Source organism: Pelophylax lessonae (assembly GCF_965119305.1).
Source record: "Pelophylax lessonae genome assembly, chromosome: 8".
NCBI classification, from domain to species: domain Eukaryota; kingdom Metazoa; phylum Chordata; class Amphibia; order Anura; family Ranidae; genus Pelophylax; species Pelophylax lessonae.
This window is the reverse complement of record NC_138775.1, coordinates 85,843,980-86,094,610: the sequence shown is the minus strand read 5'-3', so window position 1 is coordinate 86,094,610 and position 250,631 is coordinate 85,843,980. Positions and strand designations below refer to the sequence as shown.

General features: G+C 45.1%; 3 protein-coding genes and 1 pseudogene across 4 annotated transcripts; all 4 read right to left on the bottom strand.

Annotated features, from left to right (window-relative positions):
• Window positions 1–7,258: 7,258 nt before the first annotated feature.
• Window positions 7,259–191,405, bottom strand: NT5DC2 (5'-nucleotidase domain containing 2). The gene is made up of 15 exons (XM_082265923.1): window positions 191,198–191,405; window positions 180,475–180,659; window positions 164,139–164,213; window positions 160,530–160,585; window positions 148,923–149,016; window positions 113,932–114,060; window positions 112,612–112,672; window positions 102,187–102,289; window positions 97,804–97,905; window positions 89,963–90,044; window positions 87,411–87,497; window positions 79,481–79,621; window positions 65,168–65,232; window positions 36,705–36,991; window positions 7,259–7,448 (listed from the first exon to the last, which is right to left on the bottom strand). The coding sequence occupies exons 1-14, from the start codon at window positions 191,400–191,402 to the stop codon at window positions 36,730–36,732; spliced, it is 1,647 nt and encodes a 548-aa protein (XP_082122049.1). The 5' UTR covers window positions 191,403–191,405; the 3' UTR covers window positions 7,259–7,448; window positions 36,705–36,729.
• Window positions 191,406–206,008: 14,603 nt separating this feature from the next.
• LOC309562161 (uncharacterized protein) lies at window positions 206,009–208,355 on the bottom strand (the record flags this gene model as incomplete). The annotated part of the gene is made up of 3 exons (XM_082266285.1): window positions 206,009–206,587; window positions 207,179–207,639; window positions 208,184–208,355. The coding sequence occupies 3 exons, from the start codon at window positions 208,353–208,355 to the stop codon at window positions 206,009–206,011; spliced, it is 1,212 nt and encodes a 403-aa protein (XP_082122411.1).
• Window positions 208,356–209,632: 1,277 nt separating this feature from the next.
• LOC309562160 (piezo-type mechanosensitive ion channel component 1-like) lies at window positions 209,633–213,655 on the bottom strand (annotated as a pseudogene). The gene is made up of 2 exons: window positions 212,695–213,655; window positions 209,633–212,661 (listed from the first exon to the last, which is right to left on the bottom strand). The product of its transcript is annotated as a piezo-type mechanosensitive ion channel component 1-like (transcript).
• Window positions 213,656–237,095: 23,440 nt separating this feature from the next.
• Window positions 237,096–246,822, bottom strand: UQCC5 (ubiquinol-cytochrome c reductase complex assembly factor 5). The gene is made up of 2 exons (XM_082264875.1): window positions 246,666–246,822; window positions 237,096–237,192 (listed from the first exon to the last, which is right to left on the bottom strand). The coding sequence occupies exons 1-2, from the start codon at window positions 246,814–246,816 to the stop codon at window positions 237,119–237,121; spliced, it is 225 nt and encodes a 74-aa protein (XP_082121001.1). The 5' UTR covers window positions 246,817–246,822; the 3' UTR covers window positions 237,096–237,118.
• Window positions 246,823–250,631: the final 3,809 nt, after the last annotated feature.

Below are 250,631 nucleotides of genomic sequence, written 5' to 3'. Positions count from 1 at the left end.
AAAACTATAAACGGAATATATTTTCCTATCTATTTACTAATAGGGATGGGCCGAACACCCCCTGTTCAGTTTGCAGCAGAACTCCCGAATTGGGGAAATACTAATAGGGATGGGCCGAACACCCCCCCCCCCCCCCCGTTCAGTTCACAGCAGAACTCCCAAATTGGGGAAATGTTCTAACTCCAACGGCCAACCAAGCCTATGGGAGCTGAACAAGAAAAATCAAAAGTGCCCATTTTGAAAGCTTATATGCTAGTAATTGGCCATAAACAGGGTATGGTGGCCCAGGTACTGACCTAGGGGACATGTATGAAATTAAAAAAAAATGTAAAACAATAGCTTTTTTAGGAGTAGTGATTTTAATTATGCTTAAAGTGAACAATAAAAATGGGGGGGGTCCACTTAACCTCCCTGGCTGTAAGCCCGAGTGTGGTTCAGGGTTCATTTTTAGTACCAAAAGCGGTAACCCCTGAGCCACACTCGGGATTACCCTGTAGTGAAACTTACCTTGTCCTTGTGATCCCCTGATGTCCTCTCGCTGTGTCCTCCAGCCGATGCCAGCATCTGTCTTCCGTATCCGTATTCCCTTCCCTGCAAGCGACGCGATGCAGGGGAGGCGGAACCCGACGTGAACTTAAAAAAAATAACACATACACATTGTAATACATTGTAATCTGTTAGAATTAGAATACTGTGTGAAGCCATTTCACCTCAGTTTTGTCCCTAGTGCTTTGTTCAGTGCCCTGCCTGCACTTTTACTGTTCTTTCTGCCTGGCGTCCAAAAAGCGTTCCTTTTAGGTCAAAAGCGGTTTTAGACCAGCTAGAAAACAGTGATAGTGAATTGGAATTACTTGAAGAATTGAGCAATTGTGATTCATGGGGAAATTCGTCATCAGACACTGAAAGTGACGACAGCGACGATTCTGCAACTGAGCTCAGTAATGTGCGAACTTGGTGCTCTATTGACCGCGGTACGGCTCAGGCAGCACCCTCAAGATTCCTATTTACTGGAGCATCCGGCACCGTTTTTTTAGAGCCGGCGGTCGGCTTTCTGGCGGTAATGACCGATGCGGCTCGGGAGCCGCTTGATCGTTACCCTGGCGAGCGGGAGGGGACGCCCCCCCCCCCTCCCGCGGCTTTGTCCGCCAGTCCCAATCAAAGCCGGAGGCGGCGTCCATGACGTCATGTCCGGCGTTACTCTGCTGCTAAAGGCGGCAGATTCAAAAAGTGAGAGTATTCAAAATGCAGTTTTCTGCGTTTTGAATACATGGAAGTGTAGTGGAGGGGTTTGGGGTCTTTTAGACCCTCAATCCCTCCATAAAGAGTACCTGTCACTGCATATTGCTGTCACAAGGGATGTTTACATTGCTTGTGACAGCAATAAAAGGGATCAAAAAACCTGTGTTAAAATGTAAAAAATAAATAAATAAATAAATAGGAAAAAAAAAAATTTAACAGCTCCTGTCGCCGTTAGTTCACGCACGGAAAAAAACGTTTATGGAAGTAGCGCCGCAAATTATATCGCTGTTCCAACCATACATGTGAGGTATCACCGCGATCGCCAGAGTGTGAGCAATAATTTAATAAAAAGAGCTACACTCTAACTCTAAACTGGTAATCGTTAAAAAATTTTAAAGCAAAAAAAAAAAATTTTTAAAGCGTCGCCTATGGAGATTTTTATTGACCGTAGTTTGTCACCATTCCGCGGGTGTGCGCAATTTTAAACCGTAACATGTTGGGTATCTATTTACTCAGCATGACATCATCTTTCACAATATATAAAAAAAATCACTGAGAGGAGGCGGGGCGGAGAACGGCCTGAATACAATGCATACAATACAACTCAATGAGAGGAGGCGGGGCGCAGGCGGGGCAGAGAACGGCCTGAATACAATGCATACAATACAACTCACTGAGAGGAGGCGGGGCGGGGCAGGCACGGCTCAGTACAGCTCAGCTCCTGCGAGATTTCTGTAATAGAATACATCCCAGCACACACTGCGAATCGCTGAATGACGTCATCGCCGATCGGACCCGGAAGTGAGGAGAGGAGCAATAAGGCAGAAATTAAGGTATTTACTAGCAAAAAAATAAAAGTTCCCATTGGTAAAAGCCGTTTTAAAGGGGATTACATAGATCTATGTAACCCAACCTATTAAAAATGGGTGGAACTCCGCTTTAAAGATGTATTCCCAACCATTTTGGGGTATGTCCAATGAGATATTTGTGTGTCTGGCCATTGCAGGTTGTGTTGAATTCTATCTAGAAATTTGCCATTCGCAAAGAACCCGTGTGGAGCACCTGGTATGAAAGTAGACGTTGAACACGACAACCCCTTGGCATACTTACAATTATTTCTGACCGATTGAGGTTATTGAAAAAATAGTTACTGAGACAAACCCGACACCAAGAGCAACAATTAGCTACTACTCTGCATCGGAAGTTTTCAAGAAGCAGAAAGTGGGAACCAGTGACCAAAGAGGACATTTGGAAATTTCTGGGCCTAATAATACTTCAGGGAGTGGAGGGGAAACCCCTGCAGAAGTGGTATTGGACAACGAATACATTACTTGTCACTCCATTCTTTGGCACGGTCAGGTCAGAGTACAGATTTTGCCTGATCATTAAATATTTACACTTTGAAAACAAGGAAGAATTTGATGAAACTACTCATCCTGCACCAAAACTAAAGAAAATTTAGGAAGTATCTCAAATGATTCTAAAGAATTTCCAACAGAGCTATGTGCCAGAAAGAGATATCAGCATAGATGAAAGTCTAATGGCCTACAAGGGTAGGCTCAGCTGGGTACAATACATTGCTTTAAAGAGGGCACGATTTAGCGTAAAATACAACATGCTATGTGAATCATCAACTGGCTACATTTGGAATTCAGTCATACACTGGAAAAGGAACAAAATTCAATCCAAAATACAGAAACTATGGAAAGGGAACATCTTCTGTTCTTTCACTCATTGAGCCATTGCTAAATCAGAGCTATTGTCGTAACAAGCGACAACTTTTATACGTCTCCTGAACTTTGAGTTTCTTCTGCAAAACAGAACAGATGCCTATGGAACCGCTAGCGCTAACCGACGCGACATGCCGCCAACCTTTTGGCAATAAGAAGTTGAAGACTGGAGAAATGGTTGCCTGGCAGAAAGGCAAATTGATGGCACTGCGATGATGGGACAAGAAAGATGTGTGCCTAATGAGTGCAGTTCATAATACCTCCCCTGTTATGGTACACACGAAAGGTGAGAAAGAAATCATGAAGCCACATGTAGTGATAGACTACAATAACATCATGGGAGGTGTTGAAAGAACCGACCAAGCTATGACATTCTACCAAGCAAAGAGGAAACAGCAAAAGAAGCACTACAAGAAGATCTTCAGACATCTTCTTGAGCAATGCTTGTGGAATGCCTACATTATGCTCAAAAAAAAAAAGTGACAAGCCTGTGATTCATTCTGACTTCATTTGAAAGCTGCCAAACGTATCTTTGTGAACCACCAAATGCCAACAATGGTTGTAAATAGAGCTGGACGTCGTGCTGTTGGCGTTGTCAACCCGGAACGCCTGACTGGTCGTCACTTCATGAACTAGATCCCACCAACTGAGAAAAAGTCAGCACCTACAAGGATGTGCATGGTTTGTGGAAGGAAAACCAGAAAGGAAACCAGGTTCCATTGTCCCGATTGTGACAACGGACTTTGTGCAGTCCCACGTTTCAAAGTTTTTCATACCTGGGATGTTTACTAAACCAATATGCAGTGTCTAGTATTACAGTGATCTAGTCATACAGTGATATTGCACCCTTCTTTGGACAAATTAAAGTGTTTTTGGTTTGATTACATTATTGAATAAAATGTATTATTTTTATATTATAATTAAGGATTTCGTGTTTTAAACATGTTTTTATCATACCCGGGATGTCTACTAGACTCTTGTTTGGACAGATTTAAGTGAGTTATTCCTAAGAATTACAGGCTTACAATATAAAACAACAGACTTCCATGTAAAGCAATGTACCACTTTGACATTCAAAAATATTGACAATGAGATTGCCAGGGAGGTTAATGTGCCTGTAAAGTGGCGCATCTGTAGCATGCATAAAACGTGCTACAGCAAAAACGACATTCCTAGAGAAAAAAAGAACAAGTCAAATCACATTTAAAATTACTCCCAGTTACAATTGCTGGCACCCAGGTATTAAAAAATACCCAGTCCATACCAGACCTGGGAACCCCACTTCAAAATAAAAAAAAAATAATAAAAACGGCATGGGGTCCCCCCTCCCCTTGCTTAAAAAACAGCATCAATTCTTCTAGGTACACCTGCACACAGTTTTTGAAGGAACTCAGCAGGTAGGTTGCTCCAAACATCTTGAAGAACTAACCTCAGATCTTCTGTGGATGTAGACTGCCTCAAAGCCTTCTGTCTCTTTGTATAATCCCAGACAGACTTGATGATGTTGAGATTAGGGCTCTGTGGGGGGCCAAACCATCACTACCAGAGCTCCTTGTTTATTACACTGAAGAAAGTTCTCGATGACATTGGCTGTATGTTTAGGGTCATTGTCCAGCTGCAGAAAAAATTTGGGACCAATCACACACCTCCCTGATAGTGCGGCAAGATGGATAAGTATCTACCTGTATTTCTCAGCACTGAGGACACCACTGATCCTGACCAAATCTCCAACTCCATTTGCAGAAATGTAGCCCTAAACTTGCAAGGAACCTCCATTCTTCTTCACAGTTGCCTGCACATACTTATTATTGTACCGCTCTCCAGCCCCTTGGCGAACAAACTGCCTCCTGCTACAGCCAAGTGTTTAAAATTTTGACTCCTTAGTCCAAAAACCTGCTGCCATTTTGCTACACCCAAGTTTCTACATAATATTTTGGTACATAGTTGTGTCACTTATCCCTGTTTCCATGTTGGAAATATGGCTTTTTTTCCACACTTCTTCCATGAAGATCATTTCTGTCTAGACTTCTCCAGATAGTAGATGGGTACCTTGGTCTCACTGGTTTCAGCCAGTTCTGTGCTGATGAACCTGCTGGAGATCTTCCGATGCTGTAGGGAAGTAAGCAGTATGTGTCTTTCATCTGCTGCATTAAGTTTTCTTTGTCGACCACTGCGTCTATAGTTCCTAATGTTGCCCCCAATGCTGAGAAATACAGGCAGAACTTCTCCATCAGGGAGACGTGTGACTGGCCCAAAATTTATTCTGCAGCAGGACAACTCCTCCAAACATACAGATAATGTCAATAAGAACTATCTTGAGAGAGAAGAAGAACAAGGAGTCCTGGAAGTGGTGGTTTGGTCCCCACAAAGCCCTGATCTCAACATCATCAAGTCTGCCTAAAATCCTTCTGTCCCTTCATGTAATCCCAGACAGTCTACATCCACACAAGATCTGTGCCTAGTTATCCAAGATGTTTGAACAACCTACCTGCTGAGTTCCTTCAAAAACTGTGTGCAAGCCAAGTATGCCTGGAAGAATTGATGCTGTTTTGTTGTATTTTTTAAATAATAAATAAATAAATATAGTTTTGAAAGCATTCTTACTTCACAGCATTTCTTTACACCAGCCTAAAACTTTTGCACAGAACTGTGTGTGTGTATACACAGAACTGTGTGTGTGTATACACACACACACACACACACACTGAAAGTAAACAGCAAAGAAGAAGCTGCAAATCATAAAGGGAATCCAGGATGTTGGGAAAAGAGAGTGCCAGCAGACAGGCAGCACAATATTTTTCAAGTAAGCATATATTAGGTTTTCAAAAATAATTATAGTTCGCATACAATTACAGTGCTGATGTTAGAAAATGAAAGTGTATGCTGTGACCATATATCTGCTTCAAAACATTTTCCCTATCTGACATTCTGTCCATGCCATGTATCACTTTCATTCCTTCTGTAGAAGAATAGAAATAAAATTCTGGTCGCCATGGGCAATGAATAACTATGAAACAAGTTTTTTTCCTCACTTTAAAAAGAGGTAGAAAAAATAAAGCAAAGATAAAAATTTGCCACCATAGTAAATGCAGCAACAATTTCACCCAAAGCATATCAAGGCAAACAAGCTGTACTTGCATTACCAAAAAAAATATTAACATGTTGTGCTGATCATTTTTAAAGATGTTAAAGCTATGCAATATACTTGGTAAAGAAAACAAGCAGTACAAAATGTCTCAGTTCTGTGTAAACCCAAAGATCTAAAATTTAGTGGTTGGAAACCCTTACATATAACCAATGAAGTGACTAGCCTCAGATGATACACAGAGATGAAACCAATCCTACATAAATTGTATCTGTTTATCTGCAGCCATTTGTCCCCTACACAGTGTTTTACAACACACAAAATTTACCCAGTATCTGTCAGCCTCTCTCAGTAATGCAAAGCAGGAGGTTTGATCTAAATTTGCATACTGCACAGCTAGGGGAAAATAACTGAGCATGATCGGAGGGAAAGGACATCCCCCCATCCACCTCCTCACAGTACAGGAGAACAAGCAAAGCTGTGGCTGTCAATCACAGATGGTGTGCTGGAGCTCTCCTCCCCTGCAACCATTTTTCTCTTGGTCTTGGGAAAAGCTGTCAGAATTGACTCATGCAGGTAACAGAAGAACCAGGCAACAGAGAGAAATCACATTCAGAGCTTTGGCTAGAAACAAGTACACAATATGAAGGATGTGCTTTGCTCAGATTTCATGTCTACGGTTTACTACCACTTTAAGATAATATGATTTTTATACTCCATGTAAAAACCTTTTCTTGGAGTGCATTGAGAGACACAGAAGTCTTAAAGCTTCCGTTTATATTGCCACATACAGGATTAGACACTGGTTTAAACAGGATTAGAAAAAAATAATGGTAGGCAGGTACTAGCATGCCTCAGTTTTGTAGCTAAAGCAGTACCGAGATCATGATCATAAACACAAAAGGGAGGGATCTTTGTTCCTTGGTGGACCCCAAGAAAAGGATTAAATGTAGACTACAAAAATTATATTTTTAATCTCACTCATTAAGGGACACAGGAAATCTTAAACCTTCGGGGTGTCCAAAAGCAGTACTGAGGAGGGGGGGGCAACACCGCAAATAGGACTGCCTGAAGAACCTCACACCTGAAGCTGGCATCAGAAACATTGACATAACATGTAGTGTTATTATTTCTAGGATATATATAAAAAAGGTCTTACATCAAAAAACTAAAACATGCATCATTCAGATCAGCAAGTGCAAGGATATCATCAGATTACTAAATGGCCAAGTACATTGAACATACAGACCAACAGGCAAATTTGGCAGCAGCAAGCACCCAGGAGCTTTAGCAACGAATAATCCCAGGTTTGAGCGGATGCTTCACTAGATGTAATTTAACACAGAGACTGATGCGATGGTCATAACATTTTGGCAAGTCTCAATTCTGGTCATCTGCCAAAAAAAAAAGATACATGTTGGTTATGCTTGGATTCTGATGGTTCAGTAGATGGTGACATAGTTGACATAATTTTACTATTAATGTACAATCATTGTCATTAATGAGATTCTGCCATTAAAAAAAAAAAAAAAAACTGCGGTATAAAGTGTAGGCACGCAGAGATGCTGTCACATACCTGCAGCAGCTTCTAATACCCTGTTGCTGAATGCTGGCCTAATCTGACAGGCAACTAGTGCTGGAGCTTCCTGCAACCTCTTGCCACATTCACCATGATTGGATACTTTGCTGACCAATAGAAAGGTGCGGGAGGCAGGAAGGCATGGGTGAGCTTTCCATACAATCAAGAAGTATTGAAGCTTTACTTAGCAAAATAGCCTGGTATTTGGTCTGCAGCCTGCTGCAGGTATTAGGATAAGTTCACGCTGGCATGGAAAGCAGGCGTTTGAGGGGCATTTTTACTGTTCTTCAAACACCTATACAAATATTACTATAGACAGTACACAGTCCTGATCACATTATCAAAACATGAAGCATTAGCATTGCGCCATGTCGCTTCGTTTCAAAATTGAAGTTTGCCTTTCAACACCTCCTATTGAAGTCTATGGTAACGTTCCGCAAACGAACTGGCAGGCGTTTGACGTATTAAAATGAGTTAAAAAAAAAAAATCATGCAAGAGGAATATAATGTCCCACAATGCCCTCTAATGATAGAGGAGAGTATAGTGTCCTGCAGTCACTTCCTTCTATGCACTTCCTGATTCTGCTGCTTGAAGATGGCTGACATCAACTTCTAAGGGTAGGTGCGTAAATCATGATACAGGGCATGAAAAATGGATTTTTGTAAAATCTTACCGTAAAATCCTTTTCTCTTAGCTCATCGACAGACGTAGTCCTCGGTGATACACCACCTTCGGGTTATGTTACCTCCGCAGGAGCAGGACTAGACAGGAAATTAAAAAGCTCTGGCCACACCCTAGGGGCAGTCCCAGAGGGTATATCCTCTCTCTCTCTGCCTCAGCAAATCAGTTATGTGAAAAAGCAGTGCTTAGAGAATTTAACCCAACCCAACTCCAAAACAGAGGGGCGGGGACTACGTCTGTCGATGAGCTAAGAGAAAAGGATTTTACGGTAAGATTTTACAAAAATCCATTTTTCTCTAGCGCTCATCGACAGACGTAGTCCTCGGAGATACACCACCTTCGGGACGTCCCAGAGCAGTATCACAACTGAGGGGTGGGAAAATGGAAATCAAATCCCAATCTAGAAGGCCCAACCGGTGCCAACTAGAAGTTTACAATGCTCATCCTTAATGATGAGACTCAACCAAAAAAAAGAGAAAACAATTTTTTTTTTTCAAACAGAAAAAAACCCTCGAGGTAGACCACCGGTCTCCTCAAATTGCGGCCTGCAAAACCTTGCGGCCAAATGAGGCATCCGCCGATGCCGTCACATCAATTTTATAGAATTTTGTAAAGGTATGTACCGACGACCAGGTGGCCGCCTTACATACCTGGACCACTGACGCCTGATGGCGAAAGGCCCAGGAAGTACTGAGCGCTCGAGTGGAGTGCGCCCTAACAGGGAACGGAGGACTCTGACCCTTAATAGAATAAGCCTGTACCACCGTTTGTCTAATCCATTTGGCAATGGTCGCGGCAGATGCAGGCAAACCCTTTCTGGGGCCATCCGTGATCACAAAAAGTGAATCCGTCTTACGGAATGATTCCGTAGCTTTCAGGTATACCCTGATTGCCCGAACCACATCTAAGGAATGCAACGCATGTTCCCGATGATGCTTGGGCTGAGGACACAAGGAAGGTAGTACAATATCTTCATTCAGATGAAAATCTGAAACCACCTTGGGAAGAAAAGATGGCTTAGGATGAAGTACTACCTTATCCCTATGAATCACTAGGTATGGTGACTGGCATGATAATGCAGCCAGTTCTGACACCCTGCGAGCAGAAGTAATAGCCACCAAGAAGGCCACCTTCTGGGATAGAGTAAGCAAGGGAATCTCCCTGATGTTTTCAAAGGGAGGTTTCTGTAGAACCGACAAAACCAAATTAAGATCCCAGGGCGGTAAGGGCGCGCGGACTGGAGGAGCCAGGTGCCGCACCCCCTGGATGAAATTCCGCACCAAGGATTTGGTAGCTAAAGGCTTCTGAAAGAAGATTGCTAATGCTGAAACTTGACCCTTGATGGTGCTCAAGGCTAGCTTCTGCTCAACCCCTTGTTGCAAAAAGGCCAATATTCGAGTCACCGAATAGGTACGTGGAGGAAATCCTAAAGATTCGCACCACGCAATATAAGTCTTCCATGTGTGATAATAGACTTTGCTGGAAGTCGCTTTCCTTGCTTTAATAAGGGTAGGAATGACTGAAGTAGTCAAACCTCTGTCCTTCAGTACTTGGGTCTCAATGGCCAGGCCATTAAAACCAGCGACTGTAAAGCACGAAGGTAAATTGGTCCTTGAGACCACAGACACTCCCTGAGACGAAGTTCCCACGGAACGTCTGCGACTAACATGTCCAAGTCGGCCAGGCCGGCTTGAGGAGGCCAGCCTAGAATTTCTAGGACCACTGGCGCTGATTGGATCTGAACCAGGCGTCCCTAGAGCTATCTGGCCCCGACCATCCGAGAAAGTCTGGTCGTTTTCTGTTCCCACACATTTATCAGATACCTGATAGTTATCAGGAAAGGTGATCTTTTCTGGTTGAACCTCAGGGACCGAAGTCACCCGACTAGAGGCTACTTGGCCTATCTGGTCAACCAGATCCGATTCCTGTGAGGTATCGGGACTAATCTTAGGAAAAGGTAAAGGAAAAGATCTTTTCAGGGAACGGTAACTACCGCTTCCTGTGGTACTTAAATGTTGGAAGGGAAGAATCGCACCGGTAGTAGTGGTTGATGCTCGATCTAATGTCCTGAATACCGGTGAAAACGTCCCCCCACCCTGAAACCGGGTGGGGGCGCACCTTCAGGCTGTGTACTCCTTTGCTTCGGGTTTGGCTGGGTTGGTCCCCTTCTTGAACCCTCCTGGAGGAGTCTTGCCTTTTCCCGCTAGTACCAGCCGGGCGCCCTTTATGGGCGGTAAAGAAAGGTCCTCGCTTGTTGCGAGGTCCCTTAGCTTTTGCAGCCTGTGGCAAAAAAGTGCTCTTGCCCCCAGTGGCATCCTTAATGATTTCATCTAGGTTGGCTCCAAATAGACGATTCCCCTGAAAGGGGAGATTGGTCAAGGTCTTTTTGGAACCTAGGTCAGCTGACCAGCATTTTAACCACAGCACACGTCTGAGGATCACTGCTAACTTAGATGCATGCCCTAATAGGGGAGTAGTGTCCAAGGCTGCGTCACAGATAAACCGTAGCCCTTGTATGATCTGTTCCATCAAATCAGATGTCTCCTGGGGAATATCTTTTCCCCTAAGATCTTGGCGTACCATTTTCGCCCATTCCGTAAGTGTCTGGGAAACTAGACCAATAACGATTACTGGTCTAAATGCTGACCCTATCAGAGAAAAGATAGTGCGGGACTCTGCTTCTATCTTTCGATCCACCGGATCCTTAAAGGACGAAGTGTCCTCCACTGGAATAACCGTGGCTTTATTCAGCCTGGAAATAGGCGGATCCACGACTGGTGGTACCGTCCATTTCTTAATGATGGATTCCTCAAACGGATAGCGTCTAGCAATACGCTTGGAAATAGTAAAGGTACGTTTAGAATGCTCCCATTCTCCTTTAATCTGATTACCAAAACATTTAGGTACAGGAAAAGCCTTCGCCGTCTTGATGGGCTTATTAGTCCCAAAAGGCCTCTCTGTTTCAGTTGCCTCTGCCGGTAAAGCCTCAAGTTTTAAGGTTTCTTGCACTGCCACAACTAGTGCGTCCACCAATGCTTCTTCCTGAATTATAGCAAGAGAAGAAGCGTCCTCCTCACTGTCTGAGGGGGCTTTACCTGGGATAACAGCCCTTGCAGAGGAACCTGCAACTGCCGTGACCATCTCTGAATCTGAGTCAGAGGTGTCAGATGGTATAGGGGTAGGCGGGGGTCGCTTCCTTGACCCCCGTCCCTGACAGGCCGCCTCCACCCGAGCCACCATAGACTCCAAAATTGCTGTAAATGACTCTATACTCTGTGCACCGGCGGGTCCCGAGGCCCCCTCGAGGGAAACAGGTGGGGGAATATGTGTGGCAGGGTCCATAATAACTCCAGTTACTTCCTGGATAATATAATTCAAAAGTAAAGAAAAAAAACTTTTTTTTTTTTTTTTTGACCCCCAGCGCCACAAAAAGCCCCTTAGTGTTACCTGCTTAGGGATCCCTATCGATCGAGAGAGAGAGAGATAGACCCCCAGGCTCACCACTTGATGCTCAGAGTTAAACTGCAACAGCTTACAGCGCTGTCTTGACAAACAGGAAATCTTTTGGCTGGCTGCCCAGGAAGAAAGGAGGCGGCTCCGCCCCTCTGCACGCCTTCCGGCGCCTCCCCCAAGCTCCACGAGGTGTAGGATCACCTCAAACATGGCCGCCCCCATGCTGGAGACACGAGGCTACGCCAAAATGGCGGCTCGTGCAATCCAGCAAAAAAAATGGCGGCGGCCTAAACTGAATAGCGGTGTGCTGCAGGGCACACAACACTCTCTCTGCATGGGGATATGGCGTGGTTGGCGGTACCGGCCCTGGCGGACCGCGTGGCCGTTCGGGAGGCCTGCTAATAGCTGGAGATCTGATTTGGAAGGCAGTCTACATGTCCGTGGCTTCTGACTGGTAGGTAGCTTATACTTAACCCATAAGATTCCCAGAATGCCACAGATTACATCTTTAAAACATGTATACAATAGATTGTTAGCTCCCAAGCCAAGCCTCCTGGCTTTTGCACACATAAATTACACTCAAAGTAGGAGGATTTGTGACATGTTATAGGATAGAAAGGACTCTTTCTTACCATACAGAGAGGGGCCCGCGTTCACCACAAAACCCGTCAGGGAAAAAGGGGGAACATACTACTCACCATACCGGAACCAGGCGGGCACCAACTCCTGACAGTACCCCTCTCCACCGGGGCGGGAGGGCTGTCGACCGATACGGACGCCGTGACTCATGGTCTTTGGCGTTTCGGCGAGACGTTTAACTCGCGTGGACAGTCCTTTAATGGGACTTTGTCGCGGCCGACCCAGCGCAGAGCTATGGCCTGCACGCGCTCGTAGGCTGAACTGGGGTGACCACCGGATCTCAACATCCAGCCCGTCGCCCAGTTCAGCTTTCTTGCTTGAAGATCTCACAGGAACACTGGAGAAAAAAGCTGTCTAAAAAAAAAATCCTTTAAGAAAAAATTCTTGCCAGGACCTAAGATCCCAGCAAGGTGTCTAGGTCCTTACTCCTAACTAGACAGAAAATAACTGATTTGCTGAGGCAGAGAGAGAGAGGATATACCCTCTGGGACTGCCCCTAGGGTGTGGCCAGAGCTTTTTAATTTCCTGTCTAGTCCTGCTCCTGCGGAGGTAACATAACCCGAAGGTGGTGTATCACCGAGGACTACGTCTGTCGATGAGCGCTAGAGAAAGCTAGAGTTATTACCCGATAACTCATTTTTCAGGAATCCTCCAGAACGATCACATGAAATATAGACTCCACCTCCTGCAGGAAACACAAGCAAACACAAGTTTAAAAAGGCCGCCCTAGGCTGCCCCTTCAGTTGTACAAAGATTGCCTTGCTGCCAAATACGAACGTTCTGATATATGCACTTAATATCTTCCATTAGTAAGGATGGGGGTCTACCATCCTGGAGGATTCCTGGAAAAGGAGTTATCAGGTAATAACTCTGGCTTTCCCCAATCATCCTCCAGGATTGTCACATGAGACCCCAAAGATTCGTACCTAGGGTGGGACTACCACCTGCAGGACCTTTCGACCAAAGGTCAGATCTTGGGCAGAGACCACATCGATCCTGTAGTGCTTTACAAAGGTGGATTCACTGGATTAGATGGCTGCTTGGCAGATTTGCTCGATGGAGGCCCCAGCTTTCTCTGCCCAGGAAGTAGCAATTGAGCTTGTGGAGTGCGCTTTTGGGTTTGTTGGACTGGCCTGGTTTTGGGCGACATAAGCTGTTTTTATGGCTGTCCAGATCCATCTACTTATGGAATTTTTGAATGCTGGCTTCCCTTTGTGAATGCCTCCAAACAAAACAAAAAGGTTTGGAGCTTTTCTAAATGGTTTAGTGGCGTGTGGATAGTGGAGGATGCATCTTCTAACATCCAAAGTTGAAAATGCTTCCTCTCCTTGGTTGGATGGTTTTAGACAAAAGGACGGTAGGATGACCTCTTGTGTCCAATGGTTTGCTGGGGCAACTTTGGGGAGGAACAACGGGTCAAGTTGAGAACAGTTTATCTGGAAAGATTGTAAAGAAAGGTTCTTTTATAGAGAGGGACTGAAGTTCGCTAACCGGTCTGGCTGATGTAACAGCCACTAATAAGGCTACTTTGAGTGTAAGGTATTTCGAAGAAGTGTTCAAAAGTTAGAGCCCTAGAGTGCTAGAGAAAGGTCCCATGGGGCTACCTTAATGTTTCGCTCAGTCGTTTTCCTGAAATAGACTTGAAGAAGGGTTTGACCAGAACATTCTTGTTAAGCTGTGTATCCAAAAAAACTGAAATAGCAGCCGGGTGCTCTTTGAGCGTGCTTACCGCCAGGAAGGCTTCTGCTTCTTCTAGAAAAAAGTCCAGCACCATGCCCGCGTCTTGCAAGTCTCTTGTTTTTGGGCAGCATATTTGCTGCATACTTTTTCCAGACTTTCCCCTATATTTTTCTTGGTATTGATTTTCTGCTTTGTAGGAGCATCTCTACTACTTTAGCAGAGAGACATTTTTGAGTAAAATGTGCCATTTAAGATCCATGCTGTCGATTTCAAAGTTTGTAGGTGTGGGTGGCTTGCCCCAGACTGCAGTAGAAGGTTGTCCTGGTCTGTAACGTCCAAGGGTCCTCCTTTGTTTGTTTTTTTTACCGCTGTGAACCAAGATCTTTTTGTCCAAAAGGGTGCTAGTAGGATCACCCTTACCTTCTCCATACAAATCTTTCTGATCGTCCTGGGAAAAAGTTGTACCAGGGAAAAGGTGTATTCCAGTTTGAACATCCACGGAACCCCAGGGAGTCTACCCCTAATGAGTCTACCTCTCTTTATAGGGATAAATACCTTGCCACCTTCTTGTTTTTTTTCTGTGGCAAAAAGGTCGACTTCCGGAAGGCCCCACTTCGAGGTAAGTATCGAGAAAATTCTTTGGTTCAATTCCCATTCAGTCTTCGGCTTAAGAGATCCACTAGGGTATTGTATGAACCCTTGATGTGTACCGCAGTCAGTGATGGTAAATGAGCTTCTGCCCCTGAGAGAAGGACGGGGGCTGTTCTCATAATAATATATGCCACTGTAGTGACACTGTCCGATAGAATCTGAACATGCTTTCCCTCTACTGACTCCGGGAAAGCAGATATCGCTTTTAGTAACGCCATCAATTCCCTTAAGTTGGAGGAGACTTTCGACATCTCCGGTTCCCAGTTTCCTTGTCTGGCCTGTTGTCCTTTGTAAGCCCCCCATCCAGACGCACTTGCGTCTGTGGTAACTCGAACTTGATTTGGCGGGAGCAACAGTTTGCCTTTCCTCAGGGTGTCCTTTGTTAACCACGTCAAGAACCTACTGATGGCTCTGGAAATAGGACTAGATTACGCTTCTGTTCCAGTTGTTTTGGAGGTAGCACTGTAAGGCCCTCATGTGTAGCTTTCTCCATGGTACTGCTGGTATTGAGGTAGACATGAGCCCCAAAAGGGACATAATGGCTCTTCTCGTCCCTTGTTTTGTGGTTCTTAGTTGGTCTGCTGCGTTGGTTAGTTTGGCTACTTTGTCCTCTGGAAGTAGGATCTTTTGTGCCATCGTGTTGATCTTGTAGCCCAGGAACATAGCCTTTTCAGCCCGAATTCTGTTTGATTTCTCAGGACTGATTTGCCACCCCAGCTGAGTGAGAAAATGTTCGGTGATGCTCGGCCTGTCCTGAGAGAGTATCCTCTCGGGACAGGCCGTAGATTAGGAAATCATCCAGTTAAGGCACTATCTGGACCCCCTCAGTCTGAGCATAACTTCCGCAATGATCTTGGTAAATATACGCGGGGTTGATGAGATGCCGAACGGGAGAGCTTGATATTGAAAATGTTGCGTTTTCATTCATTCTTGTATGGCAAATCTCAAAAACTTTTGGTGGCTGTGCTAAATTGGGACATGGAGCTACACGTCAAGCGTCACCAGAAAAGCTGCTTCTGGAAGTAACAATGTTAACGAAAAATTGTCTCCATTTGGAACTTCCTGTAAAGGATTGACTTGTTCAGGTTTTTAGGTTCAGGATTATGTGGCGTTTTTGCCGGAGGGTTTTGCCCTCAGAAACATGTGGGAGTAGAATCCCAATGTGTAATGGTGCGGATATATCTCATTGGTCACCTTTTCCTTTAGTAATTCCATGATTGCCGTTTTCATGGGTATACTTTGACATGAGAAGGCTGGACCCGTTGTGGCTCTGAATTTGGTTGGAGGTTTCTATGTAAATTCTGTTTTGTATCCTTGGGCTCTTATCTGCAGGACAAACTGGTTTGAGCAAAACGTTTACCATTGAGGCAGAAAACTTAACACCTCCCTCCAACTGCACTGATGGCATCATTGGGGTTTGTTGGAGAATGATGAACTTGGGAACAAAACGTTTTCCCTTTTTTTTTTATTGAAGATCCATCTTCGTTGAGTCTGTGGCTTCTCATTTCTTGTCTAAGTTTCATGTTCTTGCCGACAAAAAAACGTTTTCTTTCTTCGATTTGCGTTTTTTTAAGTGAAATCCCTGTGTTATCTGCTGACCTCTCTAACACTTTATTGAGTTCAGAACCAAATAGAACTGCCATTGAAATGGATGTTGCATAATTTATTCAGTCTTCAGCCACAGGGCCCTTCTAGCTGCCTTGACTAGGTCCGTGGTACGTGTGGAAAATCTCACCGCTTCTGCCAAAGCGTCAGCCATGTATGCCACTCCTTTTTCTATTAAAATAAGGGAATCCAGAGCCTTCTCTGTCCCAGGGACCTTGTCCAGGTGACCTTGAAGTTGTGTTCGCTATATTGGGCTGAAGCCCCGCAGCCCCTGCTTCGTATGCTCTTCATAGTGTGACATCCATTTTTTTGTCTATTGGATCCTTTAGCTGACCCATGTCTTCAAATCATAGATCTGATTTTTTTGACAGCTTGGGAAAGGATGCGTCCAGTCTTGGGCATTTCGTGAGAATGCTTTGCTGCTAGTCGAATAGGAATCTCCTCTTTAGGGCCTTTGGAAAAAAAAGTTTGTTCTCTTCCATTCTTTGTCTATTATCCCTTTGATAGACTGATGGATCGGAAACTACCTGCGTTTTCTTCTTGAAGTCCTCTTTATAGTCTGTACCCGATTGAGTCCATAAGCTGGGATTCTTGGATTTCTTCCGTTATATAAATTGCTTTTAAGAGCTCATCCATTTCCTCTACCGGGAAAAGATGTTTGGAAATTTTCTGTGATTTGATCGAGCCTGATTTGGCATTGGAGTCAGAGCTGTCCTCGTATAGGAGTTTTCTCTCTTAATTGGAATCCAAGGAATTCGGCTGTGGTTGAGGGGAGGGCTTTCTAGGTCTTTCAGTCTAGCGGTTTTGGGTTTTTGAGATGAGGTAGATGGTCGGTACTCCCCTTTCATCTCATCAATGGCTGTTTGTAGTGAGCTAAGCATGGACGTCATCTCTTTTTTGAAGTCGAGAAAGTCTTTCACCAGGGGCCCCGTCTCCTCATTAACTATTTTGTTAATGCATCTGTTGCAAAGTAATTTATCGCTGTCAGATGGAGTCCACTCGTACAGCAATACTTTTTTTTTTTCCCTTGTCAGCCCCCTCAGCAAATTCCTGGGTTTTGGGCTGTGGAGTGATAACAACAGAGAAAAAGAGAGAGAGAGAGAGAGAGAGTCAGCACGGGGAACTCTGCTGCCCAGTATGACCTCCCTCCTCCCCCCAAAACTTATACAGGAGTACTAATCCCTGGGAAGTCTCTCCTGCCTCCTCCCCTCCTCCTTACTGTATGAGAGCTGGGGCCTTGTTCTTCAGCTTCTGGTAAGAGGCCTTGGTCCTCCACCATTGGACCACCTAAAGTGAAGGAGCATGCCATTTTTGAATAAGTGCTTTAATATGATCAGACTCCGCTCTCTAACAGCCCCCCCCCCCCCACGTCTGTTTTGGGATGGTCGCGCTGTTTGCGGCTGTATTTGCCCCTACCAAAGATGGCCGCCTAACCACTTCCTGTGGCGGCACCATCTTAATGACGTCACTTCCGCTCCCAGCAGCCAGGGTCAGTATGTAGCAGGGGAAAAAAATGATCTCTAATGTCCCTTCCTCCTGTGCGAGCCTGCCTGATGGCCAGAGGAATCCAGCGGAGCATGCGAGAAGATCAAGGACCTCCCGGTCCCCCATAGTAAGTCCTTCTTGTGGCTCTTCCTCCATCTTTGGCTTAGCCTAAAGTAAAGATGGGGGGAAAAATAGACTGAGTCTCCATTGCTTGAATAAAGAATTGATTTTTTAATAAAGACTTACCTGTAAAATCCATTTATTCAAGTACATCACGGGACACAGAGCCATAAATCATAACATATGGGTCATATAGCCACCTACAGATGAAGGACACTGGCAACCAATCAGAAAGGATGTCCCCCTATATAACCCCTCCCACACAGGAAGTACCTCAGTTTTGTAGAAAGCAATAAAGGCCCCATAGAAGAGGGGAGGGACCTCTGTGTCCTATGATGTACTTCAAGAAATCTATTTTTCTTTTCGTACATCACGTGACACAGAGCCATAAATCATAGCATATGGGATGTCCCAAAGCAATGCATCTGAGGGTTGGGGGACACCAAAAAATACCGCCATCCGACTACAAAAAGGATTACACCGCTGCCTACAGAACACTGCGGCCAAATGCTGATTCCTCTTGGATCCCAACATCCACTAGATAGAAACGAGTGAATGTATGCACCGACGACCAGGTCGCGACCTTGCATTGAGGCTGGAGGCGATGTGCCCAAGAGGCACCTAATCCTCTGGTAGAATGTGCCTTTACATAGTTACATAGCAGTTAAGGTTGAATAAAGACAATAGTCCATCTAGTTCAACCTGTGTTGGCGTGCGTGGACGTATTCATTTCCCATACCCTGAATGTTTTTATCCTTGAGATGTATGTCCAAGAGTCTTTAAAAGTAGCCATACTCTCTGCAGTAACTACCATTTGTGGTAGAGAATTCCACAGTCTTGTAGCCCTTACCTTAAAGAACCCCCTGCGTAGTCGGAGGTTAAATCGCTTCTCCTCTAATCGCATTGTATGTGCTTGTGTCATCATACATTCTTTGCGACTGAATAGTTTTTTTTCTATGTTGATATCACCATTGAGGTATCTATAAATTGCTATCATGTCCCCTCTCAGGCGTCTCTTCTCCAGAGAGAATTAATCAAACGCTTGTAAGCCCTCTTCATAATTTAGGTCCTCCAATCCCCTAATCAGTTTAGTTGTCCTTCTCTGGACTCTTTCCAGCTCCAACACATCCCTTCTGAGGACTGGAGACCAGAACTGGACAGAACACTCCAGATACGGTCAGACCAGATTTTTATAAAGTGGCAGGATTATAGTTTTATCTCTGGAAAACAACCCTTTCCTTATGCATGCCAATATTCTGCCGGCTTTGGCAGCTGCAGCTTGACATTGTATGCTATTGTTAAGTCTATCTTCTACTAAGACTCCCAGATCTTTCTCCGTTTTTGATTCCCCCAGAGGTTCCCCCCCTAAGGTGTATTGAGCTTTTATGTTTTTTGTCCCCAAATGCAAAACCTTACACTTCTCCACATTAAACCTCATTTGCCATGTAGTTGCCCACTCTGCGATTTTTTTTAGGTCGCTATGCAGAATTCCTGCCTCACTATGTGAAGTTATTGCCCTGCTCAATTTAGTGTCATCTGCAAAAACTGATATTGAGCTACTGATCCCGCCCTCAATGCCATTTATAAATAAATTGAACAAGATTGGTCCCAGGACTGAGCCTTGGGGGACCCCACTTTCCACCCCAGTCCAGTCGGAGTATACATTATTTATTGCCACCCTTTGGACACACCCTTTTAACCAGTTCTGTATCCAAGAGCAGACCTTGTGGTCGATGCCTGCAGACCTTATTTTATATATTAAGTGTTTGTGGGGGACTGTATCAAACACCTTAGCAAAGTCCAGGTACACCACATCCACAGGTCTCCCCCTATCTAGCTCACAGCTCACCTCCTCGTAGAATGTTAATAGATTGGTTTGACAAGAACGTTCTTTTGTAAACCTGTGCTGATTACTGCTGATGATGTTGTTGTCTTTGACAAACTCTTGGATATAGTCCCTTATCATCCCCTCCAGAAGTTTACATACTATTGATGTCAGGCTGACCAGCCTATAATTTCCCGGGACATGCCTCTGCCCTTTTTTAAATATAGGTATCACGTTAGCTTTCCTCCGATCCCCTGGTACATTACCTGTCAAAATACTGTCAGCAAAGATCAGGAACAGGGGTCTAGATATAACCTTACTGAGTTCTTTGAGTACTCTCGGATGTACTCCGTCCTGGCCTGGTGATTTACTAGTCTTAATTTTATCCAGCCTTTTCCTGATTTCACCCTCTGTTAGCCATAGCGGCAAGTCCTGTGAAGTACTGCTACCCATACAGTCATGGTCAGTGTACCCCTCCTTTTCCTGTGTTAAAACTGAGAAGAAAGCATTTAGCACAGCTGCCTTCTCTGTGTCCTCTGTAACCATCCTCCCCTCATCGTTCATTAGGTGTGCAACATGCTCTGTCTGCGTTCTTTTGCTGTTAATGTATTTGAAGAATTTTTTAGGGTTCTTTTTGCTATCCTCCGCTATTTGTCTCTAGAAGTTAATTTTGGCCTTTCTGATTTCGTATTTACATTTCGTATTTGATTCCTTGTAATGCTGAAAAGCCGATACTGTCCCCTCCGATTTATATTTCTTAAACGCCATTTTTTTTTCCCCTAATACGTTTTTTCACATTACGATTTAGCCAGCCAGGTTTGGCTTTGGCTCTTCTAAATTTATTTCCCCTTGGAATGCACTGTGAGATGCTTTTGTTTAATATGTTCCTAAAGCATTCCCATTTTTCCTCCGTGGTCAATGTTCCTAGGATTTGGTCCCAGTTTATTTTCTCTATCATTGAGCACAGTTTGGAAAGTTTGCCCTTCTGAAGTTTAAGGTTCTTATGTTACCCACTTGCCTCGCTATATTGTGATTAATGATAAATGTGATCATCCTGTGATCGCTAGAACCCAAGTTGTCCCAGGCTCCTACATCTGAGATTAGATCTGGATCATTAGTGATTAATTAATCTAACACTGCATTTTTTCTAGTAGGCGAATCCACCAACTGAGACATGTAGTTGTCCTGTAAGGTTTCCATGAAGAGACGGGCCTTTGGTGAATGTGCAGTCCCCACCTCCCAGTCAATGTCGGGATAATTGAAATCCCCTAATATGATGACAGGTCTCAGCTTTGCAGCGTTACCCAACAGTGATATAAAATCCAGCTCTACCTCCTCCCTTTGGTTGGGCAGCCTATAGCAAACCCCCACAATTAATTTCCCCTTTTCTCCTTCCCTATGGAGTTCTACCCACATGGATTCAAGCCCCGTACTCATACCTTCCATAATATCACCCCTGTCGACCACCTTTACATGATTCTTGACATAGAGACATACCCCTTCCCCTCTTTTTTCTTCCCTGTTCTTCCTATACACAGAATATTTGCCAGCCAGTTGTGTGAGGGGTCAAACCAAGTTTCAGTTATTCCCACCAGGTCTATGTCCTCCTCGTGTAATAAGAGTTCCAATTCGTCCATTTTATTTGCTAGGCTCCTGGCATTTGCATATACCCCTCTTAGTTTTGTGGAAGTGGATAGTGAATAATGCTTTATTTTTTTTTTCCTTGTTTGGCATGGGGTTTGTCTGCATGCCCCCCCCCCCCGACTGTAGACGTTACGGACCTACTGTCGCTGTTGCCCTCAACGATAACTTATGTCATTTGCTCCCACCTAACTGACGCTACCTCTGCACCCTCCCCCCCAACTCCTAGTTTATACAGCCCCTCCAACTTTGTGGCCATCTTTCTCCCCAATAGAGCTGTACCGCCCCATTAAGGTGCAGCCCGTCCTTACTAAAGAGCCGGTAGCCGACTGAAAAGTCAGCCTAGTTCTCCAGGAACCCAAACCCCTCCTTCCTACACCATTTCCTTTACAGGAAAAGGTGGAACCCTCCCTTCTAAAGAATACGCCTGGGTAAAAAACTGGCGAATCCAATGAGAAATTGTAGACTTAGATGCTGCCAACTCCTTCCTGGGCCCTTCTGGCAGCACAAACAAGCTCTCGGTCTTACCAATCCAAGCTGATCTCTCCAAATAAAACTTAAGTGAATGCATTACATCAAGAGAATGCAATACCTTTTCCTGAGGATCTGGAAAAAAGGAAGATAGTATAATGTCCTGATTCAAATGAAAAGTGGATACCACCTTGGGCAAAAAAACCTAATCACCCGATCTTGATGAAAGATCAAGAATGGCGCTTTACAAGAGCAAGCTGCTAGTTCCTATACCCTTCTAGCCAAAGTTATCGCAATCAAAAACACCAGTTTCCTGGTCAAAAGAACCAGGAGAACCTGCCCCAGAGGTTCAAAAGGCTGTCTTTGTAAAACTGCCAGCACCAAATTTAAAGAGGTTGTAAACTCAAAAAAAAAATGTGAAAAAAAAAAACCCTGCAGGACAAAGCCATAATGATGCATACTAGCTCTATATGAAATACTTACCTTAGAACAAAGCCCTCGCAGTGCCGCCCGCTCAGCAGTAACATGGCCAACATGTTCGGCCGTCCTGCTTCCTGGTTCGCGTACTCCGGCCATCTGATTGGCCGGAGGCGCGATTCAATCACTCCCACGCATGCGTGCGGGAGCCGCCATTCACGGCACAGGGCTCTGAAGGAACATGGGTGGCCATTCCTTCAGAGCGCATGCGCCGATGACGTCTTTGGCTGCATAAAAGTAAAAATATCTCCTAAACGGTGCAAGTTTAGGAGATATTTACAGTACCTAAAGGTAAGCCTTATTATAGGCTTACCTATAGGTACAAGTTATAAGAGTGGGCTTACAACCCCTTTAAGTCCCAAGGACATAATGGTGGCTTCACTGGTGGAAGAAAACTTAACATTCCCCAGACGAAGGTCTGAAACAATGAATGGGAAGCGATCGGTTCTTAGAAGAAAACCGATAAGGCTGAAATTAGCCCTGTAATAGTGTTTAAGGCTAATTTCATATCTACCCCTGCTTGAAGGAAAGCTAGAATTCTCCCGATAATATATTTGCGGGGATGCCATTTCCTGGCTTCACACCAGGCAATGTAGGATTTCCAGACCCTGTAATTAGGGTATAAACTGCAGGGCCAGATACATCCTGCTCCTTCAAGATTAAGGATTCAATAGCCAAGCCGTCAAATTTAGAGACTGTAGAGCGGGTGGACTATCGGACCTTGAGAGAGTAGGTCCGGATGCAGTGGAAGAACCCAAGGCATTGTCACTGCCAATCTTTGGATTTGTGCATACCAAATCTGCTCAGCCATGCCAGAGCTACCAGGATCACTGGTTTCCCCTTCCAGTTAGATCCTGTGCAACAGACCTGGTATCAGCTGCACAGGAGGAAAGGCATAAATCAGGGAATACTCCTCCCAAGGAGTCACCAAAGCATCCACTCTGGACACAAATCTCTTCAACTTGTTGTTGAACCTGGATGCCAACAGATCTACGTCTGGGATCCCACAGTGTAGGCAGATTGATCGAAAAATCTCGGGATGTAAGGACCATACTCCCAGGAAATCTTAACGGCTCAAAAAAATCTGCCTGCCAGTTCTCTATTCCTGGAATAACAACTGCTGTCAGGCATGGCACAAACTTCTCTGCCCAGGATAGGATGATATCCACCTCTTTCTGGGCTGACTGACTCTTTGTGTTTCCTTGATCGTTGATATAAGCCACGGCCGTGCCAAGGCTAGGATGATATCCACCTCTTTCTGGGCTGACTGACTCTTTGTGCCTCCTTGATGGTTGATATAAGCCACGGCCGTGGCATTGTCGTATTGCACCCTGACAGGGTGACCCCGAAGTCTGGGTGTCCAGTATTTCAAAGCCTGACTGACTGTTTTGATTTCAAGAATGTTGATGGGCCCTCTACCCATGACCATTTTCCCTGGACAGCGTCTTCTTCCCGAATCGCACCCCAGCCGCGGAGAGACTGGCATCTGTAGTCACTACCTTCCAGGTTACTGTAAGAAAGGATTTCCCCTTCTCCAGATTTCTGGTCATCAACCACCAAATCAGACTCTGACGAACTCTTGGTACCAGAGACATGGACCAGTCCAGAGACTGAACCCTTTCGGTCCATGTAGACAGAATGTTGTTCCGTAAGGGTCTGGCATGGATTTGAGCATAGGGAATTGCCTTGAATGCGGACGCCATCTTCCCAAATACCATCATGCAAAGACATATAGAAGGATATCTCAGTCTTACTACAGACCTAACCAGATCCTTCAGGTCTGTGACCTTTCTTGTTGGCAAGAATATCTTTGCCTGTACTGTGTCCACCAGAAGACCCAGATATTCCAGACGCTGAACCGGCTGTAATGCTGACTTTGCCAAGTTCAGTATCCAACCCAGACTTTCTAGGAATTGTACTGTCTGGAGGACATTTCGGCTTAGAGCCGAAGTCAATCAATCTATAAGTAATAGATCGTCCAGATATCCTATTACAGATATCCCTTGAGACCTTAGAACAGCCAATACAGGAGCTAGGATCTTTGTGAACACTCTTGGAGCTGTGGCTAACCCAAAAGGCAGGGCCACAAACTGAAAATGATGGCTTTCTATTGCAAAGCGTAGGAACCTTTTATGAGCCTGGAATATAGGCACGTAAAGATACGTATCCTTGATGTCTATGGATGCTAGAAATTCCTCTCCCTGCAGGGAGGCTATGACTGAACAATTTGACTTCATACGAAAAGTACGAACATTCAGAAACTGGTTTAGAGCTTTGAGATCTAGAATAGGTCTCACATCCCTGCTTGGTTTGTAGATTCTGAACAGGTTTGAGTAAAAACCCCAGAACCTTTCCTTCTTCGGAACCTCCGTTATCACTCTTTGGGCCCTCAGCTGGTCTAACGCCAGAAAGAGAAACCTTCTTTTTAGGGCATCTGTCACTATACTTGAGGATGCGGGAATACCTGAAATTCCAGTTTGTACCCCTGCGAAATGGTGGAGATAATTCAGTTGTCTAGGATAGTTTCCACTCAAACCTTCGAGACCTGAAGCAGCCTTACCCCACCCAAGTGAGTGGGGGCGCCCCTTCACAGAGTAGGCTTAGAGGAATACTTGGCTGATCTCTGGGCCCAGGGCTTTTTCTGACCATGCCCTGAAGGCTTGGTTCCGGACCCAGATGGCTGAGGCCATCGCCACCATCTGGAATCAGAAGCACTGGTAGTATAACTGCTGGAGATCTAAGAAGGACGTTTGCTTTTCCTTTTTTACAGGTAGCAACGTACTCTTCTCCCCCCCCCCCCCCTTGAAATCTTTTAGATATACTTATCCAGATCGTCGCCAAAAAGGCGTTCTCCCTGAAAAGGGAAGCTAGCCAGAAACCTTTTACATGGTAATTCCACAGACCAGCTCTTTAACCAAAGGATTCTGCGCATATGCACTGTCATCAGAGCAACTCGTGACATTTGCCTTATGGAATCCATAAGAGCATCCACTGCGAAACAAAGTGCGAGGCAGATCTGACAGATCTTCCACAGACTCTCCTTGAGAAGAACTGTCTTGGACACTCGCGCCATACGGTCTTTTAAAGACTGACACAATCCTATGGCCGCTACTGCTTGTTGTATCGCAGATTCTGCAACCGCAAAGGAGGCTTCCAATAAAGATTCCAACCTCTTATCTGCTGGATCTTTAAAAACCTGGGCATTATCCACAGGGCAGGTTAAACTCGTTAACCGAAGAAATGGCAGCATCCACAGTAGGCCTATTCCATTTCTTAGTAAACCTTTCCTCCATAGGATACAATAGTGAAAACCTTTTAGGAGGAACAAAAATCCTATCAGGATGGTCCCAATCATTATACATTTCTTGCTCCAAGAGCTGATGTATGGGAAACATGCGAGGACTAGGAGGAGGGCGCAATGAGCCTAGAGAGGAAAAAGACTTCAGCTGTCTCTAAGGGAGGACATTTGTGTCCAGATCGGACCATTTCAGTAAGAGACTGAATTAACAATCTCTGGGTTTGAGAGGCTGACAAAGACTCCTCTGACCCTGACTTCCCAGAAGTGGAAACCTCAGCTTGACCTTCTATAGGGTCATCATCTGCTACTTCTTCCACATCCTCTGCCCAATTCTGAACAGAATTCAGGGGGTGGCTCAGGTAAGAGGGATCTATCACGTTTCCTCCCTCCTTGTGATGCTGCATTAATGCCAGCAATCTTACCCTAAAGGCTGCCAAATTGTCCTTAGTGACGTAGGTTGCGGCAGAAGCACCTGGGGTAGCTACTATGCCTGACAACCATAATGACTCAGATTGGCTAGTCACCTCTGGCTCTTCAGGGGGAGTAGACACAAAAGAAGCACGGCTAGGACCTTAAAGGCCTGACTGTGGCATCACAGTGCCCCTTCCAACTGTGCCCCCCCCCCCCAGTCCTCTTTGGGGCAGACATTGCTTTATAGCAAGACAAACATGAGGTACTAACTTCAATGTACCCTAGGCTTGTGCCAAGCTTATACAGCTTATGGCACACAGCACTGATTATCCCAAGATACAGGGCCTGTTTGTGCCAGTAACATACGCAACCCAGCTGCTCTGTGTCCCCTTCAGCCTCAGCAGAGGCTAGCGCTTTGGAAACAGTTTCTTCTAAATCGCACCCATTTATGCTGTACTGCCTATTGGTGTCCACGTGCACGCCAATCGCGTTCAAACACGCCCTCCATGCGGCGTACACCTGTATTAAAAGGCAAAGATTCTCGCGCGTGAATAGGTCTTCGCCACAGACATGCTATCAAGGGAGGAGGCGAACATGCGCACGCTTATGCGCAAAGGCGAAAACAGTGACCACATAGGGTGAGAGCAGCTTAGGCTGAATTTTGTTTGTCACAGCTGATACCTTTCAGGTGATTAGCCTAGGGCAAAAAAACAGTGTGATAACAATAGGCAAAGAAATAATGTTTAAACAAACTTTGCATCAATCCAACAACTGCACAAGTTCATATAATCAAGTTCATATAATCACAATTGATACAATTGACACATTTAATCTCTAAGGAAAGGCCAGAGCTTTCAACAAGATGTATTTTGCATAGTTTAACATCCATTATCTCATGCACACATTGGTTTGTCACAACTGATACCACTCAGGTGATCAGCGTAGGGTAAACAAAGAAATAATGCTTAACAAGATGTATTTAACCTAGGCTTAACATCCATAGTCTCATGCAGACTAAAATGGCACTGGGTCTCTGTTATCATTTAAAGGGAACAGTGCATAAAATATTTAAAATCTGCAATCATGCCAGCAATTTTAGCCTTCAAGGCTTTCTGTATGTGTAAATATTTTAAATTGGACTTACCAGTCTTGCCGCAGGATTCTGTTTGAAACAGGAATCCAATCTTCACCCATCACGGAGAGCTTTGTCTTGGCGACCTTAAAGGACTGGGTCCCATTGTTTTAGAGGGGCCAGGGCTTTGGACCTGTAGAGCACCCTGCATGGAGCGCCTTTGGGGTTTGGTATTCCAAGGGACCGGATCCCAGGGTCCAGCGCCTGAAAAGGACATTATTACAGGCAAAACCTCATATCTGCTTCCCGAGGCTTAGGTACCATCTTTTCGGTCCATTGATTGTTTTAGATGGATTTGATAGCTAACTCCTTAGATTCAGTGATCTTTGATTGGGGTATATAGCATATCTTCCTTCTTCTTTGAAGAGAAATGTGGAGAGACTTTCCACCGTGACCATCACCTTTAGACACGGGGCAAAAAACTCAGGTACCTCCTGTGTGGGAGGGGTTATATAGGGGGACATCCTTTCTGATTGGTTGCCAGTGTCCTTCACCTGTAGGTGGCTATATAACCCATATGTCATGATTTATGGCTCTGTGCGCGATGTATGAAAAGAAAAAGACCTACCTGATGTAGGAGTGCACAGGGGGTTCTGAAAAGTTGGGGAGTTTTTTCCAACCACTTCCTTATTTCCTCCTTTATTCCAGGATACCTGTGACTGACTGCTTCCTCAGCTTTAGCACTAGGGGGGGGGGGGGGGAGGTATCCAGGGACGCCTGCCCTAAAGTGCCAGTGTTTGCAGGACGCAGGAAACACAAGAATTGAAGGTGCAGCCTAGGGCGGCCTTTTTAAACTTGTGTCAGCTTGTGTTTCCTGCAGGAGGTGGAGCCGATCTCTCACGTGACTGTCCTGGAGGATGACTAGGGAAAGTGCCCTTTAGAATCTCTCTGAGAGACAATTGGATGTACCCATTAGCGCCTGGATGCCCTTCTCTTCCTCTGCTTAACCAATTGCTCATACATTAGCATCATCTGCAGGAGGCCAAACATAAGATAAAGAATAGTATAGGAATCCATGCTGCCACCTTCCCTGCCAATGGCGTTTGCACAGGAAATATTCACCATGACAAGCCACGCCTCAAATTGTTTATTTCCTGTAATGTCACTTTCTTTTTAAAAGAAAAAAAAAAATAGGCATTTGTGGATTAGTTTTTATGCGCCTCAACACGCATAAAAACTGTTTTTAAAGCATCATTAACACTTGTAAAACGCCAGTCTAACGCCCATACTAAAGCGCATTAACACCAGTCTGATGTCTATACTAAAGCGAATTAACGCCAGTCTAACGCCTATAATAAATCGCATTAACATGAATCTAACGTCTATACTAAAGCGCAATAACGATATAGGAGCGTTTGTTAAGCGTTAAAAATTTACAGTAGTCAAGTGTGAACGAAACCTTAGTATCTGCACTTTATAACAGCAACTTTTTTTGTTTCATGATAGATTCTCTTTAAGGGAAGGGTAGTGCACATGAAATGCACATATTAATCCCATTATAGTAAATTAATGTTCACCCAATACCATATTCCTTTGCCCTCAAGCCACAATGCATATTACTTACATATCACCTATAACACTGCAGGTAATATTATGCTTTTTGGTATAAAGACATGAGCTATGCTTATTGCTGTAGATAAATTTCACTCAATCTCCATAGCTACAGTAGGATGTCCTATTACAATGTTACTAGATTTTGTGGGTAAAAGAAGAAATGCTTAATCTACACAGAATCTTGCAAGAACTAAACTGCCAATGTAAAATATGCATCATTTACCCAATTATTTTTGTGAAATTGCTATTGTAAATTATGTGCATACAAAAGAAAAAAGCAAAGATGAGTGTATATTTTCCACAATAGCTAAATAAAAAAATAAACAGCGAATAATGGGACTTTTGTTACTTAACCTAAAATCCCTTTCTCTGAGTTCATTGATAGGCACATTAAGAACCATAGGGTTATATTTCCCCCTATGGGAGTAGGACACTAGGCAGAAAAAATAAACTTTGCTATGCCTATGGGCAGTCCTAGATGGTATTTATCCCCCTCTCTGCTATAGGTATCCAGTTTAGTAACAAGCAGTATCAGAAGTCTCAAAAAACTCCATAGAGGGGTGGGTGCTGTGTCCGTCAACAAACTCAAAGAAAGGAATTTTACAGTAACAAAAATCCCATTTTCTCTTTCGTTCATTGATGAATCCAGCGCTCCATTCATAACCATAGGGACGTCCCCAAGCAGTGCCAGGAAAAATGAGGGGTGGGGCAAAAACCCAAGAAGCCAAAAACTAGGCAATGGGAGCTCAACAGAACAGGAGCCCACCTAATTAAGAATTAAGAAAACACACCACCAGAGAGGGAACACATCCACTAAACAGCAGTCTGCAAAACCTTGTGGCCAAAAGAAGCATTCGCAAATGCCAAAACATAGCCTTTGTAAAACTTTGTAAAAGTGTGCACCGACGACCAGTTGGCCGCCTTGCAAACTTGAGACACTGAAGCCTGACGACAAAAGCCCAAGAAGCACTAAGCGCCCAAGTAGAGTGCATCATCACAGGGAAATAAGAAACCTGACCCTTGATAGAATAGCCCTGAATCACCGTCTGTCTGATCAACCTTGGCCCATCCGTGATCACAAAAAGAGTCTGATCTCCGAAAGGACTCCGTGGCTGCCAGATACACCTGAATCACCCTAACCACATCCAGGGTATGCAATGCAAATTCCTTGGGATGAGAAGGCCTAGGACACAAGGAAGTAACACAATGTCCTCATTCAAATGGAAGTCAGAGACAACTTTTGGTAGAAACATCAGACAGGGACGAAGAACCACCTTATCTTTGTGGACAACCAAATAGGGAGTACAAGATAAAGCCGCCAGCTATGGCACCCTGCGAACGGAGGGAATAGCCACAGAAATAGCGATTTCTGTGACAATGTAAGCAAGAGAATTCTCCCGATTATTCTCAATAAGGAGGCACCTGGAGAACAGATAGCATTAAATTAAAATTCCACGGCAGCAAGGGAGACTGCACTGGTGGAGTCGTGTCTCCTTGAATGAATGTATGAATTAAAGAATGGGTAACCAGGGGTCGCTGAAAAAAGACCGCCAAGGCAGACACCTGGCCTTTGATGGTGCTGAAGGCCAGCTTCTGCGCAACACCCCATTGAAGAAAAGTCAAGATCCGAGCCACCGAAAAAAAAAAACCTAAGAGGAGCTCTGACATACTCACCACCAGATATACGCCTTCCATGTACGATGGTATATCTTCCTAGAGGTAGATTTCCTAGCCTTCAGCATAGTTAGAATTACCGAACCTGACAAACCTCTACCCCTCAACACTAGGATAAAAGATGTTGGTATAACAGGTCCTCCCTGAGAGGCAACCTCCAAGGGACGTCATCTACCAGCCGCATTAAGTCGGCATACTAGGACCGGCGGAGCCAGTCCAGGGCCACCAGAATGACCAGAATCCCTTCCGCCTTGATCCTGCGCAGGAGCCTCGGAAGAAGCTTGAGAGGAGGAAAAGCGTAAAGCAGACTACGGGTTCCAAAATGCCACTAGTGCATCCGTGGCGTCTGCCAAGGGATCCCATGTCCTCGCCACGAACCTCGGTACCTTTCTGTTGAGCTAAGATGTTAACAGATCCCTGTCGGGGTGCCCCACCACAGACACAGCAGATGAAACATGTCCGGATGAAGGGACGATTACCCTTGGTCCAGTGACTGCTGACTAAGGTAATCCGCCTAGCAATTGTCCGTGCCTGGAATGTGCACGGCAGAGAGTGCCAGACCGTAGCGTTCTGCCCACCAGAGTATGCTGGAGACCTCCAGCACCGCCAAAACAATCTTTGTTTCACCCTGGTGATTGACACAAGCCACTGCTGTGGCATTGCACGATTGGATCTGAACCGGACGCCCCCCCTAAGAAGTTCTGTCCAGTGATCTTTGATTGGTAGCCTGGACTCCTTCAGCGTCCAACAACACTGAGTCAATCTCAGCCCCAGGACACCTTCTCACCCAGACAGGCTAGCATTGGTCGTGACCACTGTCCAATACAGGGGGAGAAGGCTTGTCTTGCTGAAGAGTCAGAAAGCGAAGCCACCAGACCAGAGAACCCCTGGCCTCCCGGCTCAGACAAATCTGATTGTCTGGAGAATTGGGACACTTGTCTCACTTCAACAGGATCTCCTTCTGAAGGAACTGCATATGGAACTGTGCAAACGGGACCGCCTAGAAGGTAGACACCATCAGGCCCAGTACTCGCCTGCAGATCCGGAGGTAAGACCACCTGTGGGACAGCAACAAAATGAATCGCAGAATGCAACTTCTGGAGTTTGTCCAGAGGGAGAAACACTCTGGCCAGCGCTGAATCCAGAGTCAGACCCAGGTAATTCAATTTTCTGGACAGGGTCAGGGCGGACTTCTGGTAGTTCAGAAGCCAAGCGAACTCCTGTGAGGTCTGGATTGTAATCGCCACATGGCCCGTTAATGCAGATGAGGACTCTGCCCACAAGAGAAGGTCGTCCAGATAACCCAGCACAGCAATCCCCCGCTGACGCAACAATGCCAAGTCCTGGGCCAACACTTTCGTGAAGACCGGAGGAGCGGAGGCAAGACAAAAGGGTAAAGCCACGCACTGATAGTGGTCCTCTCCAACAGCAAAGTGGAAAAATGCTGGTGTCGGGCCCTGATCAGAATGTGTAAGTAGGTACCTTTGATGTCCATAAAGGCCAGGAAATCCCCCTGATGCAGAGATGCTACCACCGTTCGAATGGACTCCATTCTGAACTTGCACCCACACAAAACAGTTCAGGGCCTTGAGGACCAGAATCAGATGAACTTTGCCCTCTTTCTTTGAGACCGTAAACAGGTTTGAATAAAACCCTTTAAACTGTTCCGAGACTGGAACCGGGACGATAACCCCCTGAAGCAACAGGTCCTGCACCTCCCCTAAAAGAGCTTGCAGCCAATCCGAGCATAGACGCACATAGGAGGGGAAGAACCGCTCCGGAGGGCAAGAATGTAACTCTATCTTGTACCTGGATAGAATAACTTTGTGGATAAATTTTTCATTCAATAAGGAGGTCCATGGAGCCGGAAACCAGCGAAGACGTTCCCCCACCCCTGACATAGGTGAGGGTAAACCTTAATGCCAAGGAGGCCTTATCAGCGGGTCTAGAGAAACCCACTCTCAGCTTGATAGACCAGGGCCACTTGGAGCCTCCCGGTGAGGGCTTGAAAGATTTGTTACCCTTGTCAGTGGCCCCTGGGCAACGGAAACATTTTTATGTGCCAAAAAAGAAGGGCCGTGTCTACGACGAGGCTCCTTCCCAGACTGTGGAAGGAAGGTACTCTTCCCCCCCCCCCATGAGGATGTTAATGATGTCATTCAGGGTAGCCCCAAACAGGCGATCGCCTTGAAAAGGCAAAATCAGTGAGGGCTTTTTTGGAGGCAGACCAACACTTAAGCCACAAAACTCGCCGAAGCACCACTGTCAAAATGGAGGGCTTGGAAAGCAAAGGAGCCGCATACATCTCACACAAATTGCAGCCCCTGGATTAACTGGTCCACTGGTTCGGCGTAAGCAGAGGGAACTTGCTCACTACCCAGAATGTGGCATAAAAGCTTAGCCCACTCAGTTAGTGCTTGAGACACCAGGGCAGTTACCAAGACCGGCCGCAATGCCGAACTGGCAATAGTAAACATGCTGCGGGCCACAGCTTACACTTTTCTGTCAGCCAGGTCTTTAAAAGAAGGGGATATTTCCACCGGAATCATGGTTGCTTTATTCAACCTGGAAACATGAGAGTCCACTACCGAGGAACAGTCCACTTCTTCAGAAGTGATTCCCCAAAGGGATACCGCACCGTAAAACATTTAGGGACCACAGAGGGGCGTTTTGGAAGCTCCCAACCCTTGTAGACACATTTTTCAAAATAGGCAGAATTAGGGAAACACCTTGGCTGTGCGAGACGGTTTATGAGTGCCAATGGGGACGGCCACGTCTGAAGCCACCTCAGCCACATCCTCCATCTTAAAAGTTTCACTGAAGTAACAAGTGCGTCCATCAGCGTCTTCTCATGTGCCGCAGCGGCCGTGGAGGAGTCATCCTCACAGTCTGACAAATCAGGGAGCGTGGCGTCAAGTCCTACTGGATGGGCCCCATCTGTGGCGGCAGAGCAAGATTCAGGATCTGACGAGAAAGATGAAGCAGGGGAGGGTGGAGGACGCTTCCTGCAAGCTTTCCACCCAAAGGCCACCTCTACCCGGGAAACAAAGGGCTCCAGGACTGCCGTCAGTGCCTCAATGGGAAGTTGGGACCCTGAGGGACCCGCTGCCTCCGAGAGGGAATCAGGTGCGGAAACATGCTCTTGAGACTCTATTTGGCATAAAGTAAGAACCCAAAGGAAAAGGTGTTTGGGCACCGCCAGGGGAGCCTGTACACCCCGCACTACAGCACAGAGAGGGACCCCACCGGGACTCACCACCACCAACAGGAGGAGTCCTGGTTGCCAGGCACCAGAAGAGCCAGAGACCCACGTGCAGCGTCCAGAAGGAAGAGAACATGAGAATCCAAGCTAGGGGAATAGAGGAGGGGCCCAGAAGGCAACATTCGCCACCGAGCAGCTCCAAAAGCATGGCTGCCGCTCCAGTGTATGCCGGACCAACAGAAAATGGCCGCCGGACCACAAGAAAATGGCCGCCGGACCACAAATATATGGCCACCCAGGGGAAGTCAAAGGCTCAAAAAACATGGCCGCAGATCCCGAAGACCAAACAACAAAGAAAATAGTCACCAGACGCCGCACTGAGGCTCCCAGGGACAAAGGCACCAGTCCCTGGAGCAAAGGCCCACCATGTCGTGGCTGAAGGGGGGAACTCGGGACAGTGACCCCAAAACAGGCAGCACCCCCAACTGTACAGTGTTACCCACCCTCCGGCGGCCCCGCAGGCCTCCCCAGGTACAGCATCCTATGCCCACCATAGCGAAACCACATAGGGCACCCACAGTACACAACCCGCAGCCGAACTGGGGGGACCACTGGATCTAAATATCCAGCCCATTGCCCAGCCCAGCAGTTGATTGTGGATCTGCACAGAAAAAAAACAAAAAAGATGCAAGAAAGAGAAAACTCTTCTGCAAAATCTCCATTTGGCTCTCTTAATAACCAGTTCTAGCCAAAACTTTTTTCGGAAGGTGATAATACCCCTGTCAGCCTGGAAAGCAAGTAAAAGAAGAACACCTGATGCACATATTTTCTACTTTATAAGACTTAATCCTCATTCACACTATACCTGCAATAATTGTGCAGAGATGTGAGTTTACATCAGTTTTCATACACGTTTCAGTGAGTTTTATAAACGTTGCAGATTCACACGTGATACTAGTATTGTGGTATAAACAGAGTACATAGAGAACAATTGTTTTCTTTGCACCCTTGCAGAATGCGTGCAGAAAAATTAATGTCTCTGCACATGGTGTGACTGAGGTCTAAGACTTAGAACATAAAAGTACCATTTTTTATAGGAAAAAGGTAATCAATGGCAGTTAACACATGTATCTTATATAAGCCCATGACTTATGACAGCCACACTGACTATACATACTACTTATGTCTTGATGATATGCGTACCACAGACATGCATGCTAAACGCAACACATCCCAGAGGGACTTTCAGACACTGTAGTAAATGCAAACATGGCACATGCTCAATTTACACTCTTTTCTGCCAAAATAATATGATTTATGGGCACCGTATTTTCCAAGTTTTACCTGCAGTGTTTTTACAAGCTTGTTTTTACTAGCTAAAAAGTTTTACGGAAAATTAGATGAAACATGACTATTAGAGGTGTGCATCTTCACTGGTCTCACGATTCGATTATGATTATCCTGTCAACTATTTGATTCCGCGATGCATCACGATTACTATAAATGACAAGAGAAGGGCGCACCGACCTAGTGCAATACCATAAAATATTTATTGGAAAATTGTTAAAACCACATCATACATTACACTCACAAGTGTATGCTATATAAAAGCATAAAACCAAAGGATTCCTTAGACTATCCAGAGACCGCAGGACCATATTCCTTAATTAGGACAAGTGAACTTGAAGGTGTCCATATAGATAGGGCTAACGCGTTTTGAGGGAGAACCCTCTTCCTCAGAGCCATCAGATGGCTAGTTGAAGGAATCCTTTGGTTTTATTCTTTTATATAGCATACTCTTGTGAGTATAATGTATGACGTGGTTTTAACAATTTTCCAATAAATGTTTTATGGTATTGCACTAGGTCGGTGCGCCCTTCTCTTGTCTTTTATGCTTTCAGTTTGTGTGGATACCCATCATCCTGACAGGGCAGCAAGACTTCAGATGCCAACAAATTAGCCATAGTCTTATTGGTTTTTACACAACATTTGAGACATTTACTTGTCTTTTGCATTATGATTACTGCCTGTGGTTTTCATTAAAAAAATTCAAGCTATCAGATGAACTCCATTTTTTTAATTTTATCTGCTCTAGAGGACATTCCCTGCATTTAGCAAAGTCTGAACAACAGGCAACAGGATTTTTTTTTTAGAACAGTAAATATGAAATGGCACAGCCCCCTTTAGTACATTCCACAGCCCCCCTGCACATTAAATAGTCCCATTTACATAACACAGCCTCCATTTACATTATACAGCCCCCCCCCATTTACATTATGCAGCCCATCATTTACATAACAAAGTCCCCAATTTACATAACACAGCCTCATTTACATAACACAGCCCCCATTTACATTATACAGCCTCAATTTACATTATACAGCTCCCTATTTACATTACACAGCCAATTTACATTACATAGCCCCCCTGCACTCCCAGGACGGCCCTGCCAGTGCACTCTAAAAATAAAACAAATCAATGTCAGTGACTCCATTTCAGGGACCCCTTCCTACAGTGTGTAAGGGTTAATGTAAACTGATGCCTCTTACTTTATTATCTCCAATCGTTCATCACCGTCAGTCACGTGCACTCTGGTACTTAGGCCGGCGGGGAGGAGGGGGAGAAGGAGAACGGCGGGCCAGAGGGCATGTGGCGGCAATGAAAGATCGGAGATAATAATAAGATAAGAGGCATCAGTTTACATTAAACCTTACACACTGTAGGAAGGGGTCCCTGAAACAGAGTCATTGACACTGATTTGTTTTAACTTTAGAGTGCACTGGCAAGGCTGTCCTGGGAGAGGCAAAGGGAGCCGGGATGACGTCATCCATGCATCGATGAGGAATCATTCAAGGCTGCATCGCGATTCATCGATTCATTTCAACACCCCTAATGACTTTACCAGATTACTGTACTCAATTCTCACCTGAACTGCAAAATAAATTACAATTGAAAATAAAGACATTTTCCTGCATTGTTTTTTTTTGTTTTTTTTTTTCTTTTAGTGTCCAACACCTTACAGTACCATTTTATGCATGTATTGAATGCCGCTCTGTCCACTTGTTACTTACCTGATGAAACTAGAGTCAGTAGCTGTCACTGGATACGAACCATCTGATCAAAGAAAGGAGTCTTCATGCAACCTGTGCAGAGTTGGTCCATCCACAGAGGCGCTTCATGCTGCAGTGGGGTACGTCGCGGATAGAATGTAAAGTTGATATCATAGTTTAAAAGACAACTAATAGAAGCCATATAGATGTCCGAAAATCTGATGAGCCTTCTAGAAAAGTAGGTTGGGTTGTGATAAGTTCTAAAGATGCTTCCAAACTGGGGGTTAAATAGGTGCTTTGTAACAGACCTGGAATTAAAGAAAACAGTGAAATCCCACATAGCTTAAAAGGTAACTCCACTTTTGTGGAAAAAAAAAATATAGAAAAAAAAATAAACAATATAGCGTAAAGAATTGCAACACAAGTCATATTGTAATTGGATGTTATTAAAAATCATTTTTGGTGAGATACTCCCAATAGCAAATCACGTCTAAAGGGATGCAGAATCTGCACTTTTCTTCATTAGAGGAAAAGTCCATGAGCAGCAAGTGGGTGTGGTTACTGAAAGCTAGTGACAACACTTCCAGGGAGGAGCACTGTTCCTGTGTAGCCAGTGGGCTTATACATAAATTAATAAAGTAAAGTCAGCACCTAACAAATATAGAACAGCAGCTAGCAAACAGTGTGAATATACAAACACCAAAATAACATGTAAAATAAGGTAGCAGCACTAAAAATGGTGATAAAGGTGACAAATGATTAAAAAATGTAAAATATTGTATGTGACAATTAAGTTGCAGCGTTAAGTTACAGCGTTTAAACAAACAATGACTTAAAGTGACAAAATAATAATAATTCAGTCCATAGGAAGTCTTTTAAAATAAATCCACAATGGTGCTGATATTCAGTGGTGGTATATCTAAATAAATACTCCTCCACCAGTGATCCTTCACCAAAAATAGTAATGCACACTCACCAGACCGATATGCTGCCTAGGCTTGGACTGAATTATTATTATTTTGTCACATTAAATCATTGTTTGTTTAAACGCTGTAACTAAACGCTGCAACTTAATTGTCACAATATTTTACATTTTTGGATTGTCACCTTTATTACCGTTTTTAGAGCTGCAACTTTATTTTACATGTTATTTTGGTGTTTGTATATTCACACTGTTTGCTAGCTGCTGTTCTATATTTGTAAGGCGCTGACTTTACTTTATTATTTTATGTTTTCTTGATGATATATACTTTTGTCTAGCAGCCTTATAGCACATTATTATTATACACAATTTCATTTAACTATGGATGTATTTGAAGCCAGAGTTAATCGGAGGATTAACACTGAGGAAGTTTTTGTGGAGGATAAAAACTTTGAAGAAATACATGGTATTTTTCTTCACCTAAAAAACATCATGACGTCAGAAATTAAGACCGCTTGGGACATATCATTTCTGGAACATTAGGTCTCAGAGAATATGGTCCCACGGTCTTTAAGATGGGATGTCCCGTTAGAGCAGAATGATACCCAGGATGACAAAGAATGGTACCAGTTCTTCAACAGAGCAGGTGTTGATTTATTAAAGTTTCTCATCGATAAAAAGAAGAGAAAAACTTATAGCTTTAGACACAAAAATTAATAAAACGAGAGAAAAAGTCACTGCGTTTAAAGGATTGGAGGAATATAATAAAGAATAAGAAAAATTTAAAGCAACATTAGATAAATTAGAAGAAGATCAGAAATACAAAAAGAAAAAGAAATACATGAATGATCTCAAAGACTATAGGGAAACTAAGGTCTTTTAAATGGCAAACTAATATAGTGGATCATTCCCCTACCAATACAGTTTTAGCAGGTACTATTAGCCAAAAAACCCCCACCAACTCGGGTAACACCCCCGAGTTAACCCAGAGTGGACACAAGTTAAAGATTCCAAATCCAAAGCACCCTGGTAGGTACCCACCTTCCAACCATACCCCTAAATCCAATTATCAACATATTCCTATTCATAACAGATATGAGTCTTTGAAAGACTGGGAGGAAGATGAGGTTTTGGAAAGGAATGAGCAATACAGACCCCCCTACCCATTGGGAGGGTGGCCCGGCACCCCCGGGGAAGGTGGAGAGGTCGCTCTTCCCATAATCAACCAACGAGAGGAGGTTATGGTTATACAAGAGGGAATTTTGTTTTTAGACCAACCCAAGAAACACCAGAGAGGAATTACACTAAAAGGAGTGGACTGGAGAGAGATAGAGACCCACATTATGAAAGCGAGGCTCAATCTTCTCACAGACCTATATATACACAGTCACCACGAAGATATGCACCAGAAGAATCTGAGCGTTTTTTAGGACTAATCCGCAAAAGAAGCATGGACACAGGAGAGGCAGAAAGGGAGGACAGACTAGACAGAAAACAAAAAAAGACGGAAATAAAAACATCTCTGGGCATATTCAATCTCAGTTCGGCGGTTTTGAGTTCAGAGGAAGAATCTGTTCTTAGTAAAGGCTTAAAATATGCACTTAAAACTAAATTAAACAAATTCCAAACTTTAGTGGATATAAAGAAATTCACCCACCAAATAAGTCTTAAGAAATATTTTATTCAAAATCCCATAGTAAGAAATAACGTTGATACCACATATCAACATACTACCCTCAGAAACGCTTCTTTGATGAACCCACCTAGTAGTGGTAATCATCATATCAACATGTTTAAAGATCTGGTGATGAAAGATTTAGAGAAAATCCCCATTAAACATATTATAAATAATACTAAAGAACAAATGGGATTGAAAAAACTATTGGACAAACATGACCTCATAGTAAAACCGGCTGATAAGGGGGGAGGCATCGTTTTGTTCGATAAATCGGACTATATCAATAGGATGCAAAATATGTTAAATGATACCTCCACATATTTGCCCCTCCCATCAGACCCCACAATTAAATACAAAAAAACTCTCACCAGTCTAATTAAACACGGATATGATTCAGGGATTTTGAATAAAAAGAAAAAGAATATCTGGTACCCAAAGCTCCTAAAATTCCAATTACTGTATTTTCTGGCGTATAAGACTACTTTTGAACCTCAAAAAAATCCCCCAAAAATGGGGGGTCGTCCTATATGCCGAGTATAATATCTCCAAGGTAACCTAAGTATAAGTATTACCGGTAGATGAAAACTAGGGGGGTCGTCTTATACGCCCAGTCGTCTTATACGCCGGAAAATACGGTATATACTTTCTCCCCAAAATACACAAAAACCCGCCAGATCCACCAGGGAGACCCATAATAAGCGGGATAAATTCCCTCACAGCAAGGGTAGAGGAGTACGTGTATATAGATTTTTTTTCTGCAATCGCTGGTGGTACAAACTCCAGCATATCTGAAAGATACCCAACAAGTCCTCAATTTATTGAACAACATTACGCTGGATGAACACACCTTTTTGGTCACAGCAGGCGTTGCTTCACTCTACACGAATATAGCACACGAGGATGGGTATGAAGCAGTAAAAAGATATCTGGATCAAAGTAACATTCTAAAATTACAACAGGAGTTCATTTTAAATCTATTAGACTTCTGGATGCACCACAACTACTGCTGGTTTAATGGTACATATTTTCTTCAGACAAAAGGAGTTGCCATGGGCGCTAAATTCGCCCCAAGCCTAGCCAACCTTTTTATGGCAAGTTGGGAACTAGAATCTATCTTTGGCAAAGATTGGAACAACTTAATATTTTACAAACGCTTTATAGATGACATCTTGTTATTGTGGAGGGAAGATGAGAAGTCTTTGATTGATTTTATGTCCCATCTCAACAATAACCCACTCAATATTCAATTGTCATTACAGTAAAAAAGAAATACATTTTTTGGATCTAAATTTGTTTAATGTGAATGGTAGAATAGGCACCAAATCCTTTTTCAAAAGAGCGGATCGAAATAGTTACATCCCTACAGACAGCTGCCACCATCCCACATGGCTTAAAAATGTTCCTAGGGGACAGTTCCTTTGCATGAGACGGAACTACCAAGATATTGAGGATTATTATCTACAAGCGTCCTTTTTGGAAACAAGATTTTTGGAAAGGGGTTATGATGCCGCAATGCTTAAGCAGACGATTGAAGAAGTGTCTATTCTAAATAGAGACTCTTTATTAACACCTACTTCACGCCCGAAAAAAAACAGTTTTCTGTCCATTTATCACCAATTTCTCCATTCAACACTATCAAATCAAAAAAATAATACAAAGAAGATGGAACATCTTACAAGCAGATCCTGTCCTTAGAACCTCTCTGCCAGCCAAACCTGAAGTCTTTTTTAGACGCGCACCAAATATTAAAAATAAAATAGCTCCGAGCGCTATTAACCCTCCTGTGAAACCTACTTTCTTTACCGAGCTTACAGGCTTCTTTTCCTGCAATAGATGCATCATTTGCACAGCCAATAAAAGCAGAAAAATAAAAATCAACAAACTCTCTTCCACTGTTACGAACAGGGAGTACACGATTGAGGATTTTATATCTTGTGAGTCTACCCACGTAGTTTATCTCCTTGAATGCCCTTGCCAGAAACATTATACAGGCAGAACAACCTAGGAGATTGCGGGATAGACTTAGGGAACATGTCTATAATATCAGAAAAGGTTATAGACATAGCCTTTCCATACATTATAGAACGTGTCATGCATTATAGAACATGTCACAACAGGGATCCCAGCTCTCTCAAATTTGTGGGGATAGTGAAGCTAAACCCACATTGGAGAGGGTGTCATAAAACGCGGGAAATCTCAAGAATGGAGAAAGAAATGGTTACATGAAATAAAATGGTATGCTCCAATAGGACTCAATGTAGAGTGGGATGTTAATTGCTTCAATGACACCCGTTAGAACAATAGCCAGTCTCCATTATTGCTGACTGTTGTATATTCCTGTATTTCTGATCTTCGTGTATATATGTGGAATTACATGGTATACATATGTGTATACATATATATGCCCTTTATACATGTGTGTGTTTCCACGCATTCCCATGTATATATGAGCTATTCTTCTCATTTTCCACATATACTTGCACGTTTTTCATCTGCTCATTGATATTGGCTGGATAAAATAACCACTCTCCAGTGTATGTTTTTATATTCTTGATCTCTATATGTGTATAGGGTTTATATTTATATATATGGATATAGATATATATATAGAAGCTATTACATCTGCTTAGATAGTTTTTTTTTTGCTTATGATACATTCCTCCTTTATATATATTTGTATGCATATATTTTTCATATCTATGCATGTATTTTGTACTTGGACTCTTCACCTGTTTCCCAATAATATAATTCAGATAACCTTTAAGGTTATGGAGTGTTCTAGCTTCCCCCCCCCCCCCACCGTTTTCTTTTGTTTACAGGATTAATCCCTGTTAACCTGGGAGTGCTGATTGTTTTTTCGTAAACAACAGGAAGTAGTGTCATCAAGATGGCACCGAAATAGGAAATTATTCTGTTTCTTAGTAAACAGGAAGTAGCGTCATCAAGATGGCACCGAAACAGGAAATGACGTTCCGGCCGCCTCTGCACTCTCTATCATTATAACAGGAGGTGAGGTCACCAATATGGCGGCGGAACAGGGAGTGATGCTCTGGTCACCCCCGGCGTCCCCATTACTGAATTATGTGGAACAGGTGAGGATCCCCAATATAAAAGGCACCCTGACATGTACCAATGCTGCTCCTGAGGAAGCGTTCTAACGGGAAACGGCTGTAAAGCAGTGTTACATGACAGAAGTCCATAGCCACCAGTTCTGTTGGAAGTCTGGTGGCTTTTCATGTAAGTGCTCTTTAGATGTTTACACTATTTGGCTCATTACCAGATGTTTTTACCAAGATTTAAAGTTGCATGTCATGGCTTTGTTTTAAATAAATACTATACTATGGGAAGATTTGTTCTCTCCTATGTTTGCTGATTTACCCCTGCTGTACTGGAGTATTGGAGGAGATATCCTCTGGTGTGAACCCCCTTATGTCTAGCTCCGTTCAAGACTTGATATTACACTAAACTGCAGTAGCTGTCTTGATAAGGCAGCATATCGGTTTGGTGAGTGTGCATTCCTATTTTTGGTGAAGGATCACTGGTGGAGGAGTGTTTATTTAGATATACCGGCACTGAATATCAGCACAATTGTGGATTTATTTGAAAAGACTTCCTATGGACTGAATTATTATTATTTTGTCACTGTTTGTTTAAACGCTGTAACTTAACGCTGCAACTTAATTGTCACATACAATATGTTACATTTTTGGACTATTTGTCACCTTTATCACCGTTTTTAGCGCTGCAACCTTATTTTACAGTGGGCATATACAGAATGGGAGGAACTGATCATAGGTTCCCGCCCAGTGTTCTCTCATCAGTAAGGATGCATTGTACATCCGAATTCATGAGAAAATTAAGAAACAGTTTACACAGGACACAGAGGGGTGCACATATACAGTATAGCTGTGCTGGGCTTTGAATTAAGACTACCACTATACGAGAAGGAAGCTGGACACATGGGGGGGGGGGGGACTGTTAGTGTAGCTGGAAATGCTCTGGGGTCTCAGATCACAGTCTACAATGATCATAGTACAGGCAACCACACTAAGTCTACGTTTCCACTAGTGCGACTTGTCATGCCACTTTGTACACACAAAGTCGCATGACAAGTCACAGCTTATTGATTTCAATGGCAACCTTTCCCATCTATGCGACTTTGAAATTCAGCAACTTTGAAAAGGTGCCTGTACTACCTTGAAGCGACTTTTGATGCGACTTTAATCCAGAGAGTGTAAAGTTGGATCAAAGTCGCACTCTAAATCGAAATAGTAAAAACGAAGACTAAACCTCAATTTTCACTAGTGTGACTTGTCATGCAACTTTGGCACCCGTTCCCATCTATGGGACTTTAAAAATCAGCAACTTTCAAAAGGTACCTGCACTACTTTGATTAGTGTAAAGTTGCACTCTAGTCTAGTGGCTACGTTTTTCACTAGTGCGACTCTTAAATTGTGCGACTGAGTGCAGCTTTGATCCAATTCTACACTCTCTGGATCAAAGTCACATCAAAATAGTGCAGTGAATTTCAAAGTGACATAGATGGGAACGGGTGCCATTGAAATCAATAGGCTGGCTGTTACTTGTCATGCAACTTTATGTGTCCAAAGTCGCATGACAAGTCGCATTCATGGAAACGGAACCTAAAACTCAATTATCACATGTAATGAACAATAGAAATCGATCTGTATCCTAAACTTTCAAAGATGTTCCTTTGTACCCTATTTTTTTTTTCATATATTGCACCGGCCTCCACAACAGCGGCCTGCAAAACTCTGCGGCTGAAAGTAGCAATCCGCAGATGCCTGGACGTCCACCTTGTAAAACATGGTGAACGTATGCACAGACGACCAGATTACCGCCTTGCAAACCTAGACCACCGACGTCTGATGACGGAAGGCCCAGGAGGCACATAGCGCCCTTGTAGAAAGGAGGGACCTGACCCTTAATGGAATAGGCCTGCACCACCGTCTGCCTTATCCACCTGGAAATAGTCACAGCAGACGCAGCCTGCCCCTTTACGGGGTCCATCCATAAGTACAAATAGGGAATCCGATTTACGAATTGCTTCAGTTACCGCCATGTACACCCTTATGGCACGAACCACATCCAAGGAATGCAAGACAATCTCTTTTGGATGTTTTGGCTTAGGACAAAGCAAAGGCAACACAATGTCCTCAAATTGAAGCCCGAGATGACCTTAGGAAGAAATGACTGACAGGGATGAAGAACCACCTTGTTCATGTGAATCACCAGATAAGGTGACTGACAGGACAACGCAGCCAATTCAGAAACCCTGCTTGCCGAAGTGATGGCCACCAAGAAGGCCACCTTCTGTGAGAGAGTCAATAAAGGAATCTCGTGAATATTCTTAAAAGGATCTTTTTGAAGAACAGATAACACCAAATTAAGATCCCACGGGGGCACCGGAGACCTCACAGTAGGAGCCGCATGGCGAACTCCTTGCAGAAAAGTGTGAACCAAGGAATTTGAGGTTGGAAAAAAAATGCCAATGCAGAAATCTGGCCCTAATGGTGCCCAGAGCTAAGCGCTTGTAGAAATTCCAGCAGACATGATATCGAGAAGGCACAGGGGGAGACACCCTGAGCCTCACACCAAGTGATATACGCTTTCCAAACCCGATGATAGATCTTGCGGGAAGTACATTTTCTTGCTCCTAAAGTAGGAATCACAGAATCCGACAATCCTCTATCCTTAAGTACCTGGCTTTCAATAGCCAGGCCGTTAAAGCCAGCAACTGTAAAGCAGGATGGAAGATTGGACCTTGAGACAACAGATCTTCTCTGAGAGGGAGCCACCAAGGAGCATCGGCGACAAGTGTTACCTAACCCGTGTACCAATATCGGCGAGACCAGTCCGAAGCCACCAGGTTAACTGGAATCCCCTCTGCCACGATCCTGCGCAGAAGTCTTGACAGGAGCTTTAACGGAGGGAAGGCATAAATTAGACGATACTGACCCCAGGGGGCCACCAGAGCATCTAATGTGTCTGACCCCACCCAAGGGGCCTCGAGATCTTGCTACGAATCTCTGAACCTTCCTGGTAGACCCACATAGGGAGTCCCCACTGGAGGTAAAATTGTTGAAACACCTCCAGATGGAGAGACCATTCACCTGGACTCAGAGCCTGCCGGCTGAGATAGTCCACCTGTCAATTTTCCACTCCTGGAATGTGCACAGCAGAGAGGGCTGGAACATGTCGTTCTACCCATCTCAGAATAACAGCCACTTCTTTGGCCGCAATGGCACTCCTTGCGCCCCCTTGATGATTGACACATGCCACGGCCGTGGTGATGTCTGATTGAATCCTTACGGGACACCCTTGTAGATGATCTGTCCATTGGGACAGACAAAGTCTGATCACCCGGATTTCCAGGATGTTGATCAGCAGAGCGGACTCCTCGGGAGTCCAAACCCCTTGGGCCAAATGTCTGCCCAGGGTACCTCCCCATCCAGACAAACTGCTGATCGGTCGTCGGCCGAATATTTACGGCCGACAATCGGTACGTGTGTACGAGGCATTACTCTTGTAAAGTAAAGAGCACCAGGGCCAAAACCTTTGTGAATACCTGAGGAGCTGATGCGAGGCCAAAGGGTAAGGCCACGAAATAATGCCCTTCTCCCACCGCAAAAAGAAAGAAGTGTTGCCAATGTCTGCCATATATTGGAATATGGAGATAGGAGTCCTTGATGTCGATGGGAGGCAAAAAAAAAATCCCCCTGCTGAAGGGAAGCCACTACTTTGCGAATGGACTCCATCTTGAATTTTTAAACCTTAAGCGGTTCAAGGCCTTGAGGTCCAAAATTGGACAAACCTTGCCCTCTATTCTGGGAACAGTGAAAAGGTTTGAATAAAACCCCTGAAAGTGTTCCATTTCTGGAACTGGCACAATGACCCCCCTGCAACAGCAAATCTTGCACCGCTCCCATGAGGCCCCGCAACCGATCTGGGGACAGGTGGAGGTTGGAAGGGAAGAACCTTGCTGGAGGCCAGGACCGAAACTTGATCTTGTAACCGGATCGGATCAATTTGTAAACCCATTTGTCTTGGAGCCAGAGGGGCCCTTGACTTATCAACCGAGCGTCTCTTGGAACCCCCCGAGAATGCTTGGGAGGGGTTTGAAACCTTATCCTGGGTGGGACGAAAGGGCCGCTTGTAGGCTGAGAATATGGGACCACTTATTGCGCCGAGGCTCTCTGTCCTTTTGTGCTCTGTGGAAGCAGTGTGCTCTTACCAACAGTGAGACCTTTAATGATCGCTTCTATTGAAGCTCCGAACAGACGATCCCCCACAAACGGTAGATCAGTCAGCACCTTCTTGGAAGCTTGGTCCGCAGACCAACACTTTAGCCAAAGCAGGCCACTGAGGGTCACTGCAGTCACAGACGCTCTGCAGGCCAACGGGGCCGCATCCAGGGAGGCATCACTGATATACAGCAACCCCAGTATGAACAGGTCCATCAATTCCGTCAGCTCAGGAGCATGTTGACCCCGTTACAAATCCTGGCGCAGGATTCTAGCCCATTCTATTAAGGTCTGAGAGACCAAGGTAATGGCGAACACGGGCCTCAAAATGGAACCTGTCGCAGTGAAAAGATGGCGGATCAGAGCCTCAGCCTTCCTGTCCGCAGGATCTTTAAAGGACGGAGCATCCTCTACTGGTAGCAAGGTGGCCTTATTCAGCCTGGAAACTTGCAAATCTACCGTCAGTTTCTTAATAAGAGATTCCTCAAAGGGGTACCTCCGAGCAAAACGCTTAAGTATCCCAACCATGCGTTTGGGGAACTCCACTGACTGGTGACATTCTCATCAAAATAGGCGGGAAAGGGAAACCCCTTAATCGCCTTTGATGGTTTGCGGGTACCAAACTATACCAGTGTGGCCGCCGCACCACTAGTAGTATCCTCCATTTTTAGAGTTTCTCAAACTGATACTATCAGTGCCTCCACAAGCGCCTTTTTTTTGTGCAGTGGATGAGGAAAAGGGCTCATCCTCACTATCAGAGCCCTGCAGTTGCATAGACGAAGACCCTGTGGCGGCCACTTCGTCCTCAGAATTTGAGAACCCAGAGGGGGCAGGTGAGGGCTGAGGGCGCTTCTTTCCCTGTCTTCTCAGCAGGGCTAAATCCACTTTTGATACCAGCGACTGCAGGACCGCAGTCATGGCCGCCAGGGCGGATGTAGATTCGGAGGGTCCCGCGGACTCTGAGAGTAGACCCAGTGGTGACACATGCTCTGAAGTTTCCATCAAACGCCTGGGGTCAAAAGATTAAAAAAAAAAAAAGTGTCCCACCACTTCCCCGAAGACTCACCACACCCTCACAGTGAGAGCCAGCAGCGTTAGTCAGCCTGTTCCATGCCGTTCTGAGAGGAAATTGAAATGGCCGTGTCACCACTAGAGGCCCCCCACCGTACACTGCTCCTCTGACTACAGGAAAATGGCCGCCAATAGGCTTCTATGGAAGCCTCTAGGAACATGGCTGCCGAATACAGCAAAGAAGGGCTACAATAAAATTGCGGCACCACGCAGCTGGAGCGTGGCACACTAGACCCCCAGCCGATTATAAATGTGTTAGTCAGCAGGGGGGGGGGCATTACTAGGGACCCTCCCCCCCACATGGCCAAAAAAAGCGTGCCATTTGTTGTGGGAACCACCACATTGCATTCCCAGCCCCTACCAGCCACAGCTCCCCACTCCAGCACTGCCTCCGGTTGGGAGGGGGTTTAGCACGGAGGCCTTTTTTTTTTTTTAAATGGGGTACCAGAGGGACCGAACACCACGGAATGGGCCCGCTTCCACTCAAAGTTTCCCAGAGGAGAAAAAAAGGGGAAACAAGTTACTCACCATACCATTGGAGACCGTGAGGGCACCACTCCAGGCAGAATACCTCCCCATCTTGGTATAGGGGGAGTTGCGGTCCAGGGGAACACTGCGGCTCAGGCCGCAACCCGGTCATGTGCGCCCTTGGGAGGTGTTCCACTAGCCGCCCAGCCCCCCTCCAGTGGGGCTTTGTAGCGGCTGACTGAGCACGAAGCTCACTGCTCAGACTGGGGGGACCTTAAGGATTTAGAATATCCAGTGCGTCACCGAGTCCGGCAGTTGATTGCAGTTCTCACATAAACGGCTTGATTGTAGAAGGAAAAAAAAATCTAAAAAAAAAATGTTTTTTTTTTTAATTTAGAAAAAATGCCAGGACCAGAGATCCCAGCAGGGAGCTAGGTCCTTACTCCTACTAGGCAGAAATAAAACTGACGTCCTAGAGCAGAAAGTGGAAGTATACCCCCTGGGACCGCCCATGGGCGTAGTCAAAGTCTTGTTAACTTTTGTTAACCCTTTTCCGCCTACTGCCCTACTCCTAGGAAGAGCAGCATAACCCAACGGTCAATGAAGATATGAAGCTGTGAACGAAAGAGAAATTTCATTTTTGACTGGAGTTTCCCTTTAACTTGTCTAAAGTAGCATCAAAGCAACGTTCTCTGTCAAATTACATATGAAGTAAGCATTTTTGCATTGTTGTTTGGCAGACCAACATTTTAGTAAGAAGGTTCTCTGCGCATTAGCAGACAGAAGACTCATACAGAAAATTAGAAAATACCTACTGACCCATCAACACAATATAGTGTAATGCAGCAGGCATAAGTTCCAAATGCCTCATAACTGAATGATCCAGAAGGATAGTTTTGGATTCCTTGGACATATTCTTAGTCCATACTCCAATGTCTGACAGGTTGACATACCAGCTATGTCAAGTTGCACTGCAGGACCTATCAGGGAGAGTAGGGGTTTGAAAATGTTTCTAGACGTTTGCAAGTCTAATCCCTAAAACACTGGGGCACCCTCAATAGGGAAAGTAATTAAGGCTAGGTTAACATATATACGGATACAGGAATGCATATATAATGCATGCATTTACCCACCCACAGGCAAACCATGCAGCTATTTAGCGGGAATGCAGGGCTGCCATTTATTCTCACATCTGAAAATGCAGCATGTTTTCCAGTGCAGGAAATCGCATGGTGCAAAAGCGGCTTCAATTTTAAAAAAGGTACAAGGACCCTTTTCCTATGTTTCTTACAGGTCCAGCAGTCCATTCAAATGAATGGGCTGCTGTGCCCATGCAAATGCAACCTGCACCAATTGCATAGGTGTGAAACTTGCCAAATGCAGAAAACAGAGGGATCCAAGGTGAAAAAAAGTTCTGTCTCCATACAGATGATGTATGGAAGGTCCTAGAAAGGTGTTGACAGTCTTAGGGCCTTAAGGGAACCCAGACTATTAACCGTAAGGGTTTCGGTCGCAAGCTGTTCCATCTTTAAAAATGTATAAATTGCATCAATATGATCCAATTAGGTATCCTTAAGCCTGGGAACTATGTATGCAACCTGACGCTTCTCCAGTACAAGTCCATCCAGAACAGATTTGTGAGAATCCTTATCCCACAGCCCATTTGCAGCTGGAAGCTTAGAGGCTGCCACAGCTGCAAAAATGCCCGAAAAAGATTCAGGACGGGATGGCATAGAGGTACGCTTACAGCCCCTGCGTTCTGAGTCAGCTAAAGTGGTAGTTGATTTTGTTCATAAAATCTAGCATAGCTGTACATAACACCTCCCTGAAAAAGATAGAGAAGGAGGCCTTACCTGAAGAAGGTAAAGTATACTTGAAAGAGAGTGTGGATTCTAGCAGAGGGACAATAATCCAGGCTACTGGTGTCAAGTTCCTGAGGAGAAGCACTTCAAGCCTCCTCAGGAACTTGACACCAATAGCCTGGGTTGTTGGCCATTTGCTTGAATCCACACTCTCTTTCAAGTTCTGTAAAGTGCTCTGCGGCAAACAAACCAATACTTTAGATTAGAGATCGACCGATTATCGCTAACACCAATATATCGGGGGGGCGATATGCACTTTCCCCAATATATCTGTATCGGCCTTTGGATTTACAGATATTGCCGATATTTTCATGACGTCATTGCGTATGTTGCGCACACGCGTTCTGCCTTCTAACACCGTCTCCCACGTCTACGCGGCCCATACTTGACGCCATTTCACTGTGCGTTGCAAACGTTCTCTGCCTTAAGACCGCTTCACACAGCCTCATGTTACAGTAAGCTGCAGTCCGGTCCGGTCATTGTGCCAGCCATCCATCCACCCGCAGGCCATGGCTTCAGCCATAGGGTGCCAGCCGCCAGCCATCCGACCTACAGCAACAGAACTGGCCAGCATCCAGCCACCCAGCCCACAACAGGGTTCCAGCGAACAAGCAACCAGCCACTCAGATGACACCAAGCCAGCCACCCACCAGTGTGACCAGTGACCACACAGTGTTCCAGCAAGCCAGCTACCCACAACAGGCCAGGGTGAGCGAGTGACACCAAGCCAGCCACCCACACAACAGGGTGACCCCAAGCCAGCCCCCCACCACAGTGTTCCAGCAAGCCAGCCCCCCACCACAGTGTTCCAGCAAGCAAGCCACCCACCACAATGTTCCAGCAAGCCAGCCACCCACAACAGGGTGAAACCAATCCAGCCAGCCACCACTCATAACAGGATGACAGCATGCCAGCCAACCAGCCACCACAGACTGTTCCTGAAAGCCAGCCACCCATAAAAGGGTGATACCAAGCCAGCCACCCACCACAGTGTTCCTGCAAGCCAGCCACCCATAACAGGGTGACACCAGCCAGCCACCAAAGTGTTCTGGCAAGCAAGCCACCCACAACAGGGTGACACCAAGCCAGCCACACTGCCAGGCGTCAGCAACCAACTCACACTGCCAGGCATCCGCCATAAACCCACAACAGGGTGCCAGCAAGCAACCCACACTGCCAGGCGTCAGCCACCAACCCGCAACAGGGTGCCAGCAAGCAACCCACACTGCCAGGCGTCAGCCACCAACCCACACTGCCAGTCGTCGGCCACCAACCCACACTGCCAGGCGTCAGCCACCAACCCACACTGCCAGGCGTCAGCCACCAACCCACAACAGGGTGCCAGCAAGCAACCCACACTGCCAGCCATCAGCCACCAACCCACAACAGGGTGCCAGCAAGCGACCCACACTGCCAGGCATCAGCCACCAACCCACAACAGGGTGCCAGCAAGCAACCCACACTGCCAGGCGTCAGCCACCAACCCACAACAGGGTGCAAATACCAGCAGCAGCAAATTCAACAAGCCATTTCTTTAATCTTTTTTGTGTCTTTCAAGCTTAAATGGAGATGGATGAGGAGAGAAAAAGTAATAGTGTGGTCTGGGACTATTTCTCGTCTCAACCTTCTCCAGGAAAAGCAGCAGTGTGCAACACATGTACAAACAACATAAGCATGGGATCAGTAACTGCAAAAAACAAAAATATGTCAAATCTTTGGGCCCATCTAAGAGTTCATCATATTAAATTGTATCATGCAGCACAGAAAAAACAAAATGAATATCAATGTGACTTTGATTCAATACCACTATTCCAGGCAACAATAACAGATATTACAGATGTCCCTGTCTAGATTCAGATGGAAGATCCCAACTGCTGGACAGAGTAATCACAGAGATGATTGGCACTGATAACCAGCCATTTACAATGGTGTCTGACTCAGGATTTCAACGGTCCATACTTGAGCCAAGCTACACACTGAAGAGTGAGAAGTATTATCGAACCGAAATGCTGGCAAAGCTTCACCAAAAGGTCGTTGACAAAGTAAAGGCTATGCTGCAACCAGAGAATGCTGGCAACTCATTCACGACGGACTGCTGGTAACAAACAGAGTCAGAGTCACTAATCATTCTTACATGCCACTTCATTGACAGCGGGTAGACAAAAATGCAATTGGTGTTGAATACAAAAGTGATGCAAGGATCCCACACTGAGTACAGTAGAGAAATGTTTCTAGGCATGCTTAAAGAATGGGGAATCAACAAAGACGCTTGCGCAACTTCGAGACAGTGGAGCAAAAATACGTAAAGGAATGAGGTTTGCTGATATGTCAGACCTCTGTGTCATGGCACACAACACCCTCCAACCTTCAAATGATGGTCTATCAAGCCAAAGAGCTTTGATTGATATAGGTTTTGAGAAGCATGTAGATTAAAAATGTTGTGCTTGCAAGTCTTTTGAATCCTCGATACAGGAACCATGCTTTCTCTTCTGATGATGTATTGGCTAAGGCAAAACAATGGCTGACAGAAGATATTCAACAGGAGGTGCAGGAGGTTCCTGCCGAAAAGACAAGTCCAGAACACTATTTTTAGGAAGAGCACCATGCTACAAAAACAGACAAATGTCCAAAAATATGTCAACGAACAGAAGAGAATTTTCTTCATCGTCGTTGAATTGATCAGGACATTTTCAGTGTTTTATTGGGGCCTCATGCCGAGGATTCAATTTCTTCTGAATCTGCAATAATGAACCTGAATGATGAACTTCATCTCTATTTGAAAGAAGCAGTAATTGACAGAAAAAGTCATCCTCTTCAGTGGTGGAGAGAAAATGAGGCACGCTACAAAAGACTTGCTTCCTATGCTAGAAGATACCTCTCTCTCTTTGCTCCTCTGTCCACTCGAATCCACTCCACTGTCTAGCTGTTGTCTAGCTGTTGCCTAGCTTTTTTTCTAGCAGTTTTGCACTGACTGCTGTAGTTGCAGTGAGTGCCCTACTGCAGAGGTAGTCCACTGAGTGACTCCAATCCAATCCACTGTCTAGCTATTGCCTAGCTTTTTTTCTAGCAGTTTTGCACTGACTGCTGTAGCTGCGAGTGCCCTACTGCAGAGGTAGTCCGCTGAGTGACTCCAATCCAATCCACTGTCTAGCTGTTGCCTAGCTTTTTTTCTAGCACTTTTGCACTGACTGCTGTAGTGGCAGTGAGTGCCCTACTGCAGAGGTAGTCCGCTGAGTGACTCCAATCCAATGTCTAGCTGTTGCCTAGCTTTTTTCTAGCAGTTTTGCACTGACTGCAGTAGTTGCAGTGAGTGCCCTACTGCTAAGAATCCAATCCAATGTCTATCTGTTGGCTAGCTTTTTGGTCTAGCAGTTTTGCACTGACTGCTGTAGTTGCAGTGAGTGCCCTACTAAGAGTCCAATCCGATGTCTAGCTGTTGCCCAGCTATTTTTCTAGCAGTTTTGCACTGACTGCTGTAGTTTCAGTGAGTGCCCTACTGCAAAGGTAGTCCACTGACTCCAATTTAATCCATTGTCTGTTTGTTGCCTTGATTTTTTTCTGGCAGTATTGCACTGACTGCAGTAGCTGCAGTGAGTGCCATACTGCGGACAGAGGTAGTCCTCCACTGATTCCAGTCCAATCCACTGTGACATATGTAGCTGTTGCCTTGCTCTTTTTCTAGCAGTTTTGCACTGACTGCACTGCAGTACTTGCAGTCAGTGCCTTACTGCAGAGGTAGTCCTCCACTGACTCCAATCCATCCAATCCACTGTGTATGTGTATTTTGTGTAGCTGTTGTTGCCTAGCTTTTTTTCTAGTAGTTTTGCACTGACTGCACTGCAGTAGTGAATTAAAACATATTGCAGTGAGTGAGTCCACTACTGCAGCAATTTATTGTGTATTAATGCACAATCAGATGATGTGAAATGCAAAGCAAATGTCCCTGCAATTGGAGTTTTCCTATCAGTTTTTATGCAGTTAAGGTGTGAAGAACGAGCACTTAATGTTAAAAATGTAAATAAAGATTAACATGTTTATTAAGAGATTTGTGTCAAATTTTGTGTTTTTTGGGCAAAATTTTACATGTGTGAAAATATTGTCCAATATCGGCCAATACCGATATACGATCGGCAAAATATCGGTATCTGTATCTGCAACGAAAAGCTGATATCGGTCGATCACTACTTTAGATGTCTGGGAAGTGCCACAAGCAGAGACCAGGGCCAGAGGATCACAATACAGACAGGCCCAACAATATTTGGTTCAGATGGGTGTAGGTACTGCATTCAGGACAGTGCAGAGGATTTTTCTAAATAGATAACTGTATGGAGAGCGTAACTGTACCAATAATATCATCTTGATTCTAGAAAAAATAAAGATCAAGAGAAAAAAAAATGTGTAGAAAAAATGTTTAAACTTTTCTCTAAAGAGAAAAGGACACCCACCCACTAGGACACTATCAAACAAACTGAAGCATACCAGCAGCAGAGGAAACCTAGATGAGGCAATCCTTCATTTGACCTTATACCGCCACGTATCCTCTCTGATCTGCCTTGTGGATTAATTCCATTGTAAATGAACTAAACGATGGACTACACTGAAAATGATCTTTTCGATTCTGACCTCACGTCACTACCATGGACAACCCCCCCCCCCCCCCACTCTATAGACAAGAGAATATAAAATCACTACCTCTAATAGTGGTGTCTACCCTACATGTTTGGAATACATAATTACAAAAGGGCTTACTGTTCCCCCAGACCCAGCCCCTTGACACCGCTGTTTGGGGAGATTGCTTTGCTTCTTTCTCACTTTTTAATGTGGGCTAAAAACAAGAGTACATAGGACCTCTCCTTTCCTTTTATCACTCTCCTTGTGCTTTTATGGGACCCTTAAAAGCTCTAAGCCTTCCATGTACACTTCTCTACAACCTGATTGCAACCCAGCTCGTGGCTGATTTTCAGTCGTTACCTGTCTCCGATATAGAGATGGGCTTTGCTCCTTAATTTTTTACGGTTCAAGCTGCGGTCCCTGCCCGTGGCCTGGCAACATTTCTACATGCGAACTTCCGCCTTGATTTGAAAAGGCGACTTATCCACATAATTTGGAGGGCTTTATTCCTCAATGTTTTTTCAAACCCCTGAAGTGCCTGATCTTTTGCTTCCGGACCCTCTCTTGTAATGGTAGGATCCCATGGATGGCCAAGACCGCTGACGGACTCTTTCACGCCTGCTGAGCTTGCTTGCTGCCGGGTACCTCTGTCTGCCTCTGAACTTTTGTTGTATTTTTCTACCCTCCTGTGCATGACTTTATACTTTTCATTCTAATTTTCTGTTATTTTTGATGGTCACTTAGTCTGTTGACTTCACTTGATCTTGCATTTTTATGTATTACCCCCAGATATACAGCCATCATAACCAGGGCTTGCTCTGGATGGGACTGCCCGGCCCGAGACCTAGGGGACGCGCTCCACCCTGTTTGGGCTGTTGACCCACCCGGAGTTCTTTTTGGACTCTGATTCCCCGCAGCTCGTCCTCCTTTCTACGCATGTTGCACAACTATGCGGCACATACGTGCTGGGCGGTGATGTGAGTGGGAGATGGTGAGAGGTTGGCTGAGGGAGGATAGGTGCCTCGTCTGGGTTGTTGGGGGGGGCCATCTGGGGGGGGGCATGGGGCTGGAGCGCCAACGGCTCCAGTGCCATGGCACGCTCCCTGATCGGCTCCTTGCTCTGGGGTGCTGCATTCGATGGGCTGGAAGAGGGATGCCCTCTTCTCGGTCTGGCTCTGCGGTGCCCCGGGCACTCCAGGTGTTGGAGCCGACCTGATGGTTAGTGGAGCCTTGGGAACATCGGGGTCTGCGCCCGGATTGGCTGGGAGACGTGTGACTGAGTTTCATGTCAGGTTTTAACTATACGGGCATTATTACGGAGATTGTCATATCATACAATAGATATCCCTCTACCTCCTACGTTACTGCTGCCCACGCTCTTGTTATACTGAGTAACCTGTTGCTGCATGTTCAATCTATATATGCGTTTGCTGAGGAGCTCTGGCATGGAGTTCTGCATTGAGCTATTTCCAACCACTCCCCTCATAGGCCTGCACTCGTGTGAACCTGGGGTGTTCAGTAGTGAGTGCCTTCCTTTGGTTTACTAGACTACCTCCTCTGATCCTCCCCCTCTATCCTACTCTCTTTCTACCCCCCCCCCTTTTTTTAACGCACTTTTCTCTAAGTAAATTTGGGCCAACAAGCGCCCCAAACTTTGTAGACGTCTCCTGATACTACCTAAATGCCATGGTGGTGTGGCCATACCAGATACACTCAAATATTATCAAGCAGCCCACCTTGGATGCTTGGTCGACTGGTGCAGACACTGGCAACTTAAATTGTGGACGTCCATTGTATAACACTACAGTCATGTGCCCTTGAATAGGGCACCTTGGTGCTTCAAGACCCTACCAACCACCCTCAGGTTACACCCTACCATTGGCCCTACTCTCCAAGTCTTTTCCTCAATGTGCCAAAACTCTGAACTTTCCTCCCATTTATCTCCGCTATTCCCCATATTGGGAAACCCTGACCTCCCTCCAGGAAATTAAATGGGAGCTTTCCGCAACCTCCTGGAACGGGGCTGCTTTCAGGCCTCCCATTTCTTGGGCTCGAAAAACTTGGCCTTCAATCTCTACTCTCACCAACCCACAGAGACAGTATAATTTGAATTCATGGCAAGACACTACCTTAAAACTTTAGACCCCCTCACCTATTTTCCGTCAAAAGACGATATTTGAAAACTATTGCTCAGACAGTGACCCCCTTCCCCGCACACTATGCAAGATGTATGCTCTTCTCATCCCCCCACCAGATAATTTCATAATGCCAGGCATAACTAAATGCGAGAGGGCACTTGCTGGAACCTTCACAGCCACCCACTCTTTTTCTGACTTTGTTAAGCCACATAGTAATGGAGGAAGGGTTAGTACTCTTCCAGCAGAGACTGATGCAGGCCTTGGCAGCACCAAGCAGGTGGCATAGAACTGATTTCCTACAGTCGGGTCCATAAATATTGGGACATCGACACAATTCTAATCTTTTTTGGCTCTATACACCACCACCACAATGGATTTGAAATGAAACAAACAAGATGTGCTTTAACTGTAGAATTTCTGCTTTAATTGGAGGGTATTTATATCCAAATCAGGTGAACGGTGTAGGAATTACAACAGTTTGTATATGTGCCTCCCACTTTTTAAGGGACCAAAAGTAATGGGACAATTGGCTGCTCAGCTGTTCCATGGCCAGGTGCGTGTTATTCCCTCATTATCCCATTTACAAGGAGCAGATAAAAGGTCCAGAGTTAATTTCAAGTGTGCTATTTGCATTTGGAATCTGTTGCTGTCAACTCTCAATATGAGATCCAAAGAGCTGTCACTATCAGTGAAGCAACCCATCAGAGAGATAGCAAAAACATTAGGTGTGGCCAAATCAACTGTTTGGAACATCCTTAAAAAGAAAGAACGCACCGGTGAGCTCAGCAACACCAAAAGACCCGGAAGACCATGGAAAAAAATGGTGGTGGATGACCGAAAAATACTTTCCCTGGTGAAGAAAACACCCTTCACAACAGTTGGCCAGCTCAAGAACACTCTCCAGGAGGTAGGTGCATGCATGTCAAAGTCAACATTTAAGAGAAGTCTTCACCAGAGTGAATACAGAGGGTTTACCACAAGATGTAAACCATTGGTGAGGCTCAAAAACAGGAAGGCCAGATTAGAGTTTGCCAAACAACATCTAAAAAAGCCTTCACAGTTCTGGAACAATATCCTATGGACAGATGAGACCAAGATCAACTTGTACCAGAGTGATGGGAAGAGAAGAGTATGGAGAAGGAAAGGAACTGCTCATGATCCAAAGCATACCACCTCATCAGTGAAGCATGGTGGTGGTAGGGTCATGGCGTGGGCATGTATGGGTGCCAATGGAACTGGTTCTCTTGTATTTATTGATGATGTGACTGCTGACAAAAGCAGCAGGATGAATTCTGAAATGTTTCAGGAAATATTTAGCCAAATGCTTCAGAACTCATTGCACGGTGCTTCACAGTGCAGATGGACAATGACCCGAAGCATACTGCGAAAGTAACCAAAGAGTGTTTTAAGGGAAAGAAGTGGAATGTTATGCAATGGCCAAGTCAATCACCTGACTTGAATCCGATTAAACATGCATTTCACTTGCTGAAGACAAAACTGAAGGGAAAATGCCCCAAGAACAAGCAGGAACTGAAGACAGTTGCAGTAGAGGCCTGGCAGAGCATCACCAGGGATGAAACCCAGCGTTTGGTATGTCTATGCGTTCCAGACTTCAGGCTGTAATTGACTGCAAAGAATTTGCAACCAAGTATTAAAAAGTGAAAGTTTGATTTACGATTGTTAATCTGTCCCATAACTTTTGGTCCCTTAAAAAGTGGGAGGCACATATACAAACTGTTGTAATTCCTACACCGTTCCCCTGATTTGGATGTAAATACTCTCAAATTAAAGCTGAAAGTCTGCAGTTAAAGCACATCTTGTTTGTTTCGTTTCAAATCCATTGTGGTGTTGTATAGAACCAAAAAGATTAGAATTGTGTCAATGTCCCAATATTTATGGACCTGACTGTATCTACAGAACACTCACACCTTTTGAAAAGCTCAGCTCTTCTAGCAGTCCACAGCAGCAAACAATCTCCAAGATCCACAATATTCTATGGGAACACCAACAAGCCGATGCAGGAAAAGCCTGTAAATCTTGGACAAGAGACCTGCAATTGGACTTAGATGCAGTACAATGGGAAAGCATATACCTCCGAACACTTAAAGGCTTGTGAGGGGTTAGCTCGGTAGCGGGGTTCGTTACACAGAGACAGCCGAGGAGTGGTTGTAAACAACAGTCTATGGTTTATTCTTCCAATTTTCTTCAAACATTTGCAAGCATCCAAAACAGCATAATTCAAAAACAAACATAAAATAAACCCTGGCCACTTGGGGTGTCTACCTTCACACACAGGAACCTACCTATGGTGTCTGTCCCAACCTACTGCTGGGCAGACACTGCTGGTCATACAGCAGAAAACCAACATTCTTTGTTTTCTTTCCACACAGAAAAAATCCAACACTTCACCTTCAGAAGTCTTTCCGTTGACTGCTCTCCTCAACTCACACAGCTCCAGGAGGCATTCAACTCACTGCTTCTCCTTAATGCACACAGCTCCAGGAGGCATTCAACTCACTGCTCTCAGCTCCAGGAGGCATTCAACTCACTGCTCTCAGCTCCAGGAGGCATTCAACTCACTGCTCTCATCACTGCTCTCAGCTCCAGGAGGCATTCAACTCATTGCTCTCCTCACTGCTCTCAGCTCCAGGAGGCATTCAACTCACTGCTCTCCTCACTGCTCTCAGCTCCAGGAGGCATTCAATCAGTAGTCATCCTCTGGATAACTTATAGAGGCCTTAATTGCCTCATCCTGAACAGCTGAAGCTTTTTCAACGTCCTTACACCTTTCTGGCTACCTCTGCAGCCGACACCCTATAGTAATTGGTGAATTGTCTACACAAGGCAGAAATGTATCTCCCGTCTGTGACAACTCCCACAGATTTATCTGACTTCCTGTCAAATATCCCCCCCTTGTTTTGACCCAGTAGGGGGCGGAACACTCCAGCCCGAATTCCTGATCAGGACACCGCTGTGCCAGCTATCAGCTGCGTGGGCCCAATCTTTTTTTCGGGTGCGTTTCCAGCTGATCGGGACACCTCTATGCCAGCTATCTTTTTTTCGGGTGCGTTTCCAGGCACGCCCTATCCTGAATCTTAATCTGGTTCTACAGCTCTGTACCCGCAGCCTTCTTTTATCCTTGGGGTTCCTGAGCTTATATTTCTTTTTTGGGGGCTCTCTGTCTATTTTAACACTTCTCCCCAACCCCTTATCCTGAAGATGTAGGGACCCCACTTTGCTTAAGGAAAAATAACTTTGTCCCTTATTTACCCCAGTTTTAACCAACTCTATCTGAGCTATAGTCAGGATTTCTGCTGTTTGCTGATCCATGCTCAGCCCTTCCATCTCATGAGGTTTGTCCAGTGGTACAATACATGAGCCCTTCAGGGATACCGAAAACGGACCAGGACAGCCCCAGACCGCAGCAGTAGAAATGCTTTCCATCTGACTGTTACGCAAAGGAACCTCTGACATTCCTAACCCATCTTTCCCTAATAAACTTGGTACCACATCATTAGATAATGCCATATCCCACACTGGTTTACACATTTCAACATCATGGTCACCAATACTTTTATTAGTAGTACCAATCATTAATTGATCACATTTTGCAATGTCACAGTTTCTGTTACCATCAGTATTGTATTTTAGAGTGTCTCCGGGTACCTCAATTTGTACCTCTTTGCAGGGGACAAACAAAATCTCTGCTCCTGCCGCGTCCATATCAGGCCCTTCCTTCTCATGAGGTCTAGTGGGTGAGACAGTATCCGCGCCATTTACTAACACCTGCTCAGCCACACCTCGGACCGCACTAGCAGAAGTTTTCTCTGTCACCACATCAGGCGGAGAGACCTCCAACGTCTCCATCAGCTCTCCAGAGTGCCTTCCATACCAAACCATATCTGGAAGCACCCTCATAGGGAACTGAGAGATTACCTGCCACACTAATAAAACACACTGTACCAACCAGTTCCAATGGTGATTTGGGCTACCCAGCACAGCTTGTACTACCTGACTCCACCTATTGGTACTCTGCGATACCAACATACCCGACTGGAATGGAGGCACCCAGGTATACAAGGAATGTGCTTTTATTAGTTCAAGCAGTTTCAGTAATACACTTGTCATTTCAATGCACTCTGCATCAATGTGCAACACCTTTTTAGGGAACTTTCCCTCACCATAGACATGGAGGGGCTCATCCACTGCAGCCTGAGAGGGTGAGACATTTAAAGAGGCCTCCCCCTCACCGGAGGTAGCCATCATTACCACCTGGTGCTCCCTTGGAACACTGTCAGATGTATGTCTCACACTCATCCCCTCCAACTCAAAAACAATGAACCTCTGCAAGTCAACACCAGTCACATGGTCACCCTGAAACTTGACATTAAGAGGTAGGGCGGTCGATACCACATCTGCCATGCATGCGCCCTTAATCGGTCCTTCTGACTGGAAGGGAACAACTATCGCAGGCACCAACGCTCCCAGAGCCTTGTCTAGCATGGCTATCAATTCTTTGGCCCAACTATCCCAATCCATTGTGCTCCCATCATGGGTGCTCTGCAGCACCGCATCACCTGTTCTAGGAGGCACCTGGGATTCTGCAGCAAACACAGTGCATTTATCATTACATCGTGACATGCTTTTACCTATTTCACACTGAGAAAACGCACCATCTTTTAAAGCAGGCTGCAATGCACCACATCCACCACCCTGCTCAAGTAGCGCTTCACAAACCTCACACACCTTTACATTTTCCACAGGCTGTATTAACCCACTATTTACCTGCACATTTTCAGTATTAGCAGATTGCACTAACACATTCCCACTAGAAGGTCCAGTTACACTGTGCCCCACCAGAGTAGTATTTGTGCTGTCCTGGACAATCTCTGGATCCAACATACGGAGACCCCCAGAGACTTCCATGGACAACCCAGAGGCTCTAACTCTAGTTGCCAAGGGAGGCATCCCCCTTTTCTCACTGCTAGTGAACACATTACCAACATAAGTATGTTTATCAACAGTAATACCGTTAACAAGCATTTATACACACAGTGTTAAGAGCTTTAGCAGGCTCTCTTTGTTCATGAGCCACTGCAATCTGTGTGCTACTCAGCACACCACCCTTACTCTCCAAAGAGATACTTTTTCCCACTAGGGCGGCTCCACAGTTGTCCTGGGAAACCACATACCTCACCCCTGCGGGCTCATGGGAGGTTTCCCTGGGCATCTCTGCAGCACCTGTCACTAGGGAACCTGGCACACAGACTGTTTTGGTCACCCCTAGTACATCTCTCCCAGCACTCTGCTGTATTATACCAGGCACAGAGTCCTTAAGTCTTTTTGAGTCTTTACCCTTGGTGCAGGTTGGGCTTTAACCTGTGTCTCCCCACTGCTCTGGGTATGACACTGCAGCAAGTCCATTTTCACACCTTGTTCGGATCTGCCAGCTGGACGGACTCCCACTTCACTGGAATCAGTCCCACAAACTGCAACAGTCTTACCATATCCTGTAGCAGGTAACTTTGGCTTCATTTGAGTGCGTGGTCGCTCAGCTGCATCCTCACAAGCTATCGCCTCTTTGTGGCCATAATGCGGCACTGCAGTCTTTTCAGACTCTCCAGCGGGGTTTCATAACCTGGGGCAAGTAAAGATCCCATGCCCTATTTGACCACACTCCAAGCACGGTACTGGACGCTGAAATTTCACTCCTTGGCATCTCCTTGATGACTGACTCTCACTCGTTGTTGCAGGATACCACTGGTCACGATCATCAGCAGACAGACTCCTTGGATCCCAGATATCCCTGCTGGGCTGGACGTTGCTGCCACGGACGACCATACTCCTCCTTTCCACACGCTGTTGTCCACATGGATTCCTGTTGCCAGGGAAAACCTCTTTCACTTCTTTAACTGGGGACGAGGTGATTAATTCACAGCAAATTCACACTCTGAATTTTCTGGCGTGGCTGGGTCATGTGGTAAATAACCCTCTAGCCACAGCAGCCTCTCTCTTGCCTTAGCAAGGATTGCATCCTTGACCGCCCCATCCTTTGCAGTCATGTAACAGTTCACAGGTACACCACCTGCAACACGCAATGCCTTTTGCCTGGCTGCACTTCTGCACACAGCCAACAGTGTATTGTTTTTTCAAGCTTGTCATAAGCAGCTGCCTTTTCCTCATAGCATTGATTAGCAGCTTCAAGGTCTTTCTGTAGTTTCTTTTTCACCTTTTCAACATTTTCTAATGAACCAACACTTTCTCCCATTCACTTTTTCATATCCGCTATCTTAGCTTGCAGTGTTGTGACTTGCATTTGCTATAACCATTTGTTTCAGTATCTCCTCCATTTTGGGTTTACTTTAACTGCCCGCGGCACTCCACCATATGTGAGGGGTTAGCTCGGTAGCGGGGTTCGTTACACAGAGACAGCCGAGGAGTGGTTGTAAACAACAGTCTATGGTTTATTCTTCCAATTTTCTTCAAACATTTGCAAGCATCCAAAACAGCATAATTCAAAAACAAACATAAAATAAACCCTGGCCACTTGGGGCATCTACCTTCACACACAGGAACCTACCTATGGTGTCTGTCCCAACCTACTGCTGGTCATACAGCAGAAAACCAACAGACTTTGTTTTCTTTCCACACAGAAAAAATCCAACACTTCACCTTCAGAAGTCTTTCAGCTGACTGCTCTCCTCAACTCACACAGCTCCAGGGGGCATTCAACTCACTGCTTCTCCTTAACGCACCCAGCGCCAGGAGGCATTCAACTCACTGCTTCTCCTTAACGCACACAGCTCCAGGAGGCATTCAACTCACTGCTCTCAGCTCCAGGAGGCATTCAACTCACTGCTTTCCTCACTGCTCTCAGCTCCAGGAGGCATTCAACTCACTGCTCTCAGCTCCAGGAGGCATTCAACTCACTGCTCTCCTCACTGCTCTCAGCTCCAGGAGGCATTCAATCAGTAGTCCTCCTCTGGATAACTTATAGAGGGCTTAATTGCCTCATCCTGAACAGCTGAAGCTTTTTCAAGTCCTTACACCTTTCTGGCTACCTCTGCAGCCGACACCCTATAGTAATTGGTGAATTGTCTACACAAGGCAGAAATGTATCTTCCATCTGTGACAACTCCCACAGATTTACCTGACTTCCTGTCACAGGCTCTATTAATGTCTCAATCCAAGAAAACACTTTTACACAAATTTAACCCAGGGACCCCAAACCAATGCTGGAGGTGCAAACAATCAACAGGTTAATTCTTACATATCTGGTGGGAATGTCAAATGCAAAAAAAAAAATGCAATAAAAACAGATTAACCATTAAAAAAAAAAAACTAAAAGCATGATGGAAGCGGGAGTAGTAGTTATTCCAATTCCCATGTCCAATTCTTCCTGTAGACCAGGGGTCTTCAAACTATGGCCCTTAGGTTGTTCAGGAACTACAATTCCCCTCATGCCTAGTCATGTCTGTGAATATCAGTTTTACAATACCTTATGGGATGTGTAGTTCCTCAACAGCTGGAGGGCCATAGTTTGAGGATCCCTGCTGTAGACTGTGGTATAACCCAGTTGTCTCTGATTTAATTCTGATCTTGTATTCCTTTGTCTGGTTACTCTTTGGCATTGATTTCAAGGAATTATGTCATGGCAGGAAGTGATGGAACAGCAGTACATTAGACTTAAAGCCCTCCAATGCTTCCAAAGCTGGTTGGGAGAAGCTGTACAGGCTGGTCTTCACTTGACACAGTCAGAACGTTTGTGCACATTGACAGAAAAAAAGGAACTCTTTTTTTTTTTTTTTAATGCAGTCTTTGCCCAAACAGGAGAGATTTTCCATTACTTCCTGTCCTGCCAAGAAGTGAAGGTGAATCCCGAATACGGTGACACAGACTGCAAACAGAAACCCAGTGGTGGCTTAAACTCTTTAGCACTATGTCCAAACCTAAAAAATAAATGTGTTGGCTATATTCGGGATTCAAAAGCGGCAACAAAATAAACATTTATAAAACAAACACAAGAGGACGATTTATTAAAAAGAATAAAACAAAAAAAAATGCACTCACCAGTTAAAAGTGGAAAAAAGGCTTGTCATGAACCCATAGAGACCTCCATAGGATCACCGTGAGGCTGCAGAGCTCTGCGGGAATGTGGCTAGCTGAAGCAGAGTTCTTGATGGAAGTACAACTGCCAGGTTTTAGGCTGGAACATATGTTCCTAATTAGTGAGTGCATTTTTATTGTATTATTCTTTTTAATAAATCGCTATACCTTGATGGAGGGGTCCTCTTGTGTTTGTTTTTATATGTGCATTAGGATCTCAAGACCTATTATGAGAGGAGTTGTATCCACTTCACCTGGTATTACCTACCACTCTCCTGGCCCTCTTATGTACCCCGTTAAATGACGGTTTGGTTTTAGTCAGAGCAATAGCTTATTAATTTTCTTTGGCAAAATTAACATTACCTTAGTTCTTGACGCTCTCTCATCCACTCCTTGAGAACTTGTTTTGATTCTGCATCTTGATAAGTCTAGAATAGGAAATTATTTTTCATTTATCATTTGTACTAATTCCATTTATGCCAAAATAAGGTCAATAGTTTGCATCAACATTATATTCAGAATTTAATTGGAACTCTAAGCGGATAAAAGTATTACATAAAAGAAAAAAGAAGGATCATTTACTGCAGTTGTGTATTATTCCTCTAAATTGCATATATTGATACATTTCATAAACATAGGTTCCTGAATTTGTCCTGATTTCAGTCTTCTGCCATCCCTAGCAAAAAAAGCATTGCAATTTGGAAAAAGAGGGGAAGCAACACGAACCACCAAGCTCAAACAAACACAAGCATGCACTTGTACTGACAGGGAGAATGCTGACAGGTTGTGAGGGCAGTGTGGATTGCTGCTCCTCTGTTGTCCAATCAGTAGACTGTGGGTAGGGAGGTGACATTAATGCATTCCTTAATTCTTTCTAGCTGTGCAGTCCGGAAGATTCAATCACAAAAGTTTCTGGACAGAATTACAAATTCTTTGGCAGATAAAACAGTTTGCATGTATATTTCAACTGTGTGTGGCAGTTTGTCTGTAGTTCATTATTCAATTCAAAGCAGCAGGAAGACATTTCCTTTTAATCAAAACATCTTGCAAGCTACAGAATGCAGCGATTAACAATCTTATAGATTTTAAATACAGTAAAACCTTGGATTGCGAGCATAATTCATTCCAGAAACATGTTTGTAATCCAAAGCACTGTTACAGTGGGGATCGAAAGTTTGGGCACGCCAGGTAAAAATTTGTATTAATGTGCATAAAGAAGCCAAGGAAAGATGGAAAAATCTCCAAAAGGCATCAAATTACAGATTAGACATTCTTATAGTATGTCAACAAAAGTTAGATTTTATTTCCATCATTTGACACTTTCAAAATTACAGAAAACAAAAAAATGGCATCTGCAAAAGTTTGGGTACCCTGCAGAATTTATAGCAAGCACTGCCCCCTTTGCAAGGCTGAGACCTGCCAGTGTCATTGATTGTTCTCAATCATCATCTGGGAAGACCAGGTGATGTCATTCTCAAAGGTTTTAAATGCCCAGACTCATCTGACCTTGCCCCAACAATCAGCACCATGGGATCTTCTAAGCAGTTGCCTAGAAAACTGAAACTGAAAATAGTTGATGCTCACAAAGCTGGAGAAGGCTATAAGAAGATAGCAAAGCGTTTTCAGATGTCAATATCCTCTGTTCGGAATGTAATTAAGAAATGGCATCATCAGGTACAGTGGAAGTTAAAGCAAGATCTGGAAGACCAAGAAAAATATCAGACAGAACAGCTTGCAGGATTGTGAGAAAAACAATTCAAAACCCACTATAAAGAGATACTTGTACAAATATGGTCTTCAATAGAAGAATAGAAGAATATGGTCATCAGAAGAAAACCTCTTCTACGTCCTCACCACAAAAATCAGCGTTTGAACTTTGCAAATTAACATATAGACAAGCCTGATGCATTTTGGAAACAAGTTCTGAGGACCGATGAGGTTAACCACTTTACCACCGGAGGATTTTGCTGTCTTACGGGCCACTTTTTGCGATTCGGCACTGTGCGACTTTAACTGACAATTGCGCGGTCGTGCGACGCCGTACCCAAATGAAATTGACGTCCTTTTTTTCCCACAAACAGAGCTTTCTTTTGGTGGTATTTGATCACCTGTGCGATTTTTACTTTTTGCGCTATAAACAAAAAAAGAGCGTCAATTTTGAAAAAATAATATTTTTCACATTTTTTTATATGAAATTACCCCCCAAAAAAATGTAAAAATCAAATTTTTTTTACATTTTTGGCCAATTTGTTTTCTGCTACCTATGCTTGGTAAAAAAAAAATCGCAATAAGCGTATTTTGATTGGTTTGCGCAAAAGTTATTGCGTTTACTAACTAAGGGAAAGATTTATGTCATTTTTGGTGTTTTTTTTTTTAACGAGTAATGGCGGCGATCTGCGATTTTTTTTGCGGGACTGCGACATTGCGGCGGACAGATCGGACCCCTGACTGACATTTTTGACACTTTTGGGGGTACCAGTGACATTACTGCAGTAATCAGTGCTATAAATATGCACTGTTACTGTAAAAATGACACTGGCAGTGAAGGGGTTAATTTTATTGGAGAGGGAGGGGTTAATGTATGCCTGGTGCTTACTGACCTGTGTGGGGGGAGGTGACTATGTGACACAGGGACAGATCGAGGATACAGCTATGCTGAACCCTGCAATCTGACCCTGCCTGTCACTTCGGAGATCCGCCCGTTTGTGTTTACACAAGCAGGCGGATCTCCACACTCGATTCCACGACGATCAGGGAAGAGCAGCGGCGATCGCCGCCGCTCCTCCCCTGGCCCGACTCCAGCTGTGACCGAATACAGCGGGAGCGAGCCTCCGGCGGCGCGCGCGCGCGGCGCCTAGAAGGGGGAGGGTCTGCCGACGTAGGTCTACGTCGTCAGACCTACTAGAGCCACTTTGCCGCAGTAGTATCAACGTGAGCAGCGGTAAAGTGGTTAAAATTGAACTTTTTGGCCGGAATGAGCAAAGGTACGTTTGGAGAAGAAGGGGCACAGAATTTAATGAAAAGAGCCTCTGTCCAACTGTTAAGCATGGGGGTGGATCAATCATGCTTTGGGGTTGTATTGCAGCCAGTGGCACAGGGAATATCTCACGAGTAGAAGGAAAAATGGATTCAATAAAATTTCAGCAAATTTTGGATGGTAATTTGATGCCATCTGTGAAAAAGCTGAAGTCAAAGAGAGGATGGCTTCTACAAATGGATAATGATCCTAAACACATCTAGAAATCCACAAGGGATTACATCAAGAGGCGTAGACTGAAGGTTTTGCCATGGCCTTCACAAACTCCTGACCTCAACATAATTGAAAATCTATGGATAGAACTTAAAAGAGCAGTGCGTGACAGACAGCCCAGAAATCTCAAAGAACTGGAAGACTTTTGTAAGGAATAATGGGCAAAGATACCTCAAACAAGAATTGAAAGACTCTTGGCTGGCTGCAAAAAGCGTTTACAAGCTGTGATACTTGCCAAAGGGGGCAGTACAAGATATTAACTCTGCAGGGTGCTCAAACTTTTGCAGACGCCATTTTTTTGTTTTCTGTTAGATTTCTGTTATATTGAAAGTGTAAATGATGGAAAAAAAATCTAACTTTTGTTGACATATTATTAGAATGTCTAATCTGTAATTTGATGCCTTTTGGAGATTTTTCCATCTTTCCTTGGCTTCTTTATGCACATTAATACAGATCTTTACCTGGGGTGCCCAAACTTTCGATCCCCACTGTATATCAAAGCAAATTTGCCCATATGAAATAATGGAAACTCAGATGATTCGTTCCACAACCATTTATTCGTAAGTCCTTCAGTTTATAGTCCATATAAAAAGATTATAGCAATGTGATAGGTTGTGTAACCATAAAGTGTCCATCCACAAATGGCAGCCTCCACAAGGGGATTAGAAGCAAAATCCAGCAGGAGCTATAGAGTATAAAAGAGAAGAGAGGCACCTCTAAGTGTAGCAATATGGTTATATTTAATGAAGGTTCAACATTTAGCAACTCACATGGTTGTGTGGTTTGAAAACAAAGATCAGCTTCCAGAATATCATGCAAGCTTTCAGCCCTTAAGCTGTGCTTTCTAGCAGCAAAATGTAAACATGTTAATTTTGTGTGGTCCCTGCGCTGTCTTGGAAAATTAAAATCTCTCAATATTTATCCCTTATGCTGCTCGTATAGAGACTGTAACCTTTAGACAGTGATCAATTAAGTATATAAGGGGGGGGGGGGGAATACTGCACTTCAAGGATATATTGAACAATACACTCTAAATTCTTAGCTAAGTTGAGAAATTATTCAAAATTAAAGATCAATATTATGGACCAATATCCTTAGTGTAAACTTGATAATAAATAATTAATTAAGTAAAACACAATAATCCAAGGTGCAAAGCGACTATGGTGCAATTAGAGTAAACAAATTATATTATTTATAAAATCAATATAGCTGCACAGTGACTAAAGTGCAATCATATATGTAAATAAACTTGTAAAAGTGCATATAGTTAATGAATATTAATTTCAAATGAACATAAGGTGCATATTATATGTGCATAGATACTCTCAACGCTGTGCCATCATGTGAGGTAGATATAAATTATACAGTACACAAAGGTATAGTATTTCGATAAATTGTGCAAATATATCAAAGTGCCAGTGCTGTTCACATATATATCTATTTAACAAATCGTGAGTTGAAAATAGTCCATATAATCTTCAAAAAATAAAACAACTATTCAAAGTGCTTCAGTGTTAAATATGTGGTAGTGTCCCAACAGACAATCCTGTATGCCCTCTTTAAGTGCTGGTGCTCTTCAGTGTGTGACCACTTCTAGGTGTGCTAACTGCTCACCTCACTGCTGCAAATAATACGCTTAAAGTATTATTTCCAGTGTTGTCACTCCTTCCTTTATGTGGCTTGTGGGTACATCTATCCAGTACTCTGGAATACTGCGGGGTGCTGTCAGGGGATCCTGTATCGCACTGCTCTTGCAGTTATACTGTGGTCTCAGAGAAACATTGGGCCAACATGGTGTAGTATGTTTTAAATTTTATTAAGAAAGAAACATAGTAACTTACAGTTTGAAATCGCAACAATCTGCACTACGATATCCGCCGCGGGACTTGTTTGAATGTCCCGTACGTCACTTCCGGTGTGCGCTTTCATACGCGTTACGTCACGACAACACGTGACTTCTTCAAGGGATCTGGAAATAATACTTTAAGCGTATTATTTGCAGCAGTGAGGTGAGCGGTTAGCACACCTAGAAGTGGTCACACACTGAAGAGCACCAGCACTTAAAGAGGTGGTGGAGAGGATACAGGATTGTCTATTGGGACACTACCACATATTTAACACTAAAGCACTTTGAATAGTTGTTTTATTTTTTGAAGATTATATGGACTCTTTTCAACTCATGATTTGTTAAACAGATATATATGTGAACAGCACTGGCACTTTGATATATTTGCACAATTTATTTATCGAAATACTATACCTTTGTGTACTACAAGTTTATTTACATATATGACTGCACTTTAGTCACTGTGCACTTATATTTATTTTATAAATAATATAATTTGTTTACTCTAATTGCATAATAGTCGCTTTGCACCTTGGATTATTGTTTTTTACTTCATTGATTATTTATGCATATTTATTATCAAGTTTACACTAAGGATATTGGTCCATAATATTGATCTTTAATTTTGAATAATTTCTCAACTTAGCTAAGAATTTAGAGTGTATTGTTCAATATATCCTTGAAGCGCAGTATTCCCCCCTTATATACTAAAATGTAAACATGGTGCTTCAGAATGTCCAATGCTGTGAATTTCAGATTATTTGTTCTTTCACAGCAAGGACAAGAGTACTAACTGCTGTACAAAGTAATTTACCAGCTCCTTTTTTACAATACCCTGATTTTGAAATAGATCTTAAAGCTGATCTCCACATTTAATGTCCCTTCAAGTAGTTCATTTGGGCCGAGCTAGCCCAAACAGATCACTATTTACTTCATCGACAGGTAAGCTTGCTGGTTGAGCTGTTTTAACTGTATGAAGCCTCTGCTACATACAATATACAGCACTGTGTTCCAACAATGAGATGGGGACCTCCTGCCTCACTCCCGAAAGAAAAAAAAAAGTCAGACTGAGCAGCACTCAGCCATTCAAAGGCAGCTTTTTATTCTATGGATGAATACAAGGCTTCCTCTGGCTGAGACAGAGTAAGTGAAATATTTGCCCGCCTCCATGCCTCAGTCAATTAGAGGAAGCTTTGTATTCTTTCATTAGGATGCAAGGTTTCCTGTGCATGGCTGAGCACTGCCAACTCTATTAAGTTCCAGGAGTGAGACAGGAATTGTGCATGTTAAGGGCATCATTTGCTTGTATGCATCACATACTAGCACATTATGAAAGACTAACCTGTAAAAGGGATCCCTCCAGCAGCACGCTGTCACTGCTGACAGGGCTTCCATTTCACCTGGTCTTTCTTCCAGGTTTGCAGGCTTCGGCCATTTGGTTCAATCCTCTTTTTTAAAGCAGAACTTTACATTCCCAATCAACATTGGTTATTTCTAATCCTCATGCTGCTAGCATTAATAAATAGATAGGAAGAAAGTATATCATATTTACATGTTTTAAACTTTTTTTTACATTTACTGAGTTACTTCCTGGTTTCTTGCCTAGGCAAATGATGTCATAAATCCCAGGAGTCTTCAGCAAGGGAAGAGAGGAGGAGGGATTTTCTGAGCTAAGCACACTCTCCTGCATGTATGCCTGAGCTAAGGGCAGATGGATTCCAGGAAGAAAATGCTATATGAATCATCTGCCCTTACTTAAGATGGCCACAGTCAGAAATGCTAGGAAGGTGTTTTTCTCAACAACATAAAGCATAGACACATGGATAGATGGGGGAATTTACTTTGAAATGAATTACATAGTGTTTTAGGTTTGTGGTGCTGAGATGCAGTAAAAGAGAATTTGTGTAAGAACTTACCGTAAAATTATTTTCTCTGAGTCCTCTGACAGTAGCAGCCCGTTCAGTAATCCTTCACGAGTGGGTAATGCGCCTCTCTGCAGGAGTAGGCTAGGCAGTGAATAGGTTAACAACAAAAATCTTTACACACGACACACCTCTAGGGGGCTGTCCCTCAGCCATTATGTACTGCTCTTCAGTTTCGTAGCAAGCAGTACAGGAAAACATTCAACCCCAAAAAATAGAGGGACGGGGACCTCGACTGTCAGAGAACTCAGAGAAAAGAATTTTACTGTAAGTTCTTACAAAAATTCTATTTTCTCTTACGTCCTTGCAGTCTGTTCAGTAATCATTCACGAGTGGGATGTCCCAAAGGGGTGGGAAGACGTAACCAAAGAAAAGGCAACTTGTCAACCAGGCCAGAGAAAAAAAAAAACTGAGCCAACAGGGCATCAGAAGCTCAACAGGAGCCAACCCAGAACAAAAAAATACCCCAGAAAGAGACATAACAACACGTGTCTTCAAACAACCACCGTGCTCAAAAGCTTGCGGCCAAAGGAAACATCCGAAGGATGCCATCACATCAAGTTTGTAGAATTTTGAGAAAGTCGCCGACCAGGTCGCCGCTTTGCACACCTGAGCCACAGAAGCCGGATGGCGAAACGCCCAAAAGGCACTGACATCTCTAGACTGAGCCCTCACAAGGAAGCCAGATAGCCTGCCCTCACCCAAAATGGCGGCCGATCGTCTGGTGCCAAGTCAGTGCAAACCAGGGAAACTGGCCACCGCGGGGACACCTCAGAGGCCCCCCCAGACATGTAACAAGCCCCCACACCCCCCCCATCCAGGAAGTGTGCACCGCATAGTGCCCCCAGTGGGGGCAGGGAGGTAGGGGTTGCCTAAAACAGCCAGGGAGGGGGGCACTACAGAGACTGCAATTTTCTGCCTTCCCCTAGGAGTGGGCCCACATAACACCCCCACAGACAACAGTGCCAGCGACAGGGGGGTATCGTCACTCCCCATACCACGGACCACGGGCTCCGCTCCGATACGGAACACCTCCCACCCTGAGTGGGGGGTGCCGTCAGCCAGGAAGGGATGCTAGCAACACACAGGCGTTCTGAAGTTGAGACATCCTGGCGAAGATGTGGTCCTGCGCAGGCTCGTCCCCATCCCCAGGGGCACTGTTGTGGCGAGGCCTGGGCGTACCAATGACCTGCGATGCTTGTTGGCAGGCTGGGACACCGTAAGGATCTATATTATCCAGTGCGAGGCCCAGCTCTGCTGTCGCTTGTAGTCCTCCAGGGATCCCGCTGACTAACTAGCGATAGTGAGTAAGGAAATAAATAAAAAGAAAAAACTTTTTTCAAAAGAAAAAGACAAAAAAACTGAGACATAGGTCCCAGCAGGTAAACCTAGGTCCTACTCCTACGCTATGCAGCATGAAACTGAAGAGCAGCACCTAGTGGCTGATGGGTAATGGCTGAGGGACAGCCCCCTAGAGGTGTGTTGTGTGTAAAGTTTTTTGTTGTTAACCATTTCACTGCCTAGCCTACTGCTGCAGAGAGGCGTATTACCCACTTGTGAAGGATTACTGAACGGGCTGCGACTGTCAGAGGACGTAAGAGAAAAAAATGGATTTTTGTAAAATCTTACCGTAAAATCCTTTTCTCTTAGCTCATCGACAGACGTAGTCCTCGGTGATACACCACCTTCGGGTTATGTTACCTCCGCAGGAGCAGGACTAGACAGGAAATTAAAAAGCTCTGGCCACACCCTAGGGGCAGTCCCAGAGGGTATATCCTCTCTCTCTCTGCCTCAGCAAATCAGTTATGTGAAAAAGCAGTGCTTAGAGAATTTAACCCAACCCAACTCCAAAACAGAGGGGCGGGGACTACGTCTGTCGATGAGCTAAGAGAAAAGGATTTTACGGTAAGATTTTACAAAAATCCATTTTTCTCTAGCGCTCATCGACAGACGTAGTCCTCGGTGATACACCACCTTCGGGACGTCCCAGAGCAGTATCACAACTGAGGGGTGGGAAAATGGAAATCAAATCCCAATCTAGAAGGCCCAACCGGTGCCAACTAGACGTTTACAATGCTCATCCTTAATGATGAGACTCAACCAAAAAAAGAGAAAACAATTTTTTTTTTTTTCCAAACAGAAAAAAACCCTCGAGGTAGACCACCGGTCTCCTCAAATTGCGGCCTGCAAAACCTTGCGGCCAAATGAGGCATCCGCCGATGCCGTCACATCAATTTTATAGAATTTTGTAAAGGTATGTACCGACGACCAGGTGGCTGCCTTACATACCTGGACCACTGACGCCTGATGGCGAAAGGCCCAGGAAGTACTGAGCGCTCGAGTGGAGTGCGCCCTAACAGGGAACGGAGGACTCTGACCCTTAATAGAATAAGCCTGTACCACCGTTTGTCTAATCCATTTGGCAATGGTCGCGGCAGATGCAGGCAAACCCTTTCTGGGGCCATCCGTGATCACAAAAAGTGAATCCGTCTTACGGAATGATTCCGTAGCTTTCAGGTATACCCTGATTGCCCGAACCACATCTAAGGAATGCAACGCATGTTCCCGATGATGCTTGGGCTGAGGACACAAGGAAGGTAGTACAATATCTTCATTCAGATGAAAATCTGAAACCACCTTGGGAAGAAAAGATGGCTTAGGATGAAGTACTACCTTATCCCTATGAATCACTAGGTATGGTGACTGGCATGATAATGCAGCCAGTTCTGACACCCTGCGAGCAGAAGTAATAGCCACCAAGAAGGCCACCTTCTGGGATAGAGTAAGCAAGGGAATCTCCCTGATGTTTTCAAAGGGAGGTTTCTGTAGAACCGACAAAACCAAATTAAGATCCCAGGGCGGTAAGGGCGCGCGGGCTGGAGGAGCCAGGTGCCGCACCCCCTGGATGAAATTCCGCACCAAGGATTTGGTAGCTAAAGGCTTCTGAAAGAAGATTGCTAATGCTGAAACTTGACCCTTGATGGTGCTCAAGGCTAGCTTCTGCTCAACCCCTTGTTGCAAAAAGGCCAATATTCGAGTCACCGAATAGGTACGTGGAGGAAATCCTAAAGATTCGCACCACGCAATATAAGTCTTCCATGTGTGATAATAGACTTTGCTGGAAGTCGCTTTCCTTGCTTTAATAAGGGTAGGAATGACTGAAGTAGACAAACCTCTGTCCTTCAGTACTTGGGTCTCAATGGCCAGGCCATTAAAACCAGCGACTGTAAAGCACGAAGGTAAATTGGTCCTTGAGACCACAGACACTCCCTGAGACGAAGTTCCCACGGAACGTCTGCGACTAACATGTCCAAGTCGGCCAGGCCGGCTTGAGGAGGCCAGCCTAGAATTTCTAGGACCACTGGCGCTGATTGGATCTGAACCAGGCGTCCCTAGAGCTATCTGGCCCCGACCATCCGAGAAAGTCTGGTCGTTTTCTGTTCCCACACATTTATCAGATACCTGATAGTTATCAGGAAAGGTGATCTTTTCTGGTTGAACCTCAGGGACCGAAGTCACCCGACTAGAGGCTACTTGGCCTATCTGGTCAACCAGATCCGATTCCTGTGAGGTATCGGGACTAATCTTAGGAAAAGGTAAAGGAAAAGATCTTTTCAGGGAACGGTAACTACCGCTTCCTGTGGTACTTAAATGTTGGAAGGGAAGAATCGCACCGGTAGTAGTGGTTGATGCTCGATCTAATGTCCTGAATACCGGTGAAAACGTCCCCCCACCCTGAAACCGGGTGGGGGCGCACCTTCAGGCTGTGTACTCCTTTGCTTCGGGTTTGGCTGGGTTGGTCCCCTTCTTGAACCCTCCTGGAGGAGTCTTGCCTTTCCCGCTAGTACCAGCCGGGCGCCCTTTATGGGCGGTAAAGAAAGGTCCTCGCTAGTTGCGAGGTCCCTTAGCATTTGCAGCCTGTGGCAAAAAAGTGCTCTTGCCCCCAGTGGCATCCTTAATGATTTCATCTAGGTTGGCTCCAAATAGACGATTCCCCTGAAAGGGGAGATTGGTCAAGGTCTTTTTGGAACCTAGGTCAGCTGACCAGCATTTTAACCACAGCACACGTCTGAGGATCACTGCTAACTTAGATGCATGCCCTAATAGGGGAGTAGTGTCCAAGGCTGCGTCACAGATAAACCGTAGCCCTTGTATGATCTGTTCCATCAAATCAGATGTCTCCTGGGGAATATCTTTTCCCCTAAGATCTTGGCGTACCATTTTCGCCCATTCCGTAAGTGTCTGGGAAACTAGACCAATAACGATTACTGGTCTAAATGCTGACCCTATCAGAGAAAAGATAGTGCGGGACTCTGCTTCTATCTTTCGATCCACCGGATCCTTAAAGGACGAAGTGTCCTCCACTGGAATAACCGTGGCTTTATTCAGCCTGGAAATAGGCGGATCCACGACTGGTGGTACCGTCCATTTCTTAATGATGGATTCCTCAAACGGATAGCGTCTAGCAATACGCTTGGAAATAGTAAAGGTACGTTTAGAATGCTCCCATTCTCCTTTAATCTGATTACCAAAACATTTAGGTACAGGAAAAGCCTTCGCCGTCTTGATGGGCTAATTAGTCCCAAAAGGCCTCTCTGTTTCAGTTGCCTCTGCCGGTAAAGCCTCAAGTTTTAAGGTTTCTTGCACTGCCACAACTAGTGCGTCCACCAATGCTTCTTCCTGAATTATAGCAAGAGAAGAAGCGTCCTCCTCACTGTCTGAGGGGGCTTTACCTGGGATAACAGCCCTTGCAGAGGAACCTGCAACTGCCGTGACCATCTCTGAATCTGAGTCAGAGGTGTCAGATGGTATAGGGGTAGGCGGGGGTCGCTTCCTTGACCCCCGTCCCTGACAGGCCGCCTCCACCCGAGCCACCATAGACTCCAAAATTGCTGTAAATGACTCTATACTCTGTGCACCGGCGGGTCCCGAGGCCCCCTCGAGGGAAACAGGTGGGGGAATATGTGTGGCAGGGTCCATAATAACTCCAGTTACTTCCTGGATAATATAATTCAAAAGTAAAGAAAAAAAAACTTTTTTTTTTTTTTTTTTTTTTCTGACCCCCAGCGCCACAAAAAAGCCCCTTAGTGTTACCTGCTTAGGGATCCCTATCGATCGAGAGAGAGAGAGATAGACCCCCAGGCTCACCACTTGATGCTCAGAGTTAAACTGCAACAGCTTACAGCGCTGTCTTGACAAACAGGAAGTCTTTTGGCTGGCTGCCCAGGAAGAAAGGAGGCGGCTCCGCCCCTCTGCACGCCTTCCGGCGCCTCCCCCAAGCTCCACGAGGTGTAGGATCACCTCAAACATGGCCGCCCCCATGCTGGAGACACGAGGCTACGCCAAAATGGCGGCTCGTGCGATCCAGCAAAAAAAATGGCGGCGGCCTAAACTGAATAGCGGTGTGCTGCAGGGCACACAACACTCTCTCTGCATGGGGATATGGCGTGGTTGGCGGTACCGGCCCTGGCGGACCGCGTGGCCGTTCGGGAGGCCTGCTAATAGCTGGAGATCTGATTTGGAAGGCAGTCTACATGTCCGTGGCTTCTGACTGGTAGGTAGCTTATACTTAACCCATAAGATTCCCAGAATGCCACAGATTACATCTTTAAAACATGTATACAATAGATTGTTAGCTCCCAAGCCAAGCCTCCTGGCTTTTGCACACATAAATCACACTCAAAGTAGGAGGAATTGTGACATGCTATAGGATAGAAAGGACTCTTTCTTACCATACAGAGAGGGGCCCGCGTTCACCACAAAACCCGTCAGGGAAAAAGGGGGAACATACTACTCACCATACCGGAACCAGGCGGGCACCAACTCCTGACAGTACCCCTCTCCACCGGGGCGGGAGGGCTGTCGACCGATACGGACGCCGTGACTCATGGTCTTTGGCGTTTCGGCGAGACGTTTAACTCGCGTGGACAGTCCTTTAATGGGACTTTGTCGCGGCCGACCCAGCGCGGAGCTATGGCCTGCACGCGCTCGTAGGCTGAACTGGGGTGACCACCGGATCTCAACATCCAGCCCGTCGCCCAGTTCAGCTTTCTTGCTTGAAGATCTCACAGGAACACTGGAGAAAAAAGCTGTCTAAAAAAATCCTTTAAGAAAAAATTCTTGCCAGGACCTAAGATCCCAGCAAGGTGTCTAGGTCCTTACTCCTAACTAGACAGAAAATAACTGATTTGCTGAGGCAGAGAGAGAGAGGATATACCCTCTGGGACTGCCCCTAGGGTGTGGCCAGAGCTTTTTAATTTCCTGTCTAGTCCTGCTCCTGCGGAGGTAACATAACCCGAAGGTGGTGTATCACCGAGGACTACGTCTGTCGATGAGCGCTAGAGAAAAAGAGTTTTAAAGTAGTTTCAAACAGAAAATATAGCTACAGAAAATGCATGAAGTACAGGGATTATAGGATTTATAACATGTAAATCGACGCAATTTCCGGCTGACGGCTGTACCAATACGTCACTTCCGGATATCAGTGGAATGCAAACAGGGAAGCGCACACCCTGAACGGCTACACCATACCCGGAAGACTCTGCAGTGTGATCAACCGCGATTTTATTACCAGTGTATTATAAGTGTTATTCGCTTTTATAAATAAATCCTTAAAAGGTTATCACACTATGGAGATGTCTTTCTTCTATGGCCTTTGAATATACATCCATTGGGGAATACCTACACCCTATCCCACAAGTCCATCTTAGAAGATTTAGCACCCACCAGGAGAGTTTATGTCTAACCTTACCAGACTACAATTTTTTTGACCTATATGCTATAGTGCTAAGGGGTACACTGAGTCTGGTAAGTGGAATACATGTTGGGAGTGGACCTGCACATATTGCACATCATCTCACGGAGTGGCACCCAGTTGTGTTCTTTGAAGACAGCACAGAGCACGTTGCACCTTCTTTCATTGGACACTTGCTGTTGTTTCTGACTTTTTTGAGATATAGGGTTTTTAATAATATTTTTTGCACCTATTTCAAACCTATTTTAAACTTATTGTTTAGCACTTGATTACTTACTTAATAAGTTACTGATCACATGTGTTAAGAATTTTATAGTGCGGTTTTCAAATCCTTAATTCTTTTTGTGTATTTGCATATTGATTGAATCATATTTAATTTTCACCTTTTTGCGCTGTGTTGAAAAGTTGTTTTAGTAATCACATAGGTATGAGCACCTGCATTTCAGGGTTATTGAGGTCCCATAGCGCATAGGAAAAACAGTTTGACAAAGGTGTAAATGTACTGCATATTGTAAATGTATAAAGAATTGAGGATGGAAAAATCACTATTCAACAATGGCTTACACTCCATCCTAGATGATAAGGGCAGATCAAGAGGGTGATATGAAATACAAAGCCACCAGTTAGACACCGCCTTCTGAATGAGGGCACATTTTACATTTACATATTTTTAAATTCAACATAGCTTCTTTCTAATATTGTTACGGACACCAAGAAAATGGAAGGAGAAATGGAGAGAATTTATGCTCCAACAAAACAGTAGTTAAAAACTGCCTAAGCACACACAAACCTTGAAAACAGGACGCCTATTTATGTGGATAGAAACTTGCTTTTGACTAGTGTGGGCAAGCGCTGAAAGCAAAAAACACACAGCACAAATCAATTTGTACAGCAATCACCTGACCTGCATCCGCTCTAGAAGCCCGGTCAGAGCCTGCTGCCAAGTCAATGAATGCATGTATTGTTCAGTGTTTATTATCCGCATTTCAGCTTCCAATTCAGGGACTATGGCCCCGGTCCTCCAGCCATGACGCAGCATTAGATCCTACAGAAAATTACAATGAAAAAAGTTTCCCCAAAAATGACAGACATTCCTTCCTGTTCTATGCAAGCACCCTCCCATACATTCCCAGTCCAATATTTAAGGTGATACTAAACACACACTGTTTCGTTTCCATTGTCTCTTCTTTTTCTGTACAGCACTGTAATTAACTAATTATATTAATAAAAAAAACATCTAAGTACCTTTTTCCTAATCAATATACAGCTGTCACATGACCCAGCTCTTTCCCAACCTGTCTGCAGGGAAACATAAGCAGGAGGAGCTTCCAGTCCTCTGCTGCTGGTCACAGGTTAAAAAAAAACAAAAAAAAAACAAAGAGACTTTGGAATATAGAGTAAAAATCAACAAACTGCTTTAAATTGTCATACAAATATTATATATATTTGAAATCAAATCATTATTTTTTGGCAAGAAAATGGTGTAGGTGGATTTCTGCCAATCATAGGCTGTGTCACGCCCCTCCAGCCTCCTGTCTTAGAATAAGAGGGGGATGAAGTGTCCATCAATCTACATGTAATATCTCCTCCCCATTGTGTTTAGCTAGTTAGTGGGCATGGAGGAGGGAGGGAGGAGTGGGCTGTCATTTACCACTGTGAATGCGCCCACATGTGTGACTCTATAATCACTTAGTCTTTTGAGATGTGATAGGGAGGAAATGCTCAGCAAAGAAACTCACTGAAAAAAATGGATTTTTGTAAAATCTTACCGTAAAATCCTTTTCTCTTAAGCTCATTGACAGACGCAGTCCTCTTGATTAATATCAAATTGGGTTATACTGCCCTCTACAGGAGTAGGACACTAGGCAGAAGGAAAACGTTCTGGCCACACCTTAGGGGCAGTCCAAGAGGGTATATCCTCTCTCTCTCTCTGCTACAGGATGTTAGTTATGTCACAAAGCAGTGTCAGAGAATTTAACCCAACCCAACTCAAAAGTAGAGGGGCGGGTACTGCGTCTGTCAATGAGCTTAAGAGAAAAGGATTTTACGGTAAGATTTTACAAAAATCCATTTTTCTCTGTCGCTCATTGACAGACGTAGTCCTCTTGATTAATATCAAATTGGGACGTCCCAAAGCAGTGCCACAAATGAGGGGTGGGATAACAGAAATCAAAATTTCAATCCAGAAGGCCCAACCGGTGCCGACTAGAAGTCTTAAAGGCTCATCAAACCAAAGGATGAGACTCAACTGAAAACCCAACAGAAAAAAACCCTCAAGGTAGACCAACGGTCTCCTCAAATTGCGGCCTGCAAAACCTTGCGGCCAAAAGAGGCATCCGCCGATGCCAACACATCAACTTTATAAAATTTTGTAAAGGTATGAACCGACGACCAGGTAGCCGCCTTGCAAACCTGGACCACTGACGCCTGGACCACTAACAGGGAACAGAGGATTCCGACCCTTAATAGAATAAGCCTGTACCACCGTCTGTCTGATCCATCTGGAGATAGTCACGGCAGATGCAGGCAACCCCTTTTTTGGGGCCATCCATGATCACAAAAAGTGAATCCTCTTTACGAAACGAGTCCGTAGTTTTCAAATATACCCTGATTGCTTGAACCACATCCAAGGAATGTAACGCAAACTCCCGAGGATGACTGGGCTTAGGACACAAGGAAGGTAGCACAATATCTTCATTCAGATGAAACTCTGAAACCACCTTAGGAAGAAAGGATGGATTCGGACGAAGAACCACCTTATCCCTATGAACCACCAGATATGGGGAACGACAGGATAATGCGGCCAGTTCTGACACCCTGCGTGCAGAAGTAAAGGCCACCAAGAAGGCCACCTTCTGGGATAACGTAAGCAAGGGAATCTCCCTGATATTTTCAAAGGGAGGTTTCTGAAGAACCGACAACACCAAATTAAGATCCCAGGGCGGTGAGGGCGCGCGCACTGGCGGAGCCAGGTGCCGCACCCCCTGGATGAAATTCCGCACCAAGGAATGGGTAGCCAAAGGTTTCTGAAAGAAAATTGCTAACGCTAAAAACCTGACCCTTGACAGTACTCAAGGCCAGCCTCTGCTCAACCCCCTGTTGCAGAAACGCCAAGATTCGGGTCACCGAATAGGCACGTGGAGGAAATCCAAGGGATTCACACCACGCAATATAAGACTTCCATGTGCGATGATAGACTTTTCTGGAAGTCGCTTTCCTTGCTTTAATTAAAGTAGGAATAACTGAAGTTGACAATCCCTTGTCCTTCAGCACCTGAGTCTCAATAGCCAGGCCGTTAAAGCCAGCGATTGTAAAGCAGGATGGAAGATCGGTCCCTGAGACCGCAGATCCTCCCTGAGAGGAAGTCTCCAAGGAGCGTCCGTGACCAGCCTGACCAAGTCGGCGTACCCGGGTCGACGAGGCCAGTGCGGAGCTACCAGGATAACTGGAAGTTTCGGCAGCAACTTGAGAGGAGGGAAGGCATACAGTAGCTGATACTGTCCCCACGGGGCGTCCAGCGCGTCTGCTGCGTCCGCTCGAGGATCTCGGGAGCGGGCTACAAACCTCCGCACCTTCCTGTTGAGCCGAGCTGCCAACAGATCCACCTCCGGGGTGCCCTAATGAAGGCACAGCTGGTGAAATACCTCTGGATGAAGAGGCCATACCCCTTGATCCAGAATCTGACGGCTGAACTAATCTGCCTGCCGATCTTCCACCCCCGGAGTGAATACCGCGGAGAGAGCCGGAACAAACTGTTCCGCCCAACAAAGAATGCTGGTCACTTCGATGGCTGCCAGGACACTCTAGGTGCCCCCTTGGTGATTGACATAAGCCACAGCCGTGGCATTGTCCGACTGGATCCGAACCGGGCTGCCCTGGAGCAGTAAATCAGACAAAGTCTGATCGCTCTCAGTTCCAATACATTTATCGGTAACCTGGATTCTATCGGAAGAAATGACTTCCCCTGGCTGAGCATCGGAGACCGAAGCCACCAGACCAGAGACTCCCTGGTCCGCTCGCTCAACCGGATTCGATTGTCCAGAGAATCGGGATTCCGATTCCATTTGAAAAGAATCTCCTTTTGGAGAATTCGGGTATGAGACTGGGCATACGGTACTGCCTCTAAGGAGGCCACCATCAGTCCCAGGACCCTCATGCAAGTCCGAAGGGAAGGCCAGTTGACAGACAGCAACATCCGAATCGTTCACTGAATCTTCTGGAGCTTCTCCGCAAGGAGACACACCCTTGCCAAGGATGTATCCAAAGTTAGGCCCAGATAGTTCAATCTCCTGGTGGGAACCAGGGATGATCTTTGGGAAAAGTGAAGAAAACGCTGATGTCCTGCGAAGATGGGGATCTGGTAATTAGGCATCCTTGCTGTCTCTGGACGCCAGGAAATCCCCCTGATGCAGGGAGGCCACCCCTGTTCAGATGGACTTCATCTTGAATTCTTGTACCCGGACAAAATGATTGAGTGCTCTTAAGTCCAGAATTGGACGCACCTTGCCCTCCTTTCTGGGTATTGTGAATAGGTTCGAATAGAACCCCTGAAAACGTTCTGCTCAAGGAACGGGAACTACCACTCCTTGTTGCATCAAGTCCATTACTGCCCCCCGCAAAGCTTTTAAGCGATCCGGGGATAGTCGAATGTTGGAAGGGAAGAATCGCACCGGTAGAAGTGATCGAAACTCGATCTTGTATCCTGACCGTATGACCTCGCGAACCCCTTTGTCCGGGATTCTGGAAAGCCATGGATCCGGAAACCGGTGAAGACGTCCCCCCACCCCAGAGATGGGTGGGGGCGCACCTTCAGGCTGAATTGGTCTTATCTTCAGGTTTGGCTGAGCCGGACTTTTGTTTACCCGACCAGCGCCCTTTGAAACCCCCTGAAGGGGCTTTGGAGGGCTTCCCCTTATCGCCCGCCCCAGCGGAACGAACAAACTTTTTATGAGCGGAAAAGGAAGGTCCTCGCCTGTTACGAGGTCCTTTACCCTTAGTAGTCTGTGGCAAAAAAGTGCTCTTGCCCCCAGTGAGATCCTTTATAATCTCATCCAAGGTGGCCCCAAACAGGCGATCCCCTTGAAAGGGGAGATTAGCCAAAGCTTTTTTGGAACCTTGATCCGCCGACCAGCACTTTAACCACAACACGCGTCTTAGGACCACTGCTGAAACCGATGCACGCCCTAACAAGGGAGTGGCGTCCAGGGCGGCGTCACAGATGAACTGTAGTCCTTGTATAATCTGCTCCATCAAATCGGATACTGCCGGGGGGATACTTCTCCCCTTTAGGTCACGGCGTAACAATTTGGTCCATTCTGTCAATGTTTGTGAAACTAAACCAATGGCAACCACTGGCCTAAAGGTTGATCCTATCAGGGAAAAAATGGAGCGGGATTCCGCTTCCACTTTACGATCCACCGGATCCCTAAAGGACGGAGCGTCCTCCAACGGGATAACAGTGGCTTTATTTAGTCTGGAAATCGGTGAGTCCACCACTGGTGGTACCGTCCATTTTTTAAGGAGGGATTCCTCAAACGGATAGCGCCTAGCAATGCGTTTGGAAATAGCAGGGGTTCGTTTCGGACGACCCCATTCTTCTTTAATTAGATTACCAAAACATTTGGGCAAGGGAAAAACCTTCGCCATTTTGGTAGGCTTGCTAGTACCAAAAGGAATTTCAGTATCAGCTACCTCTGCCGGTGTAACCTCCAGACTTAAGGTTTCTCGGACAGACACAACTAGTGCGTCCACCAACGCTTCTTCGTGCTATGGCGGAGGCAGAAACGTCCTCCTCACTGTCTGAGGAGACCATACCTGAGACAGCAGCCCCAGAAGAGGGACCTGCAGCTGCAGTGACAAGTTCAGAATCCGTATCTGAAGTGTCAGATGAAATAGGGGTAGGCGGGAGTCGCTTTCTTGCCCCCCGTCCCTGACAGGCCACCTCCACCCGGGATACTAAAGACTCCAAAACTGCTGACAATGCATCAATCATAAGTGGGGCACTGGAGGGTCCTGCGGCCACCTCGAGGGGATCAGGTGGGGATACATGTGTGGCAGGGTCCATGATTAATCCCAGACACTTGCCAGCAAACAAAAAAAAAATTGCAAAGAAAAAAACTTTTTTTTTTTTTTTGTAATCCCCCAGCGCAACAGCGCCCCTCAGTGTTACCTGCTTCGGACCCCCACAGAGAGAGAGAGAGAGAGACCCCAAGTGCTCACCACCTGATGCACAGAAGCTTCTACCAAACTGCTCTCAGCGCTGTCCTTTACAGACAGGAAGCATTTTGGATCGTTTTCCCGGGTAAAGGAGGCGGCTCCGCCCCTTTACACGCCTTCCGGCGCTTCCCCTGCTACTCCTCGAGGTAGCTGGTCATCTCCAAAATGGCCGCCCCCATGCCGGAGACACAAGGCTATGCCAAGATGGCGGCCCTGCGGGAGGATGGCGGCGGCCCCTGTGGAAAAATGGCAGCAGCCTGCTACACCGTGCGGCCTGCGGAAGGAAGGCATCGGCCTGTGCGGCCTGCGGGAGGTGTGCGGCCTGCGGGAGGATGGCGGCCTGCGGGAGGATGGCGGCAGCGGATGGCGGTAGTCCAGGCAACTGCAACCTTAAGTATAAGGTAGGATCATATCATCCTCTTACATGGCCATCTTAAACAGTAATGCCAGCCCCTGACTTCAGTCATGGTCCCTTTACAGTGCCCACTGATACAGTGACTATCCGATAGTCAGCTCCCAAACCAAGCCTCCTGGTTCCTATTCACCAAATCACACTCAAGAGGGAGATCTGTGACACATGCTATAGGATAGAGGAGGGACCCAGGATCAAGAGGGTCCGACCATCCACAGGGGGGGCCCGTGTCTATTCCCAAAACCCGACAGGGGAGAGGGGGAACATACTACTCACCATGTATAAATATAAGTTGCACTATATAGTGAAAACATATATGATAATGTAAAAAAGTCCAGAGATAAAGTCCATATAAAGGCAAACAGCACGTCTGACGAAATTTTCTGTACAGGTACCGCTTACACTATTTGTTTCTGCAATATTTTTCTATTACTCTGGTAAGGAGTATATTCACAGGATTGGAGGTGTCTATGTTCTTTACTATCACTACTACAGCACCTTTCTGATATTCCCATCACTTGGGGTGTTACATTTATTTGTTTGTGGTTTTACGCTATGGCGTTTTTTATTTCATTTCACATGATCACTCAACACTGAGGAGATCCATTCAACATACGGAGTCCGTCTGAGATCTGGTTCCTGTGGATCACTTGGAATCTTTGGGCCTATTTATCATTAGCCTTTGGTAAGCGGTACCTGTACAGAAAATTTCGTCAGACGTGCTGTTTGCCTTTATATGGACTTTATCTCTGGACTTTTTTACATTATCATATATGTTTTCACTATATAGCGCAACTTATATTTATACATTGTTTTTGAGGTGATAGTCACACTTGAAGTTGCTGCTTACAATCTCTTTGGTTTAGCGCAGTTGTTCACTTTTTTCGTATACTACTCACCATACCGGAACCGGCGGGCACCCTCTCCTAACAGAACCCCTCTCCACCGAAGTGGGGGGGCTGTTGACCAATACGGACGCCACAACTCAGTTCCCAACTGGTCGTCGGCGTCCCGGCGAGACGTTTAACTCGCAGGGCCAGTCCCCGTCCAGTGGGACTATGTCGCGGCCGACCCAGCGCGGAGCTAGGGCCTGCACGCGCTCATAGGCTGACTGGGGTGACCACTGGATCTTAACATCCAGCCTGTCGCCCAGCTCCAGCATAATTGCTTGAAGATCTCACAGGAACAACTGGAGAAAAAAAGCTGGCTAAAAAAAATTTTTCTAAAAAAATCTTGCCAGGAACAAAGATCCCAGCAAGGAACTTAGGTCCTTACTCCTGACTAGACAGAAAAAAACTAACATCCTGTAGCAGAGAGAGAGAGGATATACCCTCTGGGACTGCCCCTAAGGTGTGGCCAGAACGTTTTCCTTCTGCCTAGTGTCCTACTCCTGTAGAGGGCAGTATAACCCAATTTGATATTAATCAAGAGGACTGCGTCTGTCAATGAGCGACAGAGAAATGAGCATGTGCAGAGTTGACACCACAGCTGCAAAATCCCTAGCTAAATTGGGGACATGGACAGAAGGTGGAGATAGAGAACTGCACGATCAACCATATTTTTTGCAGAATACAGAAAACTAATCTCATAGTGATTGAGTGAGTATGAACAGCACGTAACACAGCATTTATTAATAGTTTTTTATGATGTGGGTTTAGTGGCACTTTAAAGCAGAGCTCCACCCAAAAGGGGAAGCTCTGCTTGTTTGCTCCCCCGCCCCCCCCCCCTTCCGCTGCCGCATTCGATGTGGCATTGTTTCGATAAGCTTCTGCAATGTCACAAGATTTATTTATTTCCAGTGTTGCATTCACCAAGATCTTATATTTATGATGGCTGAGTCGTACCGCTGCCCAAAGCCTTCTCCAGCACATCCCAAAGATTCTCAATGGGGTTAGGTTCTGGACTCTGTGGTGGCCGATCCATGTGTAAAAATGATGTCTCATGCTCTCTGAACCACTCTTTTACAGTTTGAGCCCGATGAATCCTGGCATTGTCATCTTGGAATATGCTGGTGCCATCAGGGAATAAAAAAATCCAATGATGAAATAACCTGGTCATTCAGTATATTCAGGTAGTCAGCTGACCTCATTCATTGGGCACATGCAGTAACTATCCACTAGGATAGTTACTGCATGCTTAGTTTAGACTTTTTTTTTTTGGTCAGGCAGTGTAATCATATAACATAAAATAAACATGTAATACTTACTGCCAGATCGCTGTAGAGGTGATCACCAAAATAAAGCACCTTGGACCCTCTCCAGCCTGTCAGTTCTAAAAAGTCAAACAGGTTTCCCTGCAAAAAAAATTGTGCAATATAAATACTACATATAGGTATATTTTCAGTACAGAGATACATCTTCACACGATTTACTTTGTGCCAATAAACAATCAGTTATGAAAGAATCATTTTGTCCTTGGCAAAAGGTAGAAATATGGGGAGATGATGAAACATTTGGTATTCTGGTTATTTATCATGTGTGGACTTTGTGTGGGTTTTCCCCTTAGTGATGGATTCTTCCTGCTGCATTGTCTATGATATAAAATACCGTAAATTAATGGATACCTAAACAAAAATATATAAATTGCTGCTTATCATAGTTACATGGTTAGTGAGGTTGAAAAAAGACACCAGCCCATCCAGTTTAACCTATGATGTGCTTTTGCTGTTAACCATACATTGTATACCTGTGTATGTTGTGGTCTTTAAGGTCATTTTTTGAAGCTATCAATGCTCCCTGCTGAAACCACTGCTTGTGGAAGAGAATTCCTCATCCTTATCAGTATGTACTGAATATATGGTGGCTGCTTTAGTTTTTATTTTTGTAGGCTAAGTACATTTTCATCAAGTACAGAAACTACCTGTCGATCTTGCCAGAAATGCAGTATCCTTGCAACTTCCTGTGAGTTGGCCAGACAGCACAAACAATGTTATCTTTCCAATCTATACTACGATTCTTTTTATTCCCTAAGTAATGGAGATGAACAAAGGCAGTCATGTTTAACCACTTGCCGACCGCCAGCAGTACATAAACTGTGGCAGGTGGGCTCTGTCCCACGAAACTACATAACTGTACGTCGCTTCACGGGACCGCTATTGGGGGCGCCAATTCGCCACAGGGGGGCTAATCAGCGGGTGTGGCGATCACTCCCCGTGGAGACAGAAAGGCGGTCTGCCGTTGTAAACACAGCAAAATGCTGTTCTGTCAGTAATGAACACAGAGATCCTGTGTTCCTCTTATTTAGGAACACAGGTCTCTGTGTTAATTCAGTAAATAAAACCTCCACACAGTTAAAAAGCACCCCCTAGGGACAATTTAACCCTTTGATCACCCCCTGGCGTTAACCCCTTCCCTGTCAGTGTCATTAGTACAGTAACAGTGCATATTTTTAGCACTGATTACTGTAGTAATGTCACTGGTCCCCCCAAAAGTGTGAAAAATGTCAGTTAGGGGTCCGATCTGTCCGCCACAATATCGCAGTCGCACTAAAAATCGCTGATCGTCGCCATTACTAGCAAAAAATAAATAAATAAAATGACATAAATCTTTCCCCTAATTTGCAGACACGATAACTTTTGCACAAACCAATCAATATACGCGTATTGGGATTTTTTTTTTTTTACCAAAAATATGTAGCAGAATACAAATTGGCCTAAAATGATGAAAAAATTAGATTTTTAGTTTTTTTTATTGGGGATGTTAAAATAGCAGAAAGTAAAATATATATATATATATATATATATATATATATATATATATATATATATATATATATATATATATTTTTTTTTTTTTTTTTCAGAATTTTTACTCTTTTTGTTTATAGCACAAAAAATAAAAATTGCAGAGATGATCCAATACCACCAAAAGAAAGCTCTATTTGTGGGAAAAACAGGACATCAATTTTATTTGGGTACAGCATTGCACGACCATGCAATTGTCAGTTAAAATAACACAGTGCCATATCGCAAAAAATGGCCTGGTCATTAAGGGGGAGAACGTTCCGGTCCAGAAGTGGTTACAGTACAGACTGGGTGACAACCTGGGATACAGTGGAAGAGTAAGGTTGGGTACACATGAGCAGAAAATATGCTGGAAAGGGTCAGTTCGGCAGGACCTGGGCCGACTGTGTACAGCTTCCTGTCTGACAGAAGCTGGTCTTGGCGGGGAAGGAGCAGCCCCCTTTTCAGAACACAATAGCAGTGGGGTTCGCCGCACTAACAGCACATGCGTTAGTATAGTGATCTGTATGGTTTTTTTTTTCCTTCAACCCGCTGGGTTGAACGTAAAAAAAAATTTACAGTGTGTACCCAAGCTTAAATATAGCCACCCAGGGATAGGGAGTGGCTTATTCACAGGATCATCAGCTAAACATAAAGCGGAAAAAAGCCTGAAAAAAAGAAAACTAATACAGCCACCAGATCTAAGGACTGATAAGTTGCAATATTTTTATATTTTATAAATATATATATCAAATATATGATTGTTATTGGGTTTAGATATGCTGTACAAGTGAAAAGAGAATCATAACACCCCTTCCAAAAAGCTAAAGTGTAGACATTTTACAGATAGAGTCCCAAAGACCTGCAGTATAAAAGCTGGCAGGTACTTCAAACTACAGCTATCAAATTAAAACTAAAATTATTATTTTAGATGAAATAATCCTCTAACACTCCAATATGTGCGTCCTTGCAACATACTCTATGAATGTATGATGATTATATTTAATCTGTATGAAAGTATGAATACTTAAGATTACATGTTTGTATATTTTGCCTTTTTCCAGGTTGTTGATCCTGTCCCACTGAAGTGAACCATCTTCGTCCAGTCTTCTAAAGGGCCTACAAAGAAGAGGCTCTCAGAATAATTTACAGACCAGCATTTCAATAGGTTTTCAAGCATACTAAAGACAGTTTTAGAGGGCAATGTAATGATTTCATAACAGTAATTTTTTGTGTGCAATTCTAATTCAGATCAGTGTTAATTTCGCCGACTAAAATGTTTTCGTCTACTAAATTAACACAATTTTAGTCGACTAAAATACGATCAAAATTAAAACAATTCAGATGACTAAAATACGACTAAAACTAAAATGGCATTTTAGTCAAAAGACTATAACTAAAACTAAATCGAAATTTGCTGTCAAAATTATCACTGGTGCATGCTCAAAGCCTAATACCAAAAAATAATAACATTAGATTTTTCACTCCAGGACCAGCAGTAGTATATAATGAGTTTGGAAATTGTAGAGAAATGCTTAAATAAAGCATTACAAATTACAATTGAACTACACCCATTCGATTATAGAGGACTAAAATGAGTTTTAGTCTACTAAAATGTACTGGAGTTTTAGTCTACTAAATACGACTAAAACTAAAACACTTGCAGAAGATTAAAATGAGACTAAAACTAAAATGCCATTTTAGTCCTAAGACTAAGACTAAAACTAAATTGAAATTTGCTGCCAAAATTAACACTGATTCAGATTTAAGCTGTCCATATATCAATTCAAAATTCTTCTGGTTCAGGGCCCAGCCGAATTTTGATCAGTGTGTGGTCGTCCCCACCCGACAGAAGTTGATCATTTGATCAACTTCTGTCAAAATGACATGTTGAAAAATGTTCTCAATTGGGGACTACAGCCACTCACCTGCAGCTGCTAATCAATGCATTCTGACAGCAGCGGGTGCTGCTGTCAGGATAAAAACCGTGTATGGCCAACTTTACACAGCTATTTAGTGATGCCTCCAAAACAATAAGGATTGTATTGTACCATATGTGATAGCAGTTGAGGTAAGAAGCTTCCACTATAGTTTCAACCAGTCTTACCAGAGGGATACACAGCAGAACAAATTCCCAAAAGGCTAAACCTGACCAACCAGGTAACATGGAGCTCAACCAGGAACAACTGGCACTTACCTGAAAACAATACACCCTCAAAGAGGACCAGGTCCTCTCAAACAGCAGCCTGCAAAACCTTGTGGCCAAAAGCAGCATTCGCAGATGCCAGTACATCCACCTTATAAAATTTTGTGAAAGTGTGCACAGACCACCAGGTGGCCACCTTGCAAACCTGCACCTGATAGCGGAAGGCCCAGGAGACACTAAGCACCCGTGTAGAATGCGAAGGCAGGAATGACTGACAAGGGCGAGCACCACTTTATCTCTGTGAACCACCTAACAAGTTGAACGACAAGACAAAGCAGCCAGCGCCGACACTCTGCATGCAGAAGTAATCGCCACCAAGAAGCCTACCTTCTGGGACAATGTGAGCAGAGGAATCTCGCAAATATTTTCAAAAGGCGGTTTCTGAAGAACCGACAGTACCAACTTGAGATCCAACGGGGGCAACGGAGACCGCACAGGTGGAGCCAAGTGGCGATTCCCCTGAACAACAGTGCGAACCAAGGAATGCGTAGCTAAAGGATGTTGAAAGAAAATCGCCAGGACCGAAACCTGGCCCTTGATGGTACCCAAGGTCAGGCGCTGTTGCACACCGAGCCACCGAAAAAGAACGGGGAGAAACCCCCAGAGACTCACAACATGCAATGTACGACTTCCAGACGCAATGGTAAATCTTCCTAGAGGTAGATTTTCTAGCTTTTAACAGCGTGGGAATCACCGAGTCAGACAACCCCCCTATCCCTTAGCACCTGGCTTTCAGCAGCCAAGCCGTTAAAGCCAGCGACTGTAAAGCAGGATGGAAGATCGGCCAATAGGTCTTCTCTGAGAGGGAGTCACCAAGGAACATCGGCGACCAGCCAAATTAGATCTGCATACCAAGACCAGCGAGGCCAGTCTGGGGCCACTAGGATGACCGGAATTTCTTCTGCCTCGATCCTCCGCAGAAGTCTCGGCAGAAGTTTCAGAGGGGGAAATGTATACATCAGTTGGAGCCACCAGTACATCTGTGGCGTCGGCTAGAGGATCCCGAGACCTTGCCACGAATCTCTGCACCCTCCTGTTGAGGCGAGAGGCCAACAGGTTCACCTCGGGAGTTCTCCACCGGAGACACAGCTGATGAAACCCCTCCGGATGAAGTGACCATTCTCCCTGGTCCAAAGCCTGTCGACTAAGGTAATCTGCCTGCAAATTTTCCACCCTGGAATATACACAGCAGAGACAGCTTGAACGAAACGTCCACCCACCTTAGAATGTCGGCTACTTCCCGAGCTGCTAGGACACTTTTTGTGCCCCCTTGGTGATTGACATATACCAAGGCCGTGGCATTGTCCAATTGAAACCGTCCTGAACACCCTTGAAGATGAACCGTCCAATGGGCCAGACAAAGCCTGATCGCCCGAAGTTCCAGTGCATTGATTGAAAAGTCTGGACTCCTCCAGAGTTCAAACCACCTGAGCACATTCCGTGCCAAAACACCTCCCCACCCGGACAGACTGGCATCCATAGTGACCACCGTCCAGTGCAGAGGAAGGAAGGATTTTCCCTGTCGAAGAGCCGGAGAACGAAGCCACAAGATCTGGAACCCTCTCAAAACCCCAGCTCAGCAGAATCAGATTGTCTAGAGACTGTGGATTCTTGTCCCACTTGGTAAGAATCTCTCTCTGCAGAGGTCTAGTGTGGAACTGTGTAAACGGAACTGTCTTGAAGGTAGACCCCGTCAAGCCCAGCACCCGCATTAAAGTCTTGGGAGACGACCAACTGAAGGACAACAGAAGTCAAATGGCATCCTGCAGCTTCTGGAACTTGTCAAGCGAAAGAAACACCCTGGCTGGGGCCGAGTCCAGAGTCAGACCCAGATAGTCCGACTTGATGGACGGAACCAGAGCAGATATCTGGAAATTCAAAGTCCAACCGAACTCCTGCAGAGTTTGCACAGTGATTTCCAGGTTGTCCATTAGAGCAGTCAGAAACTCTGCTCGCCGAAGAAGTTCATCCAGGTATCCCAGTACCACAATCCCCCGCTGTCGTAACAATGTCAACACTGGTGCCAACACTTTTGTGAACACCCGAGGAGCTGAGGCGAGACCGAAGGGTAACGCCATGAAATGATAATGCTTCTCGCCTATGGCAAAGCAGAGCAAGCGCTGATGCCCGGCTTATATCGGGATATGGAGGTAAGCATCCTTGATATCGATAGAGGTCAGAAGATCCCCTTGATGAAGGGATGCTACTACCCTACAAATGGAATCCATCCGGAACTTCCGTGCCCGCACAAAAAGGTTCAGGGCTTTGAGGTCCAGGATTGAAGGACTTTTGCCTTCCTTCCTGGAAACTGTATACAGGTTTAAATAAAAACTCCGAAAACGTTCAGAGTTTGGAACCGGTACAATCACCCCCTGTAGTAGCGAATCTTGTACCGCCCCGAAGAGACCACGCAGGCAGTCTGGTGACAAACGCAGGTTGGAAGGGAAAAACCTCTCTGGAGGATAAGACCGAAATTTGATCTTGAAGCCGGACCAAATCAACTCGCGGACCCACCCGTCTTGAATCAGAGAGGTCCACAGGTCCAGATAAAAACAAAGATGTACCACCCACCCCAGATACAGGTGAGGGCATCCCTTCAGGCAGAAGAGGGTTTGTCTGCAAGTCTGGAAGGACCTGCTCTCAGCTTACCAGGCCAGGGCCTCTTGGAACCTCCTGAGACGGTCCTACGGGTTTGGATCCTTTGTCTTGAGACCCTGAGGAACGAAAAAGATGTTTATGAGCCGAGAAAAAAGGACCACGTCTGCGACAAGACTCCTTGCCCCTGGAAGTATGTGGGAGGAGAGTACTCTTCCCTCCTGTGACACCCTTAATGATTTGATCTAGAGAAGACCCAAACAGATGATCTCCCACAAAGGGGAGATCCGATAAGGTCTTCTTGGAAGCTTGGACCAGAGAGCAGCATTACTGCCATATCATGTGCCGAAGGACCACTGCTGTCACGGACAGCCTAGAAACTAAGGGAGCCGCATCCAGAGAGGCATCAAAGATAAACTGCAACCCCTGGACCAACTAGTCCGCCAGCTCCTCAAAGGCAGGGGGAAGCTGTTCCCCTTCCAGATCCTGGTGCAAAAAAGCTTAGCCCATTTTGTCAAGGTCTGGGACATCAAGGCAATGGTGAACACCGACCTAAGGCCCGAATCAACCATATGAGGACACAAAGGATAGAGAAAAGTGGGGCTTTACGGGCCAGTGGGAGTAGAAGGATCAACCAACTTCTAAAAATAATTTACATTTTATTAAATTGCATCATAAAAAACATGGGCGTGTAGGCACATGTTAGCACAAACAAAATAACATAGAATAATATTGATAAAATCAATTGTAGAGAGTCATAAATAGAAATACATCCCAGAAGAGAGAAACAACCAAGAGCCTGTATAGGATGGAAAAAGTAGGTCTCTGATGGAATGCGGTCAATGTAGGTCCCCAGCAAGCCGACGCATTTCGCTCAAGGCTTCCTCAGGGCCTGAGAGACCATAACAGACCGGTATTTCCTTTTCAATGACTCGGGAGATGACAGATTGGCGACACGAAAGAACACCAGATATTGTCTCCTTAGTATTTGTGTATAGCCTCCAATGTATACATATATTCACTCAATTATTTTAGGCCAAGTGTCCAGCCTCTCAATCACCGCAAAGAGCACCGCTTGTTATGCTGCATAAGATGGCACTATGTTATAACTTGATAGTCAGGACTCTAAAGCTGTTCTGTTGTGGAAGTACGATGGTTACCACACTGGTGGCTGCACTCGATATATCCACCTATCGTTTCCTTTTCCCTTGATCAGGCAGGGACTTATATCATCTCATTCTATTCCAGAACGGTGGGGGGGATAGTATATCCCGGGTCCAACCGGTCCTTGTGGTTATTCACGCTAGCCAGCCAGCGTGAATAACCACAAGGACCGGTTGGACCCAGGATATACTATCCCCCCCACCGTTCTGGAATAGGATGAGATGATATTATAAGTTCCTGCCTGAAGCCACTCATACACTGCAAAAAGGCTAGAAGGACTGCAGGTCTATATCGCATATATACAACAAATAAACCACTCCATCGGCCCTGTTCAAGGGAAAAGGAAACGATAGGTGGATATATCGAGTGCAGCCACCAGTGTGGTAACCATCGTGCTTCCACAACAGAACAGCTTTAGAGTCCTGACTATCAAGTTATAACATAGTGCCATCTTATGCAGCATAACAAGCGGTGCTCTTTGCGGTGATTGAGAGGATGGACACTTGGCATAAAATATTTGAGTGAATATATGTATACATTGGAGGCTATACACAAATACTAAGGAGACAATATCTGGTGTTCTTTCGTGTCGCCAATCTGTCATCTCCCGAGTCATTGAAAAGGAAATACCGGTCTGTTATGGTCTCTCAGGCCCTGAGGAAGCCTTGAGCGAAACGTGTCGGCTTGCTGGGGACCTACATTGACCGCATTCCATCAGAGACCTACTTTTTCCATCCTATACAGGCTCTTGGTTGTTTCTCCCTTCTGGGATGTATTTCTATTTATGACTCTCTACAATTGATTTTATCAAATATTATTCTATGTTATTTTGTTTGTGCTAACATGTGCCTACACGCCCAGGTTTTTTATGATGCAATTTAATAAAATGTAAATTATTTTTAGAAGTTGGTTTGTGCGTGATCCTTCTACTCCCACTGGCCCGTAAAGCCCCACTTTTCTCTATCCTTTGTGTCCTCATATCAATTAGGGGTAAGGGCCTATATGCACGGTAACTTTTGTTTCGAACCAGCCATAGTAAACATGTGTCGGACCAAGGTCTCCTCTTTCCTATCAAAAGGGTCCTTAAAAGTCGCAGACTCCACCGAAATTAGAGTGGATTTGTTCAGCCTGGAAACCTGAGAATCCACCACAGATGGTACTGTCCAATTTTTTACCAGGAGTACCTTCTAGTGAAGCACTTAGGAACCACTACATTGCGTTCAGGACAACCCCACTAATTTGCGACAATTTTGTCCAAAAATAGGCAGGAAAAGGAAAAACCTTTGCTGTCACTTTAGAGGATTTTCGGGTATTGAAAGTGACTGGTGTCTCCAACGCAACGGCAGCTGCCTCCCCCATTTTTAAAGTTGCCCGCACTGATACAATAACTACATCCACCAGCGCTTTTCCATTCGCAGCTGTAATGGAAGAACCATCCTGACTATCAGAGCACTCGGGGTGCGTGGACGCAGACCCAAAAGGGTAACTGGCGTCAGCGACGGCCGGATCAGACCCAGAACCTGAGGATAAAGAGGAGGCAGGTGATGGTGGATGCTTTTTGCTTGTCCTTTCTTGCAGGATCAAATCAACCTTGGACACTGAGGACTCTAGAGTTGCTGCCATTGCAGACAAGGTGGACTGGGACCCACAAGGCCCCGTAGTCTCTGAGATGGGATCAGGGGGTGAAAGTTGCTCCAGGGACTCCATGTTAACCAGGGGACCACCTGGCAAAAGCAGAAAAAAAACACTGCTAAGTGACCCCTGCTGTCGTGCTAGCGGCACTACAAGTCCCAGCACAGCTGATTCGCTGCTATAGCAGAGAGAGGTTAATCTCACAATAACTTACCACCCCTGGTCAGCACAGAGAAGAGCGCTACATGCTGTACACCATGCGGCGATCAGAGAGGAATAGGAAGTCCAGGGTCAGCACTAGAGGTCCACCGCCACAGTCACCACCCACAAGTCTTCAAAAACATGGCCTCCACATTAGTCAATGGGAAACCACCAAGAAAATGGCTGCCAGACTACAGAAACATAGCCGCCGTACAGCCATCCACGACAAAATGGCGGCTCCACGTGGCACCCACGCAGGTCCCGGGACCTACAGGGGACACCAAGGACATTACAGTAAAAGGGGGGGCTCTGGCAGGATCCCCCACCAGGACAACTCCCCCTAAAAACAGCGCGTTTGGCTGCCGGTGGTGCGCCCCTCCCCCCTTGGCCCCCATCGCCCGCTTGACATCCCACAAATGATCCTGGACAGGTATGGCCAACCCCTGGGGGGAGCTAGGTGTGGATAGATGAGGGTAGTCCACAGGGGACCCCAAAATATTTGGGGGGGGGGGACGCTGTGTGGGAAGCAGGGGAACCTGGTGGTCCGACCGCCCCAGGGAGGGGCCCACGTCCACCCCGACAGGCCACCAGGGAAGGGGGGACACTACTTACAATACCATGTAACCGGGTGGGCAGACCACCTCTCCATCGGAGTGGGGGTGCTGCGGGCCAGGAGGCATGCTGCATCTCAGGCCTGGACCAAGGGCCAAAGAAAAAAAAGCTAAAAGGAGGCTGGACATAAATAAAACAGCTGAGCAGAAAAAAGTATCTGATTAGAAGTCAAAAAAAGCTAGCTAGAAAAAAAAAAAGCCAAACAAAAAGTAAAGTCACTGGACAGAAAACAGGAAGAGAATCAAAGGATTTAGGTAAAATGATTTTACAAGGTAAAAAGTAGATGGGAGAAGGTGGGCCTTGGCAGCTGTCACTAGGTTTGAAGTGGTCCTCACTTGAAAACCACTGGACTATGCAATTATTTGGCAATCTAAAGTTGTTCTAATCATTTGTCAACACAAAGTTTAGGTTGTCTAAAAAAGAAATCTAAATTCTGGGAGTGCAATCCTTGTGGCCGGAACATCATACTTGCGCCGGTCAGTGAAGAAGGCAGGTTTGTCTGCCTTTACGATAATCACATCAAATAGATCTCGCCAGTTCTTTCCTACCATATAATTCATTCCTTTATTCCTGTAAAAAACAGAGAAAGGCAAACAATTACACTCAGTGACATTTGCAGCAGAAATGTAATCTAGCAAGGTCATTGAGAAGGTATGAGTGTTTATATAGCAGGGTTCAGGCTGGCTGAAGTTCTGGACAAAATCAACAAAACAGCCAGGTTTTAGAAGGTTGTCTGTACACAAAATTATCTTTTATTAAAGTAAATGTAAAACAATTATTTTTTAAATAACAAATATATTATTTGTTATACTCCTCGTCTTGGGTCCCCTGACAACACTCCTGCCACCTTCCCTATATCAAGCGCCCCCTTAGCAAGTGGTTTTCAGGGGGGGGGGGGGGAATGCAGAGAATGCATTAAGGTTAAAAAAAAAAAACTTCTACCTTTACAACCAGTGCTGTAGTGTATAGAACCAAGGCATCAGTAGCATATGCTTTTATTCCTGTAAGTTGCAAGGTGGGGCCTTCATGGATTGGACTTGTTTTTGCCGCACATCCCACTGATAATCGTTGGGATTGAGATGTGGAGAATTTGGAAGCCAAGTTAACTCCTCAAACTTTATAGATGTGTTCCTGAAACATTTCTTGAATTAAACAGGCAAGGCCACCTTCTTCCATTGCTCCATGGTCTAGTTCTGATGCTCACATGCCCACTGAAGGGGCTTTTGGCTGTAGACACGGATCAGCATGGGCACTCCGACAGGTCTGTGGCTGGACAGCCCCATGCGCAACAAACTGCAATGCACTGTGTGTTCTAACACCTTTCTATCGGAACCAGCATTACATTTTTCAGTAATCTGGACTACATTGGCTCCTCTATTGAATCAAACTACACATGCCAGCCTTCCCTCTTCACGTGCATCAATGAGCCTGGGCTGCCAATGACCCTGTCACTGGTTTGCTAGTTTTCCTTCCTTGGACCACTTTTGGTAGGTCCTGACCACTGCAGATTGGGAACATCCCACAAGAGCTGCAGTTTTGGAGATGCTCTGGCCCATCTGTCTAAACATTACAATTTGGCCCTTGCAAAGTCTCCCAATCATTACAAGCGTGCGATGACAATTATGCACGCTCATTGACTGGAGGGAGAGTCTGGTGCAACCACACAACCTGCTGCTTTTTGGGAGAGTAATTGCATCTGTTTTTATTGCTATATGCAAGTTTTTTAAACTTCTTGCCCAAGGATTTGCTTAGTGCGATTCCCTTTGCAAGTTTAATTTTATATTTTTGGAATAAATGTTTTTTTTGGGTTACACTGTGGGCGTATATATGCTTTTTATTTTTCATCCTGCTGATGAACCAACGCTGACTGGATCACGTTTGGCGCTTTGGAGTTCCCCTTCATAGAGAGATGTAACACGCGGCATTTGACCATACTATACGATGGTCCACAAGATCCAGTAAGAGGCTTTAATACTTGGTGTCACCTGGTGGTGGAAGCACTACGAATTGTGATTGTGGGGACACTGGTGGAACAAGGAATCGTGGACAATTTGTTTCCTTTGGACTTTCATGTTTCACATATATTTTTCCTCTTTAGCCCTTGTTCATGGGCTCTTATGGACACTATTTATATATTTGGTGTGATTTCTTTATACACGTTTTTCACCTAATAACTTTGATGTCATTGTATTGATTCATTTTTGTGTTTTCACAATATTGAGTTTAATTTTTTAGCACTGCTTCATATATTTATCACAATTCTTGCATCTAGTGTCACAGATTGCTTAAGTGGCTGCTCATTTGTAATTTTTATGTTTTAGCACGGATATCCTATATGATTTTTTTATTGCTGGAATTACCATCTCTTTTGCTGATTTAAACTAATAATACTAAACTAAGGCTTTAAATGTATTTTAAATACAAGCAGAATAAGCGCTTGAATCTAACCTGGCATCAGCCTCTGAAAGTATTTAGTCAGCTTATGGTTTCCAATATGTTTTGGATATATGCACAGCAGGATCACCTTGTTATAGTTCCTGACTCTTCCGGTCAACCTGGCAGATTTTTTTGTAATCTTAACAATATTAAAATAAAATGTCAGAGAGTTTAACTCTCTAGCTTCTACCAAAACACATAATATCAGATTTGGGTGGCCAGACCCTTTATAGCTAGTCTCCAATGTAGAATCACTTGAATATCAGAGAGATTCACAAAACTGCACCACAGTATTTTAAACTTAACTAAAACACAGCTGCTATCCTATTGATGTGTATAACCAAATACGTTTTTTTTTTTTTTTTTTTTGTGTAACATGTAGCAAAAAATCATAATATTCCATGCAAAAAAAAATCATAATCACTTTTTTTATTACATAAATTTTTTTTTTATTTTTATGATTTTTTAAAATATTTTGCACAGGATATCTATTATATCATATGAATTATTGATATGAACTCGCATGCACCTTGCACTTTGATATACAGTTATTTGATATTGATTGCACATTTTTACACATTTTTACACTTTTTGTGTATATAAGCAATAGCACTGTTTTCATAAATAGTCTATGCACATATGTGTAAATGTATTATTAACTATTAGGGATGGAAATGTAATTAGAAAAGAAAAGTCAGAATCCTACAAGAGTTCAATGCTATCCTAAAGCGGAACTTCACCCAAAAGGGGAAATTCTGCTTTAACCCCCTCCTCTTGCACTCCTCTGCTACATTGGGCACATTTTTCTTGGGAGGGGGGGCTGGTACCTGGTTTTGACAGGTACCTACTTCCACTTCTGCTCAGATTAGCTAGGCCATCCGAGCAGAAGTTCTCCTTGCCCCCTCCCTCCCCGCAGTATTCTGGGACATATTACAGGTCCCAGACTACTGCAGACCATTTACAAAACATAGCAGGGCTCACGTATGCGCAGTGGAAGGTCTGCTGTAAAGACACAAGCTGTAACAGCCGGGTGCCCCCAGTTAAAATAATGACGCCAGGGGTCAAAGACCGTTCACGGTGCCTCCTCGGGTGAGCATACCGCTAGGTCCTGGGACTGGTAACTGTCTGCTTATTAAAAGTCAGCAGCTACAGTTTTTGTAGCTGTGGGCTTTTAATTTTTAGAAAAATATGACTGGAGCTCTGCTTTAAGTTGGCTCTGATGAGTCTACTGTAAATTGATTTCTATTTAAAAGAAGAAAAACCATGATTGAAGTCTTGTGTAGTTAGACCCCATTCTGGTCCTAGGCTGCTACCTCTCCGACAGCAACACAAAGAAGCGCTTACCAGATAGCAGATTCTTAAATGTGTACAGAGGAATGTCAACATCTTTCAAGGGAAAAAGCGTTCCTCTTTTTCGGGGTTTGATTAGTCAGTGTTAATAAAGTCAGGATAGGGGGAGCAGGCAGGTAGGTGTACTTATTGCAGAAGAAACATTGCAAGTTTCTTCTGTAAACAATAGCCCACCTTGCTTCAGTTTTACTTTAAGCTGGCCATACACTTTGTGAATTTCATCCGGTTCCTGGGTGAAACTCAATCAGTGGGCAGACCTATCGCTAACTTCCTGCCTGATATCCTTCATTTGAAAAATCAAAAGAGTTGGGTGGAAACTTGTTGGCCAAACAGTGGCTGCATCCAATCAGATGCAATAGTTGTTTAGGTATTTTGACAGGCGGTGGGGCCAGCTGTCAAAATACAATAGCTGCAGTGGGAGATTCATCCAGCCGTGTTGTACAGCTTGGATATAGAAATCCATTACATTCTTTTGTTTAGCCTGTAGGATGAACAGAAAAAAATCTATATGTGTATGGTCAGTTTAAGTATCCTGATAACAAGACCAGATCTCACAGCCACAGATCTCACAGCCACAGAAGAAGAACGGACGGTGGCAGTAGACAGGCTGAAAAGGGCAGTTTCCTATCTCTACATCAATATAGCTGACAACAAGAAGAGCTGGAAAGTCCTACTGGGCTAGCAGTGTGGTTATGGGTCTATTGACCCAGTTCAATATTCCACCAACAAAAATGCACCAACTTATCAAGGACAGGAGTATTAAAGGATCCAGCCAGACTGGATGACAGACAGGGTGGTAGTTTGAAACATTTTATCATACACAGAAATGTGTTACTGACAACATAATGTGTGGATTGTGTGTAGCTCCAGGCAGTCCTGCTACCCAAGGCCACAAATTATGTTGAGGATCAGAAATCCAGTCCTGCTAATAATCCCATGTTTCATTTCAGCTGGAGAAAGAGCAGGATTTGTACATTTAAATAAGACTGGTGAAATAGTTTATGCAAAAAGGAATTATTGTTTGTTCGGTTGACAATTTAGTAATCTCTGTGATGCAATACTTACACAAAACTAAAAGGACTGTTTGTAATAAGAAAAAGCTTCTTATTGTGTCTTACAAGCCTCTTCAGTACAGCATAGATCTCCTCTCGATGAAGTATGTAGTGTTCTGGGAAAAGAGGATAAACATCAGCAACAATTCTCCAACTGTTGTGCTGTGTATGTATGTATATATATATATATATATATATATATATATATATATATATATATATATATATATATATATATATAGTTTGTTTACATCATGCAGTTTGACAAACAGTTGTTTCCAAGCAGATACATGGCTGCATTTAGGCACAGAAGTAACACACAGGGGCTCTCAGGTTTTAATCCATCCAGCATAAGAGACTTGAAAGCTCAGCTCTACGTTTCTATCTATAGCAATGACCTCAACCTACAGAAAATGCGAGAGGGGAACATGGTGGGACTTTATCCATTCAGTAGTCTTACCCATACTACTGAATGAAAAGAGGAAGTGGGAAGTTACTGTTCAGTAAACATTCCAGCAACTATAAACACTGATAATATAAAGCTCTAAGGTATTCATGCTTTTCTAAGACTTCCCAAAATACTTATGCATTTCTGAGAATACTTTTTCAAAGGCTCAGCCTGCTCAAGAGTGATTTTAGGTGAAGGTGAAATCTGGTTGGCTGATAGTCCTTGGCCTGTGTTAACCCCCCCCCCCCCCTCTAAGCACAATGGCTTAGTGGTTGACACAATGGCTCACAGGGCCAGACTGGGCTGCCGCGAAAGCGGTAAATTATCTGGCCGCTGTCGGCAATGAGCTCTGGGATTTTTTTTTTCACAAGAAGAGCAGCGGCCAGTGCTGCCCACTCCATTAGAACTGGTGCCTGATGGAGTGATATGCTTTGGAGTGCAGCGCCTGCACTCAGCAGGCAGGGCTATGCAGCGGGCACGAACTGAAGGCTGAAGAGGTAAACTAATTCCTGGCCTGAAGCCACTGTCGAGCCTTATAGACCAGGTCAGGACCAGGGAGGGCATCACTATCCTATGCTCCGTGTTACTGCTACAGCCTGCATCAAAAGAGAACGGAAGATGCGCCCTTCCTAGTTACTGACCTCCTCTCTGAGGCAGCAGTCACGCCTTTTTGTCTGGATGAGTCAGGGCTTTCACAGTAAGAGCTCCAGTACAGTTGGACGGAGCTAGAAGAGAAGGTTACACAGCAGCCCTGATGACTGCTTCCTGCCCAGCACACTCTAGCTCTCCCTAAGTGTAGATCTGAGAGGACAGATAGCAGCCTGCATCTTCTCCCCGTCAGTCCTGAACTTCTCTGCCGTCCACCCTGTACTATGCTGTCTGTAAACCTGCCTTGTGAGTGGAATGGCCTCTATTACAGAAGCCAACCTCTGTACTTAATGTTTGAGATCCAAAATTAAGTGAATAGTGCTAGATGTGCACATGTAAATCAAACAAAATTGATAAACAATAAATACAATCAATATTGTGCAAAATGAATAGTGCTATCTGTGCACATAAATATCAAAAATTGATAAGTGGACAATAAATACAATCAAAATTGTGCATTGATTCATTCATTGATCTCTGAAGACGTCAGCGTGCTGACAAAACGCGCAAGGTCGAACGCACGCTTGACGTCACAAGAGGGCCGAGTTGGAATGCAAACCGGAAGGTACAAGCCATTAGTTGCAGGTAACGTGTCCCGCTCCTGCCTACCTGTTAACCGTGACGGCCACGCACTATTACTTATGTTTTTTTATGGATTTTATGCTACATATTTTACCATTTACCATGAATGGGAAAAAGCATTTTTACCACTGAAATACTATACCATCTGGAGTCCGTTTTTTGCTTCCTTTACATGACCTATACGGGTGAGGAAGGCAATCTAGGAAGCCTGCACATACAGGCTAAAAGGTACCGGATCAGATCCACTATACTCCTAACCCAGTGGGGGATACCACATAAGCGCTTATGGTCGTACTGCTGTAAGGCAGTCAGGGCCCACCATATTTGGTGAGTGAGTCAATTCCCTATTCATGTGTGGAGCACGTTCCACGGATGGGAACCAGCTTAATTGTAAGCTGAAGGGTAGGAGCACCTTAATCTCAGCACCTCCACATTTTTTAATTGACTGTGTTCACAATCCATTTTGGACTTTCCTATTATTGATTCACAATCCTTTTGGACTTATTATTTATATACAAGATATCAGTTTATTCAATTTATATGCACGAAGCACCTTGATATTACTTAATTGCACCATTGTACTTGAAGAAAATAATTTTTATAATTTTTTGTAATATATATTTTTTATTTTTTTATAATTTTTGTATATTTACTCCATAACAGGGCTTCCCAAACTTTTTTGGGCCGAGACCCACTTCTGAATACAGTTATTTTTCGGGACCCGCTTCCTTGTAATTGAATATTGTAAAGTGTTACAGAATTTGTTGGCGCTATATTAATGCAAATAATAGTTGTAAGTAATCAGCACCCTCATAGACAGTATAAGGTAGGCAGAGGACAGAAATCAACCACCCCAAGACAGTGATCAGCAGGCTGAACTCCTGCTCTAGACTGCACACAAATTTTCCCGCACGACAGAATTCTACTTCAGAAGTGATGTCATGTGTTGGATTGCTTTCTATGTGTTCTTTCATCTCTGAGCATGCCTAGTCTTGCTCATAAGATTTTTCCCCATCAAAATCTGAACTAATGAGACGAAAATCGGACGTGTTTTGATGGAGGACAAAAATTTTAATGCCTGCACACCAGGATTTTTTCGGCCGAAAAGTCGGAGTCGACTGACGGAAGCACCATACTAACAAACCGAAAATCGGCAGATCGGTCGTCGGACGAAATTTCCCGGCCGAATTTCTTCTCGTGTGTACGGGGCTTAACAATAGGAGCTGAAATTCAGCTGTTCCCTGATGAACTAGACAAATCTCAATCTATGTGTAGCCAGCTTCATCCTTGCTCCTGTAGGCTTCCTCCAGTGCTGTGTACTCCCAAAGGTGGCGCTTCCAAAGGGCATAGCAATCAGCATAAACGGTATCTAGGAAAAGACAGCTTCCAGCACGCAGGCTCTGTCCCCTAGGGGACAGAGCCTGCGTGCTGGAAGCTGTCTCTTCCTAGATACCGTTTATGCTGATTGCTATGCGCTTTGGAAGCACCTTTGTGAGTACCATTCCTTTACTCAAAAAAGCGGTTTACTGCAACCATACAGAGAGCACTAGATCTCTTCCTTTGTTCCACTTATGTCTATCGGTGAGAACCCCTCTGGGAGGTGATAGGCTATCTATAGCCTTTTCTAACTGAAGGTCCCTGTGTATAAACAACGCTGTGATTGACCCAGCAGTGGGTCTATAGTGGAGGTGAGAGACCAATTCACCTGGTGGTGGGATTGCACTAATCATGAAAGCACTAATTACGTTTTGCACAAGATTCTTTTGGACATGTGGATTCACCGTTTATTTGATTGATTGTATGGACATTGGAACATGTATGGACACTGATTTTGAGTTTTATTACACTATGTGTGCACATGACTAGCGCAACACTACTTTTTGGTTTATTTAGTTTACATTGTGTGGTTTAGACACTTTTAGTGTGTGCAGCCGGTCTTTATATCGTTTATTGCACCATTCACTATTGATATTTTTTGCGCTGATAGTTTTTGTTATATATACTGGCTGTGGTCACACTGCAGGCTCCCCATCATACTATACAGGGTTAATTTCCCTGTATGGTATGTGATGATGTCAAGGCTTTGTGTGGAGGAAGTGAGGACTGGAGCTGACTGGAACATGGAATAAGATAAGAGAAAGATGCTGTTTCTCCCCCTCCCCACACATACACTGCAAGGGTGGAGTTTTTTTTTTTTTACTTTCCTGGAGTTGGCTCTGTTATGCAATTACATTCATTGCTGTTTATACTTAGATTGTCTAATAGGTTAGGAATATGCTTGGACTTCTGAGTTGATACATAGATGTATTCCATATACATACTATATCTTATTAAAAAAGATGTGTGTTTGGAATACATCTATGTATTGATAAAAGAAAAGATGACAGTATATTAGTGTATCTCCCCGCGCCTAGGAAAAGGTTTTACAAAAATAAATATGTGTAATTTATAAAATAATAAATAATGTATGGCAGCAGCTGTAAAAAAAGTTTAAAAGTGGGTGACAGGAAAATAGCTTAGGCTATATACAGCGCTTGCCTCAAATAAATCAATTGTCTCAATGTATGTGAACAATATTGGAAACTTATCTTTACAGTAAATAGTGAAAATACAAATCAATTCGACATATGAAAAATGTCCTTTTGATAACGTCACAGGAAGTGACGAAACGCGTCAAGGTTGTGAAACGCACGTCGGCACGCTACGCACTACGTGGAACGCAAGCCGGAACACGCCGCTCGCCACTCTGCTAGGAAGTGCCTGTTAGCAGTTTGCCTGCAATTTGGAGTTTGAGTCTTTCTTCGCTCCTAATTTTATAACTGTTTGATGAATAAACTCTTTTAAACGATACTATACTATCTGGAGCCTTTCTTTTAACCCCATATCCTGAGGACCGTGATCGGGTAAGGAGGGACCCAACCTGCATCCCACCAGGATTATCCATAAAGGGAATCTCCAATTGGGCCTGGACGGCCTCCAAGCGCTGTAGGTCTTAGTGCTATACAGCACATAGGACCCAATAATTCTGGTAAGTCATTCATTTTTACCACAAGCCACTGGAAAAGAGGAATCCACGTCACAAAAGTCACGAACCTCTCTTTATTGAGCACGAAGCACTTTGTACTTGATCACCACTTGAAAAGACTTTATTTATCGAATTATTTATTTATTTATTTTTATTATTCACATATATTGATCACCACTTGAAAAGACTTATTTATTTATTATTTTTTTGGGACAATTTTACCATTTTTCATATGTCTAATTGATTTGTATTTTCACTATTTACTGTAAAGATAAGTTTCCAATATTGTTCACATACATTGAGACAATTGATTTATTTGAGGCAAGCGCTGTATATAGCCTAGGCCAGGAGTTCCCAAACTGTGGGTCGGGACCCACTGGTGGGTCATGAGCTGCCTTTGAGTGGGTCGCGCTGAGCCGGAATTCACTGAGCGAGGGCCCACTTAAATTGTGCTGTGCGAGCCCGCGCAAATTACAGAGAGCCAGAGCAGTCAAATCGCGATGGATTCAGGACCCCGCCCATGTAGTTTACGGAGGCTGGTCTGTATTTCCCACGAGGAGGATACTTGCATTAGTGAGTAACTATTTCTATGGCATTGTAATGTATTTGTACATATGTGGGCTGTTATGTAGGACACAGTATGTTCATGGGGTGCATAGCCAGCTCCTCGGTTCTGCTGGCAGCAGTGGTGGTGGCTAGATTGGTGGAGGGATTCTCTCAGCTTTAGCGGGCAGAGACTGCAGCATCGGTGTCATAGGAGGACCAGGTGGCCCGGCGGCGTCAGAAGTTCATGGCAGCTTCTGTGACCCCAGTAGAGGATATGAAGGAGAAGACCCAGGACACCAACACCAGCATAGAGCTCCTCATCATGGAGACTCTGGGTGAGGTGTGCTGGGCCCTGGAGAGGGCAAACAGGGGCTTCACCTTCACTGTGGACCACTGGGAGAGGAAGGAGGGTAAGTGCCATGTTGCCTGCTGATCACTGTCTTGGGGTGGTTGATTTCTGTCCTCTGCCTACCTTATACTGTCTATGAGGGTGCTGATTACTTACTACTATTATTTGCATTAATATAGCGCCAACAAATTCTGTAACGCTTTACAATATTCAATTACAAGGAAGCGGGTCCCGAAAAATAACTGTATTCAGAAGTGGGTCTCGGCCCAAAAAAGTTTGGGAAGCCCTGGTCTAGAGCACATTCCAACCAACAGACACCACTCTGGACAAAAGACGGACGACCGGTCGGCGGAAATTCGTTGCGTGTGTACGAGGCTTTAGAAGCCAATCATTAGATCAGCTTCTGTTGAACAGGACTGCTGGAAACCCTTGATTAATCAGAGGATTGCAGCCAATTGGCTGCAGCACTAATCTGTGTATTCTGACAGTGGTGGGTCCCCATTGTTAAAATACAATGACCCTGAATGTTGCTGTATCTAGCAATCTGAACAAAAAAAACTCTGCATGTGTACCAGCTTAAATAAAAAATTCACATCCTAGAAAATGTTACACCAGTATTCAGGGTGTAACATGTTCTAGCTGCCCCCATCTCCTCATCAGCGCCCCCCCCCCCCTCAGTGTGACAGCGGGCAGAGATTATTTTCCCCTCACCTGTTGTCACATTTTGAAAACAGCATGGCTGTGCAAGGCTCCACCCACACAGCCACATCATTAATTCACAGCAATCTGTGAATGTAGAAACTACAAGTCCTGTTCCCCATTGCAGCAGACAGACTTGTAGCTTAAATGAACTGCCAGCACACTGATCAGCTCATCCGTATTTCATACACACTGCCTACAGCTCTGCAATGACAGCCTGTGCAGAGGTTTAGGCACAGAGCTTTAGGCAGTGTGTGCAGGAGCCTGACATTGCACACACGATCTGCTGATCATGGGTGCAATATTTTGTAGGCTACCTTTTTAAAAAAGAATAAATGGAATTTTTTTACTGGTGAAAATTTGTGCATATATTATTTTTTAATTGTAGGTGAACCTAGCCTTTAGGTATGTATACCTTAATCCTCTGCCCCTAGACTAAATGAGCATTTAACCCATGCAGTACCGAGGAACTACTGCAAGGGTGTTTTTTTTTTTAAACCTTTATTATGTAGGATAATGTCAAAGAAGACACTTGGGTCAGGCAGAAACATAAATGGGTGGCTTTATGTATATATCAGTGTTTGTGTGTGTGTGTATATATACTGAATGTGTGAAATGCCTCATAGGGGATACTGCGGTGCACTAGGGTGTATATACTTATGTAGTTTACACACTATGTAGTTTACACACTCTTGACTCGTGCACATTGTATAATACATAAACCATACCCCTTTACCATACTTTATCCACTCCCGACTGCTGCACTCTGTACAAAATTTTTGTTCCTGACCCTTGCACTTTGCAATTTATATAATCTTGACCTCTGCCTGCTATTAGGTATAATGATCAGGTGTGGGTAAGATGGTCATGCATAAAACAGGGTGGGGGGCACCTTGGCATGTTTGCCCTGGGCGCTGGATGGCCTTGTCCCAGCACTGCTTACACAGACACACTGTGCTTCAACTGCTACAGTAAATAGGCACCTGTTAGCTAGTAAGAGAAACAAGGCATGCTTCTTCCTCTCTCTCCACAGCCCATGCAATTTCCTGTACAATGTCCGGAGCCTCTGACATCTCCTGTACCATGTCTGTAGCCAATGACATCTTCTGTACAATGTCCGCAGCCCACGACATCTCCTGTACCATGTCCGCAACCCATGACATCTCCTGTATCATGTCCGCAGCCCATGACATCTCCTGTACTATGTCCGCAACCCATGACATTTTCTGTACCATGTCCGCAGCCTATGACATCTCCTGTATCATGTCCGCAGCCTATGACATCTCCTGTACCATGTCCGCAGCTCATGACATCTCCTGTACTATGTCCGCAAACCATGACATTTTCTGTACCATGTCCGCAGCCTATAATATCTCCTGTATCATGTCCGCAGCCTATGACATCTCCTGTATCATGTCCGCAGCCTATGACATTTCCTGCACCATGTCCGCAGCCCATGACATCTCCTGTACTATGTCCGCAACCCATGACATTTTCTGTACCATGTCCGCAGCCTATGACATCTCCTGTATCATGTCCGCAGCCTATGACATCTCCTGTACCATGTCTGCAGCCCATGACATCTCCTGTACCATGTCTGCAGCCCATGACATCTCCTGTACCATGTCTGCAGCCCATGACATCTCCTGTACCATCTCCGCAGCCCATGACATCTCCTGTACCATGTCCGCAACCCAAGACATCTCCTGTACCATGTCCGCAGCCTATCCCATCTCCTGTACCATGTCCACAGCCCATGACATCTCCTGTACCATGTCCACAGCCCATGACATCTCCTGTACCATGTGTGCAGCCCATGACATCTCCTGTACCATGTCTGCAGCCCATGACATCTGTACCATGTTCGCAACCCAAGAAATCTCCTGTACCATGTCCGCAGCCCATGACATCTCCTGTACCATGTCCACAGCCCATGACATCTCCTCCTGTACCATGTCCACAGCCCATGACATCTCCTGTACCATGTCCGCAGCTAATGACATCTCCTGTACCATGTCCGCAACCTCTGACCATCTCCTGTACCATGTAAGCAACCCATGACATTTCCTGTACCATGTCCGCAGCCCATGACATTTCCTGTACCATGTCCGCAGCCCATGACATCTCCTGTACCATGTCCGCAGCCCATGACATCTCCTGTACCATGTCCGCAGCCCATGACATCTCCTGTACCATGTCCGCAGCCCATGACATCTCCTGTACTATGTCCGCAGCCTCTGACCATCTCCTGTACTATGTCCGCAGCCTCTGACCATCTCCTGTACTAGGTCTGCAGTCTCTGAAATCTCCTGTACCATGTCTGCAGTCCATGACATTTCCTGTAACATGCATGCAACCTCTGACCATCTTCTGTACCATGTCTGCAACCTCTCACCATCTCCTGTACCATGTCCACAGCCTCTAAAATCTCCTGTACCATGTCCACAACCCATGACATTTCCTGTTTCATGTCCCCCCGCCTCTGACATCTCCTGTACTATGTCTGCAGCCTCTGACATCTCCTGTACCATGTCCGCAGCCCATGACATTTCCTGTACCATGTCCGCAGCCCATGACATTTCCTGTACCATGTCCGCAGCCCATGACATTTCCTGTAACATGTCCGCAGCCCATGACATTTCCTGTACAATGTTTGCAACCTCTGACCATCTCCTGTATCCGGTCCGCAGTCTCTGACATCTCCTGTACCATGTCCACAGCCCATGACATTTCCTGTACCATGTCCGCAACCTCTGATCATCTCCTGTACCATGCCCGCAGCCGATGACATTTCCTGTACCATGTCCGCAGCCGATGACATTTCCTGTACCATGTCCACAGCCCATGACATTTCCTGTACCATGTCCACAGCCCATGACATTTCCTGTACAATGTCTGCAACCTCCGACCATCTCCTGTATCCTGTCGGCAACCTCTGACCATCTCCTGTGTCCTGTCCGCAGTCTCTGACATCTCCTGTAACTTTTCCACAGCCTCTGACCATCTCCTGTAACACGTTTGCAGCCTCTGACAATCTCCTGTAACACGTTTGCAGCCTCTGACCATCTCCTGTAACATGTCCGCAGCCTCTGACCATCTCTTGTCTTTTATTGTGTCTGCAGTCTCTGAGGGGGAGTCTGGAAATGACTTTTCTCATATATATATATATATATATATATATATATATATATATATATATATGAGCAAAGTCATTTCCAGACTCCCCCTCATATATATATATATATATATATATATATATATATATATATATATATATATATATATATATATATATATATGAAGCCCTGTGTGCTTTCATATCTGTCTTATCTTAATATAATACACTCTTCAAATTTATCAGAATCTATTCTGTTGGGCTGGTATAATAATGCTATGGGGCTGGTATGAAATTATTGCCAGGGCTGAATTTTATTCCCAGTCCGGCCCTGCTGGCTCAATATATGTACTGTATGCCTGTAATATAGAGACTTTATAGTGTAAGTTCCTTGAGGGCAGAATCTAATGTGAATGTACAATATCTAAATTTCTGCATTATTGCTGGCATAAAATAAATACCTGTAATAATATCAAGCTCTCTCTATATTCCTTTCCATTTTTGGAGTTGTGGGCGTTTCTGTTCCCATTTGAGTGTGCAAGTTCCAGAAAACACATGGGGGGTTGATTTACTAAAACTGGACAGTGCAAAATCTGGTGCAACTCTGCATAGAAACCATTCGGCTTCCAAGTTTTATTGTTAAACCTTTATTGAACAAGCTGAAGTTAGAAGTGGATTGGCTACCATGCACAGCTGCACCAGATTTTGTACTTTAGTTTAGTTTAGTAAATAACCCCATTATGTACATCTCTTCTTGCATAAATTATGTGGAATTTGCATAGAAAACATTCCTGCTGGTTCTCTAAAGCAGTGTCATTTTGCCAGAAAAGGACCATGTTGGACAGTCTGTTTATTGTCATATAGAGAACAATGCCGATGTTTTAATAGATCATTAGTTATGTCTACTTTTAGAATGTAGCAATGTGGAGAGTGTCAAATAATAATGTATCCTACAGAAGTGGGCAAGACCTAGAATGGGAGAAATAAAAGTGAAGTATAAAAAAAATAGATTTTAATTTATCTTACCCATGTCCTTCTCAATCCACTCATGCATCATTCCCTTTACATGCACATCTCTTATTGCATCCTAGAAAAACAGGAGAGCTAGTGAAGGTCATCTGGACAGAAAATAGTTATATGCTACAAAAACATGTATAGAAAAAATTGAATAGTTTAATGCAAAAATCTTTCGTCTTGTGATCCACCTATTCATAAAGTTAGATTTGCAAGTGAGAACAATGATAAAACAGGCCACCCTCTACAATACTGACCCCTGCAGCCATAGGCCAGAAGGCACATATTGTCACCTGTTTATTGGGACAGGTCTACCTGCATTGGGGATAATGGGGGGCAGCACAGCTTCACTTTTCAGTTTTCAGCAATTTCCAGTAAGTTTATCGGATGAGGTGAAGGTGTGCTCTCTTCAATCATCTAATTTTTTTTTTTTTTTGGAAAGTAGATTTTCACTTCACTTCACCTCATTCACTATGCTAAATGAAAATTCACTTTTCAAAGCAGCCATTCACTTTGCAAAATGAACAAGCTCTACCTTTTAGTACATCAACCTTTTAGTACATTTATTAGTTTTTAAGCTGAAAAAATAGCAGGTAGTCCATTTAAATGTTTTTTGTTTTCATGCTTTTGGAAATAAAAGTTTATGAACCACATCAGATTTTGGCCTACTATAACCTCAAAGCATGTATAAAATAGGACACCGCACAGACCGAACCAGTGCCGATAAAGTGCTTTAAATGGTGTAGCCTTAGCCAGCCCTGCTCTGGCCATGCCCTCCCCCTGGGGCTTGGTCACAGACCTCTGTAAGGGCGAAATGCATCAGAGGCATGGCTGGAGCAGCGCTAACTAAGGCCACGCAATTTAGTACAGCTCATCGGCACTGGGTCGGTCTGATCGGCATCCTATATTACACAGCTTGAGACTTCTGGATGAGTGAACTCTGATGCCTGCTCCCATTCCCATAATACTGGTCGGGAGACAATTCAGTCTCAGTTTGGAGCGGCACTTGAAGCTTCTTCATGCTCAAAGCATGTATGCAACACAGATTTCTATGTTTGAAAGCAGGTTTAATATACTGCTGTACAAAGACAAACTGTGTGATATGAACAAAAATTAGACTCATCCAAATACTATCATCATAACTAGAACAGTTGTTGGGTAGTGCAGTTTTAACAAAGTCCTCTAAAGCTCTCTTTTAAAACAATAGCAGCTAAACATTGTTAGATAATATGTGAATTTCATGCTGTTTTTTGCTGACTGAAGTTCTTCTAGATTACACATTCAGTAGACTTTGTTGTAAGCAGACTACATTGCAATTATACTAAGACTCACGGTTGTATCCTTGAATAAATGAGCTGGGTCAAAGTCAATGCCATTAGTGATAAAGAAATCAGTTACGCAGGAAATCAGAGTCATCTCAGGTAGAGAGAAAATATCCATGAACTGTTTCATTGAAGACCCCTAAAACATAAATGTAAACATTGTACTTAGAACCCATTAAACAAGAACAACAAGGTTAAATAAAAATTAAAAAAAAAATCTGTGCTATCTACTGTATATAGCAGCCCACTGGTGTACTCGCATTAGGCGAGTGCAAAAAAGCTGATGACGAGCGTGGAGTCACATCGGAGGGGGGTGCCGTTGGCAGGCGGGGTTGAATGGGAGCCGATTCTCCTCCCAGCTTCCGCTCCTACTTATTCTCTTAGCAGAGCCAGGCATACAGCAAGAGTCGGCAAAGAACTAGATGAGGTGGGGGAGGGGTGGGGGGTTGGACGAGACCTGCAAAAGTTTACTTTTCCTATTAACAAGCTGGTGATTGGTTGCTCTGACTGCCTAGCAACCAATCTCCAGCTTGTTAATAGGAAAACTTAGGCAGCTCCCTGAAAGTCTGTCTGCATTCTCAATCAGTGAAAGTGTCATTCATTGCTTTTAATTTTTTTAATGCTATATTTAATATAGCCTTAAAATATTTACTTAACAAGGCAATAATGATGTGTACAGCGCCCATAGTAGCCAATCATATTTTATCATTTTATTTATCACAGTCAGATCAATGAAATATGCTTTATGTTAATATTGTTAAAGTTTTTATTATTATTTATTTTTGTAACTTAATTCTGCATAAAAAAATTAACAGTGTTATTTCATGGGGATGGTTGGGGCAACTGGTGGCAAGTAACTCTTAAGGCCTGGCTAGCAGCTCAGTACTTGAAATCTTGAGCCCTGTATACCGGATCTAATATCAGCAGCTACATTTATTCAGGTCAAATCAACGCAAATTCAAAAAGTGTATTTAAGCGATAGTTATATTCTAAAGAACATTTCTTTGTTTTCAACAGTGCAGTATTGTCAATGTTTAAAAAAATGTTAAGCCATGTGAGTTTTTAACATTTTAATAAAATTTAAATATATTAGTATATTTTCATTTTTTTTTATTAACTATTCTGGATTGCTAGAGCTAAGAACACATACAGTACCTGTGGAGCATCAATTGGCAGGGGTTAGGTAAAAAGTCCAAAATCTACATCTATGTTGAATGCTAAAGGCCAACATCCAGTAGCTTAGGAATCATTTTCTGAGGAACCATAGAATTAATTTTACCTCTTTCAATGTAAGGCTTAACCACCTGCCCACCAGCCTCCGTGTATTTACTGCGGGAAAGTGGTGCTTTTGTGTGCGAAATGACACACCTGTACGTCGTTTCGTTCAACAGCCACTAGATGGCGAGATCGCGCATTGGCTAGCGGGAAGGTCAATCAACGGGCCCAGCAAATTCGATGTCCGCCGGCCACCCGCGATCATCCCCAGGAGAGGCAGAACGGAGATCTGCCTATGTAAACAAGGCATCGTTTGTAGACACTATAATTTTTGCACAAACCAATCAATATACACTTATTGAGATTTTTCTTTTTACCAAAAATATGTAGCAGAATACATATTGGCCTAATTTCATGAAAAAATTTGATTTTTTTAAATTTTTTTATTGGCTGTGTTTTATAGCAGAAAGTGAAAAATATTGTTTTTTTTTTTTCAAAATTGTCGCTCTTTTTTTGTTTATAGTGCAAAAAATAAAGACTGCAGAGGCGATCAAAGAACTCCAAAAGAAAGCTCTATTTGTGGGGAAAAAGGACATAGATTTTATTTGAATACAGCGTTGCACGCAACTGTCAGTTAAAATAATGTAGTGCAATATCGCAAAAAATGGCCTGGTCATAAAGGGAGTAAAGCCTTCCGGTCCAGAAGTGGTTAAGGTGAAACAGAACCGCTTCCAGCTGGCTCAGTAAACTTTATGTTGGCTATATTCCCTTCTGCTATATGTCCCTGGTCAGCAAACTTGAACTTAAGGCAAAATATGGTCCTCTAAACTCTGCAGCCTATCCAAGAGCTGTGAATTTTTTTTTCACAATATTTTTTGTATATACTGTCACCAGTGCAGTGAAACATCATCATATGACTGGTGTGGTAGTGATCAAGGATACTGACTGGTGATAGTATGCTAAAGAAAAAATTATTTGTTTTCTTTCTTTTTTACAATTTTTTTTTACACTTTGATTGCTGTGATAAGGACTATAACAGCAATGTTTTGATCTGTCATGAAATGGTTACATCCATAACTGATGCTATTTACTATTGTTTGCTGTGATTGGCTTACAGCTATCACATGGTACAGGGGGCTGTGATTGGCCCAGATACCATGTAGTAGCTTTGGGCCAATCACAGCATCACTATAGTAATCACAGCTGTTTTAAATAAAATGTATTCATAACAGCTTTAGCATAGCGATCACATGATCCCCGACTGCTCAAATCGGCCAGGTATCAGGAGCTGCACTGTGCACCCCTAACCCTGGACAGGCTGGATGACATACATGTATGTCATCCAGCCTGCCCCTGCCACCCTGCCGCAGTAAATTTACTTTCACACAGTAAGCCCCTGTTCACACTCAATGCATCTTTGAAATCGCGCAACTTCAGCACGATTTCAAAGCCTCCGGTCAGTGAGATGTCATGTGGCTTTCTGACATCTGTGTGAATGCATGCATAGATATCAATATAAATCGCAAAAACCTGGTGCGCCAATTTGAAAGGTTCCATGTGGGTTTCCCCGCATTCAATTCGCATGACAGGAGAGTGTGACTGGCTGTCAATGGAGCCGGTTCACACAGGTCCAGGGAGGCTGTGATCCGCATTTGGAAAGGGATCTGTGCACCAGTGAACAGGGATGCACCGGACCCCCTGCTGTGAACCACGGTCGCAGCATGTGTGAACCCAGCCTTAAAGTAATAGGTATCTTCACCACCTCATTTAGGACAGCTAGTAAATTTTGCCAATAGGAGACAATCATCAGGCATGACCAAAATACATGCATAAAGTCTCCAGGGGAATAAGTGCAACTCTAGCAAGAGGAGGAGAGATTCAGATCCATCTAATTAGGCCTGTGCGGTGTGAAAAACTGCCCCCCCCCCCTTATCTAAATCATGGGGTGGGTCTCCTCTAATGTCCTGCTTGTGCAAGTGAGGAGTTTTACTCCCACATTTCCAGTGCGACGGATTTTGCCCCGCCCACATTTCCACATTGAACCGTTTTGCTCTGCCCACATTTCCACGGTGACAGGTTTGGTCCCACCCACATTTCCAACAGTGACAGGTCCTGTCCACATTTCCAATAGTGGTAGGTCCCACCCACATTAACAATAGTGGTATGCCCTGCCCACATTTCCAATAGCGGCAGGCCCCACCCACATTTCCAATAGCGGTAGGCCCCACTCACATTTCCAATAGCGGTAGGCCCCACTCACATTTCCAATAGCGGTAGGCCCCACTCACATTTCCAATAGCGGTAGGCCCCACTCACATTTCCAATAGCGGTAGGCCCCACTCACATTTCCAATAGCGGTAGGCCCAAATCACATTTCCAATAGCGGTAGGCCCCACCCACATTTCCAATAGCGGTAGGCCCCACCCACATTTCCAATAGTGGTAGGCCCCGCCCACATTTCCAATAGTGGCAGGCTCTGCCCACATTTCCAAAAGTGACTTGAAATGCCCACATTTACAATAGTGACAGGACCTCCCCGAGGAGGTCAGCAAAGACAGGATCCATATTTCTCTATGTTCTCAATGTGCTGTAGGAAATGAACAGCACCTGGCCCAACTTAATGGCCTTTAACAGTCCACTAAAAACAACCATCATCTAGGACTATTTCCCACCTGGTTTCCTTACTTCAGGGTACTCAAACTGATAAAAATCACACTGCCTGGTAGAAGGGGATCTAGTAGATATCTCAGAAGAAGAAGTCTGACAAAGAATTCTAGAACAGGTACTGTTGGTATCCCTATCAGCTACACAGTGACTGACGCAATTGTTCATTGTACACAGAGCATACTGCACTCCGTAAAAACTCTTTTAATGGCAATGCAGACAGTCCAAACTGCCCGAGATGCCAGGGAGCACCAGTTGATCTTTTAAACATGCTTTGGAAATGCCCCAAGCTGTTTTGGTACTGTCAAGCAGATGTCAATACTATTAAAATAGATCAGGACCCCATTAATCTGAATAAAGGAAGGACGGATCCGGACGAAGTACCATTTGTCTCCACAAACCAACATATAGGGAGAACAACAGGACAATGTCGCCAGTGCCGACAACCTGCACGCAGAAGTGACAGCCACCAAGAAGACCACCTTCCATGATAAGGTAGGCAGGGGAAAACCCCCGAATACTTCCAAAAGGAGGTTTTTGAAGAACCGACTGCACCAAATCAAGGTCCCCAGTTGGTGCGGAGGTCGCACGGAAAATCAGGGCTGTGGAGTCGGTAGATAAATGTTCGACTCCGACTCCTCAGTTTTTTGTACTTCCGACTCCGAATCCTCTGTATTAATATGTAATAATCTTTCGACACTGACTTGGGTGGGTGGCATTGCAGTAACTATTCTGGCCACATCACTAACGATCTCTGGATAAACAAGGATGGCTTCTTCAACTAACAAGATTTCATTCTCCAGCAAAAGACTCTCTCTTTTCATCATTGAAGATGCAATGCCCTCAGCTATTAACCCTCCATTTTTGTTCAGGCGATATAACAGGCTCTTCTATTCCAAGAGGAATTTACTTAGGGTTAGATCATCACATTGCAACCTCTTGGTGACAGTGAAGTGGTGAGAAAGAAGGTTCTCCAGCTCTTTTGTTTGTGTCCACTGGCTTTCAGTTAATGCAAGATTTTCATTGTCCATTTCTTCTATGAAGTCTAAGTTCAAGCAAACGCTTCACCATTAAATAAGTGCTTCCCCCAGCGAGTTGTTTGATCCAAAATGACTCCTTTTCCTGCACATCTTTTCAAAGTTGCATCTGTTTTCGGGGCCCTGGCTGCAACAGTTACTTGCCGTAATTTGCCAATTAGCGTAGCTGCATGGCGATCTTTTAATCCATCTCTTATGGCAAGTTGCAGTGTATGAACAGCACATCGCATATGATGAATAGTAGCAAGCTTCAATGCTTCTTCAACAAAGTTGTCTAAAAAAATGTCAGCATTCTCTTCAGTTTCTAAACTTTCTCCAATACTTGCAGAGCTGTCTACCTCTAACTCTTTTCTTTCATTGATTTTTATTGAGAAAAAGTAAAGTACAAAATACAACAAACATGGTAAAACGATCAGGCTAGACATGGTCCTGAAAACCATACATATAAAATTGAGGAGTACTAACATTCGAGGGGGGGCATATCCATTAACAGACTGTGTTGAGGTCAAAGAGGGTAGTCCAAAGATCCACCCCCAACACGCTATGGGAGCTGAAACAGGATGCAGAGGGTTGAGTTCCCATATAGAGGGATGCAAAGCCCAAGAATAAACCACAGGCAATATACAACAAGGTAAGGCGGAGGGCATCTCTAGGAGGGGAAGTATGAGGGGACACCATGCCCCCAATGGGTGGCGAGACATATGGGTCCTGCACATTCCCCTTCCAGAGAAAGCCCCCAAGAGTGGTAGGGCGGCAAAGAAGGGTGTGGGGGGGGGGGAGTAAGGTAGGATAGACTGGAAGGGGGTAGAAGGGAATAAGAGCATAGGAGGCTCAAGAGGTTAGCTGAAATAAGGAGAGAAAAGAGGAAAAAGAAAGAGGGTCTGGCGGCCAGATCAAATGGAAACCTGTACATATTTAGCCCAGGGTTCCCAGATGGTCTCAAATTTAACCACATTATTATTGATAATACCAGAGATTTTTTCCTGTGACATGATCCAGGAGATCTTAAGTTTGGTTTCCCTGATGGACACCTTGGGTGTTTTCCATGCTCTGGCTATGGTGAATATAAAATAACTAGCATTACCGGTTTTTAACCACATGATGGAGCTATACCATCTGGTTTTTTAATTACATAGGAAGCAGTATTGGAGGAATGTCTGTTGTGCTGTCACCTGTCTGCACTTACCAATCAGGCTACCCCTTTATATTGATCTTCCGCACTAACCAATGACGGCCTGAAGAAGCGTGCGTCACGCACCCGAAACGCGTTGACGTCACACGCCGGCCGCACACCACCCGGAAGAGCCACCGATGCGTTCCAGCTCCTGTCCATGGCGTAGTAAGCCCGCGACGCACGGTACATGCTGCCTCCACGTGGCACGCCGATAGCGAAACGCCGACAGCGGAACGCCAACATCGGGCCTTCATGCTCACCACATCCATCGAAGGGGTCACAGCGGTCTCCCGTCTTAAAGCAGCCTATACAGCTTGGAGAACTAACGGTGAGCTAATGTTTGTTAAGAAACAGGGGATAGAGAAAAGGCAGTGAACACCGGCAGGTCTGGGTCCCATATCCAGTATACACTCATATTTTTGAGGCTGACAATGTGTGGATTACCATGCTTACATACCAGACATAGCCCTGAAGTGGTGTGAGCCTGCGCAGTCAGCAAGTAATACTGCGTCTCTCCCCAGCTCCCGCACCTGGTTCTACACTAGGAGAGACTCTTTTGTGACAGGGTGATCATGTCGGCCTGACACCGTTATCCCCAATTTAAAGTGGACTTTGTTTTTCACTCACTAGGAGTCATTTATCACAGTCCAGACTAATGAACTGATATCACATCCAACCTGTCAGCAGTGACATACAGATATTCCTCCAACTGCATTCCAGCTTTTTGAGGACTTCAATTGAAACTGGAGAAATTCCAATAATTACAATCTATATGAGTTCAGGAATGACATGTATTATTTTTGATTGAAAATTCACTGGTTCATCCTATTTTTTCATCCTTTTTGAACTCTGACTTCCAGAACTCCAATTCATTCAGGGATTTGGTTTATAAGCAGTATGCTGACCCAAAAGGCATATACCATATGTAATATGTGAACTGCACTGTGATGACACCTTTAGTTGAAGTGATTAAGTCATATCTTTGTGGTGCAATTTCTGCAACTGTGGCATGCCGACCAACAGACCCATGACAGAGCAGCATCCATAGATTCCGAATAGGAACGTATGCAGCCTGTATGCCATTCTGTTGGTCAGATCTTCTGGTGTGAATGTGTGGCCGGCCTTGTGTGTGTGAGTCATTGTTTCATGTTGATTGTCGTGTTTGTCGTTTATCTTTCACAATTGAATCTTTTATATATTTTGTACACTGTTCCCCCAAGGGGGGGTTTTAGACATTGTGTCTCTTTGCTCTTCAATAAAGATTTTTTCAAAATTTATACAGTTGGTGTGAGCATCCCTCAATGCAGCCGTTCCAGGGAGCTGTTCTATAGCCCCCATCTTCCTTGATTCTGTTATTGCAATTTGGCTGCGGTGGCTCCCCACGATTTAGTAGAGGCGATCTGGCACATTGATCAGCCTCCAGACGGAGTGTGTCTAGTCAACACAGACACCACAGACTCAAGGCCTGGTGTATATATTTTTTATTCATTCTTTGTTGCATTTTGATCTATAAAGGATCTTCTTTATACACCTGTCTTTTGGAGACACCGTCTAGATTGAAAGAGCAAATTAGACACACTGTCAATCTATTTCTATGAAACATAGATGAATGATTATGGGTTCATAATGTTGTTGATAATTGACCATGCATGGCTTTCTTGGGTAAATGCTTCTTTATACTAACAGAGTATCATTGGCTACATGTAAGCTATTTGGCGTGGCTCTGGGGCAGGCAATAGTGGTGATTATTTTTCATCAATCGTTAAATAGCATTTAAGTCTAGTTCCAGCTCTGAACAGCACAAAGTATGGAATTTATGCTAGGAGACTCCCTAGATGCAGAAATCAGGGCTACCTTTGACAACACTAAAGATACGGAACCCAATGGGGACCTGAAAAATCTGTTTAGGGACCACAAGAAGTTACTTGTGAGGTCCCTTAACAGAAAATGGGATGTACTGTCTTTGGAATCGTACATAACCCAAGGCATTATACCAAGAGGCTTGCGTGAGAGAGTCATTCCAGCCAGGCACTTACACACAGAACGCTTTTTGGAAAAGTGGAAAGCAGAGTGCATTGCCCATGGTACTAGGGTCATGGCGTTAATAGTGGAAGAAGAAAAAATACAACTGGAAGAAATTCAGGAAGAAACGAGAACTATATTAGAAAAATTAGAACCACATAAAGAACTGGAAGAATTCCAGAAGTTAAATGATTTCCTCAAAAAAGAAATAGAGAGAACCCAAAAAATCTAAAAAGTGTTAAGCAGTCAAAATTCCAACGAGATTTAGACGATTGGGCCCGGGGGGAAATCTTTGACCTAACTTCCAAAAATAGACGGAATAGGTCGAGAAGAAGAGGACGGAGTTACAGAAATTATTCTAGCTATGAATCTATGCCCTCAGGAAGTGATGACGATGATCGATCGGTCATTTTTTTAAGGGAAGGTGCGGCGGAGGAAGTTACTCCGCCCACTACTCCAAAGGGAATCTTGAAAAAGGGATCCAAAAAGAGCAAAGGAGGCAAAGAAAAAGAAAGAGAAAAACTAGGAGATCAAGGGAATGTCTGGGAACAACGAACCAGACCACGAAACCGTCGATAATGAGTAGTACTAATCAGTCTATAAATCATGAAGAGATCTCCCTTCCCTTAACTGATAGTTCCCATGACTCAAAAATTATTAACCTGTCTAACTTTGTTCTAAATGAATTCCATACCTCCGTCCTCACCAAGGGCCTCTCCTTTTCACCAACCTCATGCATGGATCACTTCGAGGTATATAAAGACTTATGTCTTTACCTCAGGAAGGTTTATTATAGATTAGTGCATGAGGGAAGGGCTGTGACTTCACATGAATTACAACTAAATACAAAAGAAGAGGAAGCCCTGTCAGCCCTAGAGTCATTATTAGATGAAGCGGGTGAGTCCTCGGAGGAGGATGAGGTCCCTCAAGACGCAGACAAGTTGAGAAAGAGTAATATTAATATACGTTCCACTACCATGCCTAAATTTTGCACTAACAAATGGCTAAACTCTTTTTTAATACTTGTGGAAGAAGATCTTAAACTGGTTGACTGGGACTCACTCTCCTCTGATAACTTAACACGCGATGAAAGAACTGCTTTACGTGACCTTAAAAAGGCAAGTGATTTAATTATTAAAAAAAGTGACAAAGGGGGAAATGTAGTGTTGCTTACAGTTGATAACTATGAAAGAGAAGCATTACGTCTTCTATCAGATAAAGCCACCTACAAAAAACTCCTATCTAATCCGCTACCAGAATTGGTTCTTAATATCAATGAAAAATTGGGGTTTGCCCATGAAGCTGGATTGATTAGTATTAGGGAGAAAAAATACTTGCAGGTGGTTGACTATAACACACCCACATTCTATATCATACCAAAAATACACAAAAATCCAGTGGACCCCCCGGGCAGACCCATTGTGTCTGCCTGTGGGGGTCCACTGGACAGGATTGGTAAATATCTTGACTCATTGATCAAGGATCCTGTTCTGGACCTTCCCTCGTATGTGAGAGATACGGGGGACGTCTTGAACAAGATCAAGGATCTTGAGTTCACCACGGACATCCTACTTGTAGGTATAGATGTGGAGTCCCTCTACACCTCTATCCCCCACCCCTGGGGATTACTCTCAGTATATCATTTTTTGGAACAACAATTTCCCTTAAAGGGTCCACAGAACGAGTTCCTTCTGGAACTACTCGAATTTTCGTTACTGAATAATGTCTTCCAGTTCTCTAACCACTTTTATCAACAAATTAGAGGTACGGCCATGGGAGCCCCATGGGCTCCTTCCTATGCCTGCTTACATTTGGGCATGTGGGAAGAGGAAGTGGTGTACACCTCGTCTATGTACCTCAGCCATGCCCTCACCTGGCTGAGGTACATAGACGATGTGCTCATGATTTGGGATGGTACACCACTCCAGTTGGAGCAGTTTATGTCAGAACTCAATGCTAATTCACGTAACATCCGATTGACCCATATTGCGGATAGGAAAACAATTTCCTTCCTGGATCTAAAGGTTGAGTTTAGGGAAGGTAAACTAGTTACCACTACATTTCGAAAACCAACGGCTGCTAATACCCTTCTCAGGGCTGACAGTCACCACCCAACCAGCCTAAAAATGGGGATCCCAGTGGGACAATTCACTCGCATTAAACGCAACTGCTCACTCGGTGAAGATTATATCCGGGAATCTAAAGAGCTATATGCGAGGTTCCGTGAGCGAGGATATTCACACCGAGTGATCAGGAGGGCCAGGAAAAAAGCTGCGATTAAGGATAGAGATAGTTTATTGACCCAAAAAAAACTAAAGTCAGAAAACCCTAACCAACCACGTCTGATTACCAGATACGGTTGTCATTGGGACAAAGTGAGAAATATACTTCAATCACATTGGCATATATTGCAAAAAAATGAACAACTGAAAAACATAGTGGGTCCACGACCACTTCTGACGGCCAAAAGGGCCACAAACCTCAGTGACCACCTGGTGCGCTCCGAGTTCATACGTATCCCAAAAACTAATTGGCTTACCGAATTGCAACCTTTAAAGGGGATGCACCCATGTGGTCACTGCCAGATCTGCGGCCATGTAACTAAAACACAAGTCTATACTGATTCCACAGCAAAGGTCATCTATAGCATTGAGTCCTTCATAAACTGTTCCACCTCCAGGGTACTGTATATCATCACGTGCCCATGCCACAAAATGTACGTAGGAAAGACCAAAAGGCAATTACGCATTAGAATAGGAGAACACCTCAAAAGCGTGCGTCTCAAGGAAGATACTCCCATCGGCACACACTTTGCCGAGAAGCATAATAGTGATCCTTCAGGTCTGAAGGTAATAGGCTTCTGGGCCCTCAAGATATCCTCTAGGAGAGGAGACTTTGATAAAGTCCTGCTAAAAGAGGAGAAGGCCTGGATATTTAGACTCCAGACTTAAGTTCCTTTAGGCCTGAATACAGAGATGAGCCTTCATATTTTTCTGGAACCATAAAATCCAGGGACTGGTGAAGGGTAGGTGGACTTGGCCCGCTCAGAGAAATTGGTACTTTATAGTAGGAAAGATATGTTTGGGAAAATTCAACTATGGGAGTATAGAGTTTTAACATGGTATATACAGAATAGGGAATATGATCATTCCACTATGTAAGTGGCTTTTCCACGTGACACCATTCGTGTTGCCCGTGAACCAAGTTGGAACATGCACTATGTTTTTCACTTTATGCGGCCCTTTTCTTTCTTGGATATTATGCTATAACTGCTTTGGTTGATTAACCTTACTTTATACCATTATCGGGATTAGTTCCTTCCATTTAAGAAAATAATGTTACAAGTTATCTCATCAATACTTGGTGAAGCTTATAATAGCATTATTATCTATTCTCTCCCCTCTATGGGTTGATGAGTAAAACTCCACCCACACAGCTCTTACTTATAAATTAATCCAAATGATACGGTTAAATCATCTTTTTTTTCTCTATATGCAAAAAATATTTGGCTATGGTTTAGTCGTTATGTCATCTAGTAAATGAAGTCAAATAATAGCAGTAAAACCTGCATTAGGTGATGTAATCAACTTAAAGTAATTCCACCATACCGCTAGACTTTTGTTGATCCTGCCTAAATTGCTATGTTGCCCCAGAGCCACGCCAAAATCAACCAGTGAATATAAAATAACTAGCATTACCGGTTTTTAACCACATGATGGAGCTATACCATCTGGTTTTTTAATTACATAGGAAGCAGTATTGGAGGAATGTCTGTTGTGCTGTCACCTGTCTGCACTTACCAATCAGGCTACCCCTTTATATTGATCTTCCGCACTAACCAATGACGTCCTGAAGAAGCGTGCGTCACGCACGCGAAACGCGTTGACGTCACACGCCGGCCGCACACCACCCGGAAGAGCCACCGATGCGTTCCAGCTCCTGTCCATGGCGTAGTAAGCCCGCGACGCACGGTACATGCTGCCTCCACGTGGCACGCCGATAGCGGAACGCCGACAGCGGAACGCCAACATCGGGCCTTCATGCTCACCACATCCATCGAAGGGGTCACAGCGGTCTCCCGTCTTAAAGCAGCCTATACAGCTTGGAGAACTAACGGTGAGCTAATGTTTGTTAAGAAACAGGGGATAGAGAAAAGGCAGTGAACACCGGCAGGTCTGGGTCCCATATCCAGTATACACTCATATTTTTGAGGCTGACAATGTGTGGATTACCATGCTTACATACCAGACATAGCCCTGAAGTGGTGTGAGCCTGCGCAGTCAGCAAGTAATACTGCGTCTCTCCCCAGCTCCCGCACCTGGTTCTACACTAGGAGAGACTCTTTTGTGACAGGGTGATCATGTCGGCCTGACACCGTTATCCCCAATTTAAAGTGGACTTTGTTTTTCACTCACTAGGAGTCATTTATCACAGTCCAGACTAATGAACTGATATCACATCCAACCTGTCAGCAGTGACATACAGATATTCCTCCAACTGCATTCCAGCTTTTTGAGGACTTCAATTGAAACTGCAGAAATTCCAATAATTACAATCTATATGAGTTCAGGAATGACATGTATTATTTTTGATTGAAAATTCACTGGTTCATCCTATTTTTTCATCCTTTTTGAACTCTGACTTCCAGAACTCCAATTCATTCAGGGATTTGGTTTATAAGCAGTATGCTGACCCAAAAGGCATATACCATATGTAATATGTGAACTGCACTGTGATGACACCTTTAGTTGAAGTGATTAAGTCATATCTTTGTGGTGCAATTTCTGCAACTGTGGCATGCCGACCAACAGACCCATGACAGAGCAGCATCCATAGATTCCGAATAGGAACGTATGCAGCCTGTATGCCATTCTGTAGGTCAGATCTTCTGGTGTGAATGTGTGGCCGGCCTTGTGTGTGTGTGAGTTTCATGTTGATTGTCGTGTTTGTCGTTTATCTTTCACAATTGAATCTTTTATATATTTTGTACACTGTTCCCCCAAGGGGGGGTTTTAGACATTGTGTCTCTTTGCTCTTCAATAAAGATTTTTTCAAAATTTATACAGTTGGTGTGAGCATCCCTCAATGCAGCCGTTCCAGGGAGCTGTTCTATAGCCCCCATCTTCCTTGATTCTGAGTTTGGCTCCCAGGAACATAAAATGGAGGAGTTTCTGAGCAGGTTTAGAAAGTTTAGGGACCTTGACGTTGAGAAGTGCAATTTGTGGAGACTGAGCGATGGGGTGATCAAGTACTTTACGAATGATCTGGAATAATTTATTCCAGAATAGCCTAATCTTTGGGCAGGCCCACCAAGTGTGCAAGTGGTCACCAGATGAACCGCAGCCCTTAAAGCACTGTGGAGAGGCGTTTGGAAACATGGCCGCAGTGCGGGTAGGGACCAGGTACCATCTGGTGAGCAATTTAACATTAGCTTCGATGAGAGAAACATCTCTAAAGGAGCGTTAAAGGCGAAAACCCCAGTCGTCCAGGTCCTACTCCATTTCCAGGTCCCTCTCCCAGGCTAGCGCATATGCAGGTTTGACATCGCTGTTGGATAGTATTGAATAGATGAGGGAAATCCCTCCCCTTGGGTCCCTGGCTTCCGAGCACCAGCGTTCATAAAGAGTGATTTGTGGAGGGTCAGGTTTATCGTCCCATATGGAGTGGAGGAAATGTGATAGCTGGAAGCGAGGGGCATTTTGAGGAAATTGACACAGTGTGGGAAAGAAAGGGGCCCCATGGAGTTAAAGAAGTGTCCAATGCGAAATAGGCCCTTGTTAAGCCACCAAAGGAAGGCTTTGATATTTAGTCCAGGGGGAAATAGGGGGTTGTTAAAAACTTCCTCTAACTCTAATATCTGTTTGTTACCTTCTTCATCTGCGTTCATCTTCTCAATTATGCTCAACATGTTAGAAGCGTTATCTGTCACAACACATAAAATCTGTTCCTTTGTAATTTCAAAATCTTCTAGAACACCCTCCACTAACTTCTGAAGGTAATCACTGGTGTGATGTACCTGAGTGTCCTTTAATCTGAGGGTCCGTGTTATTGTTTTGTTATTTTCATCCACAAATCTAACATTACTAGCAAAATAATTTACTCGGTGACGTGTGCATGCATCCATTTTAAGGAAGACAAAACGTCCTTTCAGAACTTTCTGTAGTTCTTCCTTTTTACATTTGGCCTTCTCAATTATAAGTTTCCTTATACTAAGTAATTAATTATAACTTTTTGTGAATTGGGACATTTAAAACGTACTTTTTTTTAAATTCCAATCTAAATTTAGTAGGAGTAGGAGTCAGTGCATTGTTTGCCGACTCCGACTCCAGGTACCCAAAATTTCCTCCGACTCCTCGACTCCGACTCCACAGCCCTGCGGAAAATACCAAGTGTCACACCCCCTGGAAGAAGGTATGCACCAGGGAACGGGTGGCAAACGGTCTTTGGAAGAAATTTGTCAAAGCCGACACCTTGATAGCACTCAAGGCCAACTTTTGATCAACTCCCCGTTAAGGAATGCCAACATCCAGGCCACCGAGTAAGAGCGAGGGAGAACCTAAAGAGACTCACACCACCACACCACGCAATATACAACTTTCTCGTACGATGATAAATCATCCTAAAAGCCGCTTTCCTCACATTAAGCAGAGTGGGAATCACTGAAGCAGACAATCCCTTGTCCTGCAGCACTTGGCTTTTAACAGCCAAGCCAACAATGCCAGCGACCGCAAGCAGGATGGAAGATTGGCCCTGGAGACAATAGATCCTTCCTGAGAGGAAGTCTCCAAGGAGCGTCTGCGACTAGCCTAACCGGGTGGGCACACTAAGTTCGGCGAGGCCAGTCCGGAGCTACGAGAAAGCCTGTAATCCCTTCCGCCTTGATCCTGCGAAGAGGTCTTGGCAGCAATTTGAGAGGAGGAAGGCCGACAGCAGCTGATACTGACCCCATGGTGCCACCAGTGCATCAGCCAGAGGATCCCAGGAGTGGGCCACAACCTCTGCACTATCCTATTGATGAGACGCCAACAGATCCACGTCTGGAGTGCCCCAACAAAGGCACAACTGCTGGAACACCTCCGGAGGTAGGGACCATTCCCCTGCATCCAAGGCTTGATGACTGAGGTGACCGCCTGCCAATTTTCCACACCTGGAATGTGAACAGCAGAGAGAGCTGGAACAAGGCGCTCTGCCCAACGAAGAAAGCCTGTCACTTCCAAGGCCGCAAGGACACCCTTGGAGCCCCCTGATGAATGACATAAGCCACGGTCGAGGCATAGCCTGATCGAATGCGTACTGAACAGCTGCAGGTGCCCAATCCAGTGAACTAGGCAAAGCCAGATCGCTCTTGGCTCCAGGACATTGATCGGTAACCTTGAGTCCTCCAGGGACCATGCTCCCTGAGCAGAAAAACTGCAGAGGGCTCCTCTCTCTCCCCCCCCACCTGGACAGGCTGCATTCGTGGTGACAATTGTCCAGTATAAGGGGAGGAAGGATTTCCTGCTTGGGCATCAGGGACCACAGCCACCAGATCAGGGACTCCCTGGTCACCGGGCTCGGCGGGATTCTAATGTCCCGAGAGTTTGCATTCTAGATCCATGTGAGAAGGATTGCCTTCTGGAGGATCCTCAAGAGGGATTGAGCGAAAGTGACTGCCTCAAAAGTCACCATCAGTCCCAGAACTTGTATGCAGGTTCAAAGGGACGACCATGTGCCAGACAGCAACAGCTGAACCGCAGCCTGAAGTTTCAAGAGTTTTCCGGAGGGAGAAACACCCTGGCTGAGGACGAGTCCAAAGTCAGGCCCAGATAGTCCAGTCTCATGGAGGGGACCAGGGACGACTTCTGAAGGCTCAGAACCCACCCAAACTCCTCCAGAGTTCTCATAGTGACTTCCAAATTCATCGTCAGAACCGTAGGGGACTCCGCACGGAGAAGCAGATCGGCCAGGAACCCAGGACCGATACAATCTGCTGTCGCAACAGCGCCAGGACCGGAGCCAACACTTTTGCAAAGACCCGAGGAGCAGAGGCGAGACCAAAGGGGAACGCTACAAACCGATAGTGATCCTCTCCCACGGCAAAAACGGAGAACCTGTTGGTGTCCTGCACATAACGGGATGAGAAGTTAGGCATCTCTGATGTCTATGGGGGCCAGGAATCCCCCTGATGTAGGGAAGCCACCCTTGTGCGAGCCGATAAAATCTTGAATTTTTGATTTGCACGGAACCATCAAGGGCCATTAGGTCCAGCCTTGTTGACTGTACTGCCCCATAGAGCGCCAGCAAGCGATCCGGGGACAGCCGTACAGTGAAGGAAAACGTTACTGGAGAAACTCGATCGATCTTGTAACTGGACCGCATGACCTCCCGAACCCAGCTGTCTGGGATCCAGGCCAGCCGCAGGTCCGAGAACCGGCAAAGACGTCCCCCCCACCCCATATACGAGTGAGGATGCACCTTCAGGCTGAGTAGGCCTTGTCCACGGGTCTGGAAAAAACGATCATTGTTTGCCAGACTAGGGTCGCTTGGAGCCACCCGCGGAAGTCTTGAAGGATTTCGTCTCATCGACTACTGTTTGTGAGCCGAAAAGGAGGGACCCCATCTGTGACGAGGTTCCCTATCTTTGTTAGCCTGTGGAAGAAAAGTACTCTTCCCCCCGTGAGACCCATATATAATGTCATCCAGGGGCAACGCCAGACAGGCGACCCCCCTGAAAAAGGAGATCCGTTAAGGCCCCCTCAGAAGTATGATCCGCAGACCAACACTTCAGCCAAGTATACGCCGGATAACCACTGCCCAAACCGACAGGTGACCCAATAAAGGAGCCGTGTCCAGCGCGGCATAGCTAAAATATTGCAGCCCTGCACCAGCTGGTCCAACAGCTCCCCCAAGGCAGGAGGGACTTACTCCTCACAAAGTCACGGCGTTGGAAATCCACCCATCAGGCAGAGTCTGCGTGGCAAGGGCAATCCTAACACTGTTCTCAGTGCAGACCCATGCCAGGGAGTGCAGATTGCAAGCCACAGCCTCCGCCATCCTATCCCCTAGGTCCTTAAGGGACGGGGATTCCTCCACTGGAATAACAATAGTCTTATTCAGCCTGGAGACCGGTGGTTCTACCTTAGGTGGTACAGTCCACTTCATTACCAGAGACTCCTCAGAAGGGTAACGTCTAGCAGCAGCTTAGACACCCCAGGGGAACGTCTCGGACAATCCCATTCTTTATGAGCATGCTAGCAAATTAAGCTGCCCTGGATGGCATGTGAGTGCCAAACGCAACCTGCGCCCCAGGCGCTGCCGCCGCTGCGTCCTCCAAAATGCAGGGTGTCACACACCAAAACCACCGGTGCATCCACCAGTGCCTGTATCTTGCGCGGCAGGGGAGGTAGAAAAGTCATCCTCATTATCCGAGACAGGGTGTGAGTTAACAGACCCAGGAGGGAGACCCACGTCTGCGGCGGCTGAGTCAGACTCAGAATCCAAGACATCAGATGAAGCAGGGGTAGGTGGAGATTCTTTCTGGGCACCTCGCCCTCTCAAGGGCCTCCATAAGGGGGTCAGGTGGGGACACATGGTCTGCAGGGTCCATACTGAACCAGAAGAACCCTCCAGCAAAATTTGCAAAAAATGACAAAAAATAGAATTTTTGTAAGAACTTACCGTAAAATCCTCTGACAGTCGCAGTCTGTTCAGATGTTCTTCACTATTGGGTAATGCGCCCTCTCTGCTGGGAGCGGGCTAGGTAGTGAAAACTTGACAAAAAAAAGAGTTAAACAAAGACACACCTCTAGGGGGCTGTCCCTCTCGACATTACCCTTAGTCATTCAGTGCTGCTCTTCAGTTTCGTAGCAAGCAGTATAGGAAGACAACGAACCCCATAATAGAGGGGCGGGGGCTGCAACTGTCAGAGGACTCAGAAAAAAGAATTCTACGGTAAGTTACAAAAATGTTATTTTCTCCTACGTCCTCTGACAGTCGCAGCCCATTCAGATGTTTTTCACTATTGGGATGTCCAAAAGCAGTGCAGGTGTGAGGGGTGGGAAGACGCAACCAAAGAATGGCAACATGTCAACAAGGCCAGAGAAAACTGAGCCAACAGGGCAACAGAAGCTCAACAGGGGCTAACCCTAGAACAAAAAAAATCACCCCACGAAGAGAAAAAAACATGTCTCTTCAACAAACTGCCGCGCTCAAAACTTGCGGCCAAAGGAAGCATCCGAGGATGCCATCCGTCGAGCTTGTAGAGTTTTTGTGAAAGTGTGCACAGACGACCAGGTCGTCGCTTTGCACACATGAGCCACAGAAGCCTGATGGCGAAAAGCCCAAGAGACACTCACAGCTCTAGCAGAATGTGCCCTCGCAGGGAAAGGAGGCACCTGACCCTTCAGTGAATAGGCCTGAACCATAGTCTGTCTGATCCATTTGGAAATGGTTGCAGCGGACGCAGCCGAACCCTTTCGAGGTCCCTCAGGAAGGAAAACCAGAGAATCAGACTTCCTAAAAGACACCGTGGCTGACAGGTAAACCCTGATCGCCCGGACCACATCCAATTAATGCAAGGCAAACACCTTGGGATGCTTGGGCTTCACACAATGCGAAGGCAACACAATATCCTCGTTGAAGTGGAAATCCGACACCACCTTAGGGAGAAAAGACTGAGTTGGTCGTAGGACCACTTAATCCCTATGAACAACCAGAAAAGGTAAACGGCAACTGGGACAACACAGGCAGAGAGATTTCTCTGATGTTCTCAAAGGGAGGCCGTTGCAATATGGACAAGACCAAATTCAGGTCCCATGGAGGCAAAGGAGCCCTCCGCGGTGGAGCCAGATGACACACCCCTTGAATAAAGGTGTGAATCAGGGAGTAAGTCGCCAAGGGACTCTGTAAGAAAATGGCTAAAGCTGACAACTGGCCTTAGATCGTGCTCAGCGCCAAACGCTGTTCCACACCTTCCTGCAGGGAGGCCAAAACCCTCGCCACCAGGTAATATACGCCTTCCAGGTACGATGGTAATGTTAAATCTTCCTGGAGGTAGCCTTCCGAGCTCTCAGCAAGGTAGGAATGACAGCATCCGTGAGACCACTGTCTCTCAACACCTGGCTTTCAACAGCCACGCCGTTAAAGCCAGAGACCGTAAGGCAGGACGGAAGATCATCCCTTGATACAGCAGATCTTCACTCAGCCGCCAGGGAGGCTCTACGACCATCTGCACGAGGTCCGCGTACAAAGACCGACGAGGCCAGTCTGGAGCTACAAAAATTTCTTGCACCTGTTCCAATGCCAACCTGCGGAGGAACCTGGACAAAAGTGGATTTGGAGGGAAGGTGTAAATCAGCCGATACCGGTGCCAGGGCAACACCAACGCGTCCATGGCGTCTGCCAGAGGATCTTGGGTCCTGGCCACGAACCTTCCCACCTTTTTGTTGAGACGAGATGCGAACAGATCAAACGTCTGGAGTCCCCTAACCGGGCACACGGGACGAAACACCTCCGGACGAATGAGATAGTCCGCCTGCCAGTGCTCCACACCCGGAATGTAAACAGCGAAGATAGCTGGAACGTTTGCCTCGGCCCAAGTCAGAATCACGGCCACTTCCTTGGCCGCCCGGGCACTCCTGGTGCCCCCATGCTGATTGATGCAATCCACAGCTGTGGCATTGTCGGTCTGAACCCGAACCAGGCGACTGTGCAACCAAGTCGCCCAATGGAGCAGGCAGAGTTTGATCGCCCTGAGCTCCAGAACATGTATCGGCAAGTAGGATTCCTCCGTTGACCACGTCCCCTGGGCACACAGGCTGGCTGGCATCCATGGTGATTACCGTCCACAACAGGGGCAGAAAAGGCTTGCCCTGGCTCAGAGCGGGTGACAGAAGCCACCAATAAAGCTCCGACCTCGTGAGACGGCTCAAACATATCATCCTGTCCAGGGACTGTGGATCCTTGTGCCATCTGGAAAGAATCTCTGCTTGCAGAGTCCTTGTGTGAAACTGTGCAAACGGGATCGCCTCGAAAGCTGAAAACATCAGCCCCAGGGACCTCATGCAGGCCAGTAGGGAGGAGAGATTTGTCCTCCGGGAGAAACACTTTTGTCTGAGCGGAGTCCAAGACCATGCCCAGGTAACTCAGGCGGACTGACGAGGTCAGTGCCGACTTCGGGTGGGCAATCAATTTCCAGAACTCCTGGAGCGTCTGAACCGTGACCGTCAGATCGCTTGACAGAGTGGCACACGAGCTCGCCCAGATAACCGAGGACCACAATCCCCCTTTGCCAGCACAGGGCTAAAAAACCTTGGTGAATACCCTGGGAGTCGAAGTTTACCAAAGGGTAATGCCACAAATTGAAAATGGTCCTCTGCCACCGCGAAACGGAGAAACGGTTGATGACCCTCGTAGACAGGGATGTGCAGATACGCATCCTTTAAGTCAATGAAGGCCAGAAAACCTCCTTGATTTAGAGACGCCACCACCGACTGGATGGATTCCAATCCGGAACTTCTGCACAGCGGTTCAGAGACTTGAGGTTCAGAATCGGACGCACTTTTACCCTCCTTTCTGGGCACTGCTAACAGGTTGGAATAGAACCCCCGAAACCTGTCCTGCTGAAAGGCTGGTATAACAACTCTTTGGGCAAGAAGATCTTGCACAGCCCCCTTGAGATCTCGGAAATGATCGGGAGATAGATGGATATTTGATGGAAAGATTCTGTCCGCGGGGCAAGATCGAAACTCGATCTTGTACCCTGAACGAATCAGTTTGTGAACCCCCTTGTCCTGAATTTTGGACAACCCAAGTTCCTGAACAAGACACAGACGTCCCCCCATCTCGGAAACGGGTGAGGGTGTCCTGGAAGGCGGAAGACTGGGCCGCAGCACAGGACTGACCAGTCGTGGGCTAACCAGACCAGGACTAATAGTCATCGCCAAAGGCCTTGAAGAATTTTCCTTCGTCCTGTGACCCTGAGGCACGAAGGGGCCCACTGATATGCCTTGAAGGAAGGGCCAGCCGCACGAGGGGTGATTAATTCTGTGCGGCTCGGGGCAGGAGGATACTCATACCCCCTGTGAGACCCTTTACAACCCTAGCCAGGGGGTCAACAAAAAGCCGTTCCCCCAAAAAGGGATATCACACACAATCTATTTGGAGGCATGGCCGGCCGACCAGCTCTTCAACCCAAACCATGCGGCCGAGCGCAACCTCTACCGCGGATAACCTTTCGACCAGAGGAGCTTCGTCCAGGGCCGCATCACACAGGAACACCATGGCTTGGGCCATACGTTCCACCAGGGCAATATGAGTCGGAGAGGCCGACTCTGCCACCTTGCATGTAAGCACCTTGACCCATTCCGTATCTGTGAAACCAGCACAAAAGCGAACACAGGCATTAGGGGGGAGCCCGCCACCAAATAAATACGGCGGGAAAGACTCCACACGCCCATCCATCGGGTCATTAAACACCGGAGAGTCGTCCACGGGCACCACCGTGCAGTTATTTAATCCAGAAACAGTGTGGTGCACCCCAGGGGACACCGTCTGCAAAAGGATAGCGGCGTTGAAAAACCGCTTAGGCACCGCCAGTGTGAGCTTAACACGGCCACACTGTATGTTCACAATGTTGTTAAACTCCTCGGGACAGGGGGAAACCTGATCCGACTTCTGGGTTGTGCGGAACCTGAAGGAAACCCGCTAACCTGACTGGTCGGGCTCATCATGCAAAATGAAAAATTACAATTTTGAAAATGTTTCTGACAGAGCAAATAAGCAACTAAAGCGCGTTCCCGCGCTGCGGTGAAGGAGGACCCCTCCAACTCCCCTTACTAAGTGAGTGGACTGGAACCCCTCAGGGGGACGCTGTCCGTGGCAACCACATCAGGCTCTGAAGAGGACGACAGAGGGCACCGGCCGGTACTGAAGCGTACACGGTGACAACATTTGTAGCAATGGCTGCAGGCAGAGGTGCTGCGGAAAGGTGCTCCGCATGTTCAGGAAGCGCAAAAAATAGATCAGGGTTAACCTAGGACTCATTTTGGCAGTAATACAAAAAAAAGGGACACTGGCCCTTTAAATCGGCGAGTTCTCGGTCCACACCACGATCCCGCAACTGCCGCTGGAATTCCCCTTTACATTGATTGATTAACTGAGGGAGCAGTGGATTTTTGGGAAAAAAACACCCAAAATGCATTAAAATCCCCCAAATGACAGAAATATGAAAGTGAAAAACGCTCACCCAGAAAATGGCCGCCGCCCTTACTAGGCGGCTGCCCACATCCAAGATGGCACCGGAACCAGTGCCAAATACAGCAAGTAAATGGCTGCTGCCCTCACAGGGAGTCAGCCAGGCTACCCTCACCCAAAAAGGCGGCCGAAAACAAAGGGCGCCAATTTGTCAGGAACCCAGGACCTGGCCACCACGGGAATCTACCAGGAAGACTCTCAGGACAAGGTAACAAGCCCCCACAACCCCCCCCCCCCCATGCAGCGTTTACCGCAGAGCACCCCCCAAAGGGGGCAGGGAGGTAGGGACTGTCCAAACCGGCCAGGGGGGACACTACAGAGACAGCATGTTCTGACATCCCTAAGGAGTGGGACATGGGGGGGGGGGGGGTAGCATCACTCACCATACCACGGACTCCGCTCTGATACGGACCACCTCCCACCCTGAGTGGGGGTGCTATCAGCCAAGGGGGGACGCTGCAATACAGGGCGTTCCAGAGTTGAGATGTCCCGGCGAAGAAAAGCTCTCCACAGGCTTGTCCCCATCCACAGGGGCACCGTCGCGGCGAGGCCTGGGCGGACCACAACCTGTGCACGCTTGCTGGTCAGGCTGGGACACCATAAGGATCTAGATTATCCAGTGCGAGGCCCAGCCTGGCTGTCGCTTGTAGTTCTCCAGAAGGATCCCCCTGACTAACTAGCGATAGTGAGTGAGTGAGGAAAATAAAATCAAAACATTTTTCAAAGAAAAATAAAAAACTGAGACAGGAGTCCCAGCTGGGAAACCTAGTCCTACTCCTAACGCTAGGCAGCAAGAAACTGAAGAGCAGCACTGAATGGCTGATGGTAATGTCGAGAAGGAGAGCCCCCTAGAGGTGTGTCTAACACTTTTTTTGTTAAGTTTTCTTCACCCAATAGTGAAGAACATCTGAACGGGCTGCAACTGTCAGAGGACGTATGAGAAATGACAATTTTACAAAAAAAAACGGTCCCACTGCGCTACAGCGCTCCCCAAAGGTCAGTCACGCCCTGAAGACCCCCAACAGAGAGAGAGACCCCCAGAACCCACTGTCCCAAAATGCATTCCCAGGACATCTGCACGTGTAGCAGCAAGCTCTCCCAAAAGGGAGTGAGCATTGTAATTGCCCAGGGTGAAGGGAGGGGCTCCTCCCCCCGGAAAACGGCTCCAGGCACTCTAATCTAGATTCCCGGCAAGAATTCACAGCAAAATGGCTGAAAAAAAATGTACCAAGATGGCTAGACTAGATTGGCTACAAGAAAATGGCAGCGCAAACGAGGACCCACAGGGGGACCCCCCCCAGCCCTCCCAACACCATCAATAGGCAGGTAGGCTGCAAAGGAACTGACCGAGGCCCCCCCACCCGTATGATCGGCCAACAGCGCACCCCCAGACCCCCCATGCTGCCTGAGAACGAGGTCCCAGCCTAAAATCTGTCAGGGAAGGGGGGGGGGGGGGGACATTTACTCACTGTACCAGGAACACAGGCGGGCGCCATCTCCTGACAGGACCCCTTTCCGCCGAAGTGGGGGGGGTTGTCGGCCAAATAGGGACTGCCCATAGGCGTAGCCAGAACTTTTTTTTCTGCCTAGTGTCCTACTCCTGTAGGGGGCCATATAACCCTACTGATATGCATCGGGAATTGCGTCCGTCAATGAACGATAGAGACAATAGAGTTTTTGTAAGGACTTACCGTAAAACTCTTTTCTCTGAGTCCTCCGACAGTCGCAGCCTCTCATACAGCCTTCACGAGTGGGTAATGGGGCCCTCTGCAGGAGCAAGCTAGGCAGTTTGAAATGTTAATAAAAAACTTTCTACACTTGGACACACCTCCAGGGGGCTGTCCCTCAGCCATTATCCTGATCCAGTTACCACTGTCCTTCAGTTATTTAGCAAGCAGTACTGGAAGGCAACAACCCCAAGATCCAAAAAAACAGAGGGGCAGGGGCTGCGACTGTCGGAGGACTCAGAGAAAAGAGTTTTACGGTAAGTTCTTACAAAACTCTATTTTCTCTTACGTCCTCCGACAGTCGCCTGACTCTCATACAGCCTTCACGAGTGGGACGTCACAAAGCAGTGCAGTTGTGAGGGGTGGGAAGACGCAACCTACTGAATACGCAACATGACAACCAGGCCAGAGAAACAACTGAGCCAACAGGGCAACAAAAGCTCAACAGGAGCTAGCCCAGAATAAGAAAGAACCCCACTAGGAAGAGACAGGAAAAAACACGTCTCTTCAAACAACCGCCGCACTCAAAATTCTGCGGCCAAAGGAAGCATCCGAGGATGCCATCACATCAAGTTTGGTAAATTTGGAGAAAGTGGCACAGATGACTAGGCCGCCGCCTTGCACACCTGAGCCACAGAAGTCTGATGGCGAAACGCCAAAGAGGCACTGACGGCTCTAGTAGAATGTGCCTACACAGGGAAAGGAGGAACCTGACCCTTGATTGAATAGGCCTGAACAATCGTCTGTCTGATCCATTTAGAAATTGTCATTGCGGACACAGCCGAACCCTTCCGAGGTCCCTCAGGAAGGGCAAACAGGGAATCAGACTTCCTAAAAGACTCCGTTGCAGACAGGTAAACCCTGACCGCCCGGACCACATCCAAGGAATGCAAGGCAAATTCCTTAGGATGCTTGGGCTTCGCAGATGCGAAGGCAACACAATATCTTCATTGAGGTGGAAAGCCGACACCACCTTAGGGGGGAAAAGACTGATTGGGTTGCAGGACCACTTTATCCCTATGAACAACCAGATAAGGTGAACGGCAAGACAGAGCTGCCAATTCAGACACTCTGTGAGCAGATGTGGTAGCTAACAGAAAGGCAATTTTCTAGGACAAAACAGGCAGAGGTATTTCTCTGATATCCTCAAAGGGAGGCCGTTGCAAAATGGATAAAACCAAATTCAGGTCCCACGGAGGCTAGGGAGCCTTCCTCTGGATAAAAGAAGATGTTGGCGTTAGGCACCAACTAAACCTGTGCAATGGAAGATAAATAAATAAATAGTGATAAATAATGGTGAATTAAAGTGTAGAAAAATTCCTATTCAGGGGCTGCAACTAACCGTGTAAAACGTGTGATTGGATATGATAATATATTCCGCTCAACCAAAATATACTTAAGTGAAAAACAGATAATAGTCATAAATAGATATAAAGTGCATATGCGAATCAAATAAGATGAATATAATCTAAATTTGGTGCAATTAGAGCACCTCCACCTCCCCTTTGACAAAGTCGGAAATGACGAAAAGCTTCAGGGCAGGACCATACGGCAACCAGAATTGATCAACAGTGACGGACAGACCACTCCCGAGAGGACGCCACAAAATCGTGGAGAGCAATCTCGCTCCAAATGAAGATCTGTCGGGTCTTTATTGTGCAGAAGGGGATGATGGAAAAGAGACTGCTGAAAATCTTGCAGGTATCCTGAGAACCATTCCCTGTGATAAGGATACATATAGGTGGATATCTGGAGGTGTATTGGAGGTGCCCCTTGGAAACTTAGCATACTGGTCGTTACTGGCAAAGTACCCTGTCCTTACTTGTGACTCTCTGCCTAATTTGACCCCCTGTAATAAGGGGTCCACCTCATCTGGTAAGCATTTTTGTGCACACCGGGTGATTCTGCGTTTTGGTGGAGGTGCTGGAGTTCATTATTAAGAAGTGCTGAATTTTTTGCTATTAGAATCTTTACTAATCTTTCACACAATTGTGTATACAAAAATTCAGTTTTCTCTTACGTCCTCCGACAGTCGCCGCCCCTCATAAGTCATCACTATTGGGATGTCCCAAAGCAGTGTAGACATGAGGGGTGGGAGACGCAACCGTAGAAAAGGCAAGAAAAGGTAGAGAAAGGAACCTTACACACACAGTAAGAGAACCTTCTGGGCAACGAAAAAAGGCTCAACAGGAGCAAGAGCCCAGGAAAGCAAATAACCCAGGGTATAAACAAATCCAACAGCCAGGGACCCACAAAAAAACAAGGGTTCTCTATGGCACTGCCGCACAGAGAACTTTGCGGCCAAAGGAGGCATCAGCTGATGCTAGAACATCTACCTTAAAGAATTTGGAAAAGGTGTGCACCGACGACCAAGTCGCAGCCATGCACACCTGGGCCACCGAGGCCGGATGCCGGTAGGCCCAGGACGTACTCAATGATCTGGTAGAGTGCGCCTTAATAGGGAAGGGTGGAACCCGTTCCTTCAAAGCATAGGCCTGTTCAATGGTCTGTCTGATCAATTTGGCAATAGTCGCTGCAGACGCAGCCATGCCCTTCCGAGGTCCCTCAGGAAGGACAAAGAGAGAATCCGATTTCCGAAAGGATTCAGTGGACGACAGGTATACTCTGATCGCCCTGACAACATCCAAGGAATACAATGCAACCTCCTTAGGATGCTTAGGCTTCGCACAGAGCGAAGGCAAAACAATGTCCTCATTAAGGTGAAATTCAGAGACCACCTTAGGGAGAAAAGACGAATGAGGTCGCAAGACCACCTTATCCTTGTAAACCACCAAATAAGGAGAGCGGCAAGACAACGCCGCCAGCTCCGACACTCTGCGAGCCGAAGTGATCGCCACTAGAAAAGCAACCATTTTAGACAGCAGAGGCAACGATATCTCACGGATGTTTTCAAAGGGAGAACGCTGTAACACGGACAGAACCAAGTTCAAGTCCCATGGAGGTAAAGGCTCCCTCCGGGGAGGGGCCAAATGTCGCCCACCTTGAATGAAGGTGCGAATTAAGGAATGAGACGCCACAGGGCGTTGAAAAAGAACAGCCAGTGCAGATACCTGGCCCTTTATCGTGGCCAGCGCCAGGCGCTGGTCCACACCAGCCTGAAGGAAAGCCAACACTCTCGTCACCGAATATGAGCGAGGAGAAAAACCCCCTGGACTCACACCAGGCAAAATAGGCTTTCCAGGTACAGTAATAAATCTTACCAGACGAGGCTTTCCTAGCCTTGATTAAAGTAGGAATGACCTCTGGGGAGAGACGCCTGTCTCTCAGGACCTGGCTCTTAACAGCCAGGCCATTAAAGCCAGCCACTGTAACAACAACTGAATCGGAGGAAAGGCATGCCACGAACCTTTCCACCTTGTGGTTTAGCCGAGACACGAACAGATCCACATCTGGGGATCCCCACTTCGCACACAGCATTTGGAAGACCTCCGGGTGTAGGGACCATTCCCCCTGGTCCAGGGTCTGGCGGCTCAGATAGTCGGCCTGCCAATTCTCCACACCCAGAATATGAACTGCCGAAATCGGCGGGACATGAGTCTCGGCCCAAGACAGAATGTCGGTCACCTCCCGGGCCGCCCGGGCACTCCTGGTGCCCTCTTGGTGGTTGATGTAAGCCACCGCGGTAGCATTGTCCGTCTGTACCCAAACAGGACGGCCCCGAAGTCGCTCCGACCACTGGTAAAGACAGAGCTTGATCGCTCTTAACTCCATTATGTTGATCGGAAGGGAGGATTCCTCCTCCGACCAAGTGCTCTGGGCAGACAGGTTGCCCAGGACTCCACCCCAGCCTGACAGGCTGGCATCCGTGGTAATCACCGTCCACAGCAACGGACGGAAGGATTTTCCTTCTGACACAGCCGGGGACTGAAGCCACCACAGAAGATCCATTCTGGTCTGGCGACTCAACGAAACCCTCAGATCCAAGGACTGAGGAAGTCTGTCCCACCTGGCCAGGATCTCTGCTTGAAGAGACCGAGTGTGAAACTGAGCAAATGGGATCGCCTCGAAGGCTGATACCATCAACCCCAGGCACCGCATACAGGTCCTGAGCGACGAGGACTGGTTGTCCCTGAGGGACCTGACCTCGTTTTTAAGCGTCCGGAGCTTGTCCTCCGGCAGAAAAACCTTCACTTGAGCAGAGTCCAGAACCATTCCCAGATAGTGAAGATGAACCGAAGGAGACAACGACAACTTCTGATCCTTGATGGTCCAACCGAACTCCTTTAGCGTCTGTACCGTAGTTGACAGATCGCACATCAGGCTCTGACTGGCACTCGATCTTAACAGGAGATCATCCAGATATCCCAAGACCACAATGCCCTGTGCCCTCAACAGGCCCAGAACAGGTGCCAGCACTTTGGTAAAGACCCTTGGAGCCGAAGCGAGACCGAAAGGTAACACTACAAACTGATAATGGTCCTCCGCAATGGCAAACCAATCCAGAGCTTTCAAGTCCAGGATAGGACGCACCTTGCCCTCCTTTCTGGGCACAGTGAACAGATTGGAGTAAAACCCCCGAAACCTGTCCCGATGAGGCACCGGGACAATCACCCCCTGGACCAGGAGGTCCTGCACCGCTTGATGCAGGTCCTGTAAACGCCCTGGGGTCAAATGAAGATTTGAGGGAAAGAATCTGTCCGCTGGCCGCGAAAGGAATCCGATCTTGTATCCTGATCGAATTATTTCCTGAACCCACCTGTCCGGAATACGGAGCAGCCAAGGTTGGAGGAAACCGTGCAAACGTCCCCCCACCCCTGAAACGGGTGAGGGCGTCCCTTCAGGCAGAGTCAGGCTGAGCCGTCCATGGCCGGACGTTTGGTTACCCGCCCAGGGCTTCTTCTGGCCACCTTGGCCCTTGAAAGGTTTGCCCTTGAATTGTGACTTAAAGGCACGAAAGGACCCCTGAGTGGGTCTAAAGGCGGGACCCCGCTTGCCGCGAAAGGACTTGTTCTTCGGATTCTGGGGCAGCAGAGTGCTTTTGCCCCCAGTGACTCCTTTCACCAAAGTATCCAAAGCCTCGCCAAAAAGGCGAGACCCAGCATAAGGAAAGTCAGCCACTGTTTTCCGTGACGTCTGGTCAGCCGGCCAGCTCTTCAGCCAGATCAGTCGACGGTTAAGCACCGCGACACTAGACAGGCGTGCAGCTAAAGGGGCCTCATTTAAGGCCGCATCGCACAAAAACATGACCCCTTGATGAATCTGGTCCACCATTTCCAGCGTAGCAAGTGGGGCAGAATCAGTCACGAGAGTGCGTCTAAGCACCTTAGTCCAGTCCGCCACCGCTTGAGCCACCATGACAGAAGCGAAAATAGGTTTGAGCATAGAGCCCGCCACCGTATAGGTATGGCGGGCAAGAGACTCCAACCTCCTGTCCGTAGGATCCCTGAACACCAGGGAATCCTCAGTGGGAACCAGAGTAGCCTTGTTTAATACGGCCACAGCGTGATCCACCTTGGGGGCCACGCACCAGTGCGCATCCGTAGAAGGCGCAAAGGGTTACAGCAGTTTAAACCAACTAGGCACCGTGAAGGGGCGTTTTAAACTGCGCCACTGTTCAGTCACTGTGTGATGAAACTCAGCGGGGCAGGGAAAAACCTGCGCCGACTTGCGGGCCCTATGTGTACCAAATGAGGACACAATGGCCGGAGGAGTGGGCTCATCCTCCAAATGTAGTGTTTCTTTCACAGAAGAAATCAAATCATCCATGTGTGTGCGTTCTTCAGGCGACCCCGGGGAAGAATCATCAACCCCCTCCACCTCCGCCTCCCCCTCAGACCCCAGAGGGTCCAGGGACGAACGAGACCCTGAAAAGGGCACGCCAGCCACAGCAGCCACATCACCATCTGAATCAGAGGAGAAAGATAATCTGGGCCTTTTCCTAGCAGCACGTTTAGCCACCAGCACTTGCATTTTTGACACCAAAGACGCCACCACAGCGGCCAAATTAGGTATAACGGGGGGTTCAGCAGAACTGGGGTCCCCCACCAAGGCTGAGGGGAATTTGCTGTCCTGAGAATCCATTGCCAAAACAATGAGTAAGAGTACTGGCCCTTTAAAAGCGCTGCGGATAGCACAGCCCACCGCTATAAGCACTGTATACACAGACCCCCCAAAAAGGGACAAAACTGAGCCAGGAAGGATAGAACAGAGAGATATGGAAGAGACAGTCTGCAGAGCCCCACAGTGTTACCACACCGATCGCTGCTCCAGAGGAAAAGGAAGGGAGGTCACCAGAAGCTGAACTATATGCTGCCAGGCCCAGGGAAAATGGCTGCCCATAGAAGTGAATGGAAGGCTTCGGCAAGATGGTCGCCGACATGTGCTCGGAACGATCTTTCTGCCACACACAAGATGGCGCCAAAACACTACATAGCAAGCTACTGTAAAAGCCCATAGTGAAGCCAGACATGCTGCCGACATCCAAAATGGCGGACCGCGAGGTTTTTAGCCGCAGCGGTCGCCTCACACACAGTCTGCACCTCCCAAACACTAAAAGTGACACAGGAGAGGGGCCCCCACACCACACAGTGCCAGCAGTGTAATAAAGAAGACCCCCGCAGGGATCGCATCAGGGAGCCCCACAAACGCACAGACATGAGGGGACACACAGCAACACAGGACTGCCACCCCAGACAGAGGTCCCCACACAGAAAGTACTTACCTGTACCGGATGGCGTGGAGTGCCTCTATGAACGGAAAGCCTCTGTCCTCAGATGACAATCAAAAAGGACAGATCCTGCACATGCTGATATACAACAAGTACAAAGAGGAGTACTTCACCAGCCCATGGCGCTGTCCATGTGTTCACCTCCTTTGTTTGTATGTTTTATAGCTGAAATGTCCTGGTTGCTGCTGCTCCTCTCTCACTCCACTGGGGGGGGGGGGGGGGGGGGCGGATCAAAACAATTGAAATCTGTAAAGAAAAGCGCACGCAACCTCGGGCAATAACGCTTTAATAAAGGACAACAACACAGTACATTGGAATTGCACTCACACTTTTCCTTTAAGGCAATCGCTTTACAGCATTCCAACAGGAGCTACTCGCTCCTCCCGTCCCTCCAGATGGTGACTCTGCGGTCTCCTCATTCGCGGCTGCCGCCGCTGTATCCCCGCTCTCCTTCACTTCCTGTGTTGCCTGGTCACCGGATGCCGGTTCTAGTGCGCCTGCGCACTATACCAACGTAATTTACGGCGCCTCAGGAGAGCCTCAGCCAAAGCCGGAGCCACAAGTTGTACGGAGCTGCGAGGTGGGAGATTCAAGACACGGGTGCACTGCCTCTGCTGTTACTACGGACAACGTGTTTCGGAGGCGGAGCCTCCTTCCTTAGGTCCCACCTTGCTTCCTGCTAACGCCCCTCCCTATATACCCGGGATACCATCGGCCCTAATTATTTAATTGTGTATTCTTAAAGGGGCCAGTAACCAATAATCCTTATCCACCTTGGCTGGGATGGGAGAAGCAAGGGGCTATCCACTTTTAAAAAACATATATTAAAAAACATATATTAAAAATACAGTTTAAGATACAATTTAAAATACAATTTAAAATTTAAAATACAATTTAATACCAGCGCAGATATTAACCAGAGCTATTATAGATACACGTTTGGATATCACATTCCCTACATAGCAATGGTTGTCTCCTGCTAAAAATACATAAACGTATCCTAAAAGTATATATGTATATAAGACTCTAAGCTACATCAGCATTTCCTAATACCAATAGTCGACGGATCATATTAATTCCACATTATCTCTCATCCATCTACCAGGATAATTTCATAAGTCAGGATAATACACATAATAAATATATAAAAATACTAGTCTCATTAGAATTCAGTAAGATAAGATTCAATTCCATATGGCACATATGCAAATATCAATTAGTATATGAGGATACTACTCCATATAGGCCAACCAAATATACTACACGGCAGTTGTTTATATTTCTCATATATATACACACACACACACACACACACACACATACACACATACATACATATACATATATATATACATATATATATATATATATATATATATATACACACACACACACACACATGAGAAATACATATACCTACACATACCCATCGGTGGTGACACCCTGAGTATCCCCAAATATATATCTATACATATACACCTATTCACATACCCAGCTGCTCAGATATTGTTGTGTGGACACGAATGTGCGTATGCCTCCGTGCACACTTCACAGACACATGGCCTGGCAGGGACTATGTTCCCTACCCTTGGTAACCATGTGTATGTGCATGTGCTGGAACCCACTCTACCATGCCCACACCCCCGTGCTGATATGTCAAATGATCGTGTTGACTTCCAGCTCCTCATTGAGCCCACCCGGCGACATGGACCCAAGTGTAAAGATCCAGAATGTTTCTTGCCTGCACAGGATCGAAAACCTTTCACCTTCTGGGAGAGTCATAGATATGGCTTCAATCCCAAATAGTTCCAGGCCTGCAGTATCCCCACCATGTGCTTTACAGAAGTGTCTTGGCACGCTGTGCTTGTCTTTTTTCTGCTCAATAAACCGGCGATGTTCGCCAAACCTGGTGCGCATTGCTCTAACTGTCCTGCCAACATAAATTAAGCCACATGGGCACTTCAAGCCATAGACCACAAACTGTGTACCACAGCTAATGAATTGTTTGATATTATGGGAGCGCCCTGCAACTGATGTAAAGCTACTTTTGCCATGTTGCATAAATGCACAAGCCTTACATCTGCTCTGCTTGCATTTGTAGGAGCCTACCATATTAAAGAGAACTGGGATAGTGGATGCTCTATTTTGGCATTTCATAATTTTTATTTTGCTTGGAGTAACCAGACTCTTTACATTGCTAGCCCGCCTAAACACCACTTTGGGTTTTTTAGGGAGCACTCTACCTAAGGCTGCATCCTGCTGCAGAATAGGCCAATGTTTCTGCAAAGCTCTCTTAATGGCCCAATGTTGGTTATTGAATTTTGTAATAAACATAACCTCTCGGGGAGCACCGTTCTCCACAGCTGCCTAGCTACTACAGCCTTCTATATAGCGATCTCTGGCTTTTTGTATATGCTGCACAGCATACCCTTTCTCCATAAATTTTTTCTCTAAAATTTTAGCTTGCAACAGATATTGCTCAGTATCTGTGCAATTTCTACGCAGCCTACAGAATTGACTGTAGGGTATGTTTTCTTTCCATTTGGGCAAATGGCAGCTCTTCCAATGTAAATAAGAGTTACCTGCTGAGCGAGTAGCTCCTGTTGGAATGCTGTAAAGCGATTGTCTTAAAGGAAAAGTGTGAGTGCAATTCCATTGTACTGTGTTGTTGTCCTTTATTAAAGCGTTATTGCCTGAGGTTGCGTGCGCTTTTCTTTACAGATTTGAATTGTTCTGTCCTCAGATGACAGGGAATGCCGTCAGCCAAAAAACGCAGGACACTGCAGCACAGGACCGCAGATGTGTCCAGTGAGGTAGCCACCTCACAGGCTGCATCCCTGCTGCGAGCAGGGATGGGTCGTTCATAGCGCCAGGGCGAACCATAGCCGAACGCTCGATGGTGGGCTGGGGATCCATCTGACCCTCTGCCCTGGAGAGCCAGGGCGGCCAGTCTGATTCCCAGCTCCGCATGATCCATCTTCATCCGAAGATCCGACTAAACTAAAGCTGACAAAATAAACAGCTAGTAAAGCAAAGAAAAAACTGACATTTTGCAAATAAAAATCAAAGAAAAGATTAGAAAGGCTGAGACTGAAGCCCCAGCACAGGGAAGCCTAACTACTCCTGACGCTAGGCAGAGACAAACTGAGTTGGGAGGGATTACTGCAGGGGGGTATTGACCAGAGGGACAGCCCCCATGGGTGTGTCTATGCTAAATGCTTTTGTCTTTTAACTAAGTCGTATGCCTAGCTACTCCTGCGGAGTGGAAGTCAATACCCAATAGTGATGATTTATGAGGGGCGGCGACTGTCGGAGGACGTAAGAGAAAAGCTATTTTCAAAAGAAAAAAAAACACTTTTCAAGAAAAAAACATAAAAGAAACTGAGACACTAGGTCCCAGCAGGGAAGGGAAGACCTAGCCTACTCCTGACGCTAGGCAGTATAAAACTGAAGAACAGTGGTAACTGGATCAGGGTAATGGCTGAGAGACGGCCCCCTGGAGGTGTGCCTATGTGCAGAAAGTTTTTTATTAACATTTTAAACTGCCTAGCTTGTTCCTGCAGAGGGCGCCATTACCCATTCGTGAAGGCTGTATGAGAGGCTGCGACTGTCGTAAGGCGTAAGAGAAATATTAATTATAAATTTGTCACCTAGACCAGAGAGTAATTTTAACACGTAGATGAGAATGCCTACGCTGGCTTAATTGCCTTTGTAAACTCTACTTATACCAATTGGACATCCAAGGTAAAGTGGTCACAGATATAGGTTTGCTGATTGTTTGTAGTGTGTGACTAATATATATATAAAAAAGCTCAATAAAAAGTATTTGGAAAAAAAAAAAAAGCCATCTAACCCCATTTCTTCTACCCCCCCCCCCCCCCCCACACACACACACACACACACAAATTCAGGCCTCACCTTTAATAACCTTCCACCTAGAGGGATGGTCACCCAGAGCACCCACATACTGTTCTTGTTCCTCCGATATGTGCCCAAGTGAAGATGCCACCAAGTTAGTGATTTTAATTTAGCCTTTTATTGGCAAATGCAACTTCACATAAAAAGCTTTGACAGCAAGACGTTTTAAGTATTTCTTAGAGTTCCAGAAGAACCATTAACCAGATGTGTGTTGGTTTCTGTTCTTTTCTCAAAAACATATCAATAAAGTGTACTTCTTTTAAAGGCAATATATAGAGCTAGGAGTGAAATGAATGTACTGTTTTTATATTTTACAACAAATACCTTTCCGTAGAAATCGCCCATCTGGAAGAGTGGGATATGTGTGCTGCCCCCATATAATTCTATGACTTCCTCATCTGGAACAGCTTTGAGACCCCTATAAATGGCATTATGAGAAAAGAACATTAACAACTAGGTCAAGGTTCAGCAGATACACTTAACAAACCAAGCAATAGAGAAAGCACAGGGTGGCTGCTGGCACAGGGACAGGCTGGCACGCATTGCCGGATATTCAACATTCCCAGAAGAAAAACAAATACAAAATGTACTTTGTTTTCTGGGAGGTACATTAGTTTCACTAACTTATAGCAGTGTACAAAATGTGGCCCAATTTATCCAGTCCCTGTCTCCAGATAGCTTCAGGGTATTACCACATTAGCTGTGGAAAAACAAGATCAGTATCTTTGGCCAAATAACAAATGTAATAAAATGTAACACTTCTAATGACTACCATACAATGATTTCAAACTGGCATGCCCAGACCAGATTTCAGAATTTTAAATTAAACCCTAATTTTGGCTACGTTCCTGTGAACACAGGCTTTATTACACACTGCAACATTTCAGTTTTACAATTGTTTCATATGATCAACTCTTGTTGCAAGGACATCAGGCTTGTAAGCAAATTGTCAAAAACACATGACTCACCAGACAGCAGCAGTCTGGGTCATTATATATATCATCTGAAGAGGGCCCTGTCCTACATTTGAATCATTGGATATGGAAAGGTTGGGAGACAAGGATTTCGGGCACTAAATTTTTATAAAATTGCTTTTTATTAAACAAACATTTTAAAAACATCTAGTGATACAAGCAGATGAAAGAAATCTACATTGAACATGAGACCAGAAAACGGTCGACAGTATCAGATATAGTCTTGCATGAGGTGCTAGACCTTCATATAGTGTAGGAACAGTTGTGTACAGAACAAATTGTATTATGCATACATCCAATGTAATATACTTCAAGGCAGACAGAGGCTGCCGGCGGACACCTCGATGCTCAGGGTGCCAGTCAGCAGGGTCGGCCGAAGTTTACAGTAAATATATGGTATACATTACTCATGACAGTTTGCTCAACATGTTTCGCCTTCTCTGTGAAAGCTTCGTCTGGAGCTTAATAATTGTTTTGTCTGTGTAAAAACATAAGTAATTTTAAAGAAACAGAATGTATTATTTACTACATATTCCATAAATAAGAATAATGCATATTATATGTGATATACAATGTCAATGTAAAAGAAAAGGCATTTCGCACATATGATATTACTGTTCTAGCCATCAGGGGGGGGGGGGGGGGCTCAGTGGGTAGGCAAGAGGATAGCCATTGGGACACATGTGGGGACACACACCGTATGAGATGGATAACATTATTTTTTAGGCACCAGTATATATAAATGATAAAGAAAACATATCTGTATAGGATATGAACATACCTGTACATTGTATATTCTGAACTTTTTTGGTACTGTAACGAGGAGGACTAAAAGACGGTCACTGAGCTCATAAATGGGGGAGCCGATGTTCACAAGGAGTGTAAATACAAACGCTCCTGTGTGTTTGTATCTGGGTTGGATATATAAAGTGCGCTAGTTATAATATGTCAAACCATTATCGGTAGAAAATAGCCACACCCGGTGCATGTTGATACACAGATAGGTGAGGATAGAGTTGTTTGTATATAAGAGAGAGAGAAACCCATTAAAGAAAGATGCATGGACATATACCGCTCACAGGGAGGGAGCTTCTACTTATGTCATCATATACCGCAATAATTAGAGGTTTCTATGAGAAGAGTTCCAAAAGAACAATTGCCCAGGTACAAGTCGTTTGTATGGTCCCAAGTCTCCATACAAGCAAAAACATAGGATACATTGATTCCCTCATATGAGGTGCAACATTATTCAGCCTTGGGTGTATAATGGGTTAAAAGAATTACTTTTGGTACCGCATTACTCTCAATGAGCCCAGCGGTGGTAGTCCATGCATGTTTCAAGATAGTTTGAAAATCACCAATAGTTACATACGAGTGTATTGGGAGCTCACTAGTAATTAAAGATGCTCACCGATCCTGCAGAATACTTTGTTAAGATAGAGATAGGTTAAACCTGCCTTGTAAGTGGCAGACACTGTTAAATTGAAAGAGGATTGAATACAAAGTTGTAAGTAAAATGGTGTGCATAATCCAAGAGATAGCGAAGAATATATAAGTTTGTCGGCTTACCCTGATGAGCCAAATTCCGTCATGAATGTCCTCCCCGGATGGGGAACCGCCGCCATACTCGGACGCTTGTATGGCGCCCTTTTATGGCGTGGGTCCCGGGCGGTTCGTCAGAACGACGTCGCCACCCCGGCCACACCCCCCGGAAATGACGATGCGGCGTAGGCGGAAGTGACTCCGCTACGGCCACTCGTAGCGCTCCGAGAGGTTAAGTCAGACTTCTAGAGCTGACAGGCTCCAGAAAGTCTGATCTGGTGCCACAGGAAACAATGCTCCTGGGAGCGGAAGTCCACTGTGGCTTACCAGGCCGCACATATATCACCGGATTGGCTGAAAACTCTAGCGTCCCACAGCGCCCCCCCAGAGGTTACTAGCATGGCACACTTAGATACAAAGCATCTGCAAACACATAATGACAGAAATACATTAATCTGAGTAGTAATTACAGAAAAAAATATCTACATCAATGGTTAACAAAGGGTGATAAAAACAAGAAGATCCAAGAATATAATAATGTATTACATTCTAAAGGAAGAAAAAAGAGAAAAAGGATAAATAAAGTATATTAATAAGGGAAAAAAAAAAAGAAAAAAATGTGATAATGGTGTATCTAGCACCCAGGCAAATTGGTGCTTAAGAAATGGAAGGATAAACTTCGGCCGACCCTGCTGACTGGCACCCTGAGCATCGAGGTGTCCGCCGGCAGCCTCTGTCTGCCTTGAAGTATATTACATTGGATGTATGCATAATACAATTTGTTCTGTACACAACTGTTCCTACACTATATGAAGGTCTAGCACCTCATGCAAGACTATATCTGATACTGTCGACCGTTTTCTGGTCTCATGTTCAATGTAGATTTCTTTCATCTGCTTGTATCACTAGATGTTTTTAAAATGTTTGTTTAATAAAAAGCAATTTTATAAAAATTTAGTGCCCGAAATCCTTGTCTCCCAACCTTTCCATATCCATTGTAAGCAAATTGACTGCAGTATTTTAATAAGTGCGTTTAAGTTAAACCCTTCTGGACCGCCCCACGCAGATATACTGCTGCAGGGCAGTCCTCCTGCGTAAAATCACGTGATTTTGTGCACTGGGTCTGGGGCGTGTGCCGCCGGCCACTTGCTGTGATTGGACACAGTGGGAGCTAATCAGCAGTTCCCGATGTTCACCGGCACCGCGAGATTGTTCTCAAGAGAGGCAGAATGGTGGCCTGCCTATTTAAACAAGCAGACCGCTGTTCTGTGAGAGGGGAAGATGGAGATTTTGTGTTTCTGCTAAGCAGGAACACGGATCTCTGTCTTTCACTAGTCAAAGCACCCCCACAGTTAGAAAGAACTACATAGGAGCAGATTTAACCCTTTGATCACCCCCGATGTTAACCCCTTACCTGCCAGTGTCATTAGTACAGTGACAGTGCATTTAATTTTTTTAGCACTGATCACTGTACTGGTGTCACTGGTCCCCAAAAAGTGTCACTTAGTGTCAGATTTGTCTGCCACAATGTCGCAGTCCCGCTATAAATTGCTGATCGCCGCCATAACTAGTAAAAACAATTTAAAAAAAGAAAAATTCCATAACTATATCCCATAGTTTGAAGACGCTCTAACTTTTGAGCAAACCAATCAATATATGCCCTTTGGGGGTTTTTGTTTACCAAAAACAAGTAGAAGAATATATATTTGCCTAAACTGATAAAGATATTTGATTTTTTACATTTTTTATTGGATATATTTTATAGCAGAAAGTAAAAAACTGTTTGTTTTTTTTTCAAAATTCTTCTTTTTTTGTTTATAGCGAAAAAAATACAAACCACAGAGGTGATCAAATGCCACCAAAAGAAAGCTCTATTTGTGGGTAAAAAAAGACATCAATTTTATTTAGGTACAGTTTCGCATGATCGCACAATTTTCAGTTAAACTAAAGCAGTGCCATAATGCAAAAAATGGCCTGGTCATGAAGGGGGTAAACCTTCCGTGGCTGAAGCGATGTGTAACTATGGGCAAAATCAACAATGAAATATAAGATATACGATTGAGTCCCCCCTGCTGCAACATGGTTTTCTTACCCATTGATCCTGCTAGTGGAGCTGGTATTATAAAAGGGTTACAACGCTGTTCCATCTGCAGTGTAACTGCACAGTAGTGTTGTCAGCCTGTGGAATAGGATAGTATTAAATGCTTCTGTATGACAGCTGTGGCTCTCATAGTCACAGCACTGAAAGTATAGCATCAATTAAAGTATCAATAACTAATAAACAGCAACAATGCTGGAGATGGCATACACCTCATGAGAGGTAAATATTTGTTACACAGCATCTGCTTTAGCCCGAATTCACACTGATGCGGTGCGGGACACCACATGTAATTCGCACAAGAACCGCAGTACATTCCTGTGCAAATTACATGTGGTATCTCTGGGGTGTTGAGTCATTTGCAACAAACTTGTGCAGGATTTTCTTTTGTTCGCACCAGAATCAGAACACCCATGCGATTAGATTCTGCAAATCGCACTGTGTTTTGCAAACTGATTGTGGGGTGTCATTAACTTAACATACACTCCGCAATCAGTTAACGTGAACAGTTTGCAATTTTGATGTAGTGCGGATTTGGAGAGAAATCGCTATGAATTTGCACTGCATCTATTGTGCCCTGAGCCTCAAACTCTAAGCCCTGGTTCACACCAGTGCGGCCCGGAAGCCGACTAGAAGTATGATTTCACGTGCGGCCTGCTGACATCTGTGCGACTTCATTTAACAGATGTCAATGCATGTCGCACTGAAATTGCACAGAAATAGTGCAGGAAACTTTTTAAAAGTCACGGTGATTTGAATCTCAGTGATCTGAACGTTTCCATTGCTGCAAATGAGGTGCGACTTGTCATGCAACTTTGAACTGTTAAATCGCATGACAAGTCGCAGTGGTGTGAATCAGGACTAAATTCCCCTTCCAATTACCAATTACAGCAATAGGTGTTTTTTTTTTCTTTTAGGAAAACAGGTTTAAACATATAAATGTAAGCACTCTTGTCAGTGTTATAAAATCTCTCTGTCCCTGTAACTGTAACTTTGCTGGACAGTTTGACCCGTTAAGGAAACGGAAAAGTAACAGATCTACATGCAGGATCAAAAAAGGTAAAAAAATTGTTTTGGGGGGGAGGGGAAAAACTGCAACTGCTGTGGTAATGTAATTGACAGCTTGCAGACTGCGTCATATACAGTATATTATTTTTGATTTTGCTCACAGTTGAAATTTTGCCTCTACAGTGCTCAGGAAGCAGAATTTAGCTCTTTCTGAGTTTCTCTGAGCTGGTTTTCCGTTCACCATTTCTACATAGTTGCATTGGTCCATACATTTATTAAACAGGTTCTGTTTGAATAAAAAAAGGAAAGAACCCTCTTCGGTATCTAATGCCATGAAACACCTGCAATGCTCCTTTTGGCTAGCAATCGTGATCTAAAGCAGGGTTTCTCAACCTTTTTTCAGTCAAGACACCCTTTAAAGTTAAGCACAATATGAAGGTACCCCATTCTAAAACTAATAGTTTTTTTTTTTTCCAAACAGTGAGTTTATTGAAAACTTTAGTGCAGTACAATCAAAATAGCTCAGTAAAAGAGAAACTGAACAAGTACAATACACACAGTGTACAGTAAATAAAGATTGGGAAGGGCAACAGCCAAAATGCAGGTATACAGAGTACAACCGGTTAGTGCTAGCCAATATAGGTTGGTAGTGGTGCATGAAGATAAACAAAGACAGAAACCATGTAAGGCGGGCAGTGTTCAGAACAAACTTATACATTAGTGTCTGGACAACTCATCCACCTGTCCCAAATTTTATCGAACTTGGCGGGACATCCCCTGTGTTTATAGAGCAATTTGTGAAAGGGAATATTGGTATTCACCTCACGTATCCACCTAGCCAAGGTTGGGGGATCGCTGCGCATCCAAGTCCTAGCTATCAGTTTCCTAGCCACAAACAGCGTCTCCTGCAAGAATATGGACATAAACTTATTCATATCCCCATCAGGGTATATACCCAGGAGACACTGCTTGGGGTCCAGCTGCAGCGGAGACCCCATCTTGTCATGTAGAAAGGCTACCACCTGTTGCCAGTAGCCCCGGAGCTGTGAACAACTCCAGAGCAAGTGGAAAAAGGTGCCTCCAGCCTCCTGGCACATTGGACAGACAGGATCGCAATCAGGTTGGTATCTGGACATCCGAAGGGGTGTGAGGTAGGCCTGATGTATAATAAACGTCTGGGTAAGTCTATCAGACAATTTCAGGGGGCACCTTCTGACAGGTCTCTAGTGCCTTCCCCCACTCCTCATCCTCAATAGGTCCCACATCCCGGGTCCAGCGAGTCTTAAGCCCATAAGCTATCTCAGTGGAGGAGGGCTTGTGGAGTTCGGCATAGAAAAGGGAGATCAAGTGGGCAGGCTCCTGGCACTTGATCAGCTCCAAGAGCAACACAGATTCCAGGTTAGGCGGAGCTGTCGAAAACCTGGTGCGGAACGCGTGGGCCAGCTGTAAATATCTATAGTGCATATGGGCTGGGAGAGAAAACTGCTCCCGCATGTCAGCGTAAGACCTTAGGGCGCCCCCCGCCAGGATATGTTTCAGGAAGAATACACCCCGCCCGCTCCACAATGAGGAGTCGAGAAGCATGTAGAACCCCTGAAGTAACTGCAGTTTGTGCATCACCACCAAAAAACTAATAGTTTTATATAATGCAGCAACATCCACACACACATAGGACACCCAACCTTTTATTCTTTCAAAGCAGGGGAGGGGCAAACAAGGATGTTGTGCATGTGCCTGATGTCTTCCTTATCAACCAATGAAATAATTGGTTGTTTGAACACTGGCAGCTAGAAGGGTGTAATGGTGCACAATAAAAAACCTTTGGCATTGTATAACTTAAAGGCAGGCTTGATCCACCTTCTGACTTGCATACAAATTTTGGGCAATTTTTAGGCATTTTGCCAAGGCACCCCTGAAGAAACCTCAAGGCACCCCAGGGAGCCTGGTCACCCTAGTTGAAAAAGGCTGATCTAGAGTGCCTAGGCTATAGGTCAGATAAGGGATTGTGTTATTCATGGCAAAGTCAATACATTTTGACAGCACTGGAAAATGTACCGTATTTTTCCTTGTATAAGACACAAATTTTTTTCTAAAATCATCAGTCTGAAAATCGAGGGGCGTCTTTTACAGGGACAGTCCGCCGAGGAGAGAGCTACGTGGGTGCATAGCTGTCCATACCTTTTCAAAGAGGCTTCCTCCAATTACAAGCCTTGTTACTGACGTCAGCTGATGCCCTAATTGGAGGTGGAGAGTGCCCAGATGTGATCCCGTTGGAGGTGGAGAGTGCACAGACGCAACAGGAACCAAAGCGTTCTGTGCCCATAAAATTGTCAGAAAAGAAAAAAACTGAATACCAGTAAGCGATAGTCTTATTCTGCAAAATTCAAATTGAATGTAATCAGCTATGCAAAAGAGCATAGGAATAGAGCTGCAGAGTAGGGCTGGGCGATATGGCTGAAAACTGTATCACGATATCAGTGTTTCATATCGGTCGATATCGATAATTATTGATATTTTTTATTATCCATTTAAAATAAGGACCAGGAGAAAAATGTTACATTTAAACATTTTTATTTTAAACAACCTTCCACTGATCATAATCCCCTCAGTTCTTAAGACAATAAAATGTCAACACAACCATACTTGCTTCGCGTCCTCTGTTTGCTTCCGACGAAGAAGAAAAAATTAAAACAGAAGTATGCAGCGCTTGATGGAAAACACAAAAACAGGCAATCACTGATATATATATAGATAAATTTCCACAATGTATCAGAGTGAAAAAACAGTAGAAGGAGAGTCCGTGGAGAGGAAAAAGTCCAATAAGAAGCTCAGGTGATAAGTTGAAGAGATGTGACCTCCACATCCAGGTAAAATCCTGCGGGGATCTCTGAATGGATGGTGCGGTAGCTGCAGCCCGGTCTCCTGCGATGTAAAACAGGAGGACACTACAGAGTATCAGTGTTGCCAACCGTCCGTATATTTACGGACAGCCCGTAAAATCAGGGCACTTTTCTCCTGCCCGTAAATGCCCGTAGCAGGAGAAAAGTGCCCGTGAAAAACGGCAACGATCGGCTCGGAACTGCGCATGTGCAGTTCCGGAAATGCCCGAGATGACCCGATCATTTCCTGTTTTCGGGCAGGCGGGCGGAGCCCTGGCCAGGGGGGGTGGGTCTGGCTGCTGTCAGGACTCAGAAGATGTGAGTGCGGCACGCCTACTTGTGACAAGGCGCCGCTGAGTGCTGCTGATTGGATGTCATGGCGCATTTCCCGCCACACCACCGCCAGGCGCCAGAATTTGAAAATGTGGAGCAAAGCTGAGCTTAAAGTTGAGCAGGCGGCCGCGGCGGCGGAATATGGAGCCTTGTGTCGTCGTGGTGGAGTCTGGAGAGGAGACAGTGTGACTGTGCTGCAGGACGGAGTCGGACACGGCCAGCATCCATCCACAGTCACAGAGGGAGTCACAGACACCAGCTCAGGAAGGCACAGGTCGGTCAGATAAAGGCATAAAGGCAGTCTTTGCTGTTCAGAGCTTCCTGTTAAGTTAATGCAGCAGATAGATTTATTTTGTGTAGATGGACCTGGGTTAATGTATGTTTCAGTCATTTTACTAAAAAGAATGTTTGCTCTGCCTCTGGCAAAGACAAATGTCAGAGCTGAAGACAATTTATTGTATTAGAAAGGAGCTTTTAAGCTACAATGTAAAACCATTTTCAGCAATCATTAGGCTTTTAAATTGGGAGAGTGGTTTAAGAGTGCCCAGAGAAGAACTTTAATTTAAAAGCCTAATGCTTGCTGAAAAATTGTTTTACATTGTAGCTTAAGCCTCCGTTTCCACTACTGCGGCTACGAAGTCGTGCTACTTCTAGCGCGACTTCGTAGTGTAAGTTGTTTGCTGCTTTCAGTGCGACTTGTCCCTCATTATAGAGGGAAGTCGCACTGAAGTCGGCCCAAAAGTAGTGCACGAACTACTTTTGAAGTCGTCGCGGCAGTGAAAACGGGCCGAATTGAAATCAATGGCTTTTGACTTGCTGTGCGACTTGACATGTGTCAAGTCGCACAGCAAGTCGCAATAGTGGAAACGAAGCCTAAAAGCTCCTGTGAGGAGAGAGCTCATCTCAGCAGAGCAGACTGGCTGAGGAGATTCACCTTTTGGGTCCCCCACCAGTCTCTTCTATTGCTGACTAAACCAAGACAATTTCATTAAACTTTTGTTTAACTTAAACACATTGCTAATAGCAGTATCTACATGTTTATAGTTTAATTATTCATATTTGCACAGTTTAGCACTGAAAACGGCTATTTTATGTACATTTTTGCAATGTCAGTAAAAAATTGGTGCCGTCCGTAAATTTTTGGCATTCTGCCAGTAAATTTTACTCCGGGGGGTTGGCAACACTGCAGGGTATACACAGAGCGGACGATCACAGGTCCCCTACCGGTTTCGTCAAAGCGTGACGTCATCAGGGGGCGTGGTTCAGGACCGCCGATCACCCCATTAAATGGCTGCAAGAGTCGGAAAGGGAGGAGCGGCATCTGATCCAGCCAATCACCTCCCCCACCGCTAGCGCCAACCGCACATTGCTAAGGACAGAGGAAGCGTACCTCGGATGAACCGGAAATTAATCCAGGACCAATCGAAAAACGCCTCCAAAGTCCCAATGAAAATCAATCAGTACCTAACCGCTATCCAATCATAGCCTCCGAGCAAGTAGGCGGCAACTTCCAACTGTAAAAAAGAGAAAAAGCAGGAGGAATAGAAGCCGACTTGCAGCGCTATGAGTGAGACTGCTTAAGGAAAAATATTGAACGTTTTATCGAACAATTTTTTTATTGATATCGATCACGTGTCTATCGCGATACATATCGTTATCGTTTTATCGCCCAGCCCTACTGGAGAGAGACAGTTTGGGCCTCCTCCCACTGAGTGTATGATCAGACAGTGGAGAAAACAGGAAGAACTCCTTCTTAATATGTCAAAAAAGAAGAAGGCCTTAAGAGAAAAACCAGCAAAATGGGCAAACTTGGAGCAGAGGCTTAAGACTTGGATTATGGAGCAGCGCAAGAGTGGCTTATGTGTGTCAACCAAGCTTATTCAATATCAGGCAAGAATGTTTGCAAGCAAAATTACCATTTTGATTTTACAGGAAAGGCAAAATGGTGTTCAATTTCATGAGGAGAGAAGGGTTGGCCATGAGAACACGAACAAAGTTAGTTCAGAAAATGCCACCAGTTTGTGAGGATAAAATCCAAAAATTTCACTCCTATGTCATACAAGTTCGGAAAAACTATGATTTTGAACCAGATTGCAAAAATGGATGAGGTGCCTCTCAATTTGATGTGCCTTCCAACAGAACTGTTGATGTGAAAAGAATCAAAACAAGTGGCTATGAAAAGGCACACTATACCGCTGTGCTTTTATGCTGTGCAGATGGTACTAAACTGCCTCCTATGCCTATTTTTAAGAGAAAAACATATCCTAAAGAGACCATACCACCTGGCATTATTGTGGTAGTATAAGTTCAAGAGAAGGGATGGATGAATGAAAACATTACGGCCATTTGATTTGCAAAGGTTTGGTCCAGGAGACCTGGAGGGCTCTTAAAGAAACCAGCTCTGCTTGTCTTTGATCAGTTCTGAGCACATTTAACAGAAAAGACAAAAAGGGTTGCATCAGATTTGCGAACACACCTAGCAGTTATTCCTGGTGGACTTACAGGTCGGCTACAGCCACCAGATGTTTCAATCAACAAACCATTTAAAGCCCTGATGAGAGAAGAATGGAGTAGATGGATGCATAAAGCAGGTGATAACTTGACACAGACAGAAAAAGTGAAAAAAAAACAATCATTACTGAGGTCTGCAATTGGGTCCTAAACTCATAGTATAGCGTCAAACAAGAGGTGATTGGGAAGTCCTTCAAGAAATGTGAAATAAGCAATGCCATGGACAGAACTGAGGAAGATCTCACAAATATAGACAGCAACTCAGAAGACAGCAGTGATGAAATAGAGAAATTGAAACTAATAGTGAAGAAGAGAGCAGTGATGCAACAGAGGCTGAATAAAGTGATATGCTGCATAATATCATAGTACGGGTATGTAAATGTCACCTGCAGTAAATACTAAAATAAATTGTGTTCGGTTTTATGTTTAAAATATTGATTTCTTAAGTTTGGGTTGGAAAAGTGGTAGTCGTCTTATACATGGGGGCGTCTTATACAGGGAAAAATACGGTATCTTGTGGGAACAAGCCCTTAGTGTGGGCCCTGGTACCTGTGTTCTTCTACCTACTAGATAACAGTGCAATTACCTGTATGCTGTTCCCAACTGGATATAATGGAAGGCATCAATCTTCATCAGCAGACTCTGCCCAGATACAGTATAAAATGAATATAGTGCATCTATTTGATAACAGCACATATGATACAACAGTCTGAGTATACAGCAAAAGCCAAGCCTGTAATATAGATAGTAGTAGATTACTAAAGTGAACCTTAGTCTTTATAAGTGTGTTGTATACAAAATAGCTATGTAGTGTCACTAAACCCACATCATAAAAAAACTATTAATAAATGGTATAGTACATGCTCTGTTCATACTCACTCAGTCACTATGAGATTCGGTTTCTGTAAAAAACCTGGTTGATCCCGCTGTTCTCTTCAAGTCCTCAATTCAGCCAGGGATTTTGCAGCTGTGGAGGCAACTCTGCACATGCTCTGTTTTTAGTGAGTTTCTATGCTGAGCATTTCCACCCTATCACATCTGAGCAGCCCATGTGACTAATGAGTCACACATGTGGGCGTATACACAGTGGAAAATGACAGCCCACTCCCTCCCTCCTCCTCCATGCCCACTAACCAGCTAAACACAATAGGGGCGGGATTTTTTTATGTAGATTAATGGAGGCTGCACCTCCCTCTTATTGTAAGACACAGGCTTGAAGAAGCGTGACACAGCCTGTGACTGGCAAAAATCCTTTCACACCATGTTACTGCCAAAAAATTATAAAGATTTGATTTCAAATATATATTCATATGACAATTTAAAACAGTTTATTGATATTATTTATTTATTTTTACTCTGTATTCCAAAGGCTGTTTTTATTTTGAACATGTGGCCAGCAGCACTAGAAGCTCCTCCTGCTTATGTTTCCATGCAGACAGGCTGGGAAAGAGCTGGGTCATGTGACAGCTGTATATTGATTAGGAAAAAGGTACTTAGATTTTTTTAAATAATATAATTACAGCAGGGTTCAAAATTTAAAGTCCTGAGCTACTAGCCAGGCTTTAAGGGTTACTCGCCGCCTGTTGCCCCACCCAACTACCCTGCCCGTACCTAATTTTGCCTCTGAACACGCCCTCATAAAATTACACTTTATAATGTTTTTGCATGAATGCAGAACTTACAAAATAAATATTAATATATTTAAATATATTTAAATTTTAATAATCACTTTATCAGTGCCGCCTCATCAATGCCCATTAATGAAGCCCAGGGCTTGACAAAACCCAGGCGCCAGGTCGCAATGACAACTGAAAATCGTGTCCTGGCGCCTGGGTTACACCACAGCAGTGGTCAGGATCCTCCCATGTGGCCCACCCGCGGGTGTGTGGACTAGCGTCGGGCTGGCCGATCATTGAGACCGAGGCTTTGCAGCCTGCTGAAGCACGATACACGTGCCTATGTGCCCTCTGGTGGACTGTGCTGTGAGGAGCACGGCTTGCTCTCACTGCCTGTCCACCTCCGACATAATCTTCCCAGGTAGACAGCTAGGCTTGATTGGTCACCCTTTCCTTACTGCCGCTGAAGGGATGGGAGTGCTGTCTATCAGTGCCATCTGTCAGTGCCCGTCAGTGCTCATTAGTGCCACCTAGCAGTGCCCATCATTGCCACCTAGCAGTGCCGCCTAACCAAAGCAGCCTAATCAGTGCCGCCTATCAAAGCCCATAAGTGCAGCTTCATCAGTGCCCATCAGCGCAGCCTGTCAGTGCAGCCTCATCAGCATTGCCTATCAGTGCAGCCTCATCAGCATTGCCTATCAGTGCAGCCTATCAGTGCTTATCAATGCAGCCTCATCAGTGTCACCTGCCAGTGTCACCTCATCATTGCCCATCAGCGCAACCTCGTCAGTTCCACCTTTTTTTTTATTTACATTTTCATTTTTTTATCATCACTTGGCACCAGGCTTGAGCAATTCCTGTTGCCTGACGCCCCAGACATGCAGCTCCGGGCACTGGGCAGCGATTAAAAAACTGGCTCCTAACTTTTTTAGCTGGCTCCTAGATTCTAAGCAAATTTGTCAAGCTCTGATGCAGCCTATCAGTGGCCATCAGTGCAGCATCAACAGTGAAGCTTACCAGTGCTGCTCTATTAGTGCCCATAGGTGAAACCTCACCAGTGTTCATCAGTGCAGCCTCACCAGTGCCCATCAGTGCAGCCTGATCAGTACCCATGAATGCAGCCTCACTAGTGGCCTTCAATGCAGCCTCACCAGTGCCCATCAATACAATCTCACCTGTGTCCATCAATGCAGCCTGATCAGTGCCCATGAATGCCCATCAATTCAGTCTCATTTGTACCCATCAATGCATCCTCACCTGTGCCCATCAATGTCCCCTCTCCAGTGCCCATGAATGCAGCCTCACCAGTGTCCATCAATGCAACCTCACCTGTGCCCATCAATGCAGCCTGATCAGTGCCCATCAATGCAACCTCACCTGTGCCCATCAATGCAGCCTGATCAGTGCCCATCAATGCAGCCTCATCTGTGCCCATCAATGCAGCCTCACCAGTGTTCATCAATACAACCTCACCTGTGCCCATCAATGCAGCCTGATCAGTGCCCATGAATGCCCATCAATTCAGTCTCATTTGTGCCCATCAATGCATCCTCACCTGTGCACATCAATGTCCCCTCTCCAGTGCCCTTGAATGCAGCCTCACCAGTGTCCATCAATGCAACCTCACCTGTGCCCATCAATGCAGCCTGATCAGTGCCCATAAATCCTGCCTCACCTGTACCCATCAATGCCGCCTCACCTGTGCCCCTCAATGCAGCCTCACCTATGCCCATCAATGCAACCTCACTTGTGCCCTCCAATGCAGCCTCACCTGTGTCCATCAATGCAGCCTCACCTGTGCCCTTCAATGCAGCCTCACCTGTGCCCTTCAATGCAGCCTCACCTGTGCCCTTCAATGCAGCCTCACCTGTGCCCTTCAATGCAGCCTCACCTGTGCCCTTCAATGCAGCCTCACCTGTGCCCTTCAATGCAGCCTCACCTGTGCAGGGGAAAAGAGAGGAGAGGGAGAGGAAAGTTGGCTTGATTTTACAGAGCGGGGATCACCCCGATGTAACAGCTTTCATTTGCAGGGCGCTCACCATCTCACACACACACACACACACCGGCCTCTTGGATCGGCTCCTATGATGGACATTACACGTCCTGGCATTGGACCGGTGTTCTGTCTATCCAAGGAGCCGGGCCAGGAGGCGATGCTGCATGTGACAGCAAGTTCCCAGCAATTCAAATGAAAGCTGTTACAGCGGGGCGATCCCCGCTCTGTGATGATCCTGTCGGCTTTCCTCTTCCTCTCTCTTCCCCTGGGCGGACGCTGGGAGAACGGCTCCCAAGGCAGCCCCACACTCGTCCTCAATCATTTTCCACTTGCAAAATGCGAGCAGGCAATGGAAAATTCGAGGGCTGATTACAGTGTCATCATCCATTTACAGAAATAGAAGGGACAATGTAAATTAAACATTGTGTGTTTAGTATCACTTAAAAGGTTAAAGCTGAAAAAAATATATCATGCCACAGCTGATTTACAGCAGTATGGATAACTGTTTACTGATTTCAATTATAGTTGCCAACATAGAAGCCACCTTTGTCTTAATACAGAAATCATATAGTGTTCTAGTTACCTTTTGTATATCATAGTGCAGTCCTCTGATCGCAAATCCTGGGATATACTCATACTTTCCAATTCCTTCTGGATACTACACAAGAAAGCACAATAAAATTTACATATTTGTAGTTCATTATTAAAAAGCACAACATTTTAAGGAACATATATTTATTAGTGGTCCACCCACCATGGAAAAAGACTGCAATACGAGTTTACTAAAAAACACATATGAGAAGAAATCTTAAAAAACATACTTTACACCTATACCAGGAGAGGGTGGCTTCACGGCCTTCTGAAAGATCCAAGTATTGCTAAGCAAGTCAAATCTCACCAAGGGACTTTCCTGGAATGTGCAGATGGATATCTCAAGAACCCCCCAAGAAGGCCAATGACAGTGGCACCTCTGGTCTGTACAAACTCAAGATGTGCCAATTTACATGGGTGGGTGGGGGTCACTAATGAACGAGCAGATCTTGGGTTTTATATAACCAGAAGGCATGCCAATTTTACTGGAATGCTAGATATCCTGCCTTTGGCATAAAGCAGAACTGGGTACATGATTTAGTGGATTGGGGTGGGCATTTAGAGCTATTGTTGAAATTCACATTTACATAAGTAAATAGGGCACATCAGAGTTAGGCCCCGTTCACACTGGGGCGATCCGACTTCCCGGGGCGACCTCTGAGGTCGCAGTGCGAGCAGCGCGCCGCGACCTCGGAGCGGCCGGCACGGACTTCATAACATTGAAGTCTATGACGGCCGCTCCGGGTCGCCCCAAAGAAGCTCCGGACCCTTTTTCTAAGTCGGAGCGACTTGTGTCTCTCCTATTAGAACAGGTCCGCAGCTTCCCTATGGAAAGCGACCTACGGTAAACGGGGACTCAGTGTATAACTAATAATAACAAAACCTTTTTTTTTGTTTTTGATAGAGTGGAGAGGGATTAGAACTTCTTCGTTTTTTTTTTTTTTTACTGCTGTCCAAGCCCCCATTAGCAAGATTCGCCATCTCCATTTATCCTTTTTGCTTGTTATCACTGAAAATGAAAGGGAAAGAAAATCTCAAATTTTGGGTTGTCACCAGAACAGTAATCTTCTGATTGGGAAACTAGTCCTGGTGACAAACAATGATTCCCTTGCTTTGGAGGGATTTCCCCTCACTTTCTGTTTTGGCTATGGGACAGGAAGTGAAGGGAAATCTACGCAATGGGATAAAGAGGGCGAAAAACTGACAGGGTTATAATCCTCCTATACTCCATCCAAAATGAAAAAAAAAAAACCTTCTTTAAAAGTTCCCAGACTAGACCACATGGTCTCTGACTAGCAATCACCAGACACTGCAAAGTCTAACACAAATGTTATGAGCAAATATAGCCACTTCCATGTATATTATGTATATTCCATGTATTAAAGCACAGCGCCACAACAAATAAATGGAAGAAAAGCATAGACTAAACAAAGTCCATAAAGTCCGTGAAACCAGATGCTGAAGTGCAGAAATGAATGCAAGAAGATTCCAACACCATAAGTAAGAACACAATCCTGACAGTCACCAAGTGCTCATATAAGGTGATTCCCTTACCAGAACTTTAGACCCCCTGTTATGGAAGGTCAACCAAGCATAGAACATGGAAATAACCACCAGGATAGGATCCACTCCAAGGTCCAGCACCAGATCCACCACTTAACTTCATCCAGAGTATTAGATCCTCATATGTTCAAGTGCCTCAGATAATGGATGATAGTATCCCTCCAAAAACAAATGAGGCTCAAATAGTGAAGTATGCACATTTATTTGAGTAAAAAATCAAAGAATAAAACTCACATGACATCTGTGTGATAAAGGCATGTAGTTACAGTTACAGTCGCCGCGGCTGGAGGCGTATCTGCATGAGGGCTGGCATGCCTGACGTGTTTCGTCTTGCCATCAGACGTTGTCAAAGGTACAGCCCTCATCATGCAGCACGCTTTTTATAGTGTCCCCTCCTTTGGAAATGCGGTAACGCACTTCCGCTTCCGGTGATGCACTTCCGGCCGCGGCATGCGTGATGACGCACTTCCGGTTCCGGCAAGGAGCTTGGTGAAGCACTTCCGCCCTTAATTGTAGTATATGGAACAAATCAAAACAATATACAAACTTTAAAAATACCACATATCAAATAGTGAATAATACACCACCCCAAATGAATGACTTAGTGTATCACCAATTAATAGTATATAAAACAGAGAATCATAATGATCATTGTCCAAATGTTAAATACATATGAGGATCTAATACTCTGTTCTATGCTTGGTTGACCTTCCGTAACAGGGGGTCTAAAGTTCTGGTAAGGGAATCACCTTATATGAGCACGTGGTGACCATCAGGATTGTGTTCTTACTTATGGTGTTGGAATCTTCTTGCATTCATTTCTGCACTTCAGCATCTGGACTTTATGGACTTTGTTTAGTCTATGCTTTTCTTCCATTTATTTGTTATTGTGGCGCTGTACTTTATTACATATTGCTTTTTGGTCTGATATCACCTTTGTACTGGCAGCCTGAATGCATCTATTTATGTATTGAGCGCAGCTATCTTTTCCTTTTTTTGCATGTATATTATGTACATAGAAAATGGCTAAATACCCCGAACTCGCTGTCACAATTTTGTTTTAAAAAAACACAGCTCCACCCACCTGGCCACATTATTCACAGGGATGTAGATAAGGCGGGGGGGGGGGGGGGGGTAGGTGGGCCAGCATCAGTGTACAATATACATTGAAAAAAAAAAAACATTTTATTTTTTTTGCGCCGCACTAGGCACTAATGCCTTGGTATTTTAATGCTGCTGCCTGCTGTTGCTCCACCTGACCACCTGGAGCACTGCTTGGCTTGGGATGAGGGAGGCTCTGGCTGACAGTGCTCTAGTCTGTCTGCTCCACCTCCACACCTCCTCTCTAGTCCAGACAGACTCCAGAGACATGTCCTGACTTGTCCTGCCAGTTACAGAAGCCTCCAGGAGGACAGCAACACAGAGCAGAGCGGGAGGAAGCGGGCAGCACCTATCCCACCCACAGTTGGAGTTCAGTTTTTTTCTTCTGTTCTTTTATAAACTCTTTCATAATATCTCTGCTTATCCTCCTCTTATTTCATGCTTGCAATGCATACCTCAGTCTCAACATTAGAGTGTAAAATAGGTGTAAGGTTGATGATCTCTTACAAAACCCAATCCTGCCATTCTGAATATAAGCACAGTGGGAGGATGGATTTTTTTTTTTTGCTCTTGTGTTATCTATTTTGTGACAAAGATTGGCTCTGAAAAAAAGGAAGGAGACCTACAAATGAACAGGCTCTCTCTCCCCATGTGTGTGCTATCTACACATTCACATAATAGTGGGAACATTCTGAGATTCACCCTTAGCTGTATGGAGTGCTGTGCTACTACATCTGAATGCTGCCCTGAAGGTTATTAATCCCTAGTTAAATGTATGCTGCTAGCCTGCTACATTGTAGTCTTGCTGAGGAAGTTGTTGATCCTTTCCATGCAAAGCTAGGCCAACTGGTCTTAGATTAAAGTGGTAGTAAACCACACAAAATCTTCTCCCTGTGCTTGCCTTGGCAGCACATATACTAAAATTGGAACGATACAGAGAAAATTAGCATGGCCCCTGCACAAAGATGACACGCAAATTTGTGAAGCTTTCCAAAAAAAAAAAATCTTCTCCCTGGAAGTTAATGGCATAATGCGCTAGTATGCATCGCATACATTATTATTACATTATTTTTATCATCACTTTTTTTTTTTGCATGGCTGTTTTGTTACATATTTGAATGTATTCTGTGTTAATTATCTCACAGCAGAGCAGAGTTGCTGCTTAAATCACCAATTAGTTGTGGTTTTAATAATGATATTTTTTAAGTGCAGTTTCAAATTTTGGATTTTATGTGTGTGTGTGTGTGTGTGTGTGCGCCTTTCCCTTGAGTTCTCCTCAGGCTAAAAGTGCAGTGCAGAATTTCTTCCTGTCATTGATTCATACTATAACTAGGTATCTGAGATTGTGGGAACTGCTGGCAAAGTTTGTTGATTGAGGTGCTGGGTGCCGAGTCTTCTATAATTGCTGTTGTGTTAGCCTGTTAGGCCCTGACTGTTCACATGTAGCAATTTGGGATTGTGGGCAGAATATCCCTGTGATTCCGCCCACTGCTGCACCAAGATTCCAATCAAAATCGCACAACAATGCTGGCATAACGCAGCACGTGTGTTTGTGTTCTATTCATTTTTTTTTAATTCTTTTTATTTCAATATGTGCATAAAAACAAACAATCAACATGTCCTTTTAACAAGGCTGACATAGGCTCTTTACCATGTGTTCAGCCGTGTCCAATCCCTGACAGGCACGAGTAAAGGAGAGCCAATCTGCGGCTCTCCTGACAGGGGGGGGGGGGGTCGGCTCTGGTAATCAGATCATTGATTACCAGTGCAGACCCTCGGGGGGGGGGGGTGCCACTAGAACCAAATCACTAGGGATGCCCACCCATGACCCCAGGGATGCCCAATATGGCCACCAGGGAAGGCAATCAGGGCTCAGGGAGCCCCCCAGTGCCCTCCCCATCAGTGCTGCCCACCATTGCCCTCCCCATCAGTGCTGCCCACCAGTGCCCATCATTGCCATCTATCAGTGCTGCCCACCAGTGCCCATCATTGCCATCTATCAGTGCCGCCCACCAGTGCCCATTATTGCCCACCAGTGCCGCCTATCAGTGCCCATCAGTGCCGCCTATCAGTGCCCATCAGTGCCGCCTATCAGTGCCGCCTATCAGTGCCCAGTGCCACCTATCAGTGCCCATCAATGCCGCCTATCAGTGCCCACCAATGCTGCATATCAGTGCTACCTATCAGTGCCCACCAGTGCCGCCTATCAGTGCCGCCACGTTTTTTTAAGGGGGGACCATGCCTGTCCATCAATGGATCCCATAGCAGATTAGTCTCCAAGACATAATACTAAGGCTTCTGGGTATGAACTTGCAAATAACATAGCTTCTTTAATAACACTTAGTGCCGGTTCACATATGTGCGGCTGCGGAGATCGCATGTAATTCGGAGTGCACTACTCCTTCATTACATGCGATCTCCTGTGCGGATGCGAATTCAGCCATACACTTTGTATGGCTGAAATTCGCACTGCACCCGCACCAAAGACGCACAGGACCCTTTTTTTCAGCCGCATCAGGATCGGATCGCACAGTGGTCCGCACAGGATCCAATTCTGTGCGAACTGTCAGATCGCACTGCGATATGCGATCAAACTGGGGGTGTCGATAACATTTAATTGACACTCCCTGCATATAGCATATGGCAGTGTGAACTGCCAGATGTGCGGATGCGATGCGCGAACAGGCTGCAAATTCGCAGCCTTCCCGCATCGCACAAGTGTGAACCGCCCCTTAGTGTGGCAGGTGGTGGATTGTATATACCTAGGATAACAAATGGTATATCATACACTTGAGCTCATACAAATACATATCGCCCTTCAGGATCCACCCTTTTTCCAAGGCATTTTCATGGTATTGACCTATGGACAAGCAATGAAACCCCCCTAGCATATGTTGAGTAACTCGAATGTATTGACCATTGGATCCAGGGTTTACACAATTGATTTGTTGTATCAGAGTTTAAATGTGTCTCCTGCAAGCATATACCTTATATACTCGAGTATAAGCCAACCCATTTTTTTGTGCTGAAAACGTCCCCCTCGGCTTATACTCGAGTCATAAAAAAAAAAAAAAAATTCCCGGTCGGCCCGACGTGCTCTGAGGCCCCTTAGATTTAAAAATCACTGCGCATGTGCTGCCGCTCGGGAAAGGCCGTACATGTTCGGCTATTCCCGGGAATCTAAGGGGCCTCAGGAATAGGTAAGTGAGACTCCTCCACAGCCGTACTACCTGCCGTTATGCGGGCATACTACAAGAGATGCAGTGCTGCGGGCATGGTACATCTGTATAATGCCCACAGAACTGCCTCTCCTGTAGTATGCCCGCAGCCCCGCATTCTCCTGTACAATGCCCGCAGCCCTGCATTCTCCTGTACAATGCCCACAGCCCTGCATTCTCCTGTACAATGCCCACAGCCCTGCATTCTCCTGTACAATGCCCGCAGCCCTGCATTCTCCTGTAAAATGCCCGTAGCCCTGCCTTTTCCTGTACCATGTCTGCAGCCCTGCATTTTCCTGTACCATGTCCGCAGCCCTGCATTTCCTGTACCATGTCCGCAGCCCTGCATTTTCCTGTACCATGTCCGCAGCCCTGCATTTTCCTGTACCATGTCCGCAGCCCTGCATTTTCCTGTACCATGTCCGCAGCCCTGCATTTTCCTGTACCATGTCTGCAGCCCTGCATTTTACTGTACCACGTCCGCAGCCCCTGCATTTTCCTGTACCATGTCCGCAGCACTGCATTCTCCTGTATCATGCCCGCAGCCCTGTATTCTCCTGTACCATGCCCGCAGCCCTGCATTCACCTGTACCATGCCCGCAGCCCTGCATTCACCTGTACCATGCCCGCAGCCCTGCATTCTCCGGTACCATGTCTGCAGCCCTGCATTTTACTGTACCATGTCCGCAGCCCCTGCATTTTCCTGTACCATGTCCGCAGCACTGCATTCTCCTGTATCATGCACGCAGCCCTGTATTCTCCTGTACCATGCCCGCAGCCCTGCATTCACCTGTACCATGCCCGCAGCCCTGCATTCACCTGTACCATGCCCGCAGCCCTGCATTCTCCGGTACCATGCCCGCAGCACTGCATTCTCCTGTACCATGCCCGCAGCACTGCATTCTCCTGTACTATGCCCACAGCCCTGCATTCTCCTGTACCATGCCCGCAGCCCTTGTTTTAGGTCTCGTAGTAGTCCAGTAGGGTCCAGTAGCTGCTGCATTTCCCGCCCTAGGCTTATACTCGAGTCAATCATTTTTTTGTGGTAAAAGTAGGGGCCTCGCTTATATTCGGGTCGGCTTATACTTGAGTATATACGGTAGCTTGTGCTTTTTTTTGCATTATATTTGTAATTACCTGGGATCTTTTCTGGGGGGTACCTAAGCCCCTAACATTCCATGATAAGAATTTACATTGTGTAGTCATTTTAACCACATTAATCTTTTAAGATATAGGTTCCCTTCTAAAAGGGATCCAATACATCTAGTCGTTTATCCATAACATTTATCATTATATTAGTAATTACCTGGGATCTTTCCTGGGGGGGTACCTAAGCCCCTAACATTCCATGATAAGAATTTACATTGTGTAGTCATTTTAACCACATTAATCTTTTAAGATATAAGTTCCCTTCTAAAAGGGATCCAATACATCTAGTCGTTTATACATAACATTTATCATAGTGGTATACTCATTATATTTTACACCAGTATATTTGTTGTAGTCAATTAGGCACACCAGGACACAGCGACCTTCAAGAGCAGAGAAAATAAAAGATAAAAAAAATAAATGAAAAAAAAAAAAAAAAAAAAAAAAAGGAGGAGGAAAAATTAAAAAAAAAAAAAATTAAAAAAAAAAAAAAAGAAGAAAGAAAAAAATTCCTATGCACATATAGCAAAAATTTGAACAGTAGCCCAAACAAAAACAAACAATGGGACATTGCCCGAGCATACGATCATATGTATGCAAGGGCAATTTGTAGCAGCGGCCTCCACTCAAGCTCCCATACATACATCCGGACCATTTAAAGAGGTTGTAAACCCCCCAAAAAAATTTTTTTCCTTTTTGAAACCTGCAAGAGAAACACATAATGAGCTAGTATGCATCGCATACTAGCTCATTATGAAATACTCACCTTGGAACGAGCCCCCGCCGTGCCGTCCGCTTACCTGTATGACGGGTGACATGTCTAGTCGCCCGTCTTCCGGGATCGCAGCAATCGGCCATCTGATTGGCCGGAGCCGTGGTGACGTCACTCCCGCGCACGCGCCGACGGTCACGGCACGAGCGGCCATTCCTTCAGAGCGAATGCGCCAGTGACGTCACTGGCTGCATGTAAGGTAAATATCTCCTAAACGGTACATGTTTAGGAGATATTTGCAGTACCTATAGGTAAGCCTATGATAAGGCTTACCTATAGGTACAAGTTACAGAGGAGGGTTTACTTCCTCTTTAAGAAAAAGTATAGTAAACTTGTTAAGCCAAAAGGCTCAGAATTGCCAGAGGTTGGAAGGAAGGGGAGAAGAACCCCCAGGAAAAAAAAAAATAATAATGATGTTTTTTAAGTGCAGTTTCAAATTTTGGAGTGTGTGAGTGTGTGTGTGAGTGAGTGTGTATGTGTGTGTGAGTGCGTTTCCCTTGTGTGCTACTAGGTATCTGAGATTGTGTGAACTGCTGGCAAAGTTTGTTGATTGAGGTGCTGGGTGCTAAGTCTTCTATAATTGCTGTTGTGTTAGTTTGTTAGGCCCTAACTGTTCACGTGTAGCAATTTGGGATTGTGGGCAGAATATCCCTGTGATTCTGCCCACTGCCACACCCAGATTCCAATCCAAATCGCACAGCAATGCTGGCATAACGCAGAACGTGTGTTTGTGTTCTATTCATTTTTAGTGACACCAAAATGTGGTGTGGTTTTGCTGTGATTGTTGAGTGATTTATCACACAATGATCCAAAACCACATCATGTTTTGATGCCACTAAAAATGAATAGAACACAAACACACATGCTGTGTTTTGCCAGCATTGCAGTGTGATTTGGAATTGCAGGCAGAATCATGGGGATACTGCCAGCCCGTGAACAGGGCCTTAATGACATCGACTAAGGCTGGGCTGAGTCTTCCATTGCTGTTGTGTTTCCCGGGTGCACCGCATTCTAAGTATCTTCTCTTTTTCTGTATGTATGGACTCTGCGGTTTCTGCAAAGTACCACTTCTCTTGTCCTGTATGCCTGTTTAACAAAAAATCAGTGTGTGCTTTGCTGCTTCCTTCCACAAGATGGTGCCCTTTGCATCTGCCCAGTAAAGATCCCAAATTGCTATATGTGAAAATTCAGAGCCTAACAGGCTAACACAACAGCAATTATGGAGGCCCCGGCCTCAATGTATATTATAGGTACAAGGAAGCCCAGGTTTTGTTTAACCCCGTCTCTTAGACCCTCCTGCGACGCTCTTAGCGTGCCGCAAGTCACTTCCTCCCTGCCATGTCCCTCATTCTCGGAAGCTCGGAAGTTGTGATGTATGTTCTGTATGTATGAACAATGCACGGTGCCACTTCACTTGTCTGGTATGCCAGGTTTATTTAGACCTCATACATCATCATATTTATTTTTCTCAACTGCAGTTAAAGCTAATCACCCTGGCTAAAGCCGTGTTGAGATAGTAAAAGAGCAGTAGACCACTAATGAAGTCCTCTCCTCCAATTAGCTAACATAAACCTGCAGTACTGTGCATTCTAGTAAGGTCTAACTGACTTATAGTATTACTCCTTTGTCTCCTAGATCTAATTTCACGTTTTATAGATATCCCAAGGCTCCTCATTAGATTCTATGACAAAAAAGCTGTGCTCAAACTATTTATAGACACAAACCGAGAGGACTAAATAACTGTGAAGCAAATTTAAAATATGTAGTAGATAAAAGTCCGGATGGCCGCACTCCAATGAAATAACATTTGTTAATCAATGTATTAAAAACGACAATCCATAGAGCAAAATGGGGTTAAGAGCACAGCTAAATGGGCACAGCTAACACGTTTCACACCTCTCCTGGGGTTTAACCATAGCTAAAATGATGAACTGGAACATAGGTATATATACATAAACATATGCAAATGGCTCAAATGCCTTGAAATCAAGATAGTATCATCAAGTATTACTAGCAATATCGATTGAGAAAAAACCTTGGATAACCCCTATTTTCAAAACGTTGTCTCATATCCTCTGCTTGTTTTTTTAAATCTGCATCACCACTACAAATCCCTTTAAGCCTCAAAAATTGTCCCACTGGTATGCTTGGGATGGCCAGAATCAGCTTTAAAAAGAGTTGCCAGCGGACAGTTTCCGATATAGCGTGGATACCACTTTATCTTATTCACCTGTTAAAGTGACATCTAGGAATTCGATGGACTTGGAGTCCATAGATGCAGTAAAATGTAAACTAGGGTTATCATTTAAATATAAGAGCTAATCCTCCAAGCTGCCAACCTCTCCAGAACAAAAAGCAGATAGTCTATGCAGTGAAAAATATTTCCATTTATGAATATACGTGTATGTGGACTATCTTTTATATAACAAAAGGATGAACGTACATGTATGTATAGTATACACACCTGGTAGTTCAAGGTGTGTTTTTTCTGTGGTATTCATGCCACCATAATGATTACAATGAATACATATTGTTTTTGTTTTGCTTTTAAATCGTTTAGGTTTTAGAACTGTTTTTCAGGTTCAAATGGTTAAATGGGTAGTCCTGCTCTTTCAACAGGGTAATCAATTTACCTGCATTTTGTATTCTATCAGCTGCACATGTTTTATCTTGATTTCAAGGCCAATTGCATATGAGCCATTTGCCTATGTTTATGTACTGTATATACAGTGGATATAAAAAGTCTACACACCACTGTTAAATATCAGGTTTCTGTGATGTAAAAAAAATTAGACAAGGTAAATCGTTTCAGAACTGTTTCCACCTCCTTTAACGTGACCTATAAAATGTACAACTCAATTGAAAAACAAACTGAAATCTTTTAGAGGTGAAGTAAAAATAAAAAAATAAATTAATGTGGTTGCATAAGTGTGCACACCCTCATATCTATGGATGTAGCTGTGTTCAGAATTAACCGGTTGCCGACCGCCGCAAGTACATATACTGCCAGGCAAAGTGACGTACCGCAGATCAAAAAACGAAGAGATTTCCAGTCACTACTTTATACTACCGGTTATAGGTGGAGGCGGTGACCACTTTGTGCAAAGTGACGTACCGGTACGTGACTAGCCTGTCACTAGCTTGTGAGCCAATAGCGGGCGAGCGCGCGCCCGCGGAGGCGCGCACTCGCCCTGGCTCGTTCCCTAACAAGTCAGTGCGTGTGACCGGCGGACCCGATGTCCGCCGGTCACCCGCGATCGATCGCCGTGAAGGAAGAAAGGCAGGCGGCTAGTGTAAACAAAGCCGCCTGTCATTCTCCCCTGTGTAAAAATGGAGATCACACGGTTCTACTATGTAGGACCGTTGATCTCTGTTCTTACACCAGTAGCCATGTCCAATCACAGTTAGAAACACGCCCCTAGGGACATACTTAACCCCTCCTTCCCCAATAAAGTTAATCCCTTCCCTGCCAGTGTCATTTTTACAGTAACAGTGCATATTTATAGCACTGATTACTGTAGTAATGTCATTGGTAATCCCAAAAGTGTAAAAAATGTCAGTCAAGGATCCGATCTGTCCGCCGAAATGTCGCAGTCCCGCAAAAAAAAAAAAAAAAATCGCAGATCGCCGTCATTACGCGTTAAAAAAAAAAAACAACAAAAATCTTTCCCTTAGTTAGTAAACGCAATAACTTTTGCGCAAACCAATCAAAATACGCTTATTGTGTTTTTTTTTTTACCAAACATATGTAGCAGAAAACAAATTGGCCAAGAATGTTAAAAAATTTTGTTTTTAAATTTTTTTTTTGGGGGCCCCCCCCCCAAAAAAAAAAATGTAAAAACAGAATTTCATATAAAAAAAATGTGAAAAATATTGTTATTTTTGCAAAATTGTCGCTCTTTTTTTGTTTATAGCGCATGATCAAAAAAATCGCACAGGTGATCAAATACCACCAAAAGAAAGCTCTGTTTGTGGGAAAAAAAAGGACGTCAAATTCGTTTAGATACAGTGTCGCACGACCGCGCAATTGTTGGTTAAAGTCACGCAGTGCCGAATCGCAAAATAGGCCCTGGTCAGGAATGGGGTAAAATGCCTGCCATAACTAAAAGTGCCTCTGATTAACCCCAAATAAAGTTCAGCTGTTCTAGTAGGTCTTTCCTGACATTTTCTTAGTTGCATCCTACAGCATCAGAGGGCTCTCATTGTTAAAAGGTATCAGTCAGGAGAAGAGTACAATAGAATGTCCAAGGCATTAGATATACCATGGAACACAGTGAAGACAGTCATCATCAAGTGGAGAAAATATGGCACAACAATGACATTACCAACAACTGGACGTCACCCAAAAAATGTATGAAAAGATAAGAAAACTTGTCAGGGAGGCTGCCAAGAGGACTACAGCAACATTAAAGAAGCTGCAGGAATATCTGGCAAGTGCTGGCTGTGTGGTACATGTAATAAAAATCTCCCGTATTCTTCATATGTCTGGGCTTTGGGGTAGAGTGGCAGAACGGAATCCTTTTCTTTCGAAGAAAAACATCCAAGCCCAGCTAAATTTTGCAAAAACACATCTGAAGTCTCCCAAAAGCATGTGGGAAATGTGTTATGGTCTAATGAAACCAGGGCTGAACTTTTTGGCCATAATTCCAAAAGATATGTTTGGCGCAAAAACAACACTGCACATCACCAAAAGAACACCATACCCACAGTGAAGCATGGTGGTGGCAGCATCATGCTTTGGGGCTGTTTTTCTTCAGCTGGAACAGGGGCCTTAGTCAAGGAAGAAGGAATAATGAACAGTTCCAAATACCAGTCAATATTGGCATAAAAACCTTCAGGCTTCTGCTAGAAAGCTGAACATGAAGAGGAACTTCATCTTGCAGCATGACAACGACCTAAAGCATACATCCAAATCAACAAAGAAATGGCTTCACCAGAAGAAGATTAAAGTTTTGGAAAGGCACAGCCAGAGCCCAAACCCGATTATGATTGAAAATCTGTGGGGTGATCTGAAGAGGGCTGTGCACAGGAGATGCCCTCACAATCTGACAGATTTGGAGTGTTTCTGCAAAGAAGAGTAGGCAAATATTGCCAAGTCAAGATGTGCCATGCTGATAGATTCATACCCAAAAAGACTGAGCACTGTAATAAAATCAAAAGGTACTTCAACAAAGTATTAGTTTAAGGGTTTCACATTTATGCAACCATATTATTTTAGTTTTTTTATTTTTACTTCTCTCCACCTAAAAGATTTCAGTTTGTTGTTCAACTGAGTTGTACAGTTTATAGGTCATATTAAAAGGTGGAAAAAGTTCTGAAGTGATTTATCTTTTGTCTTTTTTTTACATCACAGAAACCTGAGATTTTAACAGGGGTGTGAAGACTTTTTATATCCACTGTACCTATGTTCCAACTCATCATTTTAGCTATGATTAAGCCCCAGGAAAGGTGTGAAACCCATTAGCTGTGCTATACTTCTGGTGTATGGTTTGTCGTTTTAATACATTGATTAAAAAAGGTGATTTCATTGAAGTACAGCCATCTGGACTTTTCTCTACTACATGTTTCCTGATGCATGTAGGGCCTGCACCCTTTTCATATGCAGTGGCAGTGGAGTAGAGGGGTTTTGTTACCTTGAGCCGTATACTACTTACTTTATCAAATTTAAATCATGTTAAAAATGTTCCTGTCAACACTGACATGTTATATAGTAATTCATTTTGATAGATTGTACTGAAGCTATAAATGTGTTACTTGCAAAATGCATCATTAGTGGATCTAAGTAAGGCCTTTATTTTATTTACCGGTATTTTTTTATTTATGGATTTTTTGGCATTTTCTTTCCTGAACCTCAGTAGTAAAACAAATCTCAGTACTATTCTCAGACAACAGCAATTTCTAAGATGTTTTAATACAGGACAGCTGATAACAATGGAATCTAATTGGATACCTGCAAGGGGACAACTAATAGTGATTTTAATCATCCATCTACGGTTATGATTGGGTCAAAGATTAAGCATGGATAGAGACTGTAAGGGTCCTTTCACATGAGCGATCCGATCAGATCTGCCTGTCAGTTTTTTAAGGCTGATCTGATCGGATCCCCCATGCACCCCTATGGGGCAGCGGATGTCAGCGGAGACATGTCCGCTGACACCTGCTGCCATCCGCATCCGATCCTGTCCGTGAAATCAAACCCTATTTTCCATCCGTCCAGGGGATCAGATTGGATGGGATCGGATGAGAGCGGACAGGCGGTCCGCTCTCATCCAATTCCCCCATAGAGATGTATGGGGCTCTGACACCTCCCTCTCCACACACATAGCGGAGAGGGAGCAGTCACCTGCCTGCTCAGCGGGGGATCTGTGTATCGATCCCCCGCTGAGCAGCACGGATCCGCCTGCGGACCGTGTGAAAGAAGCCCAAGAGATTTTGAGTTGCTGGATTTGCTCTCCGTTGCCGCCTATAGACAAAGACTGGTACAACAACACTGCCTCTGTAGCCTGCATACCGGACACTGGTTAATCACCTATATATACCGATCAAAAAGTTCTGTCAGTTTTACCTGCCTGTGTTCAATACATTTGTATTGATTTCCGAACTTCGATTTCAGCCTGCAGTTTGAATACTCTCTGACCACGTTTCTGTTTACCCCAACCACTTGCCCATATAATCGTGATTTTGTGATTTAGTACCATGTTTAGAGGTCTGTTAGTTTGCTGTAACAATCAAGCTTCACCTTGAATGTTAGCAGCGCAACACCCGCACCAATAGGGGCTCTAATAAACACATGTATATATATTTACAAAAACTCAGAATCTGGTGCAGTTGTGCATGGTAGCCAATCAGCTTCTAACTTGAGCTTGTTCAATTAAGCTTTGACAATAAAACCTTGACCATGTAAATTTTAAATCGGAAAATGCAATTTAGCCCGCGCAAATTCCACAAATTTAAATATAATATCACTGTGTTATAAAAGTGCTTATGTGCAATAAATAATCACAATAAATGAACATAAATAGAATATATATTTTATTGTGATTATTTATTGCACGTGAGCACTTTTATAACACAGTGATATTCTATTTAAATTTGTGGAATTTGCGCTGCCTAAATTGCATTTTGTGATTTAAAATGTACATGGTCTATTACCCTTAGGGTCTTGAAGCAGCAGCAGTTCCCCTTTTTTGTGTTCTTTTGGTTTCTACACATTTGTTTGGCGTGAGTGTTTTTTTCACTTTAAGGCCCCTTTCACACAGGCGGACCGTTCAGATCCACCTGTTCGTTTTTTTGGCGGGTCTGAACGGTCCCCCCATGCATTCCTATGGGGCATCGGATGGCAGGGAAGACATGTCCGCTGACATCCGACCCGATCCGATCCGTCAAATCTGGACGGATGGAAACCCTATTTTCCATCCGTCCAGCGGATCGGATCGGTTGGGATCGGATGAGAACGGACCGACGGTCCGTTCCCATCCGATTTCCCCCATAGAGATGCATGGGGAACTGACAGCTGTCCTCCTGCTGCTCAGCGGGGGATCGGCGGCTCAATCCCCCGCTGAGAAAAACGGCATCCGTCCAAATGGACGGATAGTGTGAAAGGAGCCTAATAAAACCTAGAAGCTGATTGGTTTCTCTGCAGAGCTGCACCAGATTTAGCATTTTACAGTTTTTGGAAATCAACCCCAGGATACCCAGGTTGTGCTTCAGAGGAAGCCCAAAACTTCTGTGACACAGAGGCAGGGGGTTCATTTACGATAAGAGTGATATCCACCCACATAAAAAATGTTGACGAATTTTCAGGCAACCGACTGATTACAGGTTCAAGAACACAGGTCTATGTATAGTTTTAGTACAATATGTACGAGCTCTAATCAGAGAACATTCACATTATGGGAAACAAAGTGACTGACATCTTGGCAGTTTAAAAGGCATGCTGTATTCTACGAGTGCACAACAGAAGCACCTAATGTCAGTTTGTTCCAAAAATTTGTAAGTTGAGAATCTCTAGACATTTTTTTGTAATCAAGATCTATTCACATCTGATGATATCATATCATCCAAAATAGGCAGAATAAGGCTGGGTTCACACTATTGCAATGTCAGGTAACGCATGCATGTGATTCACACCACATTGCTGTGCAGATCCCATGCAATGTCTTTATGATTCGAATTCAGCCATACAGATTGTATGGCTGAATTCCCATCGCATTTGGACCAAAATGGTGCAGGACGCTTTCTTTGGTCCACACTGGAATCGGATTGCATGGGTGTTCACACCTATGCGATCCGATTCCTGTGCCATTTCACAGTTTGCACTGTGTTCTGTGAACCAGTCTAGGGGTGTCATTAAAGTTGTATTGACTCTCGCAGCAGTTCGCTTAGGGCAGTGTGAACTGCTTGCGAAAGACATGCGATGCGGGAACCCACACAGGAATTGTGCTGATTCCCACATCGCATATGCGTGAACCCAACCTTAGGCAATGATCATCTGTGAGTGTGCATAAAGTTTTAGCTGCTGTCACCTTGTAATGCTTGATGAGGATATCTCTGGCTGTGTTGAATATCATTTTATGTAATTCATTGGAGTACTCAGCAAGAGTATAATCATAGTCAAAACCATAGATTTCAATGTCTGCCAGACTGATTTCATTGTTTGAGCATATGGTTGCAGGGTTCAGGAGGTTGCACACACCTGGAGGAAGAAGATCTGCAACAGAAGAAAGACAACGTGTATTTATTTGTACTGCATATATATATATACTGAAGTATACTGAACTATTGTACATGCCTCTATATAGTAGACATATGAGCTTGTTCAACAAAGCAGTGCAAAGATTAGCAATAATTTGAAAAGAACAATAGCTCATAGAAACAAAATGTGGAGTCAGTGAAATAAAATTTGTTTGACTGCTATTAGAGTTTTTAAATAGCAATGGCATTTGCCCGGTGCAACTAAGCATATTATTGTCCAGCAATGGACATGGATAGCTTAGATACAAAGACTGTATCTCAGACTGTTTGTCTAATAGAGACGCTACTTTCATGAGAAATGTCTATCTTTGGTCCTAAAGAATGGTCAAATATAAACAAAACATATTGTAATTCTCTCAATAAGCCGCAAAAGCACTTTGAAGTGAGCCCTCATTCACCTCAAATGTATCGATACATTGTGGAGAAATTCATCCTTAAACTTCACAACAAAGGCTCTAAAATCTTGGCTGTTCACCTAATACTTTCCATTGTAGCAAAATTCTGGCAGCCTATAGCCTTTTATTAGAAATACATGGTAAATGTTTCTAAGCTGTTAGAAACCAACTCAATCCTGACTTTAGAGTAGGCAACATTATAGAGGTGGAGATCTAACTGAACAACATGAGAGAAGTCAAAGATCAACGGGCACAGTGTCACCTCCTTACACCTCAAATTGCCGTACCACTGTGTCCCAATCGCATGCATTGCACAACGATCATAGGTTTAATTTAGGTGGTGAGGGGCAACATATCGCCTTGCCACCACCTGTCAAACACATTTGGATCGCTTTTCAGTAGAGCAGCAGTGCTTGTTGCATTTGTAAATGAGCCCTTAGTTGCATTCGGCAGTGGCACCCTTAGGGCGCATTCACACCTAAAGTTGGGGGGGGGGGGGTAAAACCCTGCGGTTTAGTCACGGTTTTACTACCTCCATTCCCTACCCCCCTTTAGCTGCTGAGGCAGCAGCCAAAAGTCTGCAAATGCCGCAGCAGGAATTAAACCCCCTGTTGCTTTTGGTGGGTGCAACCACCTGCCAAATGCAACCCATTCAACTAAATAGTGCCACTCAGCCACTCTGCAAGTACCCTGCAACTGCATGCTTCTGTGGGGTCCAAGGGGTTAAAGCAGACAAGAGAGCAATACAATGCTGACTGCTTTAACCTCTTGTTTGCAAGCAACTTTCAGGGTGGCCTCATTCACTCCTGCAATATATGTTCACCCCAGGCCACTGTGATGTAAGGGGCACTGCATTGTGAAAGGCACTACAACGTAAGGGGGAACTCCAATGTAAAGAGGGCTGTGAAGTGAAGGGAAACTGTGGGACTGTGATGTGACGGGGGACTATGAAAACTGGTGTAAAGAGAGGAACTGTGATGGTAAGAGGGTAACTGTGATGGTAAGAGGGTAACTGTGATGGTAGGGGGGGGGTCTGAGGACACTGATGTAAACAGGGGACTGTGATGTAAAGCGGGCTATGATGTGAAGGGTAGGCTAAAGACAATGATGTACGGGGGGGGTTGTGAAATAAAGGAGGACTGTGATGTGTCAAAGTGTAAACGTGAGATTCGGACCTCTACCAGACAGAAGAACATTTTACTGACCTGGACTGTAAATTTAAATTCAAAACCCTGCTCTAGAGGAACCCTAGTTGAAAGCGGCTGTTCTATACAGACGAAAATTACACACCTGTTTACAAAGTAAAACATATACAGAGGATCATCAAAGGAAACATTCTGTTCAGCCATTATTAGAAGATGTGGTCAGTAACTGCAGTCTACAGATTTCTCACCGTGCAGCTTTCCTTAAAAGAAGCTTCTCCACTTAGATGCAATAAATCGTCTCCTTGACATGTAATGACTGCCAAACTACATAGCAATTGGCATGATTTTTCTGCTCTCTGTACATAATGTGAATGAACTGTCTAGAGATCAGTTACAGAGTGTCAAAAATAACTGATGTCTTCTGCAAGAACAACCATGGTGCCAAGAGAGACACAGACACTTCAGGACAGCCGCACATTCACGCAGCAATTGATAGGCCTTGCTGTCTTGGAGCTTTACTGTGTGCAATTTATTAAAGAAGTACAAAAACTGAGACCACATTTCACAACTGGGGGATCTGTCCCGTTTCTCATTTTTGCTTACAAACAGCTTTGTTAAAGATATTTAATAAAATCTTCTACTTTTAGGTGACAAATACTTTGGTTTTAGAAACTCTACTGCTAATGCTTCAAAATGGAGTAACCTTCCTCAGACTATAATCTGTAAAATGTGTCTATTGTCTGTAAGTCTAAATCTGTCATCTAGTGACATTATAGATGTTTAGTGTTGCCGTTAAGCTGGCCATACATGGATAGTTTTGCCTCCAACCAGCGGGCTGAACAAAAAAAAAAAACTGACCTGATTCCCTCATCCACACATTGGATGTGAATGCGGGAATCCTCCCCTCTGTGTCATTGTATCCTGACAGTGGGGAGACCTCCCTGCTGTCAGAATACACAAATCACTGCTGCAGGCTATAACCTGCAGTGGTGATCAAGCTAGAAAAATGCAGACAGGGCGGTGTAACAGAAGTTGGCCACACATGGATCGAAATATAGCAAGTCCTTGCTGAACCAGGCAAGTTTCGATCCATGTATGGCCAGCTTTAGAGATTAAGCTTTTGAACCCGAGGGGTGGGTTAAGCACTATTGCAGCGTGTTGCGATAATTTGTTCTTTCACTGTTTTTAATAAAGACACATTTTTACACTATGGGATCTCCATTTCTCTTTTCCTTTCCTGATGATTTATGGCTGAGATTGTTTGTGGCATAATCCCTGTGGGGACTACCATCAGATAAAATAAGCACCTGTACCATTTGGATCTGTTCAATTATCTGAATGCTACCTGACCTTATTTTATGTGGGGTCATGTATATTGTTTGCCCTTGGGTGAGCCTCACAAGCATTTGTGGAGAAGCACTTTGACACATTCAAGAATGGATTTTTCTTACCAATTGCATAATCACAAAAGTGACTGTATATTAACCACTTGCCGACCGCCCCACGCAGATTTACTGCGGCAGGGAGGCTCGGCTGTGCATATTCACGTAGATCTACATGATTATGTGCACGCAGTCTCAGGCGCACGCTCCCGCTGTGATTAGACACAGAAGTCAGGTAGCGGGAGGAGTTGCGGCGACTGCCGCCGCCCTCCCCCCATCGTCAGTCACAGAAACTTACAGAAGACCCACCTGCTTATGTAAACAAAGCAGGCGAGTCTTCTGTCACACAAGCAGAGAGGGATCAGGAGTTTCAGCTAAACTGAAACCCCGATCTATCTGTGCCTGTCACATAGCCCTTCCCCCCACAGTCAGTAAGCATTATTAGGCATACACTAACCCCTTTGATCACCCCCAGTGTTAACCCCTTCCTTGCCAGTGTCATTTTTACAGTAACAGTGCATAATATTTAGCACTGATTACTGTATTAATGTTACTGGTCCCCAAAAAGTGTCAAAAATGTCAGTTAGGGGTCCGATCTGTCCGCAACGTCGACGTCCCGCTAAAAATCCCTGATTGCCACCATTACTGATAAAAAAAAAAAAAGAAAATCTGTCCCTTGACATCATCACATCTAATGAAAGCCTATGCACCCTGCATTGGTCTTTATGGTGTCTCCTAAAACTAAACAAGCAACCAATCCTAATGGTGCAACCCCACTGCAGGGGATCATTTTTAGGTTTCCCAGAGGTGGGCTTTAATTTATCACATTATTTATGGACTTTTAGAATATGTACTGATTTTTGTCACTATCTTTAAAGATTGTTTTTTTTTTTTTTTACTTGACATCCGTGCAGGTGCACAACCCTGAAATCAAACAGTGTGCATTCGGGGCCATACACCCACATGGATGTCAAATTGGAAGCAGTGGTTGTGTCAGTGTAGCCACTGCGTCCGAATTGACATGAACGGGACTGCCTGCACAAAGATTCCAGGAAAACCTGTGCATCCCCATGCAGACAAACACAGCCTTGCTGCACAGTGCACTCCCAGCACAGAGACCGGGGTACTAACAACTGGAACCCAGAACTCCCGCTTCACCTGATGGCTGAGATAGCCTCTGATTAATTATCACAGTCATCAGCCACTGTGAGCCCATCTCTGTGTTTACTTCCTCCTCTTAGTGCCCATTCACACTACCGCGACTTGCCAGGTGACTGGTCAGTCTGACAAGTCACGATCCATGCAGTGCTACGGGAACCGTTCTAATAGGAGCGACTCAAGTCGCTCTGACTTAGAAAATAGTTCTTGTACTACTTCAAGGCGACATCGGAGCAACTTGCTTTGACATTTATTATTTGAAGTCCGTGCAAGTCGCGCCGAAGTCGCGGTGCACGTGACTTCACAGGTCGCCCCCGAAGTCGTGCCGCGGTAGTGTGAACCGACACTACGGGTCCTTTCATATGAACGATCTGATCAGATCCGCCTGTCAGTTTTTTAGGCGGATCTGATCAGATCCTCCATGCATCCCTATAGGGCAGCGCATGTCAGTGGAGACATGTCCCCTGACACCCGCTGCCATCCGCATCTCCCCTCCCATCTTGTCCATGAAATCCGGACGGATAGAAACCCTATTTTCAATCTGTCCAGGGGATCGGATGAGAGCGGACAGGCGTTCCGCGCTCATCCAATTCCCCCATAGAGAGCAGCCGGGCTCTGACAACTCCCTCTCAGCACACAGAGCGGAGAGGGAGCTGTCACCTGCCTGGCTGCTCAGCAGGGATCGGTGTATCGATCCCCCGCTGAGTAGCACGGAGTCTGCCAACGGAGCGGACCAGTGAAAGGAGCCTAAGCCCCGGTTCACACTTATGCGAGTGCGGGGTTTGCATGTAATGTCGGAGCGCACTGCTCCTTCATTACATGCGATCGGCTGTGCGGTGCGAGTTTAGCCATACACTTTGTATGGCTAAATTCACACCGCAGCCGCAGCAAACACTCACAGGACCCTTTTTGGAAGCCGCATCAGGATCGGATCGCACAGCGGTTCACACTTGTGCGATCCGATCCTGTGCGAACTGCACGATCGCACTGCGATATGCGATCAAACTGGGGGTGTCGTTAAGATTACATTGACACCCCCAGCGTATCGCATATGGCAGTGTGAACTGCCGGGGGTGCGTGTGCGATGCGGGAACAGGCTGCGGATTCGCAGCCTTCCCGCATCGCATAAGTGTGAACCGGACCTAAAGGGAGAGGAAGATACACTGTAAATACAAAATTTAAGAAAAAAAAAAAAAAAAAAAACAAGGTCAAGGTTTGCCAGGGTTAGTTTTAGGGTGACGGTCGGGGTCAAAGGTTGCGGTCAGTATATTTTGAGTAGAATTAAAAAAAAAGTTTAAATTAGTATAAGTGTCAATGTGTTTTAGGCCCCTTTCACACAGTGGAGTCCGTCGGTGGACTGCAGTTTTCTCAGCGGGGGATCTGCGTGCGGAGACAGAGCTGTCAGATCCCCGCTGTTCTCTATGGGGGAATCGGATGGGAACGGACCGGCTGTCCATTACCATACACATGTATGTGGTAACTCTGCAATCGTCAAGGGCAGGAGAATTTTTGGGGGGTTGTTCTTTGGTGGTAAATTATGGTAGTAGCAAGAAATATACAACTAAATTTTTTTTTTTTTTTTTTTTTTTTAATGTTTTTTTTTTTTAATATTTTAGCCAGTTTCAGGATATCAGGAGATATCCATTGCCATTTACCACCAAAAGAAAGCCCAATTTGAAAAAATCGTGGTATAATCCACCTGGATACACTGAGCCCCGGTTCACACTCGTGCGTGTGCGGGGTTCGCATGTAATGTCGGAGTGCACTGCTCCGACATTACATGCGATCGGCTGTGCGGTGCGAGATTAGCCATACAGTTTGTATGGATAAATTCGCACAGCAGCCGCACCAAACACGCACAGGGACCCTTTTTGGCAGCTGCATCAGGATCGGATCGCACAGCGGTTCACACTTGTGCGATCCGATCCTGTGCGAACTGCACGATCGCACTGCGATATGCGATCAAACTGGGGGTGTCGTTAACATTACATTGACACCCCCAGCATTTTTTTTTTTTGGCACTTATAACTGTACTGGCGTCGCTGTCTGGTCCCCAAAAAAGTGTCAAAAATGTCACTTAGTATCTGATTTGTCCGCTGCAATGTCGCAGTCTTGCTATAAGTCACTGATCACCGGCATTACTAGAAAAAAATAAATGAATAGAAATATCCAATAGTTTGTAGATTCTATAACTTTTGCGCAAACCAATCAATATACTCTTATTGGAATTTTCTTTTACAAAAAATATGTATGGGTTTTTTTTCAATAATGTATTTTTTTTTATAGCGCAAATAAAAATTGCAGAGGTGATTAAATACCACCAAAAGAAAGCTCTATTTGTGGGGGGGGGGGGGGGGGGGAGATAATTTTATTTTGGTACAGCGTCGCACTTGTGCAATTTTCAGTTAAAAAAATGCGGTTCCATATCCCATCACAAAAAATTGCCTGGCCATGGAGAGGGGAAAACTTTCCAGAGTTGAAGTGGTTAATATTTGTTTTACGCTTAGGCGTGAATGGGGTTAAACTTTCATTAGGGACAAGTACAGCCATCAATAAAGAGCTGGCAGAGGTGCAAACCCAACCTAACACTGGTACAGGGAATGTGCCTGGAGCTCAGAGTTTATAGACTACAGGTAGAAATCCCTCCTTATATATCTCATTCCTAATCCATACTTGCCAACTGTCCCGTTTTTGGCGGGACAGTCCTGGCAAGTAGGACCCTGTCCCGTGTAATTTACTCTGCCGGGACTAGTCCCGGCAAATCAGTGTTGCCTCGGGCTGCCCGTAATTTGCTAAACCTCATTTGACACAGAAGATGCCCATCATAAGGCGGGACTAATCAAAACCAATTATAGCTCTCTGTAAGCACGTGGTGGCGGTGTAGTATTGTGAGATGAAGGCTATGGTCTAATTTGAATGAAAGTTTGTGAGCCGAGAATGCGCCGTGTCTTTCCACCCAAAGTCTCTGCCATTGTCCTCCTGGTAAGGAGCTGTGTGAGGGGTTCTCTCTTCTGTGTGTCTCTATCGGTCCCTCTCCATGGTAAGGGCCAATGGCGTGCCAGCGGGGGGCACTGTCAAAACCCGGCCTCTCAGTGCGAAGGCGGCTCCTTCAGTCTGCACTGCTCGAGGGGGGGGGTGGAGCCGCAGCGGGAAGAAGGTGAGTGCCCGAGTGTGCTGTAAAGGAGGGGGATGGGGCAGCTGTATATAGAGGAATCGATCTTTCCCTACTCTTCCTGCAGCCACTGAATGCCCGATTCTCCTCTTCTCCCTCCTGCAGGTATTCAGTGGCTGCAGGAAGAATAGGGAAAGATCAAATCCTCTATATGCAGCTGCCCCATCCCCCTCCTATACAACTTCTTTTGCTGGCCCCCCAGTGCTCTCCAGCCCCCCCCCCCCATGCTCTCTGGCTCCCCCAGTGCTCTCCACCCCCCTGTGCTCCCTGGCTCCACCCTCTGTGATTTCTAGTTCCCCCCAGTGCTCTCTAGTTCCCCCTCCCCCTGTGCTCTTCATCCCCCTGGTTTTCCCTGCCAGCCCCCCCCCCCCCCCCCCAGTGCTACCTGTTCCCCCCCCCCCCCAGTGCTCTCCATCCCCTGCGCCTTCCAGCCCCCCTGCAATGCTTTCCAAACCCCCCTTAATTCTCTGCAGTCCCCCCCCCATGCCCTTCAGCTCCTCCAGTGCTCTCTGCTTGCCCTGTGCTTTCCGGGCCCCCCTAGTGCTCTTCTGCAGTCTCTGACCATCTTTTATATCATGTCCGCAGTCTCTGACCATCTCCTGTATCATGTCCGCAGTCTCTGACCATCTCCTGTATCATGTCCGCAGTCTCTGACCATCTCCTGTATCATGTCCTCAGTCTCTGACCATCTCCTGTATCTTGTCCTCAGTCTCTGACCATCTCCTGTATCATGTCCGCAGTCTCTGACCATCTCCTGTATCATGTCCTCAGTCTCTGACCATCTCCTGTATCATGTCCTCAGTCTCTGACCATCTCCTGTATCATGTCCTCAGTCTCTGACCATCTCCTGTATCATGTCCTCAGTCTCTGACCATCTCCTGTATCATGTCCTCAGTCTCTGACCATCTCCTGTATCATGTCCTCAGTCTCTGACCATCTCCTGTATCATGTCCTCAGTCTCTGACCATCTCCTGTATCATGTCCTCAGTCTCTGACCATCTCCTGTATCATGTCCTCAGTCTCTGACCATCTCCTGTATCATGTCCTCAGTCTCTGACCATCTCCTGTATCATGTCCTCAGTCTCTGACCATCTCCTGTATCATGTCCTCAGTCTCTGACCATCTCTTGTATCATGTCCTCAGTCTCTGACCATCTCTTGTATCATGTCTGCAGTCTCTGAACATCTCCTGTATCAAGTCCTTAGTCTCTGACCATCTCTTGTATCATGTCTGCAGTCTCTGACCATCTCCTGTATCATGTTTGCAGTCTCTGACCATCTCCCGTATCATGTCTGCAGTCTCTGACCATCTCCCGTATCACGTCTGCAGTCTCTGACCATCTCCTGTATCATGTACTCAGTCTCTGACCATCTCCCGTATCATGTCCTCAGTCTCTGACCATCTCCCGTATCATGTCCTCAGTCTCTGACCATCTCCCGTATCATGTCCGCAGTCTCTGACCATCTCCTGTATCACGTCCTCGGCCTCTGATCATCTCTTGTATCATGTCCTCCTGAACTATGCCCATAGGATTACCTTGGTTTTGGGCCATCTTTACAGTTTGAGTGCAGTTCAAAATGCAGTCAATGGAGTTCAGTGTGAAAGGGTCCTTAATGTATATAAAAAGGCACAGCAAATTTGCATGAAACCAAGTCTCTGGTGTGAATGGGCCCCAAATTCCATATATATGCGATTCAGAGAGATCATCCCACACTGTTCAGGTAAGGGTAGTTCAGGGCTGGGGTGATGAAGGGGGTCACAGGTCAGGGATGGGTCGATGGAGAGGTTATCGGTCAGGGGTGGGGATATGGAGGGGGTACAAGTTAGGGTTGGGGTGATGGAGGGGTCACAGGTCCTGGATGGGCGATGGACGGGTACAGGTCAGGGTTGGGGTTATTGAGGGGGGTTAGGGTTGGGGTGATGGAGGGGTCACAGGTCAAGGATGGGAGATGGAGGGGTACAGGTCAGGGTTGGGGTTATTGAGGGGGGTTAGGGTTGGGGTGATGGGAGGGGTACAGGTCAGGGTTGGGGTTATTGAGGGGGGTTAGGGTGACTGGAGGGGTCACAGGTCAAGGATAGGCGATAGAGGGGTACAGGTCAGGGTTGGGGTTATTGAGGGGGGTTAGGGTTGGGGTGATGGGAGGGGTACAGGTCAGGGTTGGATTTATTGAGGGGGGTTAGGGTGACTGGAGGGGTCACAGGTCAAGGATGGGCGATAGAGGGGTACAGGTCAGGGTTGGAGTTATTGAGGGGGGTTAGGGTTGGGGTGATGGGAGGGGTACAGGTCAGGGTTGGGGTTATTGAGGGGGGTTAGGGTGACTGGAGGGGTCACAGGTCAAGGATGGGCGATAGAGGGGTACAGGTCAAGGTTGGGGTTATTGAGGGGGGTTAGGGTTGGGGTGATGGGAGGGGTACAGGTCAGGGTTGGGGTGATTAGGGGGGTTAGGGTTGGGGTGACTGGAGGGGTCACAGGTCAGGGTTGGGGTGATGGGTAAGTAGTTCAGGTAAGTCATCTCTCTCATCACTGATCTTAGCAGAGTCCTCATGTTTTGTTTAAGATGCTGAAGTTGGCTCCTTATTTGGCCAGCTTATTTTGACTGCTGAAATTATCCGCTTTCTCACACAGCTTCTTATTCGGGTCAGATATTTATTTACTAAACAATCATCTGCAAAGTTTGTAATGAAGTTGTGAAGTTTGGCAACAATTCTATATCTCTAACTGCCATGTATTTAATGGGGTAATTCTGAATAAATACCTTTTTCTCTATAAAAACCATCTTGGCTCCCCCAGATGTGACTTGTTTTCATATAGTTGAGCCCCCCCTCTATTAGCCCACATTCACATGGCTCTGATTTGACATGCAATGCAATGGCACCGTCTGCATCTGTGTAACTTCACACCGATTCCCAACACTAGTTTCTGTACTTCTCTCTTTATTGACTAGACCCTATAATCTTATGATAAATAGGCGGAGAATAATTATGCGGAGTGGGCGGAGCTTTAGGGAGGTGGGTGTGGTGGGTTATTGACAGCAAAGTGTCCCTGGAAACTTTTTTTTAAATGTTGGCAACTATGCTAATGTGATGATATGAATGTCATTGGGGAGCAGTAAGGACAATCCATAGCAGTGAGAGGGGTGGTGAGGTGGCATCCCAGTGTGAGCTCCGTACAGAGCACCGCCACCTGTTCTCTGTGCACCCCTCTCTCACACACATACACTGCGCCCAGCCCCCCCATTTACCATATACCAGCTTCTTCATCTCATTGTACCGGCTCCACAGCTGGGCTCTGCTGTCAGCTTTCTCCCCGGGGCTGTGTTCTGCTGGGTGCCGTTTACTGCCCCCCTTGCCCGGCGGCTGCTGGTGAGGAGGGGTGCTCAGCCTGGCACACAGGACCCGGTTATAGCCGGAGAAGCCCGCTCTTCCACGGGCACACAACGCAGACATCCTGCTGCGTGCGAAGACTAACGGAGGAGGACAGAAATGAGTGCGCCCCGTGCGGGGAGTGGGAATACTGCAGCTCCCGGCACGTCATTGGCACAAGAGCAACTAACTAACTTCTAAACATAGAGTTTACCCCGAAATATATTCTCTATATCTGAGAGGAAAACACAGACTGTACCCCGAAATATATTCTCTATATCTGAGAGGAAAACACAGACTGTACCCCGAAATATATTCTCTATATCTGAGAGGAAAACACAGACTGTACCCCATAAAATGATTTCTATATCTGAGAAGAAAGCACAGAGTGTACCCCATAATACAATCTCTATAGCTGAGGGGAAAACACAGAGTACCCCATAATATGTTCTCTATATCTGAGATTAAAACAAATAGTGTACCCCGTAATATTATTTTTATATCTGAGAGGAAAACACAGAGTGCACCCTGTATTATATTCTCTATATCTGAGAGGAAAACATAGAGTGTACCCCATAATACCATATCTATATCTGAGAGGAAAACACAGAGTACCCCATATTATGATTTCTATATCTAAGAGGAAAACACAGAGTGTACCCCGTATTATATTCTCTGTATGTGAGAGGAAAGCACAGAGTGTACCCCATAATACAATCTCTATATCTGAGAGGAAAATACACATACTACCCAGTAATTTAATCTCTATATCTAAGAGGAAAACACACAAAGTACCTCGTAATAGAATCTTTATATCTGAGAGGAAAATGCAGTGTACCCCATAATACGATCGCTATAGCTGAGGGGAAAACACAGAGTACCCCATAATATGTTCTCTATATCTGAGATTAAAACAAATAGTGTACCCCGTAATATTATTTTTATATCTGAGAGGAAAACACAGAGTGTACCCCGTATTATATTCTCTATACCTGAGAGGAAAGCACAGAGTGCACCCTGTATTATATTCTCTATATCTGAGAGGAAAACATAGAGTGTACCCCATAATACCATATCTATATCTGAGAGGAAAACACGGAGTACCCCATATTATGATTTCTATATCTAAGAAGAAAACACAGAGTGTACCCCGTATTATATTCTCTATATCTGAGAGGAAAGCACAGAGAGCACCTCGTATTATATTCTCTATATCTGAGAGGAAAACATAGAGTGTACCCCATAATACCATATCTATATCTGAGAGGAAAACACAGAGTACCCCATATTATGATTTCTATATCTAAGAGGAAAACACAGAGTGTACCCCGTATTATATTCTCTGTATGTGAGAGGAAAGCACAGAGTGTACCCCATAATACAATCTCTATATCTGAGAGGAAAATACACATACTACCCAGTAATTTAATCTCTATATCTAAGAGGAAAACACACAAAGTACCTCGTAATAGAATCTTTATATCTGAGAGGAAAATGCAGTGTACCCCATAATACGATCGCTATATCTAAGAGGAAAACATACAGAGTACCCCGTAATAGGATCTCTATGTCTGAGAGGAAAACACAGAGTGTACCACCTAATATGATCTCTATATCTGAGAGTAATTACAGAGTGTACCCCATAGTACAATCTCTATATCTGAGAGTAAAACACAGAGTGTACCCCATAATATGATCTCTATATCTGAGAGTAAAACACAGAGAGTGTACCCCATAATACGATCTCTATGTCTGAGAGTAATCACAGAGTGTACCCCATAGTACGATCTCTATATCTGAGAGTAAAACACAGAGTGTACCCCGTAATACGATCTCTATATCTGAGAGTAATCACAGAGTGTACCCCATATCTCTATATCTGAGAGTAAAACACAGAGTGTACTCCGTAATACGATCTCTATGTCTGAGAGGAGAACACAGAGTGTACCCCGTAATACGATCTCTATATCTGAGAGTAATTACAGAGTGTACCCCATAGTACAATCTCTATATCTGAGAGTAAAATACAGAGTGTACCCCATAATACGATCTCTATATCTGAGAGTAAAACAGAGTGTACCCCATAATACGATCTCTATATCTGAGAGTAAAACACAGAGTGTACCCCGTTATACGATCTCTATATCTGAGAGTAATCACAGAGTGTACCCCATAGTACGATCTCTATATCTGAGAGTAAAACACAGAGTGTACCCCGTAATACGATCTCTATATCTGAGAGTAATCACAGAGTGTACCCCATAGTACGATCTCTATGTCTGAGAGGAAAACACAGAGTGTACCCCGTAATACGATCTCTGTACTAGAAGAAAACTCATCTTGCGCCCAATATTATCCTGAAAGAAAATGCAGAGAGTACCTCATAATCAGGGTTGGCAACACGCCACAACTTTTTTACTGGCAAAACAGGAAAAAATTTACAGACAAAGCACATTTTTTTTTTTTACTGACAACCTAAAGTGTCCCTAATCCCACACTATAAAAAAACTATCAATAAGGCTCCTTTCGTTCTGCTCAGTGGGGGATCGATCCGCCGATCCCTGCTGAGCAAGCGGATGACAGCACCGTCTCATCTGATCCGATCCGCCAGACAGATGAAAAATAGGGTTTCCATCCGTCCGGATTTGACGGACAGGATCGGATCGGATCGGATGTCCGCTGACATCCGCTGCCCCATAGAGATGCATGGGGCATCCGTTCAGATCCGCCTGAAAAACTGACAAGCAGATCTGAGCGGTCTGCCTGTGTGAAAGGGGCCTAAATGCAGGATTACATGCTGTTCATACTCACTCAGTCACTATGAGTTTTTTCTTCTGTATTCTGCAAAAACCCTGGTTGATCCTGCTGTTTTCTATCTCCACCTTCTGTCCATGTCCTCAATTCAGTTTGGCATTTAGCAGAGCAGTGTTGGCAGCTCTGTACATGCTAAGTTTTCTATGCGTTTCTATGCTGAGCATTTCCTCCCTATCATACCTGAACAGCCCATGTGACTACAGAGTCACACATGTGGGGGTATACACATTGGTAAAAGACAGTCCACTCCTTCTTTCCTCCTCCATGCCCACTAACTAGCTAAAGACAGTGGGGAGGGGGTAAATTTACATGTAGATTGATGGAGGCTTCACCTCCCTGTTATTCTAAGACACTAGCTGGAGGGGCGTGCCATAGCCTGTGTCTGACAGAAATCCTCCACACCATGTTATTGCCAAATAATAATAAAGATTTAATTTCAAATATATATTTGTATGACAATTTAGAACAGTTCATTGATATTAATTATTTATTTTTAGTCTGTATTCCAAAGGCTGTTTTTTTTTTTTATTTTGAACATGTAACCAGCAGCAGAGGACTAGAAGCTCCTCCTGCTTATGTTACAGAAATAGGCAATGTAAGTTAACCGCTTCCCGACTACCCGGTAGCTCTCCTGCGCAAACTGCAAACTGCTCTCCTGCGCAAACCGCCTGCCATCCCGCTGAGAGAGAAGAACGGTCAGCTGTTGTAAACACAGCTGACCGTTCTCCTCCCTGGAATGATCATAGAGCCCATGTGATCCTTCTATATAGGATCACATGTCTCTATGGTCATTTCAGAAGACACACCCCCCACAGTTAGAATCACTCCCCTAGGCTCACATTTAACCCCTTGATCACCCACAGGGTTAACCCCTTCCCTGCCAATGGCATTATTACAGGAACAGTGCATATTTTTAGCACTGATTACTGTAGTAATGTCACTGGTACCCCCAAAAGTGTAAACAATGTCAGTTAGGGGTCCGATCTGCCTGCCGCAATGTCGCAGTCCCGCAGAAAGAAAAATCGCAGATCGCCGCCATTATTAGTAAAAAAAAAAGCAATAAAAATGACATAAATCTTTCCCGTAGTTAGTAGACGCAATAACTTTTGCAGAAACCAATCAAAATACGCTTATTGCGATTTAATTTACCAAAAATATGTAGCAGAAATCAAATTGCCCTAAAATGTTAAAAAAATTTAGATTTTTACATTTTTTTTTTGAGAATGTCATAAAGCAGAATGTAAAAAAAATATAATCTCACAGGGAAAAAAAGGACATGAATTTTTTTTGGGTACAGCGTCGCACAACCGTGCAGTTGTCCGTTAAAGTAACGCAGTGCCGAATTGCAAAATAGGGCCTGGTCAGGAAGGGGGCAAATCCTTCCGGTCTTAAAGTGGTTAAACAGTGTGTGTTTAGTATCACTGTGACCTCTTCTGATCCAGCCACTATAGATAAACGGCCACACAGGAACTTTGTCGATGTGGGAGGGCATAAATATATATATATATATGTATATATATATACAAACCCAAATCCAAAAAAGTTGGGACACTGTACAAATTGTGAATAAAAACAGAATGCAATGATGTGGAACTTTCAAATTTAAATATTTTATTCAGAATACAACATAGATAACATATCAAATGTTTAAACTGAGAAAATGTATCATTTTAAGGGAACAATAAGTTGATTTTAAATTTCATGGCATCAACACATCTCAAAAAAGTTGAGACAAGGCCATGTTTACCACTGTATGGCATCCTCTCTTCTTTTTATAACAGTCTGCAAACCTCTGGGGACTGAGGAGACAAGTTGCTCAAGTTTAGGAATAGGAATGTTGTCCCATTCTTGTCTAATACAGGCTTCTAGTTGCTCAACTGTCTTAGGTCTTCCTTGTCGCATCTTCCTATTTATGATGTGCCAAATGTTTTCTATGGGTGAAAGATCTGGACTGCAGGCTGGCCATTTCAGTACCCAGACCCTTCTACGCAGCCATGATGTTGTAATTGATGCAGTATGTGGTCTTGTATTGTCATGTTGGAAAATGCAAGGTCTTCCCTGAAAGAGAAAACGTCTGGATGGGAGCATATGTTGTTCTAGAACTTGGATATACCTTTCAGCATTGATGGTGCCTTTCCAGATGTGTAAGCTGCCCATGCCACATGCACGCATGCAACCCCATACCATCAGAGATGCAGGCTTCTGAACTGAGCGCTGAGAACAACTTGGGTTGTCCTTGTCCTCTTTAGTCCGGATGACATGGCGTGCCAGTTTTCCAAAAAGAACTTCAAATTTTGATTAGTCTGACCACAGAACAGTTTTCCACTTTGCCACAGTCCATTTTAGATGAGCCTTGGCCCAGCGAAAACCCCTGCGCTTCTGGATCATGTTTAGATATGGCTTCTTTTTTGGCCTATAGAGTTTTAGTTGGCAACAGCGAATGGCACGGTGGATTATGTTCACCAACAATGTTTTCTGGAAGTATTCCTGAGCCCATGTTGTGATTTCCATTACAGTAGCATTCCTTTATGTGATGCAGTGCCGTCTAAGGGCCCGAAGATCACGGGCATCCAGTATGGTTTTCCGGCCTTGACCCTTACGCACATAGATTGTTCCAGATTTTCTGAATCTTTGGATGATATTATGCACTGTAGATGATGATAACTTCAAACTCTTTGCAATTTTTCTCTGAGAAACTTCTTTCTGATATTGCTCCACTATTTTTCGCCGCAGCATTGGGGGAATTGGTGATCCTTTGCCCATCTTGACTTCTGAGAGACACTGCCACTATAAGAGGCTCTTTTTATACCCAATCATGTTGCCAGTTGACCTAATAAGTTTCAAATTGGTCCTCTAGCTGTTCCTTATATGTACATTTAACTTTTCCGGCCTCTTCTTGCTACCTGTCCCAACTTTTTTGGAACGTGTAGCTTTCATGAAATCCAAAACGAGCCAATATTTGGCATGAAATTTCAAAATCTCTCACTTTCAACATTTGATATGTTATCTATATTATATCGTGAATAAAATATAAGTTTATGAGATTTTAGATTTATAAATTAGTCCATTCCTTTTTTACTCACAATTTGTACCGTGTCCCAAATTATTTGGAATTGGGTTTGTATATATATATATATATACACACACACACACACTGTAAAAATACACACAGCCTCTCACATAGGCTGCTCATGTGCGGATTAGAAAGTGGGGTACAAGGCCAAAGAAATTGGCCCTGTACATGTGATTGCTGTCATTGTAAACAAAGGCTGCATGATGCAGCCTTTGAACCATTTCCTCTTACAGGCTTGCTTGGCTTAAAGGAACTGGAACAGCTATAGGTGAGGCTACACTAAGCTATATTAACTGACCACTTGAACACAGTGGTGTCACTGGGGGGGGGGGGGGTAGAGGGGGCCATGCCCCTCCAAAATTATGCTGGGCCCCTCATGTGCCCCCCAACAGAATCCCACCTCTTGCTCTGGCAGTTTGGTAAGCCCAGATTGTGGGATTCCGACCCGCCAACATTGAGCACCAGTTTAAAGAACTGAGCCTGCACTAGATGAAGTGGAACCGATGCTTCCTGTATAGTTCCGGCTCCTGTCACAGGCGGTATCAAATGCACCCCGCCTGTGACAGGAGCAATACAGAAAGCATTGGCTCTGCTCTCTACTGCAGCCACATGCTTCCTCCAGTGCTGCACACCGTTGATGTGTCTCAGAGAAATTAGCTGTCCCAACCAGCAGTACCTGCTAGCAGTACTCACCAGCAGTATCCACCAGCAGTACCAGCCAGCAGTACCCACCAACAGTACCAACCAACAGTACCAGCCAGCAGTACCCACCAGCAGTACTCCCCAGATGTACCAGCCAGCAGTACCAACCAACAGTACCAGCCTGCAGTACCAGCCAGCAGAACTAGCCCTGGAGGACAACCAGCAGTAGCCACCATCCATACCCGCCTGGGGGACAGCAGCAGCCAGCAGGAGTCCTGAGGAAGAAGTGAAGATTGAGGTCAGTTGAGGTGCAGGTAAATCACAGTGCATCCATGTGAAAGCAGCCTTAGGCCCCTTTAACAGGATCGGTCCGATTGGGTCCGCCAGTCTGTTTTTCACTTGTACCCAATCGGACCCTCCATTCACCTCTATAGAGTGGAAGATGTAAACTGACTTGTGTTCATTTACACCCGCCTATCTCTAATCCGATCCACTTAAAAAAAACAGAAGGGGAATCCGTCCCCTTCTGTCTGGGCGGATCGGATCGGAGGGCCCATAGAGTAGAGCTGTGTCTGCTCTGCATGTGCTGAGTGGACACAGACTTGTCATCTGTCCGCTACACTCATTGTTGCCCGTGACAGGTTACCAGATTGTTAAAGTGGCCCTCACTCCTCAAAAGGTTGGGCACCTCTGCTGTAGGGGCATGAGTCCCAGAGAGGTGCGCTATAGCAGCCTTCCCCCTTAGTTTTGCCATGGTGTGTGGCAGAGGGAAGGAGTCCCGGATGGAGAGGTGCACTGTACTGTAGTGCATCAGGAGATTCGCTGGGAAGATCTCCCATGCAGTTGATTAAAGGGTTAAGACTGCCGCCACTGTTGCGGCTGGCCTTAACACTTTCATCACTGTGGTTGGCAGATCTCACTATTCTTCCCTATCTCCTCCGCGCTGAGAGCATGGCTCCAATACTAGGCTTTATTACTGGGTAAACTGGCACCAATACTAGGCTTTATTACTCCGTAAACTGGCACCAATACTAGGAGTTATTACTGTGTAAACTGGCACTAATACTAGGCTTTATTACTGCGTAAATTGGCACCAATGCTAGGGGTTATTACTGCGTAAACTGGCACCAATACTAGGGGTTATTACTGCGTAAACTGGCACCAATACTAGGGGTTATTACTGCGTAAACTGACACCAATACTAGGGGCTATTACTGCGTAAACTGGCACCAATACTAGGTGTTATTACTGCGTAAACTGGCATCAATACTAGGGGCTATTACTGCATAAACTGGCACCAATACTAGGGGTTATTACTGCATAAACTGGCACCAATACTAGGTGTTATTACTGCGTAAACTGGCATCAATACTAGGGGCTATTACTGCATAAACTGGCACCAATACTAGGGGCCATTACTGCGAAAACTGGCACCAATACTAGGGGCTGTTAAAACATAAACTGGCACCAATACTAGGCTTTATTACTGCGTAAACTGACACCAATACTAAGCTTTATTACTGCGTAAACTGGCACCAATACTAAACTTTATTACTGCGTAAACTGGCACCAATACTAGGCTTTATTACTGCGTAAACTGGCACCAATACTAGGAGTTATTACTGTGTAAACTTGCACTAATACTAAGCTTTATTACTGCGTAAATTGGCAGCAATACTAGGAGTTATTACTGCGTAAACTGGCACCAATACTAGGAGTTATTACTGCGTAAACTGGCACCAATACTAGGGGTTATTACTGTGTAAACTGGCACCAATACTAGGGGCTATTACTGTGTAAACTGGCACCAATACTAGGGGCTATTACTGTGTAAGCTGGCACCAATACTAGGGGCTATTACTGCATAAACTGGCACCAATACTAGGGGTTATTACTGCGTAAACTGGCATCAATACTAGGGGCTATTACTGCATAAACTGGCACTAGTACTAGGGGCTATTACTGCTTGAACTGGCACTAATACTAGGGGCTGTTAAAGCATGAACTGGCACCAATACTAGGGGCTATTACTGCATAAACTGACACCATTACTGCGTAAAACTGTTTGCTGAAATTGCTATTATTACAATAAAGAAAAGCTTTTGAGAGTTTTCCTCTTTCTCAGGTATGAAGCAATACCTGAGGAAAAAAGGAAAACTCTTGAAAGCTTGTCTTTTAAGTGTTAGCTTAGTACAATAAAAAGGTGCCATTGCATACTGCATTACTCTCGTAATTTGTAACCTTATTTATATATACACTTATTTAGTTTTTTTCAGTGGTATGATATAGTGGTAAAAACTAGGAGTGCCCCCCCAGTTTTGACTGTGGTATCTTATGTGCCCCCCTATGTATTGTTCTTAGAGTCGCCACTGCTTGAACAGAGGCGACCATTACAGTACATACCATGTCCGGTATATAATCAGTCCAAAGACTGAAAAAGTCGCACACGTGTGGTATCACTATACTCGGGAGGAGTAGTAGAATGTGTTCTGAGGTGATTTTCTAAGTACAGTATGCCAACGCAGTGTGTGAAAAATATCTTAAACTGACAACTTTGTGTATAAAAATGAATTTTAATTTTATTTCCGCATTCTAAAAAAACATGTGGCAAAAAAAAAAAATAATTAAGTCTTCAAAAGACTCACCATACCTTCAAAAGTATACCTTGGGTTGTTTACTCTCCAAAATGTGGTCATTTTGTGGGTGTTTCTACTGTCCTGGTGCTCCAGGGTCTCTGAAAATGTGAAAGATAGTCAGGAAATCAGATGCGTAATTTATGCCCCTGAAAAACCTGAAAGTGCTCCTTGGATTTAGAGACTTTCTATGTGGTTAGTGTAGGGATCTGCTGCCCTCTTCTATTTGTGTTTGTAAATAGCTTATGCTTATTAACAACCTGTCTACTGCTTACAGTAAATATACTGAATGCTAGCGGCAGCTACAGGCATGATCACTTACCCTCATTGTGATTGGACACAGCACAAGTTTGGACCAGCCAAAATCATTGGCTGAAATCTGCTGCTAGTCACACACATAAAAACAATGAACTCCGTGTACAAAGAACAGCAATCTGGCCAGGGCAGGCCTTACCATGGGTCCCGCTGGGTCCACTGGACCCAGGCAGCATTTTGAGAGGGGTGGAAAATTGACACCCAAGAATTTTTTTCCAGCAGTTTTGTGTGTCATCCAGGGGCAGCTGCTCCCCTGCCCTGTAAAAAGGTTGCCCTGCTGCCCTCAACACGTATACTCATAGGTGCCGGGTGCGAGGGTGCTCGCACATAGTCTAACACCGGCTGGTAAACACCCAAGCACACATGAAGAGCTCAGGTGTGTGTGTGTGTGTGTGTGCTACCAGGGGCGGGGTACACACAGGAGAGCAATGAAAAGATCCCTTCCCCGCCGGCTCCACCAGCAGCCGATGATCAGGTGCAGCTTACAAGGCTTGCATTTCTATTGGGTGAAACTGGAGGGGTGTGGCAAACCTCACGCCTGGTCTGCCTTCTTCTGCTCTGGTGCATGCATGAGTCTAGGCACTAAAGACTGTGGGAGCACTGGGAGAGAGCAACAGAGAGGTATTATGAGTTAAGGGTGTCCATCATTTTTTCTAGTAGAGGCTGCTTATCTGCTGGATGGCCAAATGTTGCATAACCTGTCATGCTCAAAAATCACTATACAGCCCTAGATTGTCATTATACTACCCTAGTCTGCCCCTATACTACCCGAGCCTTTCTATATACTGCCCTACCTGATCCAATACTGCCCTAGCCTGTCCATATACTACCCTAGTCTGTCTTTATACTACCCTATCCTGCCCCTATACTACCCAGCCTGCCCCTATATTGCCCTAGCCTGCCTCTATATTGCCCTAGCCCACCCTATACTGCCCCTATACAACCCTATCCCAGTGACATATCATATATGGGTGCAACAGGTGCACATGGCCCCTGAGGGTGGGGGGGCCTACTGTGCTGACACACACTGCACCCATGGATCCCTATAGCGCTAAGGTGGGGGAGCGGTAACATCGTGGTATGTTATATAATTTTACATATAGACAAAATGCTGTTGCATGGAAATCTGACTTCCTGATGAATTTATTTTAGTTTGTTTTAATTAGGATATAAAATAATGGATGTGGGGGCCTTTTGGTGGGCGTGAGTTTTTTTGGGGGAGGCCGAGGCAGCATTGCATTCTATGACTCAGGCAGCACAGTGTCTTGGGCCAGCCCTGGATCTGAACGTTTCTTCTCCCTGAAAAGCAGCACACATTATACATTGTTAGGCATACAGTTAACCTCTTGATTACCCCTAGATGTTAACCCCTTCATTACCCCTAGATGTTAACCCCTTTCCAGCCAGTGTCATTAGTACAGTTTTGTGTAAAGTATTGTCACTGATCACTGTATTAATGTCACTAGCGATGTCAGTGTCAGTTAGAGAGCCTCCCAGATAGTGTCTGGTAGCACCAGATTGGCCGCCGCACTATCACAGTCCCACTAGAAGTTGCTGATCACCGCCACTAGCAATATAGCATTATAGCTGCAAATATACACTTACAGTGCCTTGAAAAAGTGTGGCGTGCATTTGTATTCAGCCTCCTTTATTCCGATACCCCTAACTAAAATCTAGTGGAACCAATTATCTTCAGAAGTCACCTAATTAGTCCACCTGAATGTAATTTAACCTCAGTAAAAAATACAGCTGTTTTGTGAAGCCCATAGAGGTTTTTTAGAGAAACTTTTGGGGTTTTTTTGTTTTTTGTTTTTTAATCAGAAAACATTTTTATTGTAGAAAACAATGAATACATGTAAAAAAAGTAGAAACAAACAACAATATATTGTTGCAATACATGCGATAAACAGGTGACTGAGAAGAGAGAAAACTTACCGTTAGTTCACCGGTAACGACTTTTCTTAAGAGCCTTCCAGGACGGCCCAAACATGAGAGATGATAGGCTCCTCCTACCGGAAACACAATCAATTAAACACAGTTAAAAGGCCCCACCCTTCCCTCCATCCCCAGTTGTAAAAAAGTATCTTCCACAACCAGAATCTTTGAGGGAAGCGTTTAATATTCAGTCCATAGGTACTTACCCCTTTTTAACTTGTTTGCACCCTTTAAGTAGGGCGGGTAGGCCGGCCGTCCTGGAAGGCTCTTAAGAAAAGTCGTTACCGGTGAACTAACGGTAAGTTTTCTCCAATCGCCTTCCAGGACGGCCCAAACATGAGAGGATACTAGATTACCCCTGGCCTACCTTAGGGTGGGACAACTGCCTGCAAGACCTTGCGTCCGAAGGTTAGGTCCTGTTGAGACAGAACTTCTATCCTGTAGTGTTTCAGGAAAGTGTCGTGGCTGGACCAAGTGGCTGCTTTGCGGATCAACTCCCAGGATGCTCCTGCCTTCTCGGCCCAGGATGTTGCTAGGGCTCTTGTAAAATGTGCATTAATTTTTACAGGAGCTGGGACACCCGATGCCTCATAAGCGCTGGTAATTGCTTGTCTGATCCATCTAGATATTGAAGACTTAGAGGCCTGCAACCCTTTCCTAGGTCCAGAGTGGAGGACCAAAATGTGGTTTGATCTTCTAAAACTCCTTGTCCTGTCTAAGTAACTAAGAAGAGCTCTTCTAACATCAATACAGTGGAACCTTTCTTCCTTGCTGTTTTTAGGATTGTCACAAAAAGAAGGCAAGATAATTTCCTGTGTTCTGTGGAAAGGAGATGCCACCTTCGGTAAATAGAGCGGATCTGGCTTTAGAACTATCCTGTCCGGACATACAGTCATAAATGGCTCTTTGATAGAGAGGGCCTGGAGATCCCCTACTCTTCTTGCTGAGGTGATGGCCAGTAAAAAGGTCAACTTAAGAGACAACCTTTGGAGGGGAATTTCCCCCAAAGGTTCGAAGGGGGGTCTAGATAACGCCTCTAGGACCCTTGTCAGGTCCCAAGGTGGGAACCTGTCTTTTAACAAAGGAGTAACTCTTTGTCTGGCTAACAAAAATCTCTTTATTAGTGGCTCTCTCGCCAGACGGGTGTCAAGGAACACTGAGAGGGCCGCAATTTGTACCCTAAGAGTGTTAATGGCCACACCCTTATCCACCCCATCCTGTAGGAACTCTAGAATTACAGGGGTAGAGGGGGAAACAAAACCTTTTTGTTTACCCCAGGTACAAAACATCTTCCATACCTTAGTGTAGATTTTCTTGGTAATAGGCTTCCTGCTCAACAGGAGAGTATCTACAACTCTCTGTGAGCAACCTTTTGAAATTAAAAGCTGGCTTTCAGTAGCCAGGCTGTTAACTGAAAAAATTCCGGGTTTTGGCAGAAGACCGGACCCTGAGCTAACAGCTTTTGAGAAATCGGCAGGTGCCATGGGGGAACTATTGCCATTGTCTTTAGAGTGGCAAACCAAGGCCTCCTTGGCCACCAAGGGGCAATTAGAATCACCTGAAGGTCCTCTGAGTGGTTCAGTTTCTGAAGAACCCTCGGGATCAACATCAGGGGGGGGAAAGCGTAAGCCAGACTGAAGTGCCAAGGTTGGGCCAGTGCATCCAGGCCCATCGTTCCTCTGGTCCTGGTAAGGGAAAAAAACATTCCCACTTTCTTGTTCTGCTCTGTGGCAAACAAATCTACTTCTGGTGTTCCGAACCTCTGGGTTATCATTTGGAAAATTTTTGCATCTAACTCCCATTCTCCCTCCTGAATAAGATGACGACTGAGGAAGTCTGCTTGTAGGTTGTTTACCCCTTTGATGTGGACCGCTACTAGGGAGATCACTCTTTCCTCGGCCCAAGTAAGGATTGAGGTAGCTAGATCTAAGAGGGGTCTGGATCTGGTCCCTCCTTGTCTGTTCAGGTATACTACAGTAGTAGTATTGTCTGAGAGTATTTGAACCTCCTTGTTGAGGATGTTCTCTCTGAAGGCTTTCAAGGCCTCTCCCACAGCTTTCAGTTCCCTGAAATTTGAGGAGGCTTGTATTGTTGTCAAATCCCAGACTCCCTGTGCTTGGGCTCCTTCCATGTGAGCCCCCCAGCCCTGGGTACTGGCGTCCGTGGTAATTTCTACAGGGTTCCATTGACCCCAGGGCCTGCCTTTGTCCAAATTGTTCTGCATTTTCCACCATTTCAGGGATTCTCTGACCTGAGGGGTAAGGATGACCTGTTCGTCCAAGGACTCTGTTTTTCTGTCCCAAGATGACAGATGGAAAAACAGAAGTTCCCTTGCGTGTAGCTGTGCCCAAACCAAGGCTGGTATACTGGCTGTCATGAACCCCAGAACTCTCAGAACATCTCTTCTGGAGCAGGATGGGGAGTCCTCTAACGCGTGGATCGCGGAGACTATTTTTTCCCTCTTTTCTAGGGTTAGAAATAGTTTCTGGGCCTTTGAGTCCACCAGGAACCCAAGAAAGTTCCTTAGTTGGGATGGTATTAAGGCTGACTTCTCCCGATTGATGAGCCATCCTAAGTTCTCCAATACCTCTATTACCCGACGGGTATCTAGATCTACCTGGATCTCGGATTTCCCGAAAATCAGTAGGTTGTCCAAATATGGAATCAGAGCAATCCCTAACATGTGTAGGTGTGCTACTGCCTCTGCAAGGACTTTCGTAAATATCCTTGGACTGGCAGCTAGACCAAAGGGCAGTGCTCTGAACTGCCAATGAGTCGTTATCCCCTCGTTCTCTATGGCAAACCTTAAGAATTTCTGATGTTCTGGGTGGATGGGAACGTGAAGATAAGCATCTCTGAGGTCTAAAGTGGTCATGAAGACATCCTTTAGTAAGTTCTTTCGTACAGAATAGATTGTTTCCATTGAAAATTTCTTGTACGTCAGAAACCTGTTGAGTTTCTTTAAATTTATGATTAGGCGGAATTTGCCTGATGGTTTTGGGACCATGAACACGTGGGAATAGAACCCCTGAAGATGTTGATCTTCTGGTACTGGAGTTATTACCAGTTGTTCTGCAAGTTCTTGGATTCCCTGGAGCAGAGCCTGTTTGACTTGAGCTTTCTTGGGGACCTGGGTTAAGGTAATTGTGGTGGGTGGAATTGTGGTGAATTGAAGGCGATAGCCTTCTTGGATTAACTTGTAAATATATGGGGAGACTGAAATTTCTCTCCATTGAGTGAGAAATTGGCTCAGTCTGCCTCCCACCTTGACGCTGGCGTCACTTGTTATCTCTTGAACCAGCGGTGGAGGGAAAGAGTAGATTATTTCTTTGTTTTCCCTTCCTGAATGCCCATCTCTTGTTAGGCTCCCTTTTTCGTCTATTTTGAGTTTGTTCCTGGGGGCCTCGAAAAAATTTTCTAGGAGTATCCTTCCTTTTTACTGGAAATTTTTTACCCTTTTCCGAGGACCTAGCTAGGACCTCATCCAAACCAGAACCGAATAATAATGATCCCTCAAAGGGCAAAGCGCAAAGCTTGGTCTTTGAGGTAAGGCCTCCCTCCCACTCCTTCAGCCAAATTGCTCTTCTGGCTGAGTTTAAGAGGGCACCTGTCTTGGCTGAAGCTACTACTGACTCTACGGCTGCATCCGCCAGGTAAGCTACTGCTTTCCCAATAAGGGATAGTGAGTCCTGCAAGTCCTTTTGAGTCTTTTCCTGGGGTAAATTTTTATTTAGCCTATCCAACCACCAGTAGGTATTTCTTGCTACACAGGAGGCTGCCAAGGCCGGGGCCATGGTAGAGGCATTGGATTCCCAGGCTTTCCTCAGGAGGGACTCTGCTTTCCTGTTCATTACATCCTTAAAGCGGAGTTCCACCCTGGATTTTTTTTTTTTTTTTTAATACCCCCGGGACAGTCAGGGCTAGTGCATTCCACAATGGCTAGCCTCTGATCTGTCCCGGGTTGCACTTACCTGTTAGGACAAATACTTACCTTGCAAACGTCTTGTCCAGCGCTGCCATCTCAGATGTGGGCAGCTTGAAGCCAGCGCGTCCTCTTCGGCGTCTTCTTCCGCCTTCTTTGGTCCCACGATGCTCTGCGCCGGCCCCGACGTCACTTCCGGGTCGCGCGCGTCATCCCTCCACAGCTTCTGGGCATGCCCAGAAGCTGTTTAGAAGGGGATGACGCGCGCGACCCGGAACTGACGTCGGGGCCGGTGCAGGCGCAATGATTCCTGGGAGCTATGACGTCCAGCTCCCAGGAATCATTGCAGAGCCAGGAAGTGACGACGGGCCGCGGCCGAGGAAGGAGGAAGAAGGAAGTAAGGTAAGTATATTTTCTTCGCTACGAGGTAAGTAAAAAAAAAAAAAATATGCGATTATCCATTTCTTTTTCAGGTGACCCGGAGCGAGAAGATGGAGGTAAGTATAAAAATAGGGTGGAACTCCACTTTAATACTGCCTGTATCAGTAAAGGAGAGGTCAGATTTCTTGGTCACTTGAGCCAAGGGCGCATCTAGTTTGGGACTTTTGATCAGCTGATCTATATCCTCCTCTTTGAAGGGGAATCTCCTTTTCCATGACACTGGCCTCTTAAATTTGGTTTCTGGGCGCTGCCATTGTTGAAGAACCAAGCCTTTGAGGGATTGGTGGATGGGAAAAACTCTAGAGGGAGTCTTCCCTAGACCCTTGTAGAGTCTGTCCTGGGCTGATGTCCCTTTTGGCACATCGGGTATTTCTTCAGAGGCATACACTGCTTGAAGGAGTCCCTGCATGCCATCCAGCCCAAACAGATTCCTGGATGGTTCTGTTTCCTCTATTTCTTCTGAGTCCCTATCTCCTTCTCCCTCTGAATTAGATAAAGAGACAGAGCGGTCCATGTCCTCTTCTTCCTGACTATTACCTTGCAATCCTGAGGGCAGACTTTGTGAAATAGATTGGCTAGCTTATCCTGGCCTAACCGAAAGACTCTCCTGTGAGGAGGTACCTTCCCCTGCAGGAGAGGTTGAGGTTCCTGAACTCCCTAGGGAGGATTTTACAGTCTGAATAGTTGACAGCATTTCCTCTTGGACTGTTTTCAGGAAATCTTTCATTAAAGCTGAAGACTCTCTTCCTGCTAGTTTGTAAATGCATTTATAGCAAAAAGGTTTTGTGTGGGAACTAGGGAGTTTGTCTGCACAATTACCGCACTTTTTAGAGGCAACGGATCCTAACCCTACAGGTGCAACAGTAGAGGTTTCCTGAACACCGCTCTGGGACTCTGGAAGACAGGATACAACATCAATTAGTATCACTCTTCCATATTTTGAAAAAAGAGTAAGAGACCCCTAGAAAGGACACTTTAAACAGTCCTACTATGGGCAGGGAGAGGGAACATCAAGCATTGTAGGAAAGCCAAAGACATCAGCAGACTTTTTCCTTTTTTGGATAAAGATTAGATGCATTGCAGCACTTACCCGGGTCCGACCTGGGTTTGGCTGTTGTTGCTTGGCCCAGCACTTCTTCCTTCCCCGGTGGGTGAGTAGAAGGCTTCATCTCCCTGGCAGCTGTCCGAGCTCCTGTGGCCTGGGAGTCTGCACTACCGCGTGGAAGCGGTTCCGGCGTCTCCTCCACCTTCCTCTTCCGCATTGTGCCGGACTGATGTCACCGGATGTTGACGGGTCCTTCCGCTCCGACCGCGAGGCTTGAGGCGCTCGCGTCTGACGTCACTTCCAGCGGGAAATTCGAATCCGATCCGTGGAGGAGAGCTGCTGGCGCCGGGAACAAGCGGTGAAAGAAACCTAGAGGGTCACCCGGGTGACCGACGGTTCCACCGATGGAAGAGGCGACCTATGAGAAACCCGGGAGGGGTGGCAGGTAGAGCTCTACTCTCAGTGGCTTTGCCGAACCTGGCTCACAGGGGGACCATAGGACTATCAAAAAGTCTGCAGGTCAGTAAAAAATAACAAATGTTTCGTAGGAAGAAACACAATCTAAACTGGGGATGGAGGGAAGGGTGGGGCCTTTTAACTGTGTTTAATTGATTGTGTTTCCGGTAGGAGGAGCCTATCATCTCTCATGTTTGGGCCGTCCTGGAAGGCGATTGGAGAAAAGTATATACATGTATATACATTTTCCCCAACTTGGGTAACAGCCAAGAAATGAATGATATGTATGCCGAAATGTACACATTAACTAGAAACCTATGCTATGCATCAATGAAAGGTGTGTTTTGCATCCCAGAACTCTGGGACATCCCAACATTTTTTTCCCAAAAATGAAAATTCAAAAAGGAAAAGAAAACCACACATGACCTCCCTTACTGCAGACATAAGTCCTTTGAATCAACCAAACCCATTCTCCCATCAGAACCCTGGATTGAACCTATCCCTGACGAATTCTGTCCCTCACCAAATAGTGTGGTGCCAGACACGAAACATCTAGCCATGGTGGCCACAGAGTAAAATTTTCGAGAAACATTTCTATGTAGATAAGTTAATTTCTCACGAATGAGCATATTATTCACTTGTTCTATCCACTGTTCCCTGGTGGGCCCCCGAGGAGCAATTGAATATCGAGCAATAGGTTTGCGAGCTGTATATAATAAACTTAGAACCGTGCACATTTTGGACAGATAGGCATATCTCAGTGCCTCCATTTATATAATTGGACTGGAGTCCAGTATACCCTATGTAGTAGATAGAGATGAGAAAGTTTGTGTGAGGCCGATACTATGACCAAATGGGGCAGAAGATAAACAGAGCTCCCACTACCTAAATAATTCTAGTTCTGGTAGGATGTATGATCCTCCTCTTACTTCATGTCACCTTCTCCGGATTTTAGGTAGCTCCAGCATATCAGATCCAGGACAAGCTTGGCTTACAGCTCTTCCTCCAGCTTGCCATACTCATGCACCATGTAGATGCCTAGCACAGCTTGAGAATATTGTCGACACATGGCAGCTCCTCAAACATGATGGAATGGGAGATCTCTCTGAGGAAGCCCCTCACAAACTTCCCAATGAAGAGGACAATGGAAACGCATAGTTCTATAATCCCATATACCGCCAGGAAGCCCAGGCTTGGCGGAATGAATTTTTCAAATATGACCATGGAAAGGATGTCGCAGTCTTTCTTGCAACCTTCCAGGTGGATCACCCACCACTCCAAGAAGCTGCTGTGGTCACTTCCATCTCCTATAAGCTTGCGATTCAGCAGAACGGTCACATTGAGGTAACTCCCTACCTCATCTGGCTTCAACTGCTTCACAGGGTTGGCTTCTGGGCCGTTGGGGGCACGAATATATTTTGGAAATAAGTGTGGGACACAGGCTGGGGTTGAACATTTCTCTTCCAGAAGATCAGCCAGCTGCATCCACACCTCACTTCCTGGCTCCAGGTCCTTCATGTGCCTCTCAAACGTGTTCCTCACAGTGCCCCCTTTGGACAAATCCCTCCTGGTAAAACCGAAGTGTAATATCTGAAGATCCATTCCTTAGCTCATCCCTCATCTGATCCTGGCTGGGAGGACTGATTCCCCATATAGATCGGGAGTTGCCCTCTATTTGTGCCATCACAATGTCCTCATAACTGTACAAAGTGATGAATTGCATCACTGTTGGATGTCTCTTGAATTCGTAAGTGAGGTTCTCATTTTGTTGCTGGGGGAAGTGCTGGATGGAATGCTGCTGGGCACAAATGGTGAACAGAGGCTCATATCCTCCCAACTTGAAGGTCACAGTCACATCAATAGGATGGTTGACCACTCCTACCACAGAGTGTACCAGGGACATAAAGAGCAAAGAGAACCAAATTGTGCAGATATGGAAGACGATAATCAGACCATCCATCCCGTATTTCACCATCTTCTTCTTCCTCTGACCGTTAAGCTGAGGCTTTTTCTTATTTGTCTTTTGGCTACACTTGATAATAATAATAAATGTCCTCCGCACATCCACTTGGAAAGTGAAAGGGTGGTGTCAGTACATACCCAGTCCATGATGGCTCTCAGCTCCACCAGGAAGGGGACTAGGCAGAAACCCTGGAAGAGGAAGAGGTTGACATGGTGGTATTTCTTGGTCAGGAAGTTGCTTAAAATGCAGGTTGGGTATCCACAGCGGATCTGATAGGCCAAAAAAGCAAAGTAGATACACTTAACAAAATACCAAAGCTGAGCCACCGTGTTCTGGCAGAACATCCTTTCAGTTATCGCTGAAAGGATGAAGAACATCCAGACATGAATTCCAATCACCAGGATCACCTGGAAAATCAGCTTCCCGAGGACGTTTTTTTCAGAGGTACAGAGCGCCGTCTATCACCATGCTGGAGAACTAGATGAGGAGCATAACCAGGAAGGCTTCAGAGACCTGATCATCAGACAGCGATGATGTGATGTCTGCAGCCGCTGACATCAGAGTGTTGCCCAGAAGCCAACGATAATGATGACAAAGTCCACCACATCAGCCAGGAACATCAGAGCATAAGCATCTGTCACTGCTGCGGAGTGTGTAGGATGTCATGGAAGAAGGATTTCACAGGCTTGTACATCCCCTTCGCCAATGCAAATGAACACGGTTTTCCTTTTCAGCCCAATCATCTTCATTCTGACAGCGGCTGGCTTCCTCTTCTTCTTCTCTGGATTTCAAAGTTTCTCCTTTTCTGCATCTTTATCAGTCTCACTGGCCTGCGAATCTCCCCTCTTGCGTCGGTCAATCAGAGAACTGCGGCTCCCTTTGGTGTCTGTATTGGTGGAGAGGTCTGTTTCCAGCTGGCCCTGCTTTCTCTCCTTCTGTGGTTTCTGTTCAGTATTCATATCTTCCCGATCCCACAATCCATAACTCATAAGCACAGTGGAAGAAGAGGGCCAGGAGCTGGATCAGATTATATTTGACATAAGAGTCGCTTTTCTCCACCCCAAGGATGCGTGGTGGGAAAAAGGGCTTCCCTTTAGAAATGTACAAAAAGAGTGTCGCTATTCTATGGGTAGAAGCTGAACTGACAGACATACTTTATCACCACCATTATCTCAGTGAACACAATGGCCATCATCCAGAATTTCTTGCTTGGGCGGTGGATAGACAGCATTGCCCAGAGAAAGACCAGGATGGGAAGGAAGAGAGAGATGAGGGAGGCGCTCCCTATGTTGTTCAGGATGATTATAAAGTAACAGAGGAGCCCTGAATGGGCCGCCACCAAGTGGTAGCGTGCAAACAGCAGCTCAGCGGGCATCTCTGTGACCTAAAGAAATTACTCGATTTTAGGAGTTCTAGGAAGGTCAGCGGCCTGTATATTAATAATTCGCTGGCAGTATGGGAGCATTTTGTTGGCTAAACCTTCAGGGAGTCTTGTCCCAGGGTGACATCCTCCCAGGCCGTAGGGTGGAAATCTGCTCCATGCTGTTACTGCTGGTGTTGTAGCCGGTACTGAATGGAGTGATTATATCTATACCATCCACCATACTGCTGATCCCTTTCTCCTCATCACAGCCGCTTGAACTAATACTGTTCTGGGAATCCACGCCTTTGCCAGGAGTCAGCGCAGTAGGTAATGTGGAGGGGCCCGCTATCTTTCTAGGCCAGTCTCATAGATGGTGGTCAGGTCCTTTCGAGTTACATCTTCCCCCTTAGATGATTTTGGATCTCTTCACCCAAAGAACAGTTTTCATGTCCACATACTGTTTGGTTAATGTGCCCAGCCAGTCTACCATCCCATCAAACATGGCAAGCAAGAGGACCCAGAGAAACTTCACTATATCAAGTATACGCTGCACCACATTACTGGCCCCTGCTCAGTCATCATCCACCGTCTCCGGCTCCTCCGGTTGTTTTGCTGGAGGTTCCTCAGTCAGGCACCAGCTCTAAAGCTCCTTCTGGTTGGGCTTCTTTCTTTGCTCAATCCAGAGTCTTTGCTGCTGCCATCCTTCGTTTCTGGTCCCTCCTCCTTTCCTTCAGCGCAGACTTGACACTAGTCACCCAGGCCTAATATTCCCACTGGAAGAAGAAGAAACAGATACCATCCCATATGATACCAGCTCTTGCCACAGGGAGGGGGCAGTCATGGCCTTTATCCACTTCATGAGGTTTGTAGTAACCTTTGACAGTGCAGACCAGGCTAAAAAGCTGGATCACCCAGTAGAAGTTGTTCTGCATTTTCTGCACAAACACACATGACAAAAAAGGTTCTTGGAGAGGATAACAGTGATGTTATAGATGATCAAACAGTCCCAAAGGACAAGCCACGCCTTCAAAGGCTTCTTCAGAAGAGCTGTGCCAAAAAGGAGATAAAAGCAGGACATCAGGTATCCCAGGCCAAGGACACAAATCCTGGTGGCCCCCATGACGAAGACGATGGCCAGAACAAACCAGAAGAGATAGCGGAGGACCACCATCTTTAGCATGTCCGGGTATGACTGGCAGTTGATGAAGTGAGGCACCAGATTAGGTCGGTTACCAGGAAACTTGATTTGCTCCCTATTCTCTCCAGCCACTGTGTAGCATTCTTCTTTCTTCTCATTTACAAACACCTTCCATTGTTGTGACGCACACACAAGCAGGAAGAAGTCATAGATGAGGACGTTGGCTTTGGGAGGAGTGAAGAAGTCTGGCAGATACATCCATTTTATGAGAGCCGAATTGACAAAAACCATCTTGTCCCACCTCCAGGGTTATTCTATACAGATCACCGGTGGCATGCTCAGGCACAGCAGGTACTGCAAGAGGAGGAAGAACACCAGAAATACATAGTACTTGGGATACAATGTAGCAATCTTCTTCCTCTGTCGTTGAGTCAGAATCACAATCAGCCAACAACCATGAAAGATCACCATGAAGTTCATTTGCTGGCCAATCAACTTTACAGTCAGCAGGAAGCAAATCTCCAGACCACACTTGAAGAAGAAATAGTTGATAAAATACTTGATGCAGTTCAGGAGCCCCTGATCAAGATGTTGCATCATGAAGGCCAATGAAAACACCAGACAGGTCAGGGATAAACTTGTGGAGAAGTTTAAAGCAGGGTTAGGTTATAAAAAAATATCCAACTCTTTCAACATCTCACAGAGCACTGTTCAATCCATCATCCGAAAATAGAAAGAGTATGGTTCAACTGCAATCTTATCAAGACATGGCCGTCCACCTAAACTGACAGGCCGGGCAAGGAGAACATCAATCAGAGAAGCAGCCAAGAGGCCCATGGTAACTCTGGAGGAGCTGAAGAGATCCACAGCTCAGATGGGAGAATCTGTCCACAGGACAACTACAAGTAGTCCACTCCACAAATCTGGCCTTTATGGAAGAGTAACAAGAAGGAAGCCATTGTTGAAAGAAAGCCATAGGAAGTCTCGTTTGCAGTTTGCGAGAAGCCATGTGAGGGACACAGAAAACACGTGGCAGAAGGTGCTCTGGTCAGATGAGACCAAAATTGAACTTTTTGGCCTAAAAGCAAAATGCGACGTGTGGCAGAAAATGAACACTGCACATCACCTTGAACACACCATCCCCATCATAAAACATTGTGGTGGCAGCATCATGTTGTGGAGATGCTTTTCTTCAGCAGGGACAGGGAAGCTAGTCAGAGTTGATGGGAAGATGGATGGAGCCAAATACCGGGCAATCTTAGTAGGAAACCTGTTAGAGACTGGTGCAGAGGTTCACCTTCCAGCAGGACAATAACCCTAAACATACAGCCAGAGCTACAATGGAATGGTTTAGATCAAAGCATATTCATGGGTAATATGACCCAGTCAAAATCCAATTAAGAATCTGTGGCAAGACTTGAAAATTGCTGTTCACAGACGCTTTCCATCCAACATGACAGAGCTTGAGCTATTTTGCAAAGAATGGGCAAACATTTCACTCTCTAGATGTGGAAAGCTGGTAGAGACATACTCAAAAAAAATTGCAGCTATTATTGCAGCAAAAGGTGGTTATACAAAGTATTGACTCAGGGGGGCTGAATACAAATACACGCCACACTTTTCACATATTTATTTGTAAAAAATTTTGAAAACCATTTATTATTTTCCTTCCACTTCGCAATTATGTGCCACTTTGTGTTGGTCTATCACATAAAATCCCAATAAAACACGTTTATATTTTTAATTGTAACATGACAACATGTGGAAAATTTTAAGGGGTGTGAATACTTTTTCAAGACATTGTATTAGGATTTTTTTTCCCCAAGGACATGTAGCAGAATACATTTTGGCCTAAGTTTATGAAGAAATTTTATTATTTTGTTATCAGATATGTTTTATAACAGAAAATACATTTTTTGTTCAAGTTTTTAAGTCTTTTTTAATTTATACAATACAAAATAAAAACCCAGTGGTGATCAAAAACTACAAAAAGAAAACTCTATTTGTGTAAAAGGAATTTTATAAATTTCATTTGCATACAGTGTTGCATGACCGAGCAATTGCCAGTTAAAATAGCACAGTGCTGAATAGCAAAACAATGCCCTAGTCATGAAGAGGTAAAACCTTCCAGTTGTCAAGTGATTCATTACCAAAGAGTTAGTTGGTTACAGACTGGTACTGCCTGTCCCTGCTAACTGAGTCAGAAACCCTGATTGGAGGACTGTGAAGTTAAAGGGGAGTGGTGGGAAGTAGACACAGAACCAAGGCACCTGACTTTGTACACAGAAGTCCTGCATATTTTCACCCAAACCAGAAGCAGAGACTATTCGGCAAGTATTCCTATGTTCTAATAGTTTAACTACAGCTGCCCATAGCTTCTTGAGTGTGTATCTAAACCCTTGTAACAGACATACAGTATTTCTGCCCCATTGTTATTATTTCACACGCATAATGCCATAGCACAAGTCTGTGCTACTCAGGGGTGGACTGGGTTGGGGAGCTGCAGGATGCTCTGATGCCCAGAAAAAGGTCACAATCAGGGCTGACACATTATTCAGACTGTGGATCACTGTGCCTAAGCTGTCCCGCCATGGCTGATTCCCGAGATCAGGGGCGCAGTGGCAGCTATAGGGTCTCTGCTCCTGCCTCATAATGAATGCACTGCTGGCCCAAGGATCTCCCTCCCTTATCTCCCCAGCACTCTCAGCACGTCCGATCAGTGCGATTCATTGCTGGCTGCAAACAGGATGTGGAGGCGGAGCTCCATGTTGCCAAAGGCTTTGACTGACCGCAAAAGGGACTTGGAGGCGGAGCCTCCATTTTGCCATTGTTTTGACTATCTGCAGAAGTGACACGGAGGTGGAAACTCCATGTTACCGGCTGCTCTGTTGAGCACTGTGGGGGGAATAGGAGTGCTGCTGGGAGACTACACTGCATAGTATGTTGTTGAGTTTTTATGGTATGTCATGGACTCTACAAAGGAGTGGGTGGGGGAAATTGAAAGCAGGATTCATTTTTGTGAGGAGAGTATGTACAGATGGGTGTTCTGTGCATGCCACTGTCCAGTGGCCTCTGCAGTGAATTTCAGCTCATTCACACTAATGGTTGGGGGGGGGGGCAGTAAAACTATGCATTTGAGTTGCACTTTTACAGCCCCCCCCCCTTCCCTCAACTACAACCTCAGAGGCAGCAGCAAGGATGTACACTTGTTTCTGCCACAATGCTTTCACGGCCATGGTAGGAATTATAGCCCCTGATGCTTTCAGTGGGCTTAGCGCCTGCCGAATATGAGCTATTCAAGTGAATGCTGCCTCGCAACCATAGGGGTCAAGGAGATAAAGCAGGCAGTGTGTAGGCGATGTAATGCTTCCTCACTGCCTGTTAAATGTTCTCTAAAGAGAGATCCAAATGCAGATTGCTCCATAAATCCCAGCACTAGTGTGAATGAGCCCTTTAAAACAGATGGCAGTCGTTACCACCCTCTGAGGGCTCTTTTACACTAGCAGTGCTCTCTGAAGAGTGATCTGTTTTTGAAACTCTCTTCAAAATGCATTTGAGAGGCTGTGAAGAGGCACTGTATCGCCTCCTCACTGCCTGCTTTACTCCACACTAGCATGGTTGCAGAGTGGCCCTATTCACCATAAAGCAAGGCAAACCATTGTGACTGCAAAATGCACAGTGGATATAAAAAGTCTACACACCCCTGGTAAAATGTCAGATTTTTGTGATGTAAAAAATGAGATAAAGATAAATCATTTCTGAACCTATAAACTGTACAACTCAATTGAACAACAAACTGAATTTTTTTAGGTGGAGGGAAGTACAAATAAAAAAATAATAATAATATGGTTGCATAAGTGTGCACACCCTTAAACTAATACTTTGTTGAAGTACCTTTTGATTTCATTACAGCACTCAGTATTTTTGAGTATGAGCCTATCAGCATGAAACATCTTGACTTAACAATATTTGCCCACTCTTCTTTACAAAAACACTCCAAATCTGTCAGATTGCGTGGGCATCTCCTGTGCTCAGCCCTCTTCAGATCACCGCACAGATTTGCAATCAGATTCAGGTCTGGGCTCTGGCTGGGCCATTCCAAAACTTTAATCCTCTGGTGAAACCATTCCTTTGTTTATTTGGATGTATTCTTTGAGTCATTGTCATATTTAAAGATGAAGTTCCTCTTCGTGTTCAGCTTTCTAGCAGAAGCCTGAAGGTTTTTATGCCAATATTGACTGGTATTTAGAACTGTTCATAATTCCTTCTACCTTGACTAAGGCCCCTGTTCCAGCTGAAGAAAAACAGCCCCAAAGCATGATGCTGCCATCACCATGCTTCACTGTGGGTATGGTGTTCTTTTGGTGATGTGCAGTGTTGTTTTTGCACCAAACATATCTTTTGGAATTATGGCCAAAAAGTTCCTCCCTGGTTTCATCAGACCAGAACACATCTTCCCAGATGCTTTTGGGAGACTTCATATGTTTTCTGCAAAATTTACCCGGGCTAGGGTGTTTTTCTTCGTAAGAAAAGGCTTCTGTCTTACCACTCTACCCCATAACCTAGACATATGAAGAATACCGGAGATTGTTGTCACATGTACCACCCAGCCAGTACTTGCCAGATATTCCTGCAGCTCCTTTAATGTTGCTGTAGGCCTCTTGGCAGCCTCCCTGACCAGTTTTCCTCTTTTCTTTTCATTAATTTTGGAGGGACGTCCAGTTCTTGGTAATGTCATTGTTGTGCCATATTTTCTCCACTTGATGATGCCTGTCTTCACTGTGTTCCATGGTATATCTAATGCCTCGGAAATTCTTTTGTTCCCTTCTGCTGACTGATACCTTTTAACAATGAGATCCCTCTGATGCTTTGGAAGCTCTCTGCTGACCATGGCTTTTGCTGTAGGATGCGATAAAGAAAATGTCAGGAAAGACCTACTAGAATGGCTGAACTTTATTTGGGGTTAATCAGAGGTACTTTAAATGATGGCAGGTGACTCCTATTTAACATGAGTTTGGATGTGATTGCTTCATTCTGAACACAGCTACACCCCTTGTTATAAGAAGGTGTGCACACTTATGCAACCACAATAATTTAGTTTGTATTTTTTTATTTTTTTTACCCCCCCCCCCCCTAAAAAATTTCAGTTTTTCAATTGAGTTATACAGTTTATAGGTCACATTAAAGGTGGAGAAAGTTCTGAAATTATTTATCTTTGTCTAAGTTTTTTTACATCACAGAAACCTGACATTTTAACTGGAATGTGTAGACTTTTTATATCCATTGTATGTACTCCCAGCCTCTGCCTCTGCAGGTAAAAGGGGAGTGGTTGGGGGTGATAAAAGTGCAGCTCAACTACAGGGTTTCTCTGCCCCTCAACTACCATCATACCCCCCCCCCCCCCACACTGCTCATGCTAAACTCCGTCATACCCTCCCCACTCCTCTTCTGGATGTACTACCTGCCATCATACCCTCCACATTTCCTTTTAGCTAATTCAACCCACCATTATACACTCCTTGCTCCTCTCCTGCATATACTGGCTACTGTTACACCCTCCTCACTCCTCTCCTGCATACTGGCTACTGTTACATCCTCCTCACTCCTCTCCTGCATATACTGGCTACTGTTACACATTCCTCACTCCTCTCCTGCATATACTGGCTACTGTTACACCCTCCTCACTCCTCTCCTGCATACTGGCTACTGTTACACCCTCCTCACTCCTCTCCTGCATATACTGGCTACTGTTACACCCTCCTCACTCAGGGCCGTCTTTTCCACTGGGCATGCCCGGCGGTTGCCCGGGGGCCCCACTTGCCAAGGGGCCCCACATGGATGGTGGCATGTCCCTGGTGGTCTAGGGCCCCCCCCGTTCCGTTGTCCACCGGCCCGGGCCCCCCCCCTTACTGCTTCCTTCCCTCCGGCGGTGGCCGTGGCTCGAGTCTGCACTGCAGTGCACACTGATTGCTAAGGCCAGCCCGATTGGCATCTAGCAACCAGTGACGTGAGCAGAGCAGACCCAGGATGCACAGCGCCGCAGCGGAGGACTCGGAGGAGGATCCTCCTCCTCGTCGACTCTTCCTCCTCACTCCTCTCCTCCGGCTCCGTCTCGACCCTAGAAGACTGGCTCCGCCTCCGCCTCCACATACCTCCTCCCATGTGCAGCCGTTGTAAAGGTAAGGCTGCCACAGCCTGCCAGACTGATTGATTAAATTATATTTTTTTTAACTCTCTCATGGCAATGATGGGATCGAATCGATGACACAAGAGACAGACAACTACCTGTCCTGGCTGGAGGATATACCTTACTATATATTGGTCCCTGGCCTGTAATATGTGTATAGTAAGGCATATATCCTCCAGGTAGTAGTTGTACTCTCTTGTAGTATAGTGTTCCCTGTAATGTGTATATAGTCTATATACATATTACAGGGAACACTATATACTACAAGAGAGTACAACTACTACCTGGAGTATATACCTTACTATATACATATTACAGGGACCAATATATACTACAAGACAAGAGACAACTACCTGGAGTATATACCTTACTAACTATATACATATTACATGGAACACTATATACTACAAGAGTCTCTTGTAGTATATAGTATTCCCTGTAATCTGGGCCGGATTAAGAGCATCATGGGCTTGGTGCTGAGGATTTTGAAGGGCCTTAAGGGCCGTGCCTTGGCATGCACCCAGAGGAGGAAGGGTGCAGCCATGCATGCCTAATTCAACATGGGATGCTGTCTCTGAAGCCCATAAACACATCCATGCATCGGCAACTGTCCCTCCTTGTCCGGCCTTCGTGCTGTGTGGGGAGGTTCTGAGGGAGCTGCCTGGGGAAGCGAGCATAGAAGCCAGACTTCTGTGTTTACAAGTGACCGAAGAGCGGTAACAGTGAATATGGCCAACCCGGGGCCTATATAAAGGTAGGGGCCTGGAGCTGCAGCTCCAATAGCCCCTACGTTAATCTGGCCCTGCCTGTAATATGTATATAGTAAGGTATATACTCCAGATAGTTGTCTCTTGTAGTATATATTGGTCCCTGTAATATGTATATAGTATGGTATATACTCGAGGTATTTTTACTCTCTTGTAGTATATAGTGTTCCCTGTAATGTGTATATAGTCTATATACATATTACAGGGAACACTATATACTACAAGAGAGTACAACTACTACCTGGAGTATATACCCTACTATATACATAATACAGGGACCAATATCTACTACAAGACAAGAGACAACTACCTGGAGTATATACCTTACTAACTATATACATATTACATGGAACACTATATACTACAAGAGTCTCTTGTAGTATATAGGATTCCCTGTAATATGTATATAGTAAGGTATATACTCCAGGTAGAAAAAGAAAGAGAACAGAGCAGCGCCACCTGAGTGTAGTATTAAAACAATACTTTATTGGCATAAAAGGTAATGCACTCACATGAGTGATAGGAAAGCAGGCTTTACAGCAAGTCATCCGATCCACTGCAGGGGAGGCAGGAGAGGTGTAAACAGCCCTGGGTCCTGGCTGTGTCAGTGGCTTCTGGCACTTCCTGGTGTCCTGTTGGCGTCACAGCTTCTCCCTCATCACATCCGGTGGAAACGGGGTGGTGCTAGCGTTCGAGGCATGCATGCCCCTTCGTCAGGCATTATCTCTGAGACAATGCCTGACGAAGGGGCATGCATGCCTCGAACGCTAGCACCACCCCGCTTCCACCGGATGTGATGAGGGAGAAGCTGTGACGCCAACAGGACACCAGGAAGTGCCAGAAGCCACTGACACAGCCAGGACCCAGGGCTGTCTACACCTCTCCTGCCTCCCCTGCAGTGGATCGGATGACTTGCTGTAAAGCCTGCTTTCCTATCACTCATGTGAGTGCATTACCTTTTATGCCAATAAAGTATTGTTTTAATACTACACTCAGGTGGCGCTGCTCTGTTCTCTCTCTTTTTCTACCATGCACAGAGTCTCCTCCTAACTCTGATAGAGCCAGCGGCCACCCAGCCATCCATCTGTACATAGACTCTACTCCGTGGACTTTGTATCTATATACACCTGAAACATATATTATTGTATTTTTTATCAATATTTTTTGATATTTTTTGATTCTTTATATCTGCTTTTATATCTATTGTTTACATTCATTTTTATAATTTCCCCTCACACTGTGGGTTTAATAGCGCTGGTCCAGCATCTGTCATATATTTTTATATACTCCAGGTAGTTGTCTCTTGTAGTATATATTGGTCCCTGTAATATGTATATAGTAAGGTATATACTCCAGTTAGTTGTACTCTCTTGTAGTATATATTAGTCCCTGTAATATGTATATAGTAAGGTATATACCAATAAAAATAAATATCGCCTTATCGATAACTTGCATTTTTATTCTCGTGTGTGATTGTGTAGGCAGGGGGCCCCAGTGCACTGCATTGCCCAGGGGCCTATAAGGCTCTTAAGATGGCACTGTCCTCACTCCTCTCCTGCATATACTGGCTACTATTACACCCTCCTCACTCCTCTCCTGCATATACTGGCTACTGTTACATCCTCCTCACTCCTCTCCTGCATATACTGGCTACTGTTACACCCTCCTCACTCCTCTCCTGCATATACTGGCTACTGTTACACCCTCCTCACTCCTCTCCTGCATATACTGGCTACTGTTACACCCTCCTCACTCCTCTCCTGCATATACTGGCTACTGTTACATCCTCCTCACTCCTCTCCTGCATATACTGGCCACTGTTACACCCTCCACACTCCTCTCCTGCAAATACTGGCTACTGTTACATCCTCCTCACTCCTGTCCTACATATACTGGGCACTGTTACACCCTCCTCACTCCTCTCCTGCATATACTGGGCACTGTTACACCCTCCTCACTCCTCTCCTGCATATACTGGGCACTGTAACACCCTCCTCACTCCTCTCCTGCATATACTGGGCACTGTTACACCCTCCTCACTCCTCTCCTGCATATACTGGGCACTGTAACACCCTCCTCACTCCTGTCCTACATATACTGGGCACTGTTACACCCTCCTCACTCCTCTCCTGCATATACTGGGCACTGTTACACCCTCCTCACTCCTCTCCTGCATATACAGGGCACTGTAACACCCTCCTCACTCCTCTCCTGCATATACTGGGCACTGTTACACCCTCCTCACTCCTCTCCTGCATATACAGGGCACTGTAACACCCTCCTCACTCCTCTCCTGCAAATACTACCTACTGTCAAATCCTCTGGACTCATTTCCTGCACATAATGTCATACACTTTGCACTCCTTTCCTACACATATCATAATACGCTCCACGCTCCTGCATATCGCTGTACATTTTGCACTCCTTTCTTGTACATACCGTAATTCTCTCTGTACTTAAAAATGAAAATATGAATGAACACCCTTGGTCCCTACTGCACTTAACTAAATGGTAATGGAATAGTTTTATTTATTTTTAAAAATGATTTAGATTTATGCATGTCAATGAGACTTATTTGTGGCACAGCAATCTAAGCATATTTTATGGAAACAAGAATGCTTTTGTTTTATTTAACCATGCCCCTTTAAGACCCTCCCACTGTTAACACAATTTAGCCACACCCCCTGTTCTCCATTACAACTTTTCTTTGGGGTACCCAAAGGTGTTCCAGGTCTTTTACAATCCTAAAGTGTATTCTACAAAAAAAATTAAAAATTCCCATGCGCCATTAAAGTGTTTGAGTTTGGCTTGAAGAAAAGGTGGCAACCCTACGCCTGGGCTGGCTGCCGGGATAATAATGAGTGCCAGATGGGCAGTCCTAATGGAAGCCCAGTATTCGGCTTTGGCGCGCCACGCACGCTAATGCAGGACTCATAAGGAAGCCTTGGACTTCTGTAGCATTGGGCCTGCGTGGCTGCACCCTTTCACCACAGGGCACACGCCCACACACAGCCCTTATGGAAGCCTGGCAAATCAAATGGCAGCCGTTTCTAGCATTATGCCCTTTCAAGTTTGGGCACACACCAGGCTCTTGGAAATGCAGGAGGGCGGGCAGTAAGAGGGCAACCGGGATCTGATGTTACTTATGTCATATAGTCATATCCCTGCCACTCCTAAATCTGCTCCATTGCCACCAGCACCAGGTCCATGAGGCTCTTAACCCAGCCTTGGCCACACCGCTCCCGCCACAGACATGGCGTTTTTTAGCTGTAGAGTTTTTTAGCTTTTTTTTTTTAGCAAAACTATACTTCCACAAAAGTTTATGGCTCAAAAATGCTGACAAGCGCAGAATAGCCATGTTTTTTGGTGTTTTTAAGCTTTTATCAGAGTTAGAGCGTTTTTACAGCTGAAAAACTCCTCTTAAGGCCTCATGCACACTGAACGTTATAAAAAAATTCTAGTAGCGTTAGCTGTAGCTGTAGAATGAGTTTTTCAGCATTTTTTGCAGAAGAGTTTTTTTAGTGTTTTTCAGCGTTTTTTTAGCTGTAGCGATTTTTTAGCAAAACTATACTCCCACAAAAGCTTATGGCTCAAAAAAGCTGATAAACACCAATGCATTTTCAGCTTTTATCAGTTCTATTCAGCTTTTATACATTCCCAAATATGGGTGTAGCATGTAACATGTTATGAAAGGTGAACTTATCCTTTAAAACTCTGCCTATAGATATTCTAATGTACCGTAGATTGTCACCATTCCATGAGTGTGTGCAATTTTTATCATGACATATTAGGTATCAATTTACTCGGTGTAACATCATATTTTATATCCTTCCAAAAATAGGTTTTATAATGCGTTTGTGTGCACTAAAAAAAGTTTTTTTTCCCCTAAAAATTGTCATTTTATAAACAAATATTGTGTGACAATATAAATTGCAACAACAACCATTTTATTCTCCATGGTTGCTACTTTCAGAATATATATATAATGTTTGGGGTTAAGTAATTATCTAGCAAATAATGCAGATTTTTACGTGTATGAAATATGAGAATTGGCCAGGATGGCAAGTGGTTAATTAAAGAGCATCATTTAGAAAGGATGTTTTTTTTTTTTTTACTGTGTTGCACCTAAAATGCGCAGCACCGGTATGAGTAAAGGCACAGTAAAACACTTATAATATTTAAAAAAGTAAAATGTTTTATTTATTAAGATCTATATAATCAGACTAAGAAGAGGGGTGACTGAGGAGAGGGTCACAAATATTATGAACGTGCTATTGCAAAGACTTAAAGTGATAATAAAGTCAATTAAAAAAAAAAAAATTAAATAAAAAAGGAGGTTTATAATTACCTGCTCCGTGCAATGGCATTGCACAGAGTGGCCCCTGTACCTCTTTTTTGGTGGTCCCCGCTGGCGCTGTCTGCTCCTCCTTTTCTACGAGTGCCCCCATAGCAAGCCATGTGCTATGGGGGCACTAGTGTGTGCATGCTTACAAGCCAGGCTGTGTGTGTCCATGGACACACAGAGCACAGTCCGGCCTGGCCCCCCAGGATTGACCAACACCAGCAGAAGCCAATTGCTCCTGCTGCCCTCAATGAAGCCTGCCAATGCAGTAGGAGAGGAGAGCGGGAAAGCACTGGACTGAGAGTGGTGTCAGGTAAGTGTTTGGGGGGGGGGGGTAGGGGGCTATAGGAATGTTTTTTTTTTTCCTGAATGCAGGGAATCTATTAAGGAAAAAACTATTTTGCCTTTAAAATCAATTTTGTAAAAGCGCTTCTTTTAGGCTCCATTCAATCCTGAGCAATCCGAATTGCGGGTGGAATCACCGCGATTCTGACCACAGTTCGAAATTGCGGCAAATTGCCGGATGCTTGGGCGATGCCATTACTTCTTAATGGCATCCCAATTGCGGCGCAAATTTGCTGTGATAAATCGTGCTGCAATCGCGGCAAATGGTAACACATGATGCTGTAGTTTAAAAGAAGTTCCTGCTCCTTTTTGAGCGACAACCTTCGTGCAATTTGCCGCGATTGCAGCACGATTTATCACGTGACAATCGCAGAAAAATCGTGCCACCATTGGGGTGCCATTAAGAAATAATGGCATCACACAAGCCTCCCACCATTTGCTGTGATTTTGAATTGCGGCGATTTCGCCTATGATTCGGGTCGCTCAGGTGTGAATGGAGCCTAATTTTAACAAATTGAGCACAAAAAAGTAAACATTCCCCAGTGGACTATTTTAATATTCTCGCCCAGCACTTGCAGTTTACAATTTTCAATGCTGCTCTGCTGATTCCCTGAACATTTGGTATTCACAAGAAAGCGTTAACTGTTTACAGTGCAGTCTCCAGTGAGTCGGTTAGTTTGAAGAAGGAAAGGGGAGAAAGGAGGAACAGTGGAGTGCATGCCATCCTAGGCTATGGGGCTGTGTGTTTCTATTGATCCACATAGTATAGGGAGATGCAAATCTAGTCCCTGCATGCATGGGTGACTCTATAGGAGGCTGAAAGAGAAAGGTGCCACCCTGAAACAGGAAACCTTGGGCAGTGGCCATTGCACCAGCTTAAATAGAAACAAAGGCAAGGATTTAAAGGTAAAGAAGCTGCATACTCAGTAAGTGATTAAATCAGCTGCAGAAAGTGTTAAAACTAGTTTTATATTAAAGAGAGATCATTCTGGGGAAACACTATCCATGTGGTCGCAAACAATCAATATTGACTTGATGGCACTTAAAAGTAAAATTAAAGTCAATTATTTAAAAAATTTTAAAGCACTTACCTGCTGTGCAACCATATTGCACAAAAAAACGGTTGTTTTTCTCCTCCTCTCGCACTCCCCGCTGGCGCTGTAGGCTCTTCCCTTTCTTTAAGTGTTTGCTGTAGCAAGCCGGGTGCTAAGATGGCAATTGTGCATGAGTGCTCCCATCAGGTCCTGTGTCGAACTGTGTGCATCCATTGACACACACAGAGCAGAGGTAAGCCATGCCCCTGCTCCTTCCTCACACAAGTTTGGCTGAGATCAACAGGAGCCTAGGACTCCAACTCCCCTCAGTTTCTCCTGTGAAAGCAGGAAGTAAGAAAAGAGCTATGCTATTTTTTAACCACTTCTTGACCTGAAGGATATTCCCCCTTAATGACCAGGCCATTTTTTGCAATTCAGCACTGCGTTACGTTAACGAACAATTGCATGGTCGTGTGACGCCGTACCCAAATAAAATTCATGCCCTTTATTCCCACAAATAGAGCTTTCATTTGGTAGTATTTGATCACCTGTGCAATTTTTACGCTATAAACAAAAAAAGAGCTACAATTCTGAAACAAAATACAATCATTTTCACTTTCTTCTATATAATTTATTCCCAGAAAAAGAAAATAAAAATCAAACTGTTTTAACATTTTAGGCCAATTAGTTTTCTGCTACTAACTACGGGAAAGATTTCTGTCATTTTTATTGTTTTTTTTTTTTTTTACTAGTAATGGCGGCGATCTGCCATTTTTTGCGGGTATGCGACATTGCGGCGGACAGATTGGACCCCTAACATTTTTTACACTTTTGGGGGGACCAGTGACATTTCTACAGTAATCAGTGCTAAAAATATGCACTGTTACTATGATAATGACACTGGCAGGGAAGGGGTTAACACTGTGGGTGATCAAGGGGTTAAATGTGTACCTAGGGGAGTGATTCTAACTGTATGGGGTGGGGCTTGTGAAATGATCACAGAGACCTGTGATCCTACATAAAACGATCACAGGCACTCTGTGATCATTCCAGAGAGAAGAACGGTCAGCTGTGTTTACAACAGCTGACCTTTCTTCTCTCTTATTGGGGAGAGATCGTGGGTGGCAGGCGGCAATCGAGGCAGCCTGCCCCATGCATCGGAGTCCCCACTGACGAGTGGGGGCGCTTGCCCCCTAGCTGCAGGTGCGCGACCATCGAAGACCTACATCATTTTGCGCAGGAGGGGCTGCCTGCCGCAATAAAACTGTGGCGGGCGGTCCGGAAACGGTTAAGAAAGTGTAATCTTCATTTTTGACTCATTAAAGTACCCACTTTTTGCAGATATAACAGCCGAACACTCTTGAGGCATTCTTTCTACAAAGGAAATCAAATATTGTTCGGAAAGTTCTTCCCAACATGGGTGCAGAAGTTCCCACAAATGTTTTGCACTTGTAGGTTGCTTCACTTTCAACCTTCTGTCCAATTTATCCCAAACCAGCTTGATAGGGTTTAATGCCTCGTACACATGCATCGATTATTGGCTGGGAATTTTCCGGCCAACGTCCGATCTTCGGCTTGTTAGTATGATGCTTTCGACAACCGACTCCGACTTTTCGGCCGAATAAAATCTGGTGTGCAGGCTATAAAATTTTTGTTGGCCGTCAACACAACGGCCGATTTTCCGTCAGTCAGTACAGATTTCGGCAGGCAAAAATCTGATGAGCAAGACTGGGCATGCTCAGAGAAGAAAAAACACACGGAAAGTAAACCAGCACATGACATCACTTCTGAAGTAGAATTTTGTTGGCCGAGAAAATTAGTGTGCAGTCTAGGCACATTCCAACCAACAAAACACCACTCTGGACAAAAGTCAGACGATCGGTCGGCCGATAATCGTTGCGTGTGTACGAGGCATAAGTCTGGAGACCGTGCTGGCCATTCCATGATTTGAAGCCTGCTCTCTTGCTCTTTTCCTCTAAGATAGTTCTGACACATCCTGGAGGCATGATTTTGGTCATTATCTTGCTGTAGGATGAACCTCTGACCAACAATGCGTATTTTAGAGGGTATTGCATAACGATGCAAAATACTGTGGTAGTAGTGCCACTCACTCTGTGCAAGTGGCCGACTCAGGATCCCATAAAAGAGCCCCAGATCATCACGCTTTCTCTTCCATGCTTGACAGTTGGAGTCACACACTGTAGAACCATCCTTTCCACTACTCAACGGTGTACAAAATCCCTTGTGTGATGAACCGTACATCTCAAATTTTGGTTCTCCTTCCAGTCTTCAGCAGTCCACTGGTGGTGCTTCATGGCCCAACGAGCCTTTTTTCTTATTTTGCCATCGTAGCAATGGTTTTTATATAGCCACTGGACCTCTCAAAACCTGCAGCTCAAAGTCTTCTTTTCAACTTCGATCGGTGTTAAGCTGTGTTTGAAGCTGCTGTCCTATGAGCCACCTGTTATGCTAGCTGCTGACTGTCAGAAACTTGTCTTCTAAATATGTTGTGGCTTTGGGTATGCTAGACACCCTCCGTTCAGTGTTTCCTCCAGTTTCCAAGTGCCTTTTAATTGTAGGAAACTACTCACCGACACCTTGGCTTTCTTTGCAATAGCTGTAAAGGAAAGAACTACTCCTTTAGGCCTCTTTCACACTTGTGCGACTTGTCCTACGACTTGGGCCTGCAAAGTCGCATGACAAGTTGTACTCCATGATTTCCAATGAGTACCGTTCATACCTGTGCAACTTCAAATCGCAACGACTTCAGAGTAGTCCGTGCACTATTTTGGTCCGACTTTGATGCGTTTTGAGGTCCATTACACAGGTATTGCTTCAAGTCCAGTCAAAATCATGGCAAAATCGCTCGACTTTTAGGTCGCACAAGTGTGAAAGGGGCCTTAAGGATTTAAGGGCTGGCTGTTTTTGTTTGTTAGTTGCCTTTTTTAGGGCAATATGCTGCAGCACAATATTGTCCAAATTTTGCTAAGAAGGGTGTAGCAGCACAGTTTGTTTCAACATTCCATTTTGCAGAGAGCTTTTAAGTATTCAACAAAAGTTGGGACACCTGTAGGAATTGTTAGCATACACTTCCAAGGCCTAATTACCTTACATTGCTGCAAAACAACTGTGAGTTGTTAACCCATTAATTCTTCCCTGAAAATGGCCTTTTTGTAGAACTCTGAAATATATACCATTTTTTAGTTTTTGTTAACCTAAACTTTTATTCACCTCTGGCATTTTCCTGCTGACCTTTGTATCATTTCAGGCTATTCACTGGATTTAAACTCTTTAAAGTGTTACTAAACCCAGGACCCCATATTCATTGTATCTGGTCTCTCACAGTACACAGGACATGGAAATGCAATAGTTTTGGTGGATATAAATTGCTAAATACCTTTTATCGGCAGTTAGAGCAGTCTTATGACTTCTATCAGTGTCTGGTTAAAGCTTGATTTTTCATTCTACTTTAAATGTCCTATGAGGCTGCAGGACCCCCGACCCTCTGTCTGGACAGTGCTGATCACATGACCTCTCCCAAAGAAAACAAAAATTCCTAGCAATACACACCAAACTGAGCATGTGCAGCTTGTTCCCTACCCTCTGTACTATCAGGAGATGGATTGGGGACAGTGGAAGAAGAGGAGGATCAGAGAAGACTGCATCAAACAGCCTTTTTACAGAATGTGGGATTAACCCCTTAGGTTCTACAGTGAGTATAACAAGCACGCTCTGCTGCAACCCTAAAATTTTTCACTCGCCAGCTCGCATTTTGCAAGTGGAAAATGATTGAGGGCAGGGTGGGGCTGCCTCAGGAGCCGTTCTCCCAGCGATCGCCCAGGGGAAGAGAGAGGAGATGAAGATAAAAGCCAGCCAGGTCATCACAGAGCGGGGATCGCCTTGCTGTAACAGCTTTAATTTGAATTGGCGACCACTCGCTGTCACACACAGCACTGCCTTCTGGCCCGACTCCTTTGATAGATAGAACACTGGTACAATGCTGGGAGGTGTGACGTCTGGGAGGTGTGAGCTGATCCAAGAGGCGGGACTGTGTGCAACAGTGAGCACCTGGCAATTCAAATGAAAGCTGTTACAGCGGGGCGATCCCTGCTCTGTGATTATTTGGTCGGCTTTCCTCTTTCTCTTCCCCTGCACAGGTGAGGCTGCATTGATGGGCTCAGGTGAGGCTGTACTGAGGGGCACACGTTAGGCTGCATAATGGGCACAGATGAGGAAGCATTGATGGGCAATGATCAGGCTGCATTGATGGGCACAGGTGAGGTTGCATTGATGGACACTTATGAGGCTGCATTCATGGGCACTGGAGAGGGGACATTGATGGACACAGGTGAGGCTGTATTGATGGGCACAAATGAGGCTGAATTGATGGGCACAGGTGAGGCTGCTTAATGGGCACAGGTGAGGCTGCATTGATGGGCACTAGTGAGGGGGCATTGATGGGCACTGGTGAGGTTTCACTGATGGGCACTGATATAGGTATTTGTGTTTGTAACTTCTGCATTCATGCCAAAACATTTAACAGTGTAATTTTATGAGATAATTTATGAGGGTGTGTTTAGGGGCGGAATTAGGGGTACAGCAGGGTAGGGGTTGGGTGGGGTAACTTGTGGCAAGTAACCCTTAAGGCCCGGCTAGTAGCTCAGACTTGAAATCTTGACCCCTGCTTTACTGCATATACAGACTGATATTATTGTTGTGGGTTTAGTAACACTTTAGAAGTTAAATAAAAACTTGAAAAATTGGGGTATCCTTAGACTCCATTCACACTAGCGCGACTTGTCAGGCGACTTGGTCGCCTGACAAGTCGCGGTCGCCCGCCCGCCATTGAATAGTACAGGACCCGTTCTAATAGGAGCGACACAAGTCGCTCCGACTTAGAAAAAGGGTCCTGTACTACTTTGGGGCAACCTGGAGGCGACTTGCATTGACTTCAATTATCTGAAGTCCGTGCAAGTCGCGCAGAGGTCGCCCCCACCAAGTCGTGTCGCCGCAGTCTGAACGGGGTCTAAAACTTTTGACCAGTAGTGTATTTTCCAAACAATCCTAGCCAGTAGTTGCCACACCTTCACACTCTAGCATGAATCATTTATAATTATACTGCGTGTAACTTCTTGTTTTCAGAAATACAAAAGCTATCATGCAGTTTTTCCTCTAAGGCTGGTGACTCAGTAGATGCCTGCACTTGGGGGGGGGGGGGGGGGGGGGGGTATTGGCAGGACTTCTAGATATATCATTGTCCATCCATTTCACTGCTATGTGCTAAATCACACATTAATTATTGTATAGTTATGGAAAGCTTAAAGCCTAATTAACGAGCAGGGCCCTCCGATTCCTCTTGTACCAAATTGTATTGTAACTGTTATGTCTACCTTAATTTTGTAAAGCGCTGCGCAAACTGTTGGCGCTATTTGAAACTTGTATAATAATAAGTATAGTTAAAATAAAAAAACAGAAAAAACAGCACAGGTCACATAATTTACAGTTCGTAAGATGCGTCCTTTGTGCTGATGCTATTTCTTTTGATGCCGATTCCATTTTCTTTTTTATTCTTTTTTGTTTATTCCCCCACCCCAGTAATGTTCCGTTGCAGCAGGGTTAATACAACTAAGGGGCTGTCACTGGTTCTCTTCAAGAGAGCCCAGCTGTGTCCACCATTTCCTGCCAGCTGCTCCATTCATAAAAGCTGTACTACAGCTTCAATTAATAAAACCGGATCTGTGATTGGGGGACGTACCTTTCAATCATCTGCCCTTCCTCTATTCACTGATCCTGTATCATTCATGGAAGATGTACTGTAGGATGGCTTCTTTGAATGGTGGAGCTGGACAGAATGGGTGGGCATAGTCAGGCTCTCTTAAAGAGAGCATGTGACAACCCCTTAGTTCTATTAACCGTTGCCACACCTGAAGATTATAGCAGTGGATAGTGAGTGGGGCATGGACAGAGGAAGATTTCTACCAATAGAAGAGAAATCAGCACGAAGGACAAATCCTCATACTTCTTTTTTTAGTTGCTCTTGGGATTTACCCAAAACAACATAACCTGCCTGGTTTTGGATATGATTTCTAATATATGTAAAAAAAAAATGTAAGTAAACAAGTATTAATATCACCAAGACGCTCCTAGGAAACAGTATGTCAGCTTTCAGAAGCATTTCTTCTCTTAGTTTTTTAGTAGAGATGTTCCAGTGCAAACAGGCCGTAAAGCCTTCACTCCCCTACTTAATCTAAAAAGCAGACTTTTTGTTGTGTTTATATAACTCTTTTTTTCTTGGTTCTTGCTCCACCTCTCCCCATTTACCTAGATCAGGGGATTAGAAAATGTCCTGGTGTCAGCAGTAGAAATAGTGCCTCATCATTGGTGCTATCAGGAGGAAATTTGCCCCTTCATTGGTGTCAGTGGGAGGATATATGTCCCACTGCTGGGAGGAATTGTGCCCTGCTGTTAGCGTCATTGGGAGGAATTGTGCTCCATTGCTGGTGTCACTGGGAGGAATTGTGCCCCATTGCTGGTGTTACTGGGAGGAATTGTGCCCCATTGCTGGTGTCACTGGGAGGAATTGTGCCCCATTGCTGGTGTCACTGGGAGGAATTGTGCCCCATTGCTGGTGTCACTGGGAGGAATTGTGCCCCTTCATTGGTGTCTGTAGGAGGACATATGCCCAATTGTTGGTGTCAGTGGATGAAATAGTTCTCCAAAGGCCACAGTTTGGAGACCACTGGCCTAAATCCACCTAAAGTTCTCAGGGAATCATTTGCCTTGTATTAAAAAGTTATTTGTGAAGCAAAGATTATATACATAGACAAAAAAAACCAACAAAACTACAGTTACATTCCAGCTGACTTTGGTGTCTTGAAGTTATATACTGCAAAAATCTCTTCCACTATTCCACTACAGGCGGTCCCCAGGTTACAAACATCCAACTTACAAACGGAGGGAAACAACAGGAAGTTTGCAGAAATCTACCCCTAGGAAGGGAAATTCACTCCTGTAAGAGTTCTCATGGGAAAAAGGTGTCCCCACTGAAGCTTTATTACCCATCCTTGTTTCCACAACAACCCAAAATTTTCAAAATCATATCGTCACAGGGACAGAAAGTGAGGTGAAATCTCGGACAGCAAAACAAATGTTACAGGGGTGTTAACACTTCCCTATGCTATTCAAAAAATTTAAAAAATATTATTTTGGCTGGAGCTACACTTAAAACATGTACCTGTTCTGACTTACAAACAAATTCAACTTAACCACTTCCATACCGCGTCATGTAAAATGACGTCGGCAAAGTGGTTGTGAGGATCCGGGCCGCCGTCATATGACGTCGCCCGGATCTCCCCTCTACTGCGTGCCCCCGGGGGCGCGCAGCGCGGTGATCGGGGGTGAGGCTCGTCCCTCGGGCATAGCCCATCCCTGATCAAGGTAAACAGCCAATAGAAATTGGCTGTTTACCACGTGATCGGCTGTGTCAATCACAGCCGATCACATGAGCGGCTCCAGCACGAGCCGCTCGTTCTCTCTGCAATGCGCGCCCCCGGGGGCCCGCAGAGCAGCGATCGGGGACGAAGCTCGTCCCTCGGACAGAGTCGATCCCCGATCTAGGTAAAGAGCCAAAGAAATTGGCTCTTTACCACGTGACCGGCTGTGTCCAATCACAGCCGGTCACAAATGTCAACAGAGAACACGGTAACTAGCTGTCACCGTGTTCTCCTCCTCACACACTGATCCTGTGTGAGGAAGAGAGTGTGGTAACAGCTAGTTACCAATCATAGTGCACCCCAAACACACTGATTGCCCCCCCCCCCCAATAAAGAGCACCTGTCACTAGCCCATCAAAGTACCCGAGTACCTGTCACCAGCCCATCAGGTACTCAGATGACAGGTACTCGGGTACTCTGATGGGTAGGTGACAGGTACTCTGATGACGGGTACTCCATTGAAAGTACCCGAGTACCCGTCATCAGAGTACCCGAGTACCCGTCATCAGAGTACCCGAGTACCCGTCATCAGAGTACCCGTCATCAGAGTACCCGAGTACCTGTCATCAGAGTACCCGAGTACCTGTCATCAGAGTACCCGAGTACCTGTCATCAGAGTACCCGAGTACCTGTCATCAGAGTACCCGAGTACCTGTCATCAGAGTACCCGAATACCTGTCACCAGCCCATCAAAGTACCCGAGTACCTGTCACCAGCCCATCAGGTACTCAGATGACAGGTACTCGGGTACTCTGATGGGCTGGTGACAGGTATTCGGGTACTCTGATGACAGGTACTCGGGTACTCTGATGACAGGTACTCGGGTACTCTGATGACAGGTACTCGGGTACTCTGATGACGGGTACTCTGATGACAGGTACTCGGGTACTCGGGTACTCTGATGACGGGTACTCGGGTACTCTGATGACGGGTACTCGGGTACTTTCAATGGAGTACCCGTCATCAGAGTACCTGTCACCTACCCATCAGAGTACCCGAGTACCTTCCACCTGCTCATCAGAGTACTTGACGCCTGAAGTACCCGAGTACTTGCCGCCTGCTCATCAGTACCCATCACTACTCATCAGTACCTATCACATATCAGTACTGATCATCAGTACCCATCAGTACAGTATCACCTATCAGTATCAGTACTACTCATCAGTACTTATCACCTGCCTGTCACCTGCCCATCAGAGTATCCGAGTACCTGTCACCTGCCTATCGGAGTACTCGAGTACCTGCCACTTGCTCCTCAGTACCAGAGTACCTGTCACCTGCCCAACAAAGTACCCGAGTACCTATCACCCTTCATACAGCCACCATGTCCAAGTCCAAAAAGGTTTATATACGTCCTCCGTTTAAACCTAAATACCGGTGTTATGGCAGCAGATAGCTGCCATAACCCTGGTATTTTTTTTAAACGGTGGACGGTTGGCTTTCCGATAAGGGTGGTCCCAGCGGCGGATTCGCCGTGGGATCACCCTTCCGGGATGGCGGAAGAGGCGCCCCCCCTCCTGCCACGTTGTGGTCCTTTTCCCCGCTTACCGGACCCGCCGGCAGCGGGGAAAACGATCCAGTCCCAGATCCTCACAGACAGGATGTCGAGTGAGGGCAAGCTTGCCCTCACTTGACTCTATGGTCTTGGAGGACCGGAGCTACGGAAAATGTTGTTGCCTAGCAACTGGTTTAAAGGTCCTTTTTTTTTTTTCATTTTATATAATAATTTTTTTTTTTTTCTATCTTTTAGTGTACTTGTGAGATCTGAGGACTTTTTGACCCCAGATCTCACAAAAAAGAGGTCCTGTCGTGCCTATTTCTATTACGAGGAATGTTTACATTCCTTTTAATAGAAATAAAAATGATCAATTTTTTTTTTTTTTAACGGTGTAAAAATAAAAAATAATAAATAAAATAAATATTAGTAAAAAAAAAAAAAAAAATTAAAGCGCCCTGTCCCCGTGAGCTCGCGCGCAGAAGCGAACGCATACAGAAACCCCGCCCACATATGTAAAACCACACATGTGAGGTATCGCCGAGATCGTTAGAGCAAGGGGAATAATTTGAGCCCTAGACCTCCTCTGTAACTCAAAGATGGCAACCTGTAGAAATTTTTAAATTGTCGCCTATGGGGATTTTTAAGTACCAAAGTTTGTCGCCATTCCGTGAGCGTGCGCAATTTTGAAACATGACATGTTGGGTATCTATTTACTCAGCGTAACATTATCTTTCACATTATGGAAAAAAATTGGGCTAACTTTACTGGTTTCTTATTTTTTAATTAAAAAAAGTGAATTTTTTCCAAAAAAATTGCGTTTAGAAGACCGCTGCGCAAATACGGTGTGATAAAAAATATTGCAATAATCTCCATTTTATTCTCTAGGGTCTCTGCTAAAAAAATATATATAATGTTTGGGGGATCTAAGCAGTTTTCTAGCAAAACAACTGATTTTAGCTTGTAAACACCAAATGTCAAAAATAGGCCTAGGCAAGTGGCTAGGATGCATGATGGTGCGCCTTGGATGTTGGGCCCCTCTATATGGCTAGGCTGTGAAAAAGTCTCACACATGTGGTATTGCCATACTCAGGAGGAGTGGCAGAATGTATTTTGGGGTGTCATTTTTGCTGTGTACATGCTATGTGTTAGGAATATCCTATAAATTGACAACTTTGTGTAAAAAAAAAAAAGTTTTCATTTTTTTCCCACATTTTCCAAAAACCTGTGGAAAAAAATGATATGTTCAAACGACCCATAATGCCTCATAGAATATACGTTGGAGTGTTTGCTTTCCAAAATGAGGTCATTTTGTGGACTTTTCCATTGTATTGGTGCTCTAGGGCCTTGAAAAGTGTGATAGGTAGTAAGAAAGATTTATGTGTATTTATTATTACGCCTGAAGGTGCTTCTTGGACGTGGAGTCTCTTTTTGTGGCCAGGCTGTGTAAAAGTCTCACACATGTGGTATCGCCATACTCGGAGGAGTAGCAGAATGTATTTTTGGGTGTAATTTTTGCTGTGTACATGCTATGTGTTAGAAATAGCTTATAAATTGACAACTTTGTGGGGAAAAAAAAAGAAAAAAAATTTTTCTTCTTCATTTTCCCAAGAATTGTGGGAAAAAATTACAACTTCAAAAAACCCACCATGCCTCTTACTAAATACCTTGGACTGTCTACTTTACAAAAAGGGGTCATTTGGGCAGTATTTGTACTGTCCTTACATTTCAGGGCCTCAAGAAAGGAGATAGGCCGTCAGTACATCTGGTGTGATCAATTTTCAGTAATGGGTACCATAGCTTCTAGACTCAATAACTTTCACACAGACTAAATAATATACACTAATTTGGGTTAATTTTACCAGAGACATGTAGCAGTATACATTTTGGCCCAAATGTATGAAGAAAAATTAATTTTTTGCAAAATTTTATAATAGAAACTAAAAAAAAGTGTTTTTTTTTCAAAATGTTTGCTCTTTTTTTGCATATATCACGAAAAAAAAAAAAAAAAACCCCAGTTGTGATCAAATACCACCAAAAGAAAGCTCTATTTGTGTGAAAAAAATGATAAAAATTTTGTTTGGTTACAGTGTAGCATGACTGAGCAATTGTCATTCAAAGTGTGAGAGTGCTGAAAGCTGAAAATTGGTCTGGGCAGGAAGGGTGTCTAACTGCTCTGTATGGAAGTGGTTAAGAACAAACCTACAGACCCTATCGTGTTCGTAACCCAGAGACCGCCTGTATGTGATTCCTATTTGCCTACACGATTATGTATAGTCTTCTTTCCATGTCTAGAGTTATCCATCAAAGTTTAATTTTACAAAACACATTAGTTTACTGAAAATACATATTTAATTAAATAAAACAAACACCAATCAGGATTATTATATATAGATATCAGGATTTTGTTGATGCCTGCTGCACTTTTTCTTCATATTGTCTCTCTGATTGACGTCTTCTGTATACATCATCTGCAATAAGAATGTGTATTATGTATTATCAGTGCGCAGAAACTATACAACACCAGAAATCCTTTACCAGAAGCAGAGATAAAAAAAACAAAAAACCCATCTGCTTAGCGACCGCTTTAATCCTTCTAAAGTTGCTTGGTAAAAAAAGGCAGGATCCTATAAATCTTATGCCCTGTAGGTTAAGGATGAATGAACAAGCCTTAGCAGTATAATTATTAAATATAAATAATTTCCACTGACTACCTTTACCAAAAGGCACAAATGCATCATTTATATTGTGGTGCTCTTTACAACCTGTCACTAAAAATGTTTGAAATGCAGCATATTGTATACTTACCTTTCCTGCGCTGCTGATTTCTGCAGTAATGAAGAGGATGAAGACACCCTAGAATCTGATACATATATGTTAGATTCCTGGTCCCCTGCTGCATTCAGTGGTTCAATTCGCCGGGCTACTACATCACCACTGTGTCCAGTAGTAACATAGGGACAGGCAGGAAGCCACAGCATGCAAAAGAGCACCAGAAAATCAACGTCACTTAAAGCAGGAGTACAACCTAATACGCTTAAAATCTCCCCTGCATTCATTAATGTGAGCTGAGTTCAGCCTTATGTGTCAAAATGAAAAAATCCCTGGTTTTCTATCTTTATTTTTCAGTTTTCAGTGCTGTCACGTGACTTCAATTCCACTTCCTGCAGAGTCCAAGAGCAGCAAATGGGTGTGGTTACTGAAAACTAGTGACATCACTTCCAGGGAGGGACCCTGTTCCTGTGTAGCCAGTGGGTGTATACAGAATGGGAGGAGCTGATCATAGGTTCCCCCCCATTGTTCTCATCAGTAAGGATGCACTGTACATCCTAATTCATGAGAAAATTAAGAAATAATTCACACAGGTTATACAGTATAGCTGTGCTGGGCTTCAAATGAAAATTACCATAGGAGAAGGAAGCTGGACAGGGGGGGAGGGGGGCGCTGTCAGTATAGCTGGAAGTGCTCTGGGGTCTCAGCTCACAGTCTACAATGATCATAGTACAGGCAACAATATTAAGTCTACATTTCCACTATTAAAACTTGTCATGCGACTTTGGACACACAAAGTTGCATGACAAGTCACACCCTAATTGATTTCAATGGCACCCGTTCCTATTTATGCAACTTTGAAAAGGTACCTGCACTACTTTGATGCAACTTTGATCCCAAGAGTGTAAAGTTGGATCAAAGCTGCACTCAAAGTCGCATCAAAGCCACACTCTAGCCTAGTGGCTACATTTCCACTAGTGGGACTCTTAAGTTGTGCAATTTAAAGTGCAACTTTGACTCCAGCTTTGATCCAACTTCACACTCTCTGGTTTAAAGTTGCATCAAAGTAGTGCAGGCAGCTTTTCAAAGTCGCTGATCTTCAAAGTCGCGTAGATGGGAAGGGGTGCCATTGAAATCAATCGGCTGTGACTTGTCACATGACAAGTCGCATTAGTGGAAACGGAGCCTAAAACTTATTACTCACATGTAATGAGCAATAGAAATTGAATCTGTATCCTTCTAAGCTTTCAAAAATGTTCCTTTGTACCTTAATTCTTTCATATATTGGGACGCCCCCTCAGGGAAAGCTGCTAGCCTAAATGAAGCTATGAAGACAGGAGATCATGGTGAAGGATAGGAGGCATGGGGGTGGGGCTGGACAGGTCTAGGCATGTCTGCCTAAGAAAGATGGACAACCTTTTCAGGAAGTGAAAGACAGCTTAGCAAATTTAGATAACATGAAATAGTGTTGTCCGTGAAGAACAGGAAGAAGCTGATTGTCCAGTGGAAAAGACTTTCTAAGAAGCTACACAAGCAGCTAGCCAGAAAATGAATAATATCAAAGATAAAGATATTTAACATACTATTAATAATTTAATAGGAAAATTTTCATTTTATCAACACTTTAAAGTGTTGGATGCTGCTGATTCTTCAACTGGCCATTTCTCCTCAATAATGCAGAGATTGGTGGCAGAGGCAGCAAGAGAGGTGAGTATTTAATATCTTTTGAGGAGAGAGCTCTGTATTCTTATTGAGTCACTTTAAAATGGAAACAAAGTCTGCATTACTTACCTATCCTTCAACAGTCTGAGGTACCTCTCTGGCATCTTCCACCCCGCTTCTTCTGGGTACAGGGATGTAGTCACCTTCGTTGCGGGATGACGTCACTCCTGAGCACGCCCCCCCAGCAAACAGCTTGCTATGCGGGCACCCAAGCCAAGCTGCAGCTTCGTGTGTACTTTTAGACACGGAGCTGCCGTTCAGCCCCTCTCTCCTGATTGGCTTACTGACTTTGATTGACAGCTGCTGGAGCCAATGGCACCCTGGCTGTGTCTCAGTCAATCAGGAGAGAGAGTCCCAGACGGCCGAGGGACTTGTGGACATCGCTGGTTAGAGATGGGGTTCAGGAAAGTATAAGGGGGTGTTGGGGCAGCTGCTACACCCAGAAGGTTTTTTATCTTAATGCAAAGAATGCATTAAGATAAAAAAACCTTCTGACTTTACATTCCAGCACAGATCCTATGTGCCTTGATGACTTTAAGAAGTTGTAAAGTGAGTTGTATATGCACAGCTCAGTGTACATTGTAAAGAAAACTGCAAGCAGGTAGGTTTATTTTATTGCAGAAGAGTAATTGCATGGCTCTTCTGCAATAAATCTTTTTTTTTCTTTTTAATTTAGGACTTAAGTTTCGCTCTACGAATTGTATGTTGAGTATATGATGAAAAGCAATAATAAATAAAAAAACAAATGTCACCACATTCAGGATATCCAGATGCAAGCACCTGAAGTAATGTACAAATCTCAACTTGTTTGGTAAAAGTGAAGCTACATGCTGAAAACATGTATCTATGTTAGAGCTTGGAGCTCTGTGCATTCCTAATTGGTCACTGAAAATTCCTTGTTTTTACCATTGATAAACCAATTACATGCAAGTTGTGAGTAAATAAATTGTCAGTGTATTTGTTTCGTTGTGCACTGTGTACATAAAAGAAAAACTGGATTTTTGACTTGCCGTAAAATCCTTTTCTCTTAAGTTCATTGACGGACGCAGTTCTCTCTGATTCATAGCAGTAGGGTAATACTTCCCCCTACAGGAGTAGGACACTAGGCAGAAAAAAGTTCTTGTTAAGCCTACGGGCAGTCCTGGAGGATACACCCCCTCTCTTCCTGCATAGGATGCCAGTTTTGTATTAAAGCAGTGTCAGAAAGTAACACCAACCCAACTCAAAATAGAGGGGCGGGTACTGCATCCGTCAATGAACTTAAGAGAAAATGATTTTACAGTAAGTCAAAAATCCATTTTTCTCTATCGTTCATTGACGGACGCAGTTCTCTCTGATTCATATCAGTAGGGACGTTCCAAAGCAGTGCCATAAAATGAGGGGTGGGAACAGCAGAACAGAACAAGTCCCCAAGGCCAAACATAGCCAACCAGGCAACATAGGACTCATCAGCACAAAAGAGGAGGCACCCCAGAAAACAACAGTAAACACCCTCAAGGAAGGCCAAAAGCCCTCCAAACAGCAGCCAGCAAAAAACCTTACAGCCGAAAAGAGGCATCTGCAGATGCCAGCACATCCGCCTGATAAAACTTGGTAAAGGTGTGAACAGACTTCCAGGTAGCCGACTTGCAACTTGGAGCACAGATGCCCACAAGCCGAAAAGCCCAGGAAGCACTAGGTGCCCGAGTAGAACGTGGCGAAACAGGGAAAGTTAGGACCTGACCCCTAATTAAATAAACCTGCACCACCGTCTGTCCGATCCATCCGGGAATAGACGCGGCAGACACAGGCAGTCCCGTTCATGGGCCATCCATAAGTACAGAGAGCGAGCCTGACTCACGAAAAGACTCAGTGGTCGCCAAGTAGACCTGGAGTGCCCGCACTCTAAACAGAGTAAGCAATGCACATTCCTTAGGATTTAAGGGCATAGGACACAAGATGGGAATACAATGTCCCTGTGCAAGTGAACACCAGAAACCACCTTCGGAGGGAAGGACTGATCCGGACGAAGCACCACTTGGCCCCATGATCAACATATAGGGAGAACTATAGGACAATGTCGCCAGTACCGACACCTGCATGCAGAGTGACCGCAACCAAGAAGGCCACCTTCTGCAAAAAGGTAGGCAGGGGATACCCCCGAATACTTGCAAAATGAGGGCCTAAAAGAACCGACTGCACCAAACCAAGGTCCCCAGTGGGTGACGGAGGTCGCACCGGAAGCACCAAGTGTCGCACCCCCTGGAAGAAGTCACGCACCAGGGCACAGGTGGCCAACGGCCTTCAGAAAAAATATGCCAAAACCGAAGGCCTGTGATCAACTCCCCATTGAAGGAAGCCAAGATCCAGGCCACCGAGTAAGAGCGAGGGGGAGCCCACGCAATATACGACTGTCTCGTATGATGAACAAAAATCACCATAGAAGTAGCTTCCCACACTTCAAGCAGGGTGGGAATCACTGAAGCAGCCAAACCCCCTTCCTTCAGCACCTGGTATTCAACAGCCAAGTCGGCAAAGTCAGCGACCGCAAAGTTGGACGGGAGATGGGCCCTTGAGACAATAACTACTCCCTGAGGGTAATTCTCCAAGGAGCGTCTGCGGGCAGCCTGACCAGGCCAGCGTACCAAGCTCAGCGAGGCCCGTCCGGAGCCATGAGAAAGACCGGAATCCCTTCCGCCTCGATCCTGCGAAAAATTCTTGGCAGCAACTTGGGAGGAGGAAAGGCAGACCGCAGCTGAGACAGATCTTGGCCCATCCATGAGCACGCACACACGACCATGCTGGCTGCAGCCGTGCGCAGGTGACCATGCTAAACTCCATGGCATCATTCAAGTTGAACCTAGCGAATGTTCTTGGCCATGACAGAACCCATGGTGCCACCATTGCACCTGCCAGAAGGTCCCGGGAGCGGGCCACAAACCGCAGCACTATCCTGTAGATGTGATGCCAACAGGTCCATGTCTAGAGTGCCCCCAACGAAGGCGCAACTGCAGAAAACACCTCTGGATGAAGGGACCATTCCCCTGCATTCAAGGCCTGATGACTGAGGCAATCCGCCCATCAAGATTTCCACACCTGAAAAGGGAACAGCAGAAGAGCTGGAAGAAGGCACACTGCCCAGTGAAGAATTGACACATCCAAGGCCGCAAGGACACCCTTGGTGCCCCCTTGGTGAATGACAAAAGCCACGGTCGTGGCGTAGTCGACTGAACATGCACCGGGCAGCTGCAGGTGCCCGAGCCAGTGAACCAGGCAAAGCCGGATCGCTCTCAGCCCCAGGACATTGATTGGTAACCTGGATCCTCCAGGGAAAAAGCAAGTTCTCTGCTTCGGGAGTTAAGGACTCCTTCCCACTCAGACAGGCTTGCATCCACGGTGATAAGGGTTCAGGAAAAAGGGGAGGGAGGATTCCAGCTCAAGACTCCCTGGTCAGCCAGCTCAGCCGGATCCGAAAGTCTAGAGAGTTTGGATTCTAGTCCCATTTGAGAAGGATTGCCTTCTGAGGGGATCCCCGAGAGGGATTGAGTGAAAGGGACCGTCTTGAAAGACGGTACCATCAGTCCCAGAACTCGCATGCAGGTCTGAAGTGCCGACCATGTGCGGGACATGAACTGCAGTCTGAAGTTCCAAGAGTCTTTTCCCTGGAGGGAGAAAACACCCTGACTGAGGGCAAGTCCAAAGTCAGGCCCAGATAGTCCAGTCTCATGGAAGGGACCATGGATGGCTTCTGAACGTTCAGAACCCAACTTGTACTCCTCCAGACATCTCGTGGTGACTTCCAAATCCGTTTGTCAGCACCGTAGGAGACTCCACACGGAGAAGCAGATAAGCCAGGAACCCCGGACCGATACGCCCTGCTGCCGCAACAGCGCCAGGATGGGAGCCACACCTTTGTGAAGACCCTAGTAGCATAAGCGAGACCCAAGGGCAACGCCACAAACCGATAGAGATCCTTCCCCATGGCAAAAAAAAAAAAAAACGGAGAACCGGTAGGTGTCCCGAACATAACAGGATGTGAATGTAGGCAGCTTAATGTCCATGGAGGCCAGGAATCCCCCTGATGCAGGGAAGCCACCGCTGTGTGAACCGCTACCAACTTGGATTTTTGATTTGCACGGAACCATCAAAAGGACCAGTTGGTCCAACTTGTTGAACCAGAGCCTGAACTGCCCCACAGAGTGCCAGTAAGCGATCCGGGGACAGCCTACATTGGAAAGGAAAAAACCTTACCAAAATAAACGGAGCGGGACTCGATCTTGCAACTGGACCACATGACCTCCTGAACCCAGAAGCCTGGGATCCGGGCCAGCCGCAGGTCCTTGACCGGCAAGGACCTCCCCCCCACCCCCTAGATGGGCGAGTAGGCCTAGTCCGCAGGTCTGGAAAAAAAAAACGATCTCATGTTCTCCAGACCAGGGTCGTTTGGAACCACACGCGGAAGTCTGGAAGGACTTTGCCACATCGGCCGTCCCGGAGGGACGAAGAAACTGTTTGCGAGCCGAAAGGGAAGAACCCCGACTGCAACGAAGGCCCTTACCCTTGTTAGCCTGTGTAAGAAAACACTCTTCCCCCGTGAGACCCTTATATAACGTCATCCAGGGCAGCGCCAAACAGGTGTTCCCCCTATACAGGGAGATCCATTAAGACGTAGAAGTTTGATCCGCAGACCAACACTACAGTCAAGTAGACGCTGGACAACCACCGCCGAAAACGACAAGGTGACCCATACAAGGGAGCCTCGACCAGCGTGGCATCGCAAACAAATGGCAGCCCCTGCGCCAGCTGGTCCAACAGCTCCCCCAGGGCAAGAGGGACATGCCCCACACCAAGTCATGGCGGTGGAACTCCGCCCATCAGGCAGAGTCTGCGTGGCAAGGAAAAACAAACATTGTTCCCAGTGGTGACTATGCCAGGGAGTACAGATCGCAGGCCACAGCCCGCGCCATCCTATCCCCCCCAAGTCCTTACAGGACGGGAATTCCTCCACTGGAACAGTGGTAGTCCCATTCAGCTAGAGACCGTACGTCCACCAAAGGCAGAACAGTCCTCTGTACCAGAGACTCCCCAAAAGGGCAACCTCTAACGGCCGCTTAGACACCCCAGGGGAACGTCTCAGGACTGTCCCGTCCTACATGAGCAGCAAAAAGAGCAGCTCCAGATGGCATGTGAGCCACCTGCGCCCCAGGCGCAGCCGCCGCTGTGACCCCTAAATCGCAGGGTGTCACACACCGAAACAGCCAGTGCATCCACCAGCGCCTGTCGCGGCAGGGAGGTAGAAATGTCATCCTCATCATCCGAGGAGACAGGGCGCGAGGTAACAGACCCGGCAGGGAGGCCCCACATCTGCGGCGGCTGAGCCAGACTCAGACTCTGAGACATCAGATGAGGCAGGGGTAGGTGGAGAAACGTCTACCACCTTCACCCGGGCCCAAATGCTTCCCGAACTGCAGAAAAGGCACCGAAGGACAGCGGAGATCCGGGAGGCCCTGCGGCCTCCGTGAGGGGGGTCAGGTGGGAACAAATGGCCTGCAGGGTCCATACTGAACCTGAGGAGCCCGCCAGCAACTTTTAAAAAAAAAAAAGACATTTTTTTTTTTTTTAAAAGCGGCCCCACAGCGCTACAGCGCCCCCCGGAGGTCAGGCACACGCTAACAGACCCCCACAGAGAGGGAGAGACCACCCTCATGACACACTGTCCTCCAGGCGCTCCCACCGGCCTGCACAGCTAAAAAATCTACTGCAAAATGGCCGGAAACGGGTGTGTACCAAGATGGCCACTCCCATAGAAGCAGACCGAGGCTACAAAAAAATGGCGGCCCCGCGAATCGCGGTAATCGGGGGCCCACAGGGGGAACCCCCAAACGCCCATCCACACCAGAAAACCCCACCAAGGGCCCCCCCTGCAGGATCGGTCGTGCGCCGCAGACAGAGCACTCCCTCGGCCCCCCATGCGGCCTGCACACTAGGCCCCAGCCTCAGGTAGGCTCAAACAGTCCTCCATGTGGGGGGGGGGGGTGGAGAGGGGGGGAATCACAACAGGACAGAGGGAGCCCAGGAGTGTGAGGGTCCGACAAACCCAGAGAGAGGGCCCGCGTCCATCCCCAAAGTCCGCCAGGGAAAGGGGGGGGGTTTATTCACCATACCGGGAACACAGACAGGCGCCATCTCATGACAGGACCCCACGCCACCGGAGTAGGGGGGCTGTCGGCAAAAAAGGAACGCTGTGACACCAGCCTAGACCCTGGCGAGACGTTTAACTTGCGGGGCCAGTCCCTGTCCAGTGGGACTATGTCACGGCCGACCCAGCGAGGAGCTAATGCCTTCACGCGCTCAATGGCCAGACTGGGCTGACCACTGGATATGGGGGTCCAGTCTGTCGCCCAGCCCGGCATTATTGCTAGAAGATCTCACAGGAAAAACGATCCGGAGAAAAAGGGACTAGCTAAAAATAAAAATCGACATAAAAAAATTACTCCTAAGCCAGGACCAAAGATCCCAACAAGGAACTAGGTCCTTACTCCTGACTAGGCAGATTAAAACGGACATCCTATGCAGGAAGAGAGAGGGTGTACCCTCCGGGACTGCCCATAGGCGTAACCAGAACTTTTTTCTGCTTAGTGTCCCACTCCTGATTGAGAATCTCCTGTACCATGGCCGCAGCACTGCTTCTCCTGTACCATGCCCACAGCCCTGCATCATGCCCGCAGCCCTGCATCTCCTACACCATGCCCACAGCCCCTGCATCTCCTGCACCCTGCCCGCAGCCCCTGCACCATGCCTGCGGCCCTTGCATCTCCTGCACCATGCCCGCGGCCCCTGCATCAATTTGTAACAATGAAAATACATCCAGCATATCAGATATTTACATTACGATTCATAACAGTAGCAAAATTAGTTATGAAGCCGCAACGAAAATAATTTTATGGTTGGGGGTCACCACAACATGAGGAATTGTATTAAAGGGTCGTGGCATTAGGAAGGTTGAGTACCACTGCTGTAGATTATGCCTTTCAAACTAGTGTTTAAACACAAATAATAATTAGAAACAAACCCAGCCTTGAGATGGGGACCCCACACTGCAGAGGTAAATGCTGGTTATGTTTATGCAGTTGAGGAACTGACAGGATTACTTACCCTATCGCTTGCTCCAGTACTGCCCACTTCTCCCCAAAGCTCTGGTCTCTGGATGGCCCCCTTGGCATCATCAGCAGTTATTAACCCTGCATATTAAATGGTGGGGGCAAGACTGTGAACGCAGTTGGGAGCATCTTAGAAAGAAGGCTGCAGAGGACTGGTTGCACCGCTGGAGCACTCTGCTGAATAAGGTAAGTATTTCTCTTTATTCCGGCACTCCTAGACATAATGATCATCTGGCCCTTGCAGGGGGGCGGGGGCTGTTAAGTCTGAGGCCCTATAACATTTATGTATACCACAATAGAAAGAAACTTACAAAATGTTTCCCGGCCAATCCGAACATTGATCATAAACCATTCCATGGCTCCTCCCAGGACGAAAAAGAAGGGAAGAAATCGATAGACACCTAATCGCCTCTTCCCTGGGACCGAATCCAGGAGAGTTCTTATTAAACTTCTACTGGCCATATCTGGATATCTGCAAAAAGTAGAACACTCATGTTATATTACTGGAATAAAACAGCAATGCAAGCCAGTCAAAGAACATTACACAACAGCATTCATTGAAAACCCTTTCACAGAGCAGACAAAAGAAAAAAAAACACCTTTACAATCACTTTAAGTCCCCTGATAGGGGGTCTGTTTATGACAAATTACCCCTGAAAAGTCCCCCTTGGCATTGATACACTCCCTCACCCCTCTCTTATTCAGTGCATTAGTCCTCTATGTAACCTTTTATGTTTTTCAACAACTACACTACTGAGATATTACACATTATTACTAGTTGCTTTAACTCTTACCACTGACAGATCCCACCTCACTGACACAACTGGAAGGTGAAGTGCCTCTTCCTGAGTCTATGTCATGCCCTGATCATCTCTCCTGGCAGAGCACAGCTGAGTTCACATCATATGGCCAAACAACACTGCACCCAGGGATCTCACTGACATGGGATGAACAAACATGACTTTACCCTGAGAAATCACTGAATAATCACACCACTAGAGACCTCACAAAGAGCACAACACACCCAGGGAAAGGAAAGCACAGGAATCCTTTAGGACAAACATGACTGTTCCCTGTATAAAGGTAGAGAGGGAGCACTCATTGGCTCAGTGACTTCCAGATAGAACTTTTAAGGCCCGTACACACGATAAGAACTTAGATCTGAAGTAAATTTCGTAAAGCCTCGTACACACGCACAGATTGTTGGCCGACCGATCGGCCGTCTTTTGTCCAGTGTTGTTTGTTGGTTGAAATGTGCTCTAGACTTGCACTGGACTTTTGTTGGCCAACAAAAACCAACTTCAGAAGTGGGATGTCTATGGCCTTATGTTAGACCAAATACAGCGCTTGCTCAGAAAAAACTGTGAATACCTAATATATTGACTATATCTTATTCCAATGGTATGTGTACCAGTGAACAAAACAATACAGTGAGTATGTGCTAATTATTAAAAATTATATAAATAGTATAAATATAAACAAATATATAATCAAGTAGGTGGAAAAAACTTCCATAAATGTCCGTGAATAATCAAAGGATTAAATATATATATATATAAAGTCCCCACAAATATTTAACTACCTCAATACAGGGCACTTAAACCCCCTTCCTTCCCAGACCAATTTTCAGCTTTTAGCGCTGTTGCAATTTGAATGACAATTGCGCGGTCATGCAACACTGTACCTAAACCAAATTTGTGTCATTTTTTCCCCACAAATAAGAGCTTTCTTTTGGTGGTATTTGATCACTGTCAGGTTTTTTCTTTTTTGGTGCACAAATAAAAAAAGACTGAAAAGTTTGAAAAAAAAAAAGTTTTTTTGTTTAGGTTATAAAATTTTGTAAATAGATATGTTTTTTCCTGCACTGATGAGCACTGATGATGCCGCACTGACAGGCACTGATGAGGAGACACTGATGGGGTGGCACTGATATGCAGCACTGATGGGCACTGATAGATAGCACTGATATGCAGCATTGGTGGGCACTGATAGGCAGCACTGATGGGCGGCACTGATGGGCACTGATAGGTGGCACTGTTGGGCGGCAATGATCGGCACTGATGGGCACTGATAGGCGGCACTGGTGGGCAGTAATGGGCACTGGTGGGCGGCACTGATAGATGGCAATAACGGCACTGGTGGGCAGCACTGATAGATGGCATTGGTGGGCAACACTGATAGGGAGGGCACTGGGGGGCTCTCTGAACCCTGCTTGCCATCCCTGGTGGCCATGGTGGGCATCCCTGGTGGCTTAGTAGCACCCCTCCCCCCCCAAGGCTGTACTGGTAATCAATCATCTGATTACCAGCACAGACCCCCCCTGTGATCAGTGAGTAATTAGAAATACTCACTGATCACCCCAGCAGCAGCACCGATCCTCTTCTCTTTTCCTCACTGACAGGATCTGTCAGGAGGAGAAGAGATCGAAGCCGTTACAACGGCTCTATTTACATTACATGACGGCTGTGATTGGACACAGCCGTCATGTGATCAGGAGGGCCAATCACAGGGCCCTCCTGCCGAATGATGTTGCTCTGTGTCCGAGGGACACAGGCACATCGAGATCGTGCCGCTGCGCGTGCCCGCGGCGGCGCGATCTCTCTCCTTCTGAAGGACGTTCCGGAATGTCCATTCAGAAGGACGAGGCTCCCACCCGGCTGTATATTTACAATGGCCCGGGTGGGAGGTGGTTAAGGAGTGACTTCAGTGCTCAAGGTATGGTGAATGTTCTTGATAATAAAATATGTGAATCTTCAATTCAAAAAGTGCACGTGCTTGCTGTGACATCAATTTCTTTGTAAAAAAAATATAGGTTGGGTCACTTACCAGATGAAGTGGGTTCTATATACCATATGGTATTAGAACCATTCACGCTTGAAAAGAGCCCCCTGGGCTTAATAGGTATCCCCTTTATATGGCTCCTCAATTGCAGATATTTCCGCTGGATTTCGGGGTAGCGGTGGTGGTATATGGGAGAAAAAAGGCTCCAAATAGTGTGATATAGTTCAAATGAATTCTTTATTGCCCATAAATTGGGTAAAAAGGTTTTTAAAAGGAGTATCACATCCCTAGTGGTCTAGCGGTGCGGGCTGCTTGTCCTCTTCGCAAAGGAACAGGCTACTTCCGGCTTGCGCTCCACTCGGTGTGACGTAATGACGTTGTGCGGTCCAAGTTGACGCGTTTCGTCACTTCCGAGGAGGACGTCACCGGAAGTGACGAAATACCCTGTGCTTTCCATCCCACATACACTATTTTTGTACAGCAGCTGCTATTTATTGTTTTTAGGCTCTCTTTTTTATGATAAATTATCCACCACTTTTTATTAATCTTTTATAGTACTCTTCCATTGACGTGAGATATATACTTTGTATATATATTTTAGACAACTTCAGAAGTGATGGCATGTGATGGTTGACTTTCCGTGTGTTTTTTCTTCTCTGAGCATGCCCAGTCTTGCTCATCTGATTTTTGTCTGCCGAAATCTGTACTGACTGAGGAACAATCGGCCGTTCTGTTGTTGGCCAACAAAAATTTTATAGCATGCACACCAGATTTTTTTCGGCCAAAAATTCGCAGTTGGTTGTCGGAAGCATCATACTAACAAGCCTACAATCGGCCAATCAGACGTTGGCCAACAATTTGCGGCCAACAATCTGTGTGTGTGTACGGGGCTTAAGACGAACTTTCTGACAATTTTCTGATTGTTAGTATGGTGCTTTTCGACAGCCGATTCAGACTTTTCGGATGTCAATAGCTGAATGTGCAGGCTATAAACTTTTTTTATCATAGGTGAACATAATGTCCAATTTTCGTTTAACCACTTTAAACTTAAAGCGGAGTTCCAGGCACAAAATTAGATTTTGGGCCATCCGCTTGCTTTTGGTCACCTGAAAAACAAATGAATAGTTACAATTTTTTTTTTTGTTTACTTACCTTGTTATTGAAGAAAAATATACTCACCTTTCTTCCACTTCCTCCCTCTGTGGCCGCGGCCCCGCCGTCACTTCCTCTTTGCATTGATTCCTGGGAGCTGAACGTCGTCACTCCCAGGAATCAATGCGCCTTCACCGGCCCCGCTTGTCACTTCCGGTGCAGGCGCTCATTCCCTGCATTCTGGGGGAAGAGGACACGGAAGAGGACGCGCTGGCTTCAGCTGCCCGCATCCGAGATGGTAGCGCTGGAGAAGAAATTTTCAAGGTAAGTATTTCTTCTAAAAAATAAGGGCGACCTGGGATAGATCAGAGGCTATCCATTGTGGAATGTACTAGCTCTGACTG

Bases quoted from the DNA above. Each gene is read 5' to 3' on its own strand.
- UQCC5 (XM_082264875.1), bottom strand. From the start codon at position 246,816: ATGGCCAGTAGAAGTTTAATAAGAACTCTCCTGGATTCGGTCCCAGGG. The intron at 237,193-246,665 runs GTAAGTTTCTTT...TTCTTATTGCAG, and splicing joins GATTGGCCGGGAAACATTTT to ATGATGTATACAGAAGACGT.
- NT5DC2 (XM_082265923.1), bottom strand. From the start codon at position 191,402: ATGTCTGCGTTGTGTGCCCGTGGAAGAGCGGGCTTCTCCGGCTATAAC. The intron at 102,290-112,611 runs GTAAGATAAATT...CTCTTTTCCCAG, and splicing joins GTGGATTGAGAAGGACATGG to AACACTACATACTTCATCGA. The intron at 36,992-65,167 runs GTAATGTTAATT...CTTTAATTCCAG, and splicing joins AGAGAGCGTCAAGAACTAAG to GTCTGTTACAAAGCACCTAT.